The 288,358-nt window shown below is 39.9% G+C and overlaps 1 protein-coding gene and 1 pseudogene across 3 annotated transcripts; both read right to left on the reverse strand.

Moving 5' to 3' along the window:
• Window positions 1-48,426: 48,426 nt before the first annotated feature.
• LOC308237252 (ribosome biogenesis protein BRX1 homolog) lies at window positions 48,427-98,171 on the reverse strand (annotated as a pseudogene). The gene is made up of 3 exons: window positions 97,962-98,171; window positions 94,518-94,558; window positions 48,427-49,425 (listed from the first exon to the last, which is right to left on the reverse strand). The product of its transcript is annotated as a ribosome biogenesis protein BRX1 homolog (transcript).
• Window positions 98,172-100,679: 2,508 nt separating this feature from the next.
• On the reverse strand, window positions 100,680-237,920 carry PLA2G4A (phospholipase A2 group IVA). 2 transcript variants are annotated; one of them, XM_080648451.1, is made up of 18 exons: window positions 237,588-237,920; window positions 214,972-215,074; window positions 199,678-199,759; window positions 180,490-180,638; window positions 179,724-179,837; window positions 167,035-167,072; window positions 163,535-163,676; window positions 147,115-147,251; window positions 142,523-142,745; window positions 141,187-141,301; window positions 134,067-134,204; window positions 133,886-133,978; window positions 130,057-130,128; window positions 125,093-125,335; window positions 119,934-120,118; window positions 112,116-112,311; window positions 110,526-110,683; window positions 100,680-101,295 (listed from the first exon to the last, which is right to left on the reverse strand). In XM_080648451.1, exons 2-18 carry the CDS (start codon window positions 215,002-215,004, stop codon window positions 101,164-101,166), a joined length of 2,250 nt encoding a protein of 749 aa, XP_080504577.1. In that variant the 5' UTR covers window positions 215,005-215,074; window positions 237,588-237,920; the 3' UTR covers window positions 100,680-101,163. The 2 variants fall into 2 exon arrangements, with proteins under 2 accessions (XP_080504577.1, XP_080504576.1); XM_080648450.1 differs by lacking the exons at window positions 214,972-215,074; window positions 237,588-237,920 and adding an exon at window positions 199,883-200,055.
• Between the last annotated feature and the right edge of the window lie 50,438 nt (window positions 237,921-288,358).

Raw genomic sequence — 288,358 nt, forward strand, 5'->3', positions numbered from 1 at the left:
AGAAAGGAGAACATGGAGAATCACTGCTGATATCTGTTTACCTGGACCTAAAACTGCAGGAGCCATAAACTGAAACCCCTGAATGGTAATTTTGTCAAATTTGTTAGAGGCTGAGAATGAGAAGCTAATGTGAGAACAAAACATTCCTGGGGATCATAGTCTTCAGGAGGACCCACATCTTCATGAGTTTTATATTCAGGAATACTACCAGGTTCTCATGGTGAAGAGCCAAAACACACACACACACACACACACACACACAGAGACACACACACACAGAGAGAGACACACACACAACAAATAAACAAACAAAAAAACCCAACCCCCTAGTGTTTCTGGTAGTGGGTGGAGAATATGACCCATATTTGAAATATGCCCAGGCCATTCTCCATAACCAAGACCTACTATAATGGGGAAAAGACTTTACGAGAGCCCTATCCCTGGAGGAAGAGGAATAACCAAACGCCAGCCTCTTCTAGCCTTCCTGTCTCTGCTAAGGTGAGGTGAGGTAAGAAAGCATCTGACAGTCACAGCCCAGGGTCACAGGCCCAGTGAAAGACTGAGACTGAATCACAAGATCATAGACCAGCACACTTCTTCTCCACACCTTACACCACATCAGTAGCTCCAGTGGATTTCAGGTAGAAAAGCAGCAAGACATCACCTCTTTTTTTTTTCATTTAAATATATTTTTATTGATTTCAGAGAGGAAGGGAGAGGGAGAGAGAGAGATATGTTTATCAATGATGAGAGAAAATAATTGATTGGGTGCCCCCTGCCTGACCATCCAGGAATGGATGCTGGAACCCAAGCATGTGCCCTGATCAGGAACTGAACTGTGACCTGCTGGTTCATAGGTTGATGCTCAATAATTGAACCACACTGGCCGGGTGAGACATCACTTCTTTTTAAGAAAGAGTTTCTAGAAAAGTTCAAAAACAACAGGGGAAATAAGAAAATAAAGCCATTAAAGCAATTGGAAGTCTCAGGAACTTATAGCTTCAGCAAAAATTAAATAGCTCAACTCCTCCCAGATTAACATAAATCTCACATTAAAGCACAACTTACTTCAGTTCGTAATACCTGATAAGTCATGTCCAGCTTTTAGGAAACAATTACAAAGCATGTTAACAAGCAGATAAAAGCACAATTTGAAGAGACAAAAGAATCAGCAGATCCAGACTCAGATAAAAAAAAAAAAACTTATCCTTTGAAATTTTTGAAATAAATTTTATCATTTGAAAATGAATTATCAGACAAGGAATTTAAGTAGACTATAATTAATATAACAAGGTCTCTACTGGAAAATGTAGACAACATGCAAGATCAGGTGGGTAATGTAAGCAGAGAGATGGAAACTCTAGGAAAAAAATCAAAAGGAAATGCTGGAAATTGAAAACAGTGTAACTAAAATTAAGACTGCCTTGAACGGTCTTATTTGTAGACTAGACATGGCTGAGAAAAGAATCCATGAGCTTGAAGACATGTTGGTAAAATTTTCCCAAACTGAAATACAAAGAAAAGAAAAGAAAAGAATGGGGGGAAAAATCCAAGGAGGGAAACTGAAGAGTTACAGGTCCAAAGCTAAGAGAAGTCAGGAAATGATCAGGGAATTTAATGAACACATTGCCAAATTCAAATCAAATTGATAATAAAGCCATAGCAGGTAATAAAGGCCAAGATTGTGAACTGCCTCTACTGTGGCCCATCTAGTGGGTTAAAGGACCTATAATGAGATGTAGAAAATCAAACTGAAAATGCTAGGTGGGTGAGAAAGTGGAAAAGCTTGGCTACCAGGATGAGCAATAGGTGATAGGAACTGTAGAAGTATATGAATTAACTAGTTTTGATAGGAAGGAAGCAGATAGAGGGATGGGTGAGCTAATTAGGCTTTCACTGGATTACAAACATAATTATGAACTAAACTGGTGATAAGGACTTAAAGGTTCCTTTGCAGTGTGGAGATGAATGACCCTCACAATAACCTGAGCACCAGGAGGGAGAACATGTAATAGAGAATACACGAGGAGTGATCACAGCTACTTGGACTACCCAGGAGTCCTCAAGTGCAAATCCAAGAACCATCTCTCTGCTCAGCCTGCCATGCTTATCAACTGTCATTATTTGTTGAAAACCTATTGTGCTCCAGGTGAAATTCTAGGCACCTTGAGAATTCCCATAGCATGAAAAAGATTGCCTAATCTTTGCCTTCTATGAGGTCACATACTAATGAAAACATTTCCTTTTGATTTGGGGCCAACTGCTAAAGCTTGTATGTTTGAACACATGGACGTCTTTTTTACAAGAAAAGCACAAAAGCAGAGGCTGAGCAATACTTTTAGGAGCACAAAGTCTGTTATCATGATCTAGTTTTCCAGAAACATCTGGAATTTGAGTTTCATTATTCTGGAAAGCAATAAGCTTCCTCCTGACATTCACCTCCAGTTGACCTTATTGTAACAATGTTTAAAAGGAGACCCAGAGTTGTCTATGGCAGCAACATTAAAGACATTGCCTCAATCATCTCATGATCCAGATTGTCCAGAAGCACTCTGACTTGGAAGGGAGATAGGAATGACTATTAAGATGTAATTACGTTAATGAGCAGACTCTCAAGTTGATGCCCATTCCTGTCTGGACACATTTTGCTGCCTTTTATTGTCTCTAACCTATAAGACGTTGCCTGGACTGAGTGACAGGCCTATTCTGGAAGAAGACAATCCTTACATCAGTATAACCACAAGACACTACCAATCAATGTCAATAAGTCCCCAAGGAGCACGTGTGAAGGTATATTCCAATGGTGTTAATATATATCTGACATATAATATATATCTGACTGGGAAAAATTCATTATCATATGTCCCTTCTACCAGAGATTCAGAATTATTTTGTGACCCAGGGAGTGGGTTAATCGTTTGCTGGGTTAAATAATCAAAATGTGGACTCAATCAGGGCCTACATTTGTAGAGGTCAAACTACCAGAATTTCCCTTTCATGCTGTAGAGAGGAAAAAGTCCAAAGGTCTCAGGAAATAGAAATACATTAGAATGAATCTAATGCATGATGACTCATTCTTTCTGGTCCCCAGTAACTACCCTGGACCCTTCCTTGTCCCTGCAGGGATAGTAAAGGCTTAGCTGCCACTTAACCCGATGCATTATCCTTTTTGGGGGTTCCCTAAAGCCACCTTTATAAGTATCTCACGAATAAATTCTCTTTTATGTATACTATTTTGAGTGTAGTATCTGCTTCTTGCTGGAATGTGACTGATACTTCTTTTCCCCCTAATTAATCCTCCTTTTCTGGAGAAGCTAAACACCAAAAGAAAAAAAAAGAAATGAGCCCTAATGTAGATATAGGATTGACATGTTCAGCAGGACTAAAATTAGCCTAGATGTTTTAATAACTGAGAGTAGAAATCTATGGAATCAGCCTAAGAGGTCATTAATGAAGTTTAAATTAAATTAAATTAAATTAATTAAAGACTATGAAAGTCAGCAGAAATGGGTTTAAATATTTTAGTGGACAAAGAATTAAAACCATTTCCTATTTGTTGCCTCTCAACCATTACCAACTTACACCGGGTATGTCAATCACTGTGTAAAGTCATTTTTAAATAGGTACAACCTAATGTAAATAAAAAGGAATTCCAAATGTCCTGGCATCCCTCAAAAAAAATTAAAAATATCCAACTTATAAAGCATAGTGACATTTTTCAAAAAGATTTTTGCTCCCCCCACAATTCCCAAACCCCTTGCCAAGCAAGTCTCATAGTCACAGCTGCTCTGCATCCTTTCAACATGGAGAAATTCCCCCAAATTCTCTCCAGTTCTTAAAACTACCCACAACTTTCCTGTCTTCTGTCCTTCTTCCCAACTTTTCAATATGTAAACAAAATTAAACATTTCTGGATTTTTACAGATTTGTTTCCTCTGCTTCATTAATTTCCCATATTCTCTCCAAGAGAGAGAATGCACTCACTTGAGAGGGAGGGAGGGAGGGAGGGACAGAGAGGAAGAAAGGAAGGGAGAGAAAACAAGAGAACACTTGAGATCTGATCAAACAAGCAAGCAAGCAAGAATAAGTACTAGTGTGTTCCTTCATCCTTTTGTCCATTCTCTATTCTGCATTATCAAAACAAAACTAGCAACAAGCAAAGAAAAACAAAACAAAACTGAGAAATTGTTTGACAAAACAAAACTCACCAATATAGTAAGGAAGATTAAAAATGCAATGCTCAGTGGTTAAAGGACACCAGTTTCTTATGCCCTGGGAGAACAGACACGATTTGGATCACTTTGGCATCTCTGAAACAGAAGCTTTTGATCATAAAAGTTGGGATTTGAAAACTCCTTCCATAGAAAGGTTGACTATGAAAGACTTGTACTATTTCCATTATCATAGCAGTCACCATCCAGACAGTCATCTGATCGAATAATGAGTGAATTTCCTAACACACTTGACTTTTACCCAGTCAGTGGATGCAAAGGCTCATGAGCCACATACTCAGTCCTATGTGACATGGAAGATCCTGTCACAGTGCCTTCTGCTATTTTGACCTCCTAGACTGAGTTTTTGGATTAATGGAAAATACCTGTCACTTCTAGACTTCTAGATGACCTTCTATGCACTGTGTACAGTATCTTCTCTCTCTCTCTCTCTCTCTCTCTCTATATATATATATATATATGTATATATATATATATATATATATATATATATATATATATACATATATATATATATATATGAAAGGCTCATATGCAAAATATCCCCTCGGGAGTTCGACCTGGAAACTGGGAGTTCGATCACTTGCTATGATGTGTGCTGACCACCAGGGGGAAGCCAAGAGGCCCCAATTGGCCCTGATCACTGGCCAGGCGTAGAGACCCTACCTTTGCATGAATATTGTGCACTGGGCCTCTAGTATCTCTATAAGATACTTGGGTGTGACTCTTTTAAAGGTTTTTATTGCATTTTATTTCACTGAAAAAATAACTACTTGTGGCTCACTCCAAGTAGTTTATGAGAACTATTATTTCCATTTTGTGGGATTTCTTTTTATTGGGTGCCAGGCTGGTTCATCAGCCACTGCTCTCCCAGCAGCCCTTGCTCCACTGTGTTGTTAGATAGCACGATTCGAAGTATTTGCAATTTCAGAGGCAATAAAGTTTTTCTTTTGGTCTCCAGTTATCTCCATGATCTCACACCTGACTTCCTGAATTTAAAAAACTGTGATGGTTCTTAGTAAATATTGCATCAAATTGTAAGCTATAACTCAACATTTCGTCTTCTCAGTAGAGGTCATTTCTGTGATCTATAGTGAGGTCTTGGAGGGAGTCACTGTAATACGGTTGAAAAAAATAGGCCATGCAAGAATTAGACCACAATGGAAAGAGCCTCGTGGTAAATAGCTTCCCACTAAACTTAAAAAAGATAAAGGCACTTTAATTAAAACAGCTTTGAAACAATCCCAGCTCTTTTGCATCAGTCAGTAAAGAGGTATTTAGGGAGCTCTCCTGCAGAGGGTTACAATAGTTCCCAAGCACTTGGGATGTTCCCACAGACAAATCCGGTTTCCAACTTATAGAATGACTACCAATATGATGGTTTATAGTAGTAGATAAAATGTTCTGTGGATCTTGGATTATTTCCCCCTCCTTAGAACGGATGTACAATTCGGGGGGCTCAGCTCTGCTATTATGCTGATCTAAGTCACTCGTGTTTGCAGTCATCTTCTGGTTAGGCTAGAGGCTGGCTAACTGTTGGCTGAGGCATGTGCAATCTCCTCCACATGGTCTCTTGATCTCCAGGAGGCTAGTCTGGGCATACTCATAGTGGCAGAGTTCAAGAGGACCAAGGCCATGTTTTTCAAGTCTCTCCTTGTCACATTTTCTATTGTTTTGTCCCATTGGTCAAAACAAGTCGAGTGAGTCATTATGGAAGGGTGCTGTCAAAGGGCAAGGTTATAAGAATTAGTGAAAAAACTGGGGCCATTACTGCAATCAATTCACCACACTTATCATTTTCTTTTCTTCTGTCTCCTATAACATCTTCTGAACAACAAATCGCCCCTGCATGACACATTTCTCAGTGTCAAACATAAGGAGTCAATGATTCAACCAAAATGTCTTTTGCTGTATGACATATTGACCTTGAACTTTCTGTAAAGAAGTAAATCAGAGCTCACAGCTTCTCACAAGATCCCAGAGGTTAAAGAGGCTCTAACAGAGCCACAAATGATACCACCAATAAACATTTTCTCAAATAAATATTTTGATGTCTATATTTGTCAACAAATCAAAACAAAAACACACCAGGTTGATGGTACCTCTGTCCTTCCCCGATTTTATTCCTCCTCAACTAAACTTCTTATCACTCGCTGGAGTTACTTGCTATGCTGATCAAATCAAACCCAGAGGAATTTGGCACCAAGTGAACGAATATGGGAAATCAACTGCCACCCACACTCTCTAACTTGGGAGTTGCCAAGAAAAAAACAGGCTTTTAAATGTATTGTTTTAGAGTTTGGAGCTTCATTCAATGGTAGTAATACAACACCCACCCCCACCACCCCGTCCTATCCCAAATCCCAAAGAAGACAGCAGAAAAAGCTATTCTCCTGGTTACCTCACATAACCCCAAATTACTATTCATACATATAAAAAAGGTCATTTTAAAGTATTGTTTCAATGTCTTGAGTTCAACCTAATGGATTCACTTTGTATAATTTTATGTCTTCTAAGAGCCAGTCAGGACCTTCCTACACTGAAAATGAATTATTCCTTCATAAGAAATATTTGCTAAATAAGACATTGGAGGGTTGTAAGCCCGAGAGAGGAGAGTTCTGATTAATGTTTTTAAAGGTCCTCTCTAGCTGCTGTGTTGAGAATGACAGGAAATTCAAGAGTGGAAACTGGGCGAATAGTGAGGATACTATTTATTGTAAGAATCAAGGGAAGTGGTGATGGTGGTTTAACCCAGGAAAGAGCAGTGGAGGGGAGAAAAGTGGACATATTTTGCAGATAGATTCAAATCACAGGTAAATTAATGTAGTGACTCAGAGGAGAAGTCAGATATAATAAATATTACAATTTATATATAAGCATGCATATAAATACATGAGAATTTATGTAAATAGGGGAATTATCATTACGCAGATGGTAATAAAGATATTACTGGAAAACATACTTTAGAGAGGTATATTAGAGAGAATATTACTCAATTCTGAGCCCAGGAAAATGTCAAAATCTGGCCACTTTTTTCTTTCTAAAATTCTCTCTTACTTTAGTCTTTTTAAAAAAAACAACAACACATTATTATTTTTCTTTTCTCCATATTGTTGGGGGTTATTTCTTCCTCTTCTTTAAGGCATCTGCATTATTACTATTTTATTACCCTCACCCCCACCGTCCCCATCCCACACTCACCCCCCCCACACATACTCACACACTAAACATACCCTAGGGATAATCTTGTGTACTTTTACTCTGTACATTTCAAAATTATTATTATTTTGGAAATCTGGTCTACATTTGTAGCTCACTTGCAAGTGAATTATCAGATTCTTGGAACACAGCTCTGAACTAGACATGCTCTGGGTACCCACACTTAGGGTTCCGGTTCCTTGCTGGTGGTGCAATTGTGCGGCCTACACCTGCACAGGCAGTACAGGCCTGAATCCCACTTGTGCATGAGTAATCCTGCTCCTCCCCTGCAGGAGAATGGAGCCTCATATCTTGCTGCAAATTTGAGCATCTGGGTATGGTTGTTTCCAGGCAACTAATGCTGGCTCCTTTTCGCAAGGTGTTAGGAGATCACACTTCAACTGATGTCCACCTGGAGAGAGTGGCTCCACCTACAGAGACATTGATACCCTAGTCGTGATGCTACATGGATGGCATGCATCCAGTACAGCCTCCCTCTGACCTTGAACTATTCTCCCTGTCCCTGGATTACCTTTATGGGTTCCCATTTGTTTGTCTTATAAGTTTTATTTGTTTGTTGTCAAGACTTCTCAATTTCTCATATGCAAAGACTTCCCTTTCTTGTTTTTAAACATTGCTTTATTAAAAAAAAACATGGAGGTAATTTTATTGAAATATAATCTCTATACAATAAACTGCATCCATTTAAGTTGTACAATCAGATACGTTTTGATAGGTTTATGCACCCATGAAATCACTGCTCCAGTCAAAATATATTGATCACACATACAAGGTTCCTCGTGGCTCTTTGTAGCCAACTCCTCATGTTCAACCCCTTCCCAGGCAATCACTGACATCATTTTTGCCACTATAAATTGGTTTGAATTCTCTAAAATAAAGAGAATCATGTCTTATGTACTCTTTGTGTCTTGTTTCTTCACTTCTTTTCCTCTTCACTGCTGAGTAATGTTCATATTTTGTTTATCCATTCAGCCATTGATGGACATTTAAGTCATTTTCATTTGGGGTCTATTATGAATAAAGCTACTTTGAACAATCATGTACACATTTTTGTGTGAACGTACACTATTATTGCTCTTGAGTAAATACTTAAGAATGAAAGAATAAACACTGGTCTATTGTTTTCTCATTGTAGTAACTTTGTGTGTGTGTGTTTTTGTTTTAATAGCATTTGTGCAGCTTGACTAATAATTACATTCCCTATGAAATCCAGGCATATACCTTCACTGTAGGTTAAGTCATTAGCAGTAGAAAATGTTATACTATAAAACAAATACAGTGTAGGTAAGCATAGTTGTCTCTACAACTTAATAAGAACCACAGGATAAACAATGAAAAGGGTGACTGAGTTCCTGTTAATAGTCCCAGGAAGAGCATTTTCCCATTCATTTCCCGGAAAGAATTTCTTAAAAGCTGTTTAACTACTTTTGAAGCAAAATATACACATAGTGGAAGCACTAGAGACCTTTTAAGATGAATTTAGTGCCAAAAAACAAACAGGTTTATGCTGGAGGAGTAATAGAAATTAAGATGAATTTGTTTAAGCCCAATTAATCTCTCTGGTTATTTCCTTGCATAACAATGAGCTCATGTCTCTGTCGATGCTTTAGCTGAAAGTAGGACTATGAGTTAACACTTCTGAACTCCTTAGTATAGTTGTTCCAAAATGTTTACTGTCACTAAAAAGTATGGCATTTTTACACTTCTCTGTTGACTTATTGTTCACATTTTCATGTAGGAAAAGACCTACTGATACACCCACAACATGAACAAATATCAATATCATAATGTTCAGTCAAAGAATTAAATTAAAAGGACTCCATTCCACATGATTCAATTTATATAAAATTCTAGAACAGGCTAAACTATAATGATAGAAAGTGAGTGAGTGATTAATGGGAGAGTGAGGGGTTGGAGAACACTGAAAAGTTTTGGGGATGATAGATGTGTTTTATATCATGATAGTGATGGTGACTACACAACTGTATATATTTTTTAAAAATCTTTAACTTACATATATGCAATTGGTAAGTTAAACTCCCAAGAAATTGACATAAATGTTAGAAACAAACAAAAAATCCAACTTCCAATTATTTTTTTAAAATATCCTATAAAGCTGGCAATAAAATTCTTATTAAAATGAAGACAAAATCATTTAAAAATCGGTTTGGACAATCAAAGGCCGAGCTGAAAGTATTATATACTTTGTATACTTATTTGAGATTGTTGCAGTGCTGGGATCTCAAAAGTATGCTAAGCATTTTATTTACTGTATGAAAAAATGAGAAGTCTGACCCTTAAGAAAGGGTCCATGAGCCACTCTTGGTCCATGAACCATTTTTCAATACCTCTATTTTTTTAAAAAAAATATCTACATAGTTTCCCTGACTGTGTGAAAGACTATTTTTTTTCTTGTGGGAAACGCTTAAATATTATAATTCTGACAATGTAACCATTCCCGCCTCCCCCCCCCCCCCCCGCCACACACTTTATCACATTAGCTCACAATTTCATAGATTATTATAATAAACTTGAATTATTCTGGTGATGCCATATGTTCAAACATTTCCAGAATTGAAATTTAATTTTCAGTTTGAATAATGGTACCAAGCAAAACAATACACCAAAAACAACTATTTAACAAAAACCACAATTCAGTTGTCATAATATTTTTAACCTCCAAGTAAATAGTTATTTTTGAAACATGAATCAAAAAAGTGAGACTAAATATATCTACTGAGCTAGTCTGATTGGTTTTTAGGCTAGATATAATAAGCAATTAGGTAAACCAACAATTGTAGATTATCTGCTCAGTGCCAAATGTGGAATGAAAGAAAAGAAGTCCCTACTTTTAATTTCCTGCTTAAATACCAAAGAATCTATTAAAAATTAAATAAGTATAATTGGCTAGAAAAAAAATCCTACCTAAAACAGTAAGATCAAATACTATAAAACCAAGATAAAAATACAAAATAAAGAATAGGAAAAATAAATACAATGTGAAAAATTAAAAGAATAGCAAAGAACAATGAAGTGAGATAAAAATGTCAAATAATATAAAGTATTAATATACAGGATAAAATGCAAGGAAAGTGCATTATCAGTAAAAAGTAGCTATAAATATAGAAGGATAAATAAAATCTAAGAATAAATGATCAATACAATTTATGACTAAATACAGAACAAGGCAAAAATAAGCTAAAAGATCTTATTGTTGTGAAGAAATCATTTAAAGGACATTCCAAAGCAGAATAAGCAAAGGGGAAAACATTCAAGTGGATCAAACCCATTCCCTTGGCCTGAGGTGGAAGCAGGTAAGAGGCAGGTTTTTTATTTAATGTCAAAGGTGTCAACAGGATTTCTCTCAAATGATTCCTGAGAATGAAGGTCCTCTGAAAACAGGTCCATCATAGAGAAGAAACCTAACCTTCTAGTTCATCAGTTTGAACTTTAAGATGTATTTTTATCTAAGACAAGACAATCTCCAATGGCATGAATTCTCCGGAACCAGGCAAGAGGCACCTCCAGGAGAGGGCCACTATTTCCTCAAACGGCAGACTACCTTTTGCCTGCTTCAAAATAAAGCACTAGACCAATTTTTATATGACCTTAAACCGTCCACACCATACCCCTAAAACCACACTTAGCTCATCTTTTCCACTTCTGGCTCTTCAAAAACAAAGACACAACCCTATTCCTTATCAAGACTAATCACAGTTTCCAGTGTGCATTTTAAAGATCATAGAATACAAATGCTTAGAGCTGTTTTTATTTTCGGATATCATACTACACAGTTTTCCCAACAGCTAAAAGTTAATTTCATAATAGGCTTCTAATTGTAATTGATTACTAAACATTATACAATAACATAACAGACACACAAATAAAATCAATTACAGTGATTGACTTTTCTGCCAAGATTTAGTAATTTCCTGTTATCCTGTTAAGTCAGTTATTTCCAACTGTGTAATTGCTAAGAAGACAATGTTTGAGTTGTTGTTGTTTTTTATAGAGAATTGTTCTTTTCTTTATAAAAATAAAGAAATATATTTTCACTGCTAACAGGGCAAGATATTTTCTACTTCTGCAATATTTTTTCTCTCCTACACTCACTAGAAAGCAACATTTCTATAGAACAAGTTGGAAAAAAAAAGTGAGTTGTCTAAGCATACAATCAGGCTTGTGTGAATTCAGTTAAAAATTGGTTAAGCTTCAGAATTCACTTGGGGACAAGGTGGAGCTAGGAATTGGGCAGATGGGGGAGGGGTTTCACTGTAATATTTTGTTCTTATAAGGAAATGAATGTATATTAACTATTCATTTATTTAATTAAACAATTAAATATTTCAAATGATTTAAATTTAATCAAGTAACTTATTTTAACATATCTGAGATTTTCTTTGAGTTTTATGGTTTGCAATAGCAAAGACATAGCTAAAGTAACAAAAGCAAGGACACACGGGCCATCACTTAACAGACCTAGGACTTCGTGTCCCATTGGAAACACCACCCAACAGGCTTTACCTTATTGTGAATGGCTGATGTTAGTAACCAGCAATTGGCTTAACTCAGATAAACCAAAGGGTTCTATTACTGGATAGAATCAACCTGCTTGGGATTCTGTTTGTTCTTGTTTGTAAATGCTTGCATTGGTCAGTATTTCTTTTCATAAATTGCTACCAGCACATTTTGTAACCGTCTTCCTGTGTAGACTGTATAAAGTTAATCAGTCCCATGTTCCTATTTTACAGAGGAAGATGGCACCAATACCTAAGAATATTTAGCTATACTTAGGACAAATTGAGACTAATCTTAGAGATGTAATGAGGTTAAGTGTTTTTTTCCCTGATATTTCATTACAGCTGGCTCAAAGTCCATTAAAAACATATATCTTTTCTAAAAAACACTTACATTAGCAGATTTTTTAAATCCCATTTCTAACTCAGCGTGGCCTCCCGTAAATGTAGAACTATATCAGTTGTTTTGGTTCCATGTTACATTTTCTATACCAGTTTATCTACAATTACCGCTGAGCTAAAAATAAGTAAAGAAAGGAAGAAAGAAAGATTCCTAAATTGCCATAATTACTCATTTCATTTTATAATGAATTCAGCTGCTGATTGGGTAAACAACTATTTTTCTTAAATATTTGTCACAGGATAGAAAAGCAGCATTTTTTCTTAATGATAACAGTACTTCGGTTTCCAGGTAAGGCATATGATTCCAACAGAACAGTTAGAAAATGAGGCAGATTTAAAAAGAAATTGTACGTTATTGTTTGATCCTCTCTTTATAACTTTGCCTCCATGGAGAGACAGAAAGCATGTTAAATAGGACCCATTTAGAGCAAATCACAAGACCTTTATTAGGGACCCTGGGTCTCCTCTTTCCAAATATTTTACTCCTTCGTGTACCTGTAGGGCACTGATGGGAAAATTCAAAAATAACTTCAGAACAAATACGTGTTTTCAGTGAGTCTGTTTTCTGGGAGCTTTCTTGTTATCTAGAAAGAAGTAAAGTCATAACATTTTAGAGGTGGAACATCTTTTTCAAATTATGTAGTCCAGTGTGGCACAGTGGTTGAACATCAACCTATGAACCAGGAGGTCAAGGTTCATTTCCACAGTCCACAGGAGAGAGCTGATCAATGATTCTCTCTCATCACTGATGTTTCTATCTCTCTCTCTCCCTTCCTCTCTGGAATCAATAAAAACATAATTTTTTAAAATTATGTAGTCCAAACCTCTCATTTTACAGACTTTTTAATAAGATCCAGAGATGAGAATGGACTTGCCTGGCAGCTAGTTAATTACTATTAGTAATGGACTGCAAGTGGCCCGCTTCAGCTCAGAGCTCCTTCCACTAACACCTGACTCTGGCTCCACACATTTTCTGTTCACTGCTCCCCTTCCTCCCCCAACAAGATCTTCCGTAATGAGATAGGATGCTATAATTCAGAATCCTCTGGAGAAGATGATCCTGATTCCTGACCCTACTAGAGAGAGCAAATTCTGGTGCTCTAAGCGAGCAACCTGTGAGAGCTGGAGCCGCTTCCTTGCAGAGGCGGCACAGCTGAGAAACAACAACTCTTGATCAATTGTGTTGAGAGCAGGCAGGACTAGATCAGTAACTTGGTCACTTATGCGGTGAATTCTTGGTAGAGGTAGCAAATGAGATCATTGGGGAGGAAGGAAAGGAAGGGAAAGACTGGTTCTGATGACAGACAGCCCCTAAGCAATATTCAGAATAATTTCCTCCTAAACAAGAGGAACACATTCCACAGACTCGGGTGAAAATGCAATTTTGGAGCAGTTGATAAGGGTTCTGTCTCTGACATGTGTTCATTTTGAAAGAACCGGGGCATCTGTTTGCTTATTTTGCAGACAGTGTGTGTGATCAGTGAGGAGATTCGGGGCTGGCTGAGCCCTGGCAGTGGTAGGTGCATTCTCTTGTCCAGTCATGAAGGTGCTTTGAAAAGGGCAAGAAAATCAATTCTGATTGGGCAGGGCAGCTTGGGTCAGATGACATCATTGTAACTGCTGCATATCAGTCGGGAATGATAAGGGTGCCAGCAGCAGGCACAGGGAATGAGAGAGCTCTGTCTGGCTTAGAACATTTCTTGTATTTTCCCAAATGACTAAGCAATGGTTGAAATTTACTCCTCCACTAGTCATCTTTACATGCAATGTATGTGCCTCTGTGCCTTTGCACATGCAGTGCCTCTACCTAGCAAAACTGTGTCCCTTTTCTTGCCTAATGCATACTCCTGACCTCGTCAAAAGAGGATTCACAGGATACCTCTACCAGCGGGTCTTTCCCTCGCTAAGTCTTTCTTATCCCAAATCAGGTGTTTATTATGAAGCCTCTTAATATGCATGTACTTGGACTACATGGCATTGTTTTTGATAATTATAGATTTCCAAACTTCCTTGAAGTTTTTTCTTATTTGCTTTCCACTTTTATTGAAGAACTTAGTGTATTGCCTCATGTGCAGTGGATAGCCAATACTGGTCTTTATTGATGCTTCCAAAGGAAATCAGTCAAGTTCTAGAACATCACTCCTTTTTCCACCAGTTCACCACTAGGTATGTTGAGGAACCATAAGAAGGAAGAATTAAAAAGCCAACATACTTTATCTGATTAATTTTTTAAAAGTAAAACCATAATTTTCATAAGCATATTGAGCATGAGAGAGGATTAAATATCACCTGCCTCCACTTAATATAGAGGGAAAACTGAAACTATACTATTCTATACTATTCCATGCTATATTATACTACTAAAGGCCTGGAGCATGAAATTCGTGCACTCAGGGGTTGGGGGGGGCGGTCCCTCAGCCCCACGCAGGCCAGCCGGGAGCCCTTGGGGGATGTCCAACTGATGGCTTAGGCCCGCTCCCTAAGCCATCAGTCAGACATCCTTAGCGCTGCAGCAGAGTTGGGAGAGGCTCCCATCACTGCTGCTGCATTTGCCAGTTGTGAGCCCAGCTTCTGGCTGAGTGGTGCTCCCTCTGTGGGAGCGCACTGACCACCAGGGGGCAGCTCCTGCATTAAGCGTCTGCCCCCTGGTGGTCAGGGTATGTCATAGCAACTGGTCGTTCCACAGTTTGGCCGATTTGCATATTAGCCTTTTATTATATAGGATACTACACTATTCTATACTATTTTATGCTATACTTATACTATATTACACTATACTACACTATTCTATACTTTATTACACTATTTACACTATGCTATGCTGTGCTGTGATGCTATACCAGCCGTGGGCAAACTACGGCCTGCGGGCCGGATCCAGCCCGTTCGGCTGTTTTATCTGACCCGTGGAGCCGAAAGAGCGGAGGGTTCTCTTGCTCTCCCCTCCGCTCCTTTACTTTGAATTTATATTAGTTCACACAAACACTCCATCCATGCTTTTGTTCCGGCCCTCCGGTCCAGTTTAAGAACCCATTGTGGCCCTTGAGTCAAAAAGTTTGCCCACCCCTGTGCTATACCATGCTTACTTCACTATACTACATACACTGTACATGAGAAAAAGTTACCCAAGGTAGCATTAAAGCATGTGTCCTCTGAGCTGTCCTGTACCTTCACTGGCTGAAGAGAAATGGAGGCTGAACTCCTTTGTGTTTTGTTTTGTTTTGTTTTGTTTGTCCTGGGTAATTGGAAAGGGACACTCTGGCTTCTCATTCCTGATGAAACTCTAGTTTTTATATAGCATCCTCAAATGTCTAACCAGTGGGTAACAGGCAGGAAAAGCCAGTTTAGGCACTTTTTTAATGACCTGCTATTCTTCTGGTGCTGTTAATATGACAGAGTCCCTGTTGTTAAAATCTTTGTGTAGCTATTCCACCAGGGCTTTTGTTTTTCAGCACAGTTGCTGCAAACCAGCATTTTGATTAATGCCTACATGGGCCTGTCTGGATTCAGATCATTGATTCTACTACAATACTGTACCATAGGATGTTTTATTTGAAATCTTTGTAACAACAGATTTTAGGAAAAATCAACCATACCATGGATAAACATAAAATGTACTAAAAATTATAATAAGTTCACTATAGTCATTATTCCTGTTTTAGAGTCAATTATTCATTATTTACCAATTCATTCAATAAGTATGCTTTAAGTTCTTGCTATGTACTCAAAATTGCTCAAAACATTTGGAGGAGGATAAGGATAAATGAGATATGACCCCCAACTCAAGGAGCCCGGAACATCTTTTGAAAGATGCACCGATAAACAGGTTACGCATTCAAGTTTCTCTGGGAACTCATCACTTTTTGGGAGGCAAATTCTAACTATGGAGATTAAGTCAGTGTCTATCGCTTCACTGTAGGTGAGCCACATGGTAAATGGAGGGTTTAGGTTGGGAAGTAAGATGGAAAGTACCTCATACATAACATTCAAAATTACCCTCAAGGGTCATTAGGATGGGGCCACCCTGCCATTGCCAGGGGCTTGTCATTCATTCTGGTGTCCAAATATTGAGCTGCACAAATACTATGCCATGTTCAGAGTCCAGCTTGTTTCAGCTCTTGCCATTTTTGCTGCTGCTCTTCATCTATTCTGCAAATATTAACTGTACATCTTTGTTTTGTGCTCTATGCAAAAACTCAAAGATAAATAAAAGAAGACTCTTGAGTTCAAAGTATTTTCAGTCGAGAGGCACCATTTTCACGGTAATTATTTTCTCTTGCTTTATCTCTAACCTTTTCACAATTTACATCTCACTATATTATTCTGAGATCAGCTCTCCCTGGTACCACAAAGCTGCCATACTCACTGCTCTGAATTTATACTTTCTAATACAGGTTCAGGTCACCCAGATGCCTCACAGACATCTTCCTCATCCCCCATCATCAGGAGCCAACCAGGTGGCAGCAGAATCAGTGACCTACCTTCCTTCCTTCCTTCCTCCCTCCCTCCCTCCCTCCCTCCCTCCCTCCCTCCCTCCCTTGTCATGTCATCTTCATTGCTACCTTGATTGCTGGGGTCAAGTTGTTCAATTCAACTTTACCGTGAGGCTGCCCTGCTCTCTGTCTTGCCTTCTGCATAATGGCAGGGACTATTTAATTCCATGGGTCTGAGTGGAGCAGGACGAGGTGCCCAGCTGAGAACCACTATCCTCATAGCATATTTTAAAACCCTGAAGCTGAGAGCTTTCATTTGCCCCATTTCTAATTCAAAGCTTTCCCCTTCCTGCAGCTAAAACACACCACGACTCTTCAAAAGATGCCTGTTCACATTTAGCTGCAATAGTTCCAGAAATTTAAAAAAAAGTCTGTTGGCTATGTAACATTTTCTTGCCTACTGCATGTAAATGTAAGTATAATTTAAAGTAATGCCACTTCTAGGAAAATTCCTTTCTGGAAATTCATTTTCCCTGAAAGACCTTGCTCAGCATTTGAAATTACTCAAGCCAGTCTAAGCAGACCTTGTCTGATTCTCTCTGCCATAGACTTTTTTAATTTTAATTTTTAAAAATGTTTTTATTGATTTCAGAGAGAGGAATGGAGAAAGATACATCAACGATGAGAGAGAATCATCTACCAGCTGCCTCCTGCACACCCCTACAGGGATCAAGCCCACACCAGGGTATGCACTCTCACAGGGAATCAAACCATGATCTCCTGGTTTATGGGTTGATGCTCAACCATTGAGCCACACCGGTCGGGCATAGACTCTTTTAAAAAAATATTGAACTTATTGGGGTGACATTGGTTAATAAAATTATATAGGTTTCAAGTGTACAATTCTATTCTACATCATCTGTATATTGTATTGTGGTGTGCCTCCCAACACCCAAAGTCAAATCTCCTTCAATTACCATTTATCCTGTTTTACCCACTTCTACCTCCTTGGCTCTGGGTGATGGGAGGCAACCTGAGTGACTCTGGCCCAAATATCACCAAGGAAAACCTTTTTGATCAACAAACAAAATGAAAAGTTTTCTGATTTAAAAAAACAAACAAACAACATAAGATATTCAGGAGCAACTATTGAGAGGTTTTTCTCCAGGTAGCTACAAAATGTTCAAACCTATGCATATGTCAATCAAATAATTAAAAGAATAAAGAGAATGTTAAGTGCTGCATGATGACAATTTTTGTCTATTTTCTTCACTGCTATACCCCATCACCTAGAGTAGTGCCTGGCGCATAATAAGTACTCATTAAATATTTGATAAATGAATGAAAATGCTTTCTTCAGCAAAGCTAAAGGCAATACATGCCCAGGTAAAGCAAAAGTGGTTTATGAGTGATGTTCTAGACTAGATACGAAAAGAATGCAATGACTGTAAGTCCTGTCTGTGATAAGGGTGTTAAAGGGGGGAAATGCCTAGAAAGTAGAGAAGAACCATGCTATTGGGAATAAAAGAGGAGGTAGTTTGGGAAAGGACTTCTCCCCAAAGCGGTACAGAATTAACTGCCCCCGATAGCCTGTCCACTTGCTCAAAATCTTCTAGTTTTTCTGTTTGGTGAGGAAAAATAATAGGTCCTATAAAATCAAGAGAGAAATTCAGTCCTTCTCTGGAGATTAAGACAGGCCCATTTTTACCTTTCCAGTTGAGGGTTGAGTTGCTATTCTTCCATTCCAAACATTTACACTTTTGGGTTTCTTTTATTGTCCTTCTCTGCTAGCTCTCAGCCTGTCAGCCTGTCAGAGTCACCTGTGGAACTTTAAAATCATGCTCTAATGCCCAACTCCCATCCCTATCTCATAGGGTTGTATTTGGGTGGAGTGCGGTTCAGGGACTGGATTTTTTAAAGCTCCCCAGATGATTCTCTTGTGTGTCTAGGGCTGAGAAATTTTGCCCTGCCCCATGTTTTGACTGAAATATATACTTTATCACAGAAAATATATAAATCATTTTTCTTACCTCTACAGTTGTATGTATGTATGCATACTTTTCCTTTACCCTATGTTAATTCTGCATTCCTTCGTGGTCTCCATGAATATACCATCTGCTTCCTGACTTTCCTTCATGACCATTCTGACTTCTTGCAAAACATTTAAAAACAGCCTTTTCAAAAGAACTCTAAAATGCCACTTGCGCACATAAATACACACGATGTAGATATCCAATTTTATTCTATTTTGGTTCAGAAAATGACTCTCTCAGCAAAGAAAACAATGTCAACAACAAGAGGTCCTTTAAATAATAAAGGACACTGCTGAGATCACTCAGTTGGAATGTTAGCAAATCTGGAAGAGGAGTGAAATCATAGCCTCATATTCAGGCATCTTTTTCTTTTTCAATGCCCCCCCCCCTTTTTTTTTTAGAAATTACCTCTATAGCATCCAAAAAAGGTTCTAAAGCCAAAGCAAGGTAGGGGCCTCATTTATTGAGTAGTAGGCAGAGATGTAGTTCTATTGAAAAATTGTTCTCTTTTTATAAATAATTTAACTTATCAGCAGCTTGCCTTTTACATCTATAAGATGAAGAGTATGGAATATTTCTCCCCTAATAGTCCATAAAAAGGTATTGGATAATTGGTACCATGATAGAATTCTTTGTTTTTTAAAGCAGATAAAAAACTAAAGAGAAGTTTTCAAAGCCTTCTAGACCAGCTACTCTGACTAGAGTAAACCAACCCTGGCTGGGTGGCTCAGTGGGTTGGAGCATCATCTGTGTAGCAATGTGTGCTCTGAAACAGTTATGGCAAATTTAGGGATAGATCGGCATACCAACTTTCTTTCCAAGAAAATAATTTCCCACTAATAATTTATTTAAAGTACAACTAAAATTAAAGTCCAAGGAACAGAAGAGGAAGCTGGCAAAATTTCTGGGACTTGGCTTGAGATGGGATTATTAATAGGTATTATTAAGAGAGAGAACCATCCAAAAGCACACTGGAAATTCAACAGTATAAAAAAAATCAAAATCTGGCAGTAGGATTCCTACCATTTTCAAGGTACAATAAGCGCTTTTATGACACAAGTTAGTGTCACAGTCTAGGACTAAGGAATGAAACTATTCTTCATCTGTGATTTTTTTAAAGTAAGCATTGTCCATATGTGTAAGACAAAAAAGTTAATAAGAAAAAGATTCGAGTCCTCTGGCAAGAAGTGGGTGGGGGTGTGGAGTTGATGGATACCACGTGAGGACTAACTTGGTAAACTGAGTGCAATGCAATGAATACTGCACACTTTGCCTGGAGATGCTTGGCAGTATATGGTAGCCACAGGAGGGTATCATGATGAGCAGATGCACTTGTACTTGTAAATTTGTTTGTACCTAAAAAGCCTTCCACTAATAGTAAATTGTTTTGAATGTGTTTTCCTATAATTGGCTGAAGTAAATTGTTTTTAATGTGTTTTCCTATAAATGGCTGAATCAGAAAATAGGTAAAATAAAAAGTTGGCAAACTGGAATGCTTTATAAAAACATCATTTATTATTGATCACTCATGAACTCTAGTCTCAAGTTCAACTCTTTATTCAATCTCTTTACTTGGATGCCTAACAGGTATCTCAAAATGGACATGTCCTAAAACTCAGCTATGATCTTCCTTCATAACTTTTCACTCCAGCCTTCTCCATTTTGGTTCATGGCAATTACATCTTTCTAATCACTTAGGACAAAATCTAGGGGTCATTCTTTTCTCACCCTGTATTTAGTCAAATAGTAAACCCTTTGAAACTATCACCTCTCACCACCTCCTCTATTCTAACCCCTCACCAAATTATTTCAAGAGCTTTTTGACTGCTCTTTCTGCTTTTGCTTTGCCCTTCCTGTTATATTCTCAACACAACACCGAGTGATCCTATTGACATAGGTCAGATAACTTTCTCCCTGCTATATAATAAAGAGGTAATATGCAAATTAACCCTCATGCCCTCACAAGATGTCTGCCTATGATCAGGCAGGCAGGGGAGTTAGTAAGGGATGACCAAACGACTGAACAGCAGGCTGCGTGGGACGACCAGGCCGGCAGGAGGGTTAGTGAGGGACGACTGAACAAGCAGGCTGCATGGGGCAACCAGGCTGGCAGGGGGGTTAGTGAGGGGCAACAAAATGACTGAACAGCAGACTGCGTGGGGCAACCAGGCCAGCAGGGGGGCCGTGAGGGGTGACCAGGCCAGAGGGGGGCCGTGAGGGGTGACCAGGCTGGGGGGGGGGGGAGTTGGGGGTGACCAGGCCAGGGGGGGGGGCAGTTGGGGGTGACCAGGCCAGCAGGGGGGGCAGTTAGGGGTAACCAGGCTGGCAGAGGTGGGCAATAAGAGGCGACCAGACCGGCACGGGGGGTGGGGGGAGGGTTAGGGGTGACCAGGCAGGCAGGCAGGTGAGTGATTAGGAGCCAGCGGTCCAGGATTGTGAGAGGATGTCCAACTGCTGGTTTAGGCCTGATCCCTGGTCGAGCCTAAAATGGCAGTTGGACATCCCTCAAGGGGTCCCGGATTGGAGAGGGTGCAGGCTGGGCTGAGGGGACCCCCCTCCATGCACAAATTTCATGCACCGGGCCTCTAGTACCTTATAAATGGCTTCCCATTGCAGCCAGAATTCTATGTCCTTGTGCTGACTCACAAGGTCCTACACAATCTAAAATCATGCTACCTCTCTGATTTCATCTCTTTCAACTTTCCCCCTTGCTCTCTCTGCTGTTGCTACACTGGCTGGTAGAGTTCCTCAAGGTTAAGCAGGCCATTCTGCTGTTGCCTCTGCCAGTAAACTCTGCATCTTGTCTGCATGCCTTATTTCACTCACATCCTTCAGGCTTTTGTTGTCAAGTCATCCTCCCAGAAAGACCTTCCCTGACCACCCTATAAAAAATTATGTACATACCAACATCAAGGTCCCTAAACCCCTTTAGAGATTTATTTTTTCTCCATAGCCTTATCACATGATGAGCTATATATGTATATACATGCCCACATGTTTGTTTATCTCTGCTTTTTTTCCTCCCTTTAACTCTTCCTTGGACACCTCTCCATTTCTGTCTTGTCCAATGTCAGGTCACTTTTTTTTCTAGTGTGCCTCAATAATATCCAAGCATAAAGGGTGAGATCACTCAAAACCATCATCTCCCAGAAGATGGAAGATCCACAGATTCCCTCTTGAAACTTCTGGAAAGTCAGTCACCTTACTGTACAATTTTCCATATGGCCATTGATTGTGACCCCCAGTGCAAAGCAGTTCCTCCTCTCAGAATACAGGTCCAAAATTCCTGACACACTTTAATTCTCTGTATCTACTTAATATAGTAGGGAATATACACACAGGGTGTGTCAAAAGTAGGTTGACAGTTGATCATATGGAAAATGATACAATAATTAATAAGTAATAATATAAGAATAATCTGTGTTTTGCATACTCACAACTATAAAATACTTTTGTCCCACCATGTGTATGTATATATACACATATGTTTTTTTAAATATTACCAGTAACATGTGTTTATTATAATGAAATCCTATATCTTTCTAATATTAAAATGGGCTTTCTTTAAAGGAGTGAAATAATATAGTAAAGGAAAAGAAAAAAGCTATGAACATTAGCCCAAGAGATCAGCAGAGATGGTTGTGAACAGTAACTAGCTAACTATAACAATGCTATTCTAAAAGAGCTAGCCAATGGAAATCCCTTCTGAAGAAGTGTATAATGTTGTTAGCTTCAATTCCAATACTGGCATTTGGATATATATAATTTTCTTTTCTCTTACTTTAATAACATTGCTCCAGCTGTCCTCTATAAATTATATTATGTAAATGTACTATTAATGAATGTAATAAATCCTAATCACATTTCAATATATTAATATTAAGTTTATCATATTACACTACAGTTAAGACAAGTTAATTTTTAGGTCTCATTCTTACTCATGTTTGTAATCAAAATCAGCTGCCACTTGTGTGAAGTCATAAATTTTCATTTACAGTTCCATATATCATTAATTATCTAATTTGTATTGATTTTTCTTTAGTTTAATAAATTGACATACTATGTGATTCTCAATAGAGTAATTAAGAAAAGTAATTTTATTGATTAGAAGAACTCAATATTCAAGGTAAAATATATGCCATTTTTCATAACTCAATGGCGCATTTGAATAAAACATTAAAGTTTTAACTTACATTAAAACATTAAATAAAGTTTTAAATCATAATACCAAGTCAATTTCATTTTCAAAGATTATTAAATCAGACATACTTTGTAAATGCCTAGTGTTTAGACTACTTTAATGATAAAATTATGTAGATGTGTTCCTTTAATGGACATTAAATTTGTGCTAAGAGCTACCTTGTGTAGAACTCCAGAATTTTAAAGGGTTCTTGCCTAATTAGGGATAGATGTGCTCTCTTAGAGTGGATATTTCTCCTTGGACATCCTGAAAACTTCAGGAACTCTGTCTGAAGGAAGGCTTTCATATATAGGCTTGCTTAGTTTTCCCTTGGAGGTTAATACCATATCCCAGGCACTCCTCTATTTAGAACCTGGTTGAGCTTCCTGGAAGAATCAGAATAGAGCCCCAACTCTTCAATATCAGAAGCTTCAATCTCAGAGACCTAGTTGCCTTCTGGGGCCAGTCTTTAAAAAGACCAATTTTAAACATTTCTAGTAATTCCAAATACCAGTGTTCACACTTGCAAAATCAAATTCATCTTGGGAAAGTTTTTAAAAATACAGTTTAAAATACAGTTTCCTGGGCTCACCTCCAGAGGTTCTAATTCATTAGTTCAAAGGTAGGACCTAGAATTATATATTATTTTAGTTCCCAGCTGCATTTTTTAATGTATAATTTAAGCTTAAATTGCACAATGTTACAGATTTCTTTTGCCAAAATCAATTAATGACCAAGTTATATCCTTCATGCAACCACTGGTTAGCACCGTGCCAGGTGATGTGGTGCATACAAGAAAAATGAAACACAATTCCTAATTCAAGTATCTTACAATTTCATTAAGAGGACAAAGATAATATATATCAAACAACTAGAGAACAACTAACTGCCAAACCAGAAGCTACTAGTGATAGATGGATAACATGCTCCAGGGACACAAGATCACCAGGGGCATTGGAGCAGATATAATTTGAATAAACCATAGTAGAAAGAGTATAGAAAATTAAAGGAGGAAACATGGCAGTCCAACTTTAATGAGACCAGGACAGAATGAGCCACTCACATGGAGAAGAGTAGGAATCACCATGAACAGAGTGAGGGGAGAGTCCATGAGTAGCTGGGAATCAGGTTTGTAGCTTGGGTGAGATAATGAACTTTAAGAAAAAAAAATATTATAGGAATATGGCAATACCGTAAGAAAGGTGAGTTGAAAAATGGAGGAAAACTAGCCTGGGGTAGGTGTGGGTCTGATTTAATAATTTCACGTATGAGGTGATGAGAGCCTAAGTTGAAGATAGATATAGAAATGGAAGTAAAGTGTGATGGTTAATTTTGTGTGTTAATTAGGCTATAGTACCCAATTCTTTGGTCAAACATCAGGCTAGAGTTGCTGTTACGATATTTTTAGATGTGAATAACACTTAAAACATTGACATCAGTAGGCCTTGAGTAAAGCAGATGACTCTATATGATGTGGATGAGTGTCATCCAATCAGTTGAAGGCCTCAAGATCAAAGACTGAGATGTACCAAAGAAGAATCGTTCTCAAGCAGGAAACATGGAAACTGTGCCTGGGTGTCTATCCTGGTGCCCTTTGGAATTCAGACCCAAGGCTGCAATGTCAACTCTGACCTGAATTTCCAGCCCACTGGCCTGCCCTACCATCACACAGTTGATTTCTTAAAATTGCTCTATGTGTATACCCTATTTGTTCCAAGTCTCTGGAGAACTCTAATACAGAAAGGATGAACACCAGAGATATTATGAAGGGGGGAGATCTAAAAATAAAAAGAAGATTTAAAAAAATCAAAGGTAACTTCAAAGTTTCTAGAAGACTGAAAGCAGCTGCAGCTTCAGAAGCTGGCTGTGATCTATTGTCTTCATGTGCTTCCCTCAAAGGAGTTTTGCTCCTCTGAGTGTTTAATGGTGCTGGTAGGCGGGCTGTATTATATCACGGTGCTGTCAGCAATTGCATTGACCTTTCAATGATCTGGTTTCTTTTATTGTCAGTACTATACAACCTAGGCTTTTCTTCTAATTTTTTTTCTTGATTCAGAGAGGAAGGGAGAGAGATAGAAACATCAACAATGAGAGGGAATCGTTGATTGGCTGCCTCCTGCACATTCCCAAGTGGGGTTCAAGCCCACAACCCAGGCATGTGCCCTTGACTGGAATCGAACCTGGGACCATTCAGTCCACAGGCTGACACTCTATCCACTGAGCCAAATTGGCTAGGGCTCTTCTAATTATTTGATGTTTTCTAATTTTAGCATGTTTTAAATATTCCATTCAACTTAAATAGGTGCTTAACTACCTTGGAATTTAAGTTTTGAGGTTCCCTTTTTAACATCTAAAAGTACCAGGAGGAACTATTCCCCTTGGATTTTAGAACAGACAGTAGACCCAGAAGGCAACATAAATTCTCTGCTTCCATCAATGAGAGATGACCACAAATGTAACCCTGGAGTAACCAGTTATTATTCATATTTGAAATTGTGATTCAGTTCTTCTCTAACACCATTCTGCCTCAGATCCACCAAGTATCCATTTAAATTTTCTCCTGTTTAGACTGAACTCTGATGACTAAGTTTCCAATGATGGAAAATCAAGGGAAAAAAAAACAACAACAAAGAAGGCTTGTGGAGTGCTGTAATTTTCCTTAAATATGGCACTCTATGCCTACAAAGTGTTCTGTTGTGTACTTGTTTCATCTAATTCAGCACTCTGGCTAATTTCAGTTCATTTCAACTAACCACTTAGACTCATTATGCACCTTATTATTCCCAGTTCTGTTTAGATTAGTCAACAAAACTTCTTAAATTAATCAACTACACTAAATCTTTGCAACAATAAAACCAGCAAAATTACAACTTAGCTACCTGTACTATGTAATATCAGAAATAATGGGGGTTAGAGGCAGTGGAATAATGTATTCAAAGTGCTGAGAGGGGGCACACTTCTAGAATGTAGTTTGTAATTCCTCAAAAAGCTAAGCATACAGTTACCATATGATCCGGCAATCCCACTCCAGTTATATACCCAGAAAAAATTAAAATATAAACCCACACAAAATCTTTTACATGACTATTCATAACAGCATATTTCATACTATAGTCATGTGTTGCTTAATGATGGGTCTATGTGTCCATCATTGTGTGGCCATCACAGACTGCACTTACATAAACCGTGACCCGACAGCCTACTACACATCTAGGCTACAAACTTGGAGAGCATGTTACTGTACTACATACTATAAGCAATTGTAACACAATGATAAATATTTAAACACAGAAAAGGTACAGTATAAAAGAAAAAATATGGTATACCTATGTATAAGACACTCACCAAGAATGGAGCTTGCCAGCCTGGAAGTTGCTCTGGCTGAGTCACTGAGTGAGTGGTGAGTGAAGGTGAAGGCCTAGGACAATACTATACACAACTGTAGACTGTATAAACACTGTACCCTTACGCTACATTAAATTTATAAAAAAGCATGAGATTACTAGTAAATCAAGCAGAAGAGAAAATGACGCAATCAGGACACTTGGTAAACATGAGATGTATGAGGCTGCTGGCATAATACGGCCTACTGTTTTGCAGCAGACTTTTTTTTAACAAGTAGAAAGAGTACACTCTAAAATAACGATAAAAAGTATAGTATATTAAATACACAAGTCAGTAATATAGTAATTTATTATCATTATCAAGTATTACATACTGTACATATGGTCTGTCACTGACCAAAATGCCATTATGTGGTGTATGACTACTTAAAAACTAGAAACAATGAGATTGATTTTGGGTGGTGAGCACAGAATACAAAAAGAGATGATGTATTATAGATTGTACACTTGAAACCTATATAATTTTATTAACCAATAGAATTCAATAAATAAAAAATAAAAATTAGAAACAATGAAAATTTCCATCACTTGATAAACAAAATGTGATAACTCAAATAATCCTATATAATAAAAGCATAATATGCTAAGTGTCCAACCATTCGGTCGATTACTTGACCAGTCACTATGACGCACACTGACTACCAGGGGACAGACGCTCTGGTAGATTAGCTTGCTGCTGGGGTCCAGACCATCAGGACTGGGCGAGAGGGTTGGACATGCCCTGGAGCCCTCCCACAGTCCCTCCCCGGCCGGCCCAATCTGCCCCAATGGGGGCCAGCTGGCCAACCTCCCGCAGTCCCTCCCTGGCCAGCTGGCCCCTATGGGCATTGGGTGAGACGGCTCCAATCACCGGCCAGGCTGAGGGATCCCATCTGTGCACAAATTCACGCACCGGGCCTCTAGTGGGTATATATAAAGGAAAGAAATTCTTATATATTCCCCAAGATGGATAAAACTTGTAAACATCATGATAACTGAAAGAACCTTGTCACAAAGGGCCATCTGTTGCATTGTTGCATTTATATGAACTATCCAGGATAAGCAAATCAAAAGAAACAGAAAGTAGATTAGTGGTTCCCAGGAGTTGGGGAGCAGTGGTAATGGGGAGTGACTGCTAATGAATATGGAGGTTTTTAGCCTAGGTGTGTAGTGGACTATCGGGTCTAGGTTTGTGTTGAAAACTTTCTGAAACTAGATAGTAGTGATCAAGTCACAAGTTTATGAATATACTAAAAACCACTGAATGGTACTTTGAAGATGATGCACTTTGTAGTATGTTATTATATATCAATAAAATTCTTATTTTTTAAAATTCTGATAAGGGAAAACTGCCACAGAAGAATTCTGGATAGCAAACGTACTCCTCAAAAGTGAAAGCAGCTCTCTCTGCCCTCTGCCTTGCAAGGATACAACAAGGAGGCCATCTCCTCACCAGCACCTGACCAGGCCGGCATCCTGATCCTGGACTTCCAGTCTCCAGATGTGTGAAAAATACATTTCTGTTGTTTATAAGAAAAAAAAAAAACAACAGTGAAAGAAAATAAAGATATACCCAAATAAACAAATTAAGATAATTTGTTGCTAGCAGATCTGGCTTATAAGAAATATTGAAATTAATCCTTAAATCCTCAAGGAAATGACACCAGATGGTAACCTATATGGAAGAAATCGAAGTACTAAATATGCAGGTTGTAATAGAGGACTCAACAAATATATTTTCTTAATTTCTTTAAAAGATAGATGTAAATCAGTAATTGTGATGCTGTATTATAGAGCTTTTAACATATATGGATATATTGTACAATAATAGTTACTGAAAGTTGGGGGAGGAAGATATCTTGTATTAAAAAATGTTTTTTATTAGAATTAAGTTAGTATAATTTGGAATCATATTTTGGTAGGTCATGATTCATACTGTAATCCCAAGAGCAATTAGTAAGCAAATGAGTCAAATGATATAGTAAAAAAACAAACAAAAAAATCAACAGAGTAACTCAACAGTGAAAACGCTAAAAAATATTTGCTTAACACAAAGAAAGTAAAAAAGAAAGAACAAAACCACAACAAAAGATAAATAAATATAAAACAAATAACTAAATATCATTGAATTGTTACAATGAGTAATTTTGCACTTTGTAAAATATACTCCATTAAAACACATATGCAAAAATTTTCATCCAAATTCAATATTTCTTCCATTTTCATTTTAACTGCAAATTGCCAATTGAAAAATTGCCTAAATTTCAGCAAACTGCTAAAATCAATACTTTGCCTCAAATACATAAGTTAATTATTCATTTTTTGATTCAGGTTTTATATTAACAAAAATATTCTTTGAAAGATCCATCATCAGTGAAAAATTGATTTGACATGAAAATTCCTAATTATAATTTTTCCTGCATTGTATATATACAATTTATATTTATTGTATGTATGTATTTTAAATCTATGCAAGGATCATAACATAAAACCATGATGTGACTTATAAAATAAAATGTAGCCTTTAAATATATATATATATCTTATCTAATAAAGAGAGAATATGCTAATTGACCCTCACACTGTCACAAAATATGGCGGCGCCCACAGCCAATAAGGAGGGAATATGCTAATTGACTGCCATGCCCTCAAAGATGGCGGCGCCCACAGCCACAAGATGGCGGTGCCCAGTCCCCTCAGCCCCGCTGGGGCAGCAGGCATGTAACAAGGCCGGGGGGTGGGCCCAGCCTTGCCGCGCACCTGCCTCCAGAGTTCCCCAGTCCCCTCAGCCCCCCAGCCACCCAGGGCTGGCCCGAGGCACAGGCAAGCCTCAGATGGTGGCTGCCCAGCCTCCCAGGGCCGGCATGATGCACAGGCAAGCCTTGGATGGCGGCTGCCCAGCCACCCAGGGCCACCAGAAGTTCAGGTAACCAGGGCCGGCCGAGGCTTGCGCTGCCGGCAGTGGCAGCAGCAGAGGTGTGATGGGGCATCACCTTCCCCTGATCGCTGGGTCGCCTCCTGCCCCTGAGGGCTCCTGGACTGTGAGAGGGGGCAGGCCGGGCTGAGGGACGCCCCCCTCCAGTGCATGAATTTTCATGCACCGGGCCTCCTCTAATATATATACAGTATAGATATAACCTAGCTAGAACTAATCTATGTGAATTTTCTATGATATAATAATAATGACACCATGTTAAAAAGTCTGGATAAAATTCACAAAAGTTTGAACACTGAATTCCAAATATTATTAAAGCACCAGAAAGCAGAAGCATACATACGATTTGGTGGAGTTAATCCATTAAGAGTTTCCCAGATGAAGGAAGGCTTTGAAGAAGGAAGTAGACATTAATTGGTGGAGAAGACTAGATAAAAAGGACAGCATGTTCAAGACAACTCGGTTATTTGGAGATCATATGGCAAGTAATTATGAAGAAGGGAAGGAGAAGGTGGGGATCGAAAAGCATGGAAAATTAGGATACTTTCTCTTTTCCCTGTAGTTTTACCACAATAAAAGACAGCATCTACCTAGTCCAACATCATTTACAAGAGGTTCAAATGACACTAAGGAACATTTACTTAATTGGTGTACACTAGAGGTGTTGGAAGTAATTCTGTCATCTGTAATTTTTCTCGCTTATTTTCAAAGGAAAATTTGCTTTGAGATTTGATGTTCTTTAAAATCTGTGAATTGAAGCCAAATTGTACAGTTTGAGGTTCACTAAAATTATTTAGGCAAGAAAATATTTTCTTTAGGAGTGCTCTTGATTACAGAAACAAATAACTTAGCATAATCAATAGGACAGAAAAATGATTTGAAATAATAAATATTGTGATATCATATTTTTGAAGCCTCACCATCTAATTTGAAATAAATTTTCAAAACTGTTAGCTTTCATCTTTTCCCCAAAACCAAGGTGACAGTATGAACTGTTTATGACCATGACAGAATTGCAATTTCTAATAGGGAAGCTAGAAAACTGAAAACATTATTTAAACTTCAAGAGTCATGGAGAACCCTAGCTGGTTTCTCAGTGGTTAGAGCATCTGCCTGCAGACTGAGGGGCTATGGGTTCAATTCCAGTTAGGGACACATTTATCGGTTGCAGGCTCTATCCCCAGCACTGGTAGGTTGGGGCATGTGAGGGAGGCAACCAGTTGATGTATCTCTCTCACATCATTGTTTCCCCCTCTCTCTCTCTCTCCCACTCCCTTCCATTCTCTCTTTAAAAAAAAAAATGAGCCGAAACCGGTTTGGCTCAGTGGATAGAGCGTCGGCCTGCGGACTGAGGGTCCCAGGTTCGATTCCGGTCAAGGGCATGTACCTTGGTTGCAGGCACATCCCCAGTGGGAGGTGTGCAGGAGGCAGCTGATCAATGTTTCTCTCTCATCGATGTTTCTAGCTCTCTATCCCTCTCCCTTCCTCTCTGTGAAATATCAATAAAATATATTTAAAAAAAATAAATAAATAAAAAAAATAAAAAAAATAAAAAAAAAATGAATGGAAAGAATATCCTTGGGTGAAGATTAACAACAACCAACCAAAAAAAAAAAAAAAAAAGAGTCATGAGAGAAAATGTATTTTGGCATACTATCACTGATTTACGGCACTCCACTCATAAAAGTAAAATAATTATAAAATTCTCAGTGCAAGTACATAGATCTAAGTGTACATCAGCATAAATTAATCTGTATATCAATAAAGTGGAAAATATACTGAAATAATTTCATGTGCACTGTAAGTGAAATAAGTTTATTATCCAGAAATCTTGAGAAGCTTTTTCATGTGTGTGTGAAAAACTTATATCTCCAAGTTTTTTTTTTTCATTTATTTATCGCCTTCTTCAGAACCGGATTCTCTCATCTGAAGACTTCCTTGAAGTTCATTTCACTTGTCCAGCTAATCCTCAATCTCTTCTTTTTGTGTTATCTTTCAGGTCTCTTTTCTCTACTAGGCTCAATGTTATCTTCTCCATCTTTAAGTCTCAACTCATTTCCAATGATTGTAACTTCCTCTTGACCTACCCAACACTCTGTTCTCCCAGTTCTTTCACATTTACAGTTCCAGGGACCTTCTTCTCTACTCCACTTTAAACATCCACAGATGTCTGTTGACCATGCCCTGGACTTGGTCATTAACTGCAATGCTCCATTTCTACATCTTCATTACAACCCCCACATTTCCTAATCCCAGTTCTGTGCTTCTTTCCTCTCACTTATGTATTTTTTGCTTCTTTGCACAAGGATCGGCAGATATTTGACCCTTCTACTTTCTTTTCCTGTCTCCTATATCCATTTTTTTCTTATTTAGTTTATACTTATTGGTTCATCACTATACCAGTCTCTTGTTAATATTTCAAATCTCTTAATGAACTATCCTTCAGTAATACAAACTCTAAAGTCTAAATAAATCAATTTATCTGCCATTTCACATCTATGTATGCTGTTATTTTAAAAAAAAACACAAAATAGAAGACACACAAACTAATGTACTGTAAGCTGATGATATACAGCCTAAACTAAGTTCTCAAGTATTCCTGGAAATTACTTTGTGTGTATCTTTTCAGCTCTCAGTCATCTTATTTTCCACTATTTTCAATTTTCTCTAACTCAAGTTTCAGATCCAACAATTTGTCTCCTCATTCATTGATTTACCTCCCACTTTCCAGAGAAAATAGAAGCATATAGTGGGGAACTCACACAACTTCCAGTACCTTCAAATTTAGTTCAATTCACACCTATTCTGTCTATTACATTAAAAAAATTGTCTGTCATCCTATCTAAACGTAATCTTTCTATTCTCTGGATCCTAGTCCTACCTGAGTATTCAAGCACAAAACACCATCAACTTTTTTTTTTTTTTTTTTGCATTCCTTGGATTTCTTCACATTTCAATCTCTAGCTTTTCCTCACCAAAAACAAAACAAAAAAAAAAATACTCCCCAACTCACACTTTCCTTTGGATTTTCAGACTTGCATGTTTCTCCCCGTAACAGACTTTTGCAAGAGTTTTCTACACTTTGTCTTCATTTCCTAATTTTCAATTCAACTTTCACTATAATCTGATTTGTCTTTATACAATTCCACAGAATCCAGTCTCAACAAGTTCTCCTAAGAAGACATCTTTTTTGCTAAATTCAATCAACACATTTTATTAATTACTTAATATATTAGCATCTTTTGTTGCTGTACCTCATTCTTTGAAACACTTTTTCCCCTTCCTTTGGGATGTCACGACTGCATGTTTTTCTTTCTATTTTCTGAAAGCTTCCTATAGACTTAAGCATACTTTGCAAGTACATTTTTCATATTTTCTTAGCAATGCGCTTATCAATGGACTTAACACATTTTAATTGTTTATTTACACATCCAGCTTATCCCACTAGTTTCTCTAATTGTTTATTTACACATCTAGCTTATCCCACTCGTTTCACAATCTTATACCAAGGAGATTGTGAATCTTGTTCACCACTATTCCAATAGCTAAGCATAGCTGTTTGTACGTAATAGTTGAGTGAATGGATAAACAAATACATAAAGAAAATTTAAAGCTCTACTATTTCATTCTAGAATTACTAGGAGCCCATTGGTTGATAGTTGCACCTATGCTAGACCAGTACCATTGGATTTCCATTTTAGTTTGTAATCTATGCTGTAGAAGAGAAGCTGTAAACATAAATGCCAGTAAGGACCAGGTCTGAAGCATAAATGAATGTAGGCAGCTGGGTGGGAATATAGTAAGCAAAAGAACAGATTCTTTGACTAAAGGGAGTAGTTTACTTCTTAGCCATAGTTGACTGCTATGTGGAAATTAGAGCCCAGTGTCGCTAGATTTTCTGATTTTAAAAAATATTATCTTTATGTTAAATCTTCATTATTGTGTGAATGATGGGGGTAAAGAAAAAGGAGTGCTGTAAAAAAGTAGGGCTGTAATGGAGTACTTCTCAATATTAGTGGATTCTAGCAACCCTTCAGAACCCTGTTTTCAAGAAATGAGTGGTATTTTTATAGTCAGCAATTGGAGGGTTTGAGATTAGCATTTAACCTAGCATACAAATTCAGAATGGAAGCTACACTCTTCGAGGTATTTACCAGAATTATTACCTCATTGAAATGAAAATGAGTCGCTGAAAGAAGATCCTTGAACAATGAAGAGACAGGAGCTTTCTGCTCCTAACCACTTGCAGGAAGAAGTCCTAGATCAACCTGAATAGCTTCAGGACTGAATTTCAACTCAAGAGTCTTCAGGACTGAGCTTCAAATTGAATAGTAAGTAATCAGATAGCTACTGTTTTAATACAAGAAGAAAAAAAAAAACAATCTGTCTAGAGCAGTGGTTCTCAACCTTTCTAATGCCGCGACCCTCTACAGCAGCAGTTCTCAACCTGTGGGTCGCCGCTAGCAGGGTCGCCTAAGACCATCAGAAAACACAGATATTTACATTACGATTCATAACAATAGCAAAATTACAGTTATGAAGTAGCAACGAAAATAATTTTATGGTTGGGGGTCACCACAACATGAGGAACTGTATTAAAGGGTCACCGCATTAGAAAGGTTGAGCACCACCAGTCTAGAGATCCTTTTCATTGCAGTTGAGTATGCTGTGCTCAACTCACCCATAAAGGAGCATAGCACTAGCATTCCTGTGACCTATCCCCAGAGTCTGGATTGTGAATCCAAAGAGTTAAGGGAGAGTATGCTACTTGGGATGTGTACAGTGGCATTTCCCCGAGCCTTTCATTTGTATAGATACTCAGTGGGCACCCTTGCTGCCTACTGGGTTCCCCTTTTTTCTTTGAGGGCTGGGGACTTATGCAGGCAAATCAGAGAAATATAAATTAAATGAAACAGAAGATGCTAAGAAATTTTGCTATTGCGCTAAAATGAAAAACCTTCAGAAATTAGAGGATTGAGAAGCAAGAGCAAGAGACTGGGGGAAAAGCAAAAAGCCATCCAAAAATGCCCTGGACATTTCACTCCTGAGTCAATAAAAAGAGAAAATGATTAAGTCTTTGTTGAATATAGGATCTAATGCCATAAAAGAAAGACCTCTCAAAGCCTTCAAAATATTTGTAAAACAATGCAGACACAAAATAAGGAAACGTTGTAGTTGGTCTGGAAATATTAGCCCTTGGGAAGAATCATTTGAAGTCACCTTATCTAAGCTCCTCGTTTTTTTGGTTGTAAAAGCTGAAACCTCTTTGAAGTAAAAGGCATTATAGAAGGTAATACAGGTAAGCAGCAGCTGAGCCAGGATTAGAAGCCCCCCTTTCTGATGCCTGGGCTTCTACTCTGCTCCAATGCCGTTGTAATTGCAATGATTAGTGAGTGTTTAGTACCGTGTTTCCCCGAAAATAAAATATCCTCCGAAAATAAGACCTACTTACAGGTTTCCTTCTGAGTGAAATATAAGGCATCCCCCGAAAATAAGGCCCCCAGGCTCTGTCTCAGAATGAAAATTAATTTACCGTAAACTGGTCGCTAGGGCCGCCCCGACTGGCATCTAGCAACCAGTGACGTTATGCAGAGTCCTGACATCACTGCTGTGTGGAGGTGGAGCGGAGGTTGGAGTGAGCGGTGAGCGCAGGGCGGGAGAGAGGAGGAGACTTTCGCAGATGCGTGTAGAAGAACAGGAGGATTAGAGCGGACGGGACGCGGCAAAGGTGGTGAGTGCTGGTCTGTCTCTGGTGACACTACCTGATGCTCGCGGCCGCCTTCATGATGACTGAAGGTTCTCAGTCAGTGGCAGACCCTGCTCCAGCCCAGATCCAGGCCCCAGGAAGCCCAGTGACAGTCCCCAGGCAGGCCCCAGGGGGTAAATGTCTGATAAAGGGGTAGGGGGGATGTCTGGTGAAGGTGTTCATTGGCACAGGGGTGGGGGGAGGGGGATCACTCAAAATGACACAGGAAAATCAGAGGGGACAATCAAAATGACACAGGAGGATCAAAAGGGGTTACTAAAATGGTAATCCCCCCTCTGATTCTCCTGTGCCATTTTGATCCCCCCCTCTTATCCCCCCCGTGTCATTTTGAGTGATCCCCCTCCCCCCACCTTGATACCCCAATTCCTTTTTTTTTTACCCCTAGAAATGAGCTCAAAAAGAAAAAGCTACTCCGTGGAGTACAAGAAAGGAATCGTGGAAGACTCTTGGGGCCAAAATCTTACTGCTTTCTGCAAAGAGAAGATGTTGAGTATCTGATTGGTCCGAAAATGGTGAGCAGAGTATGGTAACCTCATTGAACAAGTGGACAAGGGAAATGCTAAAAAGCGCAAGTGTGGATCAGGTCGGCAACCATTATTTTCCGAGCTGGAAGACCTGATCTGTGAATGGGTTGTTGACAGGAGAGCAAAGGCTTTGGTTGTGAATAGGGCTCAGATTCAAGAATTTGCCCTTGCAATGGCACCACAGTTTGACATAGCCCCCGAAGACTTCAAAGCATCACAACACTGGCTGGATAATTTCCTTCAGCGAAGTGAACTGTCTTTAAGAAGATCTACAACATTGTTTAGGTTGGAAGATGCTCAAGTTATTAAGCAAGCACTTGCATTCAAGTCCTTTATTGATGATGCTGACTTCTCTAAATACAATCTTTCCAACATGATTGCTATGGATGAAACTGCAGTGTTTATGGGCCAATCATCTCAAACAACAATTGAACAGCGGGGTGCCTCCTTAGCGTACATTCCCTCCACTGCTTACGAAAGTGCACGTGTTTCCTGTATTTTGGCAATTCGTCTGATGGCACTAAAATCCCACCTTTAATCATTTCTAAGGGCAAGAAGGAAAAGATTGAACGTGTTTTGGGCGTTTTTATTCTTGAAACTGAAAAAGCCTGGGCCACACAAGCAGTTATAAGGAAGTGGGTTGATTTAATGCTGCCGCTTGTTATGCGAGGGAGCCAAAGAGGTCTGCTAGTCTGGGATGCAGCCAGCACTCACCGCGCTAAAGACATGAAGACATTTCTTCACGAAAGAAAAATAGATCAGATAATGATTCCCACAGGAATGACGGCCTATCTCCAGACTCTTGATATTGCAATAAACAAGCCATCCAAAGACAATTTGTGCATGGAAATTAATGACTACATTGAAAATAGAATGGAGAGAAATCAGCGTGGAAACTTTGTGAAACCTAAACTGCAACAAGTTGTGACTTGGGTGAAGAATTCATGGGAGAAAATCACTGACAGTTGCATTGCAAATGCACTGCGAGCAGGCTACCTTGACAAGAAGTACTCATTTAAAGACAGTGCTATTGCTAAACATGAGAGATTTGGTCCACTGATTCTGAAAGAAATGGAGTCACAAGAAATTCACCAGGAAATTCAGGAATTGGATTGTTATGATGATGTTCCAGAAGATGATGACATGATTGTCATTGAATAAATGAGTAAATTCTTGATACTGTAGGATTCACAGTTTGTCTGGTTTGTGTTGACAACTACCGTACTACCGTACCGTATACAGGTAATAAATTTCCTTTATTTTCATTTAACAATAAATGTGTACCGTATTCTTCTTCATGGAAAAATAAGACATCCCCTGAAAATAAGACCTAGCGTGTCTTTGGGGGCAAAAATTAATATAAGACACTGTCTTATTTTCGGGGAGACAGTAGTAGCTATGAGATGATGATACCAATAAAAATGTTTAAAGATAAAATAAAAATCAGTTTCTGGAAGAAAGCAGTTACTGAGGAATGAGGAAGCACTCGTATTCTTGCTTCTTTAAAATAATATATTTCAAATTCCAACAGAATCATACAATTAGTAATACCTGTGTCACAATTCTGAGTTAATAGTAGGACCTCCTAACATTTTGCTGTTTTCAGAGAAACACATTTTCCTCTTTGCTTCTCACACTGTAAAAGCTGCCTGGTCATTGTTTATATTTCTGGACCTAGAAAATAACCCTATGTCTCCTTTCTTCTGCCTCTAGCTTTGCTTTATTAACTTCTCCTCACACTGAATAATGACCATAGAGTGATAAACAATCAAAAGTCTATCTTCTGCAAATGAGTTACTTAAGAAAGTGAAGGAATTGATGAGATGGCTTTAAGCACAATACTTTATCAGGAGCTGGCTCCAACTAGTCTTTATTAAGGGCCTAAGAGATGGCGGGCACTGTGTTAGATGCTTTTACATCTATTAGCTCATTTTACTGTCTCAGCCTCTGAACACACTCCGCATGTATATTTCGGTGAACTATAAAGCCACAGTTGAGTTCTGCTTCTTAATATGCTTTATTGGTTCAATCTCAAGTTCCCAAATCCAATGGGCCTGTATGTAGCTCCCTTAATTCTTTATTTTGTTTGGCAGATATTTTGCTTGAAAGGTATAAAATGCACAGACGAATATATAAAGCAATGATATAATCAAAGAAAGGTTAATGTTTGAGATTCAGCCCTACATCTTACCAGCTGTGGAGCCTTGGGAAAACCCTTCTTGAGGGCTTAGCTTTCTCATCTGTAAAATTAACCTACCCACTTTTCTCCCTGTGTTATAGGCAGATTGCGGAGCACAAGTGAGATGACAGTAATAACCCGCTATTCAAAGCCAAGACATAAAGTGTTCTCATTAGGAAGAATAAATGAATTTAATTATCATCAAGTGTTTTTATAAAACTAAAAACAAAAAAAGCCCTGTGTGCGTTTTATAAAGGAATCATAATTTGATCAATTTGGACCCTTATTATTGAAATTGGATTTTATCACTAAAATTTTATTTATCATTAATGATCCTGAAAGTTGATTCTATTATGCAAATGAGTTTTGAAATGACCTCATCTTTATATGTAAGTGCTGTCAAAATCACCAGGAAAGCATGCTGGCCATGACAACACTTCATGGGACAAGAAAGCACACAGAGTTGGACCGTCACCCTCTACGTTTTTCCATGACCTGAAAATCATACTCTTGAGAACTAATAATCACTTTGTTCTCACTCATAGCAGACATGTCCAGCCAAATACAAGCTCAGGCATGTTGAATTGGGTTCTGTGAGAACACGTTATACCATTCTCATACTTAAATGCATGTTCTGTTAGTCCTTACCATCATTTCACTATCATTGACCTAAATGTAACAGAAGCCTCTAAAGAGTCTGATAAAGCCTCAAGGAAGACAGCAATAGGGAATCAGTAAGATAAATTTTATCTCCTGGAAACAATGATTTCTTCTCACTGACTTTTAGGACTAGTCATAGATTTTACCTTAACTAGTTTCTCTATCTAGAATGTTCCCTTCTATTTTGTATACATTACAGTAGCCTATATGCTATAAGGAATAGACCCTGAAATGCATAATGACTCAAACACATTAGAGGTTTTCTTTTTAATTAATGCTCACATAAAAGTGCTCAGCTGATAAATACCTTGGTGGGGTTGCCCCTTTTCAGATAGCTATTCAAGGGATTATTACCAAAGCACAGCCTAGTGTCTTCTGAATTATTAAAAACATAAGTTTTCCCTAGCTGTTTTGGCTCAGTGGGTAGAGATCAGCCCATGGACTGAAGGGTCCTGGGTTCGATTTTGGTCAAGGTCATGTATTTTGGTTGTAGGCTCAATCCCTAGCCCTGAGGGAGGCAATCAATAGATGTCTCTCTCTCACATCAATGTTTCTCTCTCTGTCTCTCCCCCTCCCTTTCTCTCTCTCTAAAAACCACTGGGAAAAAATGTCCTCAGGTGAGGATTAACAAAAAACAAAACAAAAAACCATAATTTTCCCTTATTCACATAAGTAATTGTATTAGTTTGCTAGGGCTGCCATAACAGTGTCCACAGATCAGACCAAGTGGCTTAAACACAGAAATATATCGTCTCCCAAAGCTGGAGGCTGGACGTCTGAGAGCACAGTGCTGGCAGGGTTGGTTTCTTCCCTGTTTCTTTACATGTCTTCCCTCTGTACTCGTCTGTGTATGACTCTTTTCATAAGCATGCCTGTCATAGTGGATTATGGCTCAATTAATAACCTTTTTTATTTTATTACCTCTTTAAAGGCTTTACCTCCAAATATAGTTACATTCTGAGTTACTGAGGATTAGGGTCTCAGCATATGAGTTTGTAGACACAACTCAGCCAATAACAGGAATGTTTGTTTACCTGGCCTAAGGTGTATTATTTTATCACTTACCTAAGACCAAGTAGAAATGTATATACCTCCATGGTAATCTCGATTTTGGCCAGAGGCTAACAATGCATTTCAGATGATATTCCATGAGTATCTAAACCAATCTAACATATGTATCAATTATGGATCATAAAGATATAGCATTTATTTTTACTTTTTATAGAATATATTAATATTCTATATTAATATGTTCTGCATTTATATGGACTCAGAACAACCATAGAAATAGAAATAATTGGTCAAGTAAAGAATTTTTTCATTTCATTTAATAGAATGTAACCTCTAGGAAAGCAAGGACTTTATGTAAACACCAGTGGGGTCCCTCAGCCTGGCCAGCCTGGCCTGTGGGGATCGGGCCTAAACCGGCTCTCTGACATTCCCCTAGGGCAGTGGTCAGCAAACTGTGGCTCGCAAGCCACATGCGGCTCTTTGGCCCCTTGAGTGTGGCTCTTCCACAAAATACCACGGCCTGGGCAAGTCTATTTTGAAGAAGTGGCGTTAGAAGAAGTTTAAAAAATTTGGCTCTCAAAAGAAATTTCAATCATTGTACTGTTGATATTTGGCTCTGTTGACTAATGAGTTTGCCGACCACTGCCCTAGGGGTCCCAGATTGCGAGAGGGCAGTTCTCAGGTGATGCACCCCGGAATCAGGCTCCCTCATCTCTGGTTCTGGGTGTGTCACCCAAGAACCGCCACTGCCAAGTCATGGCAGCTCGGCAGTTCCTGCGTTGAGCTTCTGCCCCCTGCATGTTATAGCTACGGGTCGGACAGTCACTTAGGCTTTTACTAGTATATATTTATAGATTTGCCTTCCTCTGGAATAAGCTCCTTAAAGGAAGAAACTGTGTCATACTCATTTTATTATCACTAACCCTCCACACCCAACAGTGTATTTAGTGGTTATGCATTTGCACTAAAAAAAAGATTTACTGGCTCAAAGACATCCTGGACACAGAGCAGCCCTGTATTAGTAATACACAGAAGCCAGTTGGGAGGTGAAACTGAGTTCATGAAGGCCCCCAGATAGAGTTGAGTTCATTGATCCAACATCAACCAGATCTCAATTCTTCTCTAATAGATTTACCATTGGGGAAGTAGGGTGGGAATGCAGGTGGGCTAAGGAGAGGTTTTTAGCATTGCTACATCACAGTGTTAGAAAGAAAGCTTTTCCCTTTTGAAAGTTTTTGCTTTATTTACTCCTTTTTAGATTTTTTTTTTCTTTCTGGGAAATTAAGAACTCTCATTTGAAGGCCATTTTTTTTTTTTTTTTTTTTTCGGGAGTACCCACCATGGGCTTGAGCACGATGTCCTAGAACAAAATATTCCCTGGAGAGATCTGAGCGAGGAGACAGAAACAAGGTCACTTTCAAAACAGTTTCAAATGCTAGCCTGCTCCAAGTCTTCTCCCAGAAGCAGGACCCGAATGCTATGAAGGAGTGACCTGGGTTAAACCACTGACTCCCTAAATGGAGTGCACACCTTACTACTCACTGCTTATTAAAATGTGGACTATGTGGACTTTCATGTAGGGGTGAGGTGGGATGGGGCTGTATAAGTATGTGATTAGTGCTAATTATACCTTGCCTGTCACCTTGTTAGCAGAGCAAAGCTGAAATTTACGGTACTTGACAGAAGGGCAGCTTGACTGGGAACAATTTTAGTAGCTATGATTTTTCAATTTCACTAGCAGAGAAAATAATTAGTTGGGGATAAAAGGTCGAGACTGATAACATTGCAGTTCCTCCAGGCTGGCGCAGGCCAGCAGCTGATTTAGCCATCATCTGAAAAGCAACCACATCCTGGCCTTGGAATCCAGATTATTTAGTGAGAAAGTCGAGACCTGTCCTGAAAATTAGTGGAGTGGGTGATGAATGTTGTGACTTCACCTGCAAATTATGGGAGGGTGGAGAAGGCCTAATAGCCATTGGATTTAATAAATCTACAACAATAAATCTACAACAATATAAATAAAATAATATAAATCACAAATAAGTCTACAACAATATTTTTGATCTTCTTATTCCTTGGCCTGTTCAGACAAAGGTCTGTGTAAGAGGTCAAAGCTAGGTGACTTAGGAACAAATAAAGATCTTCTTAAATTTGAAATCCCCATGGATGGGAAAAGCAGCTAACTGGGATGAAATACCGTAATAGAGCATCAAAATGTGAATTTGCAATTTGGCTTCACTAAGCCCTATACCATTTTCAACGCTTTCTTGTTTAAAAAGAATACTTTAATTGGTGTGAATAGTTTCAACTGTATCTTATGTCTGTACACTTATATTAGTGGTAGACAGTGCCAGGCCCTTGACTAAGGGTTCAACATGGATTATCTCTATCCTCACAACAGCCCTACAGTGTGGGGACTATTATTATCCCCGTTGTGCCAATAAGGCAGAGAACTGTTAAATAATTTATCCAATTTTACCTTGGATAAATTTATGTGGAGTAAATAAATTTGATAAATAAAACTTATTTGGAGTCAATAAATTAGGTTGCAAAGTCAAGACTTTGCTGCTTCCACAGGGGAAAAAAAATGGGAAAGATACAGACCTTGCATATGTTTCTGAGGGACATGTGAAATGAATATTAGAAAAAATGCTCAGTGGGCTGAGCATCTTCAAAGAGGCAGTAACATAATTGGTCATAACCACCAAGGGACTGGAAATGTACTTTGCCAGTGTCTGTTACATATGAGGAGATCCAAGCCCTGAAAATGATTATATATGTCTCAGAACATCATGAAACAGTGATGTAGACAAGGATGTCATTTAAGGTAGGAGAAAATGTACTCTCAGAAAGTATACTTGCATTCTGTGTGTACATCTAAACCGCTCAGCAAATCTGATAGTAGGTATATGTTATGGGCTAAGTGTTTGTGTCCCCTCCAACTTCATATGTTGAAACTCTAACACCCAGTGTGGCTGTGTTTGGAGACAGGAAGTCATTAAGGTTAAATGCGGTCAGAAGGGGAGCGTCCTCATTTGATAGAATGAGTGTCCTCAGAAGAAGAGGCCCCAGACAGCGCAAAGGAAAGGCCATGTGAGGACAAAGCAGCCATCTACAAGCCAGGAAGAGAGCTCTTACCTTGATCTTAGACTCCAGAATTGGGAGAAAATAAATTTATATTGTTTAAATTACCTAGTTTGTGCCCTGGCCGGGGTGGTTCAGTTGACTGGATATTGCCCCCTACACCAGGAGGTTGCTGGTCCAGATCAAGGGCACATGCCCAGTTTGTGGGCTCAATCCAGGGAGGGAGCATGCAGGAGGCAGCCAACGGATGTTGCACTCTCACATCGATGCTTCTCTCCCTCTCCCTTCCTGTTTTTTAAAAAAGCAAAAACTATTAAAAAATAAAATAAGCCACATAGTGTGTGGTATTTGATCAGGATAGCTCAAGCAGACTAGCACAATATAATATTTGAAGATATCAAATTTTCAAGTATTTACTTTAATATTTTTGTCTATTAGTCATTCTTTTTGTCCCCTGCTAACCACAGACAAATGGTAGCAAATCTCAAAGATTTAAGAAATATCAAAGACCAAATAAATGATATTCTGTATTCGTTCATTTTTCTATAATTCTGGAAAAGAACATCATGTTTTATTTCAAGTCAATAAGCTTGTTCAGCTTCTGGAATGCCACTGTCTTCGAGGAGAAGACCAGGAGCCACTGGACAGATGAGAAATGTCCTAAGCTTTGTTCATTTAACAATGCCTTTTGCTCTGGAAGTTTTCGTGTTTTTAAATTGTACTGATTGTCACTGTAGCCCCACACGCAAATATACTTTGCAATTAAGCACTGCTATTTGGCCTCTGCCTCAGCCATTTGGGATCCCATGATCCCCACCGGACAAGAGGGTCCATTACATTCAGTCCCACTGAAAAACCATTTGTACACATCTGCTCTGAGTTTTTGTTACTGTTGTTGTTTTTTTAAAATATAAACCGGCAAAATATTTTCATTCTTTTAATCTTAATCCCTTGATATATTTTGGGATCTACTTCTAATTGTGGGCCTAGAGGCAAAGGTGGTGTTAAGGATAGATCAGGAGGAGAAAGAGCAACTAAGTCCTGTGAGGTAATGGCTGGCTTTTTAAGCAAGGAAAAGGTAAGTCTTCAGAAAGGGGAGAAGGCACTGCTTCTGAAAGCAAAGGACCCTCAGGCAGTTTTAGGGGTTCAAGTTTCTTAGATTCATTTGAGTACTCTCAAATGTCCTCATTTCTAGTCCAGTTCACAAGGTCCCATTCCTTACCAACCAGCACCCTTTTATGTAAGAGACCTCGTGAAGCAGTGAGTGTTATTTACATTGAAATCCTACAGCCCACAGGAACAAATTTTGGGTCTGATTCTCAAATGCATCTGTCCTGAGTTTAGAGGCTACAGTAGCTAGAGGTTCTTCCTGAGCCATCAGTAAAGATCTGTGGTTGTCTGACTAAGCATGGAGCCGAGAGTTTACAATATTGAGCATTTTATGTTTTCTCTGTAACTCTCAGGTGAAGTCAGAAGCAGCCAACAAACCTAGAATCCTTGCAATAATCACTTCTAGTCTCAGCAGATAATTGGTCTCCTGAAGTCTTTCTTGTAAGAGACAATTTATCCCAGGCCACTGTAAGCCATAGATTCTGAGTATTTCATTTTCCTCTGTCATTTGAGGTTATTTCATGATCAAGCACAATCTGGTCAATAAAAAATCCCAGATTCCACCTTTGAGGACTTGTGTTGTAGGATCACTATCCGTACTGTGTATTGTTATATTTGGACTAATCAGAAAATAAAAATCGTTTTGAATTTGTCAAAAAGAAAATGATTTAGAGAAGAAAATTGGCTATAAAGGTGTTTGAGGGGATGGAAGAGCAGAAAAGAAGAAAGGGGTTATTAAAAGTCAGGATGCTACTATTGCTTCTAAACCATAATCTGGTGTGAACAGAGGTACCTATGCACATTAACAGGGCACAACTACAGCTGAACAGGAATCCGGGAACCTACACTACTGCTGAAAAGCCACACTCCCAATGCCACAGCAGCTGTTGTCCGAACACCACCAGAAGCAGGGGGAGGGAGGCATTTTCTTTCTTCCCAGCATCCTTATCAATCCCCCACTTTGCAGGACCCAACTAGAAGCTACCTTGCAAAAGAGTCTTGGAAATAGAGTTATGCAGTGTGCAGTATTCTACATCATCCCCTACACCAGGGGTGGGCAAACTTTTTGATTCGAGGGCCACAATGGGTTCTTAAACTGGACCGGAGGGCTGGAACAAAAGCATGGATGGAGTGTTTGTGTGAACTAATATAAATTCAAAGTAAAGGAGCAGAGGGGAGAGCAAGAGAACCAGATAGAACAGCCGGATCCGGCCCGCGGGCCCTAGTTTGCCCACAGCTGCACACCCATCCACGAGCAAGACTGTTAAAATGGAGCTATTCAACACGAGAGATCAGATCAGTAGAACAGGAATTCTATTCATATACGTTAGCTCATTTCCTTCCCCTGACCATATCCATGCTGGATTCTATAAAGGCTTATCGTCAACTTTCCCACAGTTCTCTGCCTGGAGCAAGGCAAGATAGAAGAAAAGAGTATAGTTGAGCAAGTTGTATGAATGTATAAGATGCTTTGGTATTTTCTCAGGTTATAACCTTTCTATTTAAATGTATGCCTATAAATAGCCAGGATACTCTTTATCAACAGCATCAGTACAATGTCTTACATAAGCACGTTTATTTTATTTAATATTGATTTTACAGAGAAAGGAAAGAAGATGGAGATGGAGATGGAGATGGAGATGGAGATGGAGATGGAGATGGATGGAGAGAGAGAGAGAGAGAGAAACATCAATGTGAAAGGGAAACATAGATCAGCTGCCTCCTGCACACACCCCAACCTGAGATTGAGCCCAAAACCTAGGCATGTTCCCTGATCAGGAATCAAACCGGTGACCCTTTGGTGCATGGGCTGATGCTCAACCAACTAAGCCACACTAGCCAGGGTGATAAGGGCCTGTAGTGATGATGAATATTTCTTGGATATCCACTAAAGCATATTCTTCCATGAAATGGCATTTTGTGGCAGAGAAATGAAGCAAAATGGGTGCAATAGATGGACTTTTTAAAAGCATAAGTCTCTGCTTCAAATTCTGGCCATTCAGGATTTCAGTTAGGCATCCCATATCCTAATGGATTTGGCCAACCATATCACCTGAGAAAATTCATGTCATTTTTTTTGTGTGCCCAAACATAATTAATACATTCATCAATCACACTGTATAAATTCCTTTCTTTATATACATAGGAATATGATTTCTGTGCAGTGATTCACAAAGTACATAACTTTTTGATTTAACTGGAAATTACAGACCTCTAACTCAGAGTTGCCAGAATTTGTAATCAGTTAGATTCTAGAGACACAAGGACATGTCTGATGGACATATTAAAGGGATATTCTGCTCTGATCAGATGATATCAAATGGGCACAAAATCTTCACTCAAATATCAGAGTTTAATTTATCAAAAATCCATGTAGTATTTAAAAAGCAAAAAATATTTTTTAAAAATTGCCAACCACCAAGTTACACCATACACAAGAAGAAACTCAAAATGAATAAAAGACTTAAATGTAAAATGTGAAACCATAAAAGTCCTAGAAGAAACCACAGGCACCAAAATCTCAGACATCTCTCATAGCAATATGCTTATCAGTACATCTCCTGACCTAGGACAATGGAAATTAAGGAGAAAATAAACAAATAGGACTACATGAAAATGAAAAGCTTCTTCACAGCAAAAGAAACCATCATCAAAATGACAAGAAACCCCACTACAGGAACATATTTGCCAACGATACATCTGATAAGGGATTAATCTCCAAAATAAATGGGGAACTCATGCAATTTAACAAAAGGAAGATAAACAATCCAATTAAAAAAATGGGCAAAGGACCTAAATAGACACTTCTCCAAAGTGGACATACAGAAAGCCAAGAGACATATGAAAAAATGCTCAGTCACTAATCATCTGAGAGATGCAAATTAAAACGACAATGAGATGTCACCTCACACCTGTCAGAATGGATATCATCAACAAATCAACAAATGTTGGTGCGGTTGTGGAGACAAGAAAACCTTAGTACACTGCTGGTAGGAATGCAGACTGGTGCAGCCACTGTAGAAAACAGTATGGGGAGTTTCCTCAAGAAATTAAAAATAGAACCCCAATTTGACCCAGTCATCCCACTTCTAGGAATATATCCTAAGAAACCTGAAACACTTATCAGAAAGAATATATGGCTGGGGGATAGGGGAGGCCAGGGGGGAGGTCAATGGGGAAAAAAGGAGACATGTACTACTATTTGTAATACTTTAAACAATAAAATAAAATTTTTAAAAAAGAATATATGCACCCCTATGTTCATAGCAGCGCAATTTAAAATAGTTAAGACTTGGAAACAGCCTAAGTGCCCATCAGCAGATGAGTGGATTAAAAAACTATGGTACATTTACACAATGGAATACCACACAGCTGTAAAAAAGAAAGAACTCTTACCATTTGCAACAGCATGGATGCACGTGGAAAGAATTATGCTGAGCGAAATAAGCCAGTCAGAGAAAGGTAAGTATCACATGATCTCACTCATATGTGGAATCTAATGAACCAAATAAACTGATGATCAAAAATAGACTCAGAGTCATAGAAGCATGAACAGAATGTTGAACCTCAGAGGGAAGGCAGGGGAGGGTGGGTGGGAAGAGATCAACCAATAAACTTGCATGCATATATGCATAACCTGTGGACACATACAATGGGGTGGTGAGGGCCTGGGGATGGGGAGGGGGAGGATGGGAACCGGCTGGAAGACCTTAATGAGGGAAAAAGGAGGACCTATGTAATACTTTCAACAATAAATATTTTAAAAATTGCAATATCAAAAGCTAAATAAATCCTGGTCAAAGGCACTGTTTCTTCTACTCCCATTCTATATGTCAAGCTTGTTCTAAAATTCCTCTACTTCAGTCACAAACATGTATTAAGTGCTACTGTATACGTGGCACAGGCTTATATACTTGAACTACATTGCTAAACAAAACTGAGAAAGCTTCCTGAACTCTGCCCTTGTGGAAGTCATATACTAACAGAGAGACAACAAAATGCATAATAAAGAAATTACATGGTATTATTAGCAGGTTACAAGTATTGGAGAGGGGAGAAAAAGTAAAGCAAAGAAAGAGATGAGGAGTATTAAATTTTAAAGTTTATAACTTTAGGGTCGGTCAAAGAAGTTTTAAAAGAAAATTTAAAATATTTTAATCCAATGAAAACACAACTTATCAAAATTTGGAAGATGCAGTTAAAGCAGTACTTAGAGGAAAAGTTAATAACATTGGACATATGCACTAAGAAAAAAGAAAGATATAAAATCAGTAACCTAATTTTCCACTTTAGGAAACTAGAAAAGAAAATTTTAACCTTAAAGCAACAGAAGAAAAGAAGTAATAAAAATATGAACAGAAACCAGTGAAATTCAAAACAGGAAAACAACAGAGAAAAATCAATAAAACCAAAAACTTGTTCTTTGGAAAAAAAATCAATAAAAATGATAAACCTGTGGACAGACTAACCAAGAAAAAAAGAGAGAAGACACACATTGCCAATATCAGAAATTAAAGAGGGATCATCATTACTGAGTCCATGGACATTAAAAGGATAATATACACTTGAAATATATACAATTACATTTGTCAATTATTCCTCAATAAAGGTTTGTTATTTTGGGAGCCACGAGATTTTAATTTTTTCTTTCTTTTAACTGCTACACTAACTAGATGTATGATAGTCCTGAATAATAAAACTATTTATACATTGAACACAAAATAAATGTAAAGTAAGTGAAAAACTAGTTATCCAGGGATTCATTTTGCATTCCCACTTTCAGCTTCTGTTTCATTTCTCTTTGCCTTTTGAAAACCCTTTTCTTTCTTGCTTTCCAATCAACTTTTGGCTCTGATTTTACCCACTGTACTTCTATCGGTTGTACCTTAGCTGGTGTAACAAAAACATCTGCAGTGGGTTCATATGGAAGAATCATCTTTGGTTCTTTCTCCCTCAGTTTATATGCCTCTTTAACTTGCTGTTTCTCTTTGTATTTTGCAGCTGTGATGGGTCTTGTGCCACACCCATGGATGTTTGGTACTGGTAGCGAGGATTTTCATATAAAGCTGGTACTCCAAAACTTCCCTGGGAAACCTTTATGAGATTTAAGACAAAATGAAATCCTGTTTCTACAAGAGCAGCATCTTCTCCTATGATCTGAAAGTTCTGAAATGATAGCCTATTATCCAAAACAATGAAAGTAAACACGTAGCTCGAAAATTATTGGCTTTGGGGGTGACAGTGCGGTGAGTGTACTGAAGATCTGACTTAAGAGTTCTTTTACTGTGGTAATTCATCAAAAGCAGGGTCAAAAGGCAAAAGGGGCTGAGAACCTTTCAAAGTTTCCCGTCATCTTTAGTTCAGTGAGGGTATGATGTTTTGAACTAGAAACTACAGAGTCTATGAGGTGAATCTGAAAGCCAGGTATAGAGATCTTGTTTCTTCTCGGCTTCAAAACAGAAACATTTAACGTACTTTCACAGTTCACAGACCTCATTAATCACCAATAACTTACCTTTACGATCCATTTTAGTATCTGCTTTAGACTGAGGCATCCACATTCTTAAGTCTTGCATTAAACGTCTTGTTCTGAAATGTATTCCTCTGGGGAAGAAGATGAGAATCTATTCCTTCTTTTTGCACTTGCCCTTGCAAATGGGGCCTGGGATGCAGTCTCTGTCTTCTTCCTCCACCTTCTCTGCCACGTCCAGCAGCTTAGCTGTGGCCTGCCACCTTTTTTGTTCCTTTCCAGCTTCCTCCTTTGAACCCCCAAGGCTCTAGGTCATTTCCTCTTGGTGGCCACCATCTTGCCTCACTGCCTTTGCTGTTAATACATTTTTTTAAAGGATAGTAAAGGAATGCTATGAACAACCCTATGCCCACAAATTTGATAACTTAGCTGAAGTGGGCCAATTCCCTGAAGACACAAATTACCAAAATTACCTTTTGGCTGAACTTTGAGGAAAATATGAAGACTCTGAAGAAATACAGAGCCCTCACCAGTTTGGCTCAGTGGATAGAGCGCTGGCCTGCGGACTGAAGGGTCCCGGGTTCGATTCCAGTCAAGGGCATGTACCTTGGTTTCGGGCACATCCCCAGTAGGAGGTGTGCAGGAGATCGATGTTTCTCTCACATCAATGTTTCTAACTCTCTATCCCTCTCCCTCCCTCTCTGTAAAAAATCATAAAATATATTTTAAAAAGAAAAGAAATACGGAAATACAGAACAAAGCTGACGAAAGTAGTTTCTTGACTTTTCATTTGTTAAAAAAAAAAAAAGAGTTGAAAATGCTTGGTGTGTGCTTGATAACATCGAGGCATCTAGCCTGCACTTTAGCAAAGCCAAAACCCAATTATTAGACTGAATAACTGGCCATGTGCTGCCTCCCTCCTCTTCATATGCCCCACCTCTCACTCCTGACATCCGCATCCTGGTTCTTCTCTCTCTCCCTCTGCTGCCTCCCACAGTCCTGGCACAGAGAACACCATCCAGATGGATTGTCTTCCCCATATCACACACCCAGATATCTGGATGCCATACAATGAACAGAATTTTTCATTTTCTTTCCAAGAGGTGGCCTGTGATTCAGACAGAGTCTCTGTATTGTCTGGCTCAGCTCTGGAAATTATCAAATTATCTATAAAGAAGAATGAAACAGACATGAGGGTGAGGAAATCCAGTGGGTTTGAAGAAATCACCCTAAAGTTGACCTTTGCAGTGAGTTTTTACTGAGATAAGAAACATGTACAAAATCTATGTCTTTATACTGAACCACCTTCTGTTTAGAAACCCAACTTCTGAGGGGGTGAGGTCAGGGAACAGCTGGGGAGTTATTTCTCCTTTGTAGTACACTAAGAACTTTTATCCCAGAGACAGGTAGGAGGATAATCTTCCTCTTTAAAAGCCATTAAACATATCCGTGGAAAAAGCAGAAACCTGGACTGAATGAGACAATGCAATAGAATTTCATAAGTTTTGACCTGTTAAAAAACTGATTAAGAACATAGGCAATAATAGATCACTTCATTTCCATTTGACTTTTTGAAAGATGCCACTACTATATTTGGGAACCAGAAATGAGACTTTAGAAAAAAATTGGAAATTACCAAGAAATCAATCACAAATTGCAAACAAATAATTCTAAGAAATTTAAGTAAGCTCTATGAACATCAGAGTAATTCAATTCCTTGATATTTGTTAAATTTCACAATACAATGAACAAAATTGTTTATCCTTATTCTCTCTTCAAAAATTAACCCACAAGCCTACAGACAACAAACCCACAAAATACTAAAACAATTCTTGATATGAAACTTACAAGGATTTTTATTTTCCTGGAGCTGGCAGCAGATTGCAGGAATTATAGCCATTTCTAATCTCCAGGCAGGTTGTAATCTTATGCTTTAGGTGGCCCTTTACACATACAATAAGTATCTGCGTACAAAGATCAAATATGGCTTTTGTGTTGTAGCCAGTCTCCATTCTTTGTGTAATTTAAATTTTCAAACATGTTTGTAAAACACAAAGAAGAGGATGACAAATTTCACAATGGATTAGTGATCTTGCAAATCGTTTAAAGACTCTGTGCTGTATGTCTAGTAGGGTGATTTATTTGGAAATATTATCTCAATCTTTTAAATCCTGTATAAGTGGAACAGTTTAGGTAAAATATTTACGATACTAGCACTCAGAGTGTTTTTCCAACCAGAACTTCTAGGGAAGGGATTCTAATTGAATTTGAGGGCAATTACTTACCATTTAAAATTATGAGATAATCCAATGTTGCCTTTTATAGATAGATATTGATTTTAGGTGATTTTATCCTTTTTTAAAATTTAACTTTATTGTTGAAAGTACTACAGATGTCTCCCCTTTTTTCCCATCCATCCTGCACCCGCCCTCCCAGGCCTTCACCACACGATTGTCTGTGTCCATGGGCTATGCATATATGCATATAAGTTCCCTGGTTAACAAATGATCACAAGATAAATCCAATACATTTGACATCTGAGTTCTACGTGAGGAAAACTGGCATACACCGTTTCAAGTAATGACCATCAATGCCCAAATTTGGAGGCAACTGCAAAGTTCCTGAACTACATAAGTCTCTTTTTCCTTTTTGAAAGTGTTTGTTGTGTTTTATTGTGGTAAAAACACAAAACATAAATTCTACTCTCCTAACAATTTTTAAGTGTGCATTACAGTATTAATTAGAAGCACAGTGCAGTACAGCAAGTCTCCAGAACTTTTCCTCTTGCACGACTGAAACTGTATATCATTGAACAGCTCCCTATTGTCCCCGTCCCTGCAGCCCTGGCAACTACCATTCTACTTTCTGTTTCTATGAGTCTGATTACTTTAGATACCGCATATAAGTGGGCATAGGTCTCTTTCTGTAACTTCCCACTACGTCATGACAATCCATATGTAACATGAACTCGTTATGGTGAAGTTTTATCATCCAGTTTAGTGATTATGACTGGTTTGCGCAACTGTTTCTTGCTAGTTGTGTCTTCTTGAATTATAGATAGTGCAAAACTAAAAATAAGATTTCCCATACTGGCAGCTGAGTTCTGGATGTGACTTTGGTTCTGCCACTTTGATCCATTCATGTAAGATTATGAAGCAGAAGTGAGCTAGAGGCCATATTCCTGTGCTTCAAAGACATGAAGACATTGATGTTCCTGCAAAGGATTAGCCATGTCAAGTCATTTTCTTTGTGGGTGTTGAAAGCAATTGGTAGTCCTGGTGGCAACTGGAATCCCTGTTCCAGCACCAGATCTGCCTCTTGCTTCAACAGTGTTTGGACAGAACAGACCCAGGGACGCCCCTTTTTCCAGCCTCCGGCCACTCTCCTGTATCTTATCCAGTCATGGGGCAGTCATGAGGCAGTTGATCAGTAGGGACAGGCACTTGTGGGTCCTAGGCTGTAGCTCTAGCAGGTTGCCCTGGTATCTCCAGTTCTGGGGGCCCGTCCTGGTCCAACAGCTTCCTGATCGTGGTAGAGGATAGTTGCTTCCCCTACAGGCCAGTTTAGCTATTTTATTCTAGGAGCCTTTCATAGAGACCCTGATTAATGTACATTCCCTCAACCTTCACCATCGTTTTTTAAGCATCTAACTCTCTGTTGCAAACCACTTTTCACATCAAGTTTCCAACGTGTTCCTCATTCCTCCATCTGGCTCTTGGCTGACTCACCAGCTGAGAGTGATAGCGTGTTTTAACTAGAGCCCAGCCTCACTGCCCCGCCCTCTGCCCCCAGGTTATTAGATTCCTTGGTCTTTAATCAACTTCAAGCAGAGACAGAAAATCACAATCAGTCGTTTTAGTGCTAGTCTCTCCAACTGCTCTGATTACATTACTGCAGTAAAATGATAAACTAGCATTTCAGTAATTATAAATTAATTATAATTTTGAAATACTATGCCAAAACCTGTATTTCATTTTAAAAGTATTCAGTATTCTGAGTATATTTAAGACTGAAATGGAACTAAAAATATAATAGATTTTAAATTTTAAAAAATAAAAATGTAAATGAATGCATATATAAATATTAATCGCATTCTAATTCTGATTTAACTATTGGAGGATTAAATGAATACAAAAAAGTACTATTATAAAATAGTAAGATGAACACTAATATAAGATAAAGATAATACATATTGAGAAATTTTAAATAAAACATCACTTCAGATATATTTTAAATGCAGCCTTAGAAGACAAAGTGTAACAAGCATTCATGCATGAACATGTAGTTACTTTGTGCCAAATATTGTAAGCTTCAGTTAAAAATTCTGAACTGTACTTATAAGTAGAATGTTGAGGTGATAATGTTATGTCAATTCAAACATTTTCCTCTAACTCACTCAGCTTCAAATAATCCTTTCTCTTGACTTATATTTATTTTATTATTTTTATTTTTTGAAGGTATTTTATTGATTTGAGAGAGAGAGGGGGGCGGGAGGGAGGGAGGAAGGGAGAAGGAGAGAGAGCACCATCCACGTGAGAGCTAAACGTCTATCAGCTGCCTCCTGCTGACCCCCACCAGGAGTTAAACCTGAAAGCCGGGCATGTGTCCCTGACCAGGAATCAACCAGCAACCCTTTGGTACCCGAGACAATGCCCAACCAACCTAGCCACACCAGCCAGGGCTTGACTTACAATTTTAAAGAAATCTTTTGCAGACTTTTACTTGGGGGTGGGGAAAGAGATTTGAGACTGAAATCTTTATAATGAGAGTGAGATGTTCTTGTTTAAAGAAAACATTTCTGACTTGTCCTCTTCTTTAGTTTAGAGATGGAGATTCCGATTTACAACTACCAGTATCGATTTGGATACTGTCATATTTCCTTTGTTTAAAAATTCTTCTCACTAAAATAAAATTTGTTTTTTCAACAGAAGCCGTCTAGCACCCTAACTAATATGGCTGCTTAAACTCATACAGGCTGGAATGCCTCGAAAACTACGGACTGCATATCCTTTTTTAAAATTTTAACAATATAGTTTATTGAACCCAATAGACATACTATGATTTCAATATGTGTTCAATATAAAAAGTTATTAACATTCCTTTTTTTAAAGCAAAGTGTTGGGAATCCAATACTTACACTCACAGCACATCTCAGCTCTCACGTGCCACGTGTCTACCTTTGCATACACACTTAATAATGACCCCATCATTTAACTTAACCTAAACATGTACATTCCTGAGTGCCCTGGTCAGTCCTGGGTCTGTCTCTTGCTTCAACAATGTTTGGACAGAACAGACTCTTCTCCACCTTCAGAACCACCTCCAAGACCAGCCACCACACCGATTTCTTTTCTACCTTAACTCTTAACTTCATTTTGTTTATTGCCAAACAACCATGAGCTCCCAAATTCGTCAGAATTATCCCCCTGAGGTGGATGGAGGCTGCGGTCAACCACCTGGCCCCTGCCTCTGCGGCCGCCCACACCTACCTCTCTCTGGGCTTCTATTTCCATTGAGGATGTGGCTCTCCAGGGCGTGGGCCGCTTCTTCCCGAGTTGGAGGCGGGAGGCTCGAGGGCTCTGAGCGTCTCTTTAATGTTGCAAACCCAGCGCGGTGGCCGCCCTCTCCCCCAGGACGCGCTGAGGCCTCCCAAGGTGAGTGGGCAGAACTCAGGGCGCCAGGGAGGCCGCCCCGGCCTTGGGGAGGAACCTGACCCAGGCCCTTGTGGATCTGTGAGCCCTGGTTCTGCCCACTGACCCCCAGCTCTGACTTCCTGCAGAGCCACTTCCGGGTGAAGAGGTGAAACTCATCAGGAAGATGGGCCACACCTGGCTCCCCTCCGCAGGCTGCCGGCCCCCAGGCTGGGCGGGGCGAGTGTCTCTAGGAAAGGCACCCCCTCCAGCACAGCTAGGAGCCTGTGGAGCCCGGAGGCCTTTGAGGGGCCCCTCTGCATCCCCTGGTGTCTGCCTTTTGCCTGAGCGTCTCCCCGAAACTACTGGCCATTCTTTTAACCACCTGAAGCCCTCTCCCAGGCATTGGACCAAATGAAACAATAAAGCTTTTTGAAGAAAAAAAAAAAAAGTAAATTACTAAGATTTCAGATTTTTTAAAAATAGCAATATATGCCCACAAAAATGCAGCTTTTCACATACATGTCACATAGGACTTTATTCCCTCCACCCATCCCCCATCCACGTATTTTTTTCCTGCTCTGTCACCCTTTATCTCTCTCAGACGAGTGCACGTTCCCTTCTTATTACAAAAGTAGAAGCCTTTTAAGAAAGGCTCTTACCAGTACATGATCTACCTGGTTTGGCTCAGTGGGTAGAGCATCCGCCCATGGACTGAAGGGTCCTGGGTTCGATTCCAGTCAAGGGCATGTACCTTGTTTGCAGGTTCCCTGGCCCCCGTCGGGGTAGGTGCAGGAGGCAACCAATCAATGTGTCTCTCACACTGATGTTTCTCTGTGTCTCTCCCTCTCTCTTCCACTTTCTAAAAATCAATGGGAAACATATCCTCGGGTGAGGATTAACCACAAACAAAGGCCCTTACATGATGATTTCTCATCAGTCCAAGCACTTTGGTCTTCACACAGGTTTCTTTGTTTTCTTTTTTTGTCCCAGGGGAAGAGGTGCCTTGGCTTCTCACCAGCTTCTATTTCTTTCCCTTCCTGCCTCCTGGGAGGCTCATTCATTAGTTCTCCATGGCCCTTCCCATTTTTCCTTCACCTCCAAGTTCTTTCTATTTCAAAAAATGTGAGTTCTCCTTATATTTTAAAAATTACCCTTGACTCTGTTGTTTCCTGTTCATTTCCTTTTCCTCTTACAGAAGCAGGGCAGTTTGGGGTCCCGAATAGGCAGCCTGCTGCCCATCCTCCTGGGTTTGAGCCAGGCTTCACCACCTATTAGCGGTGGGAACTCCAGCAAGCTACTTAATTTCCGAGTATAAAATGCTGATGATCATGGCATTGTTATTAGCTTATTGTGATTACTTGATTTTCAGAAACGTTAACCATATTTCCCTTTCTTTTCTTCTGTGGACTCTCTTCCTTCCCAAGTACAAAGGTCTGAAATTTAAAGTCACAAGAGAGACATGCAAAAATGCAACTTTATTTTTTGCAAGTGAATTTAACTTGTTCATGAGCCGAATTTCTACCCCATAATAGGTAACACTGAAATTAGCCCTTGGAGGAAAAGAAGAAGCTGGTTTTAAAAGTTGCCTCTGATGCATTAAAGCTCAATTTTAGGCTCCTCCACTTGTGTGTCTAATTACATCTAAGGGAACAGAGGAAGCTTAAGACAGCTCTATTGATAGTCTTCCTGGTGAAGAAGAGTGTGCAGCAGGTTTAGCCTTACAACAGAGACAGAAATCTTTATCCCACAGCTCAATTTCAATTTCATTAACAAAGGCAATGAGGTGTTGCTTGTGATGAGATGTTGAGATGTGTATTTTTTAAATATATATTTTTATTGATTTCAGAGAGGAAGGGAGAGGGAGAGAGAGAGAGAAACATCAGTGATGAGAGAATCATTGATTGGCTGCCTCCTGCACGTGCCCCACTGGGGATAGAGCCCACAACCCAGGCATGTGCCCTGACCAGGAATCGAACCCTGACCTCCTGGTTCATAGGTCAACGTTCAACCACAGAGCCATGCCGGCTGGGTGAGATGTTTTTTTGACCACAGCATTATATCTAAGAAAATAATTTCCCTATGCCACTGCTGTGTGTATCTGTCTAAAGGATGGAGGAGAATTGTGAACCATATTTCATTTATGCTGAATTTTTTGGCTCAATGACTATTCTGTAATATTCTCTGTTACATGTTATTTTAACACTCATCTAGAAAAAAATGTATACTAAAACCCAAAACTTAGAATTGTAAGATAAATATACATTAGGGCATTGCTGTAGCTGCTAAATTGATCCATGCCAAAAAGTCAGCAAAAATATAATCTTGGAGAGTTCATATTTGACAACTCAGTCTTTTCCTATAATGGAGTGTAGAAGGATTAAAGATTTCATTTAATTGAGACACACCCTCCTTTTTCGGATATATGCAGTCTCGTCTCTCTTGGAATCTTGGAGCAAAACCTGCAACAGCCAGAATTGTAAATCAGAGACCATCCTGATTAGATGAAGACTTCTACAAAATCCACCAAGTCTAAATTAGATGGAAGTTCTAGAATAAAGAGCGGGCGGTAACTAAGCAGATTGTGGGTGGAAGATGATTTATGTTCTAAGGAAAGATGCGTTTGGGGAGTTTCTTCCCTCCTAAAGTCAATCAAAACTTTGCTCCCTCCCTTTTCACTTCTTCCTATCACTTTCTATAGAAAGCAGTATTCACAATACCAATTACATAATTAATTATCTGCATGGCCAACTTCCCTGAACAAAATGACGGTAGCAGGTGCTCAGCCAGAGTGCAGCTTATGCAAGAGTGAAGACATCTGGTCCTCTGGGCCACGGTGACAGAGCTCGGATGCGGGGCCGGGTGCGTGCCATGACCCGGAGGCAGAATGACGGCCAGCCACTAACCCACAGATGACAAACACCATCATTTTAGACTTGAGTTGTGATTATTGCATTTTCCTGCAGGCATTATAATAAAATAAATAAACTTGAAGCAACCCTGCATAAGTTTGAAGTAATCAAATAAATTTGATAGACATATGGGAAACAAGTGAACAATTCATGTGCTAAAAAAAACCAAACCCATAAATTGCTCCTTTTATTATTGGAGAAAATATGTGCACTGCATTAAATATTTCTGCTTATTTCTTTGATGAATATTCTAAAGAACTGGATTTAGCCATATCTTAAAATGACACAAGTTCTACAACCATACGTTAGCCAAGCCCATTTATTTATTTATAGAAATGCTAAACCACTTTCCATTAAACATAGAGATTAGTAAGCCTATCCCTGCAGGCATGACTAACACACGATAGAAAGTATAGTCTACCTTTTTTTTTTATATATATAAGTACAACATACATCCAAAAAATACAAAAATCTTATGTATACAGCTCAAAGAATTTTTACAGAAGGAAACACCCCCATCCAACTACCACACAGATCAAGATACGAAATACTGCCGAAACCGGTTTGGCTCAGTGGATAGAGCATCGGCCTGCGGACTGAAGGGTCCCAGGTTCGATTCCGGTCAAGGGCATGTACCTTGGTTGTGGGCACATCTCCAGTAGGAGGTGTGCAGGAGGCAGCTGATCGATGTTTCTCTCTCATCAATGTTTCTAGCTCTCTATTCCTCTCCCTTCCTCTCTGTAAAATATCAATAAAATATTAAAAAAAAAAAAAAAAGATACGAAATACTGCCTGCATCCCAGGAGTTTCCTTTGTGTAGCATCCTGGTAACTGCCACTTCGAAGGTAATGCTCATCTAACTTGTATCACCATCGATTCATTTCCACTGGTTTTGAACTTTAAATGAGTGGAGGCATTGGAGGGGCTCATATATGTACTCTCATTTATCAGACTTCTTTCATTCAATAGTTGGTGAGATTTAACCATGGTATCACAGAAGTTTTCATGGGAAATATATGCAAATTTACTTACCTATCCCATTGATGGGCATTTGAGTTGCTTGGGGCTATTACACACAATGCTTCTCTGAAACTTTGTTTTAATTTCTTACATCTTTTAAATTAATAAAGCATTGCTTTCTTTGTTTAATTGTTATTCACTTTGTAATGATATAAGTGTATATTGTTCGTGTTTATCTTCATTATCACAAAAGGCATCTGTTGCTTATTAGAGTCTATCCTAAATTTGTACTTTTCACTTTTCTTAACTCCATTTTCCTCACTCCCAAAATGATGTAGTTTTCATTTATTTGAAAGCACCTAAACCATTTTAATTGTTTTAAAATGTCAATATTCAGATAGATTTACTCCTGCAGTTATTTGTTCCCCTTTTCCCATCCCTTCCTGCATTGCCATGATTCCAGCTGGGATCATTTTCCTCCTGATGAAGGACTTTCTTTGATATTTCTTTTAGTATGTGTCTGTTGATGACACATTCCCTCAAGGTTATTTGTTGTGGTTTATTTCACCATCATTTTAAAAAAATGTACTTATGGGTCAGCAATCACTTTTTAGGACTTTTAAATTATATCTGCTGTTGTCAAGCTTTAATAATTTCTGCTGAGAAGACTTCTTTATGTCTTATATTCCTTTGATAATGTGTCTTTGTTTTCTTGGGTTTAGATGCTATTAAGAATTTCTTTTTTCTTAAAGCAGCTGTATTCTGATGTGCCTATGTGTGCTTTTCTTTGATTTTCTTCCATCTGGGATTTGTGGACTTTACTCTGTCTTGATATTTGTAAGCAGGTTTAGAATATTCTTAACCATTATCTCTTTAAATTTGGTCATTTCTCATTCTTTCTTCTTTTATGGGGCTCTGATATGTTAGATCTTTTTACCACATCCCATTGGTCCTTAATTTTTCCAGGATGCTTCAATATGAATATTTTCTAAAAACTATTCTCTAGTTCACTAATCAGTTCTTCTGCTGTGTTTAATCAGTTATTAAATCCCTACATTTTTAACTTCAGTTATTATCACTTCAAGTTCTAAAATTTTTATTTGATTATTTTTCATATTTTCCAACTCTCTAGCTATAGTTTCAAGATTTCCCCCATCTTTATGAATGTATCCATTACCATTATTTTAAAGACTAGAGACTCTCTGGTAATTCAAATACCTGGATCATTTATGAGTCTATTTCTACCATCCTTTATCTCTTCGCTTCCATTTACTTGGTCCTGTTTTATGACATGCCTATTAATTTTGGATGGTGACATTTTATATAAAAATAACAAATGAAATCATCTATTACTTATAGTTTCCTTAGGGGGGAAAACATTTACACATGAAATAATTTCAAACAAGTGCTAAAATGCAGTACAAATTAACATTGCAAATAAATGCAAACACAAAAGGACTGAGTAATAACATCTTTAGTGATTACAAGTGTGATCTCATGTGGTCCTCAGAGCAAGGTACGTTTTCAACACTATTATCGATGAGGAAACTCACGGACAGAGTCCACAAGTAGGGAGACCTGGGCTCCGACACAGGTCTTCTCAAACATTCACCCTACCTCCCAATATATAATGATACTTACCAATGATGAGCATTAGCTGTGATAGGAGGCATAATGCAAAGAATAAAATGAAAGTGGGCAGTGTCCTCATGGAGCTTATGAAGCATAAGGGAGGAAGAAAATAAATCAAACTATCATAATACACAGTGATAAAAATCTCTGATGGGGACAGTATGGGCCATGTGAAAAATCAAATCTGAAAGATGGGTAGATGGTCAGGAAAGGTTTTTGAGAGAAAGAAACCTCTAAGAGGGATGAAATAAAACCTGTTTGAGGAGCTTAAAGGAGATCATCACAGCTGGAAAATAGAATGTGGGGGCCTGGTGGCCATGGAAGAGGCTGGACATTTCTAAGTCTGTATGTTACCCTATGACAGTGGTCGGCAAACTCATTAGTCAACAGAGCCGCAGTTTGCCGACCACTGCCCTATGCTATAGACTTGAAAGAATACTATCAATTATTATGTGTTTAAAAGATTTATAGGAATGCTACTAAGTGTATTAAATTGTATTAAAGAATTATAGTGTTTAAAGCAGATTTACTTAATTTCTAATTACTATTGATGATAATTAATATTTAGAATCAGAACCATAAGTAAAGTTGAAGCATGTAACACATTTCTAGAACACTGTCCTGATCAGTAAACAGGGAGTTAACCAAGCAAGTATCAGAACTCAAATTCCAGGAAGCGAAAGCGAAGATGGGAAAATGAACAGACGAGTACACTTGGACCACACAGGAAGGCAGATGTTGAAATCAGGATGGCTCTCAGACTCTCTGCCTCTTTATAGTGAATCAGCCCAATCCCCCAAACACCTGGGTAAATCCCCTTGCGAGACTGCTTAGGATTCAATGAGGAACCTGGCCTCCTTCAGTCAAGGGCTTGCACTTGGCATGTAGGTCCCACCTCTAAGCCACAAAATGTACAAAAGCTTTTTTGGGGGGGTCATTTTCAGCCATTCCCCCAGCCCAAAGAACTCTTCTGAGAAAAGTGTGTTCGTGGGAGCAGAAATGCTCCCTTCACTGGTCAGCTGTGTGAATGCATCATGCTGGACTAGATGGGCTTAACCTGATCTCCTCAAGGTTTAAAACTTGGAGGGAGCAAGCAGTGCCTTGTGGAAGGAAGATATACCGTTGTGAAGGCAGAGAAACGGAGAGCATCAGCCAGGCCCACGTTATAAATTCTGTTCATTTGCTGTACATTATTGTCTATTGCCCCTTTCCATCGCTGAATAGTGCTCACTGTGATGCTCCAGGTACCTTCCAGGAAATCCGTGCCCAGCCTTTTCTATTGCCATCCTTCCAGCTTCCCAGCATGGATGTAAATGTCACTATCCATTTCACTTAATTCCCTGGCTTTAAATGTTACTTCTGGAATTTACTACAAAGTAATGTATTTCTTTAAATATATATATATATATATATATATATATATATATATATATATATATGATTGATTTTTTACAGAGAGGAAGGGAGAGGGCTAGAGAGTTAGAAACATCGATGAGAGAGAAACATCAATCAGCTGCCTCCTGCACACTCCCTACTGGGGATGTGCCCGCAACCAAGGTACATGCCCTTGACCGGAATCGAACATAGGACCCTTTAGTCCGCAGGCTGACGCTCTATCCACTGAGCCAAAACGGTTAGGGCCAAAGTAATGTATTTCTTAGGTTTAGAGGGTATAAAATATTTGAACAAATACAATTTTGGATCTATAATTTCAGATTTTAATAAAGCGAGATAATAAGTATTTTCCAAAAATTTGATTCAGCCTCACCCTCTGACAATAAATCTCTCTCATCCAAGAAATCAGGGGAGTTCTAAAAGGGATAGTAACTGCCCTAGGCAATGCAACCGCCAAGAGAGTAAGGGTTTGGGATCACTATTTAATTCCCTCTATTGGCTTTCATCTTGGGGAGGTTGCAGCCGAGCAAACCACCATTCAAAGCACTTAATTCCAAAACTGGGGAGTTGACTTCTCTGTAACAGCCAGGTGACTGACTTAATTGTTCCATTTTCAAACCTTGTTACCGACAACAAAACAAAAAGGCGCCCAACTGAATGGGAGATGATATTTGCAAAAAACAGCTTTGACTAGGGCTTAATATCCAAAATATATAAAGAACTCATAAAACTCAATGCCAAACAAACAAATAATCTAATTAAAAACTGGGCAGAGGACCTGAGTAGACACTTCTCCCAAGAAGACATAGAAAAAATCAACAGATACATGAAAAGATGTTCAACTTCACCAACTATTAGGGAAATGCAAATCAAAACTACAATGAGCCCTGGCCGGTTGCTCAGTGGTTACAGTATCAGCCTGTGGATCAGAGGATTGTGGGTTCGATCCTGTCCCTGGTAGGGGCAAGTGCAGAAGGCAACTAATTGATGTGTCTCTCTTACGTCAATCTCTCTCTCTCTCTCTCTCTCTCTCTCTCCCCCCCTCCCTCCTCCCTCCCACTCTGAATATCAATGGAAAAAAATATACTCAGGTGAGGATTTAAAAAAACCACTAACAGTGAGATACCACCTCACACCTGTTAAATTGACTATTATAAAAAGGACAAGTAATAATAAGGTTGGAGAGATTGGAGAGAAAAGGGAACCCTCATTCACTGCTGGTGGGAATGTAAACTGGTACAGCCACTATGGAAATAGTCTGGCTGTTCCTAAAAAAAATTAAGAATAGAGTTACCATATGACCCAGCAAACTTTAAAACACCTATTTGCAAAAATATATGTACCCCTATGTTTATTGCAGCATTATTCACCATGGCCAAGATATAAAGAAGATGTGGTACATATATCCAATGGAATACTACTCAGTTATAACAGAAGACAAATATTGCTATTTGTTACAACATGGATGGACCTTGAGAATATTATGCTAAGCGAAATAAGTCAGTCAGAAACAGCTAAAAACCATATGATTTCGTTCATATGTGGGATATAAAACTGAAACTCATAGACACAGACAACAGTATGGTGGTTACCAGAGGATGTGGGAAATGGGGGAGTAAAGAGGATCAAACATATGGTGATGGGAGATGGTTTGATATTGGGTGGTGGGCACACAAGGCAATATACAGATCATAGATCATAAAAATGTACACTTGAAACCCATATGATCCTATTGGCCAATGTGGAGGTACTGAATGCACATCCCTGGCAGATTACTACCTCCCGACTTAGGCTGTGCACTGACAGGGAACTGCTCTAGATATTCCAAGAGCATGAACATGATTAGTTCCTTAGGTCTCTCTCATCGGATTACCGTAGTGTAGATCAGCGGGAAGTTAGATCAGCTCTGAACCCTGGCTTTCTTTGCATTACCCTCGGAACAGGGCCTCAGAGAATCAGCACAAAAATGCAGATACTCTGACCACTGCTCTAGCTGTAAGTAATAAATAGGCCTTCATTCCTGACCCAGGAATCTCATGTCTTCTGGCAGCGTCCCTGAAACTGTCAGGCAAACTTGTTAGCTTGTAAGTAGGGTAAAAATCTCAGATCCTTCTTGACAACTCCTTCCACTAGAAATTTGCATTGTTTAATATTATGCTCATTTTGCTTTGTTTGCATGACCTTTGTCCATACAGCTAAAAATCCACCTTCTAAAAAAAATGTTTGGAATATCTCTGCTTGCTTGAATTCTTATTTTGCTCATAAATGTAAAAGCAGTTTCCTGTATTTATTTATTTACCAAAAAAAATCCATTTTGTTACTGATATAAAAAAATTGTCATGCTGCTAACCATTATATATTTTTGAGGTCTAGTAAAAGCTGTTGATGTCATTACTTCTCCTTGCTAAAGTTACCAAGGTTCCTGTTCACAAAAGCCATTGGCAGGCATTCTGATTAGAATGATCTAACATACAAGAGGGTCTGTTAACACATGGCATGCTCCAAGCAGTTTGGAATGTTCCAGAATGTCTTTCCGCCTCCCCTTTGTACCGGTGAACACAGTTTTGCTAGAGTGCAGGTGTGTCCCTGAGATGCTTGTTCTTGAAGGGACCCAGCAATGTGCCAGAGGCCAGCGGAAGCATTTTTCCAATTTCCCAGAGGAAAAATCGAGTGGAATGGTAAGTCGTTTGTAGAGCCAGATGAAAGCAATGCATTAATTCATGGATTTGTACCCTTCCTTGTTCTCTGTTCTCTTAGACGCCCACGGATTTGTCTTTTGCTACAAATGACCCACTGGAGCAGAAGGGTCAAAAGAAAACAAATACATATTTCTAGAGGATCAAATGAGTTTCCACTGGCTGACACTGATGATATCCTTGGTCTCCAAGGCTCTTCAAACTCAGCTCTTCAACACTGATTCTCTCAGAGTCTTCCAAAGTGAAGCCTTTCTCTGTGGTCTTAATAAGAATGGAAAGATTCAAGCTGCTACCTGAGAGAGCAGAAGAGGGATGGTGCTTTCTCTATCCCACTGGCAAGCGAGGCAAAAAGCAGGTGATTTGTGCTGTTCCTAGTTATTTGTTTGTAACACAGAAACAATGTCACTCTGCTTCATTGAAGATTTTTTAAATATATATTTTTATTGATTTCAGAGAGGAAGGGAGAGGGAAAGAAAGAAACTTCAATGATGAGAGAGAATCATTAATCGGTTGCCTCCTGCACACCCCCTACTGGGGATTGAGCTGGCAACCCGGGCTTGTGCCCTGACTGGGAATTGAACCATGACCTCTTGGTTCATTGGTCAATGCTCACCCACTAAGCCATGCCGGTCAAGCTGAAAGATTTTTAATGGATTCATCTAATTGTTCATTTCCAGCAATGGCGATCTTATTTTCCTAAGAGAAATTAGATCAAAGCAGCCAGAAAACCTAGAATTCGAGAGGTTCTAGAAAATGGTTTTCTGTTTCATTTCAAGTACGAATTATACATCTGTAATATTCAGAAAAGTCTCCGAGAGAAACAGCTAGTTTAGATAAGGTTTCTTAGATGGTATAAGAAATCTTGTTTCTATCAATATCTTTTGATGCTTCAAGGTACCACAAAATGAAAAAGAACTTTATAAGACACAATTAATAAAGACAATCTATAGTGCTATCTCTCTGAATGTACTCCGTTTACATGAAGTCAAGAGTAGCGTATATGCAGTACATAGACACATACTGATCTTGCACACAGGGGCCCCTCACAAGCTCTGTGTGGTTTGGACTAGGCTGCCAACAAGCCTGCCTAGTTCCTTACTCAGTGCTGGGAGACAGTCATATTATATGTTACTCAAGGATGCTACCTAGCAAATAACTGTAAAATTGTGTTAAGATGTCTAAGCAAAATGCATCCACTGGCCTCTGGCACGGTCCTCGTTCCCCTCAAGGACTATCAGCTCAGGGACCTGCACTCTAGATTTAGTCCGCTGCATCAAAGGAGAAGCAAAAAGACATTCTGAAACATTCCAAACTTCTTGGAACATGCCATGGATTAACAGACCCTAAGACCCTCTTTTATGTTAGGTCATTCTCATCATGTCTGCTAATGCCTTTTGTGAACAGAAACCTCCTATAAAATCAAAGTGAGATCCATGACGATCCTTTCTACTCTTATGATTTGCATAGGTGTGCTCTTTGAGAGCTGACTGGAAACAGGGTGTTACTATGGGTGGGGGGGGGGGGGGTACTGGAGAGGGATGGGAATGAGGTCTTCTCAGATCTCTTTAAGGTCCAGAGACATGGACAACTGCTCATGGTTGTTTTTGTTCTTTATAGGCACCCCTTAACAGCCGTGGGCAAACTACGGCCTGCGGGCCGGATCCGGCTGTTCTATCCGGTTCTCTTGGTCTCCCCTCTGCTCCTTTACTTTGAATTTATATTAGTTCACACAAACACTCCATCCATGCTTTTGTTCTGGCCCTCCGGTCCAGTTTAAGAACCCATTGTGGCCCTCGAGTCAAAAAGTTTGCCCACCCTGCCTTAGTACAAGTTATTTTGAGGTTTTCATTTATTTACTTATATAGCTAATACATATTTACTGTAAAATGACTAGAACATATAGAAAAGTAAAAATATCTGGCAACCTGCCCAAATAATTTGATTATCCTACCTGCATAGAGAGTCACCGTTATGTGTTGGCATAATAAGAGTACCTTGCCCTGAATGCTGTTGCTCATTGGTTAGAGTGAGCATGCCCATGACCAGGAATCTAACCCTTGAACCAAAGGGTTAGATTCCTAGTCATGGGCATGTACCTGGTTGCAGGTCCGATCCCCAGCTCTGGTCAGGGAGGGGGGTGGGGTGGTGCATGAGGCAACCAATCAATGTGTCTCTCTCATATCGATGTTTCTCTCTCTATTTCACCACCACCCTTCCCCTCCCTTACTCCCTCTCTAAAAATCAATGGAAAAATATCCTCAGGTGAGGATTAACAACAACAAAGAGTCCGTTTGGGGCTGATGTAACAGAATATTATAGACTGGGTGGCATATAAACAACTGAGATTTATTTCCCACAGTTCTGGGGGCTGGACATCTGAGATCAGGATGGCAACAGAGTTGGGCTCCACGAGGGCCCTCCTCCAGGCTACAACCTGGAGGTGAGAGAACCAGGTTCTTCATGTTGGTTAAGTGGATAAACATCCCCCTGTGATTTTTACAAGTTCAAGATTTCCTTTGTCCAGAGATTTGGTAAAAACAAGCAAACAAACAGAAGCCCACCTGATATGGGTGACTGGAATTTAAGAATCTGCTTTCTGTCTCAAATTCCATCCTGTTAACTATGGACAGACAGGTACGGTACGTACCAAGTGATATATCAACTACTCTGTCCCACAGCAAGTGTGGCTCAGAGCAAGATGGTGGTGCCAGACACGAGAGATGAGCAGGTTAAACTAACCTGTCCTGGCTTTTGAGTTACAACCAACCAAGTAAAGCTTACCTTCCCATCATGATTCTCGCTCTAGGCCAGGTATGCGGGCCTGATTCTGAAGTATCTGTGAGCCCCATTCTTGCTCCCCTTTCGACACACCCTCATTTCCACTCCCTGGTCCTTCAGGGGACATTTTTTTTTTCTGTTTGAATAACGTAACCAGGACTTTCTCTCTAGCACGCTAAGGCAGGAAATCAATTTCATTTAGGACAAGTTGAACTAGTCAGCACCACCCTACACAGCTAGTCTGAGCTCTGCATTTTCCATCAAAGCACCTATGACAATGGATTTGCCTGTTTCAGATCTGCTTCCTGGCCGGGCAGCCCAGCTTTCAGGATCATTGACCTCTGACCAAAAAAGGCACCCTTTTCCCCTTTGCTTCTGTCTCTTCAGTTTCCACTTCAGTCCCCAGAATAACTTGCCTGGTCAAGGTGACTTTTCTTGACTCATCCTTTGAAATCAGTAGCAGCAAAGGCAGCACCTTGCCCTGCCCCATCTCATTAGAAGCTTTTCCTTGGAGCAGTTCCCGTCTCATTGGCAAAGTTACTACACCAGGGAAGCAGCAGACTGTGCCAGGACGTCGGGGGCCTGGACTGAGCCATCTGTCACTCTGGTGCCAGAGTCACTGCAGGGGCAGCATGCTGTTCTCTCCTTCTAGCATTTGAAACCCGATGGGCACACTCTATGCGTGGGTATCATTCCACTAAAAATGCATTCCAACCTGAAAAATCTACCTATAGAACATGGCCTTGACTTTAGAAAATGTGGGATCTGTTTTTGTTGATGTTTCTGATAATGCATGCATCACCAGTATGTATATCTGCTACAACACTCGGTCTTATTGGGGCAGGCTTGTACATCCCTGCTCTGAAAACAAGCATCAAAGCCGGTGGGATACTCGGAGAGTGGACACAGAGCTCCAAAATGTAGACCATTTACAGGAATACTCAACCAGCCCAGCCCAGACTCAGGTATCAGCTCTGCCGCTTGTGAGTTTGTGAACTTTGGGCACTTTTCAGATTTTATTCCCACCTCTATAAAAGGGGCATAATGGCCATAGCTAACCAGTCCTGCTGAGTCTCAAACACCATGGTAAGTGTTGCATATCCATCGTGTCATCTAGTTCTCACAGCAAGCCTGTGTACTAGACAGCTAAGGAACCCATTTGACAAAGAAGGATGTGAGACTCAAAGAGGTCAGGGGTCCACAGACAGTTGCTGTGAAGATAAATGAGGGGAAGTGCTTCACACACTGTTTAGCACTTTGATTGCTGTTGTTGTCATCATTATTGATCCCTTTGTCAAAACTGTTCAATACCCCAGTCCAATCGTATACTCATTTCTTGGAACACACCCTTGGGTCTTATCATCTCTTTCCCTTTCTCTCCCACATCCCTCACTCTACAAGTGTCCTTTCTCTGTGAAATTTCCCTTAAGTCACTGGAAGATGATCAATGTCTATAAAACAGAAAATATAACTTGGATTCTTCAGCTTCACAATCTTAAAATAAAAAGCACCTTCTCTCTTAACTGAACCGACAGAAAATGCGTCAACACTTAAGCTGATGGGTTTTATGTTTCTTGATTTATGATCACCAGACAGTCTTCACTTAGGCAAAGTTGGCAGTCCCCTTGAGTTTTATTATTTATTTTTCTAATTATCCAAATTAAACAGAATTCAAGCATTACAGAAGTAACTAACTGTAGAGAGGAACGTCCTCCCCACCAAAACTTTACCTTCCGGAGATGCCCACTGCTAACAGGACACAGCATGTCATCTTTCTCCATCTTCTCCAGATACGCTATTATTGCTATTATTTATTTGTGTACAAACATATAGGCATTGATGCACTTCATTCTTTTTATTTTTTTAAATTTTATTTTCTTTGTACTTTGTTCTTTTTTGTGATTGTTTAGTATCCTATTATGGAAATATGCCTAATAATACATGCAATTCTCATGAATTACCTCTTAGGATGTGAAGGTTCTTTGGAGCACACACACAAACACACGCACACTCACTCACAGATGAAATATCCCTCATAAGCCTGTTACTGCTGCTAGGAAACTCTACCACTATTTCTTTGTTACTGAAATGCCTTATTTCTGGACATGTTCTGTTCAAATGGAGGAACCCTGAGGCAACAACGCAGTAACTGGCTAATACTTAGAGCTAGGTGCTTGGATAAACCGGGAAAAGGAGAACAGGAAAGAAAAGTGCAGTGGGCAGAAGAGAAAGCTTTGTCACTAGAGGGGTTTTCTGAGTGGTTCTTTCCACCCGCACTAAGTTTTTCTCCCACATCATCATCTCTTAAACACCAGTGGGCACTTTCTGCAATCATCTTTGAGCACCACTCAGAAGTAGATGCACCCCCTGCTGCTTTGAGGATATTTTTCTTCAATGTCACGGTGAGCAGGTGATCTTGGTGAATATGTGCTGTCTTTTATGAATGAAAAAATGTAACCTCTACACCTAAAACACAGTCTCAGTGTCCATAGTTCTGAAAGAAGATAGAGAAGGTATACAAGAAATAAACCCATTGCCATGGCATCCAGAGCACTGTTTTCTATGGAAATGAGCAGCTTTGCCTACCCCCAAAACTTTGAAAACATTTATGCATAAAGACATATGTAAGTATGTTCATGGCAGCTTTATTCAAGGTAGCCAAGACATGGAAACAACCTAAGTGTCCTTCAACTGATGATTGGATAAAGATGTGGTACATTTATACAATGGAATACTACTCGGCCATAAAAAAATGAAATATTGCCACTTGTGACAACATGGATGAATCTTGAAAGATTTCACTCATCTGTGGGATATAAAACAAAAAGCAACAAAGGAACAAAACAAAACAAAAAAACAAACAAACTCATAGACACAGACAATAATATGGTAGTTACCAGAGAGGAAGGGGAGTGGGAAGAGGATGAAGAGGGTGGAGGGAGTCAAATATATGATGACAGAAGGAGACTAGACTTTGGGTGGTGAGCACACAATGGAATATACAGATGATATATCATAAAATTGTATATCTGAAACTCAAATAATGTTATTAACCAATGTTATCCCAATAAATTTAATTTTATATATAAATAAATCAAAGCCAGCTCTATATTCTACACGCCTCGTCACGGTAATTTGGGTTAATGGTGGAAATGTCTCTTGCAGAAGGTAAAGGATAGACCAAAGTCAGAGTGCTCAAAATTTCCAGACTTAAGAATCACTTAGGATGCTTTTAAAATCAGATGTCTCGATCCCCAAGATTGAATTAGAGCCCAGGAATCTGAATTTAATAGGTTGCTCTGGAGATAATGATGTAGATAAGTTGTGGACCATACCTTGAGAATCATTAAAGGGTCTGTGCTCAAGAGAACAGAATACCACTACCCTTCATTAAAAATTTAGTGTTAATTTCTGATTCTGGCCATGATGAGTAATTAAAATGAAACTTACCCTCCCCATGTAAACACCCAAAAAAATGACCAAATATGTTAAACTTCTTTTCCATACAATGGACAATGCAGAACAGACAATGCTGGACCAAGTTACCCGAGAAAAAAGAAACGAGCAAGGTGAGCCCGAAGATCACCACAGCTTTTGGCCTGGAGGCATTTTCTCGATCACAGTGCAAAGAGGGGCACCCCACACAGAAACTAACTGTCTCAACGCTAACAGAAGAGACTGCAGTGAGTGAGTCTGCAGAGCCGGATACCAGACAGAAGGCATTATCAGACATCATGCTCCCCAAATCAGCTGAGTATTCCCTTTGAGGCTGTTGCTGGAGATGAAGTCCTAACGTAGCTAAAATTTCTAACATAATCTATATATATAAAAGCCTAAGTGACCGTTATACCAGAATGACCAGTTGCTATGATGCGCACTGAGCAGGCAGGCAGGCGTGTGGTTATGGTCGAGTGGTCCCTGATTGCGAGAGGGATGTCGGACTGCCGGATGTCCGATTGCAGGGATCAGGCCTAAACCGGCAGTCGGATATCCCCCGAGGGGTCCCAGATGTGCGAGAGGGCGCAGGCAGGTCTGAGGAGACCCCCCACCCCCTAACACCGTGCATGAATTTCGTGCACCAGGCCTCTAGTATTAAATAACGGTGGTAATGTCCTTGTCTTGTCTCTGACTATAATGGCAATCAAGGCCCACAGTTTTACCATTAAATGTTGGACATTGGTTTGGAGTATATTTTCCTTACCAAAACAACTTAGTGGTTTACAAAGCTATTTTATCAGGAATTGATGTTTTGGGAAAAATGTCGTCACTGAGACAGATAACATTGTTCCAGTGCCTTCCCCTTATACTGAGGTGAAATTCCCAAATTCCTTACCTTAGTCTAGTGTGCCAGTCCCTGACAAGCCCTCCAACCTTGTCTCTCTCTCTGACTCGGGCATTAACTCAAGCCTTATTGCCTTTTTTCTGTTCATAAAACATGCCAAGTTTGTTCTTCCCTCAGAGCCTTGGCACCTACTATTCTCTCTGCCTAAAGCCAGTTAACCTCCAAATTACGTCACACCTGAACCTTTCTTTTCAAATTGTGATGTCTGACCAGGTGTCAGTTGTTGTTTTTAAGAAACATTAAAGCCAAGTATGTCTTTAATAAACGATATCAAAGCCAACCTCCTAAAAGAGCTGAACTAACTACCACTTAAATAGTGAGCAATGCTTACAGATGGATGGGGCACGTGACAGCAGGAAAATGCCACCGGGCACATGGTAAACACCCAGAAGACAAAAGGCAATTCACTGGGCAAGAACTAGGGCCATAGCCACTGACTTTTAAAAATATTTTTTTATTGATCTTAGAGAGGAAGGGAGAGGGAGAGAGAGATAGAAACATCAATGATGAGAGAGAATCATTGATTGGCTGCCTCCTGCACGCCCCCTACTGGGGACTGAGCCTGCAACCTGGGCATGTGCCCTGACGGAATCAAACCAGGGACCCTTTAGTCTGGAGGCCAACGTTGTATCCACTGAGCCAAATCGGCTAGGGGCATAGCCCCTGATTTTAATAGTAGCATATGCATAGCTGAGACCAAAAATATGCACCATGCTGCATCAGATGAGTACCTAAGCGAATGTCTGAGAATGTAAAATATTAACCCTAAATTGTGTCCAACAAGGGGCTTCATTATAAGCACTGGCCAGTACTTGGGATGCTTTTAGCTCCCAGTTTTGCCACATACAGTTCATGACATTGCATCTTGGTTTACAGTGGCTCCTAGAAACCAAGAGATTTGTTCTCCTAAACTCAAACTGTAAGATGTTAGAAGTTGCAAAGAAACTTCTATGTTTAGAATTAGTCCTATTATGCTCCCAATATCAAATTGTGTGAGATAACCATTTAGATTAATTTTTGCTCCGTTTCAATGTACCCAATGAGAGTTTCTTTATGATGACAATAACAACAAAAAAAATGAAAACAAATAGAAAACTTTCACATCTTATGGGTATTTCATATATCTCATTTTTAAAAAATATATTTTATTGATTTTTTCACAGAGAGGAAGGGAGAGGGATAGAGAGTTAGAAACATCAGATGAGAGAGAAACATCGATCAGCTGCCTCCCGCACACCCCCCACTGGGGATGTGCCCGCAACCAAGGCACATGCCCTTGACCAGAATCGAACCCGGGGACCCTTCAGTCCGCAGGCCTATGCTCTGTCCACTGAGCCAAACTGGTCAGGGCATATCTCATTTTTTATAGAGTCAGTGAAAAGATTGTAGAGGAAATTGAGGGTGTGTGCTACAATTTCAAAAAGTTAAAATGACAAAAATAACTAGTAATATCCACGAGATTGACTGAAAAGACAGTCAAGATTTTTTTTAAATGTAGCTAGTTTAATAGCACAGTGGTTAGTAAATATTAATATTTAAGTATGTATTTACTGACACTTTTTATTCAGCTAGTTCATAAACATAGTTGACCGTGGTGTATCTTTTATGGAACAAAATGCAAGCTAGCAAAGGTCATGGTGGGGTTATCTTGGTGGGCAATAAAGCATTCGCTTGTGATCTGTGCGAGCTGGCATGCTTTACACCTTGGCAAAATTAAAACGCGACAGCTTTTCCAGACTCTCTCTATGATCAGGTTTCCAAGATTAGAATGCTGTAGTAAACTAGGACTTCCCAGCAGGGTCTAGCAGTTTATCCAAAACATGATGCAGGAGGCATGAGGAAGGACTGGCAACTTGTCCACCTGGGAAGGACTGGAACAGGACACCTGCCCCCATCGTGGGGGTGGGACACGCTTCCATATGGTCTTGGCAACCTCCAGTCACAATCGGGCAAAGAATGACCTCCGAGGAGCCCATTTGGAAGCGGCGGCATTGCCCTCCGGCTGAGGATAGCCATAGGGAGGCTAAAATGGAGGTCAAAGGGAAACTTAATCTTTCGAACTTGGCTTAGGACAAGGCTCCAACTTAGGTCTTGGATGCAGGAACACTGAGGATAAAATAGAAATATAGCGTAGTCCTGGGGATTCAGGCAGCTGGGAGGGAGACTGGCAGTCATCTGCAAGGTGGATAAATAATTAAGGCTGGCCAGGCCGAGCTCCGGGTCAGCCTCGCTCGGTGGCAGCATTTATTCTGTACCAAACTAAATTCTGATTCTATTCAGTAGGTAATAAAGGGAATTATGGTATAAATTTAAAAAGCATATGAAACTTGAGTTTAAATTCTGGGTCTGTTGGCTATTCACCAAAACCCTGTCTCCTCTTTTCCCTGGACACCCAGGTTGGTTGCATTTCCCAGCTTTATCTTATAGTCACATCACACATGACTGAGTTCCAGCTAACAAAACGACAGCGGAAGTGGTGGTGTGTGATTTTAACAGAACAAAGATGCTTACCAGTTTCTCCGAGGGCAATTAGGTATTTGCTGCATGGTTACGTGGTCTATTGTAGGGCATGCGCTGTGCACATATTTGAAAAATAAAAATAAAACCACTTTCACAGGTCTCCTGAACTCTGTTTTTATTTAAGCACAGAATATGTGCTGCTAAGAGATCAACCAAAGGACTTGTATGCATGCATATAAGCCTAACCAATAGACACAGACAACAGGGGGGTGAGGGCATGAGTGGGGGGTTTGGGGGGATAAGGACACATATGTAATATCTTAATCAATAAAGAATTTTTTTAAAAAAGAATATGTGCTGCTAGACCTCTTCCCACCATTAATTACGAGAAAAGAATTTTTAAAAATCTGTGAATCACTGACAGAAGAAAACAAAAGGGACTTTTTTCTTTAAATCCATTTTTAACTATCCAAAGGCATTCCTTGTTTGGCAAATAGGATAGAATTAAAGAAAGACTGGAATTTTAAACCCTCCCAGGGAAAAGCCAGGTTCAAGAGCTCTCCAGTGGTTCAACTAGCCAGGCAGTTTAACTCTCCATCATCGTGTCCATCATGGGCAAAGGAGCAAGCCACCCAGGTGTCTGCCCCAATTAGGGACCAAGGACATAGGCAGACGACTCAGAGAAGCAGGACAGCCTAAGTGTCTGGCAATATCCATCAAGTCCAAAAGACCACATAGCCCAAGGCTTAAAGTTTCTCACTGAGGCCACAGAGTTAAAAGCCCACGACACAACTACATATCCTATCTAATAAAGAGGGAATATGCTAATTAACCATCACTCCATCACAAAGATGGCTGCACCCACAGCTGAGGCCAAGTTCCCATAAGGAGCCTCAACAAGCAATCAGCAGGGACCTGAGGCTACGCCCTCCCCCACCCGGGTGGGGCTTGACAGGGGACCTCAAGGTGCGCTTCCTGTCCTGGTGCTGGGCTAGGGGACCTCAGGCTGCTCCCCCCACCAGGTGGGGCTTGACAGGGGACTTCAGGCCACACACCCCCACCCGGCAGGGCTTGACAGGGGACCTCAAGGTGCATTTCCCAACCTGGTGCTGGGCTAGGGGACCTCAGGCTGCTCCCCCTGCCCCACGCCAGGCCAGGGGACCTCAGGCCACGCCCCCACCTGGTGGGGCTTGACAGGGGACTTCAGGCCATGCCCCCCACCCCGGCACTGAGCCAGGGGACCTGAGGCTGCGCCCCCCTGCCTGGCGGGGCTTGACAGGGGACCTCAAGGTGCACCCTCAGTGCTGGGTCAGGGGAACTCAGGCCGTGGCCCCCGCCCAGGGGGAACCTGAGGCTGCACCCCCCTGCCGATGGGGCTTGACAGGGGACCTGAGGCTGTTCCCCCCTCCCAGTGCAGTGCCGGGGGACCTGAGGTTGCGCTCCCCCGCCCCCCGCCTGGTGGGGCTTGACGGGGGACCTCAGGCCATGTCCCACACCTGGCGGGGCTTGACAGGGGACCTCAAGGCATGCATGTGCCCGCCCCCCCCCCCCCCAGTCTGGGCTGGGGGACCTCAGGCCACGCCCCCCGTCCTGGCACCAGGCCAGGGGACCTGAGGCTACGTTCCCTGCCTGGCGGGGCTTGACAAGGGTGGGACTAGCCAGGTCTGGATCTATCCCAATGAGGGGTGGGGGGCTGCCGAGTCTGGGTCTCACGCAATTTTGAGGCACGTGTGGGTGGGCAGAGACTTGACTCTGGGTCCCGTGGTGTGCCCCAGACTCTGACAGGAGGAAGGTTTTCATATACATTTTACTAATTTTCTTTCATCTCTGACACTTCTATTATAGAGAAAGGGCAAATAGCAATATTAAATTATTTCCTCTAATTAATCCCCTTTTAATGTGCACGAATTTCGTGCACCAGGCCACTAGTATATAAATAAAGCCTAAACAAATTATTATAAACCAAATCAACAGGAAAATTAAAAATAAACTTCATTAACTGATAAAAGGTATTCACAAGCTACCAAAAGCCAAGAGGAAAGAAACATCATACTTAATGTTTGATGAAAATCAGAAACAAGGAAAAACTTGTTTTTCCTTTGCTATCACTTCTTAATTAAAACACTGTAATGGAATGTTTTGCCAGAGCATTAAGACAATAAATAAAAAGTATCTTTAAAAACCTCTAAAATAGAAATTAACTGAAAATGTGAAAGACTTTTCTTAAGGAAACCATAAAATTATCCAGGATGACAGAAATGATCATTTGAATAAATAAATTTATTATAATTCTCCAAAAGTTAGTCTTACATTTAATATAATCCAAATCAAAATTACAGCAGGATTTTTGAAGGAATTTGATAGGTCGATGCAAAAATGAATGTAGAATAAAAGAGCCCTTAACCATAAGAATATCACAAACATTTTTTAAAAAGAAGAAAGAAGTTTATCAAAACATATATAAACGTATTAACAACACAGGGAAATTAAACCTGACTGGTATCAAAATAAGAATAGCATATCAATAAATCAAAAGAAACTAGAAATAGATCCATATACATGGAGATTTTATTAAAAAAGAAGAAGAAAGCTGGTGTTTCAAACCACTGAGTAAATGATTCATTTTCAATAATTGGGGTTGGAGCATCTGAGTATTAGCTTTAAAAAGTAATAAAGGTATGACCCTTTACCTCATAGAAATCACAAAACAAGTTAATTAAAAATATAGATTTTTAAATTTAGAATTAATTTTAATTAAATATTTATGTTAATTAAAAATATAAAGAAATGTGTATGACAATTATAAAATATATCTATAATTCTGGAATAAGGGAGGTCATCTTAGATAAGAGATGAAAGCAAAATATTAAAGAACAAATTAAGCCCTAACTGGTTTGGCTCAATGGGTGGAGCGTCAGCCTGTGGACTGAAAGGTCCTGGGTTCGATTCCAGTCAAGGGCACATGCCCTGGTTGTGGGCTCAGTCCCCAGTGGGGGCTGTGCAGGAGGCAGCCAATCAATGATTCTCTCTCATCATCGATGTTTCTATCTCTCTCTCCCTCTTCCTTCCTCTCTGAAATCAATAAAAATATATTTTTAAAAAAGAACAAATTAATTTGACATAAAAATGAAAACCTTATGTATGCTAAAAGATGACATAAATTAATTTTTCAACCAAACAACAGAAAAAGGAAAATATATTTAAATTCTATATAACAAGGAAAAAGTTAGTATCCAACATTTAAAAACAACTCTTACAAGTTTATATTCTAAAGTTCCACAAAAATGGGGAAAGAATGTAAATAGGCAATTCTAAAAAAGGAAACCCAAATAGCTAGTAAACATGAGAAGACTTGCGGTCTCACTGATCAGGAAAAAAAAGGGAAATTAAAACAAGAATGTAATACCATTATTTAAACAATCCAATGGGGGGGGGGGCAGGATAATGTCTATGCTACTGAGCCTAAATGGGGGAAAAATTATCCATAATTGCTAGTAATGAATTGGTGCAGTTACTTTGGAAAGCAATTTTGTGGCATTTGTTAGATTTCTGATTGCACATATTCTATGTCTTGTCACTTCCAGTCCTAGAAATCCACTCCAATAAGTGTGCAAAGAGGCATGTGTGAGATTCTGCAGCATCAATTAAAACTGCTTACTTAAAAAAAAAAGAAATAAGAAGCATATACATCAACAGAGGAATGGTAATTATACCAACATATGATATCTATTTTATAAACTCCTAGTATATTATGGGACACATTTATTTGAACATGAAAATGTACAGCATATTATTAGTTACACTTTAAAAAATTAATACTATGTATCTTTTTTTGTAATGAGATATTCACTAATGCAAACATGCAAGAAGGTCTCACACACAGTGCTCACTGATAATAATGGCTACTTGCACGGAAGGGCCTGGAAATTAAATGTCATGGTAAAGTAAGGCTCGGTTTTATCATAACACTGGAGGCCCGTTGCACGAAGAGATTTGTGCAATAGGCCTTCCTTCCTTTGGCTTCCAGCACTGATTTTCCTCTGGCACCTGGGACCCAGGCCTTCGCTGCAGACTCCAGCCAGAGTCTGCCTTCTTCATCTTTGCTGCAGACTCTGGCCGGAGATTGACATCTTCATCTTCGCTGCAGACTCAGGCCGGAGTATGCCATCTTCATCTTTGCTGTAGACTCCAGCCGGAGTCTTCCATCTTTGTCTTCGCTGCGGCTGGAGTGCTGCTCCTGTAGATCCCTTCTTGCTGCCTCCCCCGCTTCCTCTCATAGCTGGCGTCCTGCCCCGACCGGCCACTCCGCGCCTGGAGCAGCTGGGTGGCCACCATCTTTGTTCTTCTAATTTGCATATTCCCTCCTGATTGGCTGGTGGGTGTAGTGGAGTGATGGTCAATTTTCATGTTTCTCTTTTATTAGTGTAGATTTGCATATCCCCTAAAGAGGTCCATGTCTGAATCTTTGGAACACATAAGTGTGTTACTTTACATTTAAAAAGGAACTTTTTAGGTGTGTTAAGGATTTTGACTTGTGGAGATTATCCTGGGTTTTCTGGGTGGGCCCAATATAGTCATAGGGTCCCGGTAAGATGGGTTCAGGAGGGTCAGTCAGGAATGTGACAATGGAAGGAGGGAGAGAGACTGAAGATGCTGAGTTGGATGCTGGCTTTAAGACGGAGAAAGGGGCCACAAGCCAATGAGTGCAAGCAGCCTCTAGAAGCCGGGAAAGGTGAGGAGCCAGAGTCTCTCCAGGTGTCCCCCAGAGGACTGCAGCCCTGTTGATCCAATTTGAACTTCTGACCTCTGGAATTATGATACATTTGTATTTGTTTTAAGCCTCTAAGTTTGTGGTAATTTGTTACAACAATAGAAAACCAGTACAACTAGCTATAATAATAATTGAAGAGTCAGTAAATAAACCGACATTAAAAAATAAGTTTGCCTTAATTAGGAAATAGCGTCCACTCCATCTCACACAAATGGTGTTAATGTCAAGATACACTCGATAAAAGTTTCCATATACAGAGATAGTACATCAAAGTAGAAGGGAAAAGAGTGAATCTAAATTATTGGTACCAGCAACTATTTTCATTTAAAATTCTCCTATATCACATTTTTATTCCCATCAGGGAATTTCCAGTGATGTTTTCTGGCTCCTGGTCAGGTTGCGGCGGTATCTTGTTAGCATTCCCTGTGAATAAGTTCTCCTCAGTTCCAACACATAAATATCTCCCTTGCCAGCTAGTTCCTCTTGTATCTTATTGGTTTTCCCTGAGATTTAGAGCAAACATTTCACAGCTCTTCCACGGGAGAGTACTGCAGCCTTCCAGACAGGCTATGGGCACACAGGGACACAGCGTGCATCTTTAGGGCAAAGGAAAATTGTCCTAAGCAAGCTTTGAAGGTCACTCTCAGCTGCTTTATCTTCTTAAATAACAGCAGAAAAGGTAAAGTATAACTTTTAAAACTGACTTTATTTTTTAGAGCAGTTTAGTCTACAGTAAAATGAATAGAAAGGCACAGATATTTCCCATGTTTCCTCTGCATCCCCCACACAAGACACAGCCTCCCTTATTATCAGCACTAGAGGCCCAGTGCACAAATTCGTGCACCAGTGGGGTCCCTCAGCCTGACCTGTGGGATCCAGCCGAAACAGGCTCTCTGACATCCCCCGAGGGGTCCCGGATTGCAAGAGTGTGCAGGCCAGACCAAGGGACCCCCACCGGTGCACAATCTGGGTGGGAGAGGGATGCCGGAGGTTGGCCAGCTGGGGAGGGAACGCGAAAGGGCTCCAGGGCGTATCCGGCCCATCTCTCTCAGTCCCCATTAACTGGACCCCAGCAGCAAGCTAACCTACCAGTTGGAGTGTCTGCCCCCTGGTGGTCAGTGTACGTCATAGCAACTGGTCGACCAGTCGACTGTCTGCCCCCTGGTGGTAAGTGCATATCATAGCGAGCAGTTGAGCAGCCTTACCATATCATTAGCATATTATGCTTTGATTGGATGAACGGCCGACCAGATGACCAGACACAGTACATTAGGCTTTTATTATATAGAATTCCCCACCAGAATAGTGCATTTGTTACAGCTGATGAGCCTACTTTGATACATCATAATACCCAAAATCCACAGTTTACATTAGGGTTCACTCTTAGTGTTGTACATTCTAGGGTTTGGACAAATGGTAATGATATGTATCCATCATTATATCACACATATAGCATTTTCACTGCCCCCCAAATCCTTTATGCCTCCTATTCATTTCTCCCTTCCCTCAATCCCTTGGCAACCACTGATCTTTTTACCGCCACCAGTTTTGCCAACCATACCACAAAAAAAAAAAAAGTTAATGAAGAGTACCTTTAAAGTCTTGTTTGATTTTAGCTTCTGTTAAAATCAGACTGATCAACCAAATTCACCAGTTGCATTTTTTTCCACTGACAGTGTTTTTCCATATTATTGTCTCCTAATTTATTTTCCATCATCAAAAAGCACTTAAAATATTAATGACCCACACTCCAGAACAAGTTCCTGGATGAAAGCCCTTGGTTGGCTACTAATGGGCCAGGTTTATAACCTGCTTTTTATTTTTTTATTTAAACACCATCTCCAAATTCAAGAGTTTCAGAAAGACTACTTTTTATTAGAATACTTTGGAAAGTCTGGAGTGAGGGATGCTATTTTTGTGATAGAAGGAGGGTAAGGTTAGAAGAGGTTTAAGACATGCTTTTCCATTGATGGGATTGATCTATTATGAAATTGAAACATAAGACAAATTGCCCTCTTTTCCACTTCTGCTATTAATGCCATTTTTTCCATTTAGAGTGTCTTAGGATTCTTGGGAAAGCTTCTCTAACAGTCTCTCAGGCAGCAACTGTGCCGAGCTTGCAATGAAAGCGACGAGGTGATGAGAACACAGAGTAACAGTCCGTATAAACCAAGCCTGGAGGAAGGAACACTATTTTTACACCTTTTAATCAGGCTATATTATTTTCTATTTTCAACACAATTCAATTTAACCATTTTGTGGCGCTCCCTCAAATAGATGGGGTTGTATCCTCTCTCAGTAGTCACAGCGTAAGTAGAAATGGAGGGTGAACAGGTCCGGAAGACAGCATTTGGAGTCAAGAGCATTGGATTTTGCAGTCCATCTCTGCCAAGTTCCAGCTAAAGACCTTAGACAGGTTTCATACACTCACTGAGCCTTTGTTTCTCATCTGTTAAATGGGCATGGGAATGCCCCCTTCGTTTGGCTGCCATGAGTCCTGCATGAGATATAACCCTCCTCACACTGTCAGGTACATACTAAGGCCTCACTAGATGACAATTGTTGCTCTGCAGTTTGCATTTTTTAAATCACTATGATGATCAGGAAAATTTATTGCTGTGACTCATAAAATCCATTCACTCGGCTTAAGCCAATTTATTTTTGCTTAAATCTGTGCCATCCTAGACTGAATACACACCATGATACTTACTTAATTATGTAAATTAGCAAAAGTTATTTAATTCATAAGGCTAGTCAGGTCCACTTCTTAATGGAATTTTCTGAAATAAACAGCTATTTTGGATTAGATGATACTTCTGAAGAAGATATCCTTTAAATATCACATTTATGTAGTCATGGGACGCCAAAACCATTAAATTCTGTTACTTAAGCTACCCTCTGTTCACAGAGCCATTTATCCTTAAAGGAAGGAATGAACCCAAAGGGATAGGATGGGAGCAGGCTCCAGACTAAAGTATGTGTCTGTGAATAATTAACCTCTCTCATCCTTCATTCATTTTATCAGGTTTTTGTTTGTTTTTGTTTTTTTTTTAGCACCTGCTACTTATCAAGGGTAGTTCTAGGAGCTGGGAATAGAGCAGCAATGAAACAAAGTCCTTTCCTTTTTTAAAAAAAAAAAAAAAATATATATATTTTATTGATTTTTTACAGAGAGGAAGGGAGAGAGATAAAGAGTTAGAAACATCGATGAGAGAGAAACATCCATCAGCTGCCTCCTGCACACCCCCTTCTGGGGATGTGCCCGCAACCAAGGTATGTCCCTTGACTGGAATCAAACCTGGGACCTTTCAGTCCACAGGCTGACGCTCTATCCACTGAGCCAAACCGGTCAGGGCCAAAGTCCTTTCCTTAAACACACTGGGAACAGGCTATCAACAAATAAGCAAATAAACATATAGGTCATATTCTAAGATGTATTGTCAAAAGCATGCAAGATGGACTGCCAGCTTGGGAGTGGAGTGGGGGAATCAGAGAAAGCCTTTCTGAAAAGATGATAATTGAACAGAGATCGGAAGCAGCGCAACAAGGGATAGAATGTCTGGGTAGTATCCTCAGACTAACCAGAGACATTATATTTGGTGGCTTAATGACAGTGACTCAGCTTTAACTGAAAATCATCCAGAAGGAGCAAACCAACATTCTGAATGTCTAGAATTCATGACCTTAGAAAGTATTTCCAACTTTACCATTCAGTGACAGAACCAAAGCACCTAGAAAGGAATCTTAGGATGTGTATAATTTTCCAGAACTTTGTGGTAAAACCAGTGCACTGGAGAGAGAAAAGAATCAGCTGTTTTATTATGGAGTGAAGAAAGGTGATTCCAAACTGGGAAGCAGGAGAATCCTTTACTATGGTGTGTGGATAGATGATAAACTAAATGGGAACAAGACATTTGGTGCCATGCTGAGATGGCATTGATCCACTGGAGAAAAATCTTTAGGCCAAACAAAAGGCAAGAATCATAGAATTTCAAAACTTTAGATAAGAGCCACAGTCATTCATAAAAAAGTGGACCTAACACATATTCAATAAGAAGAGTGACAACTACACAAACATTAGCATCTTCTAAAAAGAAAATACTGTAGTACAAAAATGCCCTTTCAAAATGCCCAAGCAAACACACGATTTATTCATTTCATATATATTGGTCACACAGATGATAGACATTCAATTCTCAATGCTGTAAGACACTGTGTGACATGAAACATTACGTTTAAGGTAAAAGGAACAATTTAGCCTTAATCACCAGGCAGTTCTGTGATGGTGAGACTTGTTTGAATCAGAAAAACCCTGGCTAAATATTCTCTGCCATTATTTTGCTTTAGACATCCTGTCAGTTTAGCTTCAGGCTCAAATCTCGTAATTGTATGGGTTGTCTTTTCAAAGGGATGCTGGCGGCTGCCAATCTATCTGACACATGCTGATCAGGTAACTGCACCTGAGCAATCTTCCAATCCAAAATGTAATAATATGATTGTGAAACTTGCACATGTCCATACTAGAGAAATTTTGACTTTCTGTATTCTCTTTCCAGGACCAATAAAACGTTTTGCTTCTTTGTCTTCAGTTTCTTCCAATCCAGTAACATAGACTCATGGGCTTCTTGGGAAGGTTGTCTGGGCTCATGGCTCATTCAAAACAGAGGAGTAATGTCAGCTGTGTGCTGTTTGTTGTGGGTTACCAGTTGTTGGAAGTGATCCCGTATTGTGCCAGGCAGAAGTTAGGAGGCAATCTACATATCTACCTAATAAAAGAGTAACATGCTAATTGACTGTACCTTCACGACACCCACCAGCCAATCAGGAGTGAGTATGCAAATTAACCCAACGACACAGGCGTTCCGCACCACCCCAGCCACTCCAGGCCTCTGGGCAGCGTGGGAAGGCAGAAAGGTGGCTTCGGCCAGAGCGAAGACACTGCCGGCAGCCAGGGAAACGAAGGCCCATTCTTGCAAGAATCTTCATGCATTGGGCCTCTAGTTTATACATAACAAGTCACATGTTACATTTTAAAATTAGAACCCACAATGAACCAGGCCCTGTGCTAGGTGATGAACAAAGAATGGGGAAAAAAAAGTTCCTTATTTTAGGTTGATTATGCTGCTTAAACAGTTTAATAGATTCTAGCTTGTTGGGAACGTTTTAAATCCAAGTTTAGAAAATCTTAATTTAAAAGACTAGGCCATAGCCATATTATAGGCTAGAATACAACAAGGATGTCAAATTGAAGATTCTGAAGGAAAAGATCAATAGAATAAGGATCCTAGCTAACACTTGGTAAAAATGTCAGACACTTACCAATTTCAGACTGTCAAATTTCACAGCCATATTAAATGATGAAGAAAAGTGATCACTACGGTAATCTTCGATCAAATGAAATTCACTACAGACCTAAACACTGTGTTTGAAATTATGGGGCCCCTACAAATTGTCCTGGCAGAGCAAAGCCCTGAACTAGATAGGGAAATGGCATAAGCATGGGGCATAGCACATTTCATCAGCTATTGACAACTCGAAGGACTTGAAAGAACCAAATAAATTAGTGTTCTTAAAATACTACCATTTCCCATCAAACTTAGAGAATCTGAGCTTCTGAAACCAACAGGATGGGACATGTTTGAATGATCAATTACATAACACCTCAGATTGTTAAAATTAAGATATCATTGCACCTGAGAATTAATTGATCATTAAGACATGTCTGGTCAATCTATTTCCAAATGACTTTTCTAAATTCATTGAAGAGCTTGGTATTGTAAAACTCTTTAAATGAAATCTAGTGTGGGTAAGACCTACAGGATCAGATCATAATTAAATGTGCAACTTGAGAAAACATACTTCTAAAACTAGCATTGTTTTTTTCTGGCAAAGGAGCAAAAGTGGATTTTAAAAATACAAACACATACACATACCACATTAAGTTTTTTACGTATTCAATCTATTAACTTGAATGATATTTTTTAATTTCAAAAATGCTCACCCACAGGAGAAGATTTGACTTTGGGTGGTGGGCACATGGTCCTATATACAGATTTTGTAAATTAGTAATCCACACATGTAACCTATATGTTAATGTTGACTAATGTCACCCCAATAAAATTTAAAATAATTTTTAAAAATGCTCACTCATATTTAAAGTGACTTCATAACCCGGGAAGATTAGGGTCTTGCCATATTAGTGGTGCTGAGGGCTTTATCTAGAGCTTCTCATTTAATCCTCACAATAACCCTAAAAGACTTAACCATCTGAATCCTGTCAGATGGGTTATTTGGCAAAAATATGCTTGACTTCAACAGCATGATTACTAACGAGAGTGATAAGGCGTGTGAGACTGCAGATGGCTTCTTGTATCCAACAAGGAGCACCTCCTTCAGCCGTGGGCAAACTACGGCCCGCGGGCCGGATCCGGCTGTTCTATCCGGTTCTCTTGCTCTCCCCTCCGCTCCTTTACTTTGAATTTATATTAGTTCACACAAACACTCCATCCATGCTTTTGTTCCGGCCCTCCGGTCCAGTTTAAGAACCCATTGTGGCCCTCGAGTCAAAAAGTTTGCCCACCCCTCGCTAGATCATGACGAGGCTCTGATTTTTACATTTCACAACTTGGCATGTGGCAGCAGTGAATTACTTTGCTGGCTTCCTCGGGAAATGTATCATTTAAGCATTAATGTTCAAAACATTACATTTGGACCAGAGAAAATCCATCAATGTGAACAACAGAATGGAAGTTCGCTGGAGGCAGGAATTAAATGTCTAGGACAGTATCTGGTGCATACAGAATAGGTACACAATAAACTATCTGTTCAGTAAATGGATAAATGGCAATGTGGAGTCAAATGTATTGTCTGAATATAAAGTCTTATATTATATGGACATGTGTTTGGGCCAAGCGTCCCTACTTTTCATTAGATCCTCAAAAGGGTCTAGGAAATGGGTGAGGGTTCAGGGCTAGAAGAAATGAGGGATTCTGAGACTGGGCAGTAGGTGGGACTAGATGGCTTCTAAGGACTTTCCAACTCTAACATTTGACCTCAAAATGCTCATATCTTTTATATTGTCAGTATGTTTACACCTCACCATGCACCAGCCCTGAAAGCCCAACTTCTAATCAAGAAACTGAAGGGTCGCCCTGACCGGTTTGGCTCAGTGGATAGAGCGTCGGCCTGGGGACTGAAGGGTCCCAGGTTCGATTCCGGTCAAGGGCATGTACCTTGGTTGCGGGCACATCCCCAGTAGGGGGTGTGCAGGAGGCAACTGATTGATGTTTCTCTCTCATCGATGTTTCTAACTGTCTATCCCTCTCCCTTCCTCTCTGAAAAAAAATCAATAAAATACATTTTTTTAAAAAGAAACTGAAGGGTCTCTCTTATAAAGGAATTGTAATTGTATTAAAACGGAGGGGAGCTTGATGGAATTCTAGCGACCTATCAGAGAGGGCCCTCCAGCTCTGCTAACATAGGAAGCCCCACCCTCCTGGGTTTTTTCTATCAAGTTCAGGCCACCAGAAGCCCCTCAGCAGCAATCCACCTGTTGTGAATTTCCAGGAGTGAGAGTAGATTTAATGTGTAGCAACCACACTTTCTAGACTATTGTTTCATATGACCAACTACGTTATTATGTATACTTTCTAAGCAATGAATTAATGCCTAGAGTCCATAGATATAAAAAGTCTCACATTGATAGAAAAATAAAGTCAAATGCAATTATATATTTAACAATGGATTTGTGGTGATCATAAATTCTAAACCCAAAATTTGAGTCACAAAACATATAAAAAATAACAATTTTGATTTGTGAATTTATTATGCTAAAAGCCATACAAAGCTCTAAAAAATGAAACCACATAAATTGCATCCTCAGTCTTTTTTTACGTGTGATATGGTTGGCAGGTTAAGAGGAGATATTAATGATTGGTATATATCTTCAAATTACCTTTGTGTGCCTGATTTTGGTCCCAACCTTCTATAAAGGCTAAGAAAGAGGAATAACAGGAAGTCAGGAAATCAAGGCTTCCCTGAAGTTTGAATTGAAAAAAAGCCAAAACAGCAGGGCCGGTGTGGCTCAGGGGTTGAGTGTCGACCTAGGAACCAGGAGGTCACGGTTCGATTCCCAGTCAGGGTGCACGTCAGGGTTGTGGGCTTGATCCACAGTGTGGGGGTGTGCAGGAGGCATCCAATCAATGATTCTCTCTCTTCACTGATATTTCTCTCTCTCTCTCCTTCTCCTTTCCTCTCTGAAGTCAATAAAAATATTTTTAAAAAAGAAAAAAGCCAGAGCAATGGACAGGACAGGACAGAGGTCTGGGACGTGGGGGATAGTGTCACTAGATGAGCGAGAATTTCTCTGCATGCTCTGGCTCTAAGTTCAGTTCCTCCCTCATGACGTGGCCTGATCCCCACGGTCTCCTGGTTGATTCCTATCCCTCCTTCTTCACCTTCCCCAACTTTGTTCTTGAGGAAATCCTTCTAGTCTAGGAAAGCCTCTATACACCATGCAAGCTTGTTACATGCTATTCAACTAAACAAATTTGATACCATTCTAATCCTATTATCCCAGCCTGGGCTAAATTATTACAAAGCTTGTATTATTCCCACAGCGTGAGAGGAGTGTTATCCACGAGCTTGGGGCTGTGTGAAAGAAAACCAGGTAAAACTACCATGTCTCTGTGAGTGCCTCATTATCTCAGCCGAGGAGATGAACGTTGTCTGATTATTCTCTACCATTCTCCAGCTCCAATCTGCGTTTCACATTTATTGGTACTTTTATAGTTGACCTTCAAGCTGGTTGACAGCTTTCAACAGTGATGTTGAACAGTGAGAAGTACATCGCTCTCCCTACCAACACTGTGCTGTATGTGGCTCCTGCCTCTCACTTTTGTAGCTCTATCACGTATTATCATCTCCTAATATAAATAAAGAACTAAAAGTCGATGAACAGAATGTTGCCCTATGCACTATATTAGAAAAAAGAGTAGCTTAGTCAATGTTATTGGAAAAATAGAGCAAAAAACTAAAAATAAGAAATAGCTTTTCTAAAATAATAAGGATTAAAACAAATGCTTCTGACTCTATATTTTCTATTTATGGACCCAGATGGATATGGACTAATGCTGATCAATAGAGGCTTTTCTATGGCAATAGCTTTTGTCATTTTTAAGAAAGCATGAATAAAAAAATCTGGTTAAATCTCACTTAAAAAATAATATCCAGGTTCTACCAATTTCATATGTCCTGCATATATACTAAATATCATGTATATCTAAATACCATGTATAAGTTTTATACATATGACTTTAGGGTATTTGTTATTTTAGAAAATTTACAGAAGTGTGAGTGCTTAAAACAATTTTAAACTATATTGAAAGCTAACAAATTGTCACTTAAATATCTGAACTGAAGGACCTGGTCTCTGAGAACAGCAAGAAGCTTAGGGTATTTCCATTGCACATAATTTCGTGTGAATGCTCATGAATGTAAGTCCTTCCCTATCATCAGAGTATCCTGTTGATAAATGTATTTGCATGTGAGATAAAATACTCTAAACTGCATTTATATATCTATGAAAATGGGCAATTACACCACATTAAAATAATGAATTTAAATGTTCAACAAAAGCATATGCCTCTGTGTATTTTGCTACAAGGAAGCAGAGAGCTAAGGAAAGTACTTGATTTGAAAATTCATCCAAAATAGTCTCTATATAAAAAAGAAGGAGTATGAGAGTCTTGAATGTCATAAAAGAAGTTTAAAATTAACTAGAGCTATTAAAAATGTTAACTAGGTTCTGTAAAAAAGTCAGTCAGTTGTATCTTTTGTCTACGCAACACCAGCGAATAGACACATGAAAGCACTTTGAACAATGTGTGTATGTGTCTAAACAGAACTTTTCTGATTGTAAAAACGTTTAGACCTTGAAACAGGTCAACGAGATGAAAACAGTGAAATTTCCCTCCCTATAAACTCTCTGGACCTGAATAAGGGGCTGCCTGGACCCCTTCCTGAACAGAGGATATTGTTCTGCACAACTCTGAGGTTCCTTTTCATTTTGCCATTGTATAACATTTCTAATGCTACAAGATTAATATCAGCATTCTGCCAGCTTTCTTGACTTTTGGCTTTTATTTCTATTTCCTTTAGCAAGGCGGAATTCAATCTAGGTAGCAAATGATAGCATCAGGGCTTTAGTGCTTCCAGATCTTCTCCTCTTTGCTGTCTATTGTATGATACGTAGCAATGCCCTGCAGAAGGAAGCTGTGGGCTTCACATGGCATTCCTGGAACAAATGAATCTTGCAGGCTGTCTTGGATAGTCCCTTGGTTATTGCCCACATCTCAAATCATGCTTCATTGGAGCATGACATCACAGTGGACACATGACCCTTTTAAATTCAGTCTGACCGTGATGGACAGCCACGTAAACCCCAATGTTCACGGGCCCCCGATCACGATGTGGCGAAGCCTAACCGTGGTGCCCTCCGCGGGGACGTGGTCTGTGGATGCGGTCTCACTAGATCAACCAGCGTAAGGCCATTTTCACACATTACCCGTCATTTCAATTTGGGTGAGAAGGACTTAGAGAATAATGATCTATGTGGCTGCATATGTGGTCTATTCTATAGACCTATGTGGTCTATTCTCTTAGCCCACAATGATCATACCATTTATGGCCCAAATTAGAACCCTGGTGAGAGTATAATGGAAGATGGGAGTGTCATTAGTAATAACCCTGGGACCGCGGAAATATAGATAGGGACTATTCCCCAAAAAGAGCCGGGAGGATGGCTGCCTTATTTTGAACCCAAGTCCTGGTGCGACACCAGACAGAAAGGCTACGACTAGCGGAGGCACGATGTTAGAGATGTTTGTCATTCCAATTATTTACTGAAAAGGAAAAGTGCTAAGTAGGAAGACAGACAGAGAAAAAGTGCACCCATCGTTGTTCTTATGTTCTTTGACCCCTTCTCTAGTTTGAGAAAATACTGTAACATACAGTATTCTTACATTTTAATTTTAATAATGCATTCCTTTTTCTACAGTTAAGGCATTTACTTTCATTTTAAGGGCTTTGATTTGGGCAGGTCCAACTCTAACATCTTGCATAACAAACCACCTCAACCATAATAGCAAAAACAGCAGCAATCATTTCTTATGTCTCCCAGTTCTGGGAGGTGAGTGGGCATAGCTTAGCAGTCTTACTCTGTGGACTTCCTTGAAGTTGCAGGCAATGCTGTCAGCCATAGTGTCATCTCAAAGGCTTCTCTTCTCACATGAGTGGTAGTCACTGCTGACTGTCAGCGAGGCTTGTCAGCCGGAACCACCTCTGCAGGGCCTCTGCATGTGGCGTGGGCTTCCTCAGAGTCTGGGTTCGAAGAGCAAAAGCATCCCAAGAGGAAGAGCCAGGAGGAAGCTGTCTCTTCTTTTATGGCCTAACGCTGGAGGTCACACAGCGTCACATCTACACTCGATGATGACAGGCACACAGATTCCCCCAGGCTCAAGGGGGAGGGACACAGACAGACCACCTCTCTATCCTGATGGGGGGTGACAAGGTCACACTGTAAGAAGAGCATGTGAGTTGAGAGACGTTTTCAAGGCCAAAGGACAGCCAAGAGATGCAAGAAAAGAATGTTAACTTGAAAAGGCAAACATTTCTGAAATCGACTGAATGAGTTGCCTATTTTTCTTGAATCAAATTTGTAACTTGTAACTTTCTCATTCTTTCCAAATGAATTATTTGAGATAAAATTAATTATTTTTTAATTTAAGCATTATAGATCTAAAAAAAATGTGCGCAATGCAACATTAGCTCAAATTGGTATCCAGTGAATTATATATAGGAGATTTTTTTATGATATAGATTTCTTGACTTACATTTTATTTGTAATATAATGTGCTTATATATGTGTGTATACCTAGAATAGGGTGCAGCAGTGAAATGTCCTCTCGGGATTAGGAATGGGGGCTGCATTTATTATTGAAAAGAAGGTTTATGTTAGAAATAAAAGCTGAAACTATGTTAAAAATAAAAGCATGGTACTCAAAACATCACCTCAAATTAGTAGAAAATTAATTTGGCTGTGATACAGTATTGGGGTAAAACTGGTTTTAAAAAATCTGGTTACAGATTGAGTGTTAGTTTAATTCCAGAAAGCACCTTTTCTCCCAGTGCAAAATTGTTGTGCTGTGACTATATGGAAAAATGTTAGAAGGAAGAGTCTTTTTGTCTCTTCTCAATAGAGAACCTCATCCCGTGTTTTGAAAATTGTCTGTCATATGAATTTTTGTTTCCTATTGAATATAGAAATTAAGAAGTCAACAGGGTTGCCAGATATAACAAGTAACACCACTATAGGGTGCCCAGCTGAATTTAAATTTCACATAAACTGTGACTACATTTTTAGTATATCCCCTATAACTGTATCCCCCAAATTTTGCAAATATCAAGCCTCCTGAATTTTATTCTGCAAGTCTAGAAGAAGCAAGATACTTGCTTTCCCAACCTCCTGTGTAGCTAGAATGCGACACAGAATGGCCTTTGTGACCTAAGATTGACCAATTAGATGAACTGGCCCAGACCTTGAATCAGAAAAAGCAGGAACGGTGGAGAATCGATTTAGTTAGTGGTGGTAGTAGCAGCAGCAACATCAAGTTTCCATGGCAACAATGATTGTATCTCAGTGGTGCCCAGCAGTGAAGGCTCTGGCATCCTATGTCCAGTAGCAGCAGGAATGTCTCCACTGGACTGATTCTGGGGTGTGGTTTTACTGCTTAGCCTCTCTCCTTCCTGCCCCATTTCTAAGAATTCTTTAAAATTCTTGAAGATACTTTGGACTACACAGCATCCTTTCAAGAGATTCCTTTTCTGTTGAAACCACTCATAATCATTTATATATATATATATATATATATATATATATATATATATATATATATATAAACCAATTTAAAATCAGAAGAGAATAATCTGGAGAGGGAGAAAAAAAGAATATAAACATTCAGATATAATAAATGTTCAGGCATCTTCTTAGGACAACAGAATCTTTACTTCTAAGACAGAGGTGGGGGACCTTTTTTCTGCCAAGGGCCATTTGGATATTTATAACATAATTTGAGAGCCGTACAAAATTATCAGCTTAAAAATTAGCCTGCTATATTTGGTCAAACAATTAACTCACCCTTAATGCCTTGGTGGAGCAAGACCAAATGATTTCATGGGCCTTGTATGGCCCTCGGGCGATGTTCCCCAGCCCTGCTCTAAGAGCAGAACATGGACTCTGGAGTAACGTCCCTTGGGGTCACAGTCCAGCTCTGGCACTTAACTACCTAAGCGACCATGAGCAAGTGACTTAAGTTTTCTGTTGATCAGAAAAGTTTGGGTCCACATCTGTACAGTGAGCATAACAATGGAGTCTATCTCACAGAATTGTGTTGAATTTCAAATGCGTGAATATGTAGAACAGAGACTGGCACATAGAAAGCCGTGTATACATGTTTAAAAAACAAAAAATAATCACCATTCACAATTCTAAGTTGTAGAATTGAGGCAAAAACAGTCAGTTGTGATTACCATGCTGATTCTCTCCTCCAGATGCCAGGAAGGGACTTCAGAGGAGCCTGCCACGTGTACTAAACCATTCTGTGACTGATGCATGTTAGAATAAGTGGAAGATTCTAAATAATAGTACTCAGATCTCTTGCATTGCATTATCAAGCAAGAGACCTCAGTGGGGCCCTATTTGAAAGTGAAATAAGTGAGATTAGGGAGGAAGTGTAAAAACCTACATATTGTAAAACATCCTCCCCACAGCTTGTTATGGTCTTATAGAGTTAATTATTAATGGAGTAGGCAGAACAGGTATATATGGTATGATGAGACAGCTAAAATACCATTAGCAGATTATAAAGGGGGGTTATTTGATTAACTGATTGGTATTACAGGTCTTGGCGTAACAGCATAGAGGGTTTGGAATTTTCAGTAGAATCAATGATAAGAAGCAAGAGAGGGAATTCTGCCATCTCTTGATGAAAAGAGAGGGAGTTGTGAAGTTGAAGCCAAGAGCAGGACAGGAGCATGGCTCAGATGTCAGGAGCCTAAGGGGGAATCAGCTAGAAGGGCCAGAGGGAGGAGGAGGAGATCAACCAAAGAGGAGAGGGAAGAATCTTGCAAACATGTACAATACATGTCTTGATCCCTGCTGTTGTGCCACTACCTATTACTGTGACGAGCATGTACGGTAACACCATGATCTTTTAATGGAAATGTGTGTGTGTGTGTGTGTGTGTGTGTGTGTGTGTGTGTGTGTCCTTTGGGAGTGAAAGTATCACTGGAATTGGACTCAAAATGTCTGGCACTGGAGTTTCAAGACATGAGCTTTGGAGCGAGGCAGATCTCAGTGTGTGACGGATCGATCCACCTTCCTTTGTAAGTTTTATAATAGGGATAAAAAAAAAGTATAATATGTAAGCGTTAGGATTATTTGTATAAAGAATTTATCATGACACCTAGCACTTAGCAAATGCTAAATAAATATTATGATTTTAAAAAATGTATAATAGACGCTTGCGCATCTGATGAAATAACTTCATAATCAACAGGTGTTTATTACGCTCTACCCCACTGGCTCATCTCGAGGTTGGGATCCCTGAGAAGGTCAGTCTCCCGGCTGCTTCACTGTCCAGCCAGCCCACAGATCTCCCTGTCTGGAAATGTTTAAATATTCCCAGTACTACTGTCTTATTTCTCATCCACATAATTCATTGAGAGTCTTCAGTTGGGAAAAAAAAAAAAAAGTGAATACTTCTAAGCAACATCTCATTGATGGGGACTTGCAGATTTAATAGATTTCAATAATTTTAATATAATAAGGTCCTTAACGAATATTTATTGCATGAGTCCATCTCGTCTCCGTTAAGGGCTATCGTTTTGTTTCCATTCCTGATAAGCCAGGCATTCAATACGTCGAGTCATAGCACAGTTAGACAGTTCCTCTGGGAACCAAATCAGCAGGTTGATATGCTGGGTTTTGTGAAGAGTGCTATTTAGGTAGTTTGCTAGCATCTTGGTGATTTTGCACTTTCATTACTAAGTTGTTTTGTGCACACACACACACACACACACATAGTTTCACACCATCAAAAGCGAGAAGCCACTGTGTTTTCTGAATTTAGTATTACAGTGTCAAGGTGATTTTTTTTTTTCTTTTCATTGTTTGGGATTACTATGCTACTCTTTATGAAACTTTGTAGTAAATGATTAACTTACTGGATATGTGAGAAAACAGAATGAATTCCCCAGGACTAATACAGTATTGCATTGTATAAAGCACAATTTACTGAGACAATTGGAACTGAAAAGTCTTAAATAAGTAAAGGGTGACACAGTGTGGTTATAGAAGCTAATTTCATACAAAGCTTCATCCAAAGATTTTTTTAAAATTTAAAATAGGATTAGTTTGCAGCTATTAAAATCTCTTCTCTATACTGCAAATTAACATAAAAATTTAAAAGCTGTAAATTATTTAACTTAAAAGTTCCCCTAAAATAGACACAGGTGGTAATTAATATTATTCATAATAGGCCAAAAGTCACACTACTGGTAAGTGGCTGAGCAGTTTAAAATTTACTTTTATTTGATTTCAGTTACCATGCTTTACACAATCTATAACCTAAGCTTAGGTCTCCATGACTAAAAGGCACCCTCCCTCAATAATTAATGATCCTGGCTTCACATGTCAATAGGATCAATTATATTGCACACATATATTTTTGAGCGATCCCATTAATACCTCAAACAGAACTTCTCAGTGTTAATGTTTTTCACGGCAATCTTGTCAAAGAGAAGACATAGATGTTAATATCCTTATTTTCCAAACAAGAAAAATGAAACTCAAAATATTTAGGTGAGCCCTGAACGGTTTGGCTCAGTGGATAGACCGTCGGCCTGTGGACTGAAGGGTCCCAGGTTCGATTCCGGTCAAGGGCATGTACCTTGGTTGTGGGTGCATCCCCAGTGGGGGCCTTGCAGGAGGCAACTGATTGATGTTTCTCTCTCATTGATGTTTCTAACTCTCTATTCCTCTCCCTTCCTCTCTGTAAAAAATCAATAAAATATATTTTAAAAAACACACACACACAAGTGGATGTAAAACAATTTTTTGAAGAATGCTGCCATCTAGTGGTCAAACTAAGAAATTTACTTACATGTATTCCTATCTAATAAGAGTAAGATGCAAATTAACCATCACTCTGCTACACCCACAAGCCATGCCCAACAGCCATGCCCACCAGCCAATCAGGAGCGAATATGCAAATAAATCCAACCAAGATGGCTACGGCCACAGAGAGCAGGAGGGAGGCTTGGGTTTCCCCGGCAATGGAGGAAGCCAAGCTTTCTGCCTGCCCTTGCCGGCCTAGGCCTCCACTCAAGGCTACAAAGTTTCAATGATAGAAGATACATAAATCCAAACAGAAATGGCAGCAGGCAGCCACGGAGCTGGAAAGAGCAGGAGGCTAGGGTTGCCCCCGGAGATGGAGGAAGCCAAGCTTTCCACACACCCTGGCCGGCCCAGGCCTCGCTTAAGGCTACAAAGTTTCAATTATAGAAGATACATAAATCCCAACAGAAATGGCTGCTGCCACAGAGCAAGCAGAAGGCTTGGCTCTGCTCCAGGCTACAAAGTTTTAATTGTAGAAGATAAATAAACCCCAGATACCAGGGCCTCCACTTGGGTCGCCAGGGGGCATGGCCGGCCTGCAAACCACCACAGGCCCCTCACCCAGGCCGCCCCACACCCCAAGGGAACCCCCACCCTGATCCGGGACACCCTTCAGGGCAAACCAGCTGGCCTCCACCCAGGCACCAGGCCTCTATCCTATCTAATAAAAGAGTAATATGCAGATTGACCATCACTCCAACACACAAGATGGCTGCCCCCATGTGGTCAAAGATCCTGCCCCCATGTGGACACAAAATGGCCAGCAAGGGAGGGCTGTTGGGAGGGACCAGGCCTGCAAGGGAGGGCAGTTGTGGGCGATCAGGCTAGCAGGGCAGGGCAGTTGGGAGGGACCAGGCCTGCAGGGAGGGCAGTTGGGGGCAATCAAGCCTGCAGGGGAGGGCAGTTAGGGGTGACCAAGCCAGCAGAGGAGGGAAGTTGGGGGCATCCAGGCCTGCATTGAAAGGCAGTTGGGAGGGACCCAGGCCTGCAGGGGAGAGCAGTTGGTAGGGACCAGGCCTGCAGGGGAGGGCAGTTAGGGGTGATCAGGCCTGCAGGGGAGAGCAGTTGGGGGGTACCAGGCCTGCAGGGGAGGGCAGTTAGGGGTGACCAGGCCTGCAGGGGAGGGCAGTTAGGGGAAAACAGGCTGGCAGGGGAGCAGTTAGGCATCAATCAGGCTGGCAGAGGAGTGGTTAGGGGGTGATCAGGCTGGCAGGCAAAAGCGGTTAGGGGCAATCAAGAAGGCAGGCAGGCAAGCAGTTGGGAGCCGCAGTCCTGGATTGTGAGAGGGATATCCGACTGCCCTAAACGGGCAGTCAGACATCCCTCAAGGGGTCCCAGATCAGATTGGAGAGGGTGCAGGCTGGGCTGAGGGACACCCCCCACCAGTGCACAAATTTTGTGCAGCAGGCCTCTCGTACATTAATCTATTTCTTAAAAATTTGTGTTAATGTTTTATATGCTGAATATTTTCCTATTCACTAACAGTTAATAATTTCTTATTTTCCTTGAGTTATATGGGATCCATCAATTAAATCTGTCAAAAACAAAGCAACAGGCCCAACCATTGTGGCTCCGTAGTTGAGCGTCAGCCTATGATCCAGGAGGTCACAATTTGATTCCCAGGCAGGGCACATACCCAGGTTGTGGGCTGGATCCCCAGTAGGGGAAGTGCAGGAGGCAGCCAATCAATGATTCTCTGTCATCACTGATGTTTCTATCTCTCTCTCTCCCTCTCCCTTCCTCTCTGAGAGCCCTGAGAGAAGGCGAATAGAGTAAGCATCATGGTTGGTGCGGATTACTGCCTGGGGAAAGTTTCAGGATGCAGTGGGAGGCAAGGGCTTCTCCTAACCCTTTGGGTTCCAGATCCTTAGCTGCCCTGAACTGCATGTCACGTGCATGCTTGGTGTGCACCCCTTCAGCCAGCCTGGGGCAGCCAGCACCCTCCAGGCCTGGGGAGGAGGGGCACAGTCCTAGCACAGTGTTCAATGTGGAGGGGCTCACCCCCAGAAAATCACCCTGGGCAGCTCCTGCAAATTGGCGACAGTCACTCTCATTTGGACCTGCTGCCTGATGGTGCTGGTGTCCAGGGCTCTGCCAGCAACCAGCACACTCGGGTGTCTCTTAGAAGAAAATACTGCCCGCCCTCCCAGACTTTCCTAGCAAGGCTGCCCAGTAACCTGGAACTCTGCTGTCAGTGGGAATGTTGCCCTGAGGGTATTTCTGGACTCATCCTTTGAAGAGCCTGGGGGACCCCTACCCAGTTCCAGGTCCCTGGCGACCTCTAACTGCCCAGCTCCTGCATACACAATTCTCACTTCCTAACCCTCCAGGAAGGAGGGGCCCATCCCCTAAAATCACCCTGAGGCAGCAGCTACAAAATGCCATCATCAGTCCCCGAGAGGACTTGCAGCCTAGGGCAGTGGTCGGCAAACTCATGAGTCAACAGAGCCAAATATCAACAGTACAACGATTGAAATTTCTTTTGAGAGCCAAATTTTTTAAACTTAAATTTCTTCTAACGCCACTTCTTCAAAATAGACTCGCCCAGGCCGTGGTATTTTGTGGAAGAGCCACACTCAAGGGGCCAAAGAGCCGCATGTGGCTCGCGAGCCGCAGTTTGCCGACCACGGGCCTAAGGGATCTCTCCATTTTCCAAACACCAGGCTCCCAGGTGCCTCTCATTAGATGATGCCCCACCCACCAGCCTGCCTCCAGCTCCGCCTTCTGGGCGAATGTGCACATCTGTGTTGTTTAGAGCTCAGAGGCGGGCGGAGGCCTGTGTCCCCAAATCCTGCACCCCTGACTGCACTCTGGTCAGTGACCCCTGCCTACCTGGACGAGGCTACCCATGCAAGCGCGATATGCACTTCTTCAGCCGGCTTTGGTCAGCCAGGGCCTCCCAGGCCTGTGGAGCTGGGGACCCCCCAGCCCAGCCGTCTGCATGTTCTCCAAGTGGAAGGATCGCCATGCCTCCCCGCCCATCCTCCCAATCCCTGCAATCACACTCGGGCGTACCTGTAAACCGGCGACAGTCACACTGTCTTGAGGTGTCCTGGCTTCTCCAGCCACCACATTTCTCACGGTGACATCAGAAGACGCCACTGCCGCCCTTCGGACCCCTCCCCAGTTCGTGACCCCCAAGAGCTCTCCTGTGCCCGACCACGTCCCGGTTCCAGATGCCTTGCCACCTTGGGCCCGCGAGCGCGCAGAACTCACCCCTTCCATCGCCCTGGGCCAGCCTGGGCCCCGCAGGCCTGAGCAGCTGGGGCCCGGCCTGAGCAACCTGCGGAGGCTGCAGTCCAAAGGCAGCCCAACCGGAAAAGCACCTGCGGTGGCAGCTGCACCCTGGCGACAGTCCGTTCCCAGGTGGCCATGCGGCCTGCGGGCCCTTGGCCTCTCCAGCAGCCAGGGCTCCTGGGTGTCTGTCTTCATTAGACGCTACTTGTTGGCCCGCCCGGCCTTGCTCCCACCGTGTCCAGAGGGCGTTTGCGCATGTGTGTAGTTGAGGGCCTGGAGCAGGTAAATAGATGCCTTGTTTCTCATTTCCTGCTCCCCTGCCCCGCCTGCCCCGACCCAAGCCGGTTCCGGTTGGTGACCTTGTAATGAGCGGCTGGCACATGCGCACTTCGCACGTGCAAGTCCCCTTGTACCACCTGCATTGGGCGGGCGGGGCCCTCCAGGCCTGTGAGGCTGGGGTCTGTCCCCAACGACCTGCATCGTCTGCACTGCGGAGGGAGGTTCATTCCCCGAGCACGCTCAGAGGCAGAAGCTGCAAATTAAAGACAGTCAGAACCATTTGGACTTGCTGCCTGTGGGTTCCGAGGGTCTCTTTCTAGAATCCTCCCCTCCAGCCTGCCTGGTCCTGCCTTCGCATCCATCAGCTCTGCTTCAGGGGAACATGCGCCTCTGTGTAGGTGAGGGTTTGGGATGAGGCAAGTGCCTCGTGTTCCCGAGACCCTGCTTCAGTGCCTGGCCCCTCGTGCCCTGTTCCAGGGTCCTGGTCACCCCGAACTAGGCTTTCATGCACCTGTGTGGTTCCCACTTCTTCACCAGGCCTGGGGGGAGCCAGGCCCCTCTGGGCGGGTGGAGCTGGGCCAGGCTCCAAAGACCTGCCTGGAATCCAGCGTGGAGGGGCCCGCCCTGAAAATCAGGAGGCAGCAGCAGCACGTTGCTACAACAGGCCCCATCTGAACTTACTGCTTAACGGGCTCCAGAACCCGCCGTGAACCGGGGCTCCTCGTTGTCTCCAGTTGCATTTGCCACAGTCCCAGCAAGCGAGGCTCTGCGTCCTGAGAAATCTGGCTTCAGGTGATGGGGTCCTTTGTGTACGTACAGCCGTGGACATCGGCCGATGCCTGCTTTCCCCCGGGAGCCCATGATAGTGACAAAACAGAAAACTACTAGGTTTATTCATTTGTTGTCTCCTCATGCTTAAGATTATACCATGGTAACAGGTTGAGGCTAGAATCCTCCTTTTTTTTTTTTTTTTTCTGCTCAAAGCATGTCATGAATTTAACACATTCTTTCAAACTCTTCTCTCATATAATTAACTCGCAAAGAATCTTCACCCTCTCTGCTCAGGGCACATTGTTCTCTTCCCTGTTCCTGGAACATGCTTGGTGCTCCACCTCCGAGCGTTTGCGTTTGCCGTTCCTCCTGCCAGGTATGCCGTTCCCTTGAGCATCTGCAGGTCCTGCCCCTCCTGCCTCTTCACATCTTCACTCTGAGGTCACCCTCTCATTATGAGCTTCCCCAGGACCTCATTTAAAATTATACACCCCAACACTTCCCAGCTCCTCCCTTCCCATCTTTAATTTCCTCCTTAGCGCTTATGACTAACAGTCTAGAAAATTACTTATCTTATCATTGGTCACCTCCACTAGAATGCCAGGTCCTTGAAGAGAGGCGCTTCGGTCGGGTTTGTCCGCAGCTGTATCCCCAGATCCTGCAGCGTGCCTGATGGACAGCTGTCAGCACTCATTTGTCCTGTGCATACATCGACCCATGAAAGAACTGAGCTGTCAAGTGTTCCCTCCTTTTTTTTTTTTTTTAATATATTTTATTGATATTTTACAGAGAGGAAGGGAGAGGGATAGAGAGTTAGAAACATCGATGAGAGAGAAACATCAATCAGCTGCCTCCTGTACACCTCCCACTGGGGATGTTCCCGCAACCAAGGTACATGCCCTTGACCGGAATCGAACCCGGACCCTTCAGTCCGCAGGCCGACGCTCTATCCACTGAGCCAAAACGGTCAGGGCGTTCCCTCCTTCTTTATTTTTGTTTTTAGTCTTTCCTCATGGGTGGAAATGTGAATGAAAGGTGAAAAAGACAAATGAATAGCCAGCTTAAAGACAGACAAGTCAAAGGAAGAAGGAGGAGGAAGGCCTTATTCTTGCAATACAGGCTGTCCCTCGGACAAGTCTGGCATAGTCAGCCTTTGCCACGCTTCTGGATTTTCCTCTGGTGTTTTCTGTAGGACACACAGTCCAGGATAATATCAGCAAAGTAAAAGGTTTAACTAGAAGTGGTTACGTTTTTCCTGCTTGCTGAATAAATATATACCATTTGCTCAACAATGTATATGCAAGAAAAATAACTGTGATTTAAAATGATAGGTTTCACATTTGAATTTAGGATGAACAACTTTTAGGTTTGAAAGCCATGAATCTGAGATCTTTCATAGCAACAGTGCAATATCTCATTAAAAGTAATAATACTCAGTTACCTCATGCTAATTTACAAACAAATGTATTTATTTCATAAATGTATAAATGCAGATATAAATAAAAAATAGTGTTGTCTTGTGGCATGAATCCAGTCAGTGAATAACATTCACACACAATGCAAAGTCTTATGTATTGAGCTCGACATGTTAAATATTCTAAACAGAAACCACATTATAAAAATAGGACACATAATATAGTTGGCGAGGAATGTCTGAAAATATAGTCTATGTCCCTACATTTGCATCAGGAAATTCATACTGATAGAAAATGTAGCTGAGTGTATTTTCACATAATCAACATCATCTGTTAACCTAACAAACTTGTAAGGGTATTATTCTCATGCAGCTTTACATAAATAACTGCAAATTTGAGTATCAGTCAGCCTCTTATAATTAGTACTAATGTCTATGCTGTGCTATTGACCCAGTTGTCATGGAATTTCAAACTGCCTCAGCATCAGAAATTGCTGGCCCTTTCCAGTACACACACTATGCTGGGGGCTTGCTTAGAAACTCCTTGTTGAAGAATCTTCTTGCCTCAACGTTACTGAGGGAAACAGAGCAACGAGATGGATTCTGTCTTCTGTATTCAATGCTTTCAAGGATGGCACTCTTGATCACCTGCAAATAGAGGCAAAGGAGGTATCATTAGTGCTGCTCTGAACTCATTTAAACATCTGATTGCTCAAAACAAAAAGCCAACCAATCTTCTTACAATAGAATTATTTTTGAAATAGAGAAAGAAATCTCTGAGTCGTGTGTGTACATTTTTAAATTCAGCATCTCACCATTACACGCTTGTTAAGCTCATATTCAAACATTCTTCCCACTCCTACCAGAGAAAAAACCATCCTGGGAATGTTCCAGATTTTGTGCTGATAAAATTGGGAATAAAATACTCATAACTTGGTAAATTTATCTTCATTCGGTCCTCCGTTGAGAAGGCGATAAGAGGGAAGAAACAGCAATTACTGAATCTAGAATTTAGGTTCTTTACAGGTCGTGGACAAATGGAAATGAAGAGCCACAGGGAAGTAGCAGACTTGCCCTCAGCCTAATGAGGAGAAAAGGCATTGCTGGCGAATTGCCCTGCCTCCTCAGCTAAATAGATACAGTTATAAAACATGGATATCCTTTATCTAGAAAACGCTGGGCTTCGAACTTTTATTGATGATGGCTATGTTTTATTCAGAATGTTCTCTACATATACTCAAATCAATGGTGACTGCAACCTCTCAGAACTGCTATTACAATTATCATAGGCTTCTCTGGTATGAAGTTAACCTAGTTCAAAACTTCTGGAAAATTTGGCATTTGGCTGAAGAAGTTGCTGCAGAGCAATGGGAAGGGGCTTCGGACGAGAGGTGTGGATTGCAGTCTTGGCTCTGCTGCCTTTTTAGAACCCTGTCACCGTCAGGAAGGCCCATTCCCCGGGATGGGACTACAGGATTTCATCTTCATGACCCCTGAGATAGAAGTTTCTGACACAGAGACAAGTCGCAGGGATAGCCTACAATCCCCTTTCATCTCTACCCCAGGATCTCTCAGCAACATTGAGGTATTACCCACACGTGTTTAAGCCCTCTCCCATGGGGAGGAATATGTGGCAAGTCTGAGCAGTTTAGGATCCCATGGCCCGCTCCCACCCAGAGCTGGTGTGGCCCACTTGGCCTTGGAGAGGTGCGCACAGAGGGCCTTTCCCATTCCCACAACCCATCTCTCTGGGCACGCCAGGTTCAGTGCCTGGAGAAGAGAGATGTGTGCCCTGGGTGGTGGTGACCTGAAAGTAATATTCTGCGACTTCACGTCAGGCCGGATGGGCAGGCTCCCCTGTTCTCTGACAGCAACCTGAAACAACAGTTGTATTGTGGAAAGGAGTCTATCACAGGAATGTGGCACCTTTGTTTGCTTTATGATTTTTAAGTTTATGTATGTAGGGGTGGGCAAAGGTAGGTTTAGAGTTGAGAGTATGTGAAACAGAGTTTATTCTTGTATTATTATTTATTAATTATTGTATTGTTTCCATATGAACGCTGTAAAGCTACTGCCCACCCTGTCTGGATAATTGTCTTCTGGGAAAAATGGGCTCAAATGTTACTGAGTCTTTTAAAGAAGATATTGGCTGACCCCATTTACCCATGAGTAAGGGAAACACAATTTATTCTACTGTAACAGAAGAGGCTTCCGGCCTGTGAAGAAGACCTGACCATCGGGCTCCAGGAGCAACACTTTTTGGCTACGTGAGATCAAGGGGAATTAGCTGAAATTCTTGAGTCTGTTTCCTCTTCTTTAAAATGGGAATAATAATACGAACCTTGGCTTTTGTAGGGATTGATGATCATTTATAAAAAGTACTTTGCACAGTGCCTGGCACAAAACTAGTGTCTATTTGTTGTTATTTTCAAGCTGAACTATAGATGCGAAGCTATGATGTTTACTAGAAGCAAAATCACTAGGTTTAGCCAATAGTGGGCTTATTATTTGGTAAAGTCGGCAAATCATTTCCGAGATCAAATGTGTCCTACCACGTCTTCTGTTAACACTTTTTAAAAAAAATGATTTGAGAGAGAGAGAGAAAAGGAGAAAGAGGGAGAGAGGGGTAGAAAGAGAAACATCCATTTGTTGTTTCACTTACATAGTCATTCATTGGTTGATTCTCTTTTTTTAAATATATATTTATTGATTTCAGAGGGGAAGGGAGAGGGAGAGATAGAAACATTAATCAGAGAGTCATTGATCATCTGCCTCCTATACGCCCCCTAATGGGGATCTGGGGATAGAGCCCACAACCTAGGTATGTGCCTTGATTGGGAGTCAAACCAGGACTACCTGGTTCATAAGTCGATGCTCAGTCACTGAGCCACACCGGATGGGCCATTGATTGATTCTTATATGTGCTCTGACTGGGGACCCCAGGGATTGAACCCCACAACCTTGGTATATTGGGACGACATTCTAATCAAATGAGTTACCCAGCCCTTGCTACACCTTCTTTTAATAATCTCCCCACCTGTGCTTCTGGTCAAGATGGCGGAGTAGGTAAACATTGTACATGCCTTCTCCCAGGACCACATCAGAATTACAACCAATTTATAGAACAATCAACCTGGAGAACCATCTGAAGACTAGCTGAAGAGAACTCCTAGAACTAAGGATATAAAGAAGAAGCCACATAGACACCAAAAATACTATTTCCAATGCAATTTACAAATTTTTTAAAAAGGAAAAAATATCTCCCTTCCTTTCTGGAGATCAAATCACCAAGTTTTCAGTTGGTTTCTCCTTCAACACAGTAGCACAAGACGCATAAACTCTTATTACAGAGAAGTACCAAGTAAAATAACAATCAGCTATTTCCTTTCCAAACACCTGAAAAGTTTTAAGCTATAAAAGATCAAAGGGGAGATTTATACTGATAAAGACTGTTGATTCCTTTAGAATGAATTCATGAGCACAAAAATTCAGCAGTATCAATATCAATAGTTAGTGTATTTTCCATAACTGGACCTTGGCAGATGTTTTTAGGAAACAGGACATTTTTATAAATTAAAATTAATATTTACACAAATCTGAAAGACCCAAATCATATGCAATGAGAATGTTCAAGTTGAACCACTAGGTGGCACAGTAATACTATGAAACCATTAACCAGATTTTTTTTCAGATTACTGCAAAAAACAGCAATATGCTATGATTTATAACTCTGTGTGATATAAACCAGAGGCTAAACCCAGTACTATATCCTTTGCTAAATTGAAAACTTCCAGCATGATACATGGTACAATTTGATGCCCCCAAAAAGCAATATGTCATATTTGAATCTTCCTGGTTTTTCATAATTAGAAGCATTTTAAGTAGTGTTTATATCTAATTTCCTCTTTCATTCCCCCCTGAAATCCATTGAGATTCCAAATCCTCCCTGCCAGTTACCCTAGCGTTAACCCTCATATCCCCACTGCCTGCCTTTCTATATGACACGTGTCACTTCTCACTTGTGCCATTCACTAGCCTCCTGGCTGTTGTTCCAGAACATTTAAATCTTTGGCAATAAAGGCAGAGAACCAGAAAAGAAAACATGTAAAATGTGATCTTCTCCCCAAAAGGAACAGATTTAGAACAGCGAGTTTGGAAATAATCCACAAGCAAATGTTAAATTCCAACAGAAAAATTAAAAATGAGCCCAAAGAGGAAGTTACAGTATTTATTTGGAGAAAGAAATAAAAATTAAAAATATAGAAAAGTACAAGAAGGTATACTGGTCTAAATTACTGAGAATTTTCTGGTTAATGTCTGCCTTCCCAATGAATACCGGTGTTGTGGAAGCAGCGACCTTTTACGTCTCATCATTTTTGACCCCCACATTTAGAACATGGAAGGGAAACAATAAATATTTGTAAAGTTAATGAGTTCACAGGAGGTTATCATTAAAGGTTGAATTAAACAGGATAAGGATTAACTCATGGGGACAATGAGTCTTGGGTTGAATCGAAGGACAGATAAGGTTTTATCAGTAGAGTGGAAAGACTGGGCATTCTCAGTAGAAGGATAACATAAAAAGGCTGAAGATGGAAGGTCATCTGGAATACATGAAGCACTCCAAACTTCCTTGTGTTTTTGTTGTTGTTGTTTCGTATTGTGTACTGTGATATCCCTTTCCTAAAACAGTGCCTGTCACAGTAGATAATAAATGTGTTGAATTAATGAAGAAATATGATGGAAAGCGATTACAGGAAACATTAAAGGTAGATGAATTTGGGTCTACTATGTTAGGCCATGATACTTAAAAGCTTCTAAATTATTTTTGAAAAGATAAAAACTTTAACTTGTACCTAGACACTCATCATGATGATGAAATATCAAATTAAGAAGTACCCATACTTCTGGATATGTGCTTTCCCTCATTTTAATTAGCATCTGATGTTTAACACCTTATAGAATTGTTTGAAAACAAATTTTAAAAGCTCATTATTATCATCATTGACATATGCTGAATACACTCACACACAACAGGCTCATAGAGTGTGCCTATTAAACTGATACACTGAGTGAGGGGGAGGGCATAGCAGTACATTTTCTTGTGATGGCTGAATCAGCTAGGTCCTACAGATCCCATAGGTCAGATTCCCTCTAGATGAAAGTTAGTGCATGAGCAGAGCTGGTGGCCGCACACCCTGGCCAGGCACACACTCTGTGCAGATTCTCCATGGTCAGGAGCTCTGCCTCCAGCCTGTACCCTGGCCCTTGCTATCCCCTCCGCCTAACACATTAAATTCTTCACCAGTTTCTGCCGGTAAGTCAATGACATTTAAAAAATCATTCCCCAAAACGTTACTGTGTATTTTAGGTGCCAGGCATTGTGCTCAGTATCTCTGGAGGATACAAGGTAAAGAAGGCAAGTCCTTGTTTTCCATGGCATTGCATCTATAGTTAAGAGCAGAAGGTACTATGAACAATGATAACAATTATTGTCATTATCCCATCAGCTGCTTCAGTTTATGGAGTGTCTCTTAGATGCCCTTAAATGATATTGTTTCAGTTAATCCTCACCCGGATCTCTAAGACAGGTAGCATTGTTTCCCCTGACAAACGGGGAAGGTGAAATTTGGAAAGGTTGACCTACATGCCCAAGATCACACAGCCAAGAGGCAGCAAGCAAGCATCTGAACACCCAGTTTGGTCTGACTCTGAAGTCTCCACATTTCCCACATGCCGCACGTCTCCCAGGATAAGTCACCATATGTTAGGTTGCATGAAATACTGCCAGGGTGAAAGCACTCGGGCGACAGTCAGGGGAAAGGAATCTGGGAAGGTTGAGTAAGCCAGAAACCTGACGCCAAGGACGGACCCAGGCTGCTGTCACGGAGTGAGCACAGGCAGAGCAGATGCTTTCGAAAGAGGAACTGGAATTTGGGAATCCAGCTTCCCCAATGTGGGCCAGCCAGGATCTCCGCGGAAAGCGCAGCCACAGAAGCACAGCTGTCAGAGACAGGGGAGCCTCTACAGTGAAAATGTATGCCCACATGTGAATTGCAGGTGAAAATGTGCCTTGGCCTCACACTTGAAAAGTGTCTTCATAAGGAGTTGGCAGTCAAGTGTCGTTGCATGAGAAGGGTTTATATGCAGGGTCCAGGTTCAAGCAGCTCTGACAGTCCACAGCAAGCACACGTGTGTGTTGCTGGTGTGGATTAGTAACCTGCTCTATTCAAATGGTGTGGGAATGCGTGATTTAGCTAATGACTGAGACTGATGGAGTCTCCAGCATCCTACCGCAGCAGTTTCGTTGTTGTTTATCATCACTTATCAAGAAGCTTGGGTTTTGATAAAATACGTTTTCTCGGTAAAAAGTAGGTACAAGGAAGCGTTATCAAGGGAGAGATAAAATGTCAGTGAAAACTGGAAGTCTTACCTGGGTGTGAGGTGCACTCAGGTGCGTGTACACACAGACACGCAACCAGGAATTACTTGAACACAAGTTTCAGTGGTCATATAATTTAAGAGGAAGCCTATATTCATTCATTCAAACAATATTTATTTACTGCCCCGGCTGCTATTACTTATGCAGACCTGTCTATATTCTCTTTTTAAAAAAATATATATTTTTATTGATTTCAGAGAGGAAGGGAGAGGGAGCGAGAGATAGAAACATCAACGATGAGAGAATCATTGATCGCTGTCTGCTTTACGTCCCACACTGGGGATGGAGCCTGCAACCCAGGCATGTACCCTGACTGGGAATCAAACCATGATCTCCTGGCCCGGCCGGCATGGCTCAGTGGTTGAGCATCGACCTATGAACCAGGAGGTCAGGGTTCGATTCTGGTCAAGGGCACATGTCTGGGTTGTGGGCTCAATCCCCAGTAGGGGGCGTGCAAGAGGCAGCTGATCAATGATTCTCTCTCATCACTGATGTTTCTATCTCCCTCGCCCTCTCCCTTTCTCTCTGAAGTCAATAAAAAAAAATATTTAAACACACACACACACACACACACACACACACACACACACACACAAAACCCATGATCTCTTGGTTCTTAGATCAAAGCTCAACCACTGAGCCAGGCTGGCTGGACCAGTTTATATTCTTAATTCTGGGCTTGGCAAAGATCTTGAGGTATATGCATCATAGTACAGAATACAGACACACATAGGTAAGGTTCCCATTTAATTAATGAGCAGCTTCTGTTTGTCAGGCGCTGTTCATACATCACTTGGTTAAAGAGTCACCACTGCCGTTACGATAGATGCTGCTACACCTGTTTTAGAGATGAGTCAACTTCGGCCCCAAAAGTTTAAGTACCTTATTCAAAGTCACCCAAGTAGCCTGTCTGAGATCTAAACATGATATAAAGCCCATGACCTTGCTTCTACATGCTGTGCGGGGAAAGCTCTTGGAAACAATGAAAACCTACTTAGTTAAATTGTTTGTGAAGAATCAACATTTGATAAGCTGTAAGGCAGGACAGCTACCTGGGAACTCAGTCAATTTTTGTTCAGGCTTTAACTTTTTCATCTCTGTCAAACAAACCACTTTGAAGAATGTTTGTAAAATATAGAAACAGAAGTACATAATTTTTTACAGCAAATAGTTTAGCAGGTTTTATATAAACCAGAACTGAAAACAATGAAATACAGATGTTTAAGCTACATATATAGTCATATATATAAGTATATATAGTCATATATATAAATATGTATACATACAGATGTATATACAAGGGTAGGCAAAAATAGGTTTATAGTTGTGAGTACGAGAAACACGGTTTATTCTATTATTATTATTTATTCATTATCGTATTATCTTCTTTAAACCTACTTTTGTGCCCCCCCCCATATGTGTGTGTATCTTTTATTTTCTCAAGTCCAGTAAGGAATTTATATGTTCCTACAATCTATTTTTTTTTCATTTGAGGGTAACTTATCAAGTATAATACATTTCATCCCAAGGAATATTTACTTTTTATTTTATTGGTTTCATACTGGAAAAATAGTTTTACTCTGATATGATCCCTTCATTTCTTTTAACTGCAGGGGTTTTATAAAACAACTATATTTGAAAACGTTTGCTCTTTATAAATCATAGATTAAAGTATGATTTTCTCTGAATATTCTTTAAATTTTCATAATCACAACAGAAATAATGTAGCATAGGGATTTCAAATGTCCTCTGCTTGTGAGATAAAAAAGGAATAAATATATTTAGAAACTGACATATGCTATAAAATTTGTTAAGCATGCTCTACATTAATTATCGCATTTTATTCATAATGGAGGGCTAACAAGAAAGCATTTTAAAAGGTGCAGCCAGAATGGCTCAGTGATTTAGTGCCAACCTATGAACCAAGAGGTCACAGTTCAATTCCCAGTCAGGGCACATACCCGGGTTTCTGACTCGATATCCAGTGTGGGGCATGCAGGAAGCAGCTGGTTAATCAATGATACTCTCTCATCATTGATGTTTCTATCTCTCTCTCCCTTCCTCTCTGAAATCAATAAAAATATATATTTTTAAAAAGTTGCAGGAACTGAAATTTATTGGGGAAAATTTCCCACATTTACAAAAGTTAAAGGTATTGATGAATAAACAGATTACAGTATAACTGTAAATAATTGATCATTACTAGTCTCAGGCCAAATTGAACAAACAAGCAAACTAGATGTACTGGAAGTCTATTAGCTCACAAAACCCAATTAAATCTCAGATACAAAGAACAGTCATCCACACACATGTGTTCTTTTGAGCCATTCACACAATCTCCAAAAAGACTGGCAAATTATATACGATGCTTTCCCCTCTCCATTTAATATCCTTCTTTTTTTTCTCTGTTTTCTTATTTTCTAACTAGAGGCCCATTGCACAATATTCATGCAAGAATAGGCCTTCCTTCCCCTGGCTTTGCTCCCAGCCGCCCAGGAGGCTGCAAGTCCTCGTTCCCAGCCAGACCACTGCTCCTGTAACTCCCTCCGCCGCCTCCCCTCCCCCTCATAGCAGGCGTCCTGCCCCTCCTGGCTGCTCTGCGCCTGCATATGCAAATTAACCCGCCATCTGTTGGGTTAATTTGCATACTCACTCCTGATTGGCTATGGGTGTAGCGGAGGTACCGTCAAGTTACATGTTTGTCTATTATTAGGTAAGATGTACAAAATCCAATCTGGCTAATGAACTTTGGCTTTCACAACTGATTATAACTTTGCAGACACTATGATTTGGAACAAGAGGCCAACACGATTCCAATTACACAACAGTGTTCCTTAATGGTGAGTTGGCGACTAAGGAAGTTCACGTGGGCACACATCTTAGCAGCAGATATACTAATGACCGTAATGATACTGAAGAGAATAATCTGTTTCTAAAGTTTCCAAATCAAAGCATACTTGATATCTCAAGGGCTAAAAAATGGGAAAGCTGCTACTTTTGGTGACATTCCTAAGATCTAGAAAAATAAAGACACTTAAAAGCATATGTGTACTCATTAACTGCTCTCTGGTGATGATCACTTTCCTACTTTTTTTTACATTTATTTTTATCGCTTTTCTTCCTACTTCTAATTTATTTTGTCATATGACAAATACATTAGATATTTGGGAAAGAAACTGAGTATTAACAAACCCGCCAATAAAATAATAGTATAAAATGTAGAGTCTGCCCATGTGGAGGCATTGATTTTCTTATTTGTGAATTTTATAGGTTCTTCTGAAGATTAATAAAATAATTCGTGAAAAATAAAATGGTAAAATTTGGGTGGTGTCCTTCATATGCCTTGTTTTTATTTTTAATTAATTAAAAAGAAGTACTGCTATGGTCATGTAATATGAAATATTTGACGTTGTCAATGATCAGAGGAGATACTTACATCGATGTTGTTCAGGGTATTAAAGTACATCAGATCATGCAGCCTCTTGAATGCTTGATTTGGATATTGAAAGTTGAAGGTTGAAAATGGTGATTCAGGGTCATCAAAAATATCAAAATCAGCTATTTCTTTCTCTTCCTTAGTTTCTCTTGGAACACCTAAATATCAAAAGAGTCTCAAGTGGGATATTTGGAAAACTACAAAATATCTCTAAAACCCAGGAATAAAACATACAAAGAGTCATAAACGTAACATGGGGAGCTCCATTGAGGCCATGTAATCTGTATATACATCATTGTGCCCCCATCATATTGCTTGGGTGAGGACTTCTGTGTTTTGATGGGCAACTTCCAATTGCCAGGGTTTGCACCTCTGTGCCTAAGGGCCTCCTACTCCCTGCAAAGGTGGGAGTCTGATCAGCTCATTAGCACAAGGCTGGAAACACTGATAAATCACTCCTCGCAAGCAGCAGTCAACCAAACACTCTAAGCCTGGACTTAGGCTTTAAACACCTCAGCTCCCTTGCCTCTTCCTGTGTAAGGGGAAGGGTGATTCTGCAGCATAAGTTCTATTCCATTTCCTAGCTTTTTCCAGCAGGATAAAGTCCCTTCCTCGTAGCCGACTCTCTAACACATCTTTTGCTGTCAGTTCCTTATCAAAGTTCCCTAGTTCACCCACTTGAATCCTTTGCTCAGAATCAGCTTTTGAGGGAACCCAAAACCAAACATTATCTAATTGTCTTCATGCCCTAATCAGCCTTGAGAATTAACAGCGATAGAAAATTCTCTAGGTTTCAAGTACTCCACTCACTGTTCAAGAACTAAGTGTGAGTCATAAAAACGCCCATCCCTATCCATCCTTGCTCTGTCTTCCTCTGCCATCTAGAAAAAGATCACTTTCTTCTCCATAGTCCCCGGTTAAGTCCCCCATGACTATTTTTGTGTGTCTTTCCTTTTACAACTACATATTCTGGTCCTAAAATAGTCTGATGTTTAGACCTTCAGGATCCTGCCTGTCAATCTCCAGATCTCCTTTGGTTAATCAATATTTTCCAGGTTATTAAAGAGTTTATGGGCTCCTCTGGATGTGGTACAACAGGATGACTTGCTTTGAACTTGATTCTTTTTCTATGAAATATAACCTGGCAACATGAAATTACCAGCCATGTTGTGCTGCTCAATTACATTCATCTGTGGTTAGCTCAAATTCCCAGAACCTCTGCATTATTTGTTCTGAAATAAGGGCTCCCTTAAATGGTGATATTCAAAATATTTAACAAACCCTTATGATAAGGGCCCCAACCAATCAGAGCAAACGTAATCGGGACTTTTTGGAGTAAAGCCCCAGAGTTTTTTGCTGAGCTAGTTATTAACCCTTCAGTTTCTGGATTGTGAAGAACCCAGGGGATCATGAAGTGAGAAAGATGGGGAGCACTTGAGGGTCTCAGGATAGCAGCTATTCATCAAAGGAAGGGAAGCATTCAACGTTGTAATAGCCGGTACAGCAAGTGCCAGTGTGGACCAGCTTAATATCAGGCTTGCTCCTTTACCAGGTTTCTCCTTTGCAGAATACAACCTATTCCTCACTTACCTGGAGCCTTGTACTTTCTGAAGTTGATGTTGGCCAGAACAAAGTGGATGATAGTTGGGCAATCCTTGTCCATATCAGAGTTCTTGGGTTTAAAGACATAGCACTCCTTTAGACCTTCTCGATCAAACACATTAGGGTCGATCTTGGGAAAGGGGAGCTTGTTCATTTTAGCCCACTTTTCTGCAAGCAGAAGTTCCTATGGAAGAGAGGGAAAGATGCATTTGGGAATTTATGGTCTTCATTTGTTCAGTTGGTCTGGCCATCATTCAATATTCACTAGGTGTGTACTATGTGCTAGCACTGTGCTTCTCGCTAAGACAAACCATGACCCTCCTCTCAGGAAGCTCATCAATCTCAAAAACCTTAAAAGTACTCTGTGAACAAACTCAGTCCTGTTATGTTAATTCTTGGTTCAAGGCTAGCTCCATAAGAGGCATTGGAAATTTTTTTAAAAAAATATATTTTATTGATTTTTTTACAGAGAGAAAGGGAAAAGGATAGAGAGTCAGAAACATCGATGAGAGAGAAACATCAGTTAGCTGCCTCCTGCACACCCCCTACTGGGGATGTGCCTGCAACCAAGGTACATGCCCTTGTCCGGAATTGAACTTGGGACCCTTCAGTCTGCAGACTGACGCTCTAGCCACTGAGCCAAACTGGTCAGGGCGAGGCACCGGAAATTTTATTAATGAACTGAACTGAATGAAATTATATAGATGTAATTGCTACAAGAGAAAAAAAAATAGTATGGATTCTGGGCATTTATAAGCCCTGTGAATGTTTTCTAACTCTCAGGAGTCAATGAACCTGTTACTGAATTTTTACCTATATCATCTACACACAACTAATAATAATGAATGTTATGTATGCAAAAATACTTTACCTATGTCATTTCCACACCACAAATGATCATAACTTTTATATATATAAAAATATTTGAGTTACTCTGCTTGATTTTTTTGGTAGTTGTTTGTCTGTATTTTTTTTTTTGGGGTGGGGGAGGATTGTTTCTGTTTATGACAAGAAGTTGAGCTTCTGGCCATGTTATCATTACATGTGCAGTGGCCAAGCGTGGGCGGTACGGAGGTACCAGGAGCGGGGAGGGTTGTGGGATTGTTTTCACACGTTAGGCTCCCTTCCTGAGGAGAGGATTAGACCTCCCCTCCAGAATGAGAAGACGCTTGGGACAGAGCCACAGCCGCTGAGCTGCAGCTGCAGACACAGAACGTGACCAAGAAACACGTATTTGTTGGCCACCGAGATTTTCAGTTTCTTTCTGCATCGAGGCTGACTAAGGCAGTGAGTAAGCACACACACATAATATTACATTTAAACTGGAGAATATAAATCAACACGGAGACGTGCAGCGAACAGAGCTTATTTCTATTTATATCAGCTTACGGGGGAGTGGGGCAAGTCAGAAACAGGCGCTGGGGCCAGATTGTCTGAGTTCAAGCGTGAGCTATGGGAGGGCACATTTCTGAATGTTTCCACACTCAAGACCCTCAAATATAACGTAAGGATGGTTATAATAACACATATCTCATAAGATTGCTATTAGAATTATTTGAGGGCTGAAGTAGGCAGCGATACTCCGCTAATGGTACAATGGAGATCATCAGTGACAACAAACAAACAGGAACCAGGCTATCCACTATCCCTGAAATCGCAGGCTCCCAAACCCACTCCATGCATATCTCACCTGTTCCTTATCTCTCTGCATCTCGTTTTATAGCCTATGAAATAAAGTTAATGCTATTATCTTCCTCTGGATTGCTGTGAGGACTAAATAAGCTAACATATTTTCAAAACCTCAGTAATTTCTATTTTTTAAAAAAGCACTTTTTAAAAATATATATATGTTTATTTCAGAGAGGAAGGGAGACAGAGAGAGAGATAGAAATATCAATGATGAGAGAGAATCATTGATCAGCTGCCTTCTGCATGCCCCCTACTGGGGATCGAGCCCCGCAACCTGGGCATGTGCCCTTGACCAGAATCGAACCTGGGACGCCCTATCCACTGAGCCAAATCACCCGGGGCAGAAAAGAAGTACTTTAAAATAGTGCCTTAAATTTAGAGAAAAATATCCTTTTCATTGGATTTTCACTGTTCTTGATGCTTGTGGAAAGTCATGAATTTAAAAACTCTCCCTCAAAACCACTTACAAAGAAATAAACATATGGGAGATTTAAGATTTAATATTAAATCTTATATTCAAGCATTAAAGTACATTAAAGCATTTGTTTCATAAACTACTAAACACAGAGTGAGCAAAAGTAGGTTTACAGTTGTTTATACGGAAAATAATACAATCATTAAACAATAACACAAGAATAAATTGTGTTTCACATACTCACAACAGGAAACCTACTTTGGCCCACCCCTATTTGACTCTATTTCACTGAAAATCCCATGCGTACTAACACGATCTTGCTTGAAACTTGAGAAGACTTTTATCACTGACTCCTTTTCCCCATTCAGTTGAATGACTCAGCTTGTTGCTTCTTATCTAGCACTGATATTCGTTCAAGACTCTTCAACATCAAAATAAAAGCAAAAGTTCACAGTGTGAATCAATTGCGTGAGACTAAAGAGGAAAAAAAAAAGCTTTCAGTGTTTACAAACATGACTCAAGAGGATGACCAAGGATGTGTGGAGAAAGAGGAAAAGGGAATTGAATGAGGTAAAAGACCAGGCTATTTTTAGATAGATATTTTATTCTGGAATTCGGAAGTGATGGAAACTTTCCCTTTCTGTATATGATCCTGATGTGGAAGAGATTAAAACCAGTGACTATAAAGATTACAGGATGGAAAAACCATCTCCTCTAGGATGTCTCATTTCTCTGCTTGTAAAGACAGAAACAATGACACAGACTATGAGTAGAGCAGATGAGTTTGAAAAGAGTGTTTGAAAAGAATGCATTGAGCAAGGAAATTGTGGCTCCACAAATTAGAGCAATATGCCAGAACTGTGTTCTAGGGTAACTATCCATCTTGATTGTTACTCGACACCTCAGATGCTTCAGATTTCCAGAGATTAATTCATGGTAAATTTACACAGTACTAACTAAAATGGTTTTCTGTGGAGATAACAATTTGATAGTATCCTTCAAAGTAATACTCTGTAAAATGTTTGTGCTCATTTTTGAGAATAAAACATCTTGAAAGACAGAAGACAATCTAAATAACAGAAATGTAATTAAACTATAGTATGAATGAAATATTTTTATTTTACCTATTTATAAATTAGAAATATACTCATATCTATCTATTACGATAAATTAGCTTTTCTTTATAAGAAATGAGTATTTTCTCTATACAAACCTAGGATATGCACTTTCTAAGATGTTTCTCATTTTAAAGCAATTTTTAGATTACGAAAAGTTATGAAGTGTACATATGTAAATACATTTACAGAATCTTTAAAAATTATTGAAGCAACTAACATAAGATACAAGAGATAGAAACCATAATTTAGAAGTCATTGTTCTATGTTTTTTGCCATGCTCATTTCTAATAAAAGCATGCTGTTATGAGGATCCAAGAGCTTTGTAAAGCAACATGCATGAAAATAATTTTCTATGTCTAATCGTGTGTAGAATTTACATAACATTTTGCAGTTCTCATTAGTTCTTCTTCACTAAGAGGTTACAGGTAGGGGAAGGGTGGGTGGGTAGGAAGAGATCAACCAAAGAACTTGTATGCATATATGCATAACCCATAGACACTGACAATAGGGTGGTGAAGGCCTGAGGTGGGGGCGGGAGGGGGGTGAGGACACCTAGAAGAGGTCAATGTGGGGGAAAGGGGACATATGTAATACTTTCAACAATAAAGATTAAATATATATATATAGAAAATGAATGTTGAATATTTCTATTCATCACAAGATATCTGTTCCTCAATGACCAATATAGGTTTAGTGGGCTGAGTGGCAGTCTTCTAAAAAATAAGTGAAATTAGCCCTAGCTGGCTTGGCTCAGTGGATAGAGCGTCAGCTTGTGGACTAAAGGGTCCCAGGTTCGATTCCGGTCAAGGGCATATACTTTGGTTGCAGGCACATCCCCAGTGGGAGGTGTGCAGGAGGCAGCTGACCAATGTTTCTCTCTCATCGATGTTTCTAACTCTCTCTCCCTCTCCCTTCCTCTCTGTAAAAAATCAATAAAAAAACATATTTTAAAAAAAGGAATAAAAAACATGTTTATTGATTACAGAGAGGAAGGGAGAGGGAGAGAGAGAAACATCAATGATGACAGAGAATCATTGATTGGCTGCCTCCTGCATGCCTCCCACTGGGGATCGAGCCTGCAACCTGGGCATATACCCTGACCGGGAACTGAACCATGACCTCCTGGTTCATAGGTTGATGCTCAACCACTAAGCCACACTAGCCGGGCTATGGTTTGCTCTTTTTTTAAATTACAAATGACATTCATATTTCAGTCTCAAAAATAGAAAATTATTCATGATTTAGTCACCTTAATAAAATCATATTGCATATATCCAGTTATTACATTGTCATTTCTCCCCTCCTTCCAAAAGACTTTATGTATATTTCTCATCAATTTCTAAACCTTATTAATTATATCTAAAAAGTAAAGCATTGTTAAATAAATTTTTGCATATTCACAATAGAAATATTATGCTGTGTTTATAACATTTAAAATTTTTTTACTGGCATGGGGAAAGATTTCTGATATAATTTTAAGCAGAAAGAAGCAGTGTGCAAAGCTATATGATCCTGGTGCTCACACACATGCATAAAAGGGACTAAAAGAAAATACCAAAATATCAGCAGCTGTTGTTTACAAATAGCAGAAGCACTTGAGATATATTCTAAATTTCCAAATTTTTTACAATGAGCACATATCCTTCTTAATTAGAAATAATGAATCAAAGTACGGTTACAAACTAACAAACTACAGTGGTTCTTTTTAGAGATACAAAACGTATTCTAAAACTTGTTTCCAATTTTCCCAACACCATTTATTGAATAGACTATCTTTACCTTATTGTATGTTCTTGCCTCCTTTGTGAAATATTAATTGACCTTAAAGACGTGGGTTTATTTCTGGGCTGTCTATTGTATTGTGAACACAGATTATGTATTATGGAATTGTATACCTGAAACCTGTATAATTTTATTAACCAATGTTACCCCAATATATTCAATAAAACAATAAAATAAAAATAAAACTTTCAACAGCACCTCTTAGCAGTGGCGGAACTCTGATTTACATATAAAACGATGGCACTGACATTTCTATACTCCCGTAGGTGATATGAATAATAGTTATTTACCCCAGAACTAGCTTCTAAGCTGTCATCTCAGAATCATCTACTGAAATTCACCTCCCCACTGCTGCTCATGGCAGCCTGCTCTTGGTTTGCACAGTCACCCACCCGGCGCGGTGCCTCGTTAGCCTATGCTTAGATTATAGTGAAGCCTTCTTCATCTTAATCTTTTGCCCTCCACTCTCCACTCTCAGATTAATCATCCTAAAATTCCAATTTCATGAAGTCATTTTTCTGCTGGAAACCCTTCACTGAGTCTCTCTTTTCTGCCATCCAATTTTAAATTCTCCCCTAACGCCCTTCTAATGGGAGCTTTATATCTATCACTTCTAATTGGATCGTGCCCAGGTTCTCGGATGTGCTCATTGTCATCTCTGTGCCATCTCTGTGACTTTTCCAGCCTGTCCCATTTATTTCCCTGCTCATCTACTCTGATGCGCACCAATGTATCCTTACACAAATCTCCTATCAAAGGACTTCATGCATATTTCTCATCAATTTCTAAACCTTATTAATTATATCTAAAAAATAAAGCACTGTTAAATACTTATGTAAACCCAAATAACTATTTTACAGTAAGTTTCTTGGCTTCCTTCAAAATGTCTGTTATGTATAAGATTCTCCCGCCACCCCCAAAGCTCAAATGTTATGGAGATCACGTTTTAACATCGACTGCGGCTCACAGAGCAGAAACAAGTACAAGTGCGGTGTGTACAGAGGCAGCTGGTGGTGGGAAAAAGCATTCAATTCTCATTGTGGAGCCTTGCAATGGGGTCCAGCTTGACCACTTCTTACTTAGCACTTCCCCGGCAGGTCCTGGGCTAGACTTTGTTCGCCCTTGTCTTATGTAATTGGTGGATGTGAAGAGATCACTTATCTCACCAATCCTTATCTACTTCTACTTGGCTGAAGGCTACTAACTGGCTCAAGACAAAATCTGAAAGCATTTTTAAAATATGAGCTTTCATAAATATTAGAGAGTTATAACCATTATTATTCTTGAGAGCAGTTTAATCATAGTATAATAGAAAGGAAACCAAGTATCAGAGGACAAAGGTTATCACTGACTTCCTGATTCAAAATCATGGACTGTTTCACTTCATCTTTATGAGTTTCCATTTCCTAATCTATCAAATGTAGATGATAACTCCATCCCTCTTACAGCATTTCATTCATTCACCCCCCAGAAATGTCCCTTATATATTTTGGCTGGCTTTTACAAGGCAATTAGGACTAAATACACAATTAAAAAACACACAAATAGTGTTCGAGTCCCCATGGAGTTCACAGACAGTGGAAGCAACACACACACACACACACACACACACACACACACACACACACATATGAACAGACAATACATCATGAAAATTGCTGTATTAGTAGAACTTACTAAGTGTTTCATTCTGAAGCTATACCTGTGGAGGTCACGAAAGATAACATTCAAGATGAGGCTGGAGAAAGTGTGAGGTGTTCCAGGTGGAGGGAATGGGTGAGGCCGCAGGGCAGCCCAGCAATCTTTCTCTATTGCCTATTCAGAACTTCTTTTCTCTTTTCTTCACAGAGGCAGACTTTTATTCTCCCCATGCCCCTAGCTTCACTACCCCCATCCTCTCATTCTACAAAGATAACTAATTCCTGTAAAAGTTAGAAGTCACCAGATGAGTAGTTTCTTAACTTCACTTCTCCGTGGCCAACTACAAACCTCCTTCCACAGCCATTATTTCCTCCCTTCCCTCTTGCTCCAATATGGACGTTTTTATACTACTCTCCACCTGTATTTTTACATCCCCTCACCCCTGTAACCTTCTCTGGGATGTGACCCTATTGTATATGCCATCTCTCCATTCTTCAATAACATCTTCATTAATGACTCCCAGCCACCCGCATGCTCAAGTCTTTTCTATTAACAACCCAACCCTCCACATACACACACTGATCCTGTTCTCCAGATACAGTCCATCTCCTTCTTCCTGGATAGTCTATAGAATTGTCTCCATTTTCTTAATTTCCACTCATCCTCAAGTCACAGCAGTATGATTTGTGCGCTCACAACCCTATTGAAACTTCTCTTGGCCAGTTCACCAAGAACTTCCTTGTTAAATATCTTCAACTGGTTTTCATAACACTACTCACTTCCTTGGTCTGCCTCCTTTTCCCCTGATATTGTTATTGAACCTTCAAGATACTATTTTATGTTCTCTTATCTTCTCACAGAATACATTCCCCAGGCATGGTTTTAATTATCATTTTCCTGCTAATTCCCAAATCTCAGCCTAATTTGTTTCTTGAACTTCAGGTACATTGCATCATTCTTGTCCTGCTCAGGACTATGAATTTTAATGTGGGTCATGGGGTATCATTAAAAGTTCTTTTAAGCAGGAGAGGGTTTGAGTACTCCTAACAATGTAGACAATAGGCTAACGAGATAAGAAATTGAGATCAAGAGGACTAAGATATTTACAAGGCATGCAAAAGAATGTGGTAAATAATAGAATGCTACATAAATTCTTCTTACCTTGAATGGAGGACTAGAGTCACTTGGCCTTGCAGAAAAGTCAAAGGAGATGATGAGATCGACTCCCCTCTGAGGCCTCAGAATCAAGGGGTAAGGCAGGTTAAATGTGAGGCCACTGTCCACTATATGAATCTTTTTACTTTTGACATCCAGAGGCTCATAGATTTGCTCAAATTCATCAGGATCTTTTAAAAGAAAAAAAGGAAGAATGAATTAAACAATCATTTAACATTACTTAGGATATGAAAATAATTTATTATATAAAGACTAGTAGCCCTGCGCATGAATCCACGCACCAGTAGCTCTCTGTGGGGCCTGGCCGCTCTGCACCTGCGGCCCAAAGGCCCATCCACAGCCGGGCATGGAATACTTGCCTCATTGCCGCGGCGACAAAGCAAGCATTCCACCTGGCCACTCATGCTGCCCGCTGTCAGCGGCCGCCCCCCCCCCCCACCTCCCCGGGACTGGGGGACTCCAGCAGGGCTGAGAGGACTGGGCACTGCCATCTTGTGGCTATGGATGCCACCATGTTTGTGATGGAGTGATGGTTAATATTACCCTTTTGTTAGATAGGATGTAAGATAGAATTCCATATGGCTAGGCTTTGGAGACAAACAGAGCTGGGCATGACTCCAACTTCAGCAACTGATAAATTAACGATTGTCTTTAGCTCTTAGTTTCTTCATCTGTAACATCAGGGGAAAAGAATCTATCCAATAAGGTTGCAGGGGGATTAAGTAAGATAATGCATGGAAAGTACATTTTTCAGGCCTTGGCATTAATTCTAAGCTGTGCAGCATGATCCCTCTATCAGCATTACGTGGGTCTTTACTGGCTTAAACACATTACCTCATACATTATCTTATTTAAGTCTTATTACGGATGTGTGAGGTAGAGGAGATCTATAAATAGAAGACAGAATAAATTAATCTCTCAAGTGGTACAACTAGGGAGTGGCAGAGTCTGAATGGGTATCACACTGCACCTCTCCAGGTGATTGGAGTTCAAGAAAACAATCCTCTTTTAAATGAGAGAAAAATCATTACCAGTATGTAGACCAATTCCCAACTCTGGCATGTAACCAAACACCATGGTTCCAACCTCTAGATCAACTGACAGAAAGGTATGTTTCAAAGCATACAGTTTTGCAAAATATTACCAGATATTCTACACACAAAATAAGAATTCCACGATCAAGCAGGTTTGAGAAATGTAAGATCCGACGGCTTAACGTAATGGGCAATTATATTATACGTTCCCTGTTCTCCTTACTATGCCTTGGACTTAGAGCACTTTTTCAAAAATGAAGATGCTACTTAATCATCACATAGGTACCACTATCTTTTCTATTTTGTAAGTGAACTTGGAGTGAAACGTGAAGATGGCTGCATTCTCACTAACCTGCAGTTCCATCAGGATCAGGGTTGTTGGTTTTTAGTTTTACTCTACTTTCCTCTCATTGTTCACTGAGGCTAATGCTAAGTAACTGCTCAAGATTGTCCAGCCAACAAAGAGCGAGCCGGATTCCAACGTAAGCCAGTGTGCTTTTAAAGTGCTGTACCCGAGGCCCTTTTAAGTAGGACTTCTCAGACTCATTAGAGTAGCCCATTGCGCTGTGAAGAAGGGCATGAAGTTGTTGGTGTTTCCAAATTTATTTGAACTTGAACCCCATTTATACATAACATCTGCTAAAATGTCATGGAGAGTTTGAAAATGCCACTATGGAAGCATATCCTCCCATAGTTCAAAACATACATGGTTTCCAAACCTGTCAATGAGTTCATCCGTGTGTTGGATAAGTATGGAAACACGCAATGTTTTATAATTATGACTATTTCCTTAAAGTGGGTCAGCCGTGAACATTTCCGAAGGTCATTTTATAAATATATCACACAGATTCCATTTAGGATGCACAAATATTTGGAAGTTTGTGTTTTGAACTCTGGCCGGAATGAACTCGTGTCTCAATTTCTTATTCCAGATGGTGTATGTCACAGTAAACAGGGTAAACACAAAAGCAAACAGAAAGAAGTCGTGTAACTAATGGACAGCTCCTCCAAAATTAGTTTCCACCCGTACACAACTATTTTGAAATAAACACATGAGGGGGTTTTTTATCATCTTGTTATTTTTCTTGTTTTCAAAAGATTGTCTGCAAGGTGTAGAAATAGGGACAGAAACAAGGCACTAATTTTTCTCATTATAGGTTGAAAGATGGTTTTAATTCTAAGATGCTCATATTTTAATCGGTACAAAAAACATCATAAGGTAAATGAAAACGTAAGATTTTCCCAACATAATATATAGACTAGATAAAAAAACCTTAATTCTCTTTTTTGCATAGTGGGGAGTGTAAAAATAAAAGAAGTATGGTATTTGAACTGAATAATACATAGGAGTTTTAATAAAACTTTTATGAACCAAGATGACTACAGTTTATGTTAAATCCTTTAACTTTTCATCCCATACACATGGTAATCTTAAAATTTGGAAGTAACAGGGTACATCTTAGTAAGGGCATTGCCTAAAAAAATCACTTTGAATTCAACAAATTCAGTCTAAAATGCAGTCATTTTTAGCAATGTTAGTCTGTAAATAATAAATTTGAATAAACTGGGCACTGACTGATCTGGATTTCTGATTAAAATCAATATGTTATGTACATTTTTTTTTCAAATAAATAAATACAAAGTGAGTGAAATAGCATTTTAACAGGAGACATTCTAAGGAATAAAATGTAAAGTTCTTTCCAAAGATCATGAATTTAAAACAACTTTAGATTAAAACATTTCAGAATATCTCAACAAATGTGAAATTCACACTTAACTGAGAATGCTATATTTCATCTAGCAACCCTAGGGTTTGTATTGAAGGTATATATAACCAGACATAACCTATTGTCTTAGACTTTGATGCCATAAGCATAACACAAGGTATAATAAGTTCGACTCCTCCTGTTTAAATCACACTTCTGAATCTACATTGAAAAAGTTGTCAAACTCCCAGGAAGTTGTTAAAATGTGGAGTGCAGAAGTGCAGAAGGCAAGCGTGCTGTGCAAACCACAGAGGAGCCACGCTGGGTGATGCGATCAAAGCAATAACGTGAAACAGATGTAATAGAGCACACACAAAGGAAACGTCCATTTTTACATCAGCAAGACAATGACTAATAAAACCCAGAGCCAGGGGGAAGGGAGGGTAGCAGAAGGGAAAGGCTTTGAGGAATGTCAAGAGGCCTGTCTCCACTCTAGCTCTGCTGAGTCATTTTAGGCAAAGATGAGATCTATCTTCTGTAATCTTCCTTTACTGTGGAGTAAAAATTACTAAAGAAACTTTTTAGCGAGTCTAAATACTGTACAAAGCTAAATTTGTTTGAAAGCCCATCATCATTCATCCTTAAAGCCTACGTTTCTAAAGAAGACACATTTAACTGATATTATAATGGAAATGAATATAATCAAGTGTCACAACTTAAAAAAATAATGTCATGGACTGTAAGGTCAGGTATTTTTTTGGGGGGAGGGGCGGCGTTGGATGAATTTAAAAATGGACATTGACTTTATCACAAATCGACTTTCATTCTAGTGTACAGGAAAGGGTTTGGATTGAAGGTATATAACCAGACATAACCTATTATCTGAGACTTTGATGTCATAAACATAACACGAGGTATGGTAAGTTCTACTCCTCTTGTTTCTTTTTGCAATTTCCATTATGCTCAAGCAACACACAGGAACAGCACTACCAAAACAACAACAAAGTCGAAAGCCTTGTTCTAATTCTATTGCATAGGTATGCTGCTTAAACAAAGAGCAGTAGAAAGTTTTTGGAAAAAATCCCATTGACATTTTTATAGCATCCAGTCAACGTCCTTAGGCAGAAATGACTGAGAAATGACATTTGGGCAGTTAAAGGAAAAATGATGGTGGGATGAAGTAGTTAAATTTAAGATGACAGGATCATTACGAGAAAGATTATTAGTATTGATTAGTCACCAAGGTAAATTTAACTTTTGATTTGAAACGTGGATGCACAGAAGAATAAAAAGAATTATTCTTGGGATTTGGCTGAGAGGGAGTGGGTTCTTGCCAGCTGGCCTTCAGAAAGGGAACTAACGTTCCTGAGAACAGAGGGCCAGACACAATAGCCTGACGGGCGCTGCAGACTGGCAAACTTCGCTCCACGCCACCCACGCCATCTCATGTATGACTGCCCTGCCCTGGAGAGTCAGGCTCAGGACCAATGTTACCAGACTCCCTTACAGCTCCGTCTGAATCTGCTGAGACTGGTCCTTGGCCAAGGAGAAACACCCACGTGAGATTTGAGGAAGGAAATGAGGCAGAGGTTATGTTTCTGCTATTTCTATTGCCAGGCACAGTTGTGGGGGCGTTTGTTTTAACTTTTCATTCCAAACACATGGTAACCCTAAAACTTGGAAATATCCAGAGCGAGATAAACAGGGTCTCTCTTAGTAAGGGTATTGCCTGAAAAAGCACTTTTCAATTCAGTAAGTTCAGTCTAAAATGCAATTGATTTTTTGTGCTTTTTTTGTTGTTTTTGAAACAACATAAGCATTCTTATTAAATGTATTGGGGTGACATTGGTTAATAAAATTATAGAGATTTCAAGTGTACAGTTCTATGAGACATCATCTGAATATTGCATTGTTTACCACAAAAGTCAAATCTTCTCCCATCATTTTTAGCAATGTTAGTCTGTAAACAATACATTTGAATAAGCTCGACACTGACCAAACTGGGGTTATTCTGACGTGTTTTTGAAATCATTTTTGGAAGCTCCGTCTGGAGCTTGTTCTTCCAAGCCTTGGAACAATTTTGTAAACATTTAATTTCCTGCTTTAAGCCCCTTTCAGTTAAACAAGAAAGTGGGGTTCCTGTTTTCTGTGAGTGAAACTTGACCAGTAGAGAGAGGATCTATGGTCCGTCTCAATATTGCAATGAAAATGTTCTATGCTGACATGACTATGCTACTTCCTGTCCAATGTATTTTTCTGAAAATAAAAACCAACACAACACAGTTATTTGAAGCCCTACACATACTAAATGCATGTTTTTGTAACCGAGTCTAAACAGATAAGTAGTAATAAGGAAGGAAGATCTCCTGAATTAGCTTCCCCAGGTTACATTTCCTGTACTTACCGGTTACAGCTGCATCCAATTCATCTTCCTCCCAGGACTCCTGTGTGTCAAAGTCTCTGAAAGGAGACAGTGGGTAGGATGTATTGAGATTCAAGCCCAACATGAAGTTGTGCACCTTCCCAGCACGTCCCTCTCTGGTATTGAATAGTGTTGAGTCACTCATCAGAGCCATTATCATACGCTGGACCCAACTTGCTTGATTATCATTTTGATATTCCTCTTCAGCATCTTCAGCTTCAGTACCTAAGGAAAAAGAAAGCATCACTATACAGATTCCAAAATTCATTTTTAAAAAATCTTATTTGGACAACTGAATGTCAAAATTAACAGTGAAGCTCTATGGCTTTTGATTTAACAAATGTTTATGTGCATAAATTAATACACTAAATATTTCAGTTAACTATTTTTGTCCTTAAATTGTTCTTACTTTACCCTTTACCTATAGTTAGTCTAAGACTGCATTGTTGACAGTGTCACGTGGTCTAATCTTAGATTTCCAGGCAAACTTTTCTTCTTTCTCCCCTTCCCCTGTCCTTTTCTTTTCTTTTTTTTTTTTTTGCCTTATTTACACAAACACAAATAAACACACAATACACACACAGGGAAAATCCACAGTACCTTATCGTCTTTATTTCCTAAGTTTCCTTCTCTCTCCTGTTTAATAAACTTCCAGAAATCATGTAAACTGAACACAGACAACGGAAGGATTCAACATATATTTCCTGCTCAATAAACACCCTTATAAACTGTCATTTCATCGCTACTTATAGAGTTCGGCTTTTAAAACTCTGTAATTTAAACACATGCTTTAAAATGTTTTAAAATTCAGCAATCTTCCCAAAGAAGCGGCTTTTCATCACTTCTTCCTTAAAACCTACGCACACATCACTACTACTGGGAAGCTATGCTGTGTAGTTACTTAGAGCTTTGGCTCCAGAGTCAGACTGCCTGGATTCCAACCCCTTCACCCCTGTTTCCTAGTTAACCCTTCTCAGCCTTCATTTCCTCAACAGAAAACTCTGTAGGGTTATTGTGAGGATTAGCTGAGTTAGTGCATTCATGTAAATTCCTTAGGAAAGTGCCTGGCCTGCATTCAATTTTAATAAACACTATTTAGTAGTAGAAACAGTGGTAGTAGCAGCAGAAGCAACAGAATAACTGTCAGTGTCAATATTATTCATTCACAATCCAAATCTGAGAACACTCTGTGGCACAGTGTGATGCCCACCTGCTTAAATCCCTTTTGCTCAGATTTCTGGGAACTCTGTATATAAATATACATAAAACTGTGTGTGTGTGTGTGTGTGTGTGTGTGTGTGTGTGTGTGTGTGTTTGAGAGAAAAGAGAATCTATGCTCAAACTTCATAATTTCCAATAATTGTTAACTAAACACACAGGAACCACAATACATACCGGTTTTTATTTTCACAAAGATTAGCTTAACTGTACAAGTAAATGAAGTAAATTGGATCTTTCAGGAACCAATCCAGATGACTACACATTCACTAAAAAACAAACATACTCTTTTCTACTCCTACATTTTTCTAATGCCAAGTATGACGAATAAAATCTTTTGCTAGAACAAATCAGGTTTCAAAATGAATGATTTGTATCTCTAGATACACAGGATATGAATAAGATATTCAATTACTTTCCAAAGATTTGGAGCTGCTTCATCATCATCATCATCATCATCGCTATTATATTTATGAGATATACTCCACTTCTGTAACAGCAGAGGGTCTCCTTTCCTTGTGATATATGTGGAAATGGTATCATTTGTGGCACAAACCCAGCAGTCAACAGAGAAATGATATCCATTGCTTACAAGCTATTTCTATTTGCTGCCTTTTACAACTTAAAGCCCTTTTATGCGTTTTCTAATTTTGATGATTACAACATTTCTATAAGAGCAAGTGAAAGTGATGCCAGCATAGGTTTGAAGAAACTAACGTTGAAAAATGCCTAAAGACCTTAATCAAAATCACATGAATAAAAATGAAGGAAGTTCAAGAGAATGAAAGGAAAGCCATTGACTGGGAGAATATATTTTCAAAAGATACATCTGATAAAGGACTGTTATCCAAAATATACTTAAGACAAACATCCCACTTTAAAAATGGGCAAAAGACCTCAGTAGAAGAATATACAGATGGCAAGTAAGCATATGAGAAGATGATCCACATCCTATGTCATCAGGGAAATGCAAACTAAAACAACAATGAGATAACACTCCATACTTATTGGAAGTGCCCAAAGTCCAAAATACTAACAGTACCAAATGCTGCAGCGATGTTGAGCAACAGAAACATTCATTCATTGCTGGTGGGAATGCAAAATGGTACAGTCACTAAAGATAGTAGTTTGAAAGTTTCTTACAAAACTAAATTATACTTCTGTCTTATGATCCAACAATTACGCTTCTTGGTTTTTACCCAAAGGAATTGAAAACTTACATCCACACAAAAATTTGAATATGGATATTTATAGCATCTTTATTCATAATTGCCCAAACTTGGAAGTTACCAAGATATTCTTCAGTAGATGAGTGGATAAACTGCAGTACATCCAGACATTGTACTATTATTCAGCACTCAAAAGAAATGAGCCATCAAACCATGAGAAGACATGAAGGAAACTTAACTGCATGCTACTAAGTGAGAGAAGTCAATATGGAAAAGCTACATAGTGTATGATCCCATATATATGTCATTCTGGGAAAGACAAAACTCTGAGGACAGTGAAAAAATCAGTGGTTGCCAGGAGTTGGGAACGGGGACAGAGGGATGAATAAACAGAGCATAGAGGACTTTCAGGGCAGTGAAACTACTCGGTATGATGCTATAATGGTTGATACATTCCTTTTATATTTGTGAAAATGTATAGAATATATAGAATATCCAGAGTGAAGCCTAAAGTTTGGACTTTGGGTAGTGATGATGTATCAGTGTAGGTCCATCAATTATAACAGTTGTACCACTCCGGTATAGAATGTTGATAGTGGGAGAGGCAGTGTGTGTGTGGGCGGGGGGAAGGGGGGGAGGAGTGAGGTGCAGGGGATATATGGGAACTCTACTTTTTACTCAATTCTGCTATAATTTAAAACTACTCTAAAAAATAAAGTCTATTTAGAATGAAATAAATTAATATTAAGATCTAATAAAAAATCATCAAAAATATCCTGAATATCATTCTCCAATCTAGGCTGATACTAAACCAAAGTCATATTCAATTGGTTCTTAAACTTCTCAGCCTTAAGATAAGCATCCAGTACTTCAGAGATGATCAAATGTACTGATCGATGTTTTACTTAATAAGTGACAAACCATTATTACATCTACTTGATAGTCCCTAAATCATGACATGATTAATTCTAGACATGCTAGGCATATACTCTCTCTCCCCAATGTACTGGCTAGCTCCCTTCATTAAAAAGAAATTCAAAATTAAAAAAAAAAAAATAAAGACCTGAACAACCAAAATAATTAAAATGACCAATATGAAGGCGCAGAATTTAGACTCAGTTTCTTCCAGAGCCGGTTCTTGCCTAATGACCTGAGCTGCCATATATACTTAGGCAAATTACTGGCTACATAAATCAGGAGGACAGTAGGCAAGCAGGGTCTGTAGCCCAGATTGTACGCCACTGGCCATCTTGTGCCTTGTCAAGAGCTTTGTCTGCCCAAGGAAGGTCCCCTTTTTACGTTTTCACAAGAAGCTGCACACTAAGCAAGCTATGGGCCTATGTAGCTGCATTGCCCAGAGAAGGCACCTCTGATGTGCACAGACTCATCTTATGAGGAAGTAACAGCCCAGTTATGAAAGAGAATTTTAATTTTAGTGTTAATTCAGCAAGGATAAAACGGGCTCTTCTGTTATCTATAGCATGGCAGGTGGAATTCCTTATGTTTTGGACAAGAAAGCACTTAATGCCTTTTAAAATCTGTAGTCAGCCCTAACCGGTTTGGCTCAGTGGATAGAGAGTCGGCCTGCGGACTCAAAGGTCCCAGGTTCGATTCCGGGCAAGGGCATGTACCTTGGTTGCGGGCACATATACCCAGCAGGGTGTGCAGGAGGCATCTAATCAATGTTTTCCTCTCATCAATGTTTCTAACTCTCTATCCCTCTCCTTTCCTCTCTGTAAAAAAAAAAAAAATCAATAAAATATATTAAAAATAAAATAAAATAAAATCTGTATTCAGACTCTAATAGGACATGTTCACCCAGTTGTTATCAAAGCTGTTTAATTTTTGTTTGTTTGATGTTTGTTATGTTTTGTTTTTGTACAAATGGTTGTGTCAAACACTTTGTCAAAATGTAAAAACACTCCATTTTCACACATTTGCAACAAATATGCTTGATCCTTGCCTTCTCCCTGCCCTCACTCCATCACTGACTTTCCTGATCCACAGCAAGCTAAAAGCTGTCTTGTCAAAATGTAAAGGAACTCATTTATATCACAAAGTAATACATGTAACAAAGAGTTCTCCATAGTTCTACCCAACTTGCTCCCTTCCTCAGACATGGAATGTTGGCAAGGGGATAAAGGCTCAGGATGGAGTGAGAATATAATTTTACACGTTATTTAATAATGTATTTTTCAAAGATAAAATTTAGATTAAAAAAAAAACAAGTCAGCTAAAGGTGCTCCCAAACCACTATTTCCATGCTGAAAGCCCAGTTCAATAATCAGATTTAAAACAGAATTTAGTATTTCTAACACCTCAGTTCGTTCTCCATTTGTTCAACTGATAATATTTTTGAGGCATTAAAAAAGAAAAAAGGAATATTTTTATGTTGCATATTTTATTACACATACAGCATCAATTCTCTCTCTGAATTGAAAGCTATGAGGCTATCACTCAGTGCCTTAAGCAGAGACTGCCATGAGCTCCTGGAGTGACAGGTCAGAGGCAGCATCCTTTCCCAATGGACTTCTGCCAGAGAAGGTCCCAGACTCTTACCTTTGGGTCCTTGTGATTCATCATCACTATCCGAGCTATCATTGCTCACAATATGCTTTGCTGTAATATTTTCTGTGGAAAGAAAGAAAAACAATTGAAGGATTTCAGGTGCCAAGACTCACAATTAAATTTACTATATGGGGGCCTGGCTAGTGTTGCTCAGTGGTTGAGCATTGACCTATGAACCAGGAGGTTACAGTTCAATTCCCAGTCAGGGCACATGCCCAGGCTGCAGGCTGGATCTCCAGCAGGCTCCAGGAGGCAGCTGATCAATAATTCTCTCTGATCATTGATGTTTCTATCTCTCTCTCCCTCTCCCTTCCTCTCTGAAATCATTTAAAATATATAAATTTACCATATGGAAGTAACTTCAGCAAACCCACAGAGTGATACCTGCTAGATTACTAGTATAAATTTAAATCAATAATTGGCATGAATTTAGATCAATTTTTCATTGGAAAACAAAATTTCCCAGGAGAAGAAAAGTTAATTTAAAATTTATTCATTCATGACTTAAAGGGAAGAATTTTTGTTTATCTTAATTCTGACAGAAAAAATAGCTTGATTATAGGAAGCTTCTCATTATACAAAAGTATTTTTTCTTCAATCAAATATGCTTAAGTAGTGTTTGTGAAGAAGGTAAATGCAGGGTGAACCCAAAATCTACAGGGGGCTCCAGAGCCATTTCATCAAAATAAATGAAAGCGCCTAATATAAGGTATCTTTTAATTTCAATAACACTGAACATTTTCTGTTGAAATGTGCCTTTTGTGCTGAGAATTTGTGCTTCCTCAGAACATAGTAAGAGAGTAGTTTTAAAAACTAAAATAGAAACTACAAATCCTTAAAACAATGACAGAAGTAAGAGCTATACCAATAACTAGTCTTTTTTCAAGTAAAAAGTATCTAAATTATAGGTACATAGACCATTGTTTTTAATCATCATTCAAAGAAAAATCAAAACTTCTTTAGACACATATAAAACCACTCTCTGTAGTAACTTATTTTTTCTTCCATTAGTCAATCAATTTTTTTAAAGAAACTGACTCCAAATTCATAATTTTTTAGTAATAGAATCATTTGGGGGCTTTAAACTCAGAGAAATATAGATATAACATATTATTCTGCATATGTTTACTATAAATGAATATCATGTATTTAAATGATCTAGATTATATAATTGAAGGGATAATAAATGCTTGAAGCAGTAGATTGACTTTCAATTTTTAGATTTCTTTAATTTTACTGGTATATTACACATGTGAAATTCATTAAAGGAAAATATTCTGGCTGACATTATTATTCATTTCATGACTATTACAGAAAGTACTAGTAATTTTGTTGTAGAGAATAGGGGGATATAAGTAATGGTCAACTCCAGTGTTATATGCATTAGGTGTCTTTTAGGCAGGAAAACATTTTCTTTCTTTAAACATTTTTGGGGTCATATTTGATACTATCATTTAAGAAGATGGTTCACCAAAATATTGCCTTCTTCATAAGGAAATTTGTATGATATAAACTAGAGGCCCGGTGCACAAAATTCGTGCACGGGGGTGTGTGTGTCCCTCAGCAAAGCCTGCACCCTCTCCAATCTGGGACCCCTCGAGGGATGTCCGACTGCCCGTTTGGGCCGATCCCTCTCACAATCCAGGACTGCTGGCTCCCAACTGCTCACCTGCATACCTTCCTGATTGCTCCTAACTGCTTCTGCCTGCCAGCCTGATCACCCCCTAACCACTCCCCTGCCAGCCTGATTGATGCCTAACTGCTCCCCTGCCAGCCTGGTCACCCCTAACTGCCCTCCCCTGCAGGCCTGGTCACCCCTAACTGCCCTCCCCTGCAGGCCTGGGTCCCTCCTAACTGCCTTTCCCTGCAGGCCTGGTCGCCCCCAACTGCTCTTTCCTGCAGTCCTGGGTCCCCCCAACTGCTCTCCCCTGCAGGCCTGGGTCCCTCCTAACTGCCCTTCCCTGCAGGCCTGGTTGCCCCCAACTTCCCTCCTCTGCTGGCTTGGTCATCCCTAACTGCCTTTCCCTGCAGGCTTGATCGCCCCCAACTGCCCTCCCTTGCAGGCCTGGTCCCTCCCAACTGCCCTCTCCTGCTAGCCTGATCGCCCACAACTGCCCTCCCTTTAAGGCCTGGTCCCTCCCAACTGCCCTCCCCTGCTGGCCATCTTGTGGTGGCCATCTTGTGTCCACATGGGGGCAGGATCTTTGACCACATGGGGGCAGCCATCTTGTGTGTTGGAGTGATGGTCAATCTGCATATTACTCTTTTATTAGCTAGGATAGAGGCCTGGTGCATGGGTGGGGGCCAGCTGGTTTGCCCTGAAGGGTGTCCCGGATCAGAGTGGGGGTTCCCTTGGGGCATGAGGCAGCCTGGGTGAGGGGCCTGTGGTGGTTTGCAGGCTGGCCACACCCCCTGGTGACCCAAGCGGAGGCCCTGGTATCTGGGGTTTATTTATCTTCTACAATTGAAACTTTGTAGCCTGGAGCAGAGCCATGCCTTCTGCTTGCTCTGTGGTGGCAGCCATTTTTGGGGGGATTTATGTATCTTCTATCATTGAAACTTTGTAGCCTTAAGCGGAGGCCTGGGCTGGCCAGGGTGTGTGGAAAGCTTGGCTTCCTCCATCGCCGGGGGCAACCCTAGCCTCCTGCTCTTTCCAGCTCCATGGCTGCCGCCATTTCTGTTTGGATTTATGTATCTTCTATCACTGAAACTTTGTAGCCTTGAGTGGAGGCCTAGGCCGGCAAGGGCAGGCGGAAAGCTTGGCTTCCTCCATTGCCGGGGAAACCCAAGCCTCCCTCCTGTTCTCTGTGGCTGTAGCCATCTTGGTTGGATTTATTTGCATATTTGCTCTGATTGGCTGGTGGGCGTAGCTGGTGGGCATGGCTTGTGGGTGTAGCGGAGTGAGGGTTAATTTGCATATTACTCTTTTATTAGATAAAATAATTAAATATTCTAAATGTATATTTCATTTTAATTTATCTGATTGTGGTCCAATTTACTTTTAAGTCTTCCTTTAGAAGAGAGAGGGGAGGGGGAAACACCCCTTGAAGAGGTAGACTTTGGTTGGCCCGCAGATGAAAGAGCCACCGGGAGTCTACTGATTCCCCTCAGTCACCTCTCTGGTCTCATTTCTGGAAACCCTTCTGTAATCTGAGGTAACAGGCATCCTGCTGACCAGGGTTCTCAAGTTCACCATATTCCCCCTAAGTCTGACACACAGAACAAGCAAATAAACTGCCAAACCACTGGCCTCAAAGGGAACGCCTCACACCAAAGAATACTCTCAAGACGGTTTAGTGTAAACAGTCTCCTTTTCCTTGGCCTCTGGCCATTGTCGCAACCACCTTCAGATGTGTTATTTCAGTCCTATTCTCTTCCTGCCTTTGGAGGGGAAAAATAACAAGCCTTGAGTTTATCTGGATTATTCAACAGATAAAGTGTACAGAGAAGCAAGTCCCGTAATCTGTGGTACTTTCATTCTCTTCTCTTTTCTTTCCCCCTGAAATCTTCACATAATTCAGAGAAGAGTTAGTCATTTCCACAAAATTAGAGTTGATAATAAGTGGGATATAAGGATCATTTGCATAAATGAAGTCAGAACATTTCAGCAGCATATGCCTTGTTGTTCCCCTTAGAGAATGTGGCTCTGCAGTTAAGTAATGGACATATTATTCCTAGGAAAAATTTAGGCTGCTTCAACCAAATTATCAATAACTTTAGAAATTACAATTTTTATGCTGATTTAATTTTCTCTATGTATACATGTTAATGCAATTTATCAATACAGCATAGTTATCATTTAAGCACATTTTTACAATACCTAATTCTTCCTCCATTGTGGAACCTTTATTTTGTGAGCTGGAAACTCCCAAGACTCTGTTGAACAATATAGAAAAGGCACTGCCCCAGACACCTAAAATAAAGCAAAAACAGAGAATAACTTAGACTGCACCAAAGTTTAAATCTGTCAGGTAAACTAGTGGTAGATTTTGATCACTTACCCATTAAGAAATGCAAGGGGTTTTCTTCATGTTTCTTTACAACTTTCCCCATAAAAAATTTGCTTCCAAATAAGTCAGGAGTCATGAAAGTACCATATTTTGCCATGCCGATCTCATATGGTGTAAACTCAACCCAATCTGAAAGCATTAAAAAAATTCAATCCATTCATAGAAAATATTACAGAAATGTGCACAGTAACAGATCACTTCAACGTTGATTATTCTCATTCATTTATTTAAAATATTTTTTTAAAAATTAAGCAAGTGCCTATTATGTATATGGCATTGTCTAGAAGTTGGATGGGGAGGGAACTAATCCTATATAAGAAAAGGCTAAATGCAAATCAACCGAATGGTGGAATGATTGGTCGCTATTACGTGCACTGACCACCAGGGGGCAGATGCTCAATGCAGGAGCTGCCCCCTGGTGGTCAGTGTGCTCCCACAGGGGGAGTGCTGCTCAGCCAGAAGGCCTGAGCTGGGCTCACGGCTGGTGAGAGCAGTTGTGGAAGCCTCTCTGGCCTCTGCAGCAGTCAGACATCCCATGAGGGCTCCGGACTGCAGCAGGCCCAGGCCGGGCTGAGGGAGCTCCGCCCACCCCAGTGCACAGATTTCATGCACTGGGCCTCTAGTGAATGAATAAGATGAGAACACAAAAGGGTCCCTTCTAATTTGCACAAGTCAAGTAACCTTTTGTATTTAAAAACTCAGACATCTTTTATAAGTCCATATGATTTCTAAAGAGTGGAAAACTGAAAACTGCTAACTCAGATTAAAATCCATGAAGGAGATAGAAGAAATTAAATTCTTCTGGTAATGCAAGCAGATTATGAAAATGGATGAAAGTGTTTCTAACATTTGCCTTTTCTTCATCTTTTAATTTTGCTTATTAACCATTATACTAACTGACCCAATTACAATGCCAAGGTTTTTTGTTTTGTTTTTTTCTTAATATATATTTTTATTGATCTCAGAGAGGAATGGAGAAGGAGAAAGAGAGAGAAGCATTAATGATGAGAGAGAATCATTGACTGGCTATCTCCTGCACGCCCCCCACTGGGGATAGAGCCCGCAACCCAGGCATGTGCCCTTGACCGGAATCGAACCTGGGACCTTTCAGTCCACAGGCAATGTTCTATCCACTGAGCCAAACCAGTTAGGGCTCAATGCCAAGTTTTATGCTGAATGTTTCAAGAAACACAAAGCGAGGGTCAACAGAGTATACTTTCTAAGAGCCGAGGCTCTGGAGCCAGAGCCCTGGATTCAAATCCCATTCTGCTGCTTACTAACTGTGCAACCTTGTGTAGATTATTTGTGTTCTCTGTGTTTTAGTTCCCTGATCTGTAAAATGTAAATAAAAGCAGTAGAAAGTTTGTAGAATTATTGTGAGGATCTAATGAGTTAAGAAATACGAAGAGCCCAGAAGGCATAGCACATTTTAATCATGAAATAAATGGTAGCCAAATTATACTTCTGTATGTCCATGGCTATGATATGTCTAATTATTGTCTGAATCCTAATGTATCAAAAAAGAGTTCTAGGTTTCTGACTTCCACTTCTTGCACTTGCCACTCTCTCAGTCTTCCCCTTTTTGGGAAATAGTACTACCTTTCATATATTCACTGTTTGTACTTTAAAATGATCCTTAATAGTTCTCTTTTCCTTCTATTTCACATACAAAATATCAAATTCTGTATTCTCTATCATCAGATATGGTTAGGAACTGGCCACTTATCCATTTGTCCACCACAACCATTCTGTTCAACCCCCATATTCTCTTCCCTGGGTCTCCACAACAGCCTCCTAAAATGTCTCTTCTCTATTCCCTTACTACCTTTTTGATACCCTGTAGCCAGAAAGAATTCTTAAAAATGTAAGTCACAGCACACTGGTGCCAGCTGAAAGCTTCCCACTGACCTCCCCTTACACTGAAAACAAACACATGGCTAGCAAGGCTTCATGATGGTCTGGCTCAGGCTCCCTGTCTGACCACGTGCCCTAACCAATCACCTGTCACGTTTGGTCTTGCTTCACCACATCAGTCACACAAGCCTTCTTAATGTTCCCCATAGAGACCAAGCTCATTCCCACCTCGGTGCCTTCATGCTTGTTATTCCCTTCTGCAATTATAAGGCTGCTTCTTAGTAACCTTTAGTTCAAGGTCTTTGTTACCATCCTCCTTTAAGTCCCACCACCATCCATTCCTGTATCACCAATAACCCTCTGCCCTCCTTATTTTTCTTCAATTTTTTCCTTTCTGAAATTATAACATGTCTACATATGCCTTACTCAACAATCCCAAATTCAAACAACTCCAAAATGCACATTGGTTTTTTTTCTACCCATTTTGGTGAAACCTGGCCTGAGTTCATTCTATTAAAAAAAAAAAAAAAAAAAAAGTCTTAAAATAATGTGAGGCAGAATTTTTATTTATCCGACTCAATCTAAATATTGATACATCCTTCTGGAGAAATCACTCTATTTAATTATAAGACCCTAATGAGAATATTATGCAATATACACTTTAAGTATTTTTGAACTTTAAAATCTAAAATATTCTGAATTCCAAAATATCCATCCCCTAAGTATTGGAAACAGAATTGTGAATGTATATTTATTATTTACTCAGCTGACATTCTACTTTTGTGAATGAGATAATGAAATCACAGTTGTGATGACAACACATTTATAGTTCAAGCAAGGCCAAGGGCACATGTACCCTTCACCAGACAGTGGTATGTTTCATAGTGATTTACAAGGAGTTAGCGAAACATGACTAGCGATGAATCAGGGGCTGTTAGGAAAATTGCTATATCACCCTATCTCTGAATTTCACATCCCTATCTTGGGTACTGACACATAATAACTTCTCTAGCGATCTGTTCTGTATTAATGCTGTGGTTTGTGCCCATGATAATTATAGACATTCTCAAGAGGGAAGATTTGCTGCCTAAACCTTCCTTAAGTACTTGCCATGGCGGCATTTGACTATTATTCCTTTGCTGTTATACATTTCAAACGTGAACCTTTCTGCTGCATCTCCTTCCACCTGTTTCCAACTTCCTGGGGCGCTTAGGTAAGCAGTCATCACATCCCACTATCATTGCCTGGAAAAGAATTCATCACTTCCCCTCCCTGTCTAGCTCACCTGCTCCCTTAAACCATGGTATCACAGCCGGGGGAGCGGCGTGGGGGGGGGGGGGGTGGGGAGGATTCTTTTAACTGAAAGCACTCAAATCGAATCATCAGCACACCTCACCTGTCACCCTCAGGCTTTCACTTTTATCTTCTCCTCTCTCTCCTTATCAGTATCTCCCTAGTTTCAGGACCTTATTACAAAAACACAGCGCTATCATGGCTCCCAGTTTTTACCTTTGCCAATCAACCCACGTGAATCACCAAAATACAGTTTTCAAAAACACTACATAAAGAGTTACACTGCTCTTCTGCAAAGCACTGTTTCCGATTATCATCATAACTGAATAAAAACATTTCTGCCTGGAATTCAGATTTTTCTACTGTTTCACACTAATGGTTTTCCCAAATGTACCACCTACGCTTCACCAGTTCATACCCAGGCTAGTGTTTTTTTTATCGCTCCCCAAAGCATACTTTCGGCTTCCCTTCTGAGCATTTCCTCATACTGTTTTACTCAAAGATGACTTTTCACCTCCTTATGATAGACCTTTCCATGAGGTCATTTCTATGACTGTACTAAATATCTTTGATAACTTACACTTATGTCAGCTCTACAAATTTAGCGGACAATAATATTCTATGTGTATAGCTCATTAATTTTATATTTTATTTTTGTCTTGTTAATGGGGTTATAACTTTCTGAGGAAGAGTACCACAGTTCTACTCCTTTAGTGTCTGTGAAATAACTTACCCTGATGCTAAGTCCATAAGTTGTACTCAGTAAATGCAGTTTACTGACCAATGGATATTTGAAAATGAAAGCTGTAAATCTCGTAGGCAGTGTAGTGAAGTGGAGGAGTAAAAAATGTTTAATAGTTTAAACAACTAATGTTTATTTGTTTAAAATCTTCAAAAAAGGGGGAAATGTTGAAAACTAGTCTAAGAGGGAAGAAAAACATTCTCTGATATTGTTGAAGTAAAGTTGGTAACACTTCTGTAAGCTAATGAGCTTCTTTGATTTTTAAAAATATAATGCAAATATTTCCCTTTTCCCCCTTGAATATCCATTTTTCATCTAAGAAAATTTCAAAGGCATAAAACATAGACATGACTCCACCTTTTTTTTTTCCCTCAATAACTCAACTGACTTAAACCTTCATGACGTGCATCTTTGAATGTCTTATCTGGGTTCAAGATCCAGGTAACTGATGTTTGATGGCTTTGTCCAACTCTGTTGGAAGAAACAGCTTGAACCTCCTTATCACAAAAGCTTAACAATGAAGGTTAATGGTGTATATCTTATCTCAGTAACAACATGGAAGCTAGGCAGATGGCCCAAATCACACATATCTAGGTTGTAAGACTACTAATGGAACATAAAACAGCCTTTTCTTACTCTGGGTAAAAAATCCCAAATATTCACTAGCTGAAATATAATTAAATATTTAATTATGGTAGTCAGACTTTCTGTTGAGAATGGCTGTTGATTAAAAGTTCAGGATAAAAAGCCTGTGAAATCGTAACAATCATAATAAGTGGTTAACCTATTATATTTTTACTAGAGGCCTACTGCACAAAATTTGTGCACGGGTAGGGTCCCTAGTGGCTGCCGGTTGCCAGCTGGGGTGCCTCCCTTTCCCCAGCAGACAGCCAGGGGGCCTCCCTTTCCCCAGTGGCGCAGCCACTCCCTTCCCCAGCCGCCTGCTGCCGCCAGCCCTGCCTCCTGGTCAAACTCCTAGTTGAGGGGACAATTTGCATATTAGGCTTTTATTATATAGAATGTTTTTTATCATATTCAGTGGCATGCATATCTCATGAGATTGTCGTAATGGCTCTGTAAGATAAACCTTTTTTTAAATAATGAGGAAAATAAGAATCAAACAAGTTAAATGACCCACTCAAGTTATTTCAGCGTAGAGGACAAGAGTTCCAAATTAGATTAGTGCTTGTTTGACCATATCATTGTTTCTGGGGTGAAAGATGGCTTATTTGGCTATGCACAGATTTGACTAGCATGCTACTGGTATTTATTAGCCAATTTCCAAACACTACAAGACATCACAAGACAACAGCTATGGGAAAGCAAAAAACAAACAAAACAAAAACAATTTAATCATGAAACTTACTTTTTTGTGTGACAAAATCTTGATTCTCCCTATGAACTCCATTAAAGTCAAGGTGTAGTTCCTATTGTTGCTGAGCACACCATGGTTACCCTAGATTCCTACTGCATTGTCTTACTCTCATTAATATTCAAACTTATTTCTTATACAAATCCTATTCGTCTTTAAGATGAAGACCTCTGACTTTTGTCATACAGATTTCATAGAACACTCTAACTTGTTAAGATTTATTGAAACTTAAATATATTACATACTTTATCTTATTTATTTAGCAAAACACTATGAAGAGAGTCTCATAGTGTTTTAACAGATGAGGAATCTGAGGCTGAAAGATGTTATGGAACTTAGTCAAGAGAACAGGGCATAGTAACATTCTGTTCTTTTTTGGGCTTTAAAATCCTATCTAATAAAATGGTAATATGCAAATTAACCATCACTGCATCACAAAGGTGGCGGTGCCCATAGCCACAAGATGGTGGCGCCCAGTCCTCTCAGCCTCGCCAGAGTCCCTCAGTCCCGGGGGGAGGCAGCCCTGAGAGCGGGCAGCATGAGCAGCCTGGCAGAATGCTTGCTTCGTGGCCACGGTGATGAGGCAAGCGTTCTGCGCCCACCGCGGAATGGCCTCTGGACCATGGAGAGCCTCTGGGCAGTGGGCGCGGAGCAGCCAGGCCCTGCAGAGAGCTACTGATGCACGGATTCATGCGCAGGGCTACTAGTCTTTAATAATTATTGTAAGTTTCTCCAACAGATTATAAGTTGTTATAGAACAGGGGCAATGTTCTCTGGTGGGAAAGGGTTGTTCTAGCTTAGCCCTGGCTTGCTACATTCAACATAGTCAGCAATCAAAGGATTTTTGAGACCAAGTCTCAGCTCTGCTATTTGCTTTCCATGGCAATATGCAAATCATTTAATATTTTATTTTTTCTGATGTTTTATTTTTTTTTTGTGAAGCATTGCTAAAAATATCTCCCTCCCTGATTTGTAGTAAAACTTGAAAAAGGTAATAAATAGAAATGCTTTCTGAACCATAAGCATGATAAACATTTTAGTTAATATAATTGATCAACACTGGTTCCAGGTGCACCACTTTTTATAAACTACTGTAAATTCTTGCCTGAGAATAATCAGTTGAGGGCAAAAAGTCACAATTAATAAAATTGCAAAAGGATTGTGGATATGAATTTGTTAACTACATGCCATTCACAGTGATTTTTTAAAGCTCGTTATGAGTGACTGATGTCACTAAGATACTTTTCCTAAAAATACAAGAAACCTTACCAGCCACAGCCAGAAATGCTATCACACTGCAGAGCAGAATGGGCAGAGGCCCTCAGAACTATGTCACAGAATTTTAGAGCGCAGGACAAGAGGTGAAGCTACCAAAGAAACAGGTGTTTACATCTGAGACTTAATGAAATGAGGCATTTTGTTCACCAGCTGCCAAAAGTATAGATTTGTACATTTCAGGTGCTGAATTATAAAAATTAATAAACATGTATCATATTATCTAATTTAATAACAATTTCAGCAGCAAGCAAGAGAATATGCATTGCCTGAAAGCACTAGGCATACTATCTTGTTGAACAGCTTTTAGAAATGAGTAATTAAAATTGAATGATTGATTATATTTATGATTTACTTTTTATCATTTATTTTTTAGCTCACTAATATCAATTAAGATATATTAGTAACTAGTTTTCTGTACAACCAGAAAATCATCTAGCTTTATATTTTCAAATGTTTTTATGTTACAGAAAATATACTAAAATAAGCAATTGAAATGGCTTCCTCTAAAGAAAATCATTGGAAGCCATAGTTCAAAGGTTCCAGGAAATGTTCTGAAAGAGTAAGCGACATACCTGCAAACATCAGTTCTGAAACATCGGGCTTGACATGCAGACAGGTGAAAAGAGGTAAAGGACATTGGGCCGTATTGACTTTTTCCTTCAAACTACTCAAGGTCATGTTCATTCTCTGTCCACAGAAGAAAAAAAGAAATAGTTTAAATATACAAACAGATACAGGTAGAAAACGATATAAAATAGTACTTCCAGGCTGGTGTGGTGCAGTGGTTGAATGTTGACCTATGAACCAGGAGGTCATGGTTTGATCCCCGGTCAGGGCATGTGCCTGGGGTTGTGGGCTCGATCCTCAATAGGGAGTGTGCAGGAGGCAGCCGATCAATGATTCCCTCTCATCATTAATGTTTCTATCTCTCTCTCCCTCTCCCTTCTCCTCTGAAATAAATAAAAACGTATTTTAAAAAATAGTATTTCCCATCAAGACACTTAAATTTTTTATAATAAAAATAATTCTTATTACTCATAGAACTCTCTGGGTCCTGAATAAACAAACAAACAAAAAGTAACCTCTATGAAAGTAATTGCCTTCATTCTAAAAACCACCAAACCTCAAGGGACTATGCCTACTTTTGAAGTGGAGAAAGATTTGGCAGCTATGGAGCCCAGAAAGAATTTAGCCCCAGATTCCCTGACACAGATTCCGTCTCCCCAGCTTTATCTTTTTTTTAAAATATATTTTATTGATATTTACAGAGAGGAAGGGAGAGGGATAGAGAGCTAGAAACATCGATGAGAGAGAAACATCGATCAGCTGCCTCCTGCACACCCCCTACTGGGGATGTGCCCGCAACCAAGGTACATGCCCTTGACCGGAATCGAACCCGGGACCCTTTAGTCCGCAGGCCGACGCTCTATCCACTGAGCCAAACCGGTTTCGGCCCCAGCTTTATCTTCTGATGAAATGTCACACTGTGGACATATGTTAAATGAGTTTGTTCCGCATGATTCATTCTGCTTTCTGACTCTGTCCAGACAACCTCCATTTTTCCTCTACCATTTAAATATTTCTTGCATTCTTCTCCTTATCTAAAAAGCTTGCCATTTAGAGGAATGGCCAGTTAAGAGTTAAAAGGTATACTTTTCTTTCCAAAGAAAAGGAATACAAAATACTTCACTACATCAAAGCTGATATACAAACTGAATCAGTAAGCTCTAGTTTGAAATGTAGAAGAGTTATATCTGGCAGGAACTATGTGCTCTCAGTACATAGTGTTGATAAGATAAGTTGAATCAAGTGACTTTTACAAAATATATTATATTTAGTTTTATTTAAAACATTATGATAAACATAGTCTATCGCATTCAAAGGATTGTAGATTGAGCTATAGCTTACATTGTGAATTAGTGTTTCTCCTATTAACATCCCAAAGATATCGGCAAAGGTGACAGGTTGTCCAGACCTTTTCTTCTTCCATAAAGACTCAACATATCTTTTAACTTTCTGTGGTGTGAGAAGTAAAAGGGGGTTGTGGCTAACGTTTTTCATTAGCTCTTCATTAATCTCTTCTGGCCCTTTCTCTGGGAAATCTGGGTGAGAATATAAGGTTGACATATACCTGTAAAGAAAACAAAAGATAATTCATAAAGAGGAAGGGCATTACATAATCTCCAAAGAAAGCAGGCATTCTCTGGCATAAGAAAAATAAAGGATGGTAGCGTTGGTTAACTTAATTAGCTGATTGATCATATTGACCCATTTAAGGAAAGAATGAATAAGTCAGAAAGAAGCTGGTCTTCAATGGAAGCCAAGTAGAGGTCTCAGGAAACACTGGATTTCCCATGCACAGTCCAGAGGGGAGGATTCCCTACTGGCCTACTGTCCACTGTCTAGTCTTTAGGAATGGGCATCCCCAGCAGACTACCAGAGACTGATGACACAACACACTGGAGTCATGAAAATTAATTGACTTTGTCTGGATATAATGAATACTAGTCAAGTAATTTGATGATTTTACCCTCAATGATGCTGTATGATTACTGTGAATGTCTAAGGCTGACAAATGTGGTTTTTAATCATCCACTGGCCAACCAGGCAGAATCCCAAGACTCGCCAATGGTAGGTCTCAGAATTTCTGAGGATACAAATCTGATGATTTGCTTTCTTGTGAAGATTCTTGGCCATCAGCCAGAGGAATTCCTGAAATATTCATCAGTTTAATGAATTGGGCCCCACTGTCTATAGATACAGAGCTGATCTCATATCTCTTTAGATGGTATTACCATACACATGGCAGTCCACATCCAATAGCCTCTTATGATGCTACATATGAATAGCTGTACTGAGTTGAGGAAGAGAACACAGGATTACTGTCCTGATTCTTTTAATTCACTCATGTTGGTTCTCCTGGTTGGCTAATATATATTTAATGAATAACAAATATCATCCAAAAACAATTTCAGAATCATTATCCGAAAGGTAGTAGCAGTTACAAGGGAAGCTTTTGTTCTACATAAAATTCTTTTTTGTGATCACAGAAAACTTATTGGGAGGTCCGAGTCTTCTCCAGACACTTCCGTATTACTTCATTCTCGTGCCAAGTCATGGTCATGGATCAGCCCAATATAAACTTACACAACACAGAGTGTAATTTGTTTTTTTAATTCTTTCCGAATTCCTTCCTTTGAACTTTTTACCTCCTCAGCCATAATTTTCAAGAGAGAATGGTTACCATGAATCATCTGGACCACCTCTTCCACCTCTTCTTCTGTCCCAGGAAGTGTCTTTTCTCTCCAGGGTTAACAGTTTTTGTGCTTTCTATCTTGTCCCATCCTGTCTTCACCTGAATCTTTTTCTATCCATGATCCATCTATTTATTTTTTTAAATATATTTTTATTGGTTTCAGAGATGAAGGGCGAGGGAGAGATAGAAACATCAATGATGAGAAAGAATCATTGATCGGCTGCCTCTTGTACGTCCCCTACTGGGGATTGAGCCCACAACCCGGGCAGGTGCCCTTGACCAGAATCAAACCCGGGACCCTTCAGTTTGCAGGCTGACGCTCTATCCACTGAGCAAAACCAGCCAGGTCAATGATCCATCTATTTCTTTTTTTCTTTCTTTTTATAAAAAAAATATATTTTATTGATTTTTTACAGAGAGGAAGGGAGAGGGATAGAGAATTAGAAACATTGATGAGAAACATCAAGCAGCTGCTTCCTGCACACCTCCCAACTGGGAATGTGCCTGCAACCAAAGTACATGCCCTTGACCGGAATTGAACTTGGGACCCTTCAGTCCGCAGGCCAACGCTCTATCCACTGAGCCAAACCAGTTAGAGCCATCTATTTCTTTATCTTTCATCTATTGGTCTACATTATTTCCTTCATCTTACACTTGTACAAAAATCTCTTAAATTCTGAAAACAAAACAAAAACCTTTCTCTGGTTCTATATTGACCTTGTTGAACTAATATGTTCATGTTCCACCTTTCTTCCTTTCATCTTCTATTTGTTTCTTATTTGTAATTTCATGATCAAACGTCACCTTTATTTACTATATCTAGTGACTCTTGCTAAAACCACTCATGATATCCAAACTCAGTTCTAAACTAAGCTTTGCTCAGATTTTTACTCTATTAAAATACCCACTATTTCATGAAACATTCTTCATCCTCGACCTCTGGAACTCATCTTTCAGTTGATTCTCTTTTCTGATGGCTACTTTGCATTGTCCATTATCTTCCCTTTTTTTGGTCCATTAGCTTTTGGAATGTTCTAGAGTTTCATGAATTAAATTACTGGTGGTAATAACTGAAGTGGTAGAAGGTGCTCAAATTACCAAGGGAGGATGTGTAGCTATAATAGAATGGAAGGCAGGTCCTGGAGGAAAGCTCCCTTTAAGGAGAAGAGCAGCCGAGCAGTACAGACAATGTGGAGGAGAGAGCAACCCGAGAAGATACAACCAACTCAAAAAGTTGTGGTGGGAGAGATTTGACAAAATCCGTCCGTGTTGAAAGGTCTCAGCCTCCAACCTCATCCTCCATGACTCCCCCAAAATCAAGAGTAATAAAAACTTCAAAAGGCACCACTATAGTTGGAAATTAGGTGGTCTCTGCATGAAAATCGATTAGTAAGGATTTAAGGAGTGAATGGCTTTTCAGAAAATGGAATAAATAAAAGAAGGCTAATCACTGAGGAAATTAGACATTGATAGATAGAGTAAAAGTTTATGTATACATATATAAGTACTAGAGGCCCGATGCACAAAATTCATCCAGGGGCTTGGCCCTCGCAGCCAAGGCATCTTGCCTCTGCCCTCGAAGCCACCCCGGCTTCATCCGGAAGGTCATCCTGGAAAGTCATTTGGCTGTCTGGTCTAATTAGCATATTACACTTTTATTATTATAGATGTGGCCTGTAATATTTAAATGATCAACCTATAATATTTAAAGTTCCCTTTAAATGACATTTTGCAGGACTTGTTTTCAGAGCTCTGACAGGAGAATATAAGATGTTTCCCCAAATCTACAATCAAAGCAATTACTGAAGCTCTAATTAAGCCCACACACTATTATAGCCCCAAATCAGCACTCAAGGCCTAGTCTTTCCTTACGATAGGGTTTAAGAAAGTAAGCTTCTTGCAATGTTTTAGTCAGTGATGGACCACATGGATCTAACAGATAGTGAACACGGAGAATGAATTCCCCCAAGAGGAGTAACAAAATGCCTGAATAGGTGAATCGATCTAAGGGTCCAAGTATTTCCTTCACATATTCATTAAACAGGCAGGTGCCTGCTCTTTCCTTCAAGGAAAAGAATAATGATGGGCTACATCCTTCTTTCAAAAAGAGAGAAATTACTTTAAGGCCACATACCAAGAAAGTTTCTGTTTTTAGGCTAAAGAATCTGGTTCAAGATGTTTAAGAAACTATAGATTCTTTAAATGTGAACTTCTATGTAGAATAAACAGCTGTCAGGAGAAGGCTATGATTTAGTTGAAAGATTCCTAGAACAGGGAATCAAAGCCTGGGTTTATATCTTGGCTCTGTGAGTAATCTTGGACAAATCCCTTGGTTTCTGAGTCAAATTTTCTTGAAAAAATGATAGAAAGCTAATATCCATGTCACAGGCTGAGAAGGCACTGACATTTTAAAATGCTAGACATATATAATACAATATTATGACAGATAGGCTTTACTATGGGTGAGTGACTAAATAGCCTTATAAGTCAAAGTCAGACATTTGTAATAAGGTGACACCTTTATCTGAGACGTCTAAGCAAGGACTAATGTTTGATGTTCAATGTGCTTATGTGAGGTAGGCAAACCAAATGTGTGTAGTCTCTTCTTGGAAAATGTTCCTATATTTATAAAAGGTAAATCTATAGTGTGCAAATATTGTATATATACATAAATGTGTTTTTACTCTCTATCCAAGTTTAACTGAGCTTAAATATAGTTAAAGGATTGATTTCATAATTAGTTAAATACAAATCAATGAAATTTATTGAATTTCTGCAGTCAAAAGTTGTTTTCCTTCTTCTGTATATAAAGGTTTCATTCTATTTGCCCTAAAGAAGAATATGAATACCTAGTGAATCATGTAGACTTAGACATAATCACTGAAAGATTGCAATTCAGCAAATTATAGAAAAATTGAATTAATTATGGGTGGAGTATTTTATTCCACCTCTGTGCTATTCATATATAATTATTACAATTAATATATGTTTAAAGTTTGTTTCACTACATTTTATGCTACTAACAGGCTTAAAGGGAATGGATTTATGACAAGAGTCCATCATTAGGCATGAACTTGCCTTAAAAAACATATTTAAGATATAAATTATTGCATCAAGCTAGAACATTTCAATAATTCAAAGTTAATGTCCACTTTTCTAAAACTCCTTTTTCCCCCTAATGTTTCAGGTAGATAAATGCTAAACATTTAGGGTAATAAAACTAAGGTTTAAAATGTATACTAACCACGTGGATCCAGAAAGACCAGCAATGTAGGTAGCGCAATCTAAAATTCCGGATTCATACAGTGCCTTCATCACACCGGAGAACCCCACCATGGCTCGGAAACCCCCACCCGAGCCCAGGATGGCCACCACAGGCACCTGGAATGACAAAACACAGATCATTTGCAAAGTAATTTACAAAATATGTTTTGGTTTAATTTCCATTTTTATGTTATATGTTCCACATTTGGCAATAAAGAATTAAGATCACTTACACCATGACAATGCCTAATTTTTTAAAAGAAAATAATATTTCATATAAGAGAATCAAGAATTAATGTATATTAGAAAGCAGGTATTATCAAAATGAACAACCAGTTCATTTGATAACAATGACAATCCTCAGCCCTTTGCAGTTTCTGGTTTGCTTTTGAGTGCAGGTTTTTAATTTGACCCCCTCAAAAATCCTGTATGGTGAGCAAAAAAGGATTTGCTCATTTTACAGATAGAAATTCTGAAAGGATGATATTATTTGCCTAATATCTATTAGCTGGTAATCTGTAGTGGAGTAAGGTACCTGGCCTTCCTGGCTGAGAATTCTTATTGCTCCTTTATGCTGACTCATTTCAAAATATATGCTATTATTCAAGCCAGAAAACAGAATTTAATCAACTTAACAAGACATACAAAATGTATTGTTTTATTCTTGAATTCATTCAATAAATCTGAGTAAGTGGTCTCTATGTTTCATGGGAGGGATAGGAGAATGTAGTTTATTTGAGATAGAAATATAAAATTATGACAATAAGAATAGGGATAGATGATACTCATTAAGCTCTTACTACCACACAGGAACTGTTCTTCGTGTTTTACAGAAATTGACTTATTTAATCTTTTAAAAATCCCTATGATGTTTCTATTTTATAGATGAGGAATCTAAGGCACTTGGAACTAAGATCCTGAAAACTTGTTCAGGGTCAGAAACCAATTAAGTAGCAGAGTCAGGAGTCAAACCCCAGGCTCCTGCATCCAGGCTTGTGCTGGTGTGCATAGCACACAGGCTAGGAATGCGTGAGGTCCAGAAGGTATGGTCAGTTGCAATCAGAGGAATTAGAGTGGAGGAGAAGCTTCACAGACAAATGTGAAACCTGAGCTTAACTTTTTAAAAAAATATATTTTATTGATTTTTTTTTTTTACAGAGAGGAAGGGGGAGGGATAGAGAGTTAGAAACATGAGAGAGAAACATCGATCAGCTGCCTCCTGTATACTCCCGACTGGGGATGTGCCCACAACCAAGGTACATATCCTTGACCGGAATCGAACTTGGGACCCTTCAGTCCGCAGGCCGACGCTCTATCCACTGAGCCAAACCAGTTAGGGCCTGAGCTTAACTTTTAATGCAGTTACTCAACAGGGAGGGATGTGGACAGGGAAGGAGGCTGTTCTGGAAATAAAAGCAACATGAGCCAATGGAGGGTTTTTGCCGTAAAAATGGAGAAGCATAGGCTGCCTGTAACATGACTAAAGCACAAGAGTGTTTGTTTGAAGAGGAGGAGAATGTTATTTCTTGTTTGTGGTCCCAAACCACGATTGCCTAAGATAGCAGGTTATTCTTCTCTACCTTAAGGCACCAGTGCTCCAAGTGTGCATAGCTTTCAGGGGGGCCCACAAAGTCAAACTGTTTTTATACTAACACTAAGGTGCCTGCTGAGGATAGGCACTGGGGAGACAGGAAGGGAACAGGAAAGAGAGAGCAGAATGGATGGAAATAGCTACTGGACAGACAGGGGCTGATGCAAAGGTAGAGTCACATTGCTGGGGAGAAGAGTGCCTTTTGTTTGACATTGTTTTCCAATAATAATAATTATCAAGGAAAAATTATAGATGGAAGACAGCAGTTAATGGAGTGAATGATATCAGATCACGAAGCAACCCAAAGCTTTCAAAGAGATGAACAAACAAGTTCCATGGTTGGAACAGCAGGACTTGAACCGATAGAGGATGCTGTGGCTGGAGTATCTAATTAAAGTTATATCAAAATAGTCATATTACTGTCAGATTTTATTGTCTATATTAGTAACAAAAATCTAATTTCCAAAAGAAACATACAAATCACAGAGTGCATGTGCATAGATGAGCTCAAGTACTTTTAACAGTTCTGTCTTATCTCTAATAATCCCATTTTTTTAAATCTTCTTCTGGATGTGAATGGAATATAATGATTCCTTCTCCCCTCTACCCAGAAAGCTAAGCTTATAAACAGGTACATAGAATCAAAGGTACATTTAACATTTGATGACGTTAGGAGCAAAAGAGGAAGGAGTGTAGTTAGACTGCTAGGGTTTCTAGCTTTGCTCATAGCAGATGCTGCTGTCATTACCCGGGAGAAGTTACCAGGGCACAAAAACTGGCTAAAGGGGAAACACTGCTCTTAACCTCAGAAATGCAGAACACTCAACACCAGTGCATTGTGTTCCAAGCACTTAGACCCTGACCATTAGGTGTGCATTCACCAATGTGACAAATACAAGTATTCATAGAATCATTATTTTAGAACTAGAAGGACTAAAAAGATGATCGAACTCTTATTATGCAGAAGGAACCTGTAGAGGTGAGGTCTTATTGGAGGTAGGACAGTGAATGGGCAGGATACCTAGAACTAACATCCTAATCTAGGCTCCTACCTAAAACAGTAGCCTCAAATGGAAAGACCCTCACCATCAAATTAGATGTGAACTGCAGACCTCATTCATGGAAACACAGTCTGCCAGTCCAGTTCAATGGGCCACTTAAGTAGCTTTGAACCTGTGTGTATTTATCAGGGGTGGGGAATCTTTTTTCTGCCAAGGGCCATTTGGATATTTATACATAATTTGCAGGCCATACAAAATTATTTACTTAAAAATTAGCCTGCTGTATTTGGTCAAACATTTAATTAACTCTCCCCTAATCCCTTGGCAGGCGCAGACCAAATGATTTCTCTTACATGCCTTGCAGGCCAAATGTTCCCCACCTCTGGTTTAGATGAACAGAATGCTCTCAAAACATAGGTTTTGAAATTGTAAATAGAGTAATATATGTTTAAGTTCCTAAACACTTGTCTGGAGTATTAATTGCAAGAGCAGTTGTAAGGAAGCCAGGTAAGAAGTTAGAACAAGGAGGAGGAATTGGAATTAGGCCTTGAAAGAAGAGTTGAGTTTCTAAGCTATATAATAATCCTATATAATAAAACGCTAATATGCAAATAGACTGAATGGTGGAACAACCGGAACAACTGAACAACCAGTCTCTATGACGTGCGCTGACCACCAGAGGGCATGTGTGGAATGTGGTGGGCGCTGGCCACAGCGGGATGGTGGAACAGGTGAGCGGGGGCACCAAACCAAGGCGGGGCGCCAGTTGCTGTCATCGGGGTGAGCCTCTGGTGGTTACTGAAAATTCTTTGCTCCCGTGTGCCACAGTCCCACCCGGCGCTCACAACTGCTGCTGGCACTGGTCCTGCTTGCACCCGCAACTGGTGCCAGAGCCACTGCTCGCACCTGCTGCCGGTGCCTGGCGCTGGTCCAGATCACTCGGCGCCATCAGCGATGCGAGCGGTGGCTGCTGGCCCTGATCGCCCTTAAGGGCTTCTCCACCTCCCCCTGCTCCTGAGGGGTGATCGGGGCAGCAGCTGCAGCTCCTACCCACTGACAGTGGTGCTGGCTTCAATTGCTCCATGCTGCCAGTGGGTGCAAGTGGGCTGCCAGCAGACAGGGGACCAGGGCCAGGGAGGGAGGGGCAGGGCAGGGGCGCAGAGGATGGGCTGAGACCCACCCCTGTGCCTTCCGCAGCCTCGCAGCACACAGTTCCTTTCAAGGTGCATGAATTCGTGCACTGGGCCCGTAGGAGTAATAATAATAGTAATAATGCCCTAGCTCAGTGGTCGGCAAACTCATTAGTCAAAGAGCCAAATATCAACAGTACAACGATTGAAATTTCTTTTGAGAGCCAAATTTTTTAAACTAAACTTCTTCTAACGCCACTTCTTCAAAATAGACTCGCCCAGGCCATTATATTTTGTGGAAGAGCCACACTCAAGGAGCCAAAGAGCCACATGAGTCGCAGTTTGCCAACCACGACCCTAGCTGGTTTGGCTCAAGTGCCTAGAGCATCAGCCTGCAGACTGAAAGGTCTTGGGTTCGATTCTGGTCAAGGACACTTGCTGGGGTTGCATGCTCAATTGCCAGAAGGGGGCAGGCAGGACACAGCCAATCGGTGGTTCTCTCTCATCATTGATGTTTCTATCTCTCTCTCCCTCTCCCTTCCTCTCAGAAATCAATAAAAATACATTTTTTAAAACTTTATAAAAATAACTAGAGGCCCAGTGCATGAAATTCGTGCACGGGGGCGGGGAGGGTGTCTCTCAGCCCAGCCTGCACCCTCTCCAATCTGGGACCCCATTAGGATCGGGCCTAAACGGGCAGTCGGACATCCCTCTCACAATCCAGGACTGCTGGCTCCCAACTGCTCGCCTGCCTGCCTTCCTGATTGCCCCTAACCACTTCTGCCTGCCAGCCTGATCATCCCCTAAGCACTCCCCTGCCAGACTGATTGATGCCTAACTGCTCCCCTGCCAGCCTGCTTGCCCCTAACTGCTCTCCCCTGCAGGCCTGGTCACCCCTAACTGCCCTCCCCTGCAGGTCTGGTCACCCCTAACTGCCCTCCCCTGCAGGCCTGGTCCCCCCCAACTGCTCTCCCCTGCAGGCCTGGGTCCCCCCTAACTGCTCTTCCCTGCAGGCCCGGTCACCCCCAACTTCCCTCCTCTGCCGGCCTGGTCCCTCCCAACTGCCCTCCCCTGCTGGCTATCTTGTGGTGGCCATCTTGTGTCCACATGGGGGCAGCCATCTTTGACCACATGGGGGCAGCCATCTTGTGTGTTGGAGTGATGGTCAATCTGCATATTACTCTTTTATTAGATAGGACAGAGGCCTGGTGCATGGGTGGGGGCCAGCTGGTTTGCCCTGAAGGGTGTCCCAGATCAGGGTGGGGGTTCCCTTGGGGTGTGGGGTGGCCTGGGCGAGGGGCCTGTGGTGGTTTGCAGGCCAGCCACGCCCCCCAGCAACCCAAGCAGAGGCCCTGGTATCTGGGATTTATTTATCTTCTACAATTGAAACTTTGTAGCCTGGAGCAGAGACAAGCCTTCTGCTCGCTCCTTGGCGGCAGCCATTTTTGTTGGGATTTATTTATCTTCTATAATTGAAACTTCGTAGTGGAGGCCAAGGCAGGCTAGGGCTTCGGAAGCTTGGCTTCCTCCATCTCTGGGGGCAACCCTAGCCTCCTGCTCTCTCCAGCTCCGTGGCTGCTGCCATTTTTGTTGGGATTTATTTACCTTCTATAATTGAAACTTTGTAGCCTGGAGTGGGCCAGCCAGGGTGTGTGGAAAGCTTGGCTTCCTCCATCACCAGGGAAACCCAAGCCTCCCTCCTGCTCTCTCCATGGCCGCAGCCATCTTGGTTGGGTTAATTTTCATACTTGCTCCTGATTGGCTGGTGGGTGTGGCTGGTGGGCATGGCTGGTGGGTGTAGTGGAGTGATGGTTAATTTGCATATTACTCTTTTATATGATAGGATAGTGAAAATAATAGCAAACCTTTATTGTTACTATGTGCCAAGTATTGGGCCTAAGGTCAGGACAAAATAGGCAGAAACAGAAAAGAGTATGTGATTTTAGGACCAGAGGCCAGTATTCTTATTGTAGCAGGAACGTACTAGAAAGCTGGGAAAAATAAGATTTTGAATGGCTTTAAGGGTACAAAATGTCAGGTTGATATTATAGGAAGAAGAAAATTGTTCATATTAAAAAAAAAAAAGGATTATTTCAGCCTGTTGATTTGGATACTTGTAACATTGTATTATTGAAAATAATATTAAACCCAATGGATATCAGGTAGTTCAGAGTAAAAAAAAAAAAAAGTAACAAATTGCATTGTTCATTTCAGCACTCCTCTCACAACCTATGTTGTAGTTCAGAGAGAGATTTATTAAGAGAAATTGGAAAATTGAACATAAGACCTCCTCTAATCCTCAGAAAACAACTCCCAGATGTCCTTCTTCATATACCAGTGGCCCAATACAGACGTCTGGATGCTTATTTTATACTGTTAAGAATTTTCTGGAAACAGACACTTATTAAACCGAAATTCACGTGTTAAATAACTGTTGTTATTATTGCTTTACAATAATTCCTAGAGAGGCCTTTTAGGAAGATCTTTAGGTCAGTTATTTTGGGTTGCTATCAGGTAAAAAAAAAAATGTCAGATATCAACACTAATAAAAGAGTAAGATGCAAATTGACCCACCAGCCAATCAGGAGTGAGTATGGTATGCAAATTAACCCAACAAAGATGGCGGGTTAATTTGCATATGCAGGCGTCCAGCAGCCGGGGGCAGGGCAGGACGCAGGCGTTCCGCACCGCCCCAGCCACTCCGGGCCTCTGGGCAGCGTGGGAAGGCAGAAAGGCGGCTCCGGGTAGGAGCAAAAAGGTGGCTTCAGCTGTAGCGAAGGCAGTACCAGCAGCCAGGGGAAGAAAGGCCCATTCTTGCACGAATCTTCGTGCATCGGCGGGCCTCTAGTTTGTATATAAAAATTGAATAATCAAATAATGAAAGATTTCTGAGAATATAATTATCCCCTTCATTTGTTGTACATGAATCAATCTGTTTTTAATGCATCATATCATTTAAGTTTAATAACTATATGAAGTAGTATTACCTCCATTTGAAAGAAAAAGTAATCAAAACCCAAAGATAATTTTTCTATTGCTGCAAAGCTATAAAGTGGTGTCCTGCAGGTTCAAAGCTGGGTCTGTCAGACTCCAAATCTTTTGATTTGTTCTGTCTCTGAAAGTTTTCTCTACAACTAACTTTGTGACCTGAAGCAGACAAAATCCTTGTACTCAGCTTCCTTATATGTAAAACTATTGGGTAGAATTAACAAGCTTGAAGCTTTTGGCTACTAGTAACATTCTAAATTCTGTAACTATACAGAATATAAAACTATAAAATTATAAATTTTATTAACTATAAAAAAAGAAAGGGAAATGAGACTTACCAGGTATCTAGAAAATACCGTGTGCGGGATCCTAGCATGAGCTCTTTTACTCAATTTATTTCATTTAACCCTCAAAAGGAGATCTTATTATTTCCTCATTTTTCAAATGAGGAGGTATTCAGTGCAGACAGCTAATAAGTGGCAGCCCCAGGATGTGAAGTGATACCATAATTCATATTTTTTCCTTTTCTCATTGCTCAGAAAAAAAAGAGTATTCTTTATTGAGTAAAGAATAAAGAGCAGTCTTTGTTTAGCTAAATTATGTTTCAGATTCATCTATCACTTCAGATGATCAGTACAACTTTATGCAATAAAACACAGCTATATTTAAATGTTCCAATAATCATGGTCATTCTGATATAACTTTCAAAAAAATAACTGGGAAGTTATAAGCTGCAGCTGTTAGTCCTGGCTCTGTATCTAAAAGAATCAACCAAGTAAATGTTGTTGAGAGTTTTTAGGTTATATTTAGACCTAACAGCACCAGTATTTGTGCATAAATGATATCAAGGAATATTGCTCATACTTCTCTCACGTGATTACAAGAAATAAATGTTCATTTACCAAAAACCTTCTGGATTTGATTAAATTACTTTTATGCATGAGCTGACAGATATTATTAATTTCCGCCCTTGCAAAAGAAAATTCTAAAGAGCTCAAAGATTTTTTTTACAGTTTCATAAATGATTAAGGTCTGACAGTTATAGAAAGATTTTGCCTCCTTGGGTCCTGTATTAGGATTCTCCAGAGAAAAAGAACTTGAAGCGAAAAAGAGAGGAGGGAGAGAGAGAAAGAGAGAGATAAGGAACTGGCTCATGCGATTATGCAGATTGACAAGTTCAAAGCTGCAGTATGGGCTAGTGGGCCCAGACCAGGATTGTCAACAATGGAGTTCTAGTTCAAACGCCAGCAGGGAGAGACACTGGTGCCAGTGATGAAGTCCAAAGGCAGTCTCTGGGAATTCCCTCTTACTTGGGAGTTTGGTCGTTTTGTTCTATTTAGGCCTTCAACTAGTTGGATTCACACTCACATTATATACAGCAATCTGCTTACAGAAACATGACTTATGGCTGAGTAATATCCCACTCAGTAGATGCACCACATCTTCTTGATCCTTTTATCTATCAATGGACACCTAGGTTGCTCCCATATCTTGCCCATTGTAAATAATGCTTCAACGAGCACAGGAGTGTGCATATGTTTTCTAATTACTGTTTTCATTTTCTTCAGAAAAATGCCCATAGTCAAATTGCTTGGTTGTATGTTAGTTCTATTTTTAATTTGGTGGGGGTGGGGGGTGGGGTGGGGAGAGAGACACTGCCATACTATTTTCCATAGTGGCTGGCTAAACCAATTTATGGTCCCACAACGAGAGCATGAGGGTTCCCTTTTCTCCACATCCTCACCAAGATGCTTTTTGACTTTTTTAAAAAATCCTCACTGGAGGATATTTTCTCCATTGATTTTTAGAGAAAGTGGAAAGGAGAGGAAGAGACAGAGAGGAACACCAATGTGAGAGAGACGCATTGATTGGCTGCCTCCCACATCCTCCCCACCAGGGCCAGGAGCCTGCAACTGAGGTACGTGCCCTTGACTGGAATCGAACCCAGGACTCTTGAGTCCACAGGCCAAGGCTCTATCCACTAAGCCAAAACAGCTAGGGCTGTTTTTGTCTTTTTGATAATAGCCATTCTGACATGTGTGAAGTGATATCTCATTGTGGTTTTGATTTGCATTTCCCTAATGATCAATTTTGAGCATCTTTTCATGTGTCTGTGGCCATCTATATGTCTTCTTTGGAAAAATATCTATTCAAATCCGTGGATTATGTTTTTTATGTTGACTTGTATAAGTTCTTTATATATTTTGGATAATAACTCCATACTGGATATGTCATTTGGAAATATCTTCTCTTCAATCAGTTGCCTTTTTTTTGTTTGTTTCATTTGATTATTTTCTTCACTGTACGAAAATGTTTTAGAGTGAGAGAGTCCCATTTGTTTATTTTTGCTTTTGCTGTTTTTGCTAGAGGAGAAATATAAAAAAAAATATTTAAAAGATTAATGTCAAAAAGTCTACTACCTGTATTTTCTTCTGGAGTTTCATGGTTTCAGGTCTTATATTTAAGTCTTTAATCCATTTTGAGCTTATTTTTGTATATGGTGTAAGAAAGTGGTCCAGTTTCATTTTTTTGCATGTATCTGTCCAGTTTTCCCAACATTATTTATAAAAGAGACAGTCTTTTTCCCATTGTGTACGCTTGCTGCCTTTATAGAAGATTCATGGACCATATAAGCATGGGTTTATTTCTGGGCGTTCCATTGATCTATGTCTGTTTTTGTATCAGTACCATACTGGTTTGATAACTATAACCTTGTACTACGGTTTGAAATTAGGGAGTGTGATACCTCCAACTTTGTTCTTCTTTCTAAAGATTGCTTTGGCTCTTCAGTGTCTTCAGTGCTTCCAGATGAGTGTTAGGATGACTTGTTCTAGTTCTGTGAAAAACTGAGGTCCTAAACTGGATGCTGTTCGTTGAAAACTGTGAAGAAGGTAGTCATAGTCTCTGAAAATTGAGTAGAACTGTTCTTTGTGTAATAAACTTCCACCACAGCATGCTCCGCCGGACCTTACAGGTGCCAGCAGCAGCACTGAATAGAAAGTAAGGGTCTTGGCAGGGAGCGAGGGACGTGGGAGCTGAAGGCATCCTTGGCCAAGGAGTAACATAAAAATGGGGAAATGTTACTTATGTTATGGGAATGGGTGGTGCTGAGTATATCTAAAATGACTTTTTCTGCCAAGAGAAAAAAAGGCTGGACTAAAACCAAACAACAAATGTCTTAATTTTAGGAATTGCTTCCAAAAACATGAATTTTATATTTTTAAAGAATATCCCAGAGTAAAGTATAATTACCTCATTCTCCAACTGTTGCAAAAAATAAAATTAAATTTAAAAAAAAGCCCATTGTATGGATATTAGGAAAAAATTTATTTTCCCAGAAAGAGTCTTTTCCACAAAACAAGGAGTGCCAAGGGGTGCAAGAGCAACTTTTGAGAAGGACAACCTAAGAACAGGCCAACTTGACATCTGTATGTCTCACATACATTTCTAACTGAACAGGTCAAACTGCACTCTTTTCACCCAAACCTTCTCCTCAACCTATATCTCCTCCTAAATCCTGATTCTGGGGCTCCTCAGTTTTGAGCCCCTGATACCTGTCTTTCTAACTAATGCATCCCATGCATGCCATGCCGAGCCACTGCCTAAATCTGTGCCCTGATAGGTGCTGGGAATATAAAGGCAAATAACAGACCCTGTCCTGGTCCTCACGCAATTGACATTCTAATGGAGAGAACAATCATGAAACGAATAACTTGTACAAGTGATTTTTAAGTACTAGTGTGGTGAATGCTAAAAAGATAATGTGCATATTTGTGCCATAAGAGAATATAACTGAGAGAACTAACTGGCACTTGGGAAGAGGGAGGGAAGAGCTGAGGAGGGAGAGAGCAAGTCTCAGAAGTGACATAAGCACTGATTGAAGACTGGGAGGGTGTTAGTTTCAGAAAAGCAGGTGGGGAGGAGAGGGATGGTGGTACAGGGGAAGCGCACTGCAGTAAGAAGAAATGTCTGCAGGAGTAATACTTGGGCAAGGGTTCTGTGGAGACATGGACCCAAGAGGCACCTAGTGGGGAGAGGCAATGAATTTGGGAAAAATTGGCAAAAAATGGACCTGGAAAGATGCTGTGAGGCCAATTCCTAGGACAAGGGTGGGGAACGTTTGGCCCTAGGGCCACATTAGGTCTGAGAAATCATTTGGTCTGGCCCTGCCAAGGCATTAGGAGTGAGTTAATTAAATGTTTGACCAAATATAACAGGCTAATTTTTAAGTTGATAGTTTTGTATGGCCCGAGAGTGATGTTATAATTATCCAAATGGCCCTTGGCAGAACAAAGGTTCCCCACCCCTGCCCTAGAGAATGAAAAGATTTTAAACTTGGTTTTGATAGACTCCGATTTCTATTTTTAAAAGATCCCTCTGAATTCAGTGTGAACAGGAAGTGGGAGAGTGAGGACAGGCCTAGTAGAAGAGACAGGGTCTTACTTTCAGGTTTGGACATGCTGAGTTTGAGGTGTGAGAAACACTAGTGAAGAAGCCAAACAGGTGTGTAGACATTCAAGTTGAAGCTCAGAAGAGAGGTTCTAAGTTGTTGATAAATATGGGAAAGTTCTTAGCACACCGGTGTTGGGTGATATCATGGAACAGAGAGAGAATGCCTAAGGAGAGAGCAGCTTGAGGAGAAAGATGGCCCAGGACTGAGTCCTGAAGAACTCCTCTGTTTAAATAACAGGCAGATGAAGATGATCTGGCAAAGGGAACCAAAGAGGCCCGATGAAAACCAGGAGAAGGCAGAGAGAGAAGGGTAGAGAATGTTCCGAAAAGAAGGGAGACATTTGTCATTTGCAACTGCAGGTTGGGTAGGACAGGTCCAGAGGAAGATCCTTGGCATTTATTAGTTAGTACCGGTGACCAGCTGCGCAGCTGCAGCTGGAACAGTGAGGGCAGAAACCTGGGGAGAGTGAGGAAGCAGAGTGAGGTTGTGTAGGAAACTTTGGAGAAGTCTGTATGTGAAGATGAGAGAAGCAGAGCAGAAAGAAGAAGGTAATGTACAATCCAGGGGGATCTCTTTTGTTCCTTTTTTTCTCTTTATATCAGAGTTTAGAATATATTTATATTTTTATAGGAAAAATTCATACAGAGGTATAGATGCAGACAATATAGGTGGGGAGTGGCCCTGGGGGGACTGAACAATTGACATATGGAGTTCCTAACTGGGATTTGCAATCCATATCTGATGTGGACCTGTATTTGAAAGAAAAGGGCGATTTCTTCCACTGAACTCAGAGGGAAGAGCCAAAGGATATGCATAGGGTATCAGGTATGTCAATCCTACTGATATAGGGGATGTGGTGGAACAGCAGCAGTCAGTAAGAACCACAGAAACAAGCCCCAGCCGGTTTGGTTCAGTGGATAGAGTGTTGGCCTGTGGACTGAAGGGTCCCAGGTTCAATTCCAGTCAGGGCACATGCCTGGGGTTGCAGGCTTGATCCCCAGTAGGGGCATGCAGTAGGCAACCACACAATGATTCTCTCTCATCATTGATGTTTCTCTCTCTCTCTCTCTCTCTCTCTCTCTCTCTCTCTCTCTCTCTCTCTTTCTCTCTCTCTCTCTCTCTCTCTCCCTTCCTCTCTGAAGTCAATAAAAATATATATTTTTAAAAAAGCTATAGGAACTGTTGAGAAGACCATAGGCCATTGGATTAGACCAGACGCTTAAAACCGGCAGAGACCAGCTCGATCCAACAAGGTAACTAATTTCACCTAACAGTAACTCTGGCCTCATTATACACTCATTGTAATATATTAGCATGCTACAGGACACACTCCACCCTGGCATGATTGGAAAATGAAAGCCCATATAAGGACACAAAATGGTCTATGGAGCTCCTCTGAGAAATCACCCCTTCCTCAGGAAGAACCTGACTATTCCTCCCCTCATTGAATACCCTACACCCCCTCCCACTAAAAAACCTCAGTAAGGGAAGCAAATTCCACTAAAGCGGCTGCTCTGACTGGGGAGGAGCCACTCTGTCTCACTGCTTCACTAATAAACTCTCTCTCACTTTAAGGGACCCCAAAAGGTAGAATTGCTGCTGCAAGGTTTACTATAGGAAGAAAATACTTCCCAGAAAGGCAGAAACTTCTGAGTAGTATGCAGAGAAGGAAGTGTTCTCAAGGACTAATTAACCTGAGACCATAATCAACCACAAATGCCACCAGGGATCTGTGTGGTGACAGCAAGACTGGATGGAAGAGAAGTCCAGTCCTTTTTTAAACAAAATAGAAACTTCAATGGAGGTTTCACTTCTCCTCCCAGCTTCCTTTTAGCAAAAATTCTCCATGAGCAACATATTATCTCTGAGTCTGCTCCCATCACAGCCATTCCAGCCCCAGCAGATTAGCTTCCCACCCCACCCCCACGCCTACATGCAAACACATTCCGAGACCAGGTGTGGGACCCGGTGCCCATCTGGCTCCCTTACTCAGAATCCATGTCTCATTTCCAATGGTATTCACAAAACCATTTACAATTTAATTTACAATAATCTTGAATCCGTCTGTGTGTGCATATATGGGAACATCTGTATATATATTTACTTATGATTTTTATACAAATATTTTCTTTCTAAAAATCTATATGTATATAAAACGCCAGCAACCAGAACGCTATAATGACCAGAACGACTGGTTGCTATATGCCCACTGCAGCCAGTGAACCGGCCTGATCAGGGGGTGGGGCCGGCTGGCCAACCGCCTGCGGCCCCTCCCCCACAACTGGCCCCGCCCCTAATCGGCCTCTCCCACCGAGATCGAGGGCGGGGCGACCGGCTAACACCCCCCACGGCCCTTCCCCCTGGCTGGCCCTGCCCCCGATGGGCCCCCACCATCCCAATTGGCCTGCAGCCCCTCCCCTCAGCCCCGCCCCTGATTGTCCCCCTACACCAGTGGTCAGCAAACTGCGGCTCACGAGCCACATGCGGTTCGTGAGCCACGGTTTGCCGCTCTGTTGACTAATGAGTTTGCCCACCACTGCCTTAGGGAAAAATATTTAAAAAACATTTTAATAATGTACTAATGTCTTTAACCTGAAATCAAAACTTCTGGGTAAGGGTAATGCCTTACGCAGTGGTCGGCAAACTCATTAGTCAACAGATCAGCAAACCGTGGCTCGCGAGCTGCAGTTTGCCGACCACTGCCATACACCAATAGGGGCGGAGCCAGCTGGCCAACCTCCTGCAGCCCCTCCCCTGCCTGGCCCCACCCCAGATCGGCCCCCCCACCCCAATCAGGGGCAGGGTCAGCCAGCCAACCGCCCATGGCCCCTCTCCCCAGCCAGCTCCGCCCCTGATTGGTCCCCCCACACCAATTGGGGGTGGGGCTGGCCAGCCAACCTCCCACAGCCCCTCCCCCAGCTGCTGACCCCCAATCAACCCCCCCACCCCACTTAGGGGTGGGGCCAGCCAGCCCGCCACCCACAGTCCCTCCCCGTAGTCAGCCCTGCCCACAATCAGCACCCCTCCACCCCAATTGGGGGCAGGGCCCACCAGCCAATCACCTGTGGCTCCTTCCCCCAGCTGGCCCAGCCCTGATCAGGTCCCGATTGGGGGAGGCCTTCAGCCAACCTTCTGCTGTCTCCTCCTCCCGACAGGCTTGGCCCCAATCCACCCTGATTGGGGTCCGGCCAGACGGACCCCACCCATGCACAAATTTGTGCACTGGGCCTCTACTAAATTAATAATCTTGAATCTGTGTGTATATGTATGGGAATATATGTATATATATTTACTTAAGGTTTTTATACAAATATTATCTTTCTAAAAATAAATTATATTCATTTAAAATATTCAATTAACAGAAAGTTCAAAGAAATAAATAAAAAATTAGCTGATGTACCACTAAGAAGGAATTTCATCATACCATTTGATGAAATTGCAGGAATTTGTTTTTTTATTTTTTATGGAGTTATAATTAATATATAACATTATATTAGTTTCAGTTGTACAACATGATTCACTATTTGTATATATTGTGAACTGATCACCACAATAAGTCTAGTTAACATCCATTTCAAGGTAGTTAAAATTTTTTTTCTTTTGATAAGGACTTTTAAGATCTACTCTCTGAGCAACTTTCAAATATGCAACAGAATACTATTAAATATAGTAGCATTTTTTTGTAGATTTCAGATAGAAAGATAAAACAATAAATGAATGGTTGAATGGATGTTTGGATAAATGAATGATAGATGGATGGATGGATAGATAGATGAAGGGATAGTAAATAAATAAATAGCCAAAAACCGGATTATTATTTTACTGGAATTTAAGGAAAAAGAAGATAAAGTACAATTAAAGGATTGTATTTTCAATATTCACAAAAATATTATAATTTTAAGATCTCTCTATAATTAGTATTATGAAAAACATTAAAATGTAGAGATCATTATTTTGGATGTTATCTTTTAACTTTCTGCAATTAATTAATTCTTTTAACTAAGAATTTAGAACATTCCCTTTCATCTTCGCCATTCACATCTATTTTTTTAAATTGTGTTATCCTATCTAATAAAAAAGTAATATGCAAATTGACCATCACTCCAACACACAAGATGGCTGCCCCCATGTTGTCAAAGATGGCTGTCCCCATGTGGACATGATGGCCACCACAACAAGGCCAGCAGGGGAGGGCAGTTGGGAGGGACCAGGCCTGCAAGGGAGGGCAGTTGTGGGCGATCAGGCCTGCAGGGGAGGGCAGTTAGGGGTGACCAGACCTGCAGGGGAGGGCAGTTAGGGGCAATCAGGCTGGCAGGGGAGCAGTTAGGCATCAATCAGGCTGGCAGGGGAGTAGTTAGGGGGTGATCAAGCTGGCAGACAGAAGCGGTTAGGGGCAATCAGGAAGGCAGGCAGGTGAGCAGTTGGGAGCCAGCAGTCCTGGATTGTGAGAGGGATGTCCAACTGCCCATTTAGGCCCGATCCTACTGGGATCGGGCCTAAATGGGCAGTTGGACATCCCTCGAGGGGTCCCAGATTGGAGAGGGTGCAAGCTGGGCTGAGGGACAACCCCCCTCCGTGCACGAATTTCGTGCACCGGGCCTCTAGTCATTAATAAGATTTGTAACTTCTTCTTGTTCAGTAATGATAATTCCACAGTTGTTTAATCTTAGTCTACATTAAAATTAATTCAATGATCTTTTTATACCTGACACTAAACTTTCCCTACTAATGAAATGATCATCTTGGCCAAAACCGGTTTGGCTCAGTGGATAGAGCGTCGGCCTGCGGACTGGGAGGTCCCGGGTTCGATTCCGGTCAAGGGCATGTAACTTGGTTGCGGGCACATCCCCAGTAGGGGGTGTGCAGGAGGCAGCTGATCGATGTTTCTCTCTCATCGATGTTTCTGACTATCTATCCCTCTTCCTTCCTCTCTGTAAAAAATCAATAAAATATATTTAAAAAAAAAAAAAAAAAAAAAAAAGAAATGATCATCTTGTTTGTGCATAAGTATGCGTATGCCTCTTTTAATAGTAATATCTGATAAATATTTCCAAATATGGGCAGCATTTGTGATGACCTTCCTCAAAGAGTTTCCATTTATGAAATGCTTACCTTACCTTATCTCAAAAAGCTGCAAACATTTTCCCAAATGTTTCCATATTTGGGAAAAATTGGGGAGGAAGTACAAACAAAATTATTATTAAATTGCAATAACATTTGAAAAATTTACAACTCACATCACGTGTCGAACACAAGCTTTCACTATTCTCCAGACCCAGGAGTTTCTTCATGTTTTCCTTTACGTTTTCTTTTCTCTGGTATCGGAAAGCTTTCTCCTGATCACACAAAGCCATACTAAATCGGAGGTCCGGGGATGAACTGTATGTAAAACAGAGAGTCATGAGCGTAGGTCCCCAGCCTTCTTATACATCATCCGGTCCCCCAGAGGTTCCCAGTAGCTACACTGATAGAGGCTCACTGCTTCCGTCAAGCCATTTGTTATGAGGGGACCTGAAGCAGAGTATAAAATGATGACTATGTCCAAGCATGTTTCAAGGCAGGTTTTCAGAAAACAATAAGTATAAGATGTTTTATGAAAAAATAAACAAGCAACCAAACAGCTCCTGACCAACTGCATGTTATTGATAGTAATAGCACTTTAGGGAAGCGCTTCAGAAAAGAAACCTGTTTAAGTAGTGCTTCTATGAACATAGGAGTAGGTATATTCTTGCTGAGTGGAGTGGGGCAAAGGGGTTGGGGGACAGGGATATCTGCAATACTGTCAAAAAAAAAAAAGAGGAAATAATAAAAAAGAATCTGTCTAGATCAATTTGACACAGTAAGAAACCTTAAATTAAATTATATACCTTTCTAAAAAAAAATTGTGTCTTTACCATTCATAAAGGTAAGCTCTTCCCTTAAGAGAGTTAAATTTAAGGCTCATTTCTGTTAATTCAGTATATTTCTTCCTTGTAAACATAGAATGAGAGTAAAAATTGTAAGGCCTCTGGGCTACGTATTCTATAGTGATATTTGATCATTGCAAATATTTTAACTACAACTTCCCACAGAACAAATATAGATAAGTCATAAAAGAGTAAGTATGAGTAGTAATGAATAGAAGAATAAATATTCAATTTCATTAGCAAAATTATAAAGTACAGTTATTATTAAATTAATAATTCAAAAATATTTAAAATATCTACTATTGGAAAAGGTAAAGTAACAATGTTATTCTCATGCATATATTTTGAAAATATAAATTTGCAAAAACACTTTTGAAAAGCAATGAGGCAATGAGCACGAAAAATAATTAAAATGTGTATTTCCTTTGACCTAGTAATCCTATTTCTGGATATCTACCTTAAGGGAAGAAACTGAAAAGATCATTTAACTGTATTATCATATAATAAGGTTATTAAATTATACTATATCAAAACATTGAATTACACAGTCATTAAATTTTATTATTATGAAGATTATGTAACAAGGTGGGGAAAGTAAGATAGTTTGCATTTTAAAAGTCATGTCTTGGGGTAAACTCTTTTCTATTATTATTATTTATTATTATATGTTAAGTTGGGTATATTCTAATCACTTAAAGAAATAAAAATCTTACCTGCACAGTTGTCTCTGAATCCTCCTCAATTTTTTCCCTTTTCACTCCTCAAAAGTAACTACTATCTTAAATTTGCTCTTTATTTCAATAAATTTCTTTATATTTTTACAATATATATTTATGTCCCTAAGAGTCATTTTTCTGGTTTCATTTTTTTATATAAATGCTGCCAACTGTATGTATACTGCAAATTATTTTTTTCATTGAACATTTTGTTTTTGAGATTCACCTCCGTTTATGTAGCTAGAACTAATTCAAATATTTTTACTATTGTGGAATATTTTCAATATGTGAATATAGCATGATTTGCTTATCCATGAACATTGAAGTTGCTTCCAATTTATTTTTAACTATTACAAACAGTACCACTATGAACACGTGGTGTATATGTGAAAAAGTTTCCTATATGATCTTAGAAAAAAAACCCCACCATCTTATTAAACCATAATAGATATAAAGTACTCTTTTCTTATTTTACAAATGAGTAAAAAAAGTGATTAGAAAATTTTCAACCATTAACATAATTAGCAGGTAATAGATTTAAATCCAGGACTTCTCATTCTGGGACTCATGCTTTTTGGAATGTACAATGATAATCATTATCTTACACTAACAACAAGAAGCATGACTTTTAAAAAAAATCTATGAACAGAGCAATGAACATAGATGTTTAGAAGGTATTAGAATGAAATATCTAGAAGAAAAAAATTTTAAATGCTGAATAATTTTATAAATATGTTACTTTAGTAACTTTATTTCTTTCTCTTAGGTATTATCTTTAATTAGTTTGCTTTCTTTTAAAATTTTATTTTATATTTAATGGAAGATATTCTATGGGAAATTGAATTTTTCTTTAAAGAAAACATTTCCATTTAAAATCAAGTTTAAGTTAACATATAAAAATAGGGTTTGGTTAAAGTTCACTATAAATATATAATAAATTGCTTCTGGACACATATGTACATTACTTGTGATTTTTTTCTGCATCTTTTATAACTGGGTTTTATAATGGTCCTAAATATACCAGTGAAGACCATTTCCCAGGAAAAGAAATAGCATTACTTGCATAGTCAAGTAAAAATATTTCTCAGCTCATGCCAAAATAAATCACTTTTAAGCAAGAGTTAATGTAATGCAAAATGATGCAACACAGTAACTTGAAATGTCCTTTGACACTTCCTCGCATAAACTGAGGGACTGTGGTAATTTATGCCAATAACTTACAAAGTCAACTTGTTCCAGAGATCAAAATAAGAGAAACAAATGTCTAAACTGAATGCCAGGGCACTATTATCATACATTTGGTAAATCACAAGATAAGAGAATGTGACACTCATTTATGTGACGTTGTGTAAATAAACTTTGTACTAGTAACTCTGCTAACACCCACTTCGACAGGAAAGTACAAAGGGAGGTGAGGTCTGAATCCTGCATGGGATCAGAAATCAGCTCCTTCCCAAGACAGGCCTGACTCCTCTAAGAGTCACCCTTTGAAAACAAATAAATAAGTGACTTCCCAACTTCCATTTTTTAGAACCCACTTTGAAAGAGCAACATCCTTTCAGGGAACTTGACCATTTTTAGTCCTGCTGATTACTGTGACAAATTGGTCTCAATTTTCAGTTTTTCCTTTCTAGTTTTCCTGTTCACTTTTGTGTTTTTGAATTTCTATCTAAATCAACAATAGAAAATAGGCTTAAGTAACTGTATTCACTTCTATTGGAATAGAAAAATAACTTAAGGGAGGGCCCTTTCTAAAAAGCCCTTATTTTTGGCGTCTATTATTTAACCAGCAAACGATGGGAAAATTAATCAAAGAATATTAGATTTATTTTTTAATGTTGTAACTATTAAAAAGGAGCTAAAGAAAAGCAAAGTACATTTAATGCATTTTGATAGTCAAAAAGCTGTTATAATTATTTCATATATTAAAAGTATATTTTTATTATGTTTTTAATCATTATTATTGAAAGTATTACATATGTCCTCCTTTTCCCCCATTGGCCCCTTCTAGCCCATCCCTACCTCCAGCCCCAGGCCTAAAAAGTATACTTTTTAACAAAATAAATCAATGGACCTCTCACAATATCTTCCACTCAACAAAATTAATGTGCTTACCAAACTTCAAGGGACATTTCCAGAATCATTTCAGTGACCTGTAAGAGATTTATTAGGTTAGGTCATAAATAGATGTGTGTTACATATAATGCAAACAAAGTCAAAATAATTGTTCAGTGGTAGATTATTTTTAACCTAAACAAAAGCCCTAAGAATAAAAGTGGCATAGCTCCATGAAGACCTTAAATTACAGGTATATTTCAATATTTTTTTTTTTTGCTATTTTTTACAGTATAAATCTACTTAAAGTCATTTTAGCAAACATAAGAATTGTCTTTGTATGGCCTTTTTCTTCACTCACTAAAATGAAGTAGTTCAGTTCTACAATCATTATTTCACAGAACATAAAACTTGTCTGAGCTCTAAAACATCTAAAGATATTCTATCTATTATTCAAGAGCTATGCCCGGGCCTCAAAACCAGAGGCTGAAATGGCTGGAAGGTTAAAGAAAGCCTGGGTGTGCATTTACAACATGTGTAGGCTGTAGTAAACAAGACAGAACACCTACCTATTCAGGGACCTAGGGACCAACCAACTGTGGTCAGGTCAAGAAACATCTCCAAATGCAATGTGGGGCTCAGGTTTTTATTTTGTCAACACTGCGTAAGCCAGCCAAACTTATGGGAGAACCCCATCCTGCCAATGGGAAAGAGAGTGCCTAATATCCACAAAACAGAAGGGATATTAAAAGATGTCTTTCCAAGACTATGAACCTATTGTATAGAAAGAAATTATCAACACTCTCCTTGCCATTAGTTATGAATAATGTAACCATAAGAACCAAATGAGAATGTATTTGAAAGGTTGTTACACAATTGTGAGATGGTGCTATTATTTTTTTTATATCGGTTACTATAAGAATACAGTTAGAGTTAACCTATTCAATACCTTCAATAGAACAGAACTAGAATATGCCTCTTCAAACATGAAGAGGATATTTTTAGAACATAAAATGCTATAGATACTTGGTTTTGTTTTCTTTGTGGTGGTTTCAGGGGATGGAAAAAAAACAAAGAGAGGGAGCCTCTCAAAAGGTTATAAGTTCATGCATAATTCTCAGTACTGAATTTTATGAGTAAGAAAAAGGTATTGAAATCATCTGTACAAAAATTTGCCTCTCCCACTAAACTGTAAGTTCTGTCTTATATAGTTCTCTATTTCTAGTTCATTGCACGGTATTTGGCATATAACACATAATCAATAAATATTTGTTGAATTACTGTGCATGTGTATGTGAAAGGAAGAATGTCAGGCAACCTTTTCTTACCAAGAACATCTCATTATTTCTCGAGATAAAATCATGGACTGGACCAACCCAGATAGTTTTTGTTGTGTATGGAACGCTATGAACCTTCATTCATCAAAGCAGCATTTAAATATTACTTTGAAGTTAATAAATCATCAAGAATCCCAATAAAATGTTTTTTATTTTTTAACATACTCGGATGAATCATAGTTCAGTTATAAATAAAAAATGTGAATGACTTCTAAACAATTAATGTAATCGCTGTCTGTTTTACTAATGAAAGCACTGCTTAGATCACATCCCAACACATTATGTCTATTCCCCTTTGCAAAATTTCAAATGGACTCTTTGCCAAAGAGGGATTTAAAAAAAAAAATTACAGCCCTAGCCAGTTTGGCTCAGTGGATAGAGCATCAGCCTGTGGACTGAAGGGTCCCAGGTTCAATTCAGGTCAAGGGCACATGCCTGGGTTTCAAGCTCAATCCCCAGTTGGGAGCGTGCAGGAGGTAGCCAATCAATGATTCTCTCTCATCATTGATGTTTCTATCTCTCTCTCCCTCTCCCTTCCTCTCTGAAATCAATAAAAATATTTTTAAAAGAAAAAGAAAAAGAATTACAAAGAATGAGATTACTTTAGATGTTTAGTAAGAAAAACAAGACATGGGTAAAAGCATAGTCTGTTGCAATAAATAAATAGGTAAATAAATAAATAGATAAGTAAATAAATACAGGAAAGCTGCTATTAAAATGATACTAAATTTGCTGTTTTTTATCTTGAGAGGTCAAAAGCAACATGGGAGAATAGAAACTTTTAAAAACCCCACAATATTACAACTCAATATGGAGTTTTCTTTTTTTTTTTCTTTTTTTTTAAAAATATATTTTATTGCTTTTTTTACAGAGAGGAAGGGAGAGGGATAGAGAGCTAGAAACATCGATGAGAGAGAAACATCGATGAGCTGCCTCCTGCACACCTCCCACTGGGGATGTGCCCGCAACCAAGGTACATGCCCTTGACCAGAATCGAACCTGGGACCCTTCAGTCCGCAAGCCGACGCTCTATCCACTGAGCCAAACCAGTTAGGGCTCAATATGGAGTTTTCTAATAAATGGGAAGATCCAACGCTGGAATAGGCTTCCTATTCTAAGATGTTACCTCCTAACAGTAGTGTTCAGAGAAAAGCTGGCTCCCCAACTGGCAAGCCCCATGCAGTTTATTTATTAACGTATTCAATACCTGAATATATTTAATGCCTATTTGTTCTCACAACTTAATGAGTAAAAAGAAAAATCAACTGTGCTCTGTTTCTGATCATTATGTCTTCGCCATAAGAATGTCCCTTCCACGTCCATCCACAACGTTTCTTGGCTAAGATGTTCACAGTCTTATACAGACTGATAAGACTCTTTAAATGAAGGCAGGAGGAGAGAAGAGAAGACACAGGATTTTCCTGCCATTTGGAGGAGAACAGGATGTGGTGCCATGATTCCGGTCCTTACTTCCGCCCGCTGCCCAAGTGGATCACCCACAATCAGGAGGAAATAGTAAACTCTCCCACTTGGTGCACTATGTTCAGACATGCTGGGAGGCTGACATTCACCATCTCTCCACACCTTTTACTTGCAACATGTGATTCAGATAAAATAGCCACAAAAATATGCACTTCCTACGGCATTACACAATTATTGTAAACTTCTTCCCACACACTGCATAAAGCATCTCTCCATGTCAGTCAACCAGGTTGCTCATCTTAATCAAGGCACGTAGAAGGAAAGGTGACCAAATTTCCCCAGTTCTCCTCCACCCCATCATATTTAGTTAAGAACAAATGAGAAGAATTCCACCTCTTCTAGGAACTATAAATGCAAGAGCAGGCTGTACTCATTGTACATTCTTGTGGGGAAACAACATTCTTTTCTTTGAATTCCACCATGAAAACAATTGTAGATGCTTGCAATGGGAAGTGTTCCATTGTGGGGGTGGGGAACTAGAGCAGAAAAACTACTAAAAAAATAAAAATAAAAAAGCCATTTCAGACTTAATTAATTTTGAAACTATATAACCCACTAATTCTTTTGCAAATTTTTCCAGGATCATTTTGAAACAATAAAGCTAAGGTATCGAGCATAAAGCCTGGCATCAAGGAGGTCCTTTAAAATTATTATTACAAAAAGATGCAAACGGTCAAATAATTTTAAACCACATGTGACTCTAACAAGGAGGTGCACACAGAAATTACAGCCCTGCCAATACCAGCTAGGTCACAGGTAAATAAATTTTACATGTTTAAAATTGAGTAAGATACTTCTAAAATCATTTTTAAATACATATGATTTTCTATAACACTAACATTTGTTCTTCTATTGAGATATAATTGACATATAATATTATATTAGGTTCAGCTGTGTAACATAATGATTCGATATTTGTATATATTGCAAAATGATTACCATAGTAAGTCCAGTTAACATGTGACTTCCTCATAAAATAAAATTAGTATTTACTACCAGGAATCATCTAATCTATCACCCAGGAATTCAAGATAATTGTGCCTTCCCCTCTCCCCAAATATCCCAGATCGTTTTCAAAGACTTAAAAGATTAAAAATACACTCTTCCCTTCTAGCCACGTTCCACTCTATCACACTGAGTTTTCCTCCTTACATTGAGTGATAGCTTCCTTTCCTTAATTTAAGGTCCTTTTTCCTTACCAGTGGACACTGGAGATTCTGAAAGAGCTTGTTATCATTAGCTCCCATATAAAATAACAACTTCCTAAAGCACTACTATGTAACCAAAATACTCTTTCTTCAAATGGGAATCTCTCAGATGCTCTAGTTTTTCTCTTTTAAACTTCATTCACTTTCGTTACAACTGTCTGAGCACTTCCCAGGTTTTCTGTATTTCCCCTAAGTGTAATCATTTATCCATTCATCCAAAAATGATTCAAGTGACTGATGTGGGTCAGGCTGGGTATGCTATGGTGTTCTACTCCCTGAAGGAATTTAGGTACAGTCATGGACCCCAAGGACACAAGAACATTCTAAATTGCCCTAAAATTTAAAACTTATAAATTTCACAAGTGTCAAAAAAAAGACTCACTTAAGCTCCTATTGCTAGTATGCCAAAATAAAAATGCATTCTCTCTTAAAGCCAGGAATTATTGGACCCACATTTGAACTCTGCTCTGTATCAATCTGATGGCATCACGTCTTAGCCAAAGATTTCCCAAATTTCTCACAAAATGATAATGTTCTCCTGTTTTCCCTTCAAGCTCTGCTTTGTCTCATTCTCTTAGGTGAATTGTAGTCTTTGTCTTCACACATCAATATATAGTTTTCCAATACAATCATGCTGATTCTATCTTTATATTCTAAACTCACCATCAAAACTATCATTTTTTAAAGCTTTGCCACTATCTCTTCTATAGAACTATCTTGTTCATTTTCAAGTTGCAATCATTAGTAAGTAATGATAATAATAAAAAAAAAATCAGCCAAAATCCTATATAATAAAAGCCTAATTTGCCAATTGTTCCCTTGAGCGGTCGTTGGACTGGGAGTTTGACCGCTCGCTATGACATGCGCTGACCACCAAGAGGTGGCAGTGGAGGTGCTGCCGACCCGATGGGCCCTGAGGAGAGCAGGATCATGGCAGGATGGTGGAGCAGATAAGCGGGCAGCTCCAGGTCAAGGTGAGTGTGAGTGGGGGCCCAATCGCCCTGCTGATCACCCCACAGACAGCGACTAGTGGTGGCAGTGGTGGGTGGGGCTAAAGCCCGGCTCCCAGGCACAGAGGGAGTTGGGCAGGGGGCCCAGCCCCAATTGATCATCCTGCAGACAGGATGGTGGAGCAGGTGAGGGGGCGGCACCAGGCCAAGGCAGGGTGCCAGGCAGAGCTGTGGGGCTGCGAGGCTGGGGGCCTGAGCTGGGGCCCGATCTCCACAGGCCACCCCGAGGGACCCCACCCATCATGAATTTGGGCACCGGGCCTCGTTAGATATAATAGAAGCCATGAGACATGACCATTTTAAAATAATAACACTAACTTCTCAATAAAGATGGCAAATTGAAACGCCATATAATGTAAATTTAGAGGCTACATTCTTCAAAGTATTGGCCAAAACAAACTGATTTTTCATCTAGAGAATGAAGAAGTGTAATTTTTCTCTGTCTTCCAAAAGTGTCTGTGCATTAACTCACTTAACCATGACAAACCTAAGAGATGGGCACAATCTATATTATAACCCTGTTTTACAGATGAGGATGCATAGGAAAAACAAACAAACTTGTCCAACATCACATAGTGAAGAAGTAGCAGAATCATGATTCCAACCCAGGCATGGCTGTCTGATGCTGAACCTGGGGTTGAAGGCAGTGGGTCCCACCAGTCTCTCTCAAAGGACAACTCTGATGTTTGTTCTTCAGTCTTGTGACTCCAACAAACACAACCTCACCCAGATTTTATACATGCTAGCTGGAAAACAAACCCTGTGGATCTAGCCCTAAATTTGGTTTTCTTCTAAAAAAAAAAAAAAAAAAAAATCTCAAGTTGAGGTGAGTGATAAATCATAGTCTCAAGAAGAGCTGGACCCTTTGTAAGTTCCTGCTTCCCAATGTCAGCTGACCCTCACTGCCACTAAGCAATCCTTCTATTCAGCGCTCAGTGACACATTAAAGCTGTAATAAGCTACACTTACTTTCCTCAAGTCACCCTGTACTCCTCAGACTCACCACTTTCCTCAGAAGGCTGCTAACGCTGCATCAACGTTTCGTTTTCGGTACCAAATGTCCTCTGTATCGTTTTACCTACCAACTTTTTGCTTACTAACACTTCTGAGGAAGAAGCCAAATCCTGTGTGCCCTAAATTCCCCATTACCTGTCAAAAAACTTCCATGACTCATTGCTGTCAGTAAGATAACATCCAAATTCCAAAAGCTTGAATTTGAGCTCTGCTATCATCTGATCCCCAATGTACCTGTTCTCCCTTCATGTATGAATGCTCTCACGTCTAGACACTGTTTCCCAAACACGCCTGTCCTGTCTGGCCCCATGACTATGAGCAAAGGCTCAGGCCGCTCTCTCCACTGGAATGGCCTTCCAGCCCTATAGTGGTCCCACCACATCCTTCTTTTAAGGACAAGATTAAGCCATTGATGCCCACTATAACCCACTACATCAATTGTCCGCTACATCCCCATCCTCCGTGGCCTCTCTGTCCTCATCACTTTTCATCCTCCCTGTGACCTTTATGTTCCAGCCACACTCTCGCCCTTGCTGATCGTTAACATGCGGGGCACACTTCTCCTTCAGGACCTTTTTGTACTCAGATATCATCAGAGATGCTTTTCTTAGCCACAGTTTTTAAACTTGCAACCCCCTTCACTATATACACTCTCCTCTCCTCCTTCCTGGTTTATTTTGCACTTATTATCACTCTCTAACACAACTATATTTTACTTATCTTGCTTCTTGTTGATCTTACTAAGTAACATAAGTTCCAGGAGGGTGCGAATTCTTGTTTTTTTTTCATAGCTGAATAGGAAGTGCCTACAGACTGTCTGCCACTCAGTAGGTGCTCAATAGTTGTGAATTAATAATTCCATCTTATAACTCTTATTGTACAGATCTTCAGCACTATTTACTTGGCACTTTAAAATTTAATATGCAAATACTACACTCTAGTAAATATGCTGAAGTGTTCAGGGATGAAGCATATTGTCTGCAGCTTGTGTTTAAACACATCAGAAAAGTAAGATGGTTTGACAGATGGATAGATGGAGACATATGTGGCAAAGCAAATACAGTACAATGTTTATTGTAGAGTAAGGGCAGCAATTATAAGGGTTTTCAGCTTACAAATCTTTCAACTTTTTATATGCTCAACAACTTTAATAAAAATTTGGGGGAAAATACAATATTTTTGAAAGGCCTGCCCTGACAATATAAACTTTACTAGTACTTGCCCGCCAACTGTTCTCTATCACCTCCCTCTATTTTATTTTCTTAGTAGTATTTATCCTGGCTGACGCTGTGTTGATTATCTCTTTGCTTTTTGTTGCTTATTTACCTTCCCCATGAATGCAAGCTCCCTGGGAACCAGGACATAATCTATCAGGTCCCCTGCTGCTTGCCAATCTCCTAGGAATTTGCCTGGAAAATAACACGTGTTTAATAATAACTCATAAGTAAGTAAACCAAAGAATGGATGCCTCATGATACTGTTTATCATATTAATTATCAATTTACATATGAATGTCTACTTATTTCCAAATAGATTATTAGTTCCTTGAAAATAGAACTTTTTTATAATTTTCTTAATATTTAGCAAAGTTTTAGGTGCCCAATAAAAGCTTAAATTCTCATATTAAAAAATAATCCATCCACAGTTCAGTATTTTGAAATAATATAATAAAGATTTTCATTATTGCATTATAATTATTTTGTTTCTATATCTGTAAAATGGGAGGAATCGAAGACTTTGGGATAAAATGTTCAAATAAAAATAAAGTATTCTTTCTAGATCACAGGATTTTATAAATTAGAAAAGATATTAGAAATAAGTAAATGGATACCTTCACTTTAGAGCTGAAGAAAATAGGAATCAGCTAGAAAGAATGACAACTCAAACACCCTAGAGGGAGGTTAGTGACAAAGACAAAATGAGAGTCTGAGTCTCCAGGTTCCCGGTTTCTACCCTAAGGGGGCACAGCAGGCCCTTGGGAGTCATGCATTCTCCACTTGAGGCTCCTATTTTTTCTCCAGCTGGCTCCTGGCTGCAGAAATCACTCTATGTTGACTCAGTATTAACTTTTTTTTTTATTTTAAAAAAAATATATTTTATTGATTTTTTTTACAGAGAGGAAGTAAGAGTGATAGATAGTAAAAAACATCGATAAGAGAGAAACATCGATCAGCTGCCTCTTGCACACCTCCTACTAGGGATGTGCCCACAACCAAGGTACATGCCCATGACCGGAATCAGACCTAGGACCTTTCAGTCCGCAGGCTGACGCTCTATCCACTGAGCCAAACTGGCTTTAGCAGTATTAACTTTTAGATGACAAAATTTTGAATGAAGTTTTGCTAATAATGTCTTGGCTCAAAGAATTTGTTCTCCCTTTGCCAAATCCAAGTGCTTTCCACTAGACCAGATTGCCATAACCAAGAATTGTTTTAAAATCTCTTCTCCCACACAATTCTTTCACAGCCTCTCCTCTCTTACAGCCTCTATGAACATTGTAGAAGGAAGACTGTCCTCTCTTCTGAAAGACAGGGATTCAGAAATGAGGAGAGGCTGAATGGCTGGCAGAGGACAGGACACATGATCTGGGAAGGCCAAGGCTCTCCAACTGGCCATCAGGCATTTACCTTCCCCCCCACTACCATCACAGGTCCCCAGCTCAAGAACTGTCATCCAGATAAAAACTGCAAAGGACTTTGGAGTACAGAGTAATAAGAAAAGTTAACCAGCTGTTTTCTCAGGCACTCTAAGGAAAATAATTACGTAAGCTACTTTAAATTCTGGAATGTAGAAGGCCTTGGGGTTACACACCTAACCATAGGAAATGACAGAGGGAGAGGAAATGCATGTTTTCCCACAATATCTTTTCTTATAATCAGTCTTTGTGTCATAGACTAAAGGGCGGAAATAACATTATTCTTTGGAAAGGTCAATTCATGCTTACAAAGCCCTCAAAAACTTTATTGAGGACTGATCCTAGCAACATGTCATAGGTAAGGTCTGCGGATGTTAGCCTTCCACCTCTAAACTCTTTACCCTACTACTCACCAACGTGTAGCAGCCAAACCCTGTAACTTGCCATGCCCCAACTTGCTTTCTACTTTTAAGACTCTATGCTTTTGCAGTCTCCTCTGCTTAGAATGGCCACGACAGCATCTCTGCCTGCTGCTATTCTACCTTATTCGAAAAGTATAATAACAGCAACAATAAAAACAACATTTACATAGTACTTACATGTACCAGGAACTGTTGTAAGCACTAAATGTATGTTTGCACACATCTATGGGTATATACTATTCATATGTATATTTCTATAACCAATTATTATTATATATTAACTATAAAATAAACTGTATAGTTAATAAATATATAACATGCAATCTACATTTCATATAATAAATTATATTAAATTATATTTAGACATGTAAATATATAAATGTAATACAGATTATGTGATGTATACTATATTATATATGTAAATAATAATAACTCTTCTATGAAATATTATCTCTGTTTTACAGATGAGTAAATTGAGGCACAGAGGAGCTAAGTGATTTTCCCAGGATGAAACAGTTGGTAAGAAACAGAGCTGGAACTTAAACACCAAAGTGCTTGGCTTCAAAAACCAAGGTATTAACCACTATGTTCATGCTCAACATGTTCAAAGTCATCTAGTGTTACAGCACCATCCCTGTACTCCTCCTCTCACAACACGGTCTGCCTTTATTTAGTCTTGCAACTGCAGTCTGTCCATAAGTCATTGATACTAACCTCACTGTATAGTGATTTCTTTTCATCACATGCATGTATCTCCCTCATCTACTTCCCATTCCAACCCTCACCTCAAGTCTTAGCCAGAGCAATCAGGCAAGAGAAAGAAATAAAAGGCATCCAAATTTGGAATGAAGAAGTAAAATTGTCACTTTTTAAAGATGATAATTCTTTGTATAGAAAATCCTGAAGACTCCACCAAAAATCTACTAGAAACAATAAATACATGCAGTAATACAAAATCAATATACAAAAATCTATTGTATTGCTATATACTAACAATGAAATTTCGGAAAAAGAAATGAAAAAGAAAATTCCAACAAAAAGAATAAAATTCCTAGGAATAAGCTTAATGAGTGATGTGAAGGACCTATACACTGAAAACTACAAAGCATTATTAAAAGAGATTTAAAAAGACACAAAGAAATGGAAAGACATTCTGTGTTCATGGACTGGAAGAATCAACATAATTGAGATGGCTATCTTATCCAAAGCAATATACAGATTAAATGCAATCCCCGTCAAAGTCCCAATGACACTTTTTAAAGCAATAGAACTAAAATCATCAGATTTGTATGGAACCACAAAAGACCCTGAGTAGCCAACGCAATCCTGTGTGTGTGTGTGTGTGTGTGGGGGGGGGGGGGGGGGGCAATGAAGCCAGAGATATCACACTCCCTGACTTCAAATTATGCTACAAAGAGACAACAATCAAAACAGCATGGTATTGGCAGAAAAACAGACCACAGACCAATGGAACAGAATTGAGAGATAAAGCCACATGTATGTGGGCAAATAATTTTTGACAAAGGAGCCAAAAATATGCAATGGATGAAAGAAAGCCTCTTCAATAAACAGTGCTGAAAAAATTGGAGCCACGGGCAAAACAATGAAACTAGACTACTGTTGTCCCCATATTAAAAAATTAATTCAAAATGGATCAAAGACCTAAATAAAAGACCCAAAACAATAAATTAAATAGAAAAAAAACAAAGGTACTAAACTTATAAACTTTGGTCTTAGAGAGGATTTTATGAATTTGACCCCAAAGGCAAGGGAAGTAAACACATAAATAAATGAATAGGAATAAATCAAACTGGAAAGTATCTGCACAGCACAAGAAATGACCAACAGAACAAAAAAGGCAACCCAAAGAATGGGAGAAGACATATGCAAATAATAGCTCTGACAAGGGGTTAACATCCAAAATACATAAATAACTCAGACAACTCAACACCAAACAAACAATCCAGTTAAAAAATTGGTGGAGGACCTAAACAGCCACTTCTCCCAAGAAGACATACAAATGGCCAATGGATACTTGAAAAGGTGCTCAACTTCACTAGCTATTAGGGAAATGCAAATCAAAAGTATAATGAGATACCATCTCACACTTGTTAGAATGGCTATTATCAACAAGATAAGTAACAAGAAGTGTTGGAGAAGTGGAGGAAAAGGAACTCTCATGCACTGCTGGTAGGAATGCAAACTAGTACAGCCACTATGGAAAACAGTAAGGAGGCTCCTCAAAAAACTAAGAATAGGGTTACCATTCAACCCAGCAACCTTTTTTCTGAGTATCTATCCAAAAACTTTGAAAACATTTATTCGCAAAAATATATGCATCCCTTTGTTTATTGCAATATTTTTCATGGTGGCCAAGACTTAGAAACAACCAAAGTGTCCTTCGATAGATGACTAGATGAAGAAGATATGGTATGTATAAGTAATGGAATACTACTCAGCCATAGGAAAAGATGAAATACTGCCATTTGTGACAAAATGGATGGATCTTTAAATTATCATGCTAAGCAAAATGTTAGGAAAAGTCAAGAACCATATTTCACTCAGATGTGGGATATAAAACTGAAACCAACAAATGAACAACAAACAAAAAACAAACTAACAAAAACTCATAGACACAGAAAACAGTATGGTGATTACCAGGGGAAGCTTAAGGGGGTCAAATATATGATGACGGAAGAATATTTGACTGTGGGTGGTGGTGACACATCAATATACAGATAGAATTGTAATCTTGAAACCTATGTAATTTTATTAACCAAAGTCACCCCAATAAATTTAATTTTAAAAAGCAAATAAATAAGTAAATAAATAAATAAACAAACAAGAATGCAGCAAACCTAGAAACATAAAGATAACAATAACCTCATGAGCATTCAGATAACCTCTTTATCCTTAGGCTCTAATTATTTGAGGATTATTTAAGACAGAAATACTCCTCTACACAGGCTTACTGTGTTACTAAACATGTAATTTTTGAATAGTTTGGATGTCCCAACATTTTTCTTTGTGTTCACTCAGTCATTCTCTCTCTGGGTGCCAGTCCTCTCAGAGTTTACATCTTCCTTTATCCTCCCAAATGTTTTGTGTTAGATGTGCCAACGGAGTCCACAGCCATTGCTTAATCTCAGTGTCATCATTTGAAACAGCAAAAGAGATGAATGCCTTTTGTAGATAATGTCTCAACCAAAGTTCATATATATCAGAATAATAGAAGATTAGGACAGGAAGTCAAAGGCAAAACAAACTTTTCTATTTAAAAGAATAAAACACCCTAATAAAGAAATAACTAAATACAGCCCAGCCGGCATGGCTCAGTGGTTGAGCATCAATCTATGAACCAGGAGGTCATGGTTCGATTCCCGGTCAGGGCACATGCCCGGGTTGTGGGCTCAATCTCCAGTAGGGGGCTTGCAAGAGGTGGCCTATCAACGACTCTCATCTTTGATGTTTCTATCCCTCTCTCCTTCCCCCTTCCTCTCTGAAATCAATAAAGATATTTTAAAAAAGAGAAATAACTAAACATATACTATATAGATCTTCAAGTATCAAACCCAACTTTCAAGAGTAAATGGATTTTATCTGATAAAAAGTTGAAAAATTAATTCTGCTGCATTACTTACTTGGTTGAAAATAAAAGGAACCTCTTTCTTCTCTCCTACTTTCATAGAAGATATGGGAAATGTTGCTGTCCCCAGAGTTTCATCCATAACATAATTAGCATCCATCAATGTGATCTATAGAGAATACAAAAAATAGAGCACACATTTAAATTTCCCTTGGATCTCTGAAAATTATAGCTAAAATCTTGATCACATTAAAAAAATTAAAGTTCTCAAATGATGTGTGACAGACATGTAAGATCTTTAATATTCAACTGGTAAAAATACTTTTTTTTCTTTCTGAATACTATATTTTCAAATAAAATAATTTTTTTTTCATTTTCTTAATTGACCTACTCATTATTGTATGTTGAAAAGTGAAAATTTATTCCCTCACAGGACAAATGCTATTTTGGAATATGAGAAAGAAATTACTATAGAAAATCAATGCAACCTTTTGGGGAAAATTTATTTCATTTGCCTTACTTTAAAGGCAATTGAAAATACCTTTATTCTGTTATATTTGTATCCTCCTCTTTATAACAGAAAATGTTTTCTCCAAAGCCTATGGGGAGGATAAAAAGAGTCTTCTCACTTCTCCCTAACTACTGCATTTCCCTTTGGATGCCCATGACTTGATGTACGCTACCTAAAGCAGGTCTGCTATGCTGCCCAGCTGAACTGCACTACATCCAACTGAGGAGAACGAAGGCAGGAAGGGGACAAACCCAAGCATCAACTTCAAATGAATGCTGACCATCTAACAGTCCCCAAAGGATTCACTTACCTCCAAAACATTCTCCTGATTAGGATCCAAAATAAATTCAAAGGTCTCATTCCACACTGGGTTTATGTCATTATTGAAGTGTCGTGTTCTCTTCCTGCTGTCAGGGGTTGAGGAGATGAAAAGCTCCACATAGGGATCTGGAGTGTCAACTGCAGATGTTAAGCACAAGTGAGAAGGAGGCAAATGTGATTCATAGTTCCTACTTTGTTTTTATTAATATGTCAGGTTATTTTCAATGAATCTGCAGGAAGTATTCAAAATGTCTAAAACAAGATAATACATAATAGAAGAGCATCAAAAGTTATATACTTTTTATATATTATGCCTCTGCCCTCCATAATAGTCCCATAAGAGGGATTCATTTTTAGGTAATTTATTCAGAATTCCTCCATCCACTTAGAGAGCATGTTCACTGTAGTCAACATCTCAGTCCAACTACTAGACTTAAATTTTCTCTGTATATACACACTCATCAAGGCAAATGAGCCTGAACCTTAAAATACTGATCACTCTTTCCTGATTTCAATGAATCCTTCATTATCTTACAGCATTGCACACACTATATTTTATGGATGAAATTATAACCTGTCTTTTCCTACAAGACTATCAACAACTTGAGGGCAAGGACCAAGTCTTGCTCATGTTTATATATTCAGGGCCTCATAACTATCACAATATTTGTCTCCTAACTCAAGGACTCAACTTTTCTCTTTAACACATCCTTTCTCATGTGGCCATTATAATTCATAACCACAAAAACCAATAATTGAATATGACTGCTAACATCTCTATGAAGCACATTACACACATTAGTCTCATTCAAACCTCACTAAAGCATGATAAGTTCTTTGTTTTAGTGCTGAGAGCTGATAGGCAATCTATTCAATATCACACAGCTATTAAGTATCTTAGCAAGACCTGACAGCGAGAATCATTCTCTTCATGACACCATGCTCCTACATGTTAAAGATGAGATCATAGGTTATGGATTGCTATGGAAAGAGAAACTGGACTCATTGTTTTAGAGAAGAAGAGAATGGGTAAGGGGTAGGGAGGGAGAAAAAGTCGTACAGAGATTCACACAAAAAGATCCAAAAATTGAAAACCAAGGAAAAGCAAAAATAAGAGTTCTGATTCATGATTGGTTTTCAAAGAAAACTTTTTAAAAAGTACACATTGCCCTAGCTGGTTTGGCATCAGCCTGCGGACTGAAGGGTCCCGGGTGCGATTCTTCAAGGGCACACCCCCAGTAGGGGGCAAGCAGGAGGCAGCCGGTGAATGATTCTTTCTCACCCCATTGATGTTTCCACCATGCCACCAGTGCTCAGATTGCAAACCAGAAATAAAATTACATGTTTAGAATAGCAAGTGGTAGAAAATTATGAAGAAAAATATTTTCCACTTTTGATTAGAAGTAAATATGTGCTTTTAAAGAGAATATTCAACTGGCACTTTACATTAAATGTACAAAATGTAGCTCTTTATCATTCCATTGGCCTGGTTCTTTATCATGGGGCTAATGCTGCTAATCTATTTCCCTGAAATATTAGAAAAAAATGAAACCAAGCAAAAAAAAAAAAGTGTGTGGGAGGGGTGGCATGAAGATGGTAAACACCATTCATTCATTCAACAAATATTTGAATGTCTGCGGTACGCCAGGCACTGCTCATCAAGAAGCAGTGTGATTGGGTGCCAAACACAGAACTGCAGGTCTGAATTATAGGGGTGAGTCAAATGCTAATAGCCTAATTTTAGAGGCAAAAGTAAATGGGAGACAAGTAGGTACATTAAGCCAGTGACTAGTAACTCAGTCACCCAGATTATTAAACACAAACTCCAACCATAGGTGGAGGAATTGCCTTTTGAGGCTTGGTCTTCATGTGAATCTTGGAAGAGGTGAAGGGAGAGGTCTTCTGGGGCCAAATGAGAAAGAGAAAGCAGAAAGTGAAGTTCCTTGGGAGGAACCGGAAAGGAAAAGAATGCACACGTTGAAGTGGCGTAAGTCACCCAGTCATATAAGCATCTTCTCAGCCGTTCTGGCCTCTCAGTGAGTCATATGCTCTAGAAGCCAACACTATGATTCTATGTCAAAACATGAATGAGCCTATTTATTTATTTATTTATTTATTATTGTTATTTATTATCGTTATTTATTTTTTAGAGAGAGTGAGAGGGGAAATAAAGAGAGAGAGAAATATTGATTGGTTGCCTCCTGCACATGCCTCAACTAAGGCCCGGGAGGAGCCTGCAACTGAGGGACATGCCCTTGACCAGAATCAAACCCAGGGCCCTTCAGTTCATGGGCTGACATTCTATATTCTATCCACTGAGCCAAACCAGTCTAGACAATGGGACTTAAAAAAAAAAAAAAATTGAAATCCTGAAAGCTGTCACTTCGGACTCTTATTTTTACTTTTAAATAAAGTCAATATTCTAAATGTTTTCCTCACGAGTGGTAGTCTTTCTAGTTCCTCCTCTTGCTTCATTAGCAAGAGACTTCAAAGTTAAGACATCAGAGTGTGCTGGGCAGTGAAACACCACTAACAGCTGCACACTTTGATGCTGCAACCTGCAAACTGCTAATCTGTGCTCTCAGAAACATCGGTAGCAGCGGCAGGCACTGCAGGATGCAAAGAAGTTCCAGAGGCTAGTTTAAAATTGGACTTAATCCCATAGCTCACTTCTTTGTATAATCTGTACTCTTCACTGGCATGGTAACATGTGACAGCTGTGAAAAGGAAAAGCAGTCCATTTGGACAGCAAAACTTAGCTCAGTGCTTTAGAGAAGTTCCTAGATGTGCATTAAGGAAAAGAAAAGTCAAATGTAGATGAAGAGATGGCTTTTTTTTTTTCTCTGATGTATTTATTTCATGGCTTTGTGAATTAATGCCTTTGGGTAATTGGGGGTTGAGTCATGGATTCAGCTTTACCTTGATTAGTTCCAGCCAAAGCGGTGGTAAAGCAAAGATGTAATCTGTAGACAAAGACTTTTATCTAAATCTTGCGAAACAAAAATGTTGGGGGTGTGGGATACAGGTCTTTGTGGATCCCACATGATTCCACTACACGCATTGGCATAGCTTCCGAATTCCAGGGTTATAAAACGTTTCATACACCTCACTAATTCAAGGAACACCCTAATTAATAACGGGTCCATCTCTCAGCTTTGCCTGAGAAATATATATTATATGATTAAAAGCTGATGGCAACTTCTAAACTCCCAAGTTCTGCTTTCTCATATCCACTTCGCTCAGTAGCAACTTAAACCCTTTGCTTCAAATAAAGATGACCCATAACCTGTTATGATTATTGTGTTAAACAGCAAAAAATCCCTATAGGAAAAGTCTCCCCCAAATTCAAGCTATCACATTCTGTCAGCTATGATACTCTAGTGGCAAGCTTAAAGCAGTGTTTCTCAAAATGCAACTCACTGCAATATCTTCACAGAATTACCCGCGGTGTTCCTTCCATCAGTCTTCAGCATGGGCTTGCAAATGTATTATTTAACAACTTGGCCAGGTAATTCTTGTGCACACAAGTTTTTAAAAAAATTAAATTTTAAAGTATTTTATTAGAATCAACAAAAGAATGATGGTATAATAACACCCACAGAGAAGCAGAAACAATTTAGCATTGAAAAGTCAACAGCCTTACTGGCCTTCTGTCCTGGAGTTATTCTGCTCATAGACGATATTAAGCAAGCCCAGTAATTGACACTTCTTTTTCTCTTCAACCATTAAATACATTTTCATGAACACAAATCCAAGAATAAAGTTCATGTGGGTGTGTTAGTTGGCAATCTGTTTAAGTTGATGGGCTGATAGGCAAGCTTTCTGCTTCACTTACCATAAGAGTAGGAATGAGTAGTAGTGAGACCAAAAATTAAAGAGCCATTTGTTGAAAGAAATGCCTCTGAATACTATTCTCCAATGTACTCACTCCTTTGAAATATTTATGATTTCATGATCATGGTAATTACATGGAAAACTTAAAGCTCCTAAAGTTAAAGGGTTAAAAACTTAAAGTTTTTATGACTGTCAACCTTTTCACTCTCCCTGTACTAGGCTGGCTCACTGAGGTGCTGGCAAACACCCTAGGAAGATGGTTAGCCCTACGATAAATGTGTACATTTCAACAGCAGTTTAGTTCTTCTTTAATGTAAAGAGTTTATTAAGAGAAGATACATTTAATAAAGTTAGAAGATTGTTACTATACAGCTTGCTGAATTTTCATAAAGTGAACTCACCCATGATATCACCAGCCAGACCAAGATATGGATCATTACCGGCCCCCCAGAAGGTTCTCTCAAGCCCCCCACCTCCCCCCTCAAGGGTGAATACCCCCTGCCACCTAGCGCTATAAAATATTTTTACCTGGTTTTTTTTTTGTGTTTTTTTTTTTTTTTTTAATCTTTACATAAGTAGAATCAGTATATATTCCTGGGTCCGGCTTCTTTTGCTCACTATTAAGCCTGTGAGATTCATCCATATTGACACATATATAATAATATATTCACTACTATGGATATAAACTGTTCCATTGTATGAATGTTCCATAAAATGTTTATCCAGTTCAGCCCTACCACTGTGGCTCAGTGGTTGAGCGTTGACCCATGAACCAGGAGGTCATGGTTCGATTCCTGGTCAGGGCACATGCCCAGGTTGTGGGCTCGATCCCCAGTAGGGGGTGTGTAGGAGGCAGCGGTCAATGATTCTCTCTCATCATTGATGTTTCTACCTCTCTTCCCCTCTCCCTTCCTCTCTGAAATCAATAAAAATATATTCAGAAAAAAAGAATTTGGCTTGTGCACATGATGAAGGCACTGACTCCCAGGATTCTCTATACTTCCCTTTATCTAGGGGATCTTGGCCAACAATTCTTAACTGATTTGGTCCTGAGACCCAGCTTTTTTGTCCCCAAATCGTTTGAGATTGCCCAAGCTTTGGTGTTTTCTCTGCCTCTTCAGTGCTTGGCTACTTCCCACATCCCTATCACCCCCCAGGCCCACCTAGACTCAGCAGTGGTCGGAGGGGAAATGGCTTGCAGAACACTTCGGTGACTTCTCTCCCTGAGATCTTGGTCCCTCAAATCCCAGTTCACTCAGCAACTTTCAATCCTTCAGAAACTTTTAAATTGATTTAATCTGTGTTTTCTACATTGCTCTTTGGGGAAACGAGTGCTCTGCTATCAGTTACTTTAATCTGATGACCATTCAATGAGCTTCTTCTCAATTTTCACTTTAGTTGGCACATATGCAACACCTTTGGCAATTCTCTCCTTCAGTGCCCAAGATATCATTATTTTGTGAATTCCTCTTTCTCTAGATGTTTCCTCATTGTATCTTCTATCTTTTATCATTGTAACTCCCTCCTTCAACTTACATTAAGTTGTGGACTTTCTCTTCTTATCTCTTACAGGTCTCTATTAGAAAAAGGGGGTGTACCCTTTAAAAAATGTAATGTCATGTAGTCAAAAGCAATTTAAAGAGGAATTATCACATTTATGTAGATAGTCTTAAGAAAGTCGATAGGCACCCCCCCCCCCCCTACTCCCAGTAGCAATTTAAACCCTTTGCTTCAAATAAGGTTCCATGACAGCAACAATCCTGTAGTTTAATTAATCTCATGTCCTTCAAAAGCTATCATCTTCAGGTTTGAATGACAGCCCACTCCTTCATTTCCTCAAGGCTGCAAGGAGGAGGTGGCACGAACACAGGAAATGCCAGACTCCTAATTACAGGTCCATATATAACCTCATGCTGAGTAATGCATTTTAAAGAGGCTCCATGTTTTATAACCATTCTGCATCTTTAAAGAAAATCCAGAGTTGGCTCTGGCTCGTGTATAAAATATTGTTTCTCTAAGCCACATCTGTGAGCCCCACCTCTACTCTGAGATCTTCAATCTGCTCTTGAAAGCCTTAAAAATACCTCATATACCTAAGTCAACAGCCTTACTGGCCTTCTGTCATGGAGTTATTCTGCTCATAGACGATATTAAACAAGCCCAGTAATTGACACTTCTTTTTCTCTCCAACCATTAAATACATTTTCAAGTGGCCACATGAACACAAATCCAAGAATAAAGTTCATGTGAGTGTGTTAGTTGGAAATCTGTAAGTACCTTGAAAATACCTCAAACAAATGTATTTTCCCCATCTTCCTTTCCCTAAATGTATGACAAACGAAAACCAAGGCAAAAAACCAACCCAAAATACTAATAGTAAAATACTGTACTTTTCCCCAATTTCCCTATTTTATTTAACAGCACCATAGCTAGAAACATGAGAGTTGCCCTCTTTTCCTCATGGCTCCTATGTTCAATCTGTCTCCAAGTTGTACCTATTTCACTTCTAACAGGCATCTGGCTCCTCAGTTCCTCTTGAATTATCACTGGCTCATTTCAACCAAGCACCATTCCTCACCTGGACTATTCATATAATCTCATAGTTGCTCATTTTCTCACAATGGAGCCATTTCCAAATGCCACCACAGTTGTCTTTGTGAAACACGCTTTTGACCTTCACTGCCTCTGAAGGCAGGCTTAACCATGGTGAGAGAGCCCTAGAAGGGCTCCCACCACCAGACCCCAGGTCACTTGCAGTCAGTGATCCTTTTGCACCATGCACTTGAATGCCACTCTCCAAGTCAACAGGTAGGCCAAGCAGCATCTCCAGAATTCACACATTCCAAACATTTCACACAGTCATCCTGACGGCAGAAGCCTTTGTTCTGCCTAAGGGAACATTGCTTCTCTTTTACTTGAGCATATCTATATTTTCTTCTGCCGTTTTAGCTGATAACTAAACATTATTCACATATTGTCCTTGCCCTCAGAATATCCAAGATAAGGGTCCACAGACTGTATACTTAAAGGATGAGTGGAATGAAATGTTCTCTCTGTTTTTCTTATCCCTAGTCCACTGGTTGTTCTGTTTTCCTATCAGGTAAAACTGCCCAGTGTAAACTATATTCCCTCGAGGCCTCATCTATAGCCATCTGTATAAAATAAAAATAACTCCACTGAAAGCCTCAAATTGCTGAAACTGAGACTCAGAGGCACTTAGCAAGTCGAGTAAGGTCATTAACCTAGTCTTTTTGAAGCCAACTTCCTGCCCCTTCATCTATACCAACACTAAAAACTCTTACTTATTTCTGCCTCTATTATACTGTAAACTCCATGATGGCAGGAACCAGACCTTTCCTATTCACTACTCTGTCTAAGAGTCTAGCACAAAGTCTGAAACATTAGAGAAACATAATAAATATTATTGAAATAATGGATGACAGGCCCCCTAGCAATACTGTAGAAGTGACCTTTATCGTAGGCACAACAGTCACTCCTATCTAACTTCTTTTTACTTTTAGGCAATATGTCCCCACCTTCCTGGTGCTTTGTCCCACCCCGTTTATTTGTCTTCTAATATATATCTATGCCAGTCATTTCTCCCAAGCACATTTGTATTTAACCTTTATTTCCAAATAATAAATGCTAAATGCATTTTTAAAATCCTCAAGTCCCAGTTTGCCTCCCTTAATAACTCTAGGGTAGAGTGCTGAGGTACTTGTTTATAGATGGCAGACCCTGCTCCCTCCAGAACTTCTATGTCTCTGGATCAAAGTTCATCAGTTTATTTTGTTCATTAGTGAGATCGTGTGACACTTGTCTTTCTCTGACTGGCTTATTGAGCTTAGCATAATAGTCTCCAGGCCCATCCACGCTGTTGCAAATGGTAAGAGTTCTTTCTTTTTTACAGCTGTGTAAGATCCAGAGACATAGAGGCATGGAACAGATGTCGAACCTCAGGGGAGGCTGGGTGGTGGGAAGAGATCAACCAAAGAACTCGTACGCATATATGGGTGACCCATGGACATAGACAATAGGATGGTGAAGGCCTGGGGTGAGGGGTGGGTATGGGCTAGAGAGGTCAGTTGGGGGTAGGGGGAAGCAACGTATGTAATACTTTCAACAATAACGATTAAAAACAAACAAACACCTGGAACTGTTATGGCTCCAGATGCGGATGGGCAGTCCCTGCAAATTGCTGGACATACAGCAGCTGGGAGGCTTGGTGAAGAATTCACTGCGGTTTAGTAAAACACACCTTTGGCAGTGATTCTGTATATACTGGAAAGAGAAGTGCAATGCCTTTACAACAGTGACAGCATTGTCTAGGAACCCAAATAATCAAAGAATACCGTTCTCGTTTGAAGTACAAAGCAGTTTTATCAACACTATTTTGAAATTGTTCTATCAAGTAGAGTCTCCAATTTGAACTCTTTATTTTCGTTTTCCTCTTTCTCACAGCCTCAACTCTAGATTAGTGCTATCTCAGGTCATATGTCTCCTTTGGTAAAGGGAAATGAAACTACCAGAATGTACCACCAGCCAAATGGATATTAGGGAAAAAGACCAATATCATCTACTCTCAATTGACTTAATGCGTTGTGTGCTAACAATTGACTTAGTACATTAATGAGGTGGGCTACCACCTGGCATACAATAAAAATGACTTACACTGTATTGTAAAAAAATGCTGATATTCATGGAAAAAACAGAGAAAGATACATTCAAAACAACACAAAGAAAGGAAAATGTAGATCTAAAACAGAACTGAATTTTTTGTTTTTGCCTGTCTTGCCCTTTTATTCAAATCTCAATGATACCTTTTTGGAAGAAAATAAAAATACCTTTCATATCAGTATCTATGCTGGATTGTTTTAAATGTTTATAATCTAGGGATGTTTCTTGGAATCTGGTTAGGTTGGAGAAAAAGTAATTCTCCAGAAGTGCTTATTTAATATTATAAAACATGTTTATTTATATTATTAATTTTACCTATATGGATTTACCTATATATGTGGATTACAGTCTATGCAAAAATAACTTCATTTTGCCGAAACTGGTTTGGCTCAGTGGATAGAGCGTCGACCTGCGGACTGAAAGGTCCCGGGTTCGATTCCGGTCAAGGGCATGTACCTTGGTTGCGGGCACATCCCCAGTGGGGGGTGTGCAGGAGGCAGCTGATCGATGTTTCTCTCTCATCGATGTTTCTAGCTCTCTGTCCCTCTCCCTTCCTCTCTGTGGAATATCAATAAAATATATTTAAAAACAAACAAACAAAAATAACTTCATTTTCATTAAAACCTTGAGTTCTCAACCTTGGCACTACTGACATTTTGGGCTGACTAATTTTTGGTTCTGGGGCTCTGTCTTTGGCTTCTACCCATTAGATGCCAGTAGGGTTCCCCAATTATGACAACTAAAAATATCTGCAGATATTGCTGAATGTGCCCTGGGAAATAAAATCAACCCACAATTTAGAACCACTGCACTAAAGCAAGGCACCATCCTTGCTATCCAACATTTATCCACTAGCATAAACCATTATAAAATAGCGAAGTTCCCTAAGTAATGTGTATTAGACATACTAAGTCAATCCCATTTTTACAACCATTCCTTATGATTTTTTTCCCAAATTGAAATGTCCCACATGCTTCCACATATGAAAACTCTAAGTTATAAAACTCTTAATATCCATTCAAGTTGCAAAGTCTTCTTAGAAGCTTATTGCCAACAATTTAAAAAATCAGTGATACTGTATAATCTAAATGCACGATTTCTGAGTATATACTCTCTTCAGTTGGTTTTCCAAAAATTTATTTTCACCCATTTCATCTTCCCAGCTAGACCATCAGTAGCTCAAAGGCAAAGTTGCTGCACAATTAGACATGAGGGCGAGACACGTGTCAGTTGTAGCCCTCAAACATAACAGCTGTGTGATTTTGGATTTTTTACTTGATGTCTTTAAATAAATGTCTACATCTGTAAAACTTAAGAATAGCACATATCTCATTTGTTACTGAAGTGAATAAATGAAGTATAATATAAAGTCCTAAGAACTCTGCTTAGCATTTTTTTTATTTATTTAACAGACATTGCATACACTAGGTGCCAAGTACTTTTCTAAGCACTCCATAATCTCACTTCATCCTCCTAAAACAAAACCTATGAGGAAGATATAATTTTTACTCCACTTAACAGTGAAGGAAATTAAGACCTAACTTGCTCAAATTCATGTGGATAATAAATAGTGAAAGGGAGAGTTGAACCCAAGCAAGCCAGTTTCAGAGTCCTTGCTCTAACCATTGAGACAACACTTCCCTTTGATATGAAATAGGCACTCAGTAAAGTTATTTGCCATAAGTACTATGTTTGTTTCTGTTACAATTCTTTAAGGCACAGAGTGAATATTAAGTGCTTAGCAGATGCTCAGCATTTATTGATGAGATATAAATAACAGAGCCTTGCTGGAATAAGCACTGGGTTATATTTCTGTAACACTTCTTTTCCAAAGTGCACATTTCAAAATCATTATTTCATTTTGCATCTGGAGATTTGTATTACTCCTGTACACAATTTCAAATAATTTTGCCTAGAATTTTATCTAAAATATTGCATAAAAAATATATTAAGTGAGGAGTGAGAATCGAAAAGTGCTTCTAAGGAGACGGTAAATTTACAACAAGACTCAAGCTCAGTGGATAAATTAATTATTTCAATCTCAATACCACACAATTTTTATTTTTAGTAAAATGTTAAAGTATACTAAAATAACATAGTGTTTTCACATAAATGCTTAAACTTTTAGAGCAGCAGAGGTGTTCCCTTTGACATAAAAACTTTAAGAGTATCCTTTTCTTAAAAAATTTAACCTGTTTTTAAATTTAATATCATTAGATATTAATCTCACCTTTTCAATATAGAAATAGTATATGATTTTTGGCAAAGAGAATTTACTTAGCATATGAAAAGTGGCAAAGTGGCTGCATATCACTCAGCTTTAAATCAAGGCTTTCCTTAACTTGATAGAACATTAACATGTGAAAATATATATGTGAAAAATACCAAAAGTATTTTAAGGTGAAGAAGCTCAAGTATAAGACATATATGTAATGATTTAAATGAGTAGGATCCATCACTGATTGGTCTTGGGAAAAAAAAAAAAAAGACTCATGTCCCTATTAGTATGATGATTTCCTCTTTGTTTTGACAGAAACCTGCTTTAATTATCTCACCAAAGCACTGCCGCCAAATACACAACTGGAATATAACTCTGTTTATTTATTGAATAAATGTGGTGAAAATCCAACCAGTGATCAATTGATATTATCAAAATATCACAGGACAGTATTATTCACTGTATTCACCAGACCAAAAGAATAGAAATACACACATGCAAAGCAAATCACAAAATCTAATAAAATTTAAATAGAGAAGAAAAGGACTAAGTGTACTCATAAAACTGTTCTACAACTTAATAAACTGCATAACATTCTAAATCAGTGAGAAATAGCTGTGCCTTCCTAACACATTTTATTTCCCTTCTACATAGAAAATAAATACAAGATATGAGATGAGAGATAGATGTGTGTTCTGGAACACTTTACTCATTTTAAAATTCTTTTATAAAAAGCCCAGTGGAAAATTATTTCATTATACTTAGAATTTTAAAAATCTGGGGTGGATACTCAAAATATTCCAAAAATGTTAGTAAACCAAAACTTATGTTCCATCATAACCTGAGGGCTAATGCTATTCAGAAAAGGTATACTTAAGGGTGGCAGGTGGCTCGAGGCCAATAGCAGTGCCATTTATTAAAAAAAATTTGACAAACCATAATTAATCCAAAAGAGATTACTTAGATTAATTCAAAAGTGTCACAAAGTTTCTGTACATTAAAACCCAGGAAAATTTTAGAAAGCTATGGATAGAAATAACCAAAGGTATTTATTATCCATAAGAAATGGAGTACAAAATAATTTTTTAAATTCTCGCTCTAGTTAGGCAAAAAAAGGAAGCAATATCCAAGAAAAAAAGATATAATTACATATACTTTTATCTACCCAAAATTCTCTGAGATCTTACTATTATGCCAGACTCAGGCTAAGGGTCTATTTTCTAAAAAAGTAAGATCATACTCTGTTAACTATATTGTTTTGTTCTGATTAAAGAAAGCATATTCTGATCTGGCTGGGAGTTGTATGCGCTGGGACCTGGGAGCTAAGGGGACTTGGGAGTTAACCTTGAAATGCAGTCCATTCTCATCCAAGAATTGCCTGTCATCATGGAAAGATTAATAACCTTGCTGCCAAAAGAAACAATGGAGTCCCCAGAGGTGCCACCCTGCCCAGGATTGCCTGTAATCTGTAACTATTCTATCCATTTTTATTTCTTTTACTTACTTCCCCATGCCTGTAATACCCATTTTTATTCCTTTTGCATACTCAACTTCCCCATGTAATCTTTTTCCTTCTACCCCATATAAGCACCTGGCTTATGGGGGTGCAGAGCATATTTTCATGGATGACCTGCTGCTCCCTGATACTGCAGGCATTCTTGGAATAGATGCTCATATGTGATTAAAAATAAATAAATAAAATAAAAATAAAAAGTGAGTAAGACACAGGTTCAAGTCTTACATGTGTATGATTAGACTCCCATCTGACGAGTGCCAAACCACAGTCTGGACAGCTGTCAAGGCAGGCCAGGAAGTGAACTGTGCCCAAGAGTATCAGATTAGACAATGGAAGTATCATCCCACCATTTGTTTCTCTCAAGCTGAAAAAAGAAGGATCTATTAATTAGGTCAACATGGAAATTCATGATGGATATTTCTTTTCTGGAAGGTGAAAAACAAAAAATTATCCCTGTGCACAGACTACCCATAAAGAATATTCTTTGGCTCATATTAAGGTTATATCCTATCTAATAAAAGAGTAATATGCAAACTGACCATACCTCCACCACACACACAAGCCACGCCCAACAGCCAATCAGGAGCAAGTATGCAAATTAATCCAACCAAGATGGCTGCGGCCATGGAGCAAGCAGGAGGCTTGGGTTTCCCTGGCAATGGAGGAAGCCAAGTTTCCTGCACACCCTGGCCGGCTCAGGCCTCCGCTCAAGGCTACAAAGTTTCAATTATAGAAGATAAATAAATCCCAGATACCAGGGCCTCCACTTGGGTCACCGGGGGGCGTGGCTGGCCTGAAAACCACCACAGGCCCCTTGCCCAGGCTGCCCCATGCCCCAAGGGAACCCCCACCCTGATCCAGGACACCCTTCAGGACAAACCAGCTGGCCCCCACCCGTGCACCAGGCCTCTATCCTATCTAATAAAAGAGTAATATGCAAATTGACCATCACTCCAACACACAAGATGGCTACCCCCATGTGGTCAAAGATGGCTGCCCCCATGTGGACACAAGATGGCCACCACAACATGGCCAGCAGGTAGGATCGGGCCTAAGCAGGCAGTCCGACATCCCTCGAGGGGTCCCAGATTGGAGAGGGTGCAGGCTGGGCTGAGGGACACCCCCCATGCACGAATTTCGTGCACCAGGCCTCTAGTTTGAGAAATAAATGTCTTATATTGATATCTGAAATATTTTAACAATAAGAGGTAATATTTATTGAGTGCTTATGCACCAGGCATGTAAGTGCTTCACATATGTCAACTCATCGAATTATCACAACATCTCTTAGATGAGAGAAAGACAGAGAGAAAACTCGCCCAAGGACACAGAACTAGGGAGGAGTATTTGGCTCTGGAAAATATTTTTCATACACTCTGCTTCTTCCCTGGAGATTCTGGTCACTGTGGAATTCAAGGATGGCTATTAGAGGGGATATCATTTTCAAACTAATTTCTACATTGCTCTTGCTGCTGCTGAAGATTCTCAAATGATTAAGTAGATGATATTTCTTTTCCTACATATCCAACACCCTGCCTCTTGCCCACTATTGACAAATGGAAAGGTTGAATTCTAAGCTCCTTTCCAGGGAATTATTAACAATTTGTGTTGATAGTTATTTCTTTTCAAGAGGTTTATTCCTCTGAGTGGTCCCAGAGGTGAAGAGGTTGAGGCTACTGCATTGGAGAGGCAAGAGTGGAGGAAAGAGGGCTGCCTTTCCTGAAACGTATGTGGGTTTGGATTTTCTTAAGGTGTTACAAGTGTTGGAAAACCATGCTCCCTGTGCATGTGCATGGACTGGTAACTACAGGATGGCCATGAAGGCTGGACTGGATGCACTGTTACCTTGAACACAGTGGTAGGGTCTCTCTGGTGAGGTGTATGATCACTGGGAAGACTACTCTGAGAGACATTTCAGTGGAAATGCCAAAAGTGGAATCCAGAACCCATGAGAACATTTACCCGAAGGTCTGATGCCAGTGACGGTAGCCACCAAGCCTTACAACAGGCCCTCCTCCTAATTTACAGGCAACTCTAAGTACCTAGAATACCTGTGGGACCTTGGAGAGGGGAGATCACCCACACCCTCCCACCTACTTTAGTAAGCAGGGACTCAGAGTCCAAATTAATGAGATTTAACAAAATCGAGTGAGTGAGATTTCATGGACCTGAGTAATGTGGCAACTATCCATTTCACTGCACTGTGATGTGTTAACTCAGAGTAATTGCTCCAGAGGACTGCAGAGACAGAAAAGGCAACAAAAGGAATAGAATACATGCCAATATTTAGTGCTTGAAAGCTAGTTTACATATGAATATGTAGTAAAAATAAATTTGCAAAGGCACTTTCATGTCATCTTACAGATACCCCATATTCATCCCTTGCCTCACCAGTCCCACGCCAGTGCTGTTGTGAATTCATCCTAGACCACGTGTCACTGGAAAACAAGTGAAGCCCCAGTGTGTTTCTTCTAGGCTCAATACCACAAGATGGTATAAACCCAAGGTTCTTCAAGAATCTGCACATTTTTAAATCTCCCATTCTGCTTGAATCACCTGGTTTTGGTACTTATACACTCTGACAATAGGTGCAAGGTGACAACTTAAACATCCGTTTTGGAGAACAGCCCTGTTTTCAATAACAAGCATTTATGTAAACTCTATGCAGTCAACACACGGTACAGCACAGGTGTGTCACATCTCAACCAAAGCTCTTTGCAGAGGAGAGGAAAATAGTATTTCCCAGTGCTGCAGCTCAGTGAAAACAGCACCTAGAGTTACCCTGCCTGGGTCTAAGTTATGTCTCAAATATCACCAAATCACAAATGAGGAAGAGAGAGAATTAAGTCATACTAAAATATATATGTAGGACATCTATGTTGCATGAGGGAAATAACGCATTTATATACAGTCCATACATTTGATCGTTTAACTTGAAATATACATTGTGACCTTTGAGGCAATGAAAATATACTCCCTACTTTTTTCATTGCTTGCAATCTGGTATAATCATGATTACAGTATATAAGAATTTAAAATTAATTAATGCATTTGTGTTCATTTCTATTATTCTTCTCAAAGATAATGTATGAAGTCAGGTCATTAATCCTCTATAAGGGTTTTTAAAATAAAAAGTATTAAGTCACTAAGTATTAAGTCATTTATGGTTTCCTTTCATAAAGTGAATTCAGCAAAAAACAAAAACCTTAGACTCTTTGTTCCATTTTAAAATCTTTAAAGTCTTCTCTGCTCATAAGCTATCTAGACTCAGGCTAAACAAACACAGCATAGAAGAAATTGCCTAGATCCTATTTCCCAAAATCCGGCCCATGCATCAGCAGTGTCTGCATCATTTGGATGTTAGAATCTACTCCCCAGACCCACTGAGTCAGAATCTGCATTCTGAACAAGATCCCCCGGTGATTCACATAGACCTTAATGTTTGAGAGCCACTGTTTGGGGAGATTAGGTCAGCCTCAGACCTGCAAATGACCCAGCCGTTTAAAAATTAGGAACCTGATACAGATCTTGCTATGAGTTTGCAGAGATACAGATATGAAAAACAGAAGCTGAAGGTTCGTTCTCAAGAAAATCTTAAAACAGTCCCTTAAGACATTAAGCAGTAGGATCTCATAAAAAATGGTTTAAATACAATGAGTTCACAGTTCTTTTATTTATTTTTTATCGTTTAAATGCTGGCATTAAGCTCTATTGTCTCCTGAATACCTAAGGAAAGTAGACCCATCTGCAATCCTACAACTATCCTTAGAAGCCTAGAAGCCCTAATGTTTATGATGCGAATTTGTAAAGAGAAAGAGGTTAGTGTCCAATGAGACCAGACAAGAATCCTCAGCACATATGCACAATTAGGCTATGAAACGTACCTATCAAGGTATGCATTTTATCATTTCAAAAACACTATGGGCCCGGCCAGTGTGGCTCAGTGGCTGAGCATCGACCTATGAACCAGGAGGTCATGGTTCCATTCCCAGTCAGGGCATATGCTGGGGCTGTGGGCTCGATCCCTGGTAGGAGGTGTGTAGGAGGCAGCCGATCAATGATTCTCTCTTATCATTGATGTTTCTATCTCTCTCTCTCCCTCTTCCTTCCTCTCTGAAATCAATAAAAATATACTTTAAAAAACAAACACCACCACTATGGTCTTCATTTCCTGGTTTCATCTTAGGAAATGAAACATGACTCTACCCAGTTCTGAATTCTGAGACTACCCTCCATTACCAAAGTGATGTATATTATCCCCCAACACCATTTAAAAGGAGCAGAAACTCAGTGAGGAAGTCAGCACACTGTGCCAGCTGTTTCATTTGGTTATAAAATGAGGTTTGAGACCATGGACGAGTGTCTCATTTCATATGCTCACAAAGAAAACTTTATTATCATCTGCAGTTTTACTGTCACCGAGGTCACTCTGCAAACATATATCTTCTGGTAGAAGAGGAAAGGAACAACAGAGAATACAGTTTACTATGCATCCACCCAGCACTCAGCACGATGCTGGCGTGCTGTCGGTTACACGTTACGTCTACTACAACTTCCCATAGCTTCAGAAGTGAGCGTTACGGCAACACAGCCGAACTAATGCAAACTACCTATTTTACAAATAAGACTACGGTGAGTCAGGTGCAAACTGGGACGTGGACGTGGGAGGGAAGGGTTGGCACTGGGCTCTGGGTACAAATGATACGTTCAAGCAGACTGTGAGGAGCAGCTATGTCTGCTCCTGGATGGCCCAGAGCCCTCAGGTCAAAACAAGTAAATGAGTGAGATGTTATGAAAATGTGCAAACATGGCTCATGGGGTACTGCTGATGTTAGTCTGATGTTTTATCAATGCAGTATGGTATTTCTAATGAAGCTAGTTAGGATAGGATTTATCAAGGCACAAAATATAAAATAGATATAATCAGACTGTTATCTAAAAACAAAACAAAACAGGTAAAGGTATTTTATCGGGAAAGAATTGATTGATTTGTGTGGCGCCCTTTAGAAAGCCCCACAGGCAAAGCTGTAAAGCCCAGTACTAAGGTCATTCTTCTTTACAGACACGTGAAACTTTAGGGAAATTTGCCTTTTTAAATAAATGCAGACACTGCCAACAACACAAGAGCGTGTACAGTTCTGTTATCTTAGTCTTCGCAGGTCTTAGGCATTTTGTATCCTTCTATCCTTGTCTCTCTGAAGAACTTTTATACACAAACAGCCCCAATTCAGCTTATTTGGTAATTTGTATAGATAAAGCTCCCCCAGCAATATCATCATAACTCCTCCTAGAAAAGTGACAGCTACTGCCCCTACCTTTTCTCACTATCACCTCCTCTTACTTCTCAAAAATAAAGTGTTTGCACTGTAAACTGTCCTTTCACTTTTTCATTCTAACCTTGTCATTGAATTCATTTCTCTAAGACACTCCCTTGTTCTTTATCCTTATCTCTTCCTGACTTCCTGAAAACTCATTAAGGTGACATAAAGGGTTGGCAAGAATTCCTTCCCCTTGCCAAGAAATAAATAAAATTATGTGATAGCACAAACAAAACTAATTCAAGTTTTAAATGCTGAATAAAAAGTTCAACACTGTCCTTTCTCCTGTAGCGATTAATCTCTAGCGGCTACTCCTTCCATGGGTCCTTCACCTTCAAAAGGAAGGCTCTAGAGGTCAAGGGTCTCACCTGTGTTGTGTACACTGTGTGGATCCAAGATGCCTGCAGCCTATGGGGACGTAGTTAAGAAAGCAGATCCATCCTGGCCAGTGTGGCTCAGTGGTTGAGCATCCAAACTCATCACCGCCTGTTCACCTCCTTCCTTCTCTCACTTTTACCAACTTCCCAGACACCCTTCCTCATTCACTCAAGTGTTGAGCACAGAGCTCGCATTCTGCTTTTCTCTCTATTGGCCCATTTTCATCGTGATTTCAACAAGCTCAAATCCCTCCTAGTCTTCAACGTAAAAAGGACATTCTACCTTCAACTCCAATACATTTAACAGACTATGCACAGTACAAACATTTTTTTAAAATGAAGATACAATCATGTGATTCATGACTCAAATGCCAGCAGAGTCTTCCCACTGAGTCTCTGATAAAATCTCAATATTCGTCATATTAGTACATGTCCTCCATGACTGCCTGCTTATTTTCTAACAACACGATGTGTTCTCCTTCCTTACAAGCACGCTGCTCCTCTCCCACCCTTGAACATGCTATGTGGACCCCAGGACTTCGTCCTGTGCTCATCATCCACTTGCTAGTCCTTCAAGCACCAGTTTAAATGACATCTCGGCAGGGAAGCCTTCCCTGTTCCCCAGCCTGACAAATTGAATTCTCCCTTCTTTCTCCAAAACCTGTTCTGCGGGGTACATTGCCTTTCCCATGTTTTATCAAATTCATCATCGTTATAATTACCCATCTTTCTTTGCATTCCCACCTCAAAGACCCCCAGCCATTTCAATGGTCAGATTAGCCTGGAAAATGGCTTTTCAGAACATGGAGAAGGATACTGCCAACAAGCGAATTCAACGTTATTCTCAGGATCTTGCTCACATCATTTCCAACTGTCCTACACCAATTTCTGAAACTATTTCCACACGTACTAAACACATTCAAAGACACAGAACTAGAGAAACTGCATTTTTTTTTTATCGTATAGCCATCATACCTCACAGAGGCGGCTTGTTCAAAGTCAACTTAGCACTCTTTCCAAATAGAGTTAAACAGAATTTCTTTGAATTCCAAAGATCTGTATGTCATCAGACAGTCATTCTGTCTGACTCCAAGTCCTCTGAACTTAAGTGAAGGTAAAATGATATTCCAACAGCTATAGGGCATCAGAGAAGAAGATAACACATTTAAAGAGACAGCCCTGGCTTATCGAGGAACTCAAGCAACTCTGCAACAGAAAAGTACACGAAGGCACTTACGCAGGTCACCGAAGGCGCCCTTTGTCACTTTGGTGGCACGCAACACCACTACCGTGAACTTGTGGGAATACTGGTGCTCCACCTGGAAAGAAAAGGAGAGTAAGTTAAAAATAAACTTCCAATAGAGAATCCAAGTAAAGTGGTCTCGTTGTTTCCTTGAGACTAATTTAAAAATATTCCAGTTGAGAGGAAGTCATGTGCATACCAGAAACATTCTTTGATCCACGGGCTGTTCCTTTTTGGATCCTCTCCTCTCTCCCATCACAGAATTAGTGAGGCGCTTGGATCACGCTTTAAAGTGTCACTACCGCTTGACTCCTAGGACTTCTCTGCTGTCAGGTTCACCGAGCGCTTGGGAAAAATGTAAATCAGGACTGCAGCCTTCGAGGAGCACAATCAGGCTTTGTACTGGATGACTAAGAAGCCCTGCCTTAGAAAAGCAAGGCCAGGGCACGGTGTTTGCATTATTTAGGTTTGTTTGTTTTCATCGTTACTGTTGAGTGAAAGTCTTGTTTGGCAAGACATTTCCAGAGCAGCTTTCAAAATCCTTTGGACCGAAGGCAATAGCAGGTAACTGCTTATATGCAATGTAACGCATTTGTCACAAACCACTTGCAGCAATGTTAAGAGTTTCTATTAGCCTAGTAGTTTGCATGCACATCATAAATGTTAACAGGTAGGAGACTTTATTAAATACCTAACTAGAAATCAGTTATTAAATAACTCTGTCGAACAAAACAGAATGGGGAAATAGGGGCTTATATAGTTCTCTGAGCAACAGAAAAGATTGAGTCTTTATTTAAAGCTCAAGCATTTTTGTTTAATCTTAGAAGTGGCCCACATTTATAAGCTACCCCTACCATTCTTTATTTTAACAGAATTGCTTAACTGGTTAAAAAGTCCATAATGATTAAAAATAAGCTAAAATACTAATAATACTGAGAAGTAAATAACAATAGTCTAAAAACAAACAGGCATAAAAATATTATAATAAAAACAAGTCATAAGACCAGCATTAGTGGGGTCAAAAGTTATACAGCCTTCAACACTTTCTGAAGGTATCATTCTATTGATAGAGTAATTAATATCCAGATTCATAATATAACCAAAAGGCAGAGAATCATCTCTGTGTAACCAAAATTTTATGCTACATAAATGAAATTATCAATCATGAAGAAAACATGAATTCTTTTTTTAAAAATGTGTGGCCTTATAATACAGTTAAAAATTACATGCATGTACTCCCGTCACCAGAGAGAAAGAGGGAGTGGGGGAGATAGAGCGAGAGAGAGAGAGAGGCAGAGAGAGAGAGAGAATCCATTACCATAATTAGAGACTTCAATGCTCCTCTATCAGAAATGGACAGATCCAGCAGGCAGAAAGTCAATAAGCACATAATTAAACTCAACAACACCATCAACCAACTAGGTATAATTACCATCAATAAACTATTTCATCCAGCAATAGCAGAATACACATTAGTCTTAAGCTCACATGGAACAATCATACAGCATCTAACTCTCAGACCACAGAGGCATTAAACTAGAAATCAGTAACAGAATGATAGCTGGAAAACCACAAAGTACTTAGAGGTTAAATAATATACTTCTAAACACATATCAAAAAAGAAGTCTCAGAAGTTTTAAAATATTTGGAACTAAATGAAACTATGATATAAAAATTTTGGGGATTCGGTGAATGTAGTGCTTAGAGGGAAATTTATAGTATTAAATAAAATATATCACATATGTCATATATAGGGTATCCCTAAAAATGTATGCAAATTTTGAGTAATTATTAATTCCAATGGGTTAAACCTGAAAAGAAAGAAACATTGATTGAGCTATCAGCTTTAAGTAGTATATACATTTTTGAGATATCCTGTGTGTGTGTGTGTGTGTGTGTGTATATGAAAAAAAATCTAAAATTAATCATCTAAGTGCCTACTTTTCAGGAAACTAGAAAAATTATGTCCAAAGTAAGCAGAAGAAAAATAGTAAAAATTAGAGCTAAAATAAATAAAATTGAAAACAGAAATAAAGAAAATCAATGAAACCAAAAGTTGATTTTTGAAAAGATGAATGAAATTCATAAGTGTTTAGCCAAGTAAATAAGAAAAAACATACAGAGAATAAAAATTACAAATATAAAATCAATGAGGGAAGATCACTGCAGAGCCTATGGACATTAAAAATAATAATAAAGGAATACTATGAACAACTCTAAACCCACAATTTGATAACCTAGAATAAATGAACCAATTTCTTGAAAGATATAATCTGCCCAAAGTCACACAAGTAGCAAGTCAACTGGAATATGCCTATGTCTATAAAGAAATTAAATCAATACTTAACCTTCCAAAACAGAAAGCACCAGGCTCAGATGGATTCACTGATAAATTCTACCAAACACGTAAGGAAGAAATTATACCAATATTTTTCAATCTCTTCCAAAAGACTGAAGCAGTTCCTAACTCATTCTATGAAGCCACATTACCCTGATAACAAAATCAGACAGAGGCATTTCCAGAAAAGGAAACTAGACCAATATCTCCCATAAATATAGATGTAAAAATTCTCAGCAAATTATTACCAAATAAAATTCAACAATATATAAAAGAAATAATAACCACAACCAAGTGGGATTTACCTTAGGTAGGCAAGGCTGGTTATGCATTAAAAAATCAATTTAATGTAATTTATCACATCAACAGGCTAAAGAAGAAAAATCACATGATCATGTTAATTGGTGCAGAAACGTTATTTGATAAAATTCAACACCTATTAATGATAAAAACTCCCAGCAATTTAGAAATAGATAGGAACTTCCTCAACTTGATAAAAAAAAAATCTAAAACAAGCCTATAGCCAATATAATACTTAATGGCATAAAACTAAAAGCTTTCCTATAAACAATAGGAACAAGACAAGGATATTTGCTCTTCCCATTCCTTTTTGGCATTGTTACTAGGTGTCCAAGCTAATGCAGTAAGACAAGAAAAAGAAATAAAATATATACAGATTGTGAAGGAAGAAATAAAACTGTCTTTGTTCACAGATGGCTTGATTGTCTATGTAGAAAACACAATAGAATTGATTTTTAAAACTTCTGGAATTAGTAAGTAATTATAGCAAGGTTGCAGAATATATGGTTAATATGAAAAAGTCAATCTTTTTCCTATATACCAAAAATGAACAAGTGGAATTTGCAATTTAAAACCTAATAACATTGTCCTAACCAGTTTGGCTCAGTGAATAGAGCATCGACCCTTGACTGCAGGGTCCCAGGTTCAATTCCAGTCAAGGCTTGATCCCGGCCCTGGTTTGGGAGCGTGCAGGAGGCAATCAATCAATGTGTCTCTCTCACATTGGTATTTCTCTCTCTGTCTCTCCCCCTCCCTTCTACTCTCTCTAAAAGTCAATGGAAAAATATCCTTGGATGAAGATTAAGAAAAAAATAAAAACATAATACCATTTACATTAGCACACCTCCCCAAAATGAAATATTTATGTATAAATATTTTTAAAATGCTAAAGGTCTATATGAGGAAAATCACAACATATTTTTAAAATGTAAAAGGTCTATATGAGGAAAGCAATGAGGATCTAAATAAATAGAGAGGTATTCATGTTCATAGATAGAAGACTGAATGTTGTCAAGATTATTAGTCATGCCGAAACCGGTTTGGCTCAGTGGATAGAGCGTCGGCCTGCGGACTGAAAGGTCCCAGGTTCGATTCCGGTCAAGGGCATGTACCTTGGTTGCGGGCACGTCCCCAGTAGGGGGTGTGCAGGAGGCAGCTGATCGATGTTTCTCTCTCATCGATGTTTCTAACTCTATCCCTCTCCCTTCCTCTCTGTAAAAAATCAATAAAAAATATATTTTAAAAAAAAAAGATTATTAGTCATTCCCAATTTGCTCTATAGATTCAATGCAATCCCAATCAAAATCTCAGCAGGTTATTTTGTGGATATCAACAAAATGATTTTAAAGTTGATATAAGAGGAAAAGAACCCAGAATAGCCAAACACAATATTAAGGAAAAGACCGAAGTAGGAGGAATGATGTTACTTGACTTTAAGACTTATTATAATTGTACAGTAATCAAAACAGTATAATATTGGTTAAATAACACACAAATAGATCAATGGAATGAAATAGAGAGCCCAGAAACAGAATGACATACTAGTAAATATGGTCACTGATCTTTGATAAAGGAGCAAAGCACAATATAATGGAGACAAGGTAGGGTTTTTTTTAGAAAATTATGTTGGAATAACTAGACATTCACACGCAAAAAAAAAATTCTAGACAAATAATTCCTGGGCTTGAAAGAGAATAAGTAGGGGCATTTGAAACCCAACTTAAGGAATAGCTTTCTCCACTAAAGTGAACTTAATAATTATTGTATGTCATGACACACCACCCCAAATCATTTACGATATTTTTTTCATATCCTAGAACTTCTAATACCACATGGGGTTTCAAATGCCAAAAAAAAAACTCCCATGTAAGATAAAAATTATTAGTAATGTTCTGATCTATTATTTAACATAATTTTTGAAATTGCTGCAAATCTATTCATATGTCAGATTGCCGGGACTGACCATCAGACCCCGAGTGATGGATGAATGGATTACTCTGATGCAAGTTTCCGTGAAAGAGAGGCTAAGGGACTGCTTGACTATAGGCACCAAGCAGCCATGATTGCCTGTCTCCTTAGGCTTTTATTGTAACAACAGCTTGAACTAAAATTAACCTCTAGATACAATCATCAGAGTAAGTATCCTTGAGAAAGCACATGCTTCTACAAGGTTGGGTCTAAAAGACTAAACATAGAGATTCCAGCAAAACACCCAGGGTTTCAGACTTGTTTGGAAAAGTCAAGCCAGGGGCTGACGCCTTCAGCAAGGTCCCCTTAAGAGGCCCCCAACCTCTTGGAGAATCCTCCTTACAGACTTTCCAACTAAGTCCGGTGCTTCTCTACATCAGATGATTACTAATAACATATACTGAGAAAGAAATTGTTATTATAAGATTCATTGAGTATAAGCCCTATGTTAGACATTCTAGTAGATGTAAATTTTCATTTAATTTTCCCAAAAACCCTATAAAATAGGTATTATTACTTACATTTAAGGATGAGTTGTGCTCGCTAAAGTGAGACTCTGAGTGTCTAATTTCCCAGTATCTCATAAACATTAAAAGTTAAACTTGAATTATAATCCAGTCTTGCTGTTCCCAATGTTTTACTCTTTCTATATTCCTTTACTTGCACAGAGAATAATAATACCAATACCAATACCTTTAATAGTAAAAATATATATATGTTCCATTTATTAAAGTGGTATAGAAAGTTACAATCTATTCTGTCTATTGTATCTGTAGTGCATCTGAACTCTATTAATTGGGTTATTTTGTCTATCATTCAGCTCTGCATTTAAATTTGCTTTTATTTCCATCAGCCTCGATTCTGTCTTCTTAACATTATAAAATGAAATACTATAAGGAGCAAACCAACCACCTTCTTGGTTTTTACAAGTTCATTTTGATAACACCATGTATCTTAAGAAAATTATTTTCAAAACAGAAGTATCAAAATCATACCAATCTCTTGGAGCTGTAAAGAGAGTATCTATAAAGTAAGTACAAATTCTTAGAAAAAGCGCTCAGTTTCAATCAATGACTATCCAAATACTTTTGTGATAATCCTTGCCATGTTCCTGGGGGCCAATATCACATAAAATTTCAAAGTAGGATGAGCAGGGCTAGCTTCTGACCTGAATAGGAGACTTTTCATTACATCTCAGGGATAGCGCCAGAGGAGATGGTATTATTGAATCCACAACAGTGTTCCCGGGGAAACTAATGACTCAGCACAATGCTAGTTGATAGTTGGCCAAAAGAGATGCCATATTTCAATTGAGATGTCAAATATAAACTCAATATACTGACTTAGTCACCAAGATTAAGCCTTGCCTTCACGTCTTGGATTACCTTACTTTGAGGGCCTTTCTTCATCTATAATATTTTCCGTAGACCACAACTCTTTTTCTTTTCAATATTACAATAACCCAGTCATTATAAAAACAGCTACTAAATTAAATTCATTATGGAGAATTATATTGACATCTGTAACTAAAATGATTAGACATTGGAAAAAAGAATCAGTCAATGTATACAAAATCAATTTGATGATTGTCTTAATCTGTTAAAAGTTCCACTGTTACAAAAAGAACCAAAAGGAACAATCACAAAACAAATCTGATGGAGGAGAAGGTAGATTCTGCATGCAAATATTTTTTTCCTCCAATTAAAACTAAAGACTGCTTCTATGATAAAGACTACAGAGTCTCAGTACTGAACCCAGACATTGTGATCTCCACAATCAGCAGCAGGCAAGTTCAAACAGGTCTCAGAAAGGTTTTTAAAAAATATGGCTGCATTGATAGCATCCAAGAGTCATGATACTTTTTAAAATAGGATACTTAGCCCTAACCGGCTTGGCTCAGTGGATAGAGCATCAGCCTGTGGACTGAAGGGTCCCAGGTTCGATTCCAGTCAAGGGCATGTACCTTGGTTATGGGCACATCCCCAGTGGGGGGTGTGCAGGAGGCAGCTGATCGATGTTTCTAACTCTCTATCCCTCTCCTTTCCTCTCTGTAAAAAAAAAAAATCAATAAAATATATTTAAAAAAATTAAATAGGATACTTATTTCGGTTTCACTTCCTGGTGTGGAGTTTCATTCTAATACATTTAAGAGGTACAGGCAATGTGTTACTATTCTCCCACATTTTATAAGAGCAATCACTTTATATATTTGTAATCTACAGTGCTATCTAACCTTGTATGTTCCTAGGGGCCAATATCATGGATTGGCTATTTACACAAATAATCCTAATGTCCAAAACACCTGATTTAACAACAGAATTTGTTAGTTCTAGCAGACATAATTAAAAGAAAATCAAATGCAGCCACTTTGGAAAACAGTGTGGAGTTTCCTCAAAAAATTAAATATGGAACTGCCATTTGGCCCAGGGATCCCACTTCTAGGAATATATCCTAAGAATCCTGAAACACCAATCAGAAAGAAAAGTGCTCAGTTTTAATCAGTGACTCTCCAAATACTTTTTTGATAATCCTTGCCATGTTTCTGGGCGCCAATATCAAATAAAATTTCAAGCTAGAATGATCAGGCCCAGCTTCCGACCTGAATAGAAGACTTTTCATTATGTTTCAGGGATAGTGCCAGAGATGATATTATTGAATCCACAACAGTGTTCATGGCAGCATTATCTACAAATAGCCAAGATCTGGAAATAGCCCAAGTGCCCAGCAGTAAATGAATTGATAAAAAAAAACAAAAAACAAAACAAAACAAAAAAAAAACAAACTGTGGTACATTTACACAATGAAATACTAGGCAGCTGTAAAAAAGAAGGATCGCTTAACCTTTGTGTCAGTATGGAGGGACCTGGAGGGTATTACGCTAAGCGAAATAAGCCAGTCGAGAAAGAGAAGGATCACATGATCTCACTCGTATGTAGAATTGAATGAAGAAAATAAACTGACGAACAAAATAGATCCAGAGCACGAAACAGACTGACAAATCTCAGAGAGAAAGGCGGGGGGGAGGAGCCTCACCAAATGCAACCATGCTCATGCTTTGATCGTGGACTTTCCAGCCTCCAGAACTATGAGAAATAAATTTATGTTGGTTTTAAGCTATCCATTCTGTGGCCTTTTGTTATAGCAACTCTAATGAATTAAGACATTATGTATATACTAGAGGCCCGGTGCACGAAATTGGTGCACGGGGGGAGAAGGGGAGGAATTCCCTCAGCCCAGCCTGCACCCTCTCCAATCTGGGACCCCTCGAGGGGTGTCCAACTGCCCGGTGAGATCAGGCCTAAATGGGCAGTCAGACATCCCTCTCACAATCCAGGACTGCTGGCTCCCAACTGCTCACCTGCCTGCCTTTCTGATTGCCCCTACCCACTTCTGCCTGCCAGCCTGATCACCCCCTAACCACTCCCCTGCCAGCCTGATTGATGCCTAACTGCTTACCTGCCAGCCTGTTTGCCCCTAACTGCCCTCCCCTGCAGACCTGGTCACCCCTAACTGCCCTCCCCTGCAGGCCTGGTCCCCCCCAACTGCTCTCTCCTACAGGCCTGGGTCCCCCCTAACTGCCCTTCCCTGCAGGCCCGGTCACCCCCAACTTCCCTCCTCTGCCAGCCTGGTCACCCCTAACTGCCCTCCCCTGCAGGCTTGATTGCCCACAACTGCTCTCCCTTGCAGGCCTGGTCCTTCCCAACTGCCCTACCCTGCTGGCCATCTTGTGGTGGCCATCTTGTGTCCATATGGGGGAAGGATCTTTGACCACATGGAGGCAGCCATCTTGTGTGTTGGAGTGACAGTCAATTTGCATATTATTCTTTTATTAGATAGGATAGAGGCCTGGTGCATGGTGGGGGCCGGATGGTTTGCCCTGAAGGGTGTCCCAGATCAGGGTGGGGGTTCCCTTAGGGCATGGGGCGGCCTGGGCAAGGGGCCTGTGGTGGTTTGCGGGCCGGCCCTGCCCCCTGGCGACAGAGGCCCTGGTATCTGGGGTTTATTTATCTTCTACAATTGAAACTTTGTAGCCTGGAGTGGAGCCAAGCCTTCTGCTCGCTCCTTGGCAGCAGCCATTTCTGTTGGGATTTATTTATCTTCTATAATTGAAACTTTGTAGCCTGGAGTGGAGGCCTGGGCCGGCCAGGGTGTGTGGAAAGCTTGGCTTCCTCCATCTCCGGGGAAACCCAAGCCTCCATCCTACTCTCTCTGTGGCTGCAGCGATCTTGGTTGGGTTAATTTGCATAGTCACTCCTGATTGGCTGGTAGGCGTGGCTTTGTGAGTGTAACGGAGTGATGGTTAATTTGCATATTGCTCTTTTATTAGATAGGATGTATGTATATTTGTATGTATCTCCTATTAATTCTGTTTCTCTGGAGAACTCTGACTAATACAGTAACATAAAACTAAAAAGCTAGGAGGACCTTCATCACCACAATACATATCAGCGATCCAGGAGAGCACAGAAACCCAGAAAGGTGAGCACTATCTTGCCAAGGGGGTGTTTGCTGATTCAGAGAAGAGGAATCTTAGAGACTGAGCAGCCTTGAAGGATCATGAGCCTTCTAAAGATAAGGACTCTAAGAAACCATCCCCTTGCTTCAAGTTGAAAACTCCATAGACTGTACCACAGGAATAACCATAAACAGCCCTTCCATGTCTGGCAGCCCAGTTTAGTGTCATGGAGGGAGCCCAGAAAACAGCTAACCTAAAACTGGGGTTACATCTGTCCCAGATTTCTAGCTTCCCTGGGAGCCTGACAGAAGCAAATAAAATTATCTCTGAAGAATTATTTCTACAGATAATTTTCCATGATCATGTTTAGCAAAATCAAAGATAAATTAGGAGCATGAGGAGGTATGACTCCAAGAGAACAAACAATCACAATTACACAAAAACAGACCCACCCAAGCAACAGCCACACTGGAGTTCAAGGAAATGGAAGTCGAGCTTAACTATGACCATATGGAACTGGAAACTGTTTTTTAAAAAATGGCTGAGAAAAATTTTTAAAGAACCAAATAGAAACTCAAGAACTGAAAGGTAAACTGAGCTTTCTGACCTATGATCTGTGGTGGAGAAGCAGAAACCTGGATGTTACTTTAAATAACTTTGGCCAAGCTGATATAGCTTAGTGGTTGAGCATCGACCTCTGAACCAGGAGGTCATGCTTCAATTCCCAGTCAGGGTACATGCAGGTTCGATTCCTGCATGGGGCATGCAGGAGGCAGCCGATCAATGATTCTTTGGCATCACTGATGTTTCTATCTCTCTCTCCCTCTCCCTTCTTCTTTAATAAAAATATATAAAAATAAAATAAAATAAATGTGTATGCTTTGGCCTCAGGTTAGAGGCTTGGGGCGGGGAATGGCTGGTAGTAGGAAAGGTTTAAAGATGATCACATAACAGTTCTTGTACTCACTTTCTGGAATTTGCTAATGCTCACAAAAATTACACTATTTGCCATAAAACTCAACATTAGCTTTTGCACAGTGCCATGCCTGTGCAATAGTACCTTCTGTTGCCTTTATATTTTTGATTTCCCAGTAGCAGTATCTATCTCCTGAAGGCCCACCCCCCCAGCCCCCGGGGAATACTTTACCTAATTAAGTTTCTAAAGAATGCTTTCGTACACGTAATTTATTTTTTTTATAAAAGCCCTGAGAAACAGACACAGCAGGTACTATTCATACCCTGTTTTCCGCACGCAGCAGCTAAAACGCAGAGTTCAAGTGCTCATGAGCACGTAACTGAAGCCGAAACTGCCACTGGAACACTAGTTCTTTGATTACTTACCCAGCGTTTCCCCCCACCCTCTGTTACCGTAATAATCTAGAATAATATCTTCATAATTTTTGGTAAAATTTCCCATCACCCTACAATGACATTTTTCAAAGGCCCCTGTATGGAATCAGGCGGTCATACTGGTGTATCCGAATGTCTGTCTGTCTGATGTGAAGACAGCCTTTGTTTCTGTGGACGTGGGGCAGTGCCCCTGGACTGCTCAGAGGTGGTGGGAAGAGGCGTGGTTTTGTTTTCTTTTCACTCCAGGAAAGTGACTCATGTTTTTAGAGTAAAAAGATGGAAATTTTTATAAATATTTTATACTTTGCAATGATCTATCCTTGTAACGTGGATGTCTTCCTGGCCCCAAAGAACTTCAGTAAGTCCTGGAGACACAAATAGTCCACAAGCTGGGAAGCACTGAACTTTGCCATATAGTTATCACTCTATTTTCTACCACATTATTTTTTAAAAAATATATATTTTTTTTATTGATTTCAGAGAGAAAGAGAGAAGGAGAGAGAGATAGAAACATTGATGAGAAAGACACATCCATTGGCTGCCTCCTGCAGGCCCCTTACTGGGATTGAGCTCACAACCTGGGCATGTGCCCTGACTGGGAATCAAACCCAGGACCTCCTGGTTCATAGGCTGACGCTCAGAACCACTACAACTGGGCTTCTACCACCTTCTTAAAAGCCAGTATCACTAGGAGCAAAAGAACTTGCTGGCTGAATCTGCTGCTTTAGTCCACAGGATTCTCCAACATGTCACTGCATCACAGGAGGACCAGGAGTCAATGTTTTGTGTCTCGAGGCAGCCAAACCTGTGTTGGCCCGTCTGGCACTGTTCATGACTAACTAGCTGGCTCAGATTTCCCCACTTTCCTTTTTCACTAAAATCGATCTGTGCCGAGTGTGCTCGTGTGTATGTTTTGAGAAGTATCGTTCTGTGAAAACTGTAACAGGGAATGTTGTCACACACAAAAATTTACATACACATAGCACACAGTTTTTTCCTTCATACACAGCAAGAACAAGAAGAATGAAGGAACCTATAAGCCTCTTAGGATCTCTTCATTTAAAAGGGCTATAAACTGAAATACTGGTTGCATGTCCAACTCCAATGCTGGGGAAGGTAAAGAAAATGTGATAGACATGTGGTTTTCACATACTTCTCTGGAGGTCGGGGCTGAGAAAAATGAATCTGCATATAAGATACAGGAAACTTAATCACTATGAAAAAAAACAACTGAAAAGAATATACCGTCATTGTTTAAATTCATCTATAGAAAAACCATAACTGTGAAAGTAGGATACTGTTTTTAAAAAACAACAGTTATCTCATTTTAAACCCTCATCATATGCTTTTCACAAGGATAACACTTTAAAAAAAAGGAAAAATATAAACTGAAAGTAAAAGGATGCATATAGTAATCAAAGAAACTAAAAGGGATTATATTTACAAAATACAAAGTAAAATTGAAAACAAAGTCATTGTTAGAGATAAAAAAGGACCTCTCATAATGATAATATATCAATTAAACAGAAATATATACAATTCAGAAGTTACATGCACTAATAAAATCTCTTCAAAATTCATAAAACAAAATATGAACTATATTTTTGTATATGAAACATGGATCAAAATAGACAATATGCTGGTCCATAATCATTACAAACAAAAAATTATGCAGAAGAAGTAGTACAACTGGCCTTATTTACAGATATCAGGAATTTGTAAGCTGAAAACCCAAAAGAATCAACAACTAGAATTATAAAGAAATTCAATAAATTGACTGTATCTACAAAAAAATCAATTTTACTTCTATATAAGTACAATAACTAATCAGAAAATTAAATTTATAATTATCTTTAGAGTGACACTAAAACATCAACTATCAAGAAGTACATTTAAAAAAAAACCAGAAGATTTCTCACTGAAAACTACAATACACTACTGAGAGAATTAAAGATAATCTAAATAACATTTGTTTTGGATTAGATTCATGGGTTGTTAATAAATTGGAAAATGCAATTTGTTATCATTTTCATCCCTCCCCTAACTGATCTATAGACTTATAACAGTACCAATAAAAATCTCAGCAGTTGTATGTGTGTGTTTGTATGTAATTGATAAATTCATTCCAAAATTTATATGAAAATGCAGAGTACTGAAAATAGCCAAGACAATCTCCAAGGAGAAAAAGTTGGAGAATTTACATAGACACATTTCAAAGCTAGAGAAATTAACATAGATTGGTACTGGGCAAACACAGATTGAATGACTAACAGAACAGAATAGAAATCAAGTCACATATATGGCTGCCTGATTTTCAGCAAAGGCACCATAGCCATTCAGGGAGGAGTTGACAGTTATCAGTGGACTACATAAATAGTTTATAGTATATTCAAATAATAAAATACTACTACATGGCAATGTAAAAGTGTGAAATCCTGCTACTGCAAAAACATGAATGAGACACACAGATATAATGTTGAATACAAACATCTATATGAAGGTCAAGAACAGCAAAACTTATCCTATATAATAAAAGCCTAATATGCTAAGTGTCTGGTCGGACGGACGTTCAACCAATCAAAGTGTAATGTGCTAATGATATGCTAAGGCCACTCAACTGCTCGCTATGACATGCACTGACCACCAGGAGGCAGGCAGTTGACCGGTCAACCAGTCGCTATGACGTGCACTGACCATCAGGGGGAAGACACTCTGACCAGTAGGTTAGCTTGCTGCTGGGGTCCAGCCAATCAGGACTGAGCAAGACAGGCCAAACATGCCCTGGAGCCCTCCTGCACTCCCTCCCCGGCTGGCCAACTTCCCAGTCTCTCCCTGGCCCCGATCGTGCACCAGTGGGGTCCCTCAGCCTGGCCTGCACCCTCTCGCAATCCGGGACCCCTCGGGGGATGTCGGAGAGCCAGTTTCGGCCTGATCCCACAGAGGGAGTGCTGCTTAGCCAGAAGCCAGACTCACAGCTGGCGAGCACAGCGGCAGTGGTGAAAGCCTCTCCTGGCAGCGCTAAGGGAGCTGGCCTAAGCCGTCAGTCAGACATCCCCCGAGGGCTTCCGGACTCCAAGGGACCCAGCCCAAGTGCATGAATTTTGTACACCAGGCCTCTAGTCTATAATAATAGAAATCAAATATTGGTTACCTTTATGGAGTTTGACTGGAAAGGACATGAGCAACTCTTTAGGGGTACTTATAATGTTGTGTATCTTTACCTGGATGATGGTTCCATGTGTGGAATGTTATATTTCAATATTAAAAAGTCAAATAGAAAGAGAAGCTTTCAAAGAAAACTGAGAAGGAATCAACAGCAAGAAAACAAGAAACTGAAACAGAACCAGAGAAAATTGAGAAGACTTTCAAGAAAAGGTGAATGAGCAGCAGAGGTAGGGGTAGGGGGGAATGGGGGAACTAAAGAGTCTATTGAATTCACCAAAGATGCCCTTAATGCAGTGGTTCTCAACCTTTCTAATGCCACAACCCTTTAATACAGTTCCTCATGTTGTGGTGACTCCCAACCATAAAATTATTTTCGTTGCTACTTCATAACTGTAATTTTGCTACTGTTATGAATCATAATGTAAATATCTGTGTTTTCCGATGGTCTTAGGCGACCCAGCTAGTGGTTCTCAACCTGTGGGGTCACCTAAGACCATCAGAAAACACAGATATTTACATTACAATTCATTAACAGTAGCAAAATTACATGAAGTAGCAACGAAAATAATTTTATGCTTGGGGGTCACCACAACATGAGGAACTGTATTAAAGGGTCGCAGCATTAGAAAGGTTGAGAACCACTGCCTTAATGAGACCTTTTTGTAAAGTGGAAGAACTGAGATCAGTTTTCAGTGACTCAAGTTGTGAACGAAGAGGAAGAAGGACCTGCAAAGAATCCTAATACATCAATCCTTGCTATCCTAGCAGGGACGGAGAAAGGATGGTAGCCAGAGAGGGATGTGGGTTAAAGAACGGTGTTTCATTTTAAGTAAAAATGAGACTGTGGATCCTTAATATCCATAACATTTATTTCTAGTCCCTATAAACCTAACTGGATCTCTAGTGTTAAATTCTGCAAAGAAATTTCTCCTTTTATTTAACTTTTATCAGAAGAAAAAAGATATACTTCCAATGAAGTTTGGAAAATTACATCCTAAAATTTGAATCACTCAACTCTTTTACAAAAATAAACCATCCATAGAAAAGTTTGCTTAAATATTTCTAACTAAGGGAAAGGTTACAGAATCAATTACCCTGGAAATGCCTATCAAACCTGCATCTCAATGGTTATTTTATCTTGCCCTAGCCGGTTTGGGAGTCGGCCTGCAAACTGAAGAGTCCCGGGTTCGATTCCCATCAAGAGCACATGCCCAGGTTGCGGGCTCACTCCCCAGTAGGGGGCGTGCAAGAGGCAGCCAATCACTGATTCTCATCATTGATGTTTCTATATCTCTCCCCCTCTCCCTTCCTCTCTGCAATCAACAAAAAATATATTTTAAAAAATAGTTTCTTTTATCTTCTCCCCACCAATTCATGTGACGGATATAACATATGCACGTTGATAATTGCTAGGTGATAACTACATTTTTTCTTGTTCCATGAAAGTTCAATACTGTTGCAGATGTTTTGGTACTTTTTCCCTCTGAGTACCTTTTAGGGAAACTTGCAAAGATGAAAAGAAGAACTGGGTTAGTTTTATCATGATTTGTAGCCTATCTGTACCACATTAAGTTCATATGAGTTTCATTTTTAAAAAAATCCAGGGTTTGCCATAGAGTTTTACTTTACAATCAACACCAGCAATATTCAAGCACAGAGGTATACCAGCCTTCCTCCCATAAAAAGTATATATAAACAGCAAATGACTTACTATAATGTGCTGATAAGGATCTATAAATGACATTCTGGTTTCAACTACAGGAAATCTCTTCACACTTCAAAGGCCTTCACTGGCACTCTAGCTTCGTTACAACCTACAAAATAAACAATCATTGTTAAGCTTCCTCTTGGATGTAGTTCCAAGACTTGAATGATGATGGGTATGAACCTTAGGACGGAAAAGGCTACCCAAGGGGACCAGATAGACTGAGTCCCCTAATTGTGTATAGGAGTTGGTTTACACATAGAACTTAGGGAAAGGACAAACCTTATTTTGATAGTACTGTTTCATTTCCATATTTATTTGTTCAAATTTATTCTGAGTAATTATTAAGAAACTCCAGGACCTTTTTGAATTTGCCAAGTGTTTTATGAGAAATTCATAGAAATTACGGAAAATGCAAATTATTTCTTGTACTGTTTATAACTAAAAAAGCCACATGCCATTTGTTTGCTTTCTCAGTTGGGTCAGTATTATGCAAATTCATGATAAGAAAGGGATATTTTTCACCATAGCTATTTGTTAAGAATTTTAAAAATATATTCATGTTGAATTTCAACTGTAGTGCTGACATTTTAAATGAAAGATGTGTTTATTCTAAGGAAGCAGTTTAATTTGGGAGCAGTTAAGTAAGAGATATTGTAATGAAAAAAACTCTCGATGCTTTTTCTTCTACAATTATTACCCTCCCCCATTATCAACATGCCCTATCAGAGTGGTACATTTGTCACAACCGATGAACCTACATGGGCAAATAATCATCTAAAGTGTATAGTTTACCTTAGGATTCCCTGGGTGTTGTACAGTCTATGGGTTTTGACAAATGTATCATGGCATGTACCCATTATTACAGTGTCATAAAAGTATTTGCACTGCCCTAAAATCCTCTGTCCTCTTCCTATTCATCCTTCCCTGCCCCCTTACTGGCCCCCCAATCTCTGGCAACCACCCACCTTTCTACTGTGTCCTTAGTTTCATTTTTTCCCAAAATGTTATACAATTGGAATTATACAGTATATAGGTAGCATTTTCAGATTACCTCCTTCCACTTAGTAATATGCATTTTAAGTTTTCTCCATGTCTTTTTATGGCTTGATAACTCATTTATTTTTAACTTACTCCATTTCTACATGTACACAGTGTATTTATCCATCCACCTCCTGAAGGACATCTTGGTTGCTACAAAATTTTGGTGATTGTGAATAAAGCCGCTATAAACAAAATTTTGCCACTTGTGAATAGCTGCTAGAAACATTTGTGTGCAAGATTTTGTGTGGAGATAGTTTTCAACTACTTTGGTAAATATGAAGGAGTTTGATTACTTGACTGTGTGATAAGAGTATGTCTAGTTTTATAAAAAACTGCCAAACTGTCTTCCAAAGTGGTTGTACCATGTTGAATTCCCATCAGCAATGAATGAGAGTCCCTGTTGCTCCACATTCTCACCAGCATTGGATAGTATCAATGTTCTGGGTTTTGGCCATTTTAATAGGTGTATAGTAGTATCTCATTGTTATTTTTATTTCCACTCCCTGATGACATGATGTGGAGCACCTTTTCACATGCTTGTTTGCCGCCTGTAATATCTTCTTTGTTAGGGTGTCAAAATCTTTGTTCACTGAAGCAGTATAATTTGGTGAAGACACCACTGGATATGGGAGCAGAAAGACCATGATTCAAACTCCAGTTTCACATTCTATAAGACCCAGGTTACTCTGCCATAAATGTGACGATCACTATCTTAAACGTTGTAGTAAGGACTACTGAGTTCATTACTGTGCAAGGCACCTGTCCAACCATAGATACTAAATGCATTTAGGCTTCCATTTTCTGATCAAGATTACTGACCACTAACAACTACACATTTACTTTGAAAGATGTACTCTGTTGTAATTCCTGTTGTGACTGGAATCTTGGAAAATTTTTGATGGATTGATCATTCAACAAATACCCCATAATGTCCTTTGCACTCTGCAATGTGCTCGGGAGCAAGTGGCTAACCAGACAGGTGTCTATCATGAAATTTTGTGGCTCTATAAATTCTTTACTGCTACTATTGGTAGTGGAAACTCAAAAAGTAAACAGTGGTGACAATGGAAGTCATTCTCAAAAAAAGTTTCCATCTTAAAAACAGTACCAATGACAGTGGCATAGCAGAAGAACATCTGCTAGGACCTACAGACTTTCAGTTCACAAGCAGTGGCTTTACACAAGAGATCCACTTAATTTTGGGTAGGCACTGGGAATGCAATAGTGCATAAGGCATAGCTTCTGCCTTCAATAGCATAATAAGGTATTCTAGGCATGGCATTAAATGCAGCCTAGAATGGTACTCCATGCTCACATATTGCTAAAAGCAATACTACTTTCTATGATTAATGTTTAGAGTTGGAAAGGAATCTTGGAACTACTCTTCTGTGAAAATAGTTTTAATAATTTCCTATTCCTTTACTACAAAATCAGAAATCCTTAACATGGCCTACAATTGTGGTTTTCATATCTATTTACTGCAAACCAAAGCAGAAAAAAACATTTTACATCACAATATAATACACAAATATAATATATATGTGTGTGTGCATACATTTTTGGAATACCATATATATATATATATATATATATATATATATATATATATATATATATGTATGTGTATATATATATATATATATATATATATATATACATGCACACACACACACACACACATATAAATAAAATATGGAAATTTTCTGATTTACTAAGAACAATGTACCCTGCTTTTAGATCTATTTCATTTGTTTACATCTAGTAGCAGCCCACTAAATTGATTTAAAAGACTTCAAGTTTGGATTTCTATCTACTTCCCCTGCCTTATCCCCAACTATCCTCTCTTCTTTCAGTGTGACAGCCATACTGTTTTCTCTCATTTATTCAAATGTGTCATACCCTCTTCCTCTCGGGGCTGTAACCTACTTCTTCCATCTATCTATTTACTCAACAAATATTTAAGACACTAGAGGCCCAGTGCATGAATTTGTGCAAAGTGGGAACCGGCCAGCACGGCCCCATTCATGGCAGATCGGGGCTGGGCCTGTCAGGAGGACATGGCGGGAAGTTGGCTGGCTGGCCTGACCAGATGGAGGCCCGATCAGGGTCGGACTGGCTGGGGGGATACACTGCAGGCAATTGGGGTTGGGGGGCTGATTGGGGGCAAAGCCACGCATGGGGAGGAGCTGTGGGCCAGCCGGTCCTGCCCCCGAATGGTGTAGGGGTGCCATCTGGGGTGGAGGCCGGGGTGGGCAGCCGCAGGAGGTTGTCTGGCTGGCCCCACCTCCTGATCGGGCTGGTTTGCTGGCCACAGTGAGTGTCATAGCACCGGTCATTCTGGTCATTCCAGCATTACGTTCGCTGGATTTTTATATCTTATCTAATAAAAGAGTAATATGCAAATTGACCATCACTCCAACACACAAGGTGGCTGCTCCCATGTGATCAAAGATGGCTGCCCCCATGTGGACACAAGATGGCCGCCACAAGATGGCCAGCAGGGGAGGGCAGTTGGGACAGACCAGGGCTACAAGGGAGGGCAGTTGTGGGCAATCAGGCCAGCAGGGGAGGGCAGTTAGGGGTGACCAGGCCGGCAGAGGAGGGAAGTTGGGGGCGACCAGGCCTGCAGGGAAGGGTAATTGGGGGGGACCCAGTCCTGCAGGGGAGAGCAGTTGCGGGGGACCAGGCCTGCAGGGGAGGGCAGTTGGGGGGAACCTGGCCTGCAGGGGAGGGCAGTTAGGGGTGACCAGGCCTACAGGGTAGGGCAGTTAGGGGTGACCAGGCCTACAGGGGAGTGCAGTTAGGGGTGACCAGGCCTTCAGGGGAGGGCAGTTAGGGGCAATCAGGCTGGCAGGGGAGCAGTTAGGCATCAATCAGGCTGGCAGGGCAGTAGTTAGGGATGATCAGGCTGGCAGGCAGAAGCAGTTAGGGGCAATCAGGAAGGCAGGCAGGCAAGCAATTGGGAGCCAGCAGTCCTGGATTGTGAGAGGGATGTCCGACTGCCCATTTAGGCCCGATTCTACCGGGATTGGGCCTAAATGGGCAGTTGGACATCCCTCGAGGGGTCCCAGATTGGAGAGGGTGCAGGCTGGGCTGAGGGACACACTCTCCCCGTGCACAAATTTCGTGCACCGGGCCTCTAGTATATAGATAACTACTGTTCTGTCAAGCATTCCAGGGTCTGGAGAGGCAAACATGAATGAATTAGATACATTTCCTTTTCCTTTGGAACTTACATTTCTAGAGGGCAGTCAGAAAACAACGAATCCAAGAAGTGTCTGAAGCTATTAGAAATAAAGATGTATGAAATGGCGGGAACAAGCCAAAAAGCAGAACTCGAGAGTAACCTGAGGCCTGAGATCTGAAACAGAGCTGGCCACAGAGGGTGGAGAGGGAGTGGGTTTAGAATGTAGTGTTCCAGGCAGGCCTTTTGAGGAATTGAGAGAAGAGGAGTGGCTGTTGAATGCTCAGCAAAAGCAAATGTAGCTTCTGATGACGTTGGAAATATAGGTGGGGCAGATCATGCAGAGCCTTGCAGGCAACTATTGTTCACCTAAATAAAGCTCATGCTTCAGGACTCAGCTTAAATGCCACTTGCACAGAGAAGCCTTCCATGACCTGCAGGGTAGGCGTGGTCTGCCTGTTACTGGTTCCATTTGCCCTTTGCAATTCTTCAAGCCTTTCATTCCACTTATACATTGTCTGCCTTTCCTAACGAACTAAAGATGCATAAAGTCAGGACCATATTTATCTTGTTCCCTACAGTTTTCCCCAGTGTCTACTGCAGTGCCTAAATTATAGTAGCTTCAAGATAGATATTTGTTGTATGGATAGATAGATGGATAAATGTTAGTCAATGACAGGCTTATATATGAAGGAAATTCATATAATAGTATTGGCATTCTATTTTGATGTCTGTCTTATCCACCCCTAACTATTCTTAATATCAAAGAATGTTAAATACCGATCTCTAATTAAAAACATGAAAAGCAGAACAAGTGAAATTCCAGAAGGGATGAGACTAGTAATCAAAATATTTAGAGGAAATGTGTTGCTCGTGCCCAAAGTTTGCCGGCAGCGACTTTGTCCTCTCATTTCCAACAATTCCATCATAACCACTGGGTTCACGTCCTCACTATGAACCATAATATAACTACTGTACCTTGCAGCAAGACCTGGACGAATGCTCCCCTAATATTAAAGCCCAAAGCAGAAAATATCATTAAGACAGCTAACTGTCCAGGTCTACTAGGTTAGAAACTGCATGATACATATTAAGCAAACACGATTCATGACACTGAATCTTAGATAAACTCTCTTTTGTTCTTTAAATGCATCCAAAGCTAGCACTTTTCCTACCTTGCTGAAGCCTCAGTCAGCCTCAGAACTTTTCTGTTAGCAATTATGTTGTATACACACACATGCGTGCACGCACACGTGCGTATAGGTATAGATATAGGTATAGATACATAGATATATAGATATATAAAAATGAATTCAGATATTAAAATACTGGGCCTATGTATTCATCCAAAATTAAGTTTGATTTAGAATTGAAGTGCTTTTTTCTTTCTTCCCCAAGCTAGAGCCTACAGTCCTATAGGGAAGGGAGGTCATTGATTTCTCCATTCCTCCTCACCCACCTCCCAAGCTTGATAACTCTGGTTTTTAACCCCTCATGGTTGGAGAATGTTGAAGGGAAAGTAAAGTTGTTACTTCACTGTACTATTTATAAGCTAGCTTTGTGACCTCTGGGCCTGGTGCATGTTAAGGCTGATTCTTTCTCTCATGGATGTTTTGTGTATTTTTCTGAGATCTCTTCCCCTGTATTATTTGACATGTACCAATACATCTCGATTTTAGCTGGGTCCTGTGCTTTCCTCTACAGCCCCAAAGCATCCTGCAGTCCACTTCCACAGGTCTTAACGGTAGTTACAAAGTAGTCATGGGGATGTAAACTACAGCATGGGGGATATAGTTAATAATATGGTAATAACTATGTATGGTGCCAGGTGAGCACTACACTTATCGGGGGGATCACTTCATATCCTATATAATAAGAGGCTAATATGCAAATAGACCAAATGATGGAACAACCGGAACAACTGAACAACCGGTCTCTATGACATGCGCTCACCACCAGCGGGGTGTGTGCGGAACATGGCGGGTGTTGGCCGCAGTGGGATGGTGGAGCAGGTGAGCAGGGGTGCCAGACCAAGGCGGGGCACCAGTCACTGTCATTGGGGCAAGCCCCACCCAGCACTAGCACCGGCCCTGCTCACACCCACTGCTGGTGCCCGGCGCCAGTCCTGATCACTCGACGCCATCAGCAGGTGCAAGCAGTGGCTTCTGGCCCTGATCGCCCTGAGGGCTTCTCCACCTCCCCCTACTCCTGAGGGGCAATCAAGGCAGCAGCTGCCACTCACACTGCTGCTGGCGCTGGCCCCAATCGCTCCATGCCATTAGCAGATGCGAGCAGGGCCTGTGCCATCAGTGTGTGGGAGCAGCAGCGGGAGTTGGGCTGCCAGCAGACAGGGGCCCCGGGGCATGGCAGGAGGGGCCAAGACCCACCCCTGTACCCACCGCAGCCTCGCAGCCCACAATTCCTTTCAAGGTGCACGAATTTGTGCACTGGGCCCCCAGTATTACATAAATATCAAAACACTATGCTGTACACCTGAAACTAATATAAAATAATATTGACTATCAACTGTAATTGACAAATTAAAAAAATAATACAGAGAATTTTCATTCCACATTCATGTTTGAAAGAAGTAACAAAGCAGTCATATCGGCTAAAGTTCACTTTCTTCAAGATAATCATTGGTCCTGATTGTCAGACAATGATGGCTTTTTCAATTCCAGTTACAAATAGGCACCGGTTCATCCTTTTTCCCTCCTAACCTGTTAATAGTAGTAGCAGATATTTTAGGTTTCTATGGAATTAAGGCATTTCTGTCAAGCTAGCCACATTAAACGAAGAAAATGCTTTTTCCCCACAATTAGCTCAGTCCTGGAAACCTTATTACAACAAGGTTGCACAACCACTCTCATGAATGCTCATAAAACAGTAGTTTTGGGTTTTTTTGTTTTTTATAACTAAGCTGAATGACTATTCTTGGTGAGTGTACAGTCTTTTAAGTCTGAAGCAAGAGCTTTACGGTTCCTTTTTTTTTCTTTTTTCTTTTTCTTTTTCTTTTTCTTTTTTTTTTTTTTTTGGCTGCTCTGTAATTAGAAACTTCCTGAACACTAATGAGAGGTAAATTTGGATACATTTTTCAACAAACACTTGTCCATGCAATGCAACTGTTGGCTCTCAATGAATGCTTAACAATGTGTGGTCTGTCCAAAACCCCTTTAGTCATGTTGTCAGGGCAAGATGGGGAAAGTGAACCAGAGCCAGAAACACAGACTGGAGGGTTTCATCAACTCTCCTTCCCTGCAGAGAGTGATAGGACAACAGGAAGAGAAGGGGCTATTATTAGGTTGTGGTATCTGGAGGAAAGGGTCCATTTCTCATTCCCTCCCTTTCATTGTGTAACAGAGGAGGTAATGAGAGGTTCAGCCCTGATGTGGTGGCAGGCTCCTCTCCTGGAGCCAGACTGAGTGAGGTCCAAGCCTATCTCCTCCTTTATGGGCCCGTGTGATCCTGATCCTCAGCTTCCTTATCTGTAAAATAGGGAAATGACCCCCACACCTCAGAGAGACAGTGGGAGGATGAAATGAGACAATGTATGTCAATCATCAAGCCTAGCAGGTCATAAATACACCAAAGTATCATCCTATATAATAAAAGGCTAATATGCAAATCGACTGAATGGCGGAATGACCGGTCACTATGACGTGTACTGACCACCAGGGGGCAGACGCTCAACGCAGGAGCTGCCCCCTGGTGGTCAGTGCGCTCCCACAGGGGTAGCGCCACTCAGACAGAAGCCAGGCTCACCTGGCAATTGCAGCGGCGGTGGTAGGAGCCTCTCCCATCTCCATGGCAACGCTAAGGATGTCTGACTGACTAAGCCATCAGTTGGACATCCCCCGAGGGCTCCCAGACTGTGAGAGGGCACAGGCTGGGCTGAGGGACCCTCCGTGTGTATGAATTTTGTGCACCAGGCCTCTAGTCTATATATATAAAAGCCTAAGCGACTGTCTGACCTTTCGCCCAGTAGCTATGACATGCAATGACCACCAAGGGGCAGACACGCCAACCAGTAGAGGAGGGAGCCTGATTCCTCACGGAATCAGCCGTGGGTTAGGTTGCTGCTTTCTCGCAGAATTGGTCGTGGGTTATGTTGCTGCTGGGGGAAGGGTGGGAAGAAATTAACCAAAGATCTTATATGCATACTAGAGGCACGGTGCATGAATCCATGCATCAGTGGGGTCCCTCAGCCTGGCCTGTGGGGATCGGGCCAAAACCAGCTCTCCAACATCCCTCGAGGGGTCCCAGATTGTGAGAGGGTGCAGGCCAGGCTGAGGAACCCCACTGGTGCACAAATCTGTGCACTGGGCCTCTAGTTTGTTAGTATTATTGTTGTTTATGAAACTGATGCTTTCCCCCAAACTGCCTCAACTTCCTGAGAATTATTTGGCTCTTTGGAGATTTCTAACAAAATTAAGTAGGCAAATTATAAAGTTGTAAACTCTTAAATTATTTTGCTGGTACTATTTTTAGAAACCTAAGCTAAGCAAAGAGTTTGATATCACTAACAGGCACAGAAAAATTAAGAAACAAAAGGAATTAAAGTAAGTAAATGAGCTGCTTGATATGAAAAATGTCTCTCAAGTTACACTCTCAGTTTGGTACAGAAAGCCTGTTAAGAGAGCTCTCCTGTTCCCAAGGCACTCTAAAAGCGAAGGAACCCATTAACTGGGTCTGTTTCATAAGCCAGAGACCCAGCAGCATGGAACCTGTCTCCTCTGTCCCACAGATGCCTGGTCCCTGTGGCTGATGTCCACGCTATTCTTGGTGAATTGACTTTTTCTGCTCCATAATTACTTCTTAGCCTCAAATTTGTATTATTGAAAATTCATTATTTCAACAGACAAATATATATGGATTATCTACCAGAGTTTGGGAGAGGGGAATCATTTAGGTGGTTTAAAATGGAAAAGGCCCGATAGGAAAGGTAAGTAACTAGGCTGATATTTGAAGCCATGAATGGGCTTAGCTGTACAGAAAGGGAAAATGGGAAGATTTCCTTCAGGAAAGGCCAAAAGAAGGAAACGGCAGCCACACCAGAGAGGCTCCATCCCACTGCACTCTCTTACTAGTGCTGCCCCCGTCCCCACACACATACCTTCTCTATAGGATAATCTCTGCCTGTCCATCAGGGTTCCCTGTAATACACTCACTCTCAGCAGTAAACCGTCTTTTAACCTGTCTACTGGGTTAAGACCCCTTATTTCTCCTTGATGTCTCCAACCACAGTGTTATAGACTATCTTACCATCATGTGGAGTGCATGTCTCCAAAATGAAGGGAGTTCTGTCTCTCTCTCCCTGTATTCCTATTGGGCCCTGATGTGATCACACAATGACTATTGATTGAAGGATGAATGAACAAACTTGGGAATTTGTATGGTGTTTTGGAGAAAATGGCCAGACCATAGATGAGGTCTTGTGTTGAGAAATCATCAAGGGGGGGTAGAGCCTCTTTACAGGACCTGGAATGACAAACTGGAAGATATCTTAGCAATTGCTAAATTATTTTAAATTTTTTGCCCACCCAGCATGGCTCAATGGTTGAGTGTCAACCTATGAACCAGGAGGTCAGGGTTTGATTCCCGGTCAGGGCACATGCCTGGGTTCCGGGCTTGATCCCCAGTGTGGAGTGTGCAGAAAGTAACCGATCAATGATTCTCTCTCATCATTGATGTTTCTATCTCTCTCTCCCTCTCCCTTCCTCTCTGAAATCAATAAAAATATATTTTAAAGTAAATAAATAAAAGTTCAAAAATAAATAAATAAATACATAAATAAATAAATAAAAGTTTATACTTATTCAACATTTCCAAGGTGCCAGGTACTGTACTAAGGAATTTATATACACCGTCCCATTTCATCTTTGTAACAAAGGAGGGATTATTATAGACATTTTAGAGATTTAAAAAACTTAACCTTTGGAAAGGTTAAGTGATTTGTCAATTGACAACTCAGACTGAGGCAGACAGTGCCCTTAGACACACTCTAAAGAGAACACTCCCAGGAGGACTAAGAAACTTTCCCAGGTCATCTGTGTCAACAGTTGCTGAGCCGGTCCTGGAATCCTGACACTCTGCCTCGTACCAAATTCGTTCTTTCTATATCATTCTGCCACTCTACCCTCAAGGACAAGAGGGATTTTGAGACATTATACAACATGCAATAATGTTAAGAGTCTTAGCAGAGAGCCAGCACAATGGAAATGATGCTTTGTATTAGTTTGCTGAGGCTGTCAAAATAAAATCCTACAGACTAGGTGGTTTCAGCAACAGAAACTGTTGCCTCACAGCTTCAGGGGCTGGAAATCTAAGACCAAAGTGTCCGCAGATTTGGTTTCCTCTTTCATTGGCTTACACGTGGCCGCCTTCTCCCTGTGTCCTCACATGGTCTTTCCTCTGTGCCCACACATCATGCTGTCTGCTCTGTATCCAAATTTCCTCTTCTTAGGAGGGCACCGGTGGCCTTGGTTTAGGGCCCATCCTAAGGCCCTAACTCTATCACCCCTTTTAAGGCTCTACCTCCAAATGCAGTCACTGGTGGTGAGGGTGGGGCGGGTTATGAATGAATTGGGGGCGGGGAGGGGGGACAGAGGATGGGGGCACAATTCAGTCTGTAACACACTGGTAATATAAACGAAGAAGCATACAATTGTTAACGGAGAAAAGTCCTGTTTGGGGAGGGAGGGACACAGCCAGCCAGAGAGGCCTAGGTGTGATAGCATTTGCTCCTAAACTAGGACTGTGGAGTTGAACCTAATCTAGGTGAACCTATTTTACAGGCTAGGACACTGGCTGGCCAGGCTCACAGCTACATTATGAACAAAGCAAGAATGTCTCCTGGACAGAAGCCAGTTTCCTAATTTTCTTTCCTTGATTTGTTGGTATTCTCTCTGATTTGTTGTTATTTTCCATTGTTTCACCTCTTGCTGGCCACAAACAAGTAGCCATTTAGGCTATAGTGCAGGTCACACAATTTTGGAACTAAAAGAAAATATTCATAATCGCCACCTAGACAGAATTTCAAAGTGCAAGTGTGTACCTGGGGCCTAAAGATGTAAACAAATGTACCCAAGCCCACCCAGTTAGGGAAACTGCTTTCTTTTATTTTTTTTTTTCAATTACACTTTACTTTCACGATTATTCAGTGTTAGTTTCAGATGTACAGCATACTGGTTAGGCAATCATGTACTTTAAAGAGTATGGAATCTAAAGAACAAAATAAACAAAATAGAAACAGACTCAAAGATACAGAGAACAGACTGATGGCTGACAGAGGGGAGGCAGGGGTTGAGGGGCTAAGTGCAAAAGGTGAAGGGATTAAGTATACATTGCTAGTTACGGAATAATCACAGAGGTGTAAATTACAGCATAGGGAGTATAGTCATAACATCATGTTAACTATGTATGGGGCCAGGTGGTACGCATCTCTTCACTCTCACCCAGCTACTCTTTGTAAGCTACCAGCAATCCAGCCACTTCCCGAATACTTGAGCTAAAAGGGAAACATAGCCAAAATGAAACAGAACATTTAGGTAAATTTTAATTTGACCAAAATTTTAAGTTTCAAGTTATTGTTTGTTGATAAGCTCAAGATATGAATTAGAAGGAAATGAATAACTGAACTTATCTCTATGATTCATCAAATAAAGAGTCATTTTCATCGTTTATACTTCTCTAGGTTTGAATCATAGTTATCCGATGTTTACTTACAAACACTAAGTGGATTGTTTCCAAAATTCCTCTTCCCACTCAAAACATTATGGAATAACTAGAGGCCCGGTGCATGAAATTTGTACACTGGGGGGAGTCCCTCAGCCCAGCCTGCACCCTCTCCAATCTGGGACCCCTCAGGGGATGTCCCTCTCACAATCCAGGACTGCTGGCTCCTAACCACTTACCTGCCTGCCTGCCTGATTGCCCCTAACTGCTTCTGCCTGCCAGCCTGATTGCCCCCTAACCACTCCCCTGCCAGCCTGATTGATGCCTAACTGCTCCCCTGCCAGCCTGATGGCCCCCAACTGCCCTCCCCTGCCGGCCTGGTCACCCCCAACTGCCCTCCCCTGCTAGCCATCTTGTGGCAGCCAGCTTGTGATGGCCATCTTGTGGTGGCCATCTTGTGATGATGTGGGGGTGGCCATCTTGTGACAAGGTGGGGGCACAAGGGCCATCTCATCTAGGCTTTTATTAGTATAGATATCCCATCGACAAGTGTAAACTATATTATGTTCATTTTCAGAAAATGAATAACATTTCACCTTCTACCTAAAAGAAACTGATAATGGTGATGTACTTGGTGTTAACACTTTTTAAATATATCTAACAACATGGCACAAAAGGCTAAGAAAAGGGGATGTATTTTGAGAAGCACATTATTTCTACAGCTCTCTCTCTCTCTCTCTCTCTCTCTCTCTCTCTCTCTCTCTCTCTCTCTCTCTCTCTCTCTCCAGATCAGACAATTCTAAATATTCTCCCCTGGGGCGCATTTGTGTTTTGTTGAGGCTTCCACTCCCTCCTTAATTGCTGCCTTTTTGCATGACGTACTGGAGATTGCCACAGCAGCAAAAGCCATATATTTTTCCTAAAGTAAACAGTCCCGGGAAAACCCCCAGGAAAATGGTCATACTGGCTTTAATGTTTCATGAGCGTGAGGCTGATCTTGTAGTTAAACTAGGAATGTTGACTATGATCTTGAAGCGGAAAAAATTGACAGGAAATATGGCAGGAATGGTAGAAGATCAGCAAAGCCATATACCTGCCCACCTCAGGTGTTAACTGTGAAGTTCAACTAGACCAGCATTCTGCAGTACTGGAGTGGGAAGCCTGTAATAGGAGTCAAGTTCACCATTCCTTTGTCAGGTGATAAGAAGGTTTGAAGTATGCTTCCAGATACTGTGAATGGCAATTCACTTTTGAAATGCACAGGTAACCCAGTCTTTTGCAGGATTAAGAGCTCCTGCAAAATAGAAAGTATTTCCTTCCTCTCCTTCCTTCCTTCCTTCCTTCCTTCCTTCCTTCCTTCCTTCCTTCCTTCCTTCCTTCTTCCCTCCCTCCCTCCCTCCCTCCCTCCCTCCCTCCCTCCCTCCCATCCTTTCCCCTTGTCTTCCTCTCTCTCTCTCTCTCTCTCTCTCTCTCTCTCTCTTTCTTTTTTTTTTCTTTCTTTCTTCCAACCTCCCACTCTAGAAGATCTCAGCCATTCTAGCTTATCTGGGTTTGCTCCTAGCATTTTTACACAACTGGAGAAAAGCCACATAACCTGGCATTTTTAGGTTCACATTCTCTAAACTCAAAGAGGCTCTCAACACTACTCACATCATTCCAACTTTCTCTAGTGAACTTGCATTCCCACTCTAAAACATGACTTTCTTCTTCCCCTCAAGTCTCTCGCCCCAACCCCCTCCAACCCACTTTTAGCTGATGACCTCATCTCCCTTCTCTGAGAAAACAGAAGGCACCAGAGGGAAGTTTCTCATCTTCCCACCACCAGATCTGCAAACTCCTCTACATGTACACAACGTAGGCAGTTCCTCCTCCTGTTGCAGACCTGGCCCCCCACGTTGTCTCTCTGGCTGAAAAATCCCTCTCTACTCCTCAAGTACTTCACTCTGATGTCCATGACTTTTTTTTTTTTTTCCTGAATCATCAACCGTTAGTTTTTACTGCATAATCTGATCAGTAAACCTGTTAGTCTCCCTCTACTCCATATTCCTTTGCCCTCCATGTCTCCATTTTTATGCTGTTTCACTGACAGATCTGGGAAGAGCCATTTGCTCAAACTGTACCCAATATCCTCCAGCCCTCACTTCCCATCCACTTCCCATCTCACTTCCACTTCCTTCTCATCCTATTCTGTCCACTGAAGCTGTTCTTAATCCAGATCTCTAATCACCTCCAAGTTTTCAAATGTAGCCGTCACTTTTCTACCCTCTGCTTCTCTGGAACCACTTTCCATCCTTTTCTTCCAATCCCTATTTTTCCATCTGATTTCTTGGTCACTTCTTTGCAGGTTTATTTGCAAATGCTGTCCTCTGCCTGGAGCCCCCACCTTGAGCCACACCTGTTCTCACTCCCTTCACATCCCACGCATGACTTCTCATCCCTCACATCTTGGCTTAACTTTTACCTCTCAGCAAAACCTTCCCATCCTTCACCTTCCCAGTTATTTTCTACTATTGAAGTCCAGAATAGTAGAAAGACTTAATTATCTCTTTATTGTTTGCTTAATTACTGTCTCCTCCAAGAGGGAATTAATCACTGTACTTGCTTTATTCACCCAGCTATGCCCTAAATGTCACACAATGCCTAGCATGTGGTTAGTGTTAATTAAAACTTACTGAATTGGTGAAGGAATAAATGCACAAAGCCCAGTGATCAACAGTTCCTGGTTGATATTAGCATCTACATTTTTTCACCCAAAAGGTAAAATTCTTAAGTGAAAAAGAGAACAGGCTATCTAAATTTCTTCTTTTTTTAAGTATTAAAAAAATACATTTCTCTTACTATTATCCTAGTTATACTATCCATATAAATAAAATAGTATTTAGAAATTATTTTCCTCGCAGAATATTGTAATTTTTATGAGAGTTCTTTTCATTGTGAGAATAATTCATAAGGTATTAGTCAACCAAGTTAATTTGTCAATCTAAAATATCATTTAAATAGTAAGAATTTCAGCAAATTCTAAATGAGTCTCAAAAAATTAAGTGCCAAGTAGCAGACTAGAAGTAAACACCTTACTATTTTATAATTAAGTCTTTCATTAACCAAGAAATCTCTTTAATTTAGAATTTTTGCTATGAGAAATCTTCCTAGAATACATGCTAGTAACATCTTCTCCTAAGAACCAAGGCTATAATAATACTTTAAATAATTATCTGCACATAAATGACCATTGCATATTAAAAGTAGTGACTTAGAAATCTGTGCCACGAACTATGGAAACGCCTTAGGTGTTATGTCTTTGAGCTATAAATTCATGACCTCAATCAATTTTAAATTCCTCTGCCTGTTCTTCATGACAGTTGAATAGGAATAAAGTTGATACCTGTTTGAGGTGTGCGGCTATTATGAAATCTTAATCATAGATGCCAGCAGGAGTCCATATATAATGTTCTCACACTGCATGCATCTTTAGGCACTTTCCCCCAACTTGCTTTTCTATAAATTCTTATATAATTGCTCTAAATTATTTTTCTCAATACTTTCATAATATTACATGAAACACTGCATGTAAAAAACCAACAAAATAGATTACCCTTTTTTAAAATAAATTGAAAAAATGAGAACCTGAAGAAAACCTGAAGACACCATTTATCTGCCCTCAGACTATCCCCTTCTACAATTACAGACCCAAGAATTCAGCAAGAATACCTCCTTCCATAAGGGGCCTAACATCCCAGCTCATTGTCTATAGATTGAACTCAACTTGCTTATCTTGTTAAAGCTGTGGATATTGAAGTGTGGGGCAAAGAGAAAGTGTGTCAATTTATTGACTGAAACTCAGAAGCCATTTGCTGACCTAATGTTTCTAGTGGCTCAGTTGCATCTAGCATTCAAACTTGATCTTCTATGTATTATTTATTATGAAGTTATACGTATGTATAATAAACCATTTTACAACTAATGTAAGTTTTAATCCTGAAAAGGAATGTCTAGTTTACCCTAAGCTACTGAATTGTTCAGAAAGGTAAAATATTTTTTTTCTATAACTGATTAATCCAAGGTCAGAGCAATCACTTTTATACAAATGCTTTATGCCAACTTCCAGGGTTAATAAAAAGAGCCAAAAAGAGTCATAGGCTCTACAGGTTATACTTAGAATATTCTACGAGAATGATCTAATCCAAACTGGAAATAAAGCCTCTAGTAAAATTAGTACTTCATATATAACTCATAATATGTCTATTTTGTATTTTTAGATAAAATGTTACATACTTTATCTTTTTAAAATATATTTTTATTGATTTCAAAGAGGAAGGGAGAGGGGGAGGGAGCAATATCAATGATGAGAGAGAATCATCAATTGGCTGCCTCCTGCACACCCCCCTATAGGGGATTGAGCCCACAACCTAGGCATGTGCCCTGATGGATAATTGAACCATGACCTCCTGATTCAAACCATGACCTCCTGATTCATAGGTGACCTCCTGGTTGATGCTCAACCATAGGTTGATGCTCAACCATTGAGCAACACTGGCTACTTTATCTTCTTAAAGTGGCATATAGCTATATAAAACGCTAAATAGTTCTAAAATACAAAATTGTAGACCATACACTACTTTCTCAATCATTCTTAAATGTTTGTGCAACTTTCTCTATTAGGTCAATCAGTAATCAAGTTAGAAGAGTAAGTGAGTTAATATGGAAAACTGTACTATCTAGATCTTCTTTCCCCAATAATTTTTCTGATGTTAACACAAATAGGAAGAGGTTTGTGGCCTTAAAAATAACACGCATCAAAATTGAAAATACAAACCAATTAATAAAATCAGTTAATTAATTGAAGTATACAAAATGCCTCAAAATGGAAATCATGATTGGACATTAAGTAAGCCATTTGATGTTTCCACATTTCTCTTTTCAGATCTGTAAAATGTGACTACCTGCTCTGCTAACTTACTGAGTTATTTTGGGAATGAAGTTCTCAAGCAATCTCTTCATAAGCCATAAATGCTGTGCAAATGAAAAATATTGACCCTGTGATTTTTTTTCAAACTACATAATCAGAGAACATATTGTAAATTAGGTAATAACACAATGAAAAACTAAACCCGTATAAACTGAGTATTATAAATACATGAGTTTTCTATACTATTGAATACTGAAATTACACATATTACAAACAAATTACATATTTGTGTCCTAATTCAAAACATACTGTTACCTGAAATACCCAAATTTCCCTGCAGACTCCAAAACAAGCAAATGAGGAGAAAGCTTAAGGAAAAGGGATAAGCTAATTTATTTACAACTGCATGTGCTAAGAACATATCAGCCCATCATCTTTAAGCCAGAGGTTGTTAAACTCTGATAAGGATCACTTCAGGTATTTGTTGAGTTTCTCTAGTCATTTGAATTCATTAAACAAGTGACTGGATAGTAATGTGGCCTTATAAATCTACTTCTGGTGAACTGTGAATTATTTAAGCTTACTTCATATGTGTATAAAGGAGAGGTAAACTGTATTTTCAAAGAATGTTGTAAGGGTGGACTAAGAATCAGAGAGTATCAAAAACCAGAATCACATAGCAAGAGCAGCAAATATTTGGTACATCTCTTTTTCTCAGGCAGGTGATGGTACCAAAAGACCAGAACACGATCTGCTCTACTTACTATCTCCTTTGAAAAGAACACAAGAACCAACTTTTTGGTTCACCCAACTGTCACTGCCCAAATTATCGAAGTAGAAGATGAAGAAGAAGTGACTAAAATTTAAATTCATTTTAAGTTGGTTCATGACAAACATGGATACTATTTTTCTTATGAAACCTTTACAAGGAATCATCATGTAACCCTTAGTCCTTATCTGCATTAAGCAAGTCTGGATGTTCCCAGAGGTGTGGGACATTCTACGAGGATTTTTGAAACCCTCTTCAATTTCCCTAATTTTGTAGAATATGACAGTCTATGAGAATACATATGACTTGCTTTCATTTTTCAGTGCATCTCACCCATTTATAAAGAAAGGGTTTTAGGAAACAATAAGGTCAATCCTTCAAAATTGAGAAAAGCAATGTTTCCAGAATTCCTATTTCTAGTTCAAAATTTAGCTTTAATTTTGACCTCTAACACTCTTCAAAATGGAGGACTCCAAAGGGCCTTTGATTATGTGAGTTATGTCTATTGATATTTATTGAATTAGGAATTAAAACTGAAAAAAATATTTAAAACTCACATTGAAAGAGGCAATTCATAAACATAGACATCTCAGGGGCTCTGATACCATTGTAATTAGCTAATTACTAATAATAGGAAAGGAGCAAAAAGAAGGCCAGACATTACAGGCATATTTCCTGCAAAACATTGGGGGAAAGGGGCTGGACAAAGGAAAGATAAACATGTGCCCAGTAAAGTTGGGATGACTAGGGAAGGTGTGTACTGTCAGTCACACCTGGGAACAGAGGTCACTGGTTAGAATGGGCGTGTCCACTGTAAATTAGAGGAAATTTGGGATATATAGTATAATCCCCTGAACAGAGAAGTTCACTGTCTTGGTTCCTCTTGGCACACTTGGCTCATAGCTCATGCTTGGCTTCCTGGCATTCTACCCATGTGGCCCACGGCCATGAGGACCCCCACACACAATGGACTAATGGATTGCAACTAGCCTAATGATATACTGGACCTGGCTCCAAGATGGAAAACTCTTGACACTAGCTTTGATTTTAGCTTTACTGAAAGCCAGCTACACTTCTTCTACTGAACCAACGGAAATGGGACTTTGGAAATGCAAAGGGACTTAGCTCCATATGAATAAAAATTACTGATTCTCCTGTGCAAGTCTCAGAAAATTATTTTTCTTGGGATATCATAAGAAGTCCACCTACAGCAGCACCCGGTAGGGAAGACCCCCCACTTTATCAGATATATCAGCTACTTTGAAAATTATTCAACCTTATTTCCGGAAGAAATGCAAATTTAAACAAAATGTCATTTTCGTATAACAATTATCTAACATTTTAATTTGTTGTTTGTTGTGTTTGAGTAATAACACAATGTTGGTTTAGGGAAATTCTACCCTCTTATACTACTTATAAATGGATGCAATCTTTCTTAAGAACGAAATGCCAAAAATAATAATTAGAATTCCAAAACATATTGCTAAATATTTTTAGGAATCCTCCAAATAACCAAGTATTATTATTTCCATGCTACAGTTGAGAAAAGAACGTTTTGCTAAAACAATTATTGGCTTATCTCACAACCTGTAAGTAGTAGAACTTTTGTTAGAACCTGGAACATACACTTGTAAGAATCTATCCAAAGGAAATAAGCAAAGAGGTGTACAAACATTTATATAAGAGGTCCCAGCTGAAACATTATTTATAATATTATAAATCTGTAATCTATCTAAATCCAACAACTTATAATTGGCCAGTACATTTCCACAGTCTAAAATTACATCATAGTGAGAACCATACTCTTGCTTACACAGTGTGTAACATATAGTAGGAACTCAATAATATCTACACTAATAAAAGAGAAAAATGCAAATTGACCATCCCTCCGCTATGCCCACCAGCCAATCAGGAGCGAGTATGCAAATTAACCCAACAAAGATGGTGGTTAATTTGCATATGAAGGCATGGAGCGAAGACTGAAGACAGCATAGAAGGAAGCCAAGCGCTGCAGAAGGGAGCAAAGTGGCAGAGAAGGGAGCAAGGCAGCAGAGAAGGGAACGAAGCCCGCTCCCTTCTCGGCTTCACTCCGACCGCAGGAAGCCCTGTTCTTGCAGGAATCTTCCTGCAACAGGCCTCTAGTTTAAAATATAAATAAATACAAAATAATGGATGAGTACAAAAACACTCATGTTTTAAGAGAAAATTCCATGATTGAAGAGGAAGTATGTTATAAAACAGTATGAATGGTGTGTTAAATTAATTAAATGAGGAGGCAATTAGTCTGAGGCGACTTCATTGTCACAGCGGCCTACATAAGCAAATCAAATCTTAAACCTGTAAATGCCTCAAAGTTACAAAATTGAAACTAAGGACAACCAATCACAAACAGCCAACTAAGCTTTAAGCTACAGTCAGTCAATAATTTCCTTACTTTGCTTCCAGTTTTTCTCTATAAAACTCTCTGCCCCTAGATCCTGCAGGTGACGCTTTCCTAACTACTTTCCATTTTTCACTGCCTCATTTCAACTGATTTTTGCTCAAATAAACTCTTAAAATGTTTAATATGCCTCAGTTTACCTTTTAGCAAATATGATCACAATTTTATAATATCTACATGTGAATGCATATATATAGGAAAATGCCTAGAAGTATAAACAGATGTACATACAGGAATTCCTGTCTCTCTGCTGGTGCATGCTAGTTACTCAATAAATATTTGTTGATTGAATAAATGAAAGAATAACATTTTAAAAATGGTTATCCCTTTAGGGGGTAATAGGTAATTTTTCACTGTACTTCTTTGCAATTTCCTATACTGAATGAAATTTAAGCAGTTAACATGAATTATCTTTGGAATAAATGAGAATATTATAAAACATAATCATGCTGGGAAATGTAGTTAGGAATTTTAGAATAAAAGAGCAAATCTAGCCAACCCACAATCCAATTAAAAATGACTTACGTCTTGTTTTCCTACTATGTTTTACTTACTGCATTCAGCAACAAAAGGTATCAGATGTCACAGGGAAATGACAAGGTTAATATTGCCCAACTGGTCATTAGTGGGGCTAAGTCTAGAATCTAGGTCACTTGGCTTCCAAGCACGTCGTTATTCCGTTACACCACACTGCTTCGAGTTCCAGCACACTGACGAATAACTGAACAATGTGAGCACTGCAATCAATAGTCACCATTAGGCAGTTCTTTACTTCTAAATAAAGTGATTTGGTCATTATTTGATACTGTCAGAAAATTCCAAAGTTCTAAGAAGTACAACATTTTCATGTGACATTAATTGTTTTGGGGGAAGGGGTATGAGCGTCCTAAAGCTGCTTCCAAATTTGTGCATGTTGGAGGACAGTATGCAAGCATTATTCTGGGGAAGGGTCTACAGCTTTCATACTTGTAAAAGGGTCTGTGACTTAAAAAAAAAAAAGTTGAGAATAACTAAAGCTATAAAGTCTGCAAGCAAGAGGAGGAAAAAAAATTGATGGTCAATGAAAGGCCTATGAGAGGAAAAGGAACCACAGCTAATTCTGTCTTCCTCTTTTTTATTCTTGGAACTTATTTTTAATATGCTAATGATATGGTTTCATGACTTTGCTTTCTAAGCAGTGACACCAAGAACGATACCGATAGGTTAAAAACAGGCCAAATTATCTCTATGTTGTGAACTTCTTCAGGTACTAAGAAATCTATTCAATCGTTTTCCTTTTCCTAATTAAACATATGTGCAAAATACTTCAAAAGTGATCACTTACGTTCCATTAGGAAAAGGAAAATGATTGAATAGATTTCTTAGTTTCTTGTCCCATAAAATGTGCTTCCCCTACAGGAAGTTTGTAAAGCTGCTGTGAACAAATGCAGATAAAACACTTCTCTAGGCATTTCACAATTATTGCTTAATTTAAAATTTAACTCTTTCTCTGCTCAATGAAAGAAGCAAATAACTGTTTTTTTAATCCCAGCATCAAACTCGATTGGCAAGGTGTAGGGACCTCTAGAATATAATTTTAAAACTCTTAACAGGGTGAGTTTCACCACTATCCCCTGCAAATGTCTTGGGCTACAATTTCACATTTATGCGACAAACAGAAACAAACCCAAACACAAATTGTCCTTGAAAGGGTTAAACACGCAAATATCATAACTTAGACATCCATCCAAATAGTATGCCCTCTCTGTCTGCCTCAGCTGAATAAATGCTTACATCATCAACCAATAGGAAGAGAGCATTTCTTGTTCTAGTTTTTGAGGTGAAAAATCATTATTTTTAAGACTGAAATTATTATAAGCTGTAGGAGACCTAGCTATGTTAAGTCACTATTATTTCAAATTCAATGCCTTTTTTACTGCTTCTTCAAAAACAAAATTACTAAAATAGTGTTCACACTTGAAACTTAACGTTATCATTATTCGGTCAAATCTTTTCCAGGGTCTAGCCGGGAGCTCTGTTCTCCTGGCATGTCTACCAAGTTAGAGAAAGGGCAAATCAGAATACCGGCTGTTTTACAATTAATTTTTCAGTATTGTCTTTTTTTTGTGCATAACACTGCGACACATTAAATACCCAGGAATGCTTTGCATAAGTAACCAAAAGGACTACTTCTTCATCAAAACTTAAATGAGTCCCCAAATTCTGTAACTAAAGAGCATCAGGGCTGTCAGATGCACGCTGCTCACGTATTGGGGATCTGTGACCATGGGGTGGCATCACGTGGAGCCCTAATAAGCGCCACCTCGCTGCCTTTTGAATGTTGGGTTGGCTCTTTCGCTGCTGTGAAGTGAAGGAACGCCTTATCTTTTGACTCCAAGGTGCATTTAGACCCCGGAAATCAAACTGGCATTTGTTAGAAGATAGTTAAGATTCCCTGATCTGTCTCATTTCAAAAGGCAGAGGACCGGCGGACTTTTAAAAACGCAGTGAATACTAGATTTCCCCGTGTCCTTTCCTCCTTCCAAGTTAAGATACAAACCAGAAGCTAAGGAGGGTGGGAGAGGGGAGCGGAGCGGGGCGGAGGTAGAGTAAATATATTGCTTACAGTTCCCAGAGTTACAAGAGCTTCGTCGGGCTCCTTTATGCCTCTAGCTTTCTGTCAGGATCCTTTTTCAGCCGGGACCACAGTGAAGTTTAAGTCTGATCCTTGGTGGGCGGGGCTAAGACGTGGGCTGGTTTCCTCTAGTCTTCGCAGATGTTTTAAGGTGGAATGAAAGAGGAAGCGCGGGAAAGTACTGCTCCTGCAGATGCTGGCATCCTAATGTAAATGGTGGCTTATCAGAACAAGGAGTTCGAAGTCAGAACACATACTTAAACAATGTGTGCGTTAACCGGTCCTAAATCACATGGATGCTGGCCGGTGTGTGTGTGTGTGTGTGTGTGTGTGTGTGTGTGTGTGTGTGTGTCTGGAAGTACTCCTTGTCCTTAAGTAGTTACTGCTTCCTCTTTTTTTCCAAACAAGTAAGAACTAGATTGAAAAGATCAATAACCTAATCTTAAAAAGGCAAAGTTGATAACCCAGAATATAAAATGAGTACATTATAAGAACACTTTAAAAATCAAATTTGTTCAAATATTTCCTCCCCAAACTTAAAACACCTGAATTGATAACTGTTTGTAAATGTAAGATTAAAGGCATACCAGCAACCATAATGCATATACATTAAGAGTTAGGGGAGAACCAAATCTGGTTGAACTATCGTTTTGCAATGTAAGTTCAAATACCTGGTATGACTGTAACAAAGAAGGTGTACTGTTCAAATTTATCCAAATTTCACAAGAATGGTTTAGTGTCTTTAAAGATTAATTTAGTATATCTTGTTTTCAACCCAGTATCTTCTATTTTTGCCTTTAATCAAATACTGAGTGCATTCTCTTAGCTTTCTTATAACATTTTCAAATAATGTAATTTCTGCAGATCCCATCATTAAATTTTCTGGATCTTCCACTTTCTAGAGCCCAAGATTCAGCTCCTTTTTGTTTTCTATCATAAATTCAACCTGATATGCTATAAATCTCTCCTTCCTAAAAAAAAAAAAAAAGGCCTGAAGTGTCTAATGGGAATCAAGATCTTTCTCTTTCCAAAGAAGATCCTGAATTTCTGAAGAGCGGCTATGTGCTAAGGAGAGGAGCAGAGAATACACTGTTATTTTTCACCTTTTTCTCCAGGTACAATTGGTGAAAGAAGATGTTTGCAGGGCACTTTCATCCTAAAACTGACAAAGAAAGACTTCCTTGAAAAGCAGCCTCACGTGCTCCCATAAGTTTGATGATAAAAGGTTGTAGCCTCAGGATTTGAAGAGGTTGTCCAATAGTGTGTTACATGTTAAAGATAAGAAAATTGTTTGATTAAGTGCTTTTAAGGAAGATTTCAGAGTATGTTATGGCGATAGTTAAAACGCATGGGAAGCCGAAACTGGTTTGGCTCAGTGGATAGAGCGTCGGCCTATGGACTGAAAGGTCCCGGGTTCGATTCCGGTCAAGGGCATGTACCTTGGTTGCGGGCACATCCCCAGTGGGAGGGGTGCAGGAGGCAGCTGATCGATGTTTCTCTCTCATCGATGTTTCTAGCTCTCTATCCCTCTCCCTTCCTCTCTGTAAAAATATCAATAAAATATATTGCTGACTTGTCTCCATGCTTGTAGCGAAGAGAAGCTTCTGCAAGCATGTCTCTCTCCCCCTCTGTAACTGCTGCAGAACATCTCCCATTTCCCCATTCTGTGGTGGTTCTGTGGCCTCCATACCCACAACCATTTTGGCTCCCTGCCTATGATCTCATTGTTCACATAGACCCCTAGACAGACGGATAGCCCAAGTTCAGATTTACTGTCTTTACTTTGTCCATCCTCCTCCACACACCCCCAAAAATATTTCCAGCACTAGCCTACTGGCTCCAAGAACCTCTGCCTCCGCCTTAGGTAAGAGAGACCCTGCTCTTCTAGCTTGCCTCAGGAGGTAGGATCCATTAGGTCTGAAGATCTCTCTTCCCTGTGTCTGTCCATCAATGAAGATCAGTTAGGAGGAGGAATAAAGGTGGAAATCAACTGAAACTGAGCAATTGCAGCGGCCTCTAATTTAAATCCAATCCACCTTCTGCATTGTCGCCAATGAGGTTTTTTTTATACTGTTTGCTGTTAATTGACAATTTAAAATTTAAAACTGAGAATAATAAGCTAATTTTAGCACTGGACAAGTAAGCAAAAGGAATAGCCTCAGAACTGGTCAGATTAACTAACAAGGAAGTACCTACTAGTCAAAACCCTGGCTCAAAAAAAGCAGAAAAGAAGAACCTTATGTTTTCATGACTGATTTTTCTTACTTTATACGCAGTGGCTTCTATTCGCTTTTTTATGACCTTGCCTATTCTGTACTCTCTAACTACATGAAAGTGATTTGTTTCTGATAAACTTGGACATGAATAATGAGATACAATTGATAGTTAAATTCATACATCCAATGAAAAGGCCAGCATGCTAATCAGCATTCTATTTGGGTGCTAAGAGAGAGCTGATAGGGAAATCTAATCCAGATTGTGGATGGACATAAACAGAGAAGATTCTCGATGGCCACCAATTAAATAATTTACTTATAATAATCTGTCCCTCTTATCCACTGCTATGCTTGAGTACTATGGTCCATCAAATAAGTGTATTTATGGTAAAATAATAAGTTCTTACTATTTATTGTATTCACAATACCATTAATATGTTATTCTTCTCTTTATGCACTAGCAAAATCTAGTTAGTTAAGACACCTTGAATCAAAGAAAATTGAAGTAATTCTCACCTATGAACTATTTTGGCATCCAGCTAATTGACCCTCATCTTTCCTTCAACACAGAGACCATTCATCCTCCTTGCACAGCTGTCCCTTAAATTCTACTGAACTAATCCTACTCATCCTGGAAAGCTTAGCTCAATCACTAGCTTGTGTAGAAAATTTCTCTACTCACTTTCTTTTCCAATATAAATAACGCTTCCACTTTAATAACAATATTTTTTAGAACATTGATCAATTTGTATTATACTTGGCTATACAAGAAAAAAATATCTTATGCTCCATGATGGCAGGTGACTTAGCCTTCTTCATTTTAGTAAACCCTCACCAACCCCCAAACCTCAACCCCAAGTCCATAACAACACATTAGGAGCTCAAACGATGTTTATTGAATTCGTTATGCATGATATTGATTGAAAGATATCATAAACCTGACCCCCGAATAGCACTCTTCTCCTGGCCACTGTCATTTTCATCTTTACTAAAGAAGAGAGAGTTTTTTTTTACAACCCCCCTCCACACTAATAAAATTCCTGGAAATATGAAGCTTTTCAGAGAGAAGCGTGAAATGAACCCTAATTAAAATATATTTACAATGAGTTTAAATATTAGATGCCATGATGACAGCACAGATCTAGGGGCAGAGTATCTGCAAACAATAAGAACTATATTTTAATAGCTAAGTATCTGCTAGTAGTTATCACTTGTACTTTCAGTGTAAATTTGCTATATCCATACAGTTGCAATAATATTTTGACCTGAAAAGTGGAAGTAATAATTTTCTCTCAATTCTTCTTTTTTAATTGAAAAAATGTTACGCAGATTATTACTACTCTATTAAACTTTTTCATCCTCAATTTTTCAATAAAAAGTATTAAGAGAACTATAACAAATAAAGCACTAGTAATATTGTTACTTCTTAGAGAAAGCTAAGTGCTTTGTACTATCACTACATTTTCAGTATCATCAACCACTATATTCATGAAATTAGGGATGATCACCTTTAGTTAGAATCCTAATATTACCTGAGCACACACTGGCAGTCTTTCAATCAAGTCTGCCTGACTCCAAAGCCCACAATTTCTCAGCATAGTATACCGTTTCTAATAGCAAGCTGTGTTTATTCTCTTTTCAGCTTTGTCCCAAGTCAGCCAAGTTCCTGACTGTAACACACGGGAGCCAGTGATAGAAAATAAAAACCCCTAAGCACCCAGGCTAGGGACCTGCAACTGCTCCCTTCCTCATCAGTGATGATCACTGTCTGGCCCCGCCTACCCACCCCAATTCCTTCCTTCATCTTTGGGTTTCTATAATTAGATTTTTTATATCTACATTTCCCTTTTCATTTTATTGGGAAAATACGGTTATACTCTTGCATTATCATTACTTACATATACTTTCATAAGGGCTTTCCTCCTGCGGTTCTGTTTCCTCTTAAAATCACCCTATGCTTCATTCTCAAATAACTTTGCCTACCATGCAAGTCAGATCGTTCCGCGGCTGTACTCACACCATGAAGTTTTCTCCACTACCTATGAACTTCTACAACTATACCCTAAAAATAATTTTTTTTATTTTGCAGATAAAATAGAAGTGAAAATTAAATCAGAATCCCTTCAGAGTTCATCACAAATTACAAATGTATATTGTACACATGTAAAGGTCATACAGTCAACCATTCATGACTCAGTACACAGTAGAATATTTTGACTACAGACAAACCATATTCAGAAACATCTGACAGAGCCACGTTGTCCTGATTCATCTTACCTACTTGGGGCAATAATTCAGCAAGTTGTGTTCTGCTCTTCAAGCTCCCTCTAAACTTGGTAAAGCAAGTGCCTGCCTAATTTCAGCAATTCTGTCAGAATGGGCACAAGCCCAATTACACAGCTCAGAAACTAACTCGCAGGCAGTTTACAGGCCTTTAAAAATACTTGCATTCTTGGACTTTAAACCTACTGATGTGCATGAGAGAGGCTGAGCCCATATTCTTTTTCAGAAAGTAATTCTGAGTGGGAAGATTACTGCTAAGTGAATGTCCAGAGGTCCTCAAGTAACTGAGCTCTGATGTCAGTAGAGGGTTTTCATAAGAGTGAGATAATAATACTTATAAAATCCGTGGCTAAGTAGCTTCAAAAGTACTTTTGCTTTTTTTCCTAATTTGATTTCTCAAATACATTGTCCAGTCCAACAATTTCTCTTTGGAAATCTACACGTATACCTTCATTATATATATATAATAATGGCCCAGTGCACGGTATGATCTGGCAGGCCCCACCCCCCAATTGTGGCCGATCGGGGCCAGTCAGAGGGAGGGGCTGCGGGAGGTTGGTCAGCTGCAGTGCGTGTCATAGCAACTGGTTGTTTCAGTCATTTCCATCGTTCAGTCACTTGGCTTTTAGGTATATACTAGAGGCCCGATGCATGAAATTCGTGAGGGGTCTCGGCCCCCCACCACCACGGTGGCCATCTCTGCCTCAGCCCTTGCTGCTGCAGCTTAGTCCAGAGGGAAATCCAGAAGGACTTCTGGTTTAATTTCCATATTATGCTTTTTCTATAAACACACACACACACACACACACACACACACACACACACACACACATATATATATATGTATATATATGTGTATATATATATATATATATACATATATATATATATATGATCTTTCTCTGATTGGAAGCACAACAAAGAAAAACAAGTAACTCTGAATCTTCACCAAATGGCAAAGATAGTCAAATACTAGAATTTAATGTCATTGAATACCAGTTTGCCCCAAATTTATTTTTTAGGGTGAATTAAAATTTTAGATAATTCAAAACTACATCTCAACCGACATGGCTCAGTGGTTGAGCATTGACCTATGAACCAGGAGGTCATGGTTTGATTCCTGGTCAGGGCACATGCCCAGGTTGCAGGCTTGTTCCCCAATGGTGGGCGTGCAGGAGGCAGCCAATTGATGATTCTCTCTCATCATTGATGTTTCTATCTCTCTCTTCCTCCCTCTCCCTTCCTCTCTGACGTCAATAAAAATATATATTTAAAAAACTACAACAAAATTCCGAAAATTGCTATGAAAAAATAAAAACAAAAACAAAAGTATTCACCCTAATCAAATTCATTCAAAAATTAGCAAAATGGTCCGGCTGTTTTACTCATATAAATGGGACAATTAAGGAAAACATTGCTGACATAATATATTTAAATAGTTCTTAATTAATACCCTACTGAGATATTTTTACTTTCCTGAGACTAGCAGACTGGTCCAAGAATTGAATTAAAAAATTAATGTCCTAAATATTTGTATGTCCATTCTTGCTCATAATTTGCTACAATTAATGAGGCACTGAAATATCAGACAATAGTTTGATTTCTCACTAAAATAGGAAGAAAGAAGAGGGTCTGACTATTTTTGCTAACTACAATAGTTCTAGAAAAACAATCTCCCTTTCATTTGGTTTTCTAGATATTTCTATTTTCCTTAATACCCTTTCTGACATTTAAAATAAATGCATGATTTAAATCATATATGGTCATTTGTTTTGGAATATTTAATCAACCCTAACACAGCATTCTTTGGACATAATATGCCTTTAATAATTAGCATCCAATCACCTAATAAATATGATTTGTTCATTTGATTAATCAGCCACAGTGATTTTTAAATGCCCTGGCTGGGAGATCCTTTAAAATATCTGTAACTTACTTGGGGAGGCAAAAATTAAAGTCAGTAAGCACATGTTATTACTGGCCCATTGGCCAAGTCTCTTCATCCTTTCAAAATAAGAAGCTTTTCTGCTGCTTCTGTGCCAATATTGGTTCTTGGGAACATCTGAAAACATAATTAAACTTGACCAAGGGCCAAAACCTGTTTGGCTCAGTGGATAGAGCGTCGGCCTGCGGACTGAAGGGTCCCGGGTTCGATTCTGGTCAAGGGCATGTACCTTGGTTGCGGGCACTTCCCCAGTGGGGGGTGTGCAGGAGGCGGCTGATCGATGATTCTCTCTCATCGATGTTTCTAACTCTCTATCCCTCTCTCCCTTCCTCTCTGTAAAAAATCAATAAAATATATTTAAAAAAAAAAAAAAAAAAACTTGACCAAGGGCTCCATGTAGCCATTCCCCAGAAGTCTTGCCTACTTACCATGCGTCTAGCATATAGTTAGGCACTGCAGAGAGAGCAAATGGAATAGACAAGGCCCATGTTTTCATGGAACTTATATTCTAGTGGACAGGGGAGACAAGGAACAATATAAACAAGATAAAGACTTTAAAACAACAAACAAAAAAGCATGTCCAGGAAAGGCCAGTCCAGAGCAACCAGCCATGAGACTGAGTGTGGAAGGAATGTTCCAAACAGAAGAAACAGCAAGTACAAGCACAGAAAGTTGTGAAAGATGCTTATCACGAAAGCCATTATTAGCATCTCAAACAAGAAGTGCTAGGGGGAGGACAGAAAGATAATTGAATCTAAACTCTAAATTGGGCCATGAAATCAGGAATGGAATTTGGTTACCATACTTGAAGCGGCAAAGGCAAAGGCAGGAAATTTAATGGTCAGCAGGAAGTGCAAAGGCAATGCTGAGAGAAGAAGGAAGTTTAAAATGCATGTTGGGGGGGAGACTTTAAAAATTCTTGAATAACAGACCAAAGGATTTTGACATTTCCTGTAGTAAATAAGAAACTTTTCAGATGTCAAAGATGGTAGTGGTGTGTTGCACTGTTTTGCTTTCATTTGGTGGGTGTTGGTTGTTTTGCGAGGTGGGTGTTGGTTTCTTGATCTGAGCAGGGGAATGAGATTTTAAACTGATATTCAGGAAGGCAGCAGGATAGACTGGAAATAGTGATACGTGGAGGGAGAAAACCAAAGATGACTGTGTTAAGAAGCTATGATGTGCTTCATAGAGGAGGAGGCTTGTCAAGATGGAAGAGGAGGGTTGAAACAACCAGACCTCACACAGTGGGGGAAGAGAACGATTCAAAGATTCAACTTAGCATTAAGGACCTAATGTCTTATACACGGTGTGTATTTAATAATGTTTTATTAAGGTTTAAAATTGAAACTTCAAATTGCTGTTTACTTCATTAATTTACATTGGATTAAGTGAGTCCGTTTATTCCTATTTGGAATCAGTTTTGCCACCTGATTTAAAAAAATAATTTGGGAGAACAAAAGAAGAGATTTGGGATTATAAAATGTGTTCTCTGCTTTTAAGTCCTCAGAGAGTTAAACATTAGTATTTAGGGAAGAAAGTCGTGCCAGTATTTGGGAGTCATACACTGGAGCTGCATGTAACCTCTGGGATGAACTGGGGTGATATGGTCCCAGCCTACATTGTTATCTGGAAGGAGAGGAAACTGTAGACCCTCAGAAAGTAGGTGATTTACCCAAGATTGAACATCAAAGTCAGATTTAAATCAAACATTTGACCTTGAATTATGTATCTTTTTCTATTGCCATTTCTCATTGCCCATTCACAGATAAATCAATTGAGCCTTACAACCATTCCATAGGTTGAATTTTCATTTTGTTCAATTTTTTTTTTTGCTGTGCATAGGATTTTTAGTTTGAAGTAGTCCCATCTTTTTTTTTTGGAAAATCCTTCTTGTTATGCTAGTGGGAGGGGTGCTGGTGTACTCTTCTCCACATCAAGACTCAACTGACAAACCTACTTTACATAGAGATGAAAATGACATTTGCCTGTTACCAAGGCTCTCTTCCACAAAATACAATACTCTAATTAAGAAAAAAAGTGAAAAAGGAGTCATTACTCATCAAAATTTTATCCTCACCTATTACTGCTCTTCACCTTCTTATTTGTAAAACTAAAAACTTAATTTCTATCAAATGAAATATTTTCAGAGATATTCACTGGAACTTTATTTTCTAAATATCTTCAACCCCAATTAATATATATGCAGCTATTTTATTTTATTTATTTTATTTTATTTATTTTTTATTTTATTTTATTACTAGAGGCCCGGTGCATGAAATTTGTGCACGGGGGGAGTGTGTCCCACAGCCGAGCCTGCACCCTCTCCAATCTGGGACCCTTCGAGGAATGTCCGACTGCCCATTTAAGCCCAGTCCCACCGGGATAGGGCTTAACGGGCATACGGACATCCCTCTCACAATCCAGGACTGCTGGCTCCCAACTGCTCGCTTGCCTGCCTTCCTGATTGCCCCTAACCGCTTCTGCCTGCCAGCCTGATCACCCCCTAACCACTCCCCTGCCAGCCTGATTGATGCCTAATTGCTCCCCTGCCAGCCTGTATTCCCCTAACTTCCCTCCCCTGCAGGCCTGGTCACCCCTAACTGCCCTCCCCTGCAGGCCTGGTCACCCCTAACGGCCCTCCCCTACAGGCCTTGTCCTCCCCAACTGCTCTCCCCTGCAGGCCTGGGTCCCGCCCAACTGCCCTCCCCTGCAGGCCTGGTCACCCCTAACTGCCCTGCCCTGCAGGCCTGGTCCCCCCACAACTGCTCTTCCCTGCAGGCCTGGGTCCCTCCCAATTGCCTTTCCCTGCAGGCCTGGTTGCCCCCAACTTCCCTCCTCTGCCGGCTTGGTCACCCCTAACTGCCCTCCCCTGCAGGCTTGATCGCCCCCAACTGCCCTCCCCTGCAGGCCTGGTCCCTCCCAACTGCCCTCCCCTGCTGGACTGATTGCCCACAACTGCCTTCCCTTTCAGGCCTGGTCCCTCCCAACTGCCCTCCCCTGCTGGCCATCTTGTGGTGGCCATCTTGTGTCCACATGGGGGCAGCCATCTTGTGTGTTGGAGTGATGGTCAACCTGCATATTACTCTTTTATTAGATAGGATAGAGGCCTGGTGCATGGGTGGGGGCCAGCTGGTTTGCTCTGAAGGGTGTCCCAGATCAGGGTGGGGGTTCCCTTGGGGTGTGGGGCAGCCTGGGCGAGGGGCCTGTGGTGGTTTGCAGGCCAGCCACGCCCCCTGTTGACCCAAGTGGAGGCCCTGGTATCTGGGGTTTATTTATCTTCTACAATTGAAACTTTGTAGCCTGGAGCGGAGCCAAGCCTTCTGCTTGCTCCGTGGCAGCAGCCATTTTTTTTTTTTGGATTTATGTATCTTCTATAATTGAAACTTTGTAGCCTTAAGCAGAGGCCTGGGCCGGCCAGGGTGTGTGGAAAGCTTGGCTTCCTCCATTGCCAGGGAAATCCAAGCCTCCCTCCTGCTCTCTGTGGCCATAGCCATCTTGGTTGAGTTTATTTGCATATTCGCTCCTGATTGGCTTGTGGGTGTAGTGGAGTGATGGTTAATTTGCATATTACTCTTTTATTAGATAGGATTTTATTTTATTTGTATGTCCCTTAGAAAAATACCACAAATCAGGGAAGTCAAAATAGGTTTCTATTTCTGTTCCTATTCTGAGGTTACTTTCAATAGCCTTATGTGAAAGCATGATGACTCATTAGAATTGTGTTGTTTCTTCTAGGGGTATATTTACAAACTTAGTAGCCATCAAGCAAAGCAATATTCTGGGAAACACTTGCCCTCCTCCAATGAATAAGAAACTAATACAGCTTTCTCAGTAAAAGAGATTAAGCCTCCTTCTTGTCTATTCTAAAAGGCACAGCTGTGGAATTATGTTGTATTTCGATCTTAAATGACCTTATTCACAGGTAAAGGTAGCACTGGTTTTTATCCTATCTCTGCAACAGGTGGCGTTGAGGATTACAAAATTCGGTCTCTGTGCCATTGTGGATGTGACAAGATGTGATAGCTTTGTGAACAATCTAGAAAATCATGTGCACAGAAATGTTAATGGTCGTTTCAAAGGAAGTAGAAGGGTTACCATTTATTGTGAGATTGTATCCTTGTTAAATTGTGGGGTTAAAATGGCATTTCAAAGTTCTATTTGGGTTACTGTTTATTGGAGGAGAGAGGGAAGTGATTTCCTGATTTCTGATATCTAAAAGTCTGGGAACGGTGGTTTACAGCCCTAGCTCTCTTAAAACCTTCCAGCAGCACAAATGTCTGCATTCTCACAGCGACTGTTGTCACCAAGAAGAAAGTCTTCACCAGGCAGCATAACTCTCTGATTAATCGTTACACTAAACCTCCCTTTGCACTTTCTCCAGTTAACACAATCTACCAAATAGCATTTCTTTCCACCCAGATTTAGAGCAAGTTTTCCATGTGGCACATACAGATATACACATACATGTTCCCCACTGTCACTCATTTCCCTTCCAACACTGGCCAACAAGGTCATGATCACCTCAGTACACAAATCTTTTGTCACTTTCCTTCAATGGCTCCCACTTCCTGTGGATGCCACCTTTTCTCTTTGACATAGGGTCAAAATATGCTGATTCAAGTAAGTTTCATCTGTTTCTATTTACTCCAAAGCTAAATGGACTTCTTTCAAGTCCGATAATGTCTCATACGCTTGACTAGCTACCTTTCTTTCCCATACCTCTCCCAACACCTCTGCCTTGTTAACACCTACATAACCTTCTATTTTCAACATAAACATGACTTTTTCCTTAAAAAAATGTTGCCAGATCAACACTCCTCTTCCTCTATTCAAAGTCAAGCTTCTCTCCTTTTCCTTCAATTTCACTTGCAATTCTACATATTTAAAAACTTGTAAACATTTATGCAATGTTCACATTCCTTTTAGCTCTAAACTGTATGTTCTGGGAGTGTGGGGGTATCTCTTTTATGTTCTGCAGTTTAACTAATGACTAACATAATACCTGAATATGTTAATAATTGGCATTTGATAAATATTTTCAAATGAATGAATTCCTTCTGCATAGCCTTTTAAGCCCTTTTCTCTTATTGCTTTTTAAAATTATTAAACTGTGGCTATTGGTTTCAACAATTTCTCTTCATTTACTCAAAATACACTGTGACTAATCAGTATCCCAACTGGAATACTGAATACTTTTGGAAGTGGAAGTTCCAAAGCTCTACTACTCTGTATTTAAAATATGATATTTTGTGTCTTCTGATCATGTTTTTCCCTTGTGTTACCAAATCATACTTCCCAAATTCTGATTGAACTTCTTTTTAAGATAAGGCACAATGAATTCTGGGGCATAATTAACAAACTGCTATGCTGCTATGTCCCATACTGAGGTTCTAGAACAGCCGTGGGCAAACTACGGCCCACGGGCCGGATCCAGCCCGTTCGGCTGTTCTATCGGGCCCGCGGAGCCGAAAGAGCGGAGGATTCTCTTGCTCTCCCCTCTGCTCCTTTACTTTGAATTTATATTAGTTCACACAAACACTCCATCCATGCTTTTGTTCCGGCCCTCCGGTCCAGTTTAAGAACCCATTGTGGCCCTCGAGTCAAAAAGTTTGCCCACCCCTGTTCTAGAATGAATGTTTAAGGTTGCAACATATCTCAACTAGATGGTAGATGCCAGCAGGGTTACTTAGCCATTTCTGAAGGTGTGCTATAGTGAGTTCATTGTATTAAGTGAACAGAGAAGACTTTTATCAAATGATAATTGTGGAGGACACCGTAATAGAAAGTTAGTGCCAACCCAAGCAATTAAAAAAATAAACAGGAGAAACCAAGATGGCGGCATAGGTAAACACCTAAACTGCTGCCTCGCACAACAATATCAAAACTACAACTAAAAGACAAAACGGACACCATCCAGAACCACAGGAAAGCTGGTTGAGTGGAAATTCTACAACTAGAAGGAAAGAGGAAAGCACATTGAGACTCAGAGGAGCTACAAAAGGCTGAGGTACAGAGAAGCGCATGTGCAGAGAGGATGGGCAGCTGAGTGCACGGGTGGCTGAGTGCATAGCTGGCTTTCCCAAGCGGGAGGGAGACGGAAGCTCCCGAATGTGCTGAACTCCAGTCCCAGGCGAGACTCTGGGAACCCAGATTTATTCGGGGGGAATCTGGATTGTCAGGAAAAGAGAAAGCACACTGAGACTCAGGGGAGCTGTGGAAGGCAGAGGTACGGAGGTGCACATGCGCAGAGAGGACTGACTGCTGAGTGCACGTGCGGCTGAGTGCGCAGCTGGCTTTCTAAAGTGGGAGGGAGATGGAAGCTTCCAACTGCGCTGAACTCCAGTTCCGGGTGAGACTCTGGGAACCCAGACTCATTAAGGGAGAAACTGAACTGTCTGGCAGTGGGCGAAACTCGAGGGCGGTTTTCTCTCAGAGGTGCTTGCAGCAATTACCAAGGGACACTGAGACCCAGGGGCCTCATAGGGTAGGGCTGTCGGGAAGCCAAGGCTGGCTGCTCCACCCTGAGACTCCGCCCCATCCAAGCTGAGCACAGGGGCTTTTGCAATTTTGCAAGTCTTGTCTCATAAGGGTGTCTCCAGCATAGACACAGCTGATCCTCACAGCCAATTGGCCTGGAGGTCAATTCCTCCCAGTGATACCAACAACAATCAAGACTTAACTACAACAAGGCTGTGCACACAGTCCACAAAGGGGTGCACCGAGAGTGTCCACCTCAGGTAACTGGGGAGGCTGAGCCACTGAGCCCTAGAGGACACCTAGCACAAAAAGCTACTCTACAAAAACAGGGAAGCAGCGAAAATGAGGAGACAAAGAAACAGATCACAAATGACAGAAATGGAGGAAAGCATACGACTGGATATAGAGTTCAAGACCATGGTTATACAGTTTTTCAAGAATTTCCTATAAAAGGCTGATAAATTTAGCGAGACCCTCGAGGATATGAAAAAGGACCAACTAGAAAGTAAACATACACTGACTGAAATAAAAAATATTATACAGAGACCTAACAGCAGACTAGAGGACCGCAAGAATCAAGTCAAAGAGTTGAAATACAAAGAAGCAAAAAACACTCAACCAGAAAAGCAAAAAGAAAAAAGAATCCAAAAACTTGAAGATAGTGTAAGGATCCTTGCCTCTGGGACAACCTCAAGTGTACCAACATCCGAATTATGGGGGTGCCAGAAGAAGAGAGAGAGCAAGATACTGAAAACCTATTTGAAGAAATAATGACTGAAAACTTCCCCCACCTGGTGAAAGAAACAGACTTACAAGTCCAGGAAGTGCACAGAACCCCAAACAAAAGGAATCCAAAGAGGACCACACCAAGACACATCATAATTAAAATGCCAAGAGCAAAAGACAAAGAGAATATTAAAAGAGGCAAGAGAAAAACAGTTAATTACCTACAAGGGAGCACCCATATGACTGGCACCTGTATTCTCAACAGAAACTATGCAGGCCAGATGGGAGTGGCAAGAAATATTCAAAGTGATGAATAGCAAGAACCTACAACCAAGATTACTCTACCCAGCAAAGCTATCATTCAGAATTGAAGGGCAGATAAAGAGCTTCACAGATAAGAAAAAGCGAAAGGAGTTCATCACCGCCAAACCAGTATTATATGAAATGTTGAAAGGTATTCTTTAAGAAGAGAAAGAAGAAGGAAAAGGTAAAGATAAAAATTATGAACAACTAATACATGTCTATCAACAAGTGAATCTAAAAATCAAGTGAATAAAAAATCTGATGAACAAAATAACCTGGTGAATATAAGAGAATCAGGGGCATAGAAAGGGAGTGGACTGACAATTCTCGGGGGGAAAGTGGTGTGGAGGGTGTAGAAAGAGACTGGACAAAAATCCTACACCTATGGATGAGGACAGTGGGGGGGAGGTAAGGGCAGATGGTGGGGTGGGAACCGGGTGGAGGGGAGCTATGGGGGGAAAAAGAGGAACAATTGGAATAATCTGAACAATAAAGATTTATTAAATTAAAAAAAATAAAAAATAAACAGCCCTGACCAGTGTGTTTCAATGGTTAGAGTCTCAGCCTGGGGCCTGAAGGGCCATGAGTTCAATTCCTGGTCAAGGTCACATACCTGGGTTGCAGGTTCATCCCTGCCCTGGTCAGGGCGCATGCAGGAGGCAACCAATGGATCTTTCTCTTTCACATCTACATTCCTCTCTTTCTTTTTCTTTCCCCTCTGACACAAGGAAGTACTCATATATGATTTTTTACTAAATAAATGAATGACAGAATGAGTAAAAGATGGCTTTGTGAATTCAGGCAGGGTAAATATCCTATATAATAAAAAGGTAATATGCAAATTGACCCTCACCCCCTCACAAGATGGCTGCCTATGACCAGGCTGGCAGGTGGGTTAGTGACCTAATGACTGAACAAGCAGGCTGTGTGGGGTGACCAGGCCAGCGGGGGGGGGGGGGGGGGGGAGAGGAGGGGCAGTTGGGGATGACCAGGTCAGCAGGAGGGGCAGTTGGGGGCAACTAGGCTGGCAGGGGGGGCAGTAAGAGGCGACTAGGCTGGTGGAGGGGGGGGGCAGTTAGGGGCGACCAGGTCAGTGGGGGGGTGGTATAGTTGGGGGTGACCAGGCTGGCAGAGGGGGGGGAATTGGGGGTGATTAGGCTAGTGGGGGGGTCAGTGAGGGGCAACTAGGCCAGCAGGGGGGGCAGTAAGGGGTGACCAGGCCAGCAGGGGGGGCAGTAAGGGGTGACCAGGCCAGCAGGGAGGGGGGAGCAGTTAGGAGCAACCAGGTCAGCAGGGAGGGGGCAGTTGGGGGTGACCTGGCAGGCAGGCAGGTGAGCGATTAGGATCCAGTGGTCCAGGATTGCCGGCAGTTGGACATCCCCCAAGGGGTCCCAGATTAAAGAAGGTGCAGGCTGGGCTGAGGGGACCACCCTCCATGCACAAATTTCATGCACTGGGCCTCTAGTATAAAATAATAGTTGTTAAAAGGTACAAGTGTGTCTAATACATGTCAGGTGTTTACTAGCATTATGTCTGTTCATTCTCACAGCAACTCAGTGTGGTGGAGAGTGAAATCATCTGTTCTTTAGAGATGAATAAAGTGCAGCTCAGAATCAATAAAGAGCAGCAGCAAGGTGCTTCTCCTTGTGCCGGGCAAGGCTGAGAAACAATGTTGGATTCTTCTAGCTACCGCACATGTCCTATCCAGTTTGCCCTGGATCACAGCAGCGGTGGTGTCCAACTCCCAGATAAGTGTGCACGAAGGACAACTTCCTGCCAGGAAGCAGACAGTTCCTGATTGCTGTGAACTTTTTTTGATTAATTAGGCAATGGAGAGCCCTTGACATTTTTGAGTGATAAGATTACATGTAATATGCTATAATGGAAATGAACTTTGAGATAATTATTCTCTCTACTCTGGCTACTGTCTACAGGCTGCATTACACAGAGAGCAGTTAGGAGTTTATCACAGTCTTCCAGTTGTGGAGTTATGGCAAATTAGACTTGTGGCCCTAGAACTATATATGAAAGAAAAATAATTTAGGAGCTATTGAATGGGAAAATAAATGACGGAACTTAAAGTCTCATTAGAAAAAAAAAAGAAATTAATTAATTAATTAAAAATATAATAAATAAATAAGTAAATAATAAAGATAAATACTGTCTCATTAAATGCATTTTTGGGTTTGCCAGACTTGGAAATGTTTGGGACATGGCTTCGGTAAGCACTGTTCCACACAATCACCTGTTTGTTTGTTTGTTTGTTTTTTTGTTAATCCTCACCCAAGGGTATTTTTCCACCGATTTTTAGAGAGAGGCAGAAGATGAGAACTAGCCAAGATTCAGAATCCAAGAGGGATGAGTAAAGGCTCTTACTTGAGGCTGAGCCAGCAAACTATTAACTTAGGGCTCACTACATTTTTTTATTTGGTTCCAGAATTGAAAGCAGACCCGAACACTGCACAAAGGGGGCAAGTAGGTCTAGGTGGAAAGTTGGAGGAAGGCAGTGAAAAGGAGACAGGCCGGGCATAGCCTCTTAGGTGCACACTATGATTTCCTCATGTTATGAGGCTCACTTGCTCTATTTCTCTATTTGCACATTTATGCACATGGATGGTACTGTACTCCTTTTCTTACCAGTCTACTCATACCTTGATCTTCCTCATGGCATAAGAATTTAATTTTAGTTATACTACGTGATAATTCAGGACAACATATTGTTGTTAGAAATTTAATAGCATTTCTTATAATTTAGAAGCACTGAAAATTTATTAATTTTATACTTGCTTCCTTATAGAACCACAATCTTTCATATAAGCTTCCAAACCTTCAGTTGATTGAATATTAGGGGCTTAAGTATATAGCTGACTTCAGCTTTAATCTCTTCAGTAAGTTATTTTGTGCAAGAAGTATGCTATCTGCCCAGAATTTAGCTAAACTTACTTTCTATTATAGATTAATTTTGTATGTTGACTCATACCTAAGTCTCCTCTTTTCTGGTTCATTATTTCCCTGCAGAATTTTGACCTCATTCTCCCTTGATCAGCTATAAATTATTTATTTTGGAATCTTTTTAAAAATTCTTGTGTTTCAAAGATTTTAGTAATAAGACCATTTTCATCACTATAAGAAATCCCTCAATAAAAGCTGCATTAATCTTCACACTGCTAACCTTCCACCCTATATTTATTTTCTTAACAAAATAAAAATTTACTTGTGAGATACCATAGCCCTCCTAATTTCTCTTTTGGTAAAAATTTATTTATACACTTAATAAGTCTTATCCAGATCTTTATTAAGACTAATTACTAAGGAGAAATTCAAAAGTAAAGAACGACTCAACACTTCCCTTCTAAAAGCTTGTCCCCTAATTGATGTATAAAATTACATACACACAAGAAACAAGAGCAATAATAACAACAATAATAATAAACATTCTTATGGAGATTTATCATTTTCAAGAGTCATTCTCTTATTTGATCCTACTGTGATCCTGTAAGATGGATGTTATGATCATTTCCATTATATATATGAGAAAAACGAAATAAAAAAAGTTGAAATGACTTGACTAAATTCCTTTAACCATAACTGCAGTTTGAAATCGGACTTGTAACTCCAAAGTCTACTGCTTACCACATTGCCTCTCAACAACGAAAACATAGAACATTATTCTCTGCTCCAAGTTTCCCACATTACCTAGCTTTAGGATTTGAGGCACAGAGGAAGCATTCTAATTATAACACTGATACTTTTATTTTCCGATGCTATAAGAAAAGAAAATGTATAGTTCACAGAAAGTTGCGTCTCAAACTTTGGACAAGGAGCGAGAGCGGGATCTGTAACTAGAAGAAGGAGGGGACATTCCTGTGTGGGGGGCGGGTAAGAAAAGTAAAGCTCCAGTTTTAATAATAGGCTTGTCTTATGCAAGACAGTGGGAAAACTTCCTTACCTGAAATAAAAGGCTCATGATGAACTGTAGGCAAAAATGTTCTGAATCCGTAGTCTGGGGACAGATACTAGCGTTGAATGTTCCTGAATGCTAGGCTGAGGAACTTTATTTTACAGTTAATGGTGAGCCCCTGGAGGGTTTTGTGCTCAGAAGATCAAATCACTGCTTTAGTCAGGTTTTTAATGAGCCTATAAGGAAAGACATCAGCTAAGAAGCTGCTATAGAAATCCAGGCATGAGGTAATGACCACCTGGACTACAGGAGGGCCAGGGGGGTGAGGAAGAAAGGGACAAAAGTGAAACAACTTTACATAGAAGAGACATATAATTTGGCAGCTGGTCAGAAATAAAGTATGAAAAAACCATCAAAATTCTAATATTCATTTCTAACGTGGAATGTTATGATTGGCAACAAACATTGTTAGCTGTTTTCCTTGACGTGACATGCTCACTTCATTCATTTCTGAGAAAATAAATGCCAAAAAGTAAAGTCTCAATAACCATCATTAGTCTGTTGTGCTTTTTTTTAAGACACCGTCATATTTCAGAGTGTATCAGATTTCATCACAGAATATTAAAAATACATGCACTTAAGAGTTGAGATTTAATAAAATTACTAGATTTCACTACTTCATAGAGGGCATACTTAAGTGACAATGACTTTTTTAAAACGGAGAGTACATGCTGGAGAAGGATTTAATAACTATAATATTAGAATCAGTACTAATAGTGGAGCACCACGACTCCTAGTAATGCTTAACTAAATAATACGCAAATAATACCTGAGTCTTGTTATGAAAATGTTTTGCCTTGGCAACCTCCTGATAGGATTTGGGGACCTCTGGGTATCCATGTATCACGGTCTGATCACTATTGCCGCAGAGCATTCTGATAATAGCTCATGCTTATGGCTCCTCCTGTGTGCCAGGTCCCATTCTAAGCACTGAATTACTTTAAATCTAAATTTAATATCTTTTCTTACTTCAGGGACAAATGTGAAAAATGTAAATATGCCAAAGTGGAAGAAGATAGACTATTGGGGGGTGGGGGGGGGGAGGAGCCACATACTAAACCTGACAAGCTCAGGGGAGGTCAGCATGGCAGGCTTCATAAACTCACTGACTGAAAGTAACCACGTAGGATGGTCTGACATAAACATTCTTAACTAAAAGCTAGTCTTGGTGGGTAGTCACGTCCTAGGTCTACAGCTTCCTTATCAAAGATCAGTATTTATATTCATTGGACTGTCTCTTGTCTTTCTACGTTTAAGATAACATACCTTTGGAATGTCAGAGAGATCCCCTTTTTCCAGAGCCTTCGGGACACAATTTCCGACCACAGCACAAGACCTCAGAACCCTCATTTGTTATCTTGTTGCCCACATACCATCTATGTGCTATAAATGTTTATTGTCCTCTACTCACCAATGCAGAAGAAATACGTGTCTGTGAGAGGTTCCCCTGATTAGCTTGCTCCTGCCTTAATCTACTACCAATGGATTTCATGCCATTGTTTGGAGCTAAATCTCAATCCCAGGAATTGTCATTTTGGCTGAAATAAACTTATAAAAATTCTCTACAGGTTTGGACATTTCTTATGTTGACACTATATGATGTCGTGAAAATACTTTCCAACAGAATACATGGAGTAAAGGCTCGTAGTAACTTGAAATCTAAAATATATACATTTAAATGATATGCCCTGGTAAACTCTAATAAAGTCAACCTTGTGGGGGTACTGTGAACAGAATGAAATTTCCCCAGTTCTTAACACAAATTCCTCCAATTGGCAAAAGGATTAAACATAGGGTTTATAGAAAATTATGCCTACCTGGTGGCACAGGCATTTTAACAAGATCCATTTCCTGTCTACAAGATGTTTATGTAAGCTTAGAATGAAATTCTAGTTCCAGCTTCCATATTTTCTTAAAGTTTTGCATAATGCAAGTCACTAACTTTTAGGGGTTTTAGATAATTAAAGGAAGAATTTCAAAGTGCATAAAATGATCTCAGATCTGTGTCCATTAAAAGAAAATCCAGAGCTGAATCAAGTTTTAAGCCTAGAGTTATTCAGAAAGGTATTGGGTTAGAAGTTCCCCTATAGAAGTGTTTAATAAGTGAGCCTTTGATACTTTTGGGCAATGAAAATACAAAGACTTTTAGATCCTATGGAGACATCTGTGTGTACCAACTACTCTAATCTATATGGTCTAGCCCCGTGATCGGCAAACTGTGGCTCACGAGCCACATGTGGCTCTTTGGCCCCTTGAGTTTTTAGCAAAGGCCAGCTTAGGAGTACCCTAATTAAGTTAATAACAATGTACCTACCTATATAGTTTAAGTTTAAAAAATGTGGCTCTCCAAAGAAATTTCAATCGTTGTACTGTTGATATTTGGCTCTGTTGACTAATGAGTTTGCCGACCACTGGTCTAGCCTATAAACAAACAAACAAATGGCACAAAAAAACAACAACAAACAAACCAGCAAATAAAAAACTAGTTTCTCTAGACCTAGCACTGTATTGTTTTATCTATTTTGTTTACTAAGAGTAGTTTCTGTTTGTAAAATTGGTCTATAAAATTGGCTTAAATAATTTAGGATTATCCAGAGTTGGCAATACAGTGTAATTCTAAGACAGCACATTTATGGCTAGAACTGGTCAAATTACAGAACAGTCTTGGTGTCATAGAATCTAAGAGTGAAGGGTAAAAACGTGCAAGGGGCCAGGCCAGTGTGGCTCAGTGGTTGAGCACTGACCCATGAACCAAGAGGTCACTGGTTCAATTCCAGCCAGGGCACATGCCTGGGTTTTGAGCTCCATTCCCAGAATGGGATATGCAGAAGGCAGCCAATCAATGATGTTTTTCTCTCATCTATGTTTCTATCTCTCTATCCCTCTCCCTTCCTCTCTCTCTGAAAGGCAATTTTTAAAAATATTTTAAAATGTGCAAGGGGTCTCAAACCAATTTTTAAACTTTCCCGCAGTTACCAACTTTCACTGTGATCTGAATGAAGGAACAAAATGTGTCATTGGTCATTATAATGAAGGATGGGGAAAGGCCTGTCAGAGTAAATGCTGTAGGGTGACGACATACATTCTCTCACAGGTCAGCAGGGGGTGTCACAGCACTAGCCTTCTTATCATTTAATAAGCTCCTATAGTTGCAGAAGAAGTCTTTAAATGAACAAAGCATTCACATGAAATTCATCCATGACATCTGTGACTCTTCTTACTTCATTTCCTTTCATTCATTTAACGTTTTGTTTTTATTTTCAGAACTACCTTCCCAGATGTCTGTAGAAAATTAATATATTGCCACATAAATAAATTAGGTTCCTGGACCCAAATTCAACCTGTGTGTGTGTGTGTGTGTGTGTGTGTGTGTGTGTGTGTGTGTACCTATGCATAGTCTCTCCCACACCAACAAGCAATTCTCAAAAACCAGAAATTAAATTCAAGTAAATTCAAGTAAATTCTGACACTATCTACCCAGAGTCTGAATTAGATTCCACTAGTAAAGGACTCAATCCCACAGGACTGCCTTCCACTTCAGGTGCCTGTGCTTCTGACCAGCTGGTTACAAAGTGAAAGTTCCCATGACCCCTTCCTTGGGTTCAATTAATTTGCAAGAGTGGCTCACAGAACTCAGGAAAACCTATTTACTCACTCACTAGATTACTTATTTATTAGAAAGGATATTAAAGCATACTGATTATCAGCCAGAGGAAGGGATACAAAGGGTCCCAAACAAAGGACCCTTTGTCCTCCTGGAGTTTGGGGCCTGGCCGTGATCTGGTTCCCCACCATGGAAACCCCGTTGCCCCCAACTCCCTCCTTCTAGGATTTTATGGAGGCTTCATCACATGGGCATGATTGATTAACCCATTGGCCATTGGGGATTGGTTCAACCTCCAGCCCTTGTTCCATCCCAGGAAAGCAGGGGATGGGACTGAGATTTCTAACCCTCTATGCATGGTTGGTTCCCTAGGCAACCAGCCTCCATCTATAGATGCTTTGCAAAAATTACCTCATTAACATAAACCCCGTGGGCAGTGGAAAGTGCTTGTTATGAATAACAAGATACCCATTTCACCTTTAAGGCTCTGAAAGTTTTTAGGAACTGAGCACAAGAGACCAAATATTGCATAAAAGATGTTCCCTTTACTCTTATTGCTCAGGAAATTCCAAGAGTTTGGAAGCTCTAAGCTAGGAATTGAGGATGATGACAAAATATATATAAAAATATATTTTGGTCATCTGAATATACATACATGTGTGTATGTGTATATATACATATATATTATAAATCACAATGCTGCAATAAATTTATTTAAAATTCTTAGCTTATATATACAAACACGTCTTTATCACTGTCACAAAAAGCAACACATTTTAAGATATGATTGAATCTACTTTTTCATGCTTTTCAAAATAAACCAAAAAAAAATCAGCTCATGAAAAACTATAGACCTTTTCATGTAATAAGGAGCATTGCAGAATGTAGTGATATAAGAACTTTAAGTGGGCATGTTACTACAAATAAGCAAGGTTTTCCTCTATACCATTCCAATCAAGTAGTAAGAGATACAGATGTACTCTATAGTTGCATCTTGTATGCTTTGTGGAGAGCTGGGAAATCTCCCAAAACCAGGAAGGAGGCTCTGGGTCCACTGGAACACAGAGGTGATGGTGAAGTGTGGAGTGAGGAGCAAAAGGCTATAGAAGGTTTTCCCATTTTAATTGTTATAATATCACATTAAGAATAAATTTAAGGAGAAACCAAGATGGCAGCATAAGTAAATACCTAAACTGCTGCCTCACACAACAATATCAAAACTACAACTAAAAGACAAAACGGACACCATCCAGAACCACAGGAAAGCTGGCCGAGTGGAAATTCTACAACTAGAAGAAAAGAGGAAAGCACACTGAGACTCAGAGGAGCTACAAAAGGTTGAGGTACAAAGGCTCGCACTCGGAGAGGAAGGGCGGCTGTGTGCACAGGCAGCTGAGTGCGCAGCTGGCTTTCTAAAGCGGGAGGGAAAAGGAAACTCCCAAATGCACTGAACTCCAGTCCCAGGCGAGACGCTGGGAAACCAGACTCATTCGGGGGGAATCTGGACTGTCAGGAAAAAGAAAGCACACTGAGACTCGGGAGCTGCAGAAGGCAGAGGTCTGGAGGCGCGTGCAGAGAGGACTGACTGCTGAATGCACGGGAGGCTGAGTGTGTGGCTGGCATTCTAAAGCAGGAGGGTGACAGAAGCTCCCGACTACATTGGACTCCAGTTCCAGGCAAGTTTCTGGGAACCCTGACTCATTCGGGGAGAAACTGGACTGTCTGGCAGCAGGCAAAACTCGAGGGCAGCTTTCTCACAGAGGTGCTTACAGCGATTACCGAGGGACACTGAGACCCAGGGGCCTCATAGGGCAGGGCTGATAGGAAACCAAGGCATTCTGCTCCGCCCTGAAACTCCACCCCATCCAAGCTGAGCACAGAGGCTTTTGCAATTTTGCAAGTCTTGTCTCATAAGAGTGTCTCCAGCACAGAAGTGTTCCCAGCGTAGACACAGCTGATCCTCACAGCCAACTGGCCTGAAGGTCAATTCCTCCCAGTGATACCAACAACAATCAAGACTTAACTACAACAAGGCTGTACACACAGCCCACAAAGGGGTGCACCAAGAGTGTCCACCTCAGGTAACTGGGGAGGCTGAGCCTCTGTGCCCTTGAGGACACCTCGCACACAAAGCTACTTTACCAACTCAGGGAAGCAATGAAAATAAGGAGACAAAGAAACAGATCACAAATGAAAGAAATGGAGGAAAGCAAATGACTGGATATAGAGTTCGAAACCATGGTTATAAGGTTTTTCAAGAATTTCCTATAAAAGGCTGATAAATTTAGCGAGACCCTCGAGGATATGAAAAAGGACCAACTAGAAATTAAACATACACTGACTGAAATAAAAAATATTATACAGAGACCTAACAGCAGACTAGAGGACCGCAAGAATCAAGTCAAAGAGTTGAAATACAAAGAAACAAAAAACACTCAACCAGAAAAGCAAAAAGAAAAAAGAATCCAAAAACTTGCAGATAGTGTAAGGAGCCTCTGGGACAACCTCAAGTGTACCAACATCCGAATTATGGGGGTGCCAGAAGAAGAGAGAGAGCAAGATACTGAAAACCTATATGAAGAAATAATGATCAAAAACTTCCCCCACATGGTGAAAGAAATAGACTTACAAGTCCAGGAAGCACACAGAACCCCAAACAAAAGGAATCCAAAGAGGACCACACCAAGACACATCATAATTAAAATGCCAAGGGCAAAAGACAAAGAGAGAATATTAAAAGCAGCAAGACAAAAACAGTAAATTACCTACATGGGAGCACCCATACAACTGTCAGCTGATTTCTCAACAGAAACTATGCAGGCCAGATGGGAGTGGCAAGAAATATTCAAAGTGATGAATAGCAAGAACCTACAACCAAGATTACTTTACCCAGCAAAGCTATCATTCAGAATTGAAGGGCAGATAAAGAGCTTCACAGATAAGGAAAAGCTAAAGGAGTTCATCACCACCAAACCAGTATTATATGAAATGCTGAAAGGTATTCTTTAAGAAGAGGAAGATGAAGAAAAGGGTAAAGATAAACATTATGAACAACTAATACATGTCTATCAACAAGTGAATCTAAAAATCAAGTGAATTAAAAATCTGATGAACAGAATAAACTGGTGAATATAAGAGAAACAGGGGCATAGAAAGGGAGTGGACTGACATTTCTCAGGGGAAAAGGGGTGTGGGAGGTGCGGGAAGAGACTGGACAAAAAGCGTACACCTATGGATGAGGACAGTAGGGGGGAGGTAAGGGCACAGGGTGGGGTGGGAACCAGGTGGAGGGGAGCTATGGGGGGAAAAAAGAGGAACAATTGTAATAATCTCAACAATAAAGTTTTATTAAATTTTAAAAAAGAATAAATTTAAAATGCTTAGCAGGAAGCAAATACAAGAGAAAACAACCTGTAATTTTTTTAACCTAAAATAATTAGCAGAGAAAAAACAAAACACTATTTGAGGATGAATAGTGAGGGGAAAGCCTGCACTCTACCCATTCTTTTTGTACCATTGCACCTCAGGAAGTGGGGCTTCTGCACTGAAGTTTTTCTCACCTACTACCAACTTCTGCAGATGTTTGCAACTCAACCAGATGGAGCAATACATGTGTTTAAGAGAAGGTAGAAAGTGAGCTAACTGCATCATGCCTTTTGAATTAGTAGATACACATAGTTCTGGCCCATCCATGACTTACTTTGAATATGGAAACAATTTTCATCAGCTTGGTTATTTTATTCCTCAAGAGGGCTAGCCAATCTGGATCCAGTTGCAGGGTTTCAGAATGAGACTCCCAAGATGAGCCTCTGTGATAGGCAAATTATGTTGACCTAAAGGTAACCAAGACCCTGTGGGCTCAAGGGAAACTTCTGTCCACCCTTAACTACCTAGAAGAATTTGAATTAAGGGCCTTGCTCATAGTAAGAGATTATCAGAGATAACCATGTGACCAGCTATAGGGCAGGGCAAACTATTCATTACTGAGCATCTGCTCTTCTTTCCATGCCACAGTGACCCAAGGTGCCTGACCTCATTGTTAGCTCAGAATGTTATATGTACTTCATTTCCCCTTTCTCTCTTGGAGCCTCTGGTGTCTGTGGGGTCTCTGACTCTCCCATGAATGTGCAGTTGCCAAGGATATGTAATTAAATTTTGATTATTTTCTCTTGTTAATCTTCCTCACTTTGATTTAAATCTTAGACCAAATGAAAGAATTTAGGAGGGTGGAGGAAAATTTCTTCCTCCCTCACACAAGGGAACATTTTAGGAGAATTCATAAACTTTTGAATAAAGGTTGATGTTTCCAAAGGAAAGGAATCTATAAGTATGGAATAAAGTTTTCTTTTTTTAAAACCCAACTTTGCATCCAATAATCCTATCTAATAAAAGAGTAATATGCAAATTAACCATCACTCTGCTACACACACCAGCCACGCCCACAAGCCAATCAGGAGTGAGTATGCAAATTAACCCAACCAAGATGGCTATGGCCACAGAGAGAGTAGGAGGGAGGCTTGGGTTTCCCCGGCGATGGAAGAAGCCAAGCTTTCCACACACCCTGGCCAGCCCAGCCTCCACTCCAGGTTACAAAGTTTCAATTACAGAAGATAAATCCCAACAGAAATGGTTGCCTCCACCAAGCGAGCAGAAGGTTTGGCTCCGCTCCAGGCTACAAAGTTTCAATTGTAAAAGATAAATAAATACCAGATACCAGGGCCTCTGCTTGGGTCGCTGTGGGGCATGGCCTGCCTGCAAACCACCACAGGCCCCTCGCCCAGGCCGCCCCACACCCCAAGGGAACCCCCACCCTGATCCAGGACACCCTTCAGGGCAAACCAGCTGGCCCCCACCCATGCACCAGGCCTCTATCCTATCTAATAAAAGAATAATATGCAGATTGACCATCACTCCAACACACAAGATGGCTGCACCCATGTGGTCAAAGGTCCTGCCCCCATGTGGACACAAGATGGCCACCACAAGATGGCCAGCAGGGGAGGGCAGTTGGGAGGGACCAGGCCTGTAAGGGAGGGCAGTTGTGGGCAATCAGGCCAGCAGGGGAGGGCAGTTGGGAGGGACCAGGCCTGTAAGGGAGGGCAGTTGTGGGCAATCAGGCCAGCAGGGGAGGGCAGTTGGGAGGGACCAGGCCTGCAGGGGAGGGCAGTTGGGGGCGATCAAGCCTGCAGGGGAGGGCAGTTAGGGGTGACCAGGCCGGCAGAGAGGGAAGTTGGGGGTGACCGGGCCTGCAGGGAAGGGCATTTGGGGGGGACCCAGGCCTGCAGGGGATGGCAGTTTGGGATGACCAGGCCTGCAGAGAAGGGCAGTTAGGGGTGACCAGGCCTGCGGGGGAGGGCAGTTAGGGGCAAACAGGCTGGCAGGGGAGCAGTTAGGCATCAACCAGGCTGGCAGGGGAGTGGTTAGGGGGTGATCAGGCTGGCGGGCAGAAGCGGTTAGGAGCAATCAGGAAGGCAGGCAGGTGAGCAGTTGGGAGCCAGCAGTCCTGGATTGTGAGAGGGATGTCCGACTACCCAATTAGGCCTGATCCCAGGTCGGGCCTAAATGGGCAGTCGGACATCCCTCGAGGGGTCTCAGATTGGAGAGGGTGCAGGCTGGACTGAGGGACACCCCCCCCCCCAGCCCATGCACAAATTTCATGCACCAGGCCTCTAGTTCACCTATAAACACACAGGCAAGTTAAGTGATTTATATTTTCTTTCTACTCAACATAGATAACAAGACCTGAAAGACCATGAAAGTATCAATATTAGATGTTTGTGAATGTTTTGATGAGGAGTTGATTCACTATATGTTGTCAAAGAAGGTTCACATAGTGAGCTGTTTGTGTTTCCATTGCTGGAACATAGTTATTTCAAACCATTTATACTGTCATGTGGCTTCACTGTGGATACTGGTCAACACCACACAACAACTGGGTATTAAGGGGAGTGGGTGTGAATGAAAGAGGCCGTAGTGTGAATAACCTTGACTCCCCTTCAGAAAATGACTGCGTAATAACTGTGTTCTGCCTTCAAACAGCATAGTTCATTAGGTTTCTGAATACCCTATTCAGTCATTTCAAAGCTTGTTCATGGTTAAAGAATAACAACATGATTATTTCCCTTTCTCCGGGGGAATTGCCAAACTGCAATATCCTGTTTTTGGGACCCAGGCCTCTGACACGCAAACTGCATAGTAAAACCTTGCTCACTCAGAAGATGTAATTGCGGTACATGCGGCTGCATGGCTCCATTGGGGTCTCCGGTGTGCTTTCATAAGTACTTCAAATGATAGACTATTTTGATAAAGTGTGGCTTGTTAGTAAGGTGTTCAGAGCTAGTCACCCCAAGATGTGCCTCTGTGGTATGTGGGTTGTTTGAGCTCAGGGCCACTTTAACTGTGACTCAGGAGAAACTTCTGTCCCTCCCTTGAATACCTGAAAGAACTTGAATTAGGGGCCTTGCCTATGATGGGACATGATCAGAGACCACCTGTTTCGACCTGTCTGTATGGCAGGACAAACTTTTCTTAACTAAACATATGCTCTTCTTATTCTGCAATGACCTCTTAAAACCCCCAATACGCCAGCAGAGTAAGCATTCTTGAGAAGACACATTCGTCTGCAGTGTCCTTTAAGCAAGGACGTTTAAATATTAAGCATAAAGATTCCAGTCAATACCCGGGACTCAGACTTGTGTGGAAAAGTCAAGGCAGGGGTGGCTGCCTTCAGCCAACTCCCCCTAGAGCCTAAGACCATCGGAAAACACAGATATTTACATTACGATTCATAACAGTAGCACAATTACAGTTATGAAGTAGCAACGAAAATAATTTTATGGTTGGGGGTCACCACAACATGAGGAACTGTATTAAAGGGTCGCGGCATTAGGAAGGTTGAGAACCACTGCCCTAGAGGTTCCGACCTTTCGGAGTTTCCTCCTTACAAACTTTCCAACCAAGTCCTGTGCTTCCCCACACGAATGCACCCTACCTCATCCCTAGCTCAGGATGTCTTTTATACCCATGTCCCCTTTCTGTCTCTGAGCCTATTATGCATGTGGGGTCTCTGGCTCATGTATGTGGGGTTCCCATACACATGTATGTATTAAATTTGGTTACTTTCTCTTGCCAATCTGTCCCATGTCTATTTGATTATACGACCAGCCCAAAGAACTTCAAGGGTAAATGAAAGTTTCTCTTCCCCTATATTGTTTTCCAGTGCGTGTTATAGTGCACTAAGATACCAATGAGTTCTGATATTCATAGTTCAGGAGAATCAAGAGTAGAAATATGAAAATGGGCAAAACAGGGCACCTTTTTTTTTTAATATATTTTATTGATATTTCACAGAGAGGAAGGGAGAGGGATAGAGAGCTAGAAACATCGATGAGAGAGAAACATCGATCAGCTGCCTCCTGCACACCTCCCACTGGGGATGTGCCCGCAACCAATGTACATGCCCTTGACCGGAATCGAACCCGGGACCCTTCAGTCCGCAGGCCGACGCTCCACCCATTGAGCCAAACCGGTTTCGGCGGACATCTGTCTTTAACAGTATGATTTTGCTCATTGAAAAAATGTTGCTCCTGCTCACCCAGTGCATGTTAGACACTCAGAAGTATTCTCTTTAAGGGTGAGGAGAGTCAGAACAGAGGAATAGAAATGTTACTGTCAAAACTTCCCTCAGTGAGGGCAGCTCAAGGCCATGTGAAGAGGGGCTGAAACCTCACAAAAGAGACAGACCCCATCACTACTGATCAGAGTGTCTAGTCTCCACATTTCTGAATTGGGGGATACTCCTGAAGACCTTTAGACAATTCTCTCTGGTAGGTCAATAGCAATGGTCTCAGCTTCTTGTTATATGACAGTTCTTTCACATGGAAGAAGAGGAGCATTACAAATTGCCACTGGTAGCTCTAACACTCCTACTAGAGAAGAGAGAAGCCTGCCTCTTCGAACCCTAAGTGAAAAAGAAAAGTGATAACTGATTGGAAAGAAAACACCTTTCCAACAAAGAAGGCAATTTCACAGGCAGTGAACAAAGGAACCAGTAGGGTTGTTGTTTGATAATTATTCTTAATTTTACCTTAGGTAAAATATAAAAGAAACAATGGGGAAATATTTTTGTTTGATACCTTTTTCTTAGAGTATTTAATATTTTGTTATCTTAAAAAATAAAAGCAAATAAATTCCCTTTGAGGTCAATAAAGAGAAAGTTGTTCCTCCTGACTTTTGCCAACTAGTCCATTAGAAAGCAGATTTAGAATGCATCACAAGTTAAATGATCTTTTGATCTAGTAGGCCAACTAAGGAATCAAAAGAAAATATATCATTAGTATCTTTTGGTATTTTTCAATCCAGATCATGTAGGTACTTTACTTAGGCATTTCTTGTATGTGTTTCCTATATTCCCCTGTCATAACTTCCTCTTCACCCAAGTTTTTATTATACTAGCAGCACAAGAAAAGGAAGAAAAAAAATTGATTGACTTTGTGAAGCCAACTTCCTTGGTCATTGGTCATTGATACGTTTTTCATTAACTTTAACTTTGAGATTTAATTTTTTCTCTTTTGTTGCACCTGCCATGTTTCATAATTTTTCTCATTTATTTATATTTCTTTGTTTTGTTCAACAGTGGGTCATTAGATTCCTCCAGAAAGGCAACCAAAGAGCAATTTGTAAGAAGTAATTTTAATGTTTTATAGTGTATTAATTTTTATATTAAAATATAACATTTTTTTACCCCAAAATATACTTTGGTTATCTCAAATGCAATTATCTAATATATATTTAAATATTTGTGATTTTTGTAGCAATTATCTAATATATATTTAAATATTGTGGTTTTTGTAGCAATTAATAAAATTACCTTGCATCTTATAAAAATAACATATTTAAAAATAATTAAGTAAAATTAATTTGGTAATCTTCAAGGAATATTTAGGAAACTACTTCAAGAATTAAGTGGCTTTCCAAATTGCTAAAAGATTAAATTCAATACAATAGTACTCTTAGGAGTTCGTACTTTGCTGTAAGATTCTAATCTTAGCTTGAAAATAATAGTGTCTACTTTTTGCCAGAGTTAAGAATGAAAGGAGTTTGTAATACAGAGGAAGAAAAGACATAACTGTGTACCTAGATATCTCCTATTAAAATACCATCAGTCAAACAAACAGAAATTAAAAGTCATTGAGTAGGTAAAACTTTGTTTGGCAGGAGCAAGAAAAACATAAGAGATATTTTGTTTTAAAAGTATGTTTCTAACTGAACACAGTAAATGTGATAACACTTTCAGACTGGTCAGCTTGAAGCTACTGATCTGAGTCCAGTAATGTGAACATCTGCAATCCAAAAGCCAAGGTAAGGAAATGAACAAGGATTAAGGGAACCATGGTATCTCTACCCATTTCCTTCCTGTAATTGTTCTCAAATCAATGATTTGGTAACAATGGAAGCAAATGCAGTGAATCAGCCTTCGATTCGTGACAAAGATTTGCAGGTATGTTGATCAAAGTCTAGTGTAACGATATATATTGCTATCCTTTGAATACCATGCAATATTACATAATGAAATCACAATTGTCCTCAATTTAAAAAATAATCTTCATCAATGACATGTAATTTATAGAATATATATATATATATATATATATATATATATATACACACATGTGAATTATGCTAAAGTATTATAAACTCATTAGGTGACAGCATCCTTGCTAGCATTGTAATGCATCAAATAATTCATGATTTTTTACAAAGGGAAAAGCTGAATACAAATGAAGCGTTATCTTTATTTTGCTATCTTTTACACAGACTATTTTCTAAGTATAAAAGAAGCCAGTCACAAAAGACCACATATGATATGATTTCATTTATGAGAAATGTCCCAAAATAGGCAAATCTATAGAGACAAAATTAGACTAGTGGTTCCGGAGGTTGGAGGAGGAGGAAAATGGAATAGGTACTACTAATGAGTATGGGGTTTCTTTTGGGGGTATTCAAATGTTCTAAATTTAGATTATAGTAATATACAACTCTGGGAATGTATTAAACACCACCAATGTGTACACTTTAAAGGGGTAAATTTTATGATCTATGAGTCATAGCTAAAAGAAATTGTTACAAAAATAAATACAATGCATTAATCAGTGCAAATCTAATAATATGAGCACAATATAGGGGTAGTGTAAACTGGGGAACAGAGAAGACTTTGTGGGAGAGATAATGTTATAAATTTCTGGCTTGTGTCTTTCAACCAACCTTACCTGTCAACACACCGGGAGTCAGTTCCAGCAGGCTTTGGCTGCCCAAATACATAAATATTAAATAATAAAAACTGTGTTTAGTTCTGGATGGAAAACATGTTCCAGGACTCTCAAGCATATAAATCCCAGAGAGAGTAAGCTTCAGGCAAATTCAATCTCCGCAGCCAGATCACTAATAGAGGTCATTACTGCAGTTCAGCTACACCTGAGTTTATCCATTGACATATTTTTTTTTCTCTTTAAAGATTCCTAAATACAAGAATTTCCAGGAAACAAAGAACCCTCAAACATTTAATTCTCACAGGATGTTGAATGAGTAGATATTGGAACCCACTTCACTTATCTGTTTGTTCCTGGCGTAACCAAAACAATCCAGGTCGACAAATGTTTGCTCACATACCATAAACCTAAACAATGTTAAGCAGCACACTAAAGACAGGAAATGCCTCTTGGAAACTGTGGTAATACTCGCAATTTGATACCATATTCCAACTTTCCCAGAAAGAAAAATCTCTTTTTCTTATCAATGCATATACTCAGAAATTATAGCAATTTTTTTCAGATTCCGTATCTTCTCTCTATGGACCATATCTGTATAAAACCAAAAGAAAATGTTTGGTCCCAGAGTTCAGATATACCATTAACATAGGGCACACTTTTTATGGTACAACAGGTTACTTATTAGCATTATTTTGTCAATCTCACACAGCGAGTAAATACTGACATAGAAACCAGAACGCAAAACACAACAGGATACTAAAGTAGAATTTTTATTTGTAACTTAGGAAACTAAAAGCTACCAATCCTCTCTCCCCGTGAGCCACTAGATCAAAGAGAAAGTGACAAGAATGAATTGTAACAAAAACCTGCATCACAAATTATACATAAATCTTATGACTTTAGCATTTCTGCCAGGAGAAATGTCACGCATGTCACGCAAGGCTACTGCGACCACAAAAAAATAGTAGTCAATGAACCAGGAAGAAATGCATCTTAGCAGACTCGGTGACCAATCCCTGAATGATACTGGGCGATCTGTTGTAATATAAGTGTACTGAGTCATAGTTGAGGGTAGCCTAATAATGATAGATTAGTAAAGTCAGAAAGCAATAGCACGAAGGAGGTCTCCCGGCATTTCCACTGACTCACTAGGGTAAACTATATCTTGACCTTCAGCTTGGATGCCAGGCATTCTCTGTTCTGCATTGATCTCCTACTGAGTAAGAAGAGAAAAACTTAAGACCTTGAAGGATTTGAGGTGGTGAGGGGCAAGAGAAGGCCTTTACAATAGTGTAGAAGGCCTGCCTGGTAGTTTATCTAAAGAAAAATTATGTATCTAATATTGTAAATGCTAATTTCCCATTAGTATTTGCTTTGTGCCATTAAAAATTTTTTATTGAGGTGTATTTTGCAGCAGTGAGTTAGATAGGCCTTAGAGCACAGTATCATCAGTTTTGACAAGTGGATAAATTCATATAACTTACATCCTATCATTGCCCTAGAAATTCCCTCTTTCTTGTCAATCTCTTCCTGCCCGCTTTGTTCTGATTTCCATAACCATCATATAGTATTTTTTCTTATTTTATGACTTATATACATATGTATTTCTTTTTTAAAATATATTTTATTGATTTTTTTACAGAGAGTAAAGGAAAGGGATAGAGAGTTAGAAACATCGATGAGAGAGAAAAATCAATCAGCTGCCTCCTGCACACCCCCTACTGGGGATGTGCCCGCAACCAAGGTACATGCCCCTGACCAGAATCGAACCTGGGACCCTTCAGTCCACAGGCCAATGCTCTATCAACTGAGCCAAACCGGTCAGGGCCATATGTATTTCTTTTTTTTTTTAATTTAATAAATCTTTATTGTTCGAATTATTACAATTGTTCCTCTTTTTTTCCCCCATAGCTCCCCTCCACCTAGTTCCCACCCCACCCTCTGCCCTTACCTCCCCCGCACTGTCCTCATCCATAGGTGTACAATTTTTGTCCAGTCTCTTCTGGCACCTCCCACACCCCTTTCCCTCTGAGAATTGTCAGTCCACTCCCTTTCTATGCCCCTGATTCTCTTATATTCACCAGTTTATTCTGTTCATCAGATTTTTAATTCACTTGATTTTTAGATTCACTTGTTGATAGACATGTATTAGTTGTTCATAATGTTTATCTTTACCTTTTTCTTCTTCTTCCTCTTCTTAAAGAATACCTTTCAGCATTTCATATAATACTGGTTTGGCGGTGATGAACTCCTTTAGCTTTTCCTTATCTGTGAAGCTCTTTATCTGCCCTTCAATTCTGAATGATAGCTTTGCTGGGTAGAGTAATCTTGGTTGCAGGTTCTTGCTATTCATCACTTTGAATATTTCTTGCCACTCCCATCTGGCCTGCATAGTTTCTGTTGAGAAATCAGCTGACAGTCGTATGGGTGCTCCCATGTAGGTAATTAACTATTTTTGTCTTGCTGCTTTTAATATTCTCTCTTTGTCTTTTGCTCTTGGCATTTTAATTATGATGTGTCTTGGTGTGGTCCTCTTTGGATTCCTTTTGTTTGGGGTTCTGTGTGCTTCCTGGACTTGTAAGTCTATTTCTTTCACCAGGTGGGGGAAGTTTTCTGTCCTTATTTCTTCAAATAGGTTTTCAGTATCTTACTCTCTCTCTTCTTCTGGCACCCCCATAATTCGGATGTTGGTACACTTGAGGTTGTCCCAGAGGCTCCTTACACTATCTTCAAGTTTTTGGATTCTTTTTTCTTTTTGCTTTTCCGGTTGAGTGTTTTTTGCTTCTTTGTATTTCAACTCTTTGACTTGATTCTTGCGGTCCTCTAGTCTGCTGTTAGGTCTCTGTATAATATTTTTTATTTCAGTCAGTGTATGTTTAATTTCTAGTTGGTCCTTTTTCTTATCCTTGAGGGTCTCGTTAAATTTATCGGCCTTTTCTAGAAAATTCCTGAAAAACCATAAAACCATGGTTTTGAACTCTATATCCAGTCGTTTGCTTTCCTCCATTTCTGTCATTTGTGATCTGTTTCTTTGTCCCCACATTTTCACTGCTTCCCTGAGTTGGTAGAGTAGCTTTGTGTGCTAGGTGTCCTAAGGGCCCAGTGGCTCAGCCTCCCCAGTTAACCTGAGGTGGACACTCTCGGTGCACCCCTTTGTGGACTGTGTGCACAGCCTTGTTGTAGTTAAGTCTTGATTGTTGTTGGTATCACTGGGAGGAACTGACCTTCAGGCCAATTGGCTGTGAGGATCAGCTGTGTCTATGCTGGGAGAACTTTTGTGCTGGAGACACCCTTATGAGACAAGACTTGCAAAATTGCAAAAGCCTCTGTGCTCAGCTTGGATGGGGCGGAGTCTCAGGGCGAAGCAGACAGCCTTGGCTTCCCGAAAGCCCTACCCTATGAGTTCTCTGGGTCTCAGTGTCCCTCGGTAATCACTGCAAGCACCTCTGAGAGAAAGCTGCCCTCAATTTCGCCCGCTGCCAGACAGTTCAGTTTCTCCCCGAATGAGTCTGGGTTCCCAGAGTCTTGCCCAGAACTGGAGTTCAGCGCAGTCGTGAGCTTCCGTCTCCCTCCCGCTTTAGAAAGCCAGCCGTGCACTCAACCGCCCATGCACTCAGCAGTCAGTCCTTTCTGCGCGTGCGCCTCCGGACCTCTGCTTTCCACAGCTTCCCTGAGTCTCAGTGTGCTTTTCTCTTTTCCTGACAGTCCAGATTCCCCCCGAATGAGTCTGGGTTCCCAGAGTCTCGCCCGGAACTGGAGTTCAGTGCAGTCGGAGCTTCTGTCTCCCTCCTGCTTGAGAAAGCCAGCCATGCACTCAGCCGCCAGTCCTCTTTGTTCACATGAGTCTCCATACCTCAGCCTTTTGCAGCTCCTCTGAGTCTCAATGTGATTTTATCTTTCCTTCTAGTTGTAGAATTTCCACTCAACCAGCTTTCCTGTGGTTCTGGATGGTGTCCATTTTGTCTTTTAGTTGTAGTTTTGAAATTGTTGTGCAAGGCAGCAGTTTAGGTGTTTACCTATGCTGCCATCTTGGTTTCTCCTACCGTCATTACTGCTTTAAAAGGAACTATCAAGAGAATGCCATGCCACTTTGCTCCATCTTGCTGAGGGGCTCTCTGAACCCCATCCTTTTGGGTTTTATCAGGCTTCATTAAGTAAGCATGATTGATTAAGTCATCAGCCATTAGTGCATCCATATGTATTTCTTTATGTCAGGATTTAGTCACTCTGTATAATGTTGCTGCATGCATCTATCATTTATTCCTTTTTATAGCTGTGTGCTGTTTCATTGTATATTTTTTATTCATCCTCTTATTAATGGAAATTTAGACTATTTCCAGGTTTGGTCTATTATAAATAAAGTTGCTATGAATGTCCTTGTATAAGTTTTTTAGACATATATTTTTGTTTCTCTTGAATAGGAACCTCAAAATGGACTTGCTGGATCATAAGGTAAATGTATATTTAAATATTTCAAAACCTACCAAACCATTTCTAAAACATGTATACCATTTTACACTCCTTCCAATAATGTATGAGTTTTAGTTGCATTAAAACTTCATGAGCATTCAACTACAAGTCTTTTCCTTTTAGCCTTTCTATGGCTATGTAGTAATTTCACATGGTATTTTTAATTTGCATTTTTCTCATAACGATGTTGAACACATTTTCATGTTCTTATTGGTCATTCATATATCATTATTGTGAAATATTTATTAAGTCTCTTGTCCATTTTTATATGAAGTTGGTTATCTTTTTATTATCGAAACATGAAATTCTTTGTATATTCTGAATACCAGTCCTTTTTTTAAATATATGTGTTATGTTTTTATCACTGTCTATGGTTTGTGTGTTCATTTGTTCAGTAATGTTTCTTGATGAGCACAAGTTCTAAATTTTAGCATTCAACCCATCATTCTTTTCTTTTAAGTTTTGTTTTATTTGTGTCATTTTAAAGAAATATTTTCCTAGCACAAATTTGCAACTATATTCTCCTATGTTTTCTTCTAGGTGCTTCATAGCTGTGGCTTTTGCAGTTAGGCTTATGATTCATATCAAATTAATATTTGGAATTAACAAAAAGACCAGCCCCATGCCTGTGCTCCTGAGGCCTCTCTGTCTTGCTCCAAGAACTGGCCTTTCTATTTCCATCTTTCTTCTTCCCCTTTGTCTACAAACATGGTAACATCCCTCTCAATCTAAATAAAATTAAATTAGCCTCTGCCTTTTCATTTCCACACCTTTCATACACCTGCTTCATCTCCTTCATAGCCAATGAAAAAGTAATTTGTTCCTCCTACTCTAAAGTCCATTATCATCTAACATCAGCCTCACACTCTCTATTGAAACTATTCTTGTTAGAGATATAAAGTCCGAAGTTCTCTCCATCCAAATATAACTTGATTTCTCTTTATGCATCTGACACTCTTCCCTATTTCTTAAACTTTTTTTAAAAAAAAAAAAAGATATTTAAAAAAACAAAATGTGAATCTCATTTTAGAAAATTAGAAGATAAATAGAAAAAAAGGAAAAATCACCAAAATTCTATTACCTATGACAAACTACTCAAAACAGCTGGATGTGTAGCTTTACCCTGATAAATACACATTCTCCTGCATACACACGAGAACATGCTATTTAGTACTATTTAGTGTAGTTGATGTTCTGTTTGTTCATTCATGTATTGTGAACTTAGTTCCCCATTCCAAAAGGTATAATTGTTACTTTTGCCAATATTTTAGAAGCTATTTTTAAATTAACTTACTAACTTAGAGGTATATCTTACAACTATTTTCTAACCAATTGTATACCATGCAAACAACAATCAAAATAAAGTACATATAGCTGTATTAATGTTATACCAGATAAACTTTTAAGCAAAAACATTTACAAAAAGTTATCCATATTCTAGGCTATAACAGGGGCCTCAAAGTTTTTAAATACTAAAATAAATCCTCTGACCTTATATTAAGATATTGATATAGCTAATAACTATTTTGTAATCTCCATGTATTTGGAACTTAACTTCTAAGTAAATCATGAGTCAATGAAGAAAATATAATGATGTAAATTTCCCTCAAAATAGTAGTCTCAGATTGTTGTGCACTTTCTATGTAGCCTTGGGCAACTCATAACTTTCTCTGAATCTCAGTGTCCTTATCTGAAAAATGGGACATTTTTACTAAATGACCGTGGAGATTCCTTTCTAACTCCCAAACACAGGACTTCCCTGAACCTGCTCTCTGCACTGAAGGCTCACGTAACCTGTTTTCTAGCAGGTGCTGTGGTTCCTAAATCCCTGGGGATGCAGAGGGCTTACCCACAGGGCAGGAAAAGACAGGACAAGATGCAGTCTGTCACATAATCATTCTAGCTGCAACCAGCCTGAAGCAAACAGCAAGAAATACCTAGCAATCAACTTCTGATTGCCTCTCCAAGTCAGGAGCTGCGTTTGTTAGCATGGACTCCTCCTCATGTAAAGGGATTGTTGTTGCATAGCTTCTGTCCTATTTTTGGTGATGTGTTTTGTAGAAATTCTCTTAAGGAATTGTAATGTAAATTACAGATTTTTAAATTCATAAGGCATACATAGTAAAGTAAATGTAATGTATTCTAAAAGAAGTTTTCAAGAAAGCATGCCCTAGCTGGTTTGGCTCAATGGATAGTGCATCAGCCTACGGACTGAAGGGTCTCAGGTTTGATTCCGGTCAAGGGCACATGCCTGGGTTGTGGGCTCAATCCCCATAGAGGGTGTGCAGGAGGCCACCAATCAATGATTCTCTCTCATCATTAATGTTTCTATCTTCCTCTCCCTTCTTCTCTGAAATCAATAAAAATATATTTTTTAAAAAAGAAAGTATGTATTGTAGACTTAAGATGAGCATATACACATACATTGAATCAGAGATCATTATAACCGGCAATGGTGGATCATCTAGTCCCATCCCTCATATGTCAAGTGAGGTCTTCACTGCCTTCCAGATGACTTGCAATTTAAGAAGACTTCTCCCAGAAACTCTGCCTGGGACTGTTTGCAGAGGTCTGCCACTACAGCACAGATACCAGTAAAGCAGGGAGAGATTACACGGAAGACTAAAAGCTCTTCTCTTCCGCCCAGTCAACAGTGGGTCTAAAGAGAATTTTAAAAGTGCCCAGGACATTGTGAAAGCCTAATTCATTCCCAACACACAAACATCTCATTGCTTAGGTTTTCCAAAGTAAAATATCTCCTTTTTTCCAAAGGTGCTGTCTAACGTTCCTGATTTCTCCTAGAGATTTTAATTTCAAATTTCCATGTATTTCTATTGTAATTTTCAGCTTAGTTTCTACTTGTACTGAATAATATAATGAAGAGTTTTCAAATAGGAGACATCTTGCATATGGCAGCTATTTCTACTCCCTGTATCACTAAATCATGCCTATGGTAGTTGTGTCTTTGGCTCATTCTTGAACATGGCTTGGCTGCCGGCTAGATGGCTATGAATATTTCAGTAAAGAATCTCATGATTCACTTGGCTGTTTATTTTTACAAATTCACATAATAAAAACTGATAGAACATAAGGAGACTGCAAATTATCTATTCTATCCTGATCTCTTTTTTTTTCTTACAAGAGTATAACTCATATCTTGAATATGGTCAGGTATATTGGCTAACTGTGGCAGGATGCAGAATTCTTTAAATGGCTGAGTACTATAGTTCTCTCCACATATGAGAGTGAGGCAGACAGTAGGTAGGAAGTCCACCAATGTGGGTAAAAAAATAATATTAAAATAGATGGTAAGAGAAAACCAGAATAATTGAAAGGTGTGCATTGGTAGACAATTGATTATGGGAGAAAGGGCTGTCATTCCAACATGTGACCGAGCTGGATATTCACAGGATGACATGCAACTTGGAGGTTCATCAAGGGAGACAAATGCACTATTTATTTCATCAGGTTCAGATGAAAGGCACCAGTCCAGACAGAACTGGAGAGACGAAAGGAGGTTCTTAGCCACAAAGTGATTTCAATACTTGGGAAACTGTCAGAATTAGGAAAGACAGTGAAACCAGCTCTCTTGAGGGCTCTCTTGGACATACAGGAGCACTGTCGGCTTGAACTTTGAAAGACAGGCCTTGGATGGATCCATACATTCAGATAAAAAGAATGAGGTAACCTAGATTGACCATACAAAGTAAGAAAAGAAGAGGATAAAAACAATGGGGCTTTGCAAAAAACACCAACATTTAATAAGCAGGAAAAAAAAGGAATAATTAAGAAGTTGTAAAGAATAAAGAAAGAATAACTAGGAGTATCAGAAGAAATAATTTGCAACAATTAAAATCTGTCTCAAATGCAATGTCAAGCCCTCCAACTTAAAACAAATACTTAAATAAGAAATATAAAAAATTATGCAGGTTTGAATAAATCATAGGAGATTCTTGGACAGAAGGTCTTCTGCCCTGGGGGTAAGTTTAATAAAGAGGATCATTCAAAAGCCTTTGGCCATAGGTAGCATGATGTCTAGTGATTTCCCTGATGGTGTGATGGCTGTTACAGGGACTTCTGTTGTTGCCCAGTAGCAATCTATTGCAGCATGAGCTCACCCTTGGCTCACAGTCTAGTCTTATAAATAGAACAGAGGATGGCCTTACAAATCACACATAGCTGGTCAATTTTCTCAGTTCCCTTCTCTCTGCCAGGTTCTCCTTTCCTCCCCTTTTTTCAATTCTCTTCTTTGGAAGCTTGAGATCAACATGAGAACAAGATGACTGTAGCAGCTGCTGATTCGCTGAGGCGGCAGCACTCTGAGGCCCTCAGCCCTGTTTGAGTGTGCTGTTTTGCCTGCAATTCTTTATCTTTATTGCTGGATGGGACTGACCCAAACACATTAGCTTGGTTTTACCATTCTAAGACTGAATAGTCAAGAAGAAGAGATAGTATCAAGAGATGTTTTCAGTAATATCAATTGCTGCTGAGAGCACATGGAAGACTGAGATAAATTCCCCAGATATAATAATAAAGGTTCTCAGTTACATTACTGAATGTAGTTTCCACAGAAAGATAGGTAAAAGGCAGACTATAATGTGGAAGAGTAAATAAAAGTTGAGGAAATATAAAAGACTAGGAAATGTTGCCATTTAAATAAGTTTGACTGAAGAGAAACCGGATATAGGCTGGTGGCCAGAGGAGAAGGTAGGGTCAAAGAATGTTTGTTGTTGTTTCTTAATGATTAGGAAAACGGCGGGGGAGGGGGGCAGAGAAAAGGAAATACAGTGGAAAGGGGGATGAGTGGATGGAAAAGGATGCTACAGGGAGATGAACAGCAAGAACACAACTTTGGGAGAACCTCGAAATGTCATCTGGTCAGTCCCCTCTTCTCCCAGGAAAAAGAAACCAAATTCTTAAAATAATAATAATAATAATAATAATAATAATAATAATAATTTTGAAGCTACTTTGTTCGCTAGTGAGCTGGCTTTAATTTCTTACCAAATAAATTTTCCTAAATTTCCCTTTGATATTATTTGTATAATGAGTAGGTCAATTAGAAGGAGATTCAGATTTTAATTAGTAGAAACCCCCAAAATATCCTATTTGGAAGAATTTATTTTACAATCCTAAATTTCTGTAACCACTTTTCTCATATTTGATTCGTTCCTCTCATGAAAACGTTGTTTAAAAATAGGTGGTAATTCAAAATCAGATATATTAGCTTAAAGGAAAAACAGGGATTCATGTGTTTGTGTGTGTGTGTGCATGCGTGTGTGTGTGTGTGTGTGTGTGTGTGTGTTTATGTTATAAGTCCCAGAGATATAACAGGATGTTAAATGGTAAATAAAACAGAGTTTATCTTTAAAAAGCACCTTGTAGTTAGTGGAACCACTATTATTTCCAAGAATAGAAATGTTTAAATGTTGAGTTAACTGCCAATTATTCACACAGTTTAAAATAGACTTAAGCGAAGAATCCAGAAGGGTAAGTTAATCATGCATTTAAGATCTATTTGTTTAGGAGATATAGCAAAATTTATATTTATATCTGTAGCTTCTGATGTTGAAAGCATTTAAATATTTCCCCTCAGAATGAACCCACAATTTAAATATCTACCATTTAGATTTACTCTGGTGTTGTTGCCAAAAGCCAGCATATCCAGAGCTACAGCTTCCTTATTTCAGGAAAGCAATTATCTTGCTAGTTTATACTCATCCCTAAGGTAGGCTATTGCTAAAAGCCCATCTAAAAAGGGAGTTGGTGTATTATGTAAAAACTAAAGGCCCGGTGCATGAAATTTGTGCACGGGGGTGGGCGGGGTGGGGGGAGTCCCTCAGCCCGACCTGAGCCCTCTCCCAGTCTGGGACCCCTTGGGGGATGTCCACCTGCTGACTTAGGCCTGATCCCTCTTGCAGTCCGTGGTTCTCACAGTCTGTGACCCCTCGCTCCTTACTGCCCACCTGCAGCGGATAGATAAAGATATAGCAAAGGGTTCTAGAATTACAAGTTCCCATGAGGTCATAGAACAAACAGATGGTGAGACTATAACTAAGAGGATATGGTCAGAGAGTGGAGTGACTGAGGTGAAGATTTCAGATACAGTACAGCAGATCTAGATGGTGACTAGTTCCAGAGTTTGGTCATTTGGAATAGAAACGGGATGTTTAACAAAAGAAACAAGAAAATGAAAGAGTGTATGAATAGGTGAAGTCCTTTTAAGCAAGTAGTGAAAACGTAATCTGAAGCTCTCAGATCAACCTCATTCTGTTCAGCTCAAGCATGAGAATAAACAGAGAAATCAGACATCGTCCTCTAACACAGTAGGAGGCAGCCTTAAGAGGAAATTTCAAAATCAGAACACCTGCACTCACACCCTTGAAAAACCTTTGCTGATAGACTTTCCATGTCCTTAGCACTTTTAACTCAGGCCAAGCGCAGCCTTTCCTTGGCAATGAGATAATTTTTGCACCTGTAGTCAAGGGGTGATACGGAGAAAAAACTCTCCATGAACCTCTGCCGCCATGTTTTCACCATGCCAACCGAGACTCAGCCTGTCAACACCTCCACTGGCAGCGTGCCAGCCTGTGAGAGCACCAGTCGATGCCTCTGCACTTTTTCCTGTTATTAAACAGACTTTCTCTCCTGGCAATGTTTTATTGTAACCTGTAGTTACAAGTTAGCAGTGTTTCCAAAGCTTCTTTTTATGTGTGTGTGGAATATCATTAATACTAGTGGAATGATTTCCATCCCAATAGAAAAGTTAGAATCAAATGTAGAAAGATATATGGAGGGGAAGCCGATTTTATGAAATTATATTCTGAACACAGCCTAAGGACCCATTCTACCACTATTTTCAAACGAGGGAAAAGATAACTTTCACTTGTCTTTTCTACTTCTGAAACCACTGCACTACACTCACTTTTCCTTTGGGCTCCCTCCAGAATACATATCACTTCTGCCTTGGAATTCAGAATTCCCCTGTGTCCAGAGACTATCATCTCTAGAACAGCTACAAGAATCATCTCTCTTCCCCATATTTGAAGTTCAGGTTTTGTGAGCTGCTGATCATCATGAGCAGGTCTCATAAATACCGTTCTTTATTCTTATATGGTGACCATCCTCTCCAAACATTACTCAAGATCTACTTAAATTCTATCTCCTTCATGAACTTTTCCCTGAACATACCAAGCTGCAGAGAATATTCCCACTCATGGCATGAAATGCATAGTTGGATGCCTAATAAGATGCAGGCACAATCCTCAATGCTGATAATCCATTGTTGAATAAGATGCCTCAAAATGCAGAATATAAAGATAAGTATTTAGTAAACACTTTTTTTTTTGCAGAAGGTTCAAGGTGAAGTAAAGGATATGAACACTTATGAAACCTCCCCTCTATCGATCAGGACTTTAATCATCATAATATCAAGGTTTTGTTACTGGCGGAAAAACAGTACCAGGTGTTAGTGATGAGTTAGTCTGGACCTGGGTTCAGCAACCCTGGTACTTGAGTTTGGCTTTGAAAGAATTCAGAGCCAAGGAATTCAAGCTAAGGGAAGATTTATTTAGAAAGTTAGAGGTAATAGAAGGACCCTTCCAGTGTAGACGAAAGAGGGAGAGCAATAACCTCCAAGAGGTCATTAGTCAATGCAGTTGGTCCTGATGTCAGCCACGGTGTTGCTCCATCTGATTTTGCTGCTTCTCTGGGCCTGGAGCTGAAACATAGCTGAGGCCTAGATGTCATTTCCAGGGGTTAATGCTTAAGAGACTGGTGATGCAAGGACTTGTAGTTTTGCCCATTCCAAAGCACCTGGGGCTCTCCACCCTGGTGACCCCCTGCACCTGGCCTATCGTTCCTCCTCTGCTCATGCCTACTTAACTACTACTGCAGTTTTACATGTGACAAAACTGGCCAGAAGAGGTTACATGTAAGTGATTCCTATAAAGATCATGTATAAAGCAGAACTCAGAAATCATCTGTCTGATTCCAAAGCCAGGCTTTTATTGATTTTCTGAGGCTGCCTCTGTAGAGCAGAAAGGATAAAGCTGATTACATTAGCAAATATTTATTGAGTGGTTATTATAAACTGGGGCACTATACAATGAGTACTTTACATAGGTATTTACCCTATTTTAAAGATAAAGAAACCGAGTGATGGAGAGATTAAATAAATTGCACAGTGCCTTCTAGCAAGTAAATGACACAGTCAGTATTTTCTTTGACCCCAGAACTCAAGATCTTAACCATTTTATTGCATTAACACCTGGAAATGAGATTAGAAGGCTAGATTGTAATCATAGAGAGTGGAAGTGGTGCTAACAGATTGGAATCTAGCCATCCTCACAAGCTAGAGTTGTGCGTTTGAACACGCACAACTTCGTGAGCTTCAATTTCTTGGTTTTTCATGAGAAAAATGACATCCATCCTGGCTTTTTGGGGGCAATGTGAGGTTCCAATGAGAATGATTTATTAGGTGTTTTTAATAGTGGAACACAAAGAGGAAACTCTATTTTAGACTAGGATGTTGGCCAGGCCCTTCTGAACAGTTGTCTCTCACCCAGTCTATTACTCAGAGTCACTTTACTTTTAAGTTTGGAGGGGATGACTTAGTTTTAATAAATGGCATCTCATAAACTTAATAAAAGATTAAAAAAACTTTATTTTTAATGTGGGCTATTTAAAAATTGAATGGTATATAATGTGAACAATTGTCCACCTGGGGTAGTTAATTTCTAGGGTCACTATCTTGAGATTTACCCTTTTTATGTGAGGTTTTCCATTGATTTAGGAGAAATTTGAAAAATTAGAATAGCAATGTACACCACACTCCGATGTTTCAAAGTACAGTGAGGGTCTTGGGTTAATTAAAAGGAACATATTGAAAAGCCCAGAAGTAGGCCATACATAGCTTGGGAAGCAGTGAGGGTTAGGTACAAAGGCAGAGGTGGGACTAAGGGGTTCTTCTCCACCCAGGAGGCCTCCCCCAAGGCATGTCCTGCCTCTTTCCTCGGAATCCCATGCAGGGGGTGCTTTGCCCAGAGGGACCTTCCATTCATAGGAGGCCGGACAATGCCAGGAGAAGGGCACTGCTGCACATTGGGTCCCCTGCACACTCGTGCCTGTTACCACCACGTCCTTTGCTGAGCTTAGAACACAGTGGTGCACAGGGCACAAACTTGTACCCAGGCATCCTGGGTTGTCAACTCAAAAGTTCCAGGTTTCAAGACCATTCTTAGAATGATCTGCACTCTAGCCCGCTTAATGTGTATGGTGCCCTGAGGTGTGAACAGTAATCGTGGATCAGGGCATGCCTGTGGAGGCTCACAGACCCATTTTTCAGATGGGAATCCCAGAACACTGAGATTAAGTTTAGGTACTTGCAGAAAGTCACCTAGTTTAGGTTTTAGATCCATCCCATTTAGAAGTTACTAGACATTGCTGACCCAGGGTGGTCAGGTCTGGGATGGGTATGCTTTTAGCATAAACTAGTCTTAGGGGGAAATTAATCCAAAGGCTGATGACTTCTGACCCATTACCTCATCAACTAAACCAAAGCTGCAGAACATACCAGGCAATTCAGTAGCCACCTTTCAGTCTTTGGAATATTTATGGAGTGACAGCAAGGTGCTGTGGACCACCCCCCACCACTACTGGGATGTTAATGCCAGCACAGAGGAGAGGTCTGGTGTGGGGAGAATGAAGCTGACCCTCTATGTGACCTTGGGCAAGTCCTTTCCCTCTTTGGGGCTTCGTTTCTCCAGTGGTAAATGGAGGGGTTGAATCAGGATGGGCCTCAAAGATGGTTCCAGTCTTGTCCCTGTCTTCATAGAGTGGGAGAAAAGACTGATGTGTAAACAGAGTTACAATTCTAGACCACTAGGGAGGTGACAAAAGTCTGTGCCAGGGACTGAGGGAGCTGAGAGGAGGGGCAAATAATGTCACTCAAGGAAGACACCAGGATGAGGTTGGTATGATGATGCCCAATACACCTGGTTTGAATCTTCTCACCACCCCAACCTGGGCCTGGCCCAGAAGCAGCTGAGAAATATTTTAAGTTGGTGCTGAATGAAGACTCTGTGTCTGTCTTCAGGGGCTTCCCAGCCTTGCTAAAAGGAATTGTTTTCCTCCTCTGAATTTCTGTTGATTATTGGGCACATAGGGGATCAGGGAGATTAGGGCCCAGGCTGCCCTGACTTCCCTGAGCTTCCAGACACAACCAGATCATCTCTCATTTCATCTCTGCTTAAAACCTTCCAATCCTTATTCCTTTGCCTTCAGGATAAAGTACAAATTATTTAGCAGATCAAGGCCTTGTCTGATCTGACTCTTTTTCAGACCACACTAGGATTTCTCAGCCTGGGCACTATTGACATTTTGGGTAGGATAATTCTTGTTGTGGGAGGGGCAGAGAAGCTGCCCAATACATTGTGGCGGCATCCCCAGCCTTTATATACTAGATGCCAGTAGCATACACACCTCTTCCCTTTTATGACAATAAAAAATGTCTCCACTTTTCCAGGTTGGGCCTGGCATAATGGCTCCCACAAAGAAGGGAGGTGAAAAGAAGAAGGGCTGTTCTGCCATCAGCGAGGTAGTGACCGGAGAACACACCACCTACATTCACAAGTGAAACCATGACATGGGTTTCCAGAATCATGATCCTTGGTAATCAAAGAGATGCAGAAATTTGCCATGAAGCAGATGGGAATTCCAGAATTCCCCATTGACACCAGGTTCAACAAAACTGTCTGGGCCAAAGGAATAAGGACTGTCCCATACTGTATCTGGAAATGGTTGTCTAGAAAACATAATGAAGATTCACCAAACAGGCTCTAAATGTTGGTTACCTATGTACCTGTCACCATTTATAAAATCTACAGTTAATGTGTATGAGAACTATCTGCTGATTTTCAGGTCACGCAATGAACACACACACACACACACACACACACACACACACACACACACGCACACAAAATGTCTCCAGACATTGACAAATGAATCATGAACCCTGCTTGAGAACCGCTGGATTTGAGGAGGATCAGCCATTCTGAATCTCTTTTCTCCAGAGGTGTGCCTTACTGTTGCTTTCCTCACATAGCCTTCCACATTTCTCTCCTCTTTCCCGGTGAGCCTTACTAGTCCTGCACATCTCAGAAGTTCTCTCCCCCAGGAAGTCCTTTCTGACCTCCAGTTTGTCTTTCTTCCCCACTTGACTGGGAGCCCCAAAAGGGCAGAGTCTTTGTCACTCCTGTGTCCCCAGCACCACCCATCTCAGGGCTGGGCACAGAGCAAGGGCTCAGTGTTGTTGTGAAATAGAGGCTGGGCTGGGCTGGAATTCCCTGATTCCAATGGTAGATCCCACAGTCAGTGAGGATGTGCTGGACAGCCTGGCTTCTCCTGGGGCCTGCCCAGCCCTCAGGGTCTCAGGTTCTCCTCTGCTTCTCAGCCCTCAAGCCCCTTAGCAGATGTTCCCAGGGACTCTGTATGAGATTAGACACCTTGGTCCCAAAGCAAAAATACTGTCTTAGTCACTGCTATGGTGTCCATAGATACCATCACTGTCCACCACCTGTGGACAAAAATTAACAAAGACGTCATTCAAAAATCACCGCAGGAATTTCTTACAAGTTTGCTTGTAAACTGAGGCACGCAGAGGCCAAATGAGTATCTATGTCCAAAAAAATGTCAATCACAGTAACAGAAGAAAACTAGAGGATGAGATATTGAGACTTCAAACTCCTCTTCTGCATTGGTCTTTACTGTTTAAACTTTTCACCCTGTTAAAGCCATCTCCGATGAGGAAAACAGTGTTGGGTAGGAAATCCCAGTGTTTGTAGACTCACTTTGGAAAAGAATGCCTGGTATGCTTACATTTGATAACATTGCTGTAGTTACTAAAATATTAGCTCATATTCCTGGAATTTTATAGGATTCCCCACGTGGGAGACAAGGTTATTTGTGTGCTTCTCAATTCAATTTTTTCCTTAATGTTGGGATGCTACGGCATAATAAAAATCAGTGCATTTCCTTGATATCCAAGCTAGTCTAAATTGATTTTAAATGAGATTCAATGTGAATAAGTAATATTATGCAGCACTTTTTTTTTTACCTGTAAGCTGTTTTACAAAATAAGAAACTAGACATAGGATTGTACAAGCACTCATCAGAGAGAAGAACAGAACAAAAATAGTGGAGTTAAAAGTGGTCACTTTAGAAAAATTGTCTGATTGAAGTTTACCAATTTACACCCCAGTTGTTTGCTTTGTTAACATTTCTGTTGCACTGCTAGATTGTGAATCCCAGAATAGTAGAAAATGGTAAAGGACTAGTTGAATTAAAAGGCTTTGTTTTCAGATAGAACCATAAAAATTCTATACTTAAAGCTGTAACAGGGAAGACATCAAATAAAACAGAAATCTCAATTATTCACTTAGCTGATTTCTCAACTTTCATCTTTCCACTTATACTTTTTGACCTATCATACAGTTTTACAAGATACTACAAGACAAAAGTCAAATCCTGGTAGATAGGGACTATTTTCACAACAAGAGGGGAACGGGTCAAATTGTCAAGTCCAAACAGAATAAGATCGCATAAGAGTTCTGCAAAAACAGTTTAGGAATAAATATTGGTCATATTTAAAGAGAACACAATGGATCATATAGTCCATTAAATTCTAAAATTTTGGAGTAATGAAATTTGTTTATGCAGAATTATCTATCAATTTTGATACTTGGTCCAGCAAGAAAAACCCTAAAAGAGCATCAGGATGGAAGACAGAGTTTGGTATCAGGGTTATAAGAACTTTCAGATTTGATGAGATGCTCAAGACTAGAGCAAGAACAGATTTATGTACATGTTGTATATTTAATTCAAATTGTTCCTAGTGTTTTTGTGGTCCTAATGGAATTAATCATCTTACCATAAGATACCAAAGGCCAGATCAATGATTTATTCCTAATGGAGAGAGGTGCACAGTGTACCCTTGCAACGGTGATTTTGGACATAATCTCAGATCTAGGGAGCACACAAAGAAATATTGAGACCATCTGTGGGGATGCTTCTTACACAAAATGAAGAGTTGCATCTAGTATTGAGTAGGCAGATGTCTAAGCATCCTATTAGTAGCAATATAAACCAATGGATGCATAATACTGAGTTTTTATTTTTTTCCACCTGAAAAGATAGAGGGTACACTCCAAAAAACCTTAAGACTCACGCTAGTAGATAAATCTACTACTTACATGGAAGATATCACTTTGCACTCTCCCAGATCTCCCCCTGTACAACAGCAGTATCTATTTCCTATGACAGGTGGGGTAGTGCATCAGCTGAGAGAAAGGGACTTGCCATCAGATAACCCTCCATTCAAATCCAACTCAGCAGCTTGCCAGGAGCCTGCTGTACAAATCATTTCATCAGCATCACTCAGCTTCTCCTTCAGTGAAATGCAAACCCGAGAGTTGTTGGGAAAATAAATTAACTTGTTCAATGAGCCTAGAGTAGTGCCTGGCTTATGGCAAATATTCATTAAGTCACGGTCCAAATAGCTATTAAAAGTAATAACCAGAATTCTAGTGAAACTAAAGTTACAGCAAAATGGACCTAAAGAATATTGTCCCCAGGTTGTGATAAAGTACAGAGAATCCTCCTTTTTAATTATAGAAAATATGTTCTTCCAAGTGACTGGAACATTTTACCTACCAGAAATAGTTGGCCTCTCTTGCTGCATATTTTTTTCCAGTACTATATAAGCATTGACACATTCTTACCCCTTAATCTCCTTTTTAGAACCATCATCAAGCCATAAAATTTACAATACAATTTAGGTGACATTTTCTTTGGCCTAATTATCTTCCTACTAACACCTTATTTCACTTTGTTTTGTTTTGTGTTTTTTTTTTTAAATATATTTTATTGATATTTTACAGAGAGGAAGGGAGAGGGATAGAGAGTTAGAAACATCGATGAGACAGAAACATCGATCAGCTGCCTCCTGTACACCTCCTACTGGGGATGTGCCTGCAACCAAGGTACATGCCCTTGACCGGAATCGAACCTGGGACCTTTCAGTCCCTAGGCTGACGCTCTATCCACTGAGCCAAACCGGTTTCGGCCTTATTTCACTTTGATTGAATGTGGACAATTCAAGCCCAACACATTTGCAAATCATCCCTACAGGAGGCCAAGCCTTCATTTTCATCTTCACTGTCACTGACTTGAATATTAGAGGGAGACTTTTTTTTCCCCACTTTGTTTTAGTTCCTGCAAGATACAAAACAGTTCCATTTAACTGTGCTTTTGGTGGAACATCCCTAAATAACAAGTGTCTAACCTACCACCAGATCATTAGATTATTTGACAGAGGCTAGCTAAACTCTTTTTATCTACATCTAGGCTTTTTATTATTTTTTTGATCCCTTGCAAGTTACAGGTGGCCATAGGACTCTGTGTCTGGTAGTGAAATGGGGGCAGAAATGTTAAATGCCACTCTTCCCCC

This window comes from Plecotus auritus, assembly GCF_963455305.1.
Source record: "Plecotus auritus genome assembly, chromosome: 12".
NCBI lineage: Eukaryota > Metazoa > Chordata > Mammalia > Chiroptera > Vespertilionidae > Plecotus > Plecotus auritus.

Bases quoted from the DNA above. Each gene is read 5' to 3' on its own strand.
- PLA2G4A (XM_080648450.1), bottom strand. From the start codon at position 199,939: ATGGGAGAGAGGAGAGGATCCAAAAAGGAACAGCCCGTGGATCAAAGA. The intron at 180,639-199,677 runs GTAAGTGCCTTC...TAACATCTGCAG, and splicing joins GGGCGCCTTCGGTGACCTGC to TTGACACTCCAGATCCCTAT. The intron at 133,979-134,066 runs GTAAGTGATCAA...GCTTTATTTTAG, and splicing joins CCCCTTGCATTTCTTAATGG to GTGTCTGGGGCAGTGCCTTT.